Below are 288358 nucleotides of genomic sequence, written 5' to 3'. Positions count from 1 at the left end.
AAATTAATAAAAAGATTTAAAAAGGGGTGGAGGGAACTGTGTAAACCCCAGAGTTGCAGCAACTCCTCCTTCTACAGTCGACACAGCGGCTTGAATGTAGTCCCACTTGTGTAGGTGTTATGCCCAGGACTGCCACTGTTATGTCACAATGGCAGGGTGACCAGTAAAGACGCAACAAGGGAAACTACCGTATGGTATTGTACAGGTAGCAATAAGGCATAGGACATCGAGACTCCGAATACAATGGGGAACTGCAATTGCAGTGAAGCAGTGCAGATTTACCACACCGAATGTTCGTGGGGAGCCCGGTGCTAAAGTATTCGCAGACGACCTAATTCGGGCTCAGGGTTTCGTAATTAGCAGAGAAGCTACCTCGCTGTGATCTACTGAAAGTCATCCCTGCAGCCAAACTTTTGTCGGCCAATAGATCCTATGGGGGGGGGGGAGGGGCAGGCACGCGCCCTGTCGCTCTTCTCGGTCGGTCGCTCTCTCCAGACTGCGACCACTGTGGCCCTGGCATAGGGACCTCCATCCCTTACCTTGTCCTCTCACTGCTGTGTTGCAATGATTTTATATGTCCATACGAGGAAAATAGGCACTGTGTGTTTAAAAATAAATTTGTTAGATAAACCCTTTTAGAAACAAAATTGAGTGTATTAGCCATCTGTAAGTGACTTATAGTTGACTTATCACCTATATTCCGGTCGTGATTAACACCCACACCCCCCTCCCCCCAGCGTTGGCCGGTCCGCAAGAATATTGTCAATATTAAACCGGTCCACGGTGCAAAAAAGGTTGGTGACCCCTGCTATACAAAATGCACACCAGTCAGAGCCCTGTAGACCTTCGTGCCATACTGCCTTCATCTTATGAGATACAGCGCACCAAACGATCAAGGTTATCTATGCCGCTTATGCTGTTTCTATGCCTGATGTAAGAACCTACAGAGGGATAGAAGCTTCCTTCACAGTGCTAGTAGAATTTGAAACAGCCTTCCAAATGCTGTGGTTGGAAACATCTGTGGCGATGGGGTCCAAGTCTTCAAGACTCGAGTGCACAAACACCTATCATCTCTGGGAGGGAAGTCACATGCTTCTTTATAAGCTATCATGAAGGGGACCAGGATGGTAATGCTTGGTTGTTGACAGGTCGGGTTAATACCTGACTTCTTTTTTAAAAATTTTTTTTATTAGTTTTTCAAAACATTTTACAAATTAAAAACCCCAAATCCCAATGAGGAGCATTAATACAGTGCAAGATTAAGCATACAATAACAATATGCTACAAAGGAAGAGTATTTCACAAAAAAGCACCTAAATTAAAGACAAGTAAGCTTAGTGTCCTCCCCAAGCCCCACAACACAAGAAAAAAAAACAACTCCGGACCGACCACAACACAATATAAAGAGTATAGGTCAGGACAGTCAAACTCCCAGACTGTGAATACACTTAGCAACAGAGGATAATAATGCCTACTACCAGAAAAAAAAGGGAGCTGAAAGCAAGAAAAGAAGAAAAAAAAACCCTAGTCAAGAGGAAGGTTATGAAAGTACTCAATAAAAGGTCCCCAGACCTTATGGAACTTTAGATCCAAATTAAGAACTTAATAATGAATTTTTTCGAGGTCCAAGCAGGCCATAATATCATTAAGCCATTGCGCATGAGTGGGCGGGGCAACATCTCCCCATCTAAGGAGGATCAAGCATCTAGCCAGGAGAGAGGCAAAGGATAGTATTCGGCATTTGGTCGGACCCAGACATAAATCTGTCTCGCCCCAAAAACCGAACAGGGCAATTAAGGGGTTTGGTTCTAGGTGCTGATTCAGAATACCCGATAATGTAGTGAAGACATCTTTCCAGAATTTCTCCAAGCTAGGACAGAGCCAGTACATATGGATGAGAGAGGCCACGCCCCTCTTGCATTTATCACAGAGCGGACTAATGCCAGGGTAGAATCGAGATAGTTTAGATTTAGACATATGGGCTCTATGAACAATCTTAAACTGTAAAAGGCAATGGCGAGCACAAAGAGAGGTTGAGTTAACCGATTTGAGAACTGAGTCCTAGCTCTCCTCGGATAAGGAGATATTTAAATCCTGCTCCCAGGCCATTTTAATTTTATCCACAGGGGCCCGTCGTAAGGCTGCTAGTTTATCTCGGATAATTGATATTAAACCTTTACCTAGTGGATTAATGGAAAGAAATAGGTCCATAGCATTTTTCGCAGGCATTTCAGGGAAGTTAGGAATTAAAAGAGCAGTAAAGTGTCGGATTTGGAGATATCTGAAAAAGTGAGCGTTAGGCAGGTTGAACTTAACAGAGAGCTGCTAAAAAGAAGCGAAGCGATTATCAACGAAGAGATCTTCAAAATGTCTAATGCCCTTCCTGTACCAAACATGGAATGCTGAATCGTACGTAGTAGGTAAAAAAAGGTGATTATGTGCGACAGGGCTAGAAACGGAAAACCCCTGGAAACCATAGCATTTCCTGAACTGAGCCCATATACGCAAAGTGTGTCTAACAGGAGGATTAGCTATTGATAATACCTGACTTTTAAGAGCACTTGAGAGTTATGTTCCGGCTGGACTTAGTCCCTAAACTGCTGGAGAACAGTCTGGAAAGATCAGGTGCTGTTTTCTCCCTCTAGGGATTAGTTTTTAAGTTCCAAGTGTGCCGTTCACGTTTTGTCACCCTGTAACCTTATCCTTCAATCTCTCTGAATTAAGATGGACAGCATGTGTATAAATGGTTCTCTCCAGCAGACTTCATCATGACTCCAGTATTTCTGCTATTTTTTAATGTTTCTTAATTGTACATGTGATTTCTTTATGTTCTATCGCTGAGCAGCAGTGAATCATCTGATTGGACTATCAGAGTTCTCTTTGGGAACTAGTTGACTTGATCAGCATTTCTGATCTGGCTATTGTTCACGATTGCATTTAATCTTCAAGAAATTGACTCCAGCAGTCTACACTGAGATCATGAGACTGGCAATTCCAGACAACACTGGCATTAAAACAGGAGGAAGAACTTGAGATACACAGATGATATAGCCCCGCTAGCCACAACAGAAGACAACCTACAAGCACTGCTCAATAACGTTGCAAAAGTCTCTGCTGAATTTGGATTGCTGATAAATGGCAAAAAGACCAAAGTTATGGTGATAATCAAAACTGCAATTCAAGCTGACATCTACATCGGAAACAACAAGATCGAACAAGTGTCCTCCTTTATACACCTTGGTGCAGAACTAAATGGACGAGTTGACAGTGCTAGCCAGTAGTCAGGGGACTTTTCGGGAGAGCAGTATTACGTGTTTTACTGAAACGTGACTGCACGAGGACATACCCAAACAAAATGTTTCCATAGAGGGCTTCCAGACCGTTCAGGCCGACCAGAATTGCATTAAGAGTGGTAAGCATAGAGGAGGGGTGCTTGCTGTTCTGGTCAACAACAGATGGTGCAATCCTGGTCATATTACGATCAAGGAATGTGTTTGTAGCCCGGATATTGAACTTCTTGTTGTTGGACTCCGGACACGTTTTTTTTATTAAACAAAATATACTTTATTCAAAAATAAAATTATATATAATAACCATTCAAAGACTTTCAATTCTTTACAGTTGGTACCATTACTGTCTTTACATTTACAAAGTTCAAAAGTTTTGCCACCCATGTGGCACTTTGTTCTTTCATATTTACATTCAGGGGGTATACACCCAACCCCCCACCCCTCAACTCCCACGGGAGAAGGACCCTAGACTGTGGTCCTTCCCCACCGGGTCCTTGCGGTGGCTGCACAAAGTTTGAGTGCATCCCTCAGCAAGTACTCCTGCAGCCGAGAATGTGCCAGTTGGCAGCATTCCCTCACGGACATCTCCGTGTGCTGGTAGACCATCAAGTTTCGGGCCGACCAAAGAGCGTCTTTGACCGAGTTGATGATCTGCCAGCAGCACCGGATGCTGGTCTTGGTGTGCGTCCCCGGGAACAGCCCGTAGAGTCCTCTGTCACGCAGCTGCTGGGGATGAACCTCAACACTGCCCCTTCCATCCTCCTCCACACCTTCTCCGCGAACCCAGTGTGCAAAGAGGTGGGTCACCGACTCCTCCTTACTGCAGTCCTCCCGTGGGCAGAGGGGTGTGGAGACGACGTACCGGGCGTACAGGAGGGATCAGACTGGGAGGGCCCCTCTCACCGCCAGCCAGGCAAGGTCTTGGTGCCTGTTGGTGAGGTCTGGCGATCAGGCATTTTGCCAGATGAACTGGACAGTCTGCTCAGGGAACCACCCCACTGTGTCCATCGCGTCCTTCTCCTGCAGTGCCTGCAGGACCTTACGTGCTGACCACTGCCTGATGGCCCTGTGGTCAAAGGCGTTGACCTGAAAGAACTTCCCTACGAAGGACAGGTATGGTGGCAATGACCAGCTGACAGGGGTGTTGCATGGGAAAGGGGCCAGACCCATCCTTCTCAGCTAGGGCGACAGGCAGAACCTGGGCACATAGTGGTACTTGGTGCCCACGTACCTGGGATCCACACACAACCTGATGCAGCCACACACGAAGCTGGCCATCAGGGTGAGGACGACATTGGGGACGTTTTTGCCCCCGTTGTCCAGGGACTTGTGCATGGTGGTCCGTCTGACCCACTCCATCTTGGATCCCCAGACGAATCTGAAGACGGCTAGGGTGATTTCCAAGCTGAAGGAGTGGGGGACTGGCCACACCTGCGCCAAGTACAGCAGCCAAGAGCACCTCACACCTGATGACCAGGTTCTTGCCCGCTATCGATAGGGAGCGCCCTCCCCACAGCCCCAGTTTCTGTTTCACCTTGGCAGTCCGCTCCTGCCAGTTCTTATTGCACGCCTCGGCCCCGCCAAACCAGATCCCCAACACCTTCACATATCAGCCCTGATGGTGAAGGGGACACTGGATCGGTCGGGCCTGTTGCCGAAGAACATGGCTTCGCTCTTCGTGCGGTTGACCCTGGCCCCCCGACGCCTGCTCGAGCTGTTCACAGATGCCGATCAGCCTGCGAACTGACCTCGGAACAGAGCAGAAGACGGTCGCCCATGTACAGGGAGGTTTTGACTTGGGTTCCTCCACTGCCTAGCAGCGTCACCACTCTTATGCCCCCATCCCTCCTGATAGCCTCGGCAAAGGGTTCTATGCAGCACACGAACAAGACAGGGGAGAGAGGGCAGCCCTGCCTGACTCCAGACCTGATGGGGAAGCTGTCTATTTCCCACCCGTTGACCTGGACTACGCTACAGATGTCTGTGTAGAGCAGTTTGATCCAATTATCCTGTCAAAGGCTTTCTCCTGGTCCAAGCTGACCAAGCAGGCATCCACCCCCCTGTCCTGCACGTAGGTGATGGTGTCCCTCAGCAGCGTGAGGCTGTCTGAGATCTTCCTGCCCGGTACAGCACAGGTTTGGTCCGGATGGATCACCTGCTCCAGTGCAGACTTGACCCTGTTGGCGATAGCCTTAGACAGGATCTTGCAGTCCATGTTCAGGAGTAAGATGGGCCTCCAATTTCTAATGTCTTCCCTCTCCCCTTTCTGCTTGTGGATGAGGGTGATGATGCCCTTCCTCATGGATTCAGACATGCTGCCTGCCAGGAGCGTAGCGTTGTACATTTCCAGCAGGTCGGGGCCCATCTGGTTCCACAGAGCCGAATACAACTCGACCGGTAAGCCGTCGCTTCCGGGAGACCTACCCGACTCAAAGGAACGGATGGAGCCAGTCAGCTCGTCCAGGGTCAGTGGCTGCTCCAGACTCTCCCGCTTGCCGTCGTCTAAGACCTGCGTGATAGACGACAGGAAGCTGCGGGAGGCTGTGGAGTCTGTGGCCTTTTCTCCGTACAGACCGGCATAGAAGGACCTGCAGATCCTCAGTATGTCTGTCTGCGAGGACACGACTGAGCCGTCCTCTTCCTTAAGGTTGTGGGTCACAGAGCTCCCCCTGTGCACCTTTTGGAAGAAGAATCGTGAGCACGTCTCGTCCTGCTCCACGGTTTGGACCCCCGATCGGAAGATGATCTTGGAGGACTCGGCGGTGAAGTGCTGGGCCTGCCGGCCCTTCACCTCCCGCAGTTCCTCCCTGACATCCACCCCCCTCGACTGCAGAAGGAGGAGTTGCTGCAACTCTGTCTGGAGTTTACGCAGTTCCCTCTGCCCCTGCCTTGCTCTCTGGATGCCCTTGCATATGAAGAACCTCTTGATGTTCTCCTTGGTGGCTTCCCACCAGTGAACTGGGGAATCAAAGAAGGCTTTCAAGGTTCTCCAACCTGTGTACTCCTTCTCTAGTTCCTCAATGTTCTCTGGGGTCAGCAGCTTGACATTCAACTTCCATGTCCCCCTCCCTGCCTTCCGGTCCTCCCGCAGGTGGCACGTGGCTCGCAGGAGGCAGTGGTCAGAGAAGAACACCGGCGTGACGTCGGTGGTTCTGACCGTGAGGGGCTCTGACAGGAAGAGGAAGTCGACCCGGGAACGGGCTGAGCCGCCTGATCGTGTCCAGGTGGCTTGCAGCTGAGCTACACCTGTGGGGGCACCAAAGGTGTCACGCAGCTTGGCTGTCTTTACCGTATCCATCAGGAGTCTGGAGGTACTGTCCAGCCTTCTGTTGGCACTGCCAGATTGTCCAGCCGCATCAATGGTGCAGTTGAAGTTTCCGGCCAGAACGACCGGCCGGGACGTCACCAGCAGCGGTGGGAGCTGCTCGAGGAAGGTGAGCTGCTCGCTCTGCACGGGGGAGTTGTACACTTTGATCAGCCGGAGCGGAGTGCCCCGGTATTTGATGTCTGCTACCAGGAGGCGCCCGGCAACCACCTCTTTGACTCGGATGATTGCAAAGTTGCCTGCTCGTGGCAGAATCCCCAGGCCGGAAGCTCGATTGTCGTTGCCCCCCGACCACACCGACAAACCCCAGGTCCACCAACGTGACCACCTCCGGTAGTTGCGGAGGTGTGGCAGTCCACACTCCTGGAGGAAGGTCACATCGGAATTTAACGAGTCCAAGTACTGGAGCGTGCTGACGCATCGCCCGGTACTCTTCAGACTGCGCACATTAACAGATGCCACTGAAATGTCCACCATTAAAGTTCTTTATTTCAGAAGCACACTGTCCTTACTTTCGCAGTCCTGAGCCTTCATGCCCACGGCCTTTGTGAAGTCCTTCACCTTCTGTGGGCTCAGGAACTGCAGGTTATTCTCCCCTGGGTGTGGCAGTTCCTGTTCTGTGCCTGGGGGCTTGGTGTCTCCCAGGCCTGCTGCCCCTTCAGATTTCGAGGTGCCATACGTGGCTCTGCTCCCGGGTTCCCGGAGCTGGCGGTCTCTGCCTCCTGTGCTTGTGCTTGGGGAGTGGCCGGCAGACTTTCCCCACTCTCTCTCCTCCTCTCCGTTGGCTTTGTCCCGCGCTTCCTCTTCTGGGACTGCTGCTGGCCTCCCCCAACTCCTTCCTCGTCTGAAGTGGACAGGTTGCTGCAGGCTGTGTGGTCCCCTGCCCTTCTCTTCACGCGCTCCTTCCGTTCCGCCCTCTGTTGTTTGGCCGGAGCTTTTTGGGCCTTCTTTCGTTTGCCCACAGCGCTCCAGCCTTCCTCCCCCTAGGCTCTCCCCTCCTCTATGGACTCCTCCTCCTTGTCTTGTGGCAGGTCCTGGAGGCCATATTATTTGCCAAGGGAAATCTCACATGCAATTGTGGTTGTTATGTACATCCCTCCCTCTGCCAACCCGACGTTGGCGTGTAACCTCATTTATACCATCATAGCCAGACTACAAACCCAGCACCCGAGTGCCCTCATTATCATCTCAGGAGACTTCAACCATGTTACCATAGATAGAACACTGCCCAGCTTCACGCAGTGAGCTGTACAACCAGAGGAGAGCGGACCCTGGACTTGATGTATGCTAACGTTAAGGATGCATCCAGCTCCTCTCCTGCAGGCTGTGTGGTCTCCTGCCCTTCTCTTCACGCGCTCCTTCCGTTCCACCCTCTGTCGTTTGGCCAGAGCTTTTTGGGCCTTCTTTCGTTTGGATATTGATATTGATGGGATATTGATGGGCTCACAGAGTGCATTACTGGTAACATCAACTTCTGTGTGGACTACAATGTTTCGGCAAGAACTGTCCTTTGTTATTCAAATAACAAGCCATGGGTAACAAAAGACATTTTGCTGAGGTCAGCAGGAGACGCTCATGGAGTGAGCACTGTTTCAGATTCGCTCCATAACCCTTACTTTTTTTAACCTATGATCACCCTTATTTAACTTACTTTTACCTACACCAAAAGATTCTTGCTACTTTTATTGACTTATCTTTAAGAGTCTATTGTGAATTTTGAAGAAATGAGTACGGAAATGGCTTTGAGATCTAAAGGGCGAGACCCTGGGAAAGATTCTAACTGGAACGGAAGGAAAAAAAAGACCGATCCTAAGCGCACTGAATTGACTTATGAAATGTGAAATGTTATTGGAGCTTTTATATGAAAAATTTGAAGAACAACGACAAATTTTCAAACAAGATATAAAGGCTTTTCAGGATTATATGGATAAGACTGATTCAGTAGTTAATCAGCAGCAAGCTCTAATTGCAACTTTGCAAGAGGACACTCGGAAGCGAGACTTGATAATCGAAAAACTGGAGCAGAAATTATCTTCGACGATTAAACAGGTGGAAACACTTAAAGCCAAGAGTGTCAACTTTGAAAATCGGTCCAGAAGACAGAACTTACGCATACTTGGTCTCCCGGAAGGTATTGAACAAGCAGACCCCTTGAAGTATTTTGCTCAACTTTTAAAGGATGCGTTCCCTTCTGTATTCCCAGACAGTCCTCCGTTACTTGATCACACCCACAGAATTATGCGCCGATCACCAAGTTCTTCATCTAAACCACCGGTTGTAATTGTCCAATTTCACTATGTGCATGTCAAAGAGCAACTTATTCGTGTGGCTCGCCGTTTAGGGATAGTCAAATTCCAAGAATTCGATTTTCGATTCGTGGAGGATTTTAGCCCAGAAGTAATAAAGGCAAGGCTTCTTTTTAAACCTCTGATGTCTGAATGTTATGAGAAAAATCTAAAACCTGCGCTCTTATACCCCGCAAAGCTCAGAGTCTCGCCTCCGAGTGCACCACGGTGTGTTTTTCCTCTCCATATCTGAAGCTCGAAGCTTTCTGGATGAGCATTATTCTACTGTTTGACTCACGTTTTTAATAAATGAATGATTTTGATCGTTACAAAACAATTTTTGTTTCCAAAACCAGATTTTGTTCCTGGCTATTGGTGTAGGTTTACTCTATATTTTATATTCTAATTAAAGTTTTTTTTTGACATACTAATCTTTTTATTTTACTTAACCACTGTACTTTATCTTTGGTCATTATTATTAATCCTTCGAAGGTGAATTTTTTTTTTACTAAGATGGCGGTTTCTTCTTTAAAATTTTTTTGCTTTTTTTTTATTTTGCCTTTTTTTTCTCTCGTCTTCTTCCTATAATGCATTTCTTATCAGTTTAAATTTTTTTTGGTTTGTTTGGGTTTTAACCCGATTTATAAGTTACTAGTGATTATATTCTTTTTGTTTTTTTACTAGCAATTATATTAAGAAGTTTGTTTTAGTATTGTGATTTTTTTTTGGAGTTTGGGTGGATCTTTTTTTCCCTTTATATACGGAGTTGCCTTCTGCTGATATGGGGGTAGATTTAGTTTCATTCCTCTTTCTTCCCAGCCTTCTCCTGGCTTGGGAGGGGCTTTCTCTTCTTGGGTGGGGGGGGGGGTTCCAAATCTATTGTTCTTTTTATCAGTTTTTTTAAAAAGTTTTTTCATTTGGGCTGATTTTAAACTACTAAAATGTCCACGATGTCGTCACTTCCGGGTCCACCCCTTATTTTTGTTCCTCTTCCGGGTGCATGAGTTCATAATTTGGTTAACCCTTTATATACCAAAGGGTTGATTTCAGAAATATGGCTCAGACCATTAATTTTGTCTCTTGGAATACTAATGGCTTAAACCATCCGATTAAACGGAAAAAGATTTTCAAACTATTCCAAAGACTGAATGCACATATTATTTTTGTACAAGAAACTCATGTGAGGAAAGAGGATAATCATCGTTTTTTAGGTTTTGGAGGGATCAACAGTACCATTCGAATGCGAATGCCAAAGTAAAGGGAGTTTCAATTTTTATTGACTCCTCTATTGCATTTGTCCAACACGATATTATTTCGGATCCGAATGGTAGATTTTTGTTAATTACTGGGTTACTTTTTAACAAAAAGGTTGCTATGGTTAATGTTTATGCTCCAAATGTGGATTATCCCGATTTTTTAAAGTCCTTATTTACTTCTCTACCTAATCTAAATGAATATAGGTTAATAATGGGTGCTGACTTTAATTGTTGTTTAAATCCTTTGTTGGACAGATCTATATCTACTCAAACTTTACCTAATAAGTCGGCCACTTATATTAATTCTTTTTTGACCGATAATGGAATTTTTGATATTTGGAGATTTCAGCATTCTAAGGACAAAGAGTTTTCATTTTTCTCACATGTTTATCATTCTTACTCGAGAATTGATTATTTTTTATTGACTCTTGTTTTATTCCATCGGTAATTGGTTGTAATTATGATATTATAGCTATCTCTGACCATGCACCATTAAAACTTTCTATTAAATTTATGGATACAGCTTCTAGTGCTAGACAATGGTGATTTGATTCTACCTTACTGCAAGATCCGGATTTCATTAAATTTATGAAGGAACAGATCGATTTCTTCTTTTCAACTAATTCCACGGATGATATTTCTTGCGGAACACTTTGGGACACTTTTAAAGCATATATACGTGGACAGATGATCTCCTATTCTGTTGGTTTGAGAAAACGCATTAAGAAGGAAACTCTTTTATTGGTTGATAAAATTAAAGAGATTGACAAGAAATATTTGACTGCTCCTAGTAAGGAGCTTTACAAACAAAGGGTTGAACTTCAAATGGAACATAGTTTATTACTTACATCTTCGATTGAAAATCAATTAATGAAAACCAGATCTGATTTTTATATACAGTGATAAATTGGGTAAACTGTTAGCTAATCAATTGAAGAATGCTTTGGTTAAACGCCAAATTATTAAGATTCATCAGCAGAATTGTGATTTGACAATAAACCATGATGAGATAAACAAATCTTTTCAAGATTTTTATACCTCCCTGTATCATTCTGAATTCCCTCATGATTATAACATCATGTATGATTTTCTTGGGAAATTGAATTTTCCAAAATTATCATCAGATGATCTTTCAATATTAGAAACTCCTATTACGGGTGCAGAAATTAAAGCGGTTATTTCCTCTATGAATTCTGGGAAAGCACCAGGTCCAGATGGATATACAGTAGAATTTTTAAAATGTTTTTCCTCTACTCTTTCTCCTTGGTTATGCAGGGTTTTTTGAAGAAGCAATTAGATTGGGTAATCTGCCACAATCTTTTTATAGAGCTTCCATTTCTTTAATATTGAAGAAAGATAAAGACCCTACTGACTGTGCATCCTATAGACCAATACCCTTATTGAATGTAGATTCCAAGATCTTTTCCAAGTTACTGGCATCCAGGCTGGAGAAGGTATTACCTCAAATTATCTCGGAAGATCAAACTGGTTTTATTAAAAATCACTATTCTTTTTTCAATGTTAGGAGATTATTGAATATTGTTTATACTCCTTCACATAGCACCTCAGAATGTGTCATTTCATTAGCTGCAGAGAAAGCATTTGATAGAGTTGAATGGCCATACTTATTTACTGTGCTTGAGAAGTTTAATTTTAGTCCGACATTCATTTCCTGGATTAAACTGATATATCATACTCCAGTAGCCTCGGTTTTTACTACCAATCAAAGATCTCCCTTTTTTCGTTTATTTCGGGGTACTAGACAAGGCTGTCCTCTTAGTCCATTTTATTTGATATTGCTTTAGAACCCTTGGCAATTGCTATTAGAGAATCACCGAACATTTTTGGCATTACTTGTGGGATGGATATACATAAGTTATCATTATATGCAGATGATTTATTATTATTTATTTCTGATCCTGAGAAATCCATTCCTGCAGCTATATCATTGTTGGCTCAATTTAGTAATTTTTCCGGGTATAAATTAAATCTTAATAAGAGTGAATTATTTCCTTTAAATAGACAGGTTCCAATTTATGGAAATTTACCTTTTAAATTAGTTAATGACTCTTTTATATACTTAGGGATTAAAATCACAAAAAATTACAAGGACATATTTAAGGTTAATTTTTTACCCTTAATTGATCAGATTACCAATCTTTATTCAAGCGGTACCAATTTTTATTCCGAAATCTTTTTTTGCTAATGTTGATTCAAAAATTTCCTCATATATATGACAGAATAAAAATCCTAGATTAGGTAAAAAATATTTACAGAAGGCAAGGAAGGAAGGTGAATTGGCATTGCCTAATTTTAGATTTTATTATTAGGCAGTCAGTATCCGATATTTGGTATGTTGGTTAAAGGATTGGGATTTATCTTTTAGCCCTCATTGGGTGAACCTGGAAATTAAATCTGTACAAGGATTTTCATTGGGTTCTATTTTAGGGTCTTCTCTTCCCTTTGCTCTTTCTAAATTGCAGAAACGAATTGACAATCCGATAGTTAAACATGCTTTACGTACATGGTTTCAATTTTGGAAATTTTTTGGGTTGACTCAGTTTGTTTTAAATATTCCTATTGTATCCAATTTCTTTTTTTATCCTTCTATTATACACCAAGCTTATTCAGCTTGGAAGACTAAAGGATGACTATGTTTTTCCGATTTATTTTTGGATAATTGTGTTATGTCTTTTGAACAATTATCTAATAAATATAATTTGCCTAGATTTCTTTTTTTTTAGATATTTACAGATTAGTAATTTCTTAACTACTGTACTTCCTAGTTTTCCAAATCTTGAGTCTTCGGGTATTTTGGAGAATTTGCTAGAACTAAATCCTTCTCAGAAAGGGGTATTATCAAAACTCTACAATATAATTATGAAGATAATTTCAGAGCCCTTCTATAAGATTAAAAATGATTGGGAAAGAGAACTTAACCTTACTATCCCTATTGAGAATTGGGATAAAATTCTTCAACTAGTCAATTTATCATCTATATGTGCTAAACATTCATTATTAGAGTTTAAAGTTGTGCATAGGGCTCATATGTCCAAGGAGAAATTGGCTCATTTCTATTCCTATATAAATCATATTTGTGACAGATGTCATTCTGAGCTAGCGTCTTTAACTCATATGTTTTGGTCTTGTCCGCTTTTGAAAGAATATTGGAAAGACATTTTTGATATTATTTCCACGGTATTGAACATTGATTTACAACCTCATCCTATTACTGCAATTTTTGGTTTATCAATGATGGACTCAGTCCATTTATCTTCTTCTGCTTGTCGAATGATTGCATTTCTTACATTAATGGCTAGAAGATCTATTTTGTTGAATTGGAAGGAAATTAATCCTCCTACCGTATTTCATTGGTTTTCTCAAACTATGTTATGTCTAAATTTAGAAAAAATTAGAAGTGTTGTATTTGGCCCTTCTATTAAATTTGAAAAGATATGGAGACCATTTATTCAATATTTTCATATGATGTAATGTGACCCTGTTCCAAGCCTATTTGTTTTTCCAGTTTTGATTTTACATACTTTGAGAGGATCGGAGTTGACGACACTGATGATTTTGTATTTTTGTTAGATATTATAAACAGCTCATTTTTTCCCCTTTTTTTCTTTTTTCTTTTTTTTTTCCTTATTAGTTATTAGGTTGTTAGATTAGTTTTTCTAGCATAATTTTTTTTTCTTTTTCTCTTTTCTTTTTTTTTAATATATATTATAATATACCTAGTTTTGCTTTGTTTATATGTTACTTGTATCGTCCATGATTTGGGAAGACTCATTTATATTGTAACTATTGCTTATGTATCCTTTCATGTTCAGTTTAAATTTGTATGTTTGTAATCCATTATCTATGAATTAATCTTATTATGTTGATATTAATAATAATAATAAAAAGATTGGAAAAGGACATTAAGGCCATCCTGAACACTAAAAAGAGGGCGTTTAGAGATGGAAATAGGGAGGAGCTGAAAACCAAGATCAGGGAGGCTAAAGACAGGTATAGGAGGAAGCTTGAGTGGATCCTCCATCAGAACAACATGAGAAAGGTCTGGAGTGGGGAGTTCTTCAACAGATTTGACACTGTGGCCCCTGCCCATCCCCCACATAATTCATCTGGTGTCGGCCTTCAACCAACACATACTCCACACTCCCCCCCACCCCTCCTCACAGCCCCCCACCCTGCTCTCATGACTACACCCCTCCCTCACCTGAAACCACCACGGTGGGCTTCACGGCTGAAAAGACAGCTGTAACGTCTCCACCCAAGTACGGCTGCAGGCCTGGATGGTGTCAGCCCCAGGGTGCTCAAAGCCTGCGCCCCCCAGCTATGTGGGGTACTTCACCATGTCTTCAACGTGAGATTGAGTCTCCAGAGGGTTCCTGTGCTGTGGAAGACGTCCTGCCTCGTTCCTGTACCGAAGACACTGCGCCCCAGCGGCTCCAATGACTACAGACTGATGGCATTGACCTCCCACATCATGAAGACCATGGAGAGACTTGTTCTGGAGTAGCTCCGGCCTATGGTTAGGCCACACTTAGACCTCCTCCAGTTCGCCTACCAGCCCCAACTAGGAGTTGAGGATGCCATCGTCTACCTGCTGAACCGTGTCTACGCCCACCTGGACAAGCCGGCGAGCACTGTGAGGGTCATGTTTTTTGACTTCTCCAGTGTGTTCAACACCATCCGCCCTGCTCTTCTGGGTGAGAAGCTGACAGTGATGCAGGTGGATGCTTCCCTGGTGTCATGGATTATTGATTACCTGACTGGCAGACCACAGTACATGTGCTTGCAACACTGTGTGTCAGACAGAGTGGTCAGCAGCACTGGGGCTCCACAGAGGACTGTCCTGTCTCCTCTTCTCTTCACCATCTACACCTCGGTCTTCAACTACTGCACAGAGTCTTGCCATCTTCAGAAGTTTTCTGAAAACTCTGCCATAGTTGGATGCATCAGCAAGTGAGATGAGGCTGAGTACAGGGCTACGGTGGGAAACTTTGTCACATGTTGTGAGCAGAATCATCTGCAACTTAATGTGAAAAAGACTAAGGAGCTGGTGGTGGACCTGAGGAGGGCCAAGGCACTAATGATCCCTGTTTCCATCCAAGGGGTCAGTGTGGACATGGTGGAGGATTACAGGTACCTGGGGATACGAATTGACAATAAACTGGACTGGTCAAAGAACACTGAGGCTGTCTACAAGAAGGGTCAGAGCCGTCTTTATTTCCTGAGGAGACTGAGGTCCTTTAACACCTGCCGGACGATGCTGAGGATGTTCTATGAGTCTGTGGTGGCCAGTGCTATCATGTTTGCTGTTATGTGCTGGGGCAGCAGGCGGAGGGTAGCAGACACCAACAGAACCAACAAACTCATTCGCAAGGCCAGTGATGTTGTGGGGGTGGAACTGGACTCTCTGACGGTGGTGTCTGAAAAGAGGATGCTGTCCAAGTTGCATGCCATCTTGGACAATGTCTCCCATCTACTCCATAATGTACTGGTCAGGCACAGGAGTACATTCAGCCAGAGACTCATTCCACCGAGATGCAACACTGAGCATCATAGGAAGTCATTCCTGCCTGTGGCCATCAAACTTTACAACTCCTCCCTTGGAGTGTCAGACACCATGAGCCAATAGGCTGGTCCTGGACTTATTTCCACTTGGCATAATTTACTTATTATCATTTAATTATTTTTGGTTTTACTTTGCTATATTTCTACTCTTTATCTTGGTTGGTGCAACTGTAACGAAACCAAATTTCCCTCGGGATCAATAAAGTATGTCTGTCTGTAAATGACAAACAAATGCAGCATGGAAATAAGGCAAAGGCTAGCAATGGCACGCACAGAACATCTGGAAAGATAGATCTGTGAGAACTGACACCAGGATACGCCTCCTCAGGAGTCTCATCTGGCCAGTAGCCCTATATGGTTGTGAAACATGGACCATTAAAGCAGCTGATGAAAAGAAGTTGACAGCATTTGAGATGTGGACATACAGATGGATCCTCAGGGTATCATACGCTGAAAGGAGATCCAACAATTTCATCCTAGAAAAGACTGTCATGAAACCAATACTTCTGGAAACCATTATCCAAAGGAAACTTCGGACACATCTCAAGAATTGACGACACACTGGATCACACTGCTTGAAGGCAGAGTTAGAAGGAAGCTGCTCCCGAGGCAGACAGAGGACAACCTGGATCAACAACATCAAAAAGTGGACCAGCCTCACCGCCAGAGATGCAAGAGGTTTGACTTTGACATATCACAGTGGAAGTAAGTGGTTGCCAAGGCTCTGGCAGAGTATGGCACATGATGATGATGATGAGTAAACTCCCTCCTTTCCAGCAGCAGAATCCAATCCTGACTCTCCAGCACCAGGTCCACCCTCTCCATCAGTAGCCATCTTTCCATCATCTTCTCCTGCATCATCCAATTATTATTATCATATTACCACCTCACGAATGCCCATTCCAGTATGCAAGACATCAATGGAGCGAGAGTTAGTGTTAACCTTTAATCATGAGCTTTTTTCTTTTTTTCCTATCTAAATTGTTTTAAGAACTGTTTCTTTAATGTTTTTTACAGTACTGTATACCTACACACATGCATACACAGATACTCCTGCTCTCTCCAGAACAGTACCATGTGTAATTACTTTTATTATTACTGTATTATTATGTTTAAGATGTTTTAGTGTATTTGAAAGTGTTTCTTACGTGTTTTCTATCTAGTCATCACATGGGAGCCCAAGCATGGGAGGATTAACCTTGGGCATCCTCCCAAGACTATGGTCAAATGCTCCTAGAAGATAGCAGAGTGGCTAATGTAGATGAACTGAAAACACTGATAAGGAAGAGGGAGGAGTGGGAGTCCGTCATCGTGCCTGATGCCGGCCTCCTAGGCCTGAGTCGACGTAGTAGTAGTTACATGCATAGAAAGGTAAAATATATACTATATACTAAGACAGGCATGGGCAAACTACGGCCCGGGGGTCATACGCGGCCCGTTAAGCCTTTTAATCCGGCCAACAGAACTTGATGAAATTATATTAATAAACCTTGTTAACATTTTTTCCCCGCAATTCTGGTGTTTTCCCAATAGATGACGCACTCTATATACATTGACCTTTGTTGAGGTGCAGCGTATTATTCCACATTTGCGCTTTACTCTTTGACCTCTCACCCCTTCTGTAAAGATGAGTGGAGCTAAGAAAAGAAAAGTGGATAGAGAATGTCGGGTGTTTAATAAGGAGTGGACAACTAAATATCTTTTTACCGAACACCGATCAACTGCTGTATGCCTGATATGCCAAGAGACTGTGGCGGTTTTTAAAGAATATAATATCAGCCGTCACTTTGCCACAAAACATGCCAACTATGCTAGCAACCAGTCAACGAAAGAATGGGAAGCTAATGCTCAGAGGTTGGCAGCTAATTTACAGGCTCAACAAAATTTTTTTCACCATCAAACTGCCATTCATGAGTCAAGTACCAAGGCGAGTTTTATGCTGTCATTCAAATTAGCAAAGGCCAGCAAGCCTCTGTCTGAAGGCAAGTTTTTAAAAGAATGTATGGTGGAGACAGCAGGTGTATTGTGTCCGGAGAGCAAAGACAAATTTGAAAAAATCAGTTTATCACGCAGGACAGTGACTCGCTGTGTGGAACTGATAGATGAAGATATAACCAGCGACTTAAATAAAAAGGCAGAGTCGTTCACGTTATATTCATTAGCACTGGATGAAAGCAATGATGTAAAAGACACTGCTCAGCTCCTCATTTTTATCCGAGGAATTAACAATACTTTTGAAATAACGGAGGAGTTTTTGACAATGGAGTCTCTGAAAGGAAAAACACGGGGAGAGGACTTGTATGACCGGGTGTCTGCTGTCATCGAAAATATGAAGCTCCCTTGGAGTAAACTTATCAACGTCACCACAGATGGATCTCCTAATTTGACAGGGAAAAATGTCGGCCTGCTGAGGAGAATACAGAATAAAGTGAAAGATGAAAATCCTGACCAGGATGCTATTTTCCTTCACTGCATCATCCACCAGGAATCTCTATGTAAATCGGTATTACAGCTGAATCATGTTGTGAATCCTGTCGTAAAACTTGTCAACTTTATACGTGCAAGGGGACTTCAGCACCATCAGTTCATCACGTTCCTGGAGGAAACTGATGTGGATCACCAGGACCTACTTTATCACTCCCGTGTCCGCTGGTTAAGTTTGGGCGAAGTGCTTCAACGAGTATGGGAGCTCAAAGAGGAGATTGGTGCATTTTTGGAGTTACTGAGGAAGGCCAGCGAATTTCCTGAGCTGAGCAACAAGAGCTGGCTTTATGACTTTGTGTTTGCTGTGGATATATTCTCACACATGAATGAACTGAACGTGAAGCTACAGGGGAAGGATCAGTTTGTGCATGACATGTACCCAAACGTGAAAGCCTTTAAATCCAAGCTGGCTTTTTTCTCCAGGCAAATTTTGAATAAGTTATTCACTCATTTTCGCACACTAGCCATGCTGGAAGAGGCCGGCGCAAATGTGAAAAAATACAGCGAGTCACTGGATGCGCTGCACAGAGAATTCTGCCGTCGCTTTTCTGATTTTGAAAAAATTGACAAGTCACTTCAGTTGGTGGCCTGTCCCCTGTCACAAGATCCTGAAACAGCACCAGAGGAGCTACAGCTGGAACTGATCGACCTTCAGTCTGACCCCCTCTTAAAAGAGAAGATCAACTCTCAAACTGAATGACTTTTATGCTTCACTTGGTAAAGAGGCGTTTCCAAACCTCCGGAGGACGGCACAGAAGATGCTGGCGTTGTTCGGCTCGACCTATTTGTGTGAACAGGCGTTCAGCGTCATGAACATCACCAAAGCCAGCCACAGATCCAAGTTAACTGACCAACACCTCAGATCCATTCTGAGAATCGCCACAACAAAACTAAATCCAGACTTTGATGCGCTGGCTAAAAAGGGAGACCAACAACACTGTTCCCACTGAAATTAAAAATAAGTTTCTTCGTTGTGTTATGTAAAAAATGCATTTGAAAATTTTTTTTCAATAAGCCTTACATGTTACATGTCATGATATTTTATTTTCTCTTATGACTCCGTCCATCTGCTCCTGGTCCGGCCCCCCTGTCAAATTTTAGAACCCTTTGTGGCCCACAAGTCAAAAAGTTTGCCCACCCCTGTACTAAGAAAAACATTTGCCTAACTGATGCTAAATAAGAACCACATTACCTGTTCTGACTTACCTACAAATTCAATTTAAAGACAGACTTAGGAATGGATCTCGATCGTAACCCGAGGGACTGCCTGTAGCGTCCGTTTCTGCAAAAATCTCCATCTTAGTTTCTGATCATTCCCTACCAGTAAAACTATTGCCATATGCTTTGTGCCTGCTTCTTTGTTTTAAACTTTCAATAAACAATTATGAAGCAACAAACTTTCAATTCATACTCCAACTCCTAAAAAAAACCTCTGGATTGGAAATCACCAGATCCAACAAAGTCACGGTGAGAGAGCTGCCTGAAAAGGCAGGTTTGCTCCCAGATGGATAGAACCACAGGACATACATTTGACAGATGACACCTTTGTTTGTGTGCAGACCCAACTAGGTAGCCATATGGACTCAGGTTAAACCATATGACTCACCTTCTTGTCACCCTCACAGACAGAGCAAGCAATCAACTGTACCCCAGTAAGTGTCATTGCAGAGAACCTAACTGATGAACACCAGCTGGTTGCATCAGACCTCACCACAGCTGACGAAATCAGACCCAAAACAAACCCAAATGCACAAGACACTGAGAGAACACAGCAGCAAACCATGAACAGTGTGTTAAAGTACAACGGGAATTGTACTCTGCAATGAAGGCTGTTTCTTGCAGGTAGATTTCTTAAAGGTATATGATTAATTTTATAGATTAGAATATAAAAATATCAGGGAAAAACAGCTGGGAAGGGATCTGAGATACAGCAGAGACATCATGTTCCACAACTTCGATGGCAAGGCAGACCGAGAAAGAAGAAATTACATACAGCGTCTGAAGGCAGTGACTCCCAGCCTGAATTGGGGAGTGAATACAAATGAGCTGGCCCTTCCAGTGTTTGGACCAGTGAGCAAATGGACAGCCCGGGAGTGTGTGCCCGTGGGCTAAGGTCTTTGCAACCATTCAAATGCAGACCACCTAACCCTTCCTGTACACTGATGGAAGGGTCTGAGACACCAGTTGTCACAATCTGACCATTTTTTGTCATGGCCGGGAGTGCCTGTGAGCCTGATACTGTAACCTTGCTGGTACCCCCAACGAGACAGTAACCAGATGCTGCTGAGTTTCAGCTGTCAGTGAATGAAGAGGGGAAGGTAGGAACATGATTAAACTGCAATTGGCCAGTAGGGAAGAAGGCGTATGAATGACAAAGCTGCTTTTAAAAACCATTGGTCAAATTCCCAGAACGATCTCTGCTTACAGTCTTGTAGGTAGCCATTAGGGATGAAAGCGTAGATGTCAATGTAGATGCACATAGGGATATGATAGGTAACTGCCGTGTGTGGAGGGGTGGCTTCCTTGCTGGTCAAAAACTATGCTTCCATTGTGCCGGTCAGTGACTAGTTTGTTTAAAGTTTACAATGCTCTCTGCCCATTGGCCGGTTTGCGTGCCGTGGTGCCAATTTCTAGTTCCAGGCACCTTTGTAGCACGTGCAAGAGGTTCACCCTCTCTCTCTTCTTCAGGCTGAAGCTGCAACCAGTGCTGAAGGACCATTGTGAAAGAGCATTGCAGATGTAGGCAGCCCTCCACCCCAACCCCCGCATTTGTTTATTTATCCATTTGTTCTTCAGTTTTATAATTGGGGAGATTTAGCAGCGTATCCTTTCAATTAAAGGGTAAATGATGGTACAGTGTAGTGGCACTGGGTAGTTTAGATAAACGCTTGTTTAGCTAGATGTCTGGTTTAGTGTTTCCACTGTTCATTTCTAAATAAACAATTAATATACCCATTTTTAAAATTTGTCTTCTGTTCAGTCATTGGATCCCTGAACATGCCTCTCCCCCCCCCCCCATTACATTTAGCATAGTCGGCAGGATCCAGTGGTTGTACAGAAGATCGGTCTTTTTAGATGAATGAGTAAGAGAGACACACCCCATCCCATATAAACAACAGAGTCCCTGGATGGACCAATAATAGCACAGGATTTGGTAGTTTCATTACCAGCCACCTGTGGAATAGTCATATCAGTTGGATTTCCCCGGGGTTGAAAAGAGACACCGCATCATTAACTTTACACAATTACACATACTTAATTCACTAGGAGAAAGGATAGCCAGACAAATGCTTTCTGGCTGCTTGTAGCCATAGCAAAGCACCAGCACAAGATGATCACAGGTCCCAAGAATGAGAATGAAGTATTGAGAGAGCACTGTGTTGCCCCTGGGGGAGCTGCCCTAATGGCACAGCACTAGAAGATAAGGTTCCTCAAGGTTGTTATAGGCAGGTGTGATCATGGGAACAAGCTCCCACTACCTATTAAATGCTCCCAATGGTGTGTGCGCCTCAAACAGCCTGACAAGGCCAGTTCCAGGCCTTCACATGTGTGGCTTACAGTGGTGCTAGAAAGTTTGTGAATCCTTTAGTTTCTTTTCTATTTCTCCATAAATATGATCCAAAATGTGTTCATACCTTCACACAAGTCCTAAAGCTTGATAAACAGAACCCAATTAAATAAATAACACAAAAAACATAGATGCCACCCCGCTGTGTTTGTTTAATTAAGTATTTGCTCATAGCAAACTTATCTCTTTGGGCTTATAGTTCAGGGCGATTTTGCAGACTATTCATTCAATTAGAGGGTAACTGAACGCACAGTGTAGTGTCTTTTGGTAGTTTGGACAAATGTTTGAAAAGCTAGATACCTGGTTTAATGTTTCACTGTTCATTTATAAATATCTAACATTCACGTTTAAATTTGTGTTCTTCCTCTCCCTGCCCCCCCCCCTCCACATAGTACACTAAATGGGAAAGGGGGTCCAAAGTACAGGGCATTTTTGATTCCCAAAATGATCCGATCCACAAAGTCTGGTCTTTCCTGGAACAAATTACCAAAAGGAGGCATATTCTGGGGTTATTGGATATAGCAAAATATTGATTGCAACAGCAACAGAACTTCAGATCTGAATGTGGATTGTAAATTGTTCTGAGCTGCATTTTAAATTCAATGGTTTTCTTGGAGCTGGGGTTGATTGCAAACCAGGAAACACCCCACTGACTACAGATGTCTACACATGCATGAATGCATTTTGGGAGTGTTGGTGTGAAGATCTAGGTGATTAAAATTATATGTATCTCAGGAAAAAAAAGCATTATGCAGAATACACCAATGTTAGCAGCACTGCAGAGGGTAAGGCAAGTTGTCGCTCAGGGCTGTCCCACCATACAGATTGGTGGGTAAGTTACCCAGGTTCAATTCAGTAACTGCTGCAAGGCCACATGCTTTGGGAAGAGAAACAGTTATGGGGAACAGCATAGTCCACTGAAGTAGTGACAGAGCTCGGAGAATTGAGCCGTTCGCCTTCGTAAACCAGCACAATTAACAGGATGTGACGCTGCAACTTTACAAGACACTGGATCGGCTGCACCTGGGAAACCTTCATGCTGTGATGCTTGCCACACTGTAGCAAGGGCGCCTACACTGGGGAACCTTTGTTATGGGCTGAGACTGGATAGGCTGGGCTTGCTTCCCACAGAGATAAGGGGTCCCAGGGGGTTGCCCTGACACAGTACATGGGAGACTGGGATATGACCGATTGTCAGAGATTGTGAAACCAGCAGCAATTCAGGGGTACATATCACGTGCAGGCACAGATGTGCAAGTTTCAATCAATATTGTGGTCGACATAAAGACAGTAGGCTGAGAGGCCATTCTAGTGCTCGACTGCTCTCTGCTCCTCATTATAAAGAGGGAGGGGACAGTTGATCAGATCTCTGTTGGGGAAGGGTAATTTCACCAACCTATGAGACAAAGACTCAATAAAATTTGCAACTTGAAGGTACAATGGTCCCTGAGCAGGGCAAAAGGAATGCATTCACGAAAACGATTCAGTGAAAGGCGGGCAAATGCAAACCTACAAAGCAAAAGGGCACAACCGCCAAATTGTGAGGGTCCGTTCCTGCACTGCAGAACAGGGCCCAGTGCCCAGGGAATTGAAGCCAGTCTGTCACACTGTCAGGCCACACCACAGATTAGTCTGCAAAGCCACCGTATTTCTGCACCCAATGCATGACCCATGTCAGCTCAGCAGTGAGCAGAGGAACAAGAGGCCATTATTAAATTGTTTTGTATGCAAAACAGCCAAGACATGTGCACAAATCAAACTGTTTTAAAAAATCTGGGGAAAACTGTCCAATGACCTGTGGAGACACAAAGTCAATGGCGTGAATCTTTAACAACCGGACCAACCAGCCTCTGAGGGAAGCACAGCCACCAAACAATAGTAATCACACAGAACAAGTGAAGGTGTGAATGGCTGCCTCTCAGCCTTCAGCTGGAGAAGCAGGCAAACACCCATTAATGCTTAGAGTGGGAGAGTCTTTCCTCTTTGCAAAGACTTCACCTATGTAATTTTGGGAATATTACTGTTCCTGCTAAATTCATGCTAAACAAGAGAATATCACCTGTGCCAGAGGCGGGATTTGCAAACAAGACCACATAATTCGAAGAATCATCCACCTCGGACTCCGACCCCAACTGGCACCACGGCCCCCAGCGGACCATGAACTCTCCCGCTCCTGACTTGGACCACAGATCTGGCACCACAGATATGGGCACCAGCCCCTGGCGGCTGGAGGCCCCAGCTCCGGGTCCGGCTCAGACTGGGATCCTATGGCCGGGACCGTCGGTGCTGCCGCGGAGTCCTGCCACCTGTCCTATTCCCCTGCTACCTCCTATTCTCATTGTGACTCCCAGCCTTCCCTTCATCCCTCATCCCCTCTCCATCCCTCCGATCCCTCATCCTCCACTCTGCCTGCTCTCCCTGAACATCCCAACACCCCTCCTCCTCCTGAGACTTCCCACTCCTTACCCTCCCTTAACCCCAGTCCCAACCCTTGCCGTGTCTTCACCATCCCCCCTGACCTTCCCTCAGCCAAAAAACTCATAATTCCCACATCCTGCACAGCTCGGTTTTACCTCCTCCCCAAGATCCACAAGCCTGACTGTCCCGGCAGACCCATAGTTTCAGCCTGCCCCTGCCCCACTGAACTTGTGTCTGCCTACCTGGACTCCATTTTATCCCCCATAGTTCAGTCTCTCCTCACTTACATCCAGGATACATCCCATGCCCTTCACATCTTCAATAATTTCCAATTCCCCAGCCCCAACCGCTTCATTTTTACCATGGATGTTCAATCCTTATACACCTCCATCCCACATCAAGAAGGCTTCAAAGCCCTCCGCTACTTTTTGGATAACAGACCCCACCAGTTCCCCAACACCACCACACTCCTCCGGTTGGCGGAGCTTGTTCTAACTCTCAATAACTTCTCCTTTGGTTCTTCCCACTTTCTCCAGATCAAGGGCGTAGCCATGGGCACTCGCATGAGCCCCAGCTATGCCTGCCTCTTTGTGGGTTATATGGAACAGTCTATGCTCCAAATCTATACTGGCACCACTCCCCAACTTTTCCTCCACTACATTGACGACTACATTGGTGCTGCTTCCTGCACCCATGCTGAGCTCGTCAATTTCATCAACTTTGCCTCTAACTTTCACCCAGCCCTTAAATTCACTTGGTCCATCTTCTCTCCCCTTTCTTGATTTCTCAGTCTCCATCTCTGGAGACAGACTATCCACTGACATCTTCTACAAACCCACTGACTCCCATAACTATCTTGACAATACCTCTTCCCACCCTGCCCAATGCAAAAATGCCATTCCCTATTCCCAGTTCCTCCGTCTCCGCCGCATCTGCTCCCAGGATGAGGCTTTCCATTCCAGGACTTCTCAAATATCCTCTTTCTTTCAGGATCATGGTTTCTCTTCTGGCGTCATCAAAGATGCCCTCACCCGCATCTCCTCCACTTCCCGCACTTCAGCCCTCACCCCAACAGGGACAGGGTTCCCCTTGTCCTCACCTACCACTCCACCAGTCTCCGGATCCAGCATATTATCCTCCGCAACTTCTGCCACCTTCAACAGGACCCCACCACCAAGCACATCTTTCCCTCCCTACCCCTCTTAGCTTTTCGCAGGGATCGTTCCCTCCGCAACTACCTGGTCCACACGTCACTCCCCACAGAACTCCCACCTGGCACTTATCCCTGCAAGCGCAAATGCTACACCTGTCCCTACACCTCCTCTCTCACCACCATTCCGGGCCCCAGACAGTCCTTCCAGGTGAGACAACACTTCACCTGCGAGTCTGCTGGAGTTGTCTATTGCATCCGGTGCTCCCAGTGCGGCCTCTTCTACATCGGCCAGACCCGACGCAGACTGGGGGACCGCTTCATCGAGCGCCTACGCTCCATCTGTCACAATAGACAGGACCTCCCGGGTTGCCACCCACTTCAACTCTGCCTCTCATTCCCATCTAGTTATGTCCACACATGGCCTCCTCTACTGCCATGATGAGGCCAAACTCAGGTTGGAGGAGCAGCACCTCATCTACCATCTGGGTAGCCTCCAGCCTGGTAGTATGAACATTGAATTCTCCAATTTCCGGTAATTCCCTCCCCCTCCCCTATCCCAGGTCCTTCTCTGCCTCTCTCCCCTTTCAACTTTCTGCTTCTTTATCTCTACAGTTCTTTCATGCTTATCCCCTCCCCCTCCCCCCTTTATCTTTCCTCTAATTGGTTTTCCACCTGGCGCCTCTATGCCCTACCCCCTCCCCTATCTCTATTACTGGGCTTTGGCCCTCTCTTCCCCCCCATTCCTGATGAAGGGTCTCGGCCCGAAACGTTGGCTACTCTTTTCTCACGGATGTTGCCTGACCTGCTGAGTTCTTCCAGCATTGTGTACGTATTCTTTGATCCACAGCATCTGCAACTGTATTTTTGTGTTTCCACACAATTCTTGATCCTCTCTTTCCCTTTGGTTAACTGCACAGACTCTGAGCAGTGTCTGTCTGAAAGAATCTTTGCAGAGGTGTGACCCTCCCACAAGGGAGACTTTACAGAGCAACAACAAAATTCAGCACAGATGAACTGTGTTCTGAAAACTCTGCCGTAACCTGGATTGTGATGCATCTGCATGGCTGCATTGTGATGACATTTTGCATCTTACACACCTACCACCCCCCCCCAAACCAGCCCCAAAGCCCCACCTCAGCAATACATTCAGGCAACAGCAGAACCCCAAACCTTCCCCAAAATCTCAGACACCCCAATACACATCAGCAGCACATTTCCCACATCTCCAGCACCAAAATAATTTCCCAAAGATTTTCATCAGATGACAGCACAAGATGATCGTTTTCAAAAACCACTCACTCAAACGTTGTTCATTCACAGCAATGTCCACAACTGCCAGGTCGCCATGGTTCACGTTCAGCTCAGTTTCTCTCCAGCAAACATCACCCGACCACAGCTGCCTTCTTCCACAGCGCCACGGATAGTCAGTTTGAGGATTCAGATGATCAACTTCACAATTTTGATGGAGCTGCCTCCTTTCCCTTCAAATATTTCCTGTTTCACAAGAAAGGCTGTAATCAATACTTGTTTTATTCTGCAGCACCCACTCCCGAACCCCTGTGCAGGACTCTGCAGGAAGGCACAGAGTCAACTGTACTTCCTTAGAAGGTTGGCGTCATTCAATGTTTGTAGTGAGATGCTGAAGATGTTCTATAGGTCAGTTGTGGAGAGCGCCCTCTTCTTTGTGGTGGCGTGTTGGGGAGGCAGCATTAAGAAGAGGGACGCCTCACGTCTTAATAAGCTGGTAAGGAAGGCGGGCTCTGTCGTGGGCACAGAACTGGAGAGTACGACATCGGTAGCAGAGCGAAGGGCGCTGAGTAGGCTACGGTCAATCATGGAAAACCCTGAACATCCACTGCATAGCACCATCCAGAGACAGAGAAGCAGCTTCAGCGGCAGGTTGCTATCGATGCAATACTCCTCAGACAGGATGAAGAGATCATTACTCCCCAATGCCATTCAGCTTTACAATTCAACCGCCAGGGGAAAGATATGTTAAAGTGCCGGGGTTATGACTGAGCTTAAGTTACCATTCAATGTATTTTAGTAAACTACCGTAGATTCCGGATTTTAAGCCGCTACTTTTTTCCCACATTTTGAACAGCTTTGAACTTTGCGGCCAATAATCCGAAGCGGCTAATGCATGGTTTTTTTCATGCCGCCTCGTAAACATTTTGCCTCGTAACAGTAGACCAATAAAATTGATGAGTAGTTCACAGAGGTCCAATGAAATTGTACGATAAATCAAGCGCACTTTCACAATTAAATTATTGTAAATCAGTCATTTGTACTCACCCTCATCAACATGGAAAACACTCGAAGCATTGTGCTACCTACCCTACTTAGTTTAAACTATATTTGTTTTCTGTACTACATCGCGGGATGCTATGACGACACACCCGGTTTCGCGGTGTCTTGTGGGAAAATGCCGTTTGCGATGAAACGGAAAGGAGGGGGGGAGCGCATTACGCGAGCGGCTTTGGATCCGAGCGAAATCTGCTTTTAAATGCCGTTTGCGATGAAACGGAAAGGAGGGGGGAGCGCATTACGCGAGCGGCTTTGGATCTGAGCGAACTCTGCTTTTAAATGCCGTTTGCGATGAAACGGAAAGGAGGGGGGGAGCGCATTACGCGAGCGGCTTTGGATCCGAGCGAAATCTGCTTTTAAATGCCGTTTGCGATGAAACGGAAAGGAGGGGGGAGCGCATTACGCGAGCGGCTTTGGATCCGAGCGAACTCTGCTTTTAAGTTAAAGGTATCAATAACTTTTCCTGGTAGGCTGCAGTATATATATTTTTTACCAGTCGTTAGGAGATATTGGAATGTTGTTCAGTAAAGAAGTATACGCAACGTATATTTAAAAGTAGCCGCGTACGGGCACGGTTCGAAAAAAAGCATTTGCAATATGTATTTGTTTTTGTTACCATATGGATTTAATTAAAAGTTAAAAAAATCCTCACGTGTAATATCTTTCTGTGTAAATATCTCATATTACAACGTGGGACACCTGCGGCCGAAAATCCGGTGCGGCCTAAAATCCGGTGCGGCCTTTACAATTTAAAAAATGATTTTATTTCTAAAATTAGAGCCAGCGGCTTAAAATCAGGTGCGCTCTGTAGTCCGGAATCTACGGTATTTAAGAACTTTTTAAAAGCTATTTATTAATGCTTTTTTTTGAGAGGGTGATTTTAGATGCATATCATATTTATACTGAGTTAAGTATTGTATGTAATTAGTTTTGATACAATAAGTGTATGGGACATTGGAAAAATGTTGAATTTCCCCATGGGGATGAATAAAGTATCTATCTATCTATCTCTACCAACACACACGCAGGCATTAACATTCAAACTCATCTTTGTATTTCCCACTGTGGGTGACCCGAATCATCCATCACCAAAACCAAACCATCTTTAACAAATTCCAAACACAGATGCTGCCTGACCTTGTGAGATCATCCTCCAGCCTTTTGTGTGCATTACTCTGCCATTGCTATCTATCAAATTCAGGACAAGCGGACAAACTGAATTGTTAAAAGATTGGGGAGGGGGAGGGAAAACAGTCTAATAACATGTGGAGACAAAGTCTACGGCTCAGCCAGCCTCTCAGGGAAGTTCAGCCACTCAACAATTGCAACTGCACATTTAAAAAAAGCACAGAGGTGCTATTGGCTGCACCTCAGCCTTCAGCTGGAGAGCACACCCATTATTCCTCCTGTAGATGAGATTATTCCCTTTAAAAAGACTTAATTGCTTTGAATGAAATGCCAGCTAAGTTTTGCAACAGAACCAATAGCTCTGCAGTACAGCGAAGCTTCAACCAGGCTATCAAATGCTCGCCTACCTCTTTCCCTTCCAAGCCCCATGCTGCACGCACTGTTCCTGCACAGCCGTCCTCACCCGCAGCCCCAGGCCTTCCAACCACTAAGAGACTTGGGCCCAACGGTCACACAGGTCCCATCTGTGGGCCTGGGGCCGAGTTTACAAAGAGCTCAACCGAAGAGTTACCCAGTCAGTCCCTGATGCCAGACACGAGAGCTAGGCTGCAGCCAGGAGAGAGTTCTGTGGGCCTAGTACAAGTTAAATCACTGGTGGCACAAACACAGTGATTGTACACTGATTGTGCACACGTCTCCTCTCTGCTCCTCGTTACAAAAACACCTCTCATTTGAACCTCTTTCTAAAGATCAAACAAGATTGGGAGAGAGAACTTAATATGACCTTTGTTAATGAAGATTGGTTGCAAGTTTGGAAAAAGGTAAATTCTCCTTCTATATGTGCCAATCACTGTTTAATTCAGTTTAAAATTGTTCACCGTTATTATTTAACAAAGGAGAGACTATCCGAAATATTTCCTAGCATAGACAATTACTGCGATAGGTGTAAAACTGAAGTAGCTACTTTGTCACATATGTTCTGGTCATGTTCTTCATTAAAATCTTTTTGGAAATCTTTGTTTTCTACAATTTCTAAACCTCTGAAAATTAATTTTGCAACCTAACAGATTGACTGTTCTATTTGGAATAGTTCCGCATCATATTCAGGATATTTCATCTTCAGATCAACATATTGTTGCATTTGTTACATTATTGGCAAGAAGAGCTATTTTATTAAAATGGAAAGATACCTCCGTCCCTACATTAATTGAATGGTTTTCTCAAGTAATGTTATGTCTCAGTTTGGAAAAAATTAGAAGTAGAACTTCTGATCCGCGATTCGATTTTGAAAGAAGACGGGGCTCTTTTGCCAAATATTATAATTTAATCTGAATTATTTTATATGGTTTCCTTCCAATCTTATTCTATATAAATATGAATTGGCAGTTGATAATTCTTTCTCTCTCTCTATATATGTAATATTTATATATAGTAGTGGGGTTTTTTTTTAAAGTTAGTTGGGGTTCTTTTTTCCCCCTCCTTTTCCTTATATATAGAACTTTTTTTCATTTTCATACATTACGATCAGCTTTTTTTCTCTTCAGCTTTATTAATTGTATATATATATCAATTTGTTGAAGTTTTGTAACATTTTATAGCTGTGGAAGATTATGTACCAATAAAAAGATTCTAAAAATGAAAAAACAGGAAAGGAGAAGAGAGTCGGTCAGGTCTCCAACTTGACCAAGGGTAATTTCACCTAAGAGACAAGACACCAGAAGGTCCATTGGTTCCTGAGAAGGGCAAATGCCAGGCATTCACGGAAAAGATTCAATATATGGTGGGCAAATACAGACTTACAAGGCATCAGGATTACAAGCATCAAATCCTGAGGGAGGAAGCTCCCACGCTGCACAAAACTGGGATCTGAAACTGGTCCCTCCCCGCTTGCGGCCTGCACCAGCATCCGTGCCACAGATCACACTGCAATGCCCCCATAGTTCCACACCCACTCCATAACCAGAGTCAGTTCAGCAGTGAGTAGAGAGCAACAGGCTGATGCTAAATGGTTTCGTATGTAAAAATGTCAAAACACATGCACAAAGTGTACTGTTGAAAAAAGTGGGAGACTCTGTCCTGTGGAGACACAAAGTTCACTGCGTGACTCTTTAAAATCCAGGCCAACCAGTGTCTCTGAGGCAAGCGCAGCTACAAAACAATATTCACACAGCGAATGAATAGAGGTGTGAATTAGTGGCTGCCAACCCGTCGATCATGATCGACTAGTTAATCTTTGAGGCTTTCCTACTAGATCACGAAAAAAAATGAAAAATAAATACACAAATACTGTTGAGAGATTGTTTCCAGGCTGCGGGGTTTTAGTTCTGTTCTTTCTGCCCAGTGCGCATGTGTGTAGCTCCCCCGCCACGCACCACAGTGGTCCCCAACCACCGGGCTGCGAGAAAATGCTGAGTCAGCTGCACCTTTCCTCATTCGTGTCACGCCCACTGTTTAACTTGAACCCATGCAAGGTCATCAGTCGCCTAAACGCAGTGATACCCTCGTGCCAGGGATCACTGGTTGGCTTCAGGCGGCCGGCGGGAAGTGCCATCGCTACTGGCCTGGAGCGCTGCCTCTGAACCTATTTTCCACACTGAATGTTCGTGGGGAACCCGGTGCTAAAATATTCGCTAACAACCTAATTCAGGCTCAGCGTTCCATAAGTAGCAGAACAACTACCACACTGCGATCTACTGAAACAAACTTTTGTCGGCCAGTAGATCCTACTGGGGGGGGGGGGGGGGGGGGGCGGACTGGCATCCTGTCGCACTCCTCACTGGTTGATCGCTCTCTCTGAACTGCAACTGCCGCGGCCCCGGTACGGGGACCTCCAGCCCTGATCTTGTTCTCTCACCCCACCCATGACCAGCCGCACCTGGCCAAGGCGTCTGGCAGCGGGCGGGAGGCTGGAGTTTGGGCCGGGAGGCTGTCCGAGGCAATGAAGCCCTCAAAACTGCTTCGGCACCTTGAGTCCAAGCACCCTGCACTTAAAGACAAACCCGCTGAGTTTTCTCAGTGGAAAAAACATGAGCAGCGCGGGACAGAAGCCAAGAGCCGCGAAAACTAAATTGCGGAATAGACTGGACATAAGGAACCTGCTTCAAGTATTGTTGTATTCCTATTGTGTTTAACACCCCCCCACTCCCATCAGCCAGTCCACGGTGCAAAAAAAAGGGTGGGTACCCCCCCCGGTGTTTATACATCATTTCTACTTCCGGGGTTTTACTTCCGGTCTTTTCTGCCCCGGTGCGCATGCATGTAACTAATTGATCTGGGGTCAACCTTTTACTAAGGCCGAGGTAGGGGATCTTGGGCTTAGAAAGGTTGGTGACCACTAGTGTGAATGGTTGCATGTCAGCCTTCAACTGGAGAAGCAGGCAAACACACCCATTGCTACTTCTTATCAATACGGAAATTGGGAAAGTCTTTCCTCTTTCCCAAGACTTCAACCTATCCAATTTTGGGAATTTGGTAATTTCCTGCCCTCATGTTAAATGGAAGCTATAGAGATACCAGTTCTACAGGACACAAAAACTGCAAACAAGACCACACAATTCTTGCCCCTCTCCTTTCCTTTGATGAGCTTTCTGGTCTCAGAAACTCGAAGCACTAGTCAGTCTGAAAGAATCTTTTCAGAGGTATGACCCTCCAACAAGGCAAGGGAGACTTTACAGAGGAACTAAACACGCTGTCCAGAAAAAAAATCATCTCAATCCCACACAGATATAATCTCAATACAGAACAACAGATCTCATACCTCTGATCCTAACCCTTGGGTAAGAGTCTTAGTTTAGATGAGGGGTCACCAACCTTTTATGCACCATGGATTGGTTTAATATTGACAATATTTGTGCGGACCGGCCGACTGGGGTGGGGGGGGGGGGGTGTTAATGACGACCAGAATATAGGTGATAAGTCAACTATAAGTCATTTTGGCTATTACACTCAGTTTTGTTTCTAAAAGGGTTTATCTAACGAATTTAATATTAAACACACAGCACATATTTTCCTCATATGAATATAGTGATAAATCAATTATAACTCACTTATAAGTCAATAGCACTATAACATTTTAAGTAACGTTTGGATATTAAACACATAGCACATATTTTCCTTGTATGAACATATAAAATCATTGCTACACACCAGTGAGAGGACACGGTAAGGGCCAGAGGTCCCCGTACCAGGGCCGCTGCAGTCGCAGTCCAGAGGGAGCGACTGACTGAGTGAGGAGTGCGACAGGGCGCGTGCCCACCCCCCTTGTAGGTAGGTAGTATCTATCCGTCGACAAAAGTCTGGCTGGAGAGATGACTTTCAGTAGATCACAGCGAGGTAGCTGCTCTGCTACTTACGAAACCCTGAGCCCAAATTAGGTCATCTGCGAATATTTTAGCACTGGGTTCCCCATGAACATTCAGTGTGGTAAACAGGTTTAGAGGCAGTGCCCATCTGTCTGCGCTCCAGGCCAGTAGCATTGGCACTTCAACTCGAGGCGGTTGCTTACCCAAGGCCAACCAGTGATCCCTGGTGCAGGGGCATCACTGCGTTTAGGTGACCGATGACCTTGCGTGGGTAATGACCGTGTGTGTGTAATGACCTCGCATGCGTTCAAGTTCAACAGTGGGTGGGACAGGGAATGAGTAAAGGTGCAGCTGACTCACATTGTTTCATATTGCCAAATCATATCGTTTCCTTGCGGCCTGGTAGCACATGCTTTGTGGTCCGGTGGTTGGGGACCACTGGTTTAGGTGGGGACAGTGAGGTGGGGAGTGCGTTCAGATTGACAGAGGCCTTTGTCAAGGTGCCACACACCAAGTTAAGAGCCCATGGTATTACAGGAAAATTACTAACATGGTTAGAGCATTGGCTGATTGGTAGGAGGCAGCAAGTGGGAATAAAAGGATCCTTTTCTGGTTGACAGTGACGAGTGGTGTTCTGCATGGGATGGTGTTGGAACCACTTCTTTTTATGCTCTATATAATTGATTTAGATGATGGAATAGATGGCTTTGATGCCAAGTTTGCAGATGATACGATGATTAGTGGAGGGGCAGGTAGTGTTGAGGAATCAGGTAGGATGCACAAGGACTGAGACAGATTAGGAGAATGGGCAAAAAAGTGGCAAATGAAATACAATGTTGGAAAATGCACGGTCCTGCACTTCAATAGTAGAAATAAATGTGCAGACTACTTTTCTAAATGGGGAGAAAATCCAGGAATCTGAAATGCAGAGGGACCTGGGAGTCCTTGTGCAGAACACCCTGAAGGTTAACTTGCAAGTTGAGTCGGTGGTGAGGAAGGCAAATGCCATGTTAGCATTCATTTCAAGAAGTCTAGAATACAAGAGCAAGGATGTGATGCGATGCTGAGGCTTTATAAGGTACTGGTGAGGCCTCACCTTGAGTATTGTGAAGTTTGGGCCCCTCATCTTAGAAAAGTTGTGCAGGTGTTGGAGAGGGTCCAGAGGAGGGTCACAAGGATGATTCCATGAATGAAAGGTTTATCATATGACGAACATTTGATGGCTCTGGGTTTGTATTCGCTAGAATTAAGAATAGATGGGACCTCATTGAAACCTTTTGAATGTTGAAAGGCCTAGACAGAGTAGCTGTGGAATGGAATTTCCTATGGTGGGAGAATCTAGGACAAGAGGGCACAGCCTCAGGATAGAAGGGTGCCCTTTCAAAATAGAGATGCAGAGGAATTTCTTTAGCCAAAGGGTGGTGAATTTGTGGCATTTGTTGCCACATGCAGCTGTGTAAGCCAGTTTGTTGGATCTATTTAAGGCAGAGATTGATAGGTTCTTGATTGGACATGGCAAAGATTATGGAGAGAAGGCCAGGAACTGGGGTTGACAAAAAAAAAATCAGCCATGATTGAATGGTGGAGCAGACTCAATGGGCCAGATGACCTATTTCTGCTCCTATGTCTTATGATATTAAGGACAAACAAAATCAAGAGCTACTCACTTTAATGTTACATTTAACTACACCCAGCCATACACCTACATTTACAGTGTCAAGTGGCTGATCACTCAATTTGCCCAAGATAGTGGCGCAGCTGCAGAAAAGGTAGACGCCATAGAGGGATTGTCTACGGAGTCACTGTGGCTGGAGATTAGGAACAGGAAGGGGTTGAGGAGCAGATAGGGATACAGATCCTGGAAAGGTGTAATAATAATAATAACAGAATTGTCGTGACAGGAGATTTTAATTTCCTGAATATCACAAGACAAAGCAGCAGAAGTAGGCCATTTGGCCCATCAATCTGCTCCGCCACTCCACCATGAGCTAAACTATTCTCCCATCTAGTTCCAATTTCTGGCTTTTTCCCCCAAATGCCTTGATACCCTGACTAATTAGATACCTATCAATCTCCTCCTTAAACACCCTCAATGATTGGGCCTCCACAGCTGTATGTGGCAACGAATTCCATAAATCCATGACCCTCTGGCTAAAAAATAAAATTCTCTTCATCTCTGTTTTAAATGGGTTCGCTCTAATTCTAAGACTGTGGCCTCTTGTCCTGGACTCACCCACCAAGGGAAACAGCCTTTCCACATCTACTCTGTCCAACCTTTCCAACATTCGAAATGTTTCTATGTGATCCCCTCTCATTCTTCTATACTCTAATGAATACAGTTCAAGAGCAGACAAACACTCCTCATATGTTAGCCCCTGCATTCCAGGAATCATCCTCGTAAATCTTCACTGAGCTCTCTATCACCTGCCTATATCAATTGGCATCTCCTTTGAACAAGAGGTTTAGATGAGGAGGAGTTTGTTAGGTGTGCAGATAACCCTACAAGAGGAGCAGCTGTACTTAATTTGGTATTGGGAAATGAACCTGGTCAGTTGTCAGATCACTCAATAGGAGAGCACTTTGGAGATAGTGATCATAATTCTGTCTCCTTTATAATAGCATTGGAGAGAGATAGGAACAGACAAGTTAGAAAAGCATTAAATTGGAGTAAGGGGAATTATGAGGCTGTCAGGCAGGATATTGAAGGCTTAAATTGGAAACAGCTGTTCTCAGGGAAAAGTATGGAAGAAATGTGGCAAATATTTAGGGGATATTTGTGTGGAGTTCTGTATAGGTATGTTCCAATGAGACAGGAAAGTTATTGTAGGGTACAGGAACCATGGTGTACAAAGGCTGTAATAAATCCAGTCAAGGAGAAAAGCTTACAAAAGATTCAGAGAGCTAGGTAATGTTGGAGATCTAGAAGATTATAAGGCTAATAGAAAAGAGCTTAAGAAGGAAATTAGGAGAGCCAGAAGGGGCCATGAGAAGGCCTCGGCGGGCAAGATTAAGGAAAACCCCAAGGCATTCTACAAGTATGTGAGGAGCAAGAGGATAAGACATGAAAGAATAGGACCTATCAAGTGTGACAGTGGGAAAGTGTGTATGGAACTGGAGGAAATAGCAGGGGTACTTAATGAATACTTTACTTCAGTATTCACTATGGAAAAGGATCTTGCTGATTATAGTGATGACTTGCAGCAGACTGAAAAGCTTGAGCATGTAGATATTAAGAAGGAGGATGTGCTGGAGCTTTTGGAAAGCATCAAGTTGAATAAGTCGCTGGGACCGGATGAGATGTACCCCAGGCTACTGTGGGAGGCGAGGGAGGAGACTGCCTGCACCTCTGGCAATGATCCTTGCATCATCGAGGACAGGAGAGGTTCCGGAGGATTGCGAATGTTGTTCCTATATTCAAGAAAGGGAGTAGAGATAGCCCAGGAAATTATAGACCAGTGAGTCTACTTTGGTGGTTGGTAAGTTGATAGAGAAGATCCTGAGAGGCAGGATTTATGAACATTTGGAGAGGTACAATATGATCAGTAGTAGTCAGCATGGCTTTGTCAAGGTCAGGTCGTGCCTTACGAGCCTGACTTAATTTGTTTGAGGATGTGACTAAACACATTGATGAAGGAACAGCAATAGATGTAGTGTATATGGATTTCAGCAAGGCATTTGATAAGGCACCCCATGCAAGGCTTATTGAGAAAGTAAGGAGGCATGGGATCCAAGGAGACATTGCTTTTTGGATCCAAAACTGGCTTGCCCACAGAAGGCAAAGAGTGGTTGTAGAAGGGTCATATTCTGCATGGAGGTTGGTCACCAGTGGGGTGCCTCAGGGATCTGTTCTGGGACCATTACTCTTTGTGATTTTTATAAATGTCCTGGATGAGGAAGTGGAGGGATGGGTTAGTAAGTTTACTGATGACACAAAGGTTGGAGGTGTTGTGGATACTATGGAGGGCTGTCAGAGATTACAGTGGGACATTAATAGGATGCAAAATTGGGCTGAGAAGTGGCAGGTGAAGTTCAACCCAGATAAGTGTGAACTGGTTCATTTTGGTAGGTCAAATACTATGGCAGAATATAGTATTATTGGTAAGATTCTTGGCAGTGTGGAGGATCAGAGGGATCTTGGGCTCTAAGTCCATAGGAAGCTCAAAGCAGCTGCGCAGATAGTCTCTGTGGTTAAGAAGGCATATGGTGTATTGGCCTTCATCATCGTGGAATTGAATTTAGGAGCCGAGAGGCAATGTTGCAGTTATATAGGACCCTGGTCAGACCTCACTTGACTGTGCTCAGTTCTGGTCACCTCACTACAGGAAGGATGTGGAAGCCATAGAAAGGGTGCAGAGGAGATTTATAAGGATGTTGCTTGGATTGGGGAGCATGCCTTATGAGAATAGGTTGAGTTCAGCCTTTTCTCCTTGGAGCAAAGGAGGACCCGATAGAGGTGTATAAGATGATGACAGGCATTGATCATGTGGATAGTCAGAGACTTTTTCCCAGGGCTGAAATGGTTGCCACAAGAGGACAGAGTTTTAAGGTGCCGGGGTAGTAGGTACAGAGGAGATGTCAGGGGTAAGTTTTTTTACTCAAGAGTGCTGAGTGCATGGAATGGGCTGCCAGCAACGGTGGTGGAGGCAGATACAATAGGGTCTTTTAAGAGACTTTTGGATAGGTACAAGGAGCTTAGAAAAATAGAGGGCTATAGGTAAGTCTAGTAATTTCTCAGGTAGGGACATGTACGGCACAACTTTGTGGGCCAAAGGGCCTGTATTGTGCTGTAGGTTTTCTATGTTTAAATGCCTAATCTCAAGGGCCCAAAACTGCAATACAGGGACCAGTGCCCTGGGACCTGAAGCTGTCACTTCAGAGTCCACAGCACAGATTAAACTGTGATGCTCCCCAATTTCATCAAAGTAACCCCACCTCTGTAATACATTCAGGCATTGGTAATGACACAACCACACCCCTTCTCCACTGTCTCAGACGTCCCAATACACATCAGCAGTGCAGAACATTCCCCACATCTCCAGCCCCAAAGTAATTTTCTAAAGATTTTCTGCAGACAGCACTACCAGATAATCATTTGCCAATTCCACCCACTCAAAGAAGTCACACTTCTTGTAAAGTTTAACAGCTGTTTACAGACCAACACAAGGTGCATTACTGCCACCAGCTTAATTGGAGTGTGCAGCAGAGTCGAGGAAGTATACCCACTAAATTCCTTCCCCCCCCCCCGAAAAACTCATAATATCAAAAAGCTTCGTGGTCAAATTTACAACTCTTCCCTCCTTTTATTCCATATGTCAGTTGAGTTCCCACCACCCTGTGAATTTTATATAATTGCCCTCCTGTTTTTTCCTTCTCCAAACTTCATTGCCAGAGTGATGGAGTAGACTTTTTAATTATGACTTTCACCTCCCCATTATACAAAGGTACCATTACAGACACATCTACAATTTTAAGTGATTATTTGGCTAAAATGTCTGTCACCTCGTTTCCTTCCACGCCAACAATGTGTTACACTTATCCGTACCTGGCCGGCGTCGTACGTTCGCACCATGTCCAGATTTCCAGATCTCCGTGGTTCAGGTGCCACTCAGTTTCCCTTTGGATTGCCCACACACATCACCGCGACGAGACCTGCCTGCTTCCAGAGCGACACGAATTGGGACTTTGATGATTTCTCTGACCGATGGTGCAATTTGATGGAGCTGCACCCTGTCCTTTCAAACATTTCCTGTTTAACAAGAAAGGCTGTGATTAACACTAGGCTTATTCCACAGCACCCACTCCCAAACCCCTCACAACACATGCACAAGCACTAAAGCTCAAAACTAATCTTTGTGTTGCCTATTGCGGGTAATCCAAATCTTCATCTACCAAAACCAAACCATCTTTAACAGATTGCAAACCAAAATGGTGAAAAGTGAAATAAAAAGCACATGCTGAAAATCTGACAAATCGGGGCTTTTATAAATTGCTGTTTTCTTGGTAAGTCACAGAGCCTTTTACACAGACTTGCAGATCCTAAAAATGTGGGCACAGGCTTGAGTAAACACTTGCTCATGTGAAGCACTGCTCCCTGTGCTTGTTGTCACTGAGAAGGACAGGCAGAAGAGAGGCAGCTCTCTAATTTAGAGAACAATTTTATCTGCTAGAGAGGTGAGGGAGCAACACTGAATGAAATCTACCATCTGTACGTCGCTCCCTGAGCAGGGCTAAAAGGGAGTATTCGCTGCATGGTGGGCAAATATGGAACTGCAAAGCAATTGGGTGCCAGCACCAAATCACAAAAGCCCCTGCTCCCATGCTGCAGAACCAACCCTGGTACCCAGTAATCTTAAACAAGCCCTCTCTCCCTGACTGTGTCCTTCACAGGCAGTCCACAGCACAGGTTTCTGTGATGCCCTTCTATCTCTGCATCTGTTGCCCAACAAGAGTTAGCTCAACAGTGAGCACAGGATCAAGATGAAGGGTCTCAGCCCAAAACATCGAATCTTTATTGCTCTCCATAGATAGGTACACAAAATGCTGGAGGAATTCAGCAGGTCAGGCAGCAATAGATATAAATCAACATTTCAGACCAGGACCTTTCTCGTGACTAAGGTGCTGCCTGACCTGCTGAGTTCCTCCAGCATTTTGAGTGCATTACTCTGCCACTGGTCAATCATTTGGTATGTATCAAAGACAAGGGGACAAACTGAATTGCTAAAAGGTGAGGGGGGAACTGTCCAATAAGCTGTGGAGACAAAATCTAAAACTCAGTCTCAGAGAGAGGCTCAGCACCTGAACAATTGTAATTGCACATCAAAAAAAGGCTAGAGGTGTAAATGGCTGCACCTCAGCCTTCAGCTGGACAGCACACCCATTGTTGCTACTGCAGATGAGATTCTCTTATTCCCTTCAAAAAAAGACTTAATTGTTAATGGAGCTCTGAGTGAAATGCGAGCTAAACTTTGCAACAGAACCAATAGCTCTGCAGTGCAGAGGAGCCTCAACCAGACTACCAAAAGCTCAACTACCTTATTCCCTTCCAAGCCCCATGCTGCACGCACTGTTCCCTCACAGCCGTCCCCGCCCGCAGCCCCAGGCCTTCAAGCCATTAAGAGCCTTGGGCCCAATCGTCACACAGGCACCATCTGAGCTCAACCAAAGTCAGTGCCTGCTCTCTGACACCTGCGCCAGGCCGCAGCCATGAGGGAGATCTGGGGCCCTCGCTTCAAACATGAATGTACAAGTTAAATCAAGAGCGGTGCAAACACTGTGGGCCGAAAGGCCGATTGTGCACACATCTCCTCTCTGCTCCTTGTTACAAAAGAAAGGGAAAGGAGCCGAGAGTCGGTCAGGTCTCCACCTTGGCCAAGGATAATTTCACCAGCCATAGAGACAAGACACCAGAAGGTCCACTGGTTCCTGAGATTAATTATTTCACAGAAACGATTCAATACATGGTGGGCAAATTCAGACTTACAAGGCATTAGGATTACAAGCACTGGAAAATCCAATAAGCTTGGAACAGGGTCATATTACATCATATGAAAATATTGAATAAATAGTCTCCATATCTTTTCAAATTTAATAGAAGTATCGAATACACCACTTCTAATTTTTTCTAAATTTAAACATAACAGTTTGAGAAAGCCAATGAAATACAGTGGGAGGATTAATTTCCTTGCAATTCAACAAAATAGATCTTCTAGCCATCAAAGTGAGAAATGCAATCATTCGACAGGCGGAAGAAGATAAACGAAGTGAGTCCATCATTGGTAAACCAAAAATTGCGGTAATAGGATGGGGAAATGGGGAAATTTTTTCTTCTTTTTTCTGTTTTTTCTTATATCATATATTATGAAATATCTAGATTTACCTTGTTCATACATATACTGTATGGTTCATGTTTTGGGAAAACTCATTTATACTGTAATCATTGCCTATGTATTCTTTCATGTGTAATGGGAATTTGTATGTTTGTAATCCCTTTATTAATATATCAATTGTATTTTGTTCATAATATTATTAATACTAATAAAGAGATTGAAAAAGGATTACAAGCACTAATTCCTGAGGGAGGAAGCTCCTGTGCTACACAAAACCGGGATCTGAAACTGGTCCCTCCCCGCTTGCGCCCTACACCATCATCAGTGCCACAGATCACTCTGCGATGCCCCCATAGTTCTGCACCCACTCCATAACCAGGGTCAGTTCAGCAGTGAGCAGAGGAGCAACAGGCCGATGCTAAAAACAAGTGAAGACACCTGCACAAAGTGAACTGTTTAAAAAAAGTGCGAGAACCTGTGCAGTCACAGCGCGAATCTTTAAATCCAGGCCAACCAGCGTCTCTGAGGCGAGCACAACCACAGAATATTTCCTGCCTTCATCTTAAATACAAGCTAAGAGATACCACCTCAGCAGTACACAAAAACTGAAAACAAGACCACGCAATTCTTGCCCCTCTCCTTTCTTTTGATGAGCTCTCTGGACTCGAGTCAGTCTTAAAGAATCTTTTACAGAGGTGTGACCCTCCGCCAAGGCGAGGGAGACTTTACAGAGAAACTAAACGCACCGTCCACAGAAAATCATCTCAATCCCACACAGACATACAATAATCTCAACACAGAAAGAAACAACAGGTCCCACACCCCTGATCCTAACCCTTGGGTAGGAGTTTTAGTTTAGATGGGGGCAGGGAGGTGAGGAGTGGGGTCAGTTTCATATTGACAAAAAAGAAAATCAAAAGCCACTCACTCAATGCTACATTTAACCGCACCCAGCCCTGGACCCATTTACAGTGATGTCAAGTGACTAATCACTCAATTTGCCCACAAATATCATCCCAACAGAAGTGACCAGCGCTCCTGCTCTGCTGCACAACCGACCCCAGTTCCGAGATGGGAAGTTGCTCCCCCTCCCCATGCCGTCCTACAACTTCTCAGCAGGCACAGATTTCTGTGACATCCTCGCTTCTGCAGCCAACGCAGAATAACAACCAGCCAGGCGGTGAGCAAAGCCACTGAGTTACTATGTTTGAAAAGTCAGAGAAAAGCAGACTGAACAAAACAAATTAAGGTGACGATCTGACAACCTGTGGAAACCAAGTTTATGGCTTAAATCTTTAAAATCCAGCAAACCGCTCAATTATAATCGCAACTGACTCTCCAGCTGTGAAAGCACAAACCTATTGTTGCTTTTTACAAAAATCTATCGATCGGAAATCCCTTTCTCCTTCCCAAGACCTCACAGCAACCGAATTTGGGGAACTTTGCAGGGAGAACGCACCCCGGCAGGACACAGGAACTGCAAACAGACCGCGCAATTCTTACTCTCTCCTGTCCTTGGATTGTTATTTCCAGACTGGAGTCGGTGCCTGAAAGAATCTTTGCAGGGGTGTGACCCCCACCCCACACGGCAGGGGAGACTTCACTGATCAGCTAGAAAAATGAGCGCTGAGCCACACCGCCAGGGAAACTCTGCCTACCTCGCCTCGTCTCTCCCCTCCGCCAGGCAGCAGATGCTCACTCTCCCTCAGACAGAAACTTGGACTGAGATGCATCTTGCGAAGGGAGCGTTGTGAAGATTATTTGCACCTCCACCACCCACCCCAGCCCCGAAGCCCCTCCTCAGTAACACATTCAGCATTCGGCGACGGCAGAACCCGCCCTTCTCCACGGTCTCAGATGTCCACACAGCAACGCAACCCATCTCCAGCCGCAAAATAAATCTCCAAAGATTTTCTTCAGATGGCGGCGCCAGATAATCAGTTTCCAAGGCCTCTCACTCAAACGTGTTACAGTCCTTCTTGCAAAGTTTAATGGCGACCGACAGAACACGAGGCGCATTCCCGCCACCTCCGCAATTGCGGAGTGAAGCAAAGGGGCGAGAATAATACCCACAAAATTCCCTTCACCCCTCAAAACTCAAATAATATCTGATGTCTTATCTTCACCAATTTTACATCTTTCTGTCCCAAGGATCTTTATTGAGCAATTAGACATTTCCTCTGCCGCTCAGAGGAACTGAATTCAAACGACACAAGCTGCCCCGGCTCTTGACAATTGCACTCCCCACAAATGCCGAATCGTGCATATTAATTCTGAACAAAGAATTATTGTCCAACACGCAAAGGTGTGAACATAACGTCTTCCCTCCTTTTAAACCGACTCAGTTGAATTCCCACCATCCTCTAAATTTTATATAAATTGCGTCCTTTTTCCCCTTCTCCCCAGTTCGTGACCGAATAGACTTTGTAATTATGGCTTTATAGAAAGACACCATTACATTTACATCCTTAACTTTAACCATTGTTTGACTGGAACCTCCGCTCTTCCTCCCCTTCAACCCCAACAACGTGGAACACTGACCCTACCTGGTCTGGCTCGTTCGGCCGCCATGTCCACAATTGCCAGGCCCGTGGTTCACCTTCAGCTCAGTTGCCCTCCGGCAAACATCACCCGGCCACAGCGCCGCGGGTCGTCAGTTTGAGCGTTTGGATGACCGGCGGCACAATTTGGATGGAGCCGCCTCCTTTCCCTTCAAATACTTCCCGCTTCACAGGGAAGGCTGTAATCAGCACTTGTTTAATTGCAAAGCGCCCGCTCCCGAGCCCCTGGCCACACATTCAAAACTCATCTTTGTGTTGCCCCAAACCGGGGCGTCTTTACCAGATTCAACGCAAAACGGCGGGAAGTGAGAGAGCACGCGCTGAGCATCCGGGCTTTTATCAACGGTTTTCCGCGCGGGCTCGCGGCGCCGAAATGGCGGAGTTTGTCCGGGTGCCGCGCTGCTCTCTGTGCTCGTTGTTACCGGGAAGCAGAGGGAGAAGAGAGACACCTCTCTAAATCAGAGGGGAGCAATTTATCAGCCTGAGGGGGGAGGGAGCAAAATTGCCATCGGACCCTCAGCGGGTGAACGGTGTTCATTCGAGGAAACGCCTCAAGCAATGGCGGGTTCATGAGCCGAGATCATCTGGGAGGGTTGCCAGATTGAAATTGTAATTTAAAGCCAAACACATTTCAATATATTTTTCATACTCACATCACATGAAAAGCTCCAGATCCATCCAGGTCATTACTATCCTCTTCACTGGAATGAGTGGAACATGCAGCATAAACCTTGTCCGATGTGAAGGGTTTTTTAGCATTTCTGGAGATGCAGTGAAGTCTTTGCAACATTTGCTTGAAAGCAATAATTCTGCCCTGATTCTCACAATAGCATCAACAAGATTCAGCTGCATTCTGTTTCTTGCCTTCGTTTTAACAGAGGATACAAGAGAAAATATTCTCTCAACTACAACATTACTGACCGGTTATTAGGAAAGTAAGGGCAAAGGTAGCAACCTCTTTAAATGCCTGATGGTGAAGTACACCAATCCAAAACTGTTCAGGTCTGTAGGGAGTACATCTTTCTTAAATGGGGCTTCTTCTTTCCAGTTGACAAAAGGCATTTTCCTGTATTGTTCTTCAATAATGCTGACGTTGTTTCCTGCAACGTGTATAAAGGGTCACTCAGAAAACATGGGCCTTGAGTCTTGATTTAAAATTATTGTGGGATTCAGGGCAAGATAGACAATTGAATGCAAAGTTTGTTCGGGGGTAGGAGTTAGAGGGAGACAGAGGATGGTTGTTAATCAGATTGTGGTAAATGCAGGCTCACTTTTAACATTTAGGAAAAACTTGGACAGGTACATGGATGAGAGGTGTATATGGAGGGATATGGTCCAGGTGCAGGTCAGTGGGACGAGGCAGAAAAATGGTTCGGCACAGCCAAGAAGGGCCAAGAAGCCTGTCTCTGTGCTGTAATGTTCTATGAAGTCCTGTGATCAGTACTGGGTTTCTGGGTTGCCATATTAACAATTTGCATGAAAATCTAACCGGCCTAACTAGTGAGTTTGTGAACAACAACAAAACAAATCGGTGTGTCAGCGAAACAAAAAAGCTGTCTACAATGAGAATTGGATCTTGATAAGCTGGAAAATAGGGCAAAGAAATGGCAGATAGAATTTAATAGCATCAGGTGATATATTTAGTGAAGTTAAACCACAGCACAGTGAATGTCAGGACTTTGGGAAGTGTTGTACAACAGAAGGACCTAGGTATACAAATAGACAGTTACCTGGAAGTGCTGAGACAGACAAGATGGTGATGAGCTTGCGTGACCTGCTTGTTGTCATCAGATAGGACAACAGTTGGATTGACCTTAAACACTGTGCGCTGCCGTCAATTTGACCTCCCCTTTGGTCAGAGTGACCAAGGATGTTGCATCCTAGCTGTCTATGTGATAAGCAAGTCAGGGCAGTACAATATGGAGAGCAAGCTGTTGCCCATGCAGCAGGCTTCCCCTCTCGGTGCAGCTGATTAATTCAAAGGAACGGCAGAGACCCATTCAGTTTGTTGCCAGCGGTGTTGCAGGAGTTGCCAGTCAGCGTTGAACTCAACATAGTACTGCCTCAGGGGTTCCAGCTCCGGATTTACCCTTGGGGTTTACTCCCAAAGCCTTCCCCATGAGTGGGTATAGTCACAAAGCAACAGAGGTTTGAGATCAGAGTTTTCCTTCTCCTAAATGACCATGGCTGACAAGCCCCATCTGCCCAAAGCAACTGGTTTTAAGGCACCAGTAACATGCCTTTTCCCCATCTCCTGCCAGTAGAAACTGTTCCACCAGGCTTAGTAGCTGAGCCACACGTAAAGCAGGAGCTGGGCTTGGTTGTCAGAAGCTATTTGACATGAACACTATTAGGAGTGGGAGTATATCCCCACTACCTCCCCCAGCAATGACAACCTCAGGGACCTTATAGTCAATATGCTGCAATGTCTGTGGAAGGAGGTGGGCAGTTAACGTTTTGGGTCCAGACCCTTCATCTGGACTGACGAGTAAGGGGGAATAGACAATATAAAGATGTGAAGGAAGGGGTGAAGCAGGAGCTACACTCGTGACAGCTGAGTCCATTTAGGAGGAGTGATCGATAGGTGGAGGGGGGAAGAATAGAAATCACAATATAGACTGGAAGGTGAAAGGTGACAAAGGCCTGCAGACGACAGAACCTGATCGGAAAGGAGGATGAAACTAATTATGGAGGTGGGGTGGACAGATTGGTAGAGTCGGGGAGGGAAGGAGTGGGTTGGCAATGAGCAGGACAAGTGGGTGAAGAGTCTGGGGTGGCTACAGAATCAACTCGGTAGATCAGGAGGACTGAAAAGGGACAAAGGTGAGTAGTTACCTGAAACTGGGGGCTGGAGTGCGACCTGACGAAGGTTTATAAATTATAAACGGCATAGATAACTTCAGCAGTCACAAATGGTTTCTGATAGTTGATTCTAAATCCAGACGGCACAGGTTTAAGGTGAGAGGAGATTTTTTTTAAACAAGGGAAACCAAGAGTGGTACAGATATGGAACAAGGCGGCAGAGAAAGTAGTAACAGTGGGTGCAGTGATGAAGTTTAAGAGATATCTGGACAAGTACGTGGGTAGAGCAGGTTTGGTAAGATGTGGATGGATTGCATGTAAGTAGGACTAGCTGAGGTCAGCAGGTTGGTCCCTAGGGTCATTTTGTGATGAAGGGCTTCCTGTTTGCAGAGAGTGAGGCTCTATGGTCAATGTAGACCCGATCGTCCTGCAGGAGTGTGGACTGGGACTGCTGTACCCCTCCACTGGTCACGTTGGGGAGTATTCTGGGCTACGTGAATAAAGCAAGGATTAATTCAAACAAGAACCAGGCTTCGTTTCTTATCGTAAATAAATCAATCAGGTTTAATATCACCGGTTCTGAAATTTGTTAACTTTGCGGCAACAGTACAATGCAATGTCTAATAATTTAGGGAAAAGACTGTGAATTACAGTAAATATATATATATATATATATATATGTATATCAAATAGTTAAATTAAATAAGTAGTACAAAAACAGAAAGTAGTATTCATGGGTTCAATGTCTATTCAGAAAACGGATAGTAAAGGGTAGAAACTGTTCCTGAATCGTTGAATGTGTGCCTTCAGGCTCCTGTACCTCCTTCCTGATGGTAGCAATGAGAAGAGGGCATGTCCCGGGTGGTGGGGATCCTTAAACTCCGACGGTGCCTTTTTGATAAATAATGTAAGTAAGTTCTGGATGCTTGCAAATACCCTTTAGTAATTTTTTGTAAATTACAGGCAGTAAATTGAAGTTAAAACCATAGGCTGCTCCGCAGACCGCGAGACGGCATATACAAGAGCCAAACATTAAAGCAGTGGGGTTGTGTGAATGGATTTCATCAAAGCAGGCAACAAGGAAAAGTTATTTACATCATTGTGACTTGAGCATAAGCTGGCAGGCCAGACGGATGTTGTGACTTAGCATATCAAACATGGTCGTAGATGGCAGCAATCAATAGTCTTTGGATTCTTATCTTTGCCTGAATCCCAGAATAACTTGTGACCCAGTGATCTATCTAGACACTGAAGGCAAGAGGTTGCTGATAAATCCTAACTTGCTCATGCAGATTGGGAGAGCAATGTCACACCCCTTTCCAGCAATTGTGCCACACCTGAGATCAGTCAGGGGGGCTGCAGTAACACATCGGCAAGAGGACCAGGGATTCGAGACACAGTCAGGGAAGTGAGGGAAAGCCCTTCACCATGGATTGCTTTCTTCGGAAGGTCCTGCCGAAATGCTGTGAGTTCAAGGTGAAGAACCTCTTCTGTGTCCAAAACATCACTGGTAAGGGCTTCTTCCCCGTCACCTTCAAGTATATGGTGGGATGGTAGACTTTGCTGTGGGACTTTTAGGAGAACAGGAGAACTAGACGCTGTTGTGATTTCTGAAGGTGCAGCCGCTCTTGTCTGTCCCCACCCAGAGGACCGTGTGATCGCAGTGCACAGGTTCAACCCACATGCTCGTAATGGATGTCCTCACCTTCATTACCCATTACGCCAAGGGAGCAGAAAACTGCGTAGACATCAAGGACACGTTTGGGATTTGGACAAGTAAGTGCCAGGTGATGGTCAAGCTGAGGGTGAATGCGAGTAATGTCATCATCCACCCTCCCTCATTCTTCACTGTCAGAGGGAACGGCGGTTAATTCCTCACGCTGGTCACCCCAGGCTGTAACTGGAACATGTCTGGACATGTCACGGCCCAGTGCAGTGCGGGGATCTGCAATAACGACAAAACAGGAAGGCCACAGGACAAAGGACTGCAGGGACAGCAAAGCCTGTGTGGAGAGGCAGGCCACCTCTGTACGGTCTGGCCAAAACATGACTTACCAAGTTCAAGGTTGACATGATAGTCTTACAGGAGTATGGGCTACCATACCTCTTCAACTACCGGAGGTGGTCATGATGGTAGTCCCACCGTCTGTCTGTTTGGTCAGGGGGCAATGACAGTCACACTTCTGATCTGGGGAATCTGATGCAGGGAGGCAATTTTTCAGTCATAGGAGTCAAAGCAATGGTTGGGATCATCTTGTGGCATAAGTACTGTACCGTAACACTCCACTGTGGTTAACTAATATGTATACCTCAGCCGTGTAGAGCAAGCAACTGGCCGTCCTCCATCAGCTCCCACTGGTGACATCCTAGCCAGTCATTCTGGCTGCTGACCTCAACTGCGTCATACTGCGGCTGGGAGATCCAGCAGTGCCTATAGCAGACTGGACAGAACCTCCAGATTCCTGATGGAAGTGGTTAAAAAAGCCACATTGGGTGATCTCTTCAGCACCCCTGCAGGTGGAACACAGCCACAACCCATCTGGTTCAGGCCACACACAAAGAGATAGAGGAATTCAGCGGGTTGGTGGGATCCGAACTGGGTCCTGATGAAAGTTCTTGGCCCAAAATATCGACTGTTTATTAATTTCCAAAGGTATTGTCTGACCTGCTGAGTTCCTCCAGCATTTTGTGTGTGTTGCTCTGGATTTCCAGCAACTGCAGAATCTCTTCCTTTCAGGACGGGTCTGTTTTGTCATTAAATATTGTGTCCAGTTTTATATTCATGACCTCATAGCTAATGAAACTAATTAATGGCTTATTGTTACCTTTGTGTTAAAACATCGAGTCAGAGTTGGGTTCTCCAGGAAACACTCCATTTCTCTCTCAGGAATGATTGCTGCGTGATTAAAGACTTTTATATTTCCCAGCTACAGTATCAGTGTAGCTCCATTTCAGCATAGAGATTGATGCAAGGGTCCATGTCCCAGTTCATCACCAGCAGCTGTGATGGAGGGCTCTCTGATCTACACACTGTTCCGAGGTACCTACACGGACAGACACACACACTCACTCTCACTCACGTATATACACACACCAACATCAAATACAGTACTCAATTCAGAGCAATTCCCTGTGGTCTTACGAGGAAAGAGTTAAGTTTTATTCCTCATGCTAAAATGTGTGACCAAACGATGTCAGCTTGGAATGCGGCGATGGCCAGCTTTCCCTCTAATCGCCCAATGTTTTGTCTCTGTTTTGAATACACATCATTAAGCTCAGATACTGGTGAAGAATGTTTTCCTCCTTTCAACTCTGGCTGTCTCTATTTCTAATTTGGTTTGTCTTGGCCGAAGGTTGCATGAGATAGAAAATGGCCTTTTAAGGGTTTAAAATTGGACAATTTCTTTGTGCAAGACGGGGTGGCAATAGAGTTGGGTTTGTTTGTGCCTTTCTGTCATTAAAGTTAACACCCACTGAATGTATCATCCAGGAATGTAAATGTTTCATTTGAAATTTCTTCATTTGTATGCATTTTTTATTACCAATAAAGACTATTTTTGAATTTAAAAAGTGGAGCCCTGTCAGTGATCACTGTGGCTGACATCCCAGGGGGAGACAACGAGGACCCTGAACGAGTGGCTGCCTGACCAGAGTTTAACCTGCTGACACAGAGGTGGATCCAAATGCTGATTGGGAAACCAGTCCAACACCTCTTTCCAGCACAGAACCTGCTATAACCAGCTCCATCAGGATGGCAGGACCTCAGGAGGAGGTCAAGGGATTCACAACACCGGCGGGGGGATTGTAAAGGATCTGAACGAAGGGAACCCTTGACATGGGACCTCTTCATCAGTAAGGCCTTGCTGATTTGAGACAAACAATATCTACAGGGCTTCGCAAGCCCCAGTTAGAATCACAGAGCTTAAACAGGCCATTCAGCCCAGCTGGTCCATGCTGACCTCAACATCCTCCCTGCTGTTCGGGGTTATCCGTACTGATCTAACTGGCCTGTCAATGTCACGTCAGCATCATCGCTGCCAGAGGAAGTGGACAAGTTAGCGTCAATCTCGGTGATCAATACCCTCTGTGAAAAGTTAACTCTCAGTTCCGTTAAGCTGTCCCCTCTTCTCTTGTGCCTGGCAAGATGGCAGAAATTGCTGCAGGACGTCCAGGAAATGGGAATGAAGCGCCACTGTCGCTGCTGAAATCACGGCTGCTCTGCACCCTAGCCACCGAGAAGGAGCGTGTAATAATAGTGCATACAGAATTGTGCAAAGGCCTTGGACACATGTATATCGCTAGGGTGCCTAAGACATTTCCACAGTGCTCTATTTGTCAACGGGGAGCGGAGAGTGAGTTTGTAAATCTGGCGGGAGCAAAGGGTGCTGGGAGTGGCGAGGGTGGAGCACGCAGGAGGGGTATGGGGAGCGTGGGGGGGTGGCATGGGTGCAGACACACCCAGTTCTGAGACACCAGGCAAGGTCATTTGGTTCTAAACAATTGATCATTACAGAATGTCTCTCTGGTGCTTCCCACCCCTCCTCTCTCCCTTCCCCTTTCCTCAACCACGATACCCCTCTCCCTGCCCCCATCCCACTCTCAGTCCACAATGGAGACCCGTATCAGAATCAGGTTTATCATCACTCACACATGTCATGAAATTAGTTTCTTTTTTTTTGTGTGGGGGCAGTACAATGCAATACATAGAATTACTACAGTACTGTGCAAAAGCTTTAGTCCCCCTGGTTATGTACATGTGTGTGCCTGAGACTTTTGCACAGAACTGTACGTTCAACCCACGTGCCCATTGTGGGTTTCCTCACCCTCCTGTCTCATTACATCAAGGGTGCAGGAACTGCATCGACATCAAGGATCAACAAGGGGCCGTTTGAGTCTGGCTCCACGGCTCAGAAGGGAAGGGGGGACAAGCGGAGCGCAGTGGTGATTGAAGATTTAATAGCTAGGGGAGCAGACAGGAGATTCTGTGGGTGAAAAGGAGACACCTGGATCAGGTGCCAGATTCAAGGACATCTCAGATTGTGCCTTGTGGCACATATTGGTACAAATGATGAGGGAGGGAAAAGGGATGAAGTCTGAAAAGAGAATATAGGGAGCTCGGCAGGAGCTTTGCAAAGCAGGACCTCAGGGGTAGTAATCTCTGGATTGCCGCCTGTATCAGACATCAGTGAGGGTAAGAATAAGATGAATGTGTGGCTGAGGAATGGTGCAGGGCACAGGGTATCACAGGGATCTCTTCTGGGGCAGGTATGACCTGTGCAAAAAAGACAGGTTGCACCTGAACTTCAGGGGGACTAATATTCTTGCTGGCAGGTTTGCTAGGACTGTTGGGAAAGGTTTAAGCTGGTTTGGCAGGAGTTGGCAGCCAGAGTGCTTGGGCAGAGGATGGTGCAGTTGGCATTACCAGTAGATGCACCCCTGTAGAGAGACTGTGAGGAAGGTCAGGCAGTTGATAGGGAAAAATTGCAGTCAGTGTCTATTTTAGCACAAGTGGTATCAGGAACAAGGGTGATGAACTCAGAGCATGGGTCTGTACATGGAACTATGACGTTGTGGCCATTACAGAGTCTTGGATGTCACAAGGGCAGGTACGACTGCTGGATGTTCAAAAGGGACAGGGAAGGTGGTTAAAGTGCTGAGGGAGAGGCATTGCTAATCAGGGTTATAGTATCACAGCGGCAGGAAGGGAGTACGTCGTGGAGGGATTGTCCACTGAGTCAGTATGGGTGGTAGTCAGAAAGAGGAAGGGAGCAATCACTCTATTGAGGCAATTCTGTAGACCCCAGATCCCCCTTTGTCTCATAGCAACAGGGACACTGAGGAACAAATCAGGAGGCAGGTTTTGGAAAGGTGCAAATATAATAGGGATGTTGGCATGAGTGGCTTCAACTTCTCTTATATTGACTGAAGTAGATGGGGTGGAATTTGTTAGGTGTGTCCAGGAAGGGTTCCTGACACAATATGTAGACAAGCCGACTAGGGAGGGGCTATAATCGATCTGGTGTTAGGCAATGAACTGGGTCAGGTGTCAGAGTTCTCCAGTGAGTGAGCATTTCAGAGAGCAAAACTCCCTGACCTTAACCATTGCCTTAGAGAGGGATAGAAGCAGATGGTGTGAGTTAGTATTTAATTGGAGAAGAGGGAATAATGATAGTGTTAAGCAGGACCTGGGAGCATAAATTGGGAACAGATATACCAAGGAGATGCTCAATGAAAATGTAGACATTTTTTTAGGGAGCACTTGCTTGTACGGGGTTCCAGATAGGTTTGTCTCTTTGTGGCAGGTAAAGGATAGTAGAGTGGTCCATGGTTGGCAAGAGATGTGCAATATCTATTCAAGAGGAAGAAAGAAACTTACTTAAGGTTTAGGAAGTAAGAATCAGACAGGACTCTAGAGAGCTCCTGGGTAGGCAGGAAGGAGCTGAAGAATGAACAGGAGAGCTCGAAGGAGGCATGAGAAGGCCTTGGCAAGTAGGATTAAGGAAAAGCCCAAGGCATTCTACACGTATATGGAGGACGGCTAGAGAGAGGGCAGGACTGATCACGGATAAAGAGAAGACATATGCCTGAAGTCAGAGGAGGTAGGGGAGGTCTTTAATGAATACTTTGCTTGAGTTTCCCCATTGAGAGGGACATTTATATTTAGGAGGACAGTGTAAAAGAGGCTGTTCTGTGTTAAAAGACATTAAGATAGGTAAGTCTCCAGGACTGGAGGGATAATATGCCAGATCCCTCTGCTCCTCCGCACTACCAAGTATCCTGCCATTTACTTTGTACTCTGCCTTGGGGTTTGTCCTTCCAAAGTGTACCACCTCACACTTCTCCGGGTCGAACTCCATCTGGAACCTCTCAGCCCACTTCTGCATCCTAGCAATGTCTCTCTGCAATCTTCGACAATCCTCTACACTATCCACAACACCACCAACCTCTGTGTTGCCTGCAAACTTGCCAACCCACCCTTCTACCCCCACATCCAGGTCATTAATAAAAATCACAAAAGTAGAGGTCCCAGAACCGATCCTTGTGGAAGGCTGTTCTGTGGCTGGAGTGAGTGGAAGTGACAGAGGAAATGCAGGTGCTGAACAGCCAGCGAGCCCAGCTCCTTGTCTCTGACCAAACCCCTGCTGAATCAGATCTGGCAGGAAGATCTGTTGCTCAGAGATATCATTACCCATGCGCACAGCAGGGATGTGGATGCCTGCATGGTCATCCTGGACCAGGACGGGGCCTTAGACAGAATATCACACGTGTATACAGTATGGACGTGCTCTCTGAAATGAGCTTTGGGGAGGGAATCAGGAACTGCTCTGCACAGACATTTCCAGTGCAGTCCAAATCAATGCGTGGCAAACATAGCTTCCACATCAAGTCTGGAGTCAGGCACGGTTGCCCACTCATAAATCTTTATCTCCAGACAAGTATTGGAGTTGCCAAGATAAAGAAATCTACAGCCCATGTGCTGCTAAACGGGATGAATACGGATGGGGAATTGGAGATCATATTGTCAGAGGGGGCAGTAGGGCCCATCTGCGTGTGGGCTGACCGTGAGCTGGTCAGCCTGGCAGATCTCCCACAATCTAATGAGCACCATGAGTTACTGAAACGACAGCTGGTCATTCTGACTGAAGACTTCAGACTCGAGATTATTAACCGAGTTTGACAGAACTTTAAGCACGATCTCTGGTGGGCAATTCAGGTCGTCCAAAGTAATTGTGTTGTTCCTTTACAACACACACAAAATGCTGGAGGAACTCGGCAGGACAGGCAGCGACTTGTGTGCGTTGCTCAGATTTGCAGCATCTGCAGATTCTCTCGTTTGTGTTGTTCCTTCAAATTGGTGTGTTGCCATTATTTAAAAAAATAATGTTGAATTGGATTGATATGGTCCAGTTGATTTAATGCTGACATTAGATTATTGACATCACACATAATTTACGCATTCAGAAACATGTGTCAGTGAGTTGATAAATATTCTCAGGACTGCTGAGCCTGTACTGGTGTTAAAGCAGGAATGCAAGATGCAAAATTCAGCATTGATTTATTACGAAAGAATGTATAAATTACACAACCTTGAGATTTGCTTGCTCACAGATTACTTAGAATGCAGATGGAAATTTGAGGTTGTCCTTCAAAAGCAATTTCTTTCCACGAGGAGCGGTGCCAGTACCACAGATTATCAGTGCACCCTGCAAGGAAAGGGTTAACTGTGATTTCTCCATTGCATGCCAGAATAAAATGGTAGCTCGAAGACAAGATTGTGTCAGTTTGGAATGTTCTGATAACCTGGAGATGTTTACTTGTTCACATCCCTGAGATTAGATAATGAATAATGCTTTCCTCCTGACAAACTGATTGTTTCCTTCAATTATGTGCCTGGGCTGCAGGTTGTTGGAGATCAGGGGGAGCAGATGCTACCAGCAAGGCGGAGAAAACAAGTGGGGTGATACTTCTGTTGGGTTTTAAAGAAATCTGGAAGGGTATAAAAATGGTCACTTTCTTTGTCTGGTGGGGGGAGCTTTGTTTTAGATGAGGTCATGACTGGTATGAGCTGGAGAAGGCAGGAACAAATACATGGAGAGACAGAGAGAGAGAGAGAGAGTTAGTTAGAGTATGGAGAGAGAGAGAGAGAGAGAGAGAGAGATGAAAGATTGTTGGATCTGTGACTCCTCCAACATTGCAAAGATCGGCTTGATTACAGATGATGCTCTTTAAGAGATGATCTCAGTCCCACGAAATACTCCAACATAGAAAACCTACAGCACAATACAGGCCCTTCAGCCCACAAAGCTGTGCCGAACGTTCCCTACCTTAGAACTACCTAGGCTTTACCCATAGCCCTCTATTTTTCTAAGCTCCATGTATCCATCCAAGAATCTCTTAAAAGACCCTATCGTTTCCACCTCCACCACTGTTGCCGACAGCCCATTCCACTCACTCACCACTCTCTGCCTTAAAAAACCTACCCCGACATCTCCTCTGTACCTATTTCCAAGCACCTTAAACCTGTGCCCTCTCGTGCTAGCCATTTCAGCCCTGGGGAAAAAGCCTCTGACTATCCACATGATCAATGCCTCTCATAATCTTGCACACTTCTATCAGGTCACCTCTCATCCTCCATGTTGGAGATTTCCAGTGTTGGCAGCCGTTTCTATGTGTGTTGGAAATCAACCATATCCTGATGCTATTGAAATGCTGTCGTGGGCTTACTGAGGGCAAGATGTCACCCAAGATGATCTGTCTGGTTTCTTAACTCCAGGAAATCTCTCTCGGTATCCCCTGCTGTTTTAATTCTTTCACTAAACCGTAACTGGCTGCTAGTGCATCAGGCTTAAAGGTGTTTCTTTTGTAAGCAGGTTTTTCGCTCCCAGTCTTTGTGTTTGGCCCACACTGTCAACTGTAGACAGAGTAACCCACACATCCTGTCCCGGCCCCATTCCCTGGTGATCAGGGGGCTGCAGCAATGTCGGCTACGGTTTAGGAATGGGTTGTGTGCTAACGCATCCTTCTTAAATCTCACTTTCCTGAACAGATGACAGCCCCCGTCTCCTTGTGTATATCGACTCTCAGGATAGTATTTTTCAAGTTTAAGTTCCGGTTTAATTATCATTCAACCACACACACGTATACAACCAAACGAAACAGCGTTCTTCCGGGGTCAAGGTCCAAAACACAGTATATACAGTCACACACAGCAAACAGCACATATAGTTACAGTAGCACATACAGACACAATATAATATTAGAACAAACTGCTGAGCGGCCTGGCTCGAAGATCGATGGTGCAGCGGCCGTTGTCCTGGAGCCACGTTTCTGCAAGAACAAGCACGCCGCAGGTCCTTATCTCGCGTTGGGTCAGCCGCAGATTAAGGCAATCCAGCTTGTTTTCCAGTGTGCGAACACCGGAGACCTACAGTGACGGGAGGGCCAGGCCGCAGGGACCAGCCCCCAACCCAGCACAGATGCCAGTGCCCCCACCGCACCTCTGTTCTCTCCCACACTACGACCAGCGCCTCCTCCTCTGGGTAGCTGTGACTGGCGACCCTGCGGCACGAGGGCCTGGGCCATGCTAAGCCGAGGCCACGAGACTCACCAGTGGGTGACTTGTTGTATTTTATATTACCCGTGTAGCACCCGGGAAAACATTTGCATCCAGAGAGGCTGCAGCAACCAAGCACACCACCATCTTAATTTTGCTTTTAGGGCAGACCCGGAAATAACCAGGGACCTGCACGCACACCTGTCTCATGTAGTTGAGATCTGGTTGTCTCTGCCTCCGCTGTACAGGGACAAGACTTACTGCAGCTACCCTGTGAGCTCTCTCCTCTCTCCCGATCTGCGTCGCCAGCTCATGATACTACTCTGCACTGCTGGGCTGTACTGTCCACAGATTTGTCAGGCACCTGGTTTTTAAACAGGACATGCATGTCTTCAGGGTGTTTCTGTCGAATCCTTTCCATCGAATGGGTCACGGCTCTGCATTCTGTTACGAAACCAGCCCCCTCCTTCCTGAGAATCGCAAGATCGCTATTAATTCGGGTCTTGGACCCAGGAAATGAGAGACAATGCAACGGATCTGACCATTGTTCTTAGAGACACCTGTGTGAATTGCGACTCTATACTACGTGCCAGCTATCAGGGACATGGACACCCTCGGGCAATGTGGAGTGGGGATTGTATCACCCTACCTTGATTGACATCTACAACTCTGCAAGTCACGATAAAAAGGGGACCGCAGGAGGCAGTACCCCAGCGACGCACCAGACGGAGACACCATCGCTCATCGCTCCCGTAAGGACGGGAAGCTGTTCGGGAGCCACGTATGGTTTGGTTCCCCTAGCTTGGGGAACGAGTGGCTGATAACCCCGAAAAGGACTTCGAACTGACAACGGGGAACCCACGTTCCCGATTCAACGATTTGAGTCCAAAAGGCTGGCAAGTTTATTTTCTCTCTCCAACACGTGAGACCCCAGCGGTCCCCGAAAGGCTAAAAGCCTGCATGAACTTCAGAGACTTTGATATTTCCATCGGACAATAGTTTTACCCCTAGTCAAACGATAGAGCTACTTCTTGTTGATGATTATTACTATACCCGCGCTTTAGATTGAGTATTGACGACGTATATTATCTGAATGTTTGTATTAACCTTACTTTTGTGCCCCTTTATAAATAAAAACATTTAAAAATAGTACCATCAGACTTCAGCAGACCTCTCTATCTTTGCTGGTAAGTGACCCAGTTACGGGGTTCGTAATTCCCATTCCCAGGCCTGAGCTGAGAGGATTTGTGGATCTTTGCAGTCAGTGTCAGGAGCTGCTCGGGTCTGAAAGGAACCTGCTGTCGTTAGAAGCTGTTAGGCGCCAACCTGACTTGCACCGCCGGGTGTAACCTTTCCCTCAGCACGTACTTCATCCATTCCCATAATAAATACAATGTAGAAGGCTGAATATTCCTACACTATTGGCCGTCTTGGGTCGGTTCTCAAAGGTCTCTCACACACACACACACACACACACACACACACACACACACACACACACACACACACACACACACACACACACACACACACAATCCCGAATGGCCCCTCCCCCTCCCACACTGGGCTTTCCCAGTAGTCAGACTACACTGTCCTGTGTGCCCCAGCCTCAGCATCGAGCTGGTTAATTTGCACGAGCACATGTACGTATTGATGCAATTGAAATGTTAATGGCAGCAGCATCACAGACACAAGAAAAATATAAACATTAATTCTACAACATTTTACAGAAAGTGCACAATTAGAACAAAAAAACAAAGCCCATTGTTCGTGCAAAGTTGGGCTTTGGGTGGCATGGTAGCTTATTGTCTAGCGTAACGATCTACAGCGCCAGCGATCGGGGCTCCATTCCTGATGCTGCCTGTAAGGAGTTCGCACGCTCTCTCCTGTCACGACATCAGCTTCCTCCGGGTGCTCTGGTTCCCTCCCACATTGCAAAGACGTACGGGTTAGTAAGCTGTGGACATGCTACGCTGGCATGGCAAAACTTGCGGGCTGCCTCCGTCACACCCCGCGTCCTCGCACTGTTAGTTGTTGACGCAAACACGTTTCATTGTGTGTCGATGCACCTGTGACAAGTAATGCTAATCAAAGCTTAAAAACTCTCAGTTTCCTCCACAGGCTACAGGAGGGCAAAGGCTGACTCACTGTTGTAAAGGATGGACCGGATGTGTGACTTAAAAACGTTGGATCGGTCGGGTGTGTGACAGAAAAGCGTGGCCTCACCCTTTGTGTGCTACGTGTGGGGTTTTGTTGTCAAGTCCCATGCTTGATATTTGGTCCCCAATTAACGGTTGTTTCAGAAATTAAACCAATGTAAGCAGATTTTTTAAAACAGAATAACCAAAGTAAACCTTATTTATAATTAAAATATTCACACGAATGCACCAAGCAATGCATTTTCATTCTTTACACTCATAGTCAATGCTTTCAGTCCTGTTATATTAATTCCTACACGTCCATTACAATGATCCCACTCATGTGCCCCCCTCCCCCCGGGATAGTATGCGACTACAATAATTAAGGGGCTTCCTCCCCCAACCCGGCCCTTCCCTCTCCAATAGAAGACATCCCCTACACCGTGCTCCTTCCCCATCGAGCCCTTGCACCGAGCTCCAGCAGGCATTGTGGGATTTGTTAGTCGGCAGCATTCCTCCACGGACACCTCGATGTGCTGGCAGTCCAGCAAGTTTCGGGCTGACCAGACGGCTTCCTTCACCGAGTTGGTGGTCTGCCAGAACCACCTGATATCAGTCCCTGTGTGCATCATTAGAAAGCGCCCACACATCAGTCTGCAAAGAGGTGAGCTACTATCTCTTCCCACTACAGTCATTCCATGGGAGTGATGCTCCAGGCATCAGTCATGATCTGATTTGGAGGGCCCCTCTCACAAGGTCTTGGTGAGGTCTGGCGATGAGGTGTTTTGCCAGATGAACTGGACGGTCTGCTCAGGGAACCACCCCACTGTGTCCATCACGTCCTTCTCCTGCAGTGCCTGCAGGACCATACGTGCTGACCACTGCCTGATGGCCCTGTGGTCAAAGGCGTTGTCCTGGAAGAAATTTCCTACGAAGGACAGGTAGTAAGGACAGTCCAGCTGACTGGGGCGTTGTGTGGCAAAAGAGTCCGGTCCATCCTTTACAACAGTGAGTCAGTCAGCCTTTGCCCTCCCTGTAGCCTGTGGAGGAAACTGAGAGTCATTTATCAGGAAAAGAGTAATTTATCAAAGGCCGGATCTGCCAGATTTTCAGCACATGCTGTTTTTCACTTTTCACCATCTACCTCTGGAATCTGTTAAAGACGGTTTGGATTTGGTGAGGGACGATTCCGGTTACCCACAACAGGCAACACAAAGATGAGTTTTGCACATTACTGCCCAAGAGTGTGTTGTCAGGGGGTTCAGGAGCGAGCACTGTGGAATAAAACTTACATCAATCACGACCTCTCTTGTGAAACAGGAAATATTTGAAGGGAAAGAAGGTGGCTCCGTCGAAGCTGTGCCGCTGATGACCGAAGTCTCAAAGTCAGAATCGGCGGAGCCTGTCGTCGGGGTGATGATTACTGGTGAAACTGAGCTGAACGTGAACCATGGAGATCTGGCAGTTCCGGACGTAACCCTGCGATCCTCCTATTTCTGTACCCACTGCATACGGGAGTCAGCCAAAGAGCAAGGGAACAAGAGGAATTAAATTATGAATTCTATAATTACGGTTTGAACTGGATTTCAGCAACTAAACCCGTCGGTCGGTCGGTCGCGTCTGTCCTTGGCTCCTTTGTAAGGGAGCAGCTGAGAAGAAGAGTGGAGTGAGCGCAGGAAAGAAAAGGCCTTTCAGCCCGCTGCACTCTGCTGCTGAGCTTGGTGCGGCCAGCAGCCAAGCCGAGCAAGCAGGCCAGGCATCAGAATGCATCATGTGCAGAGCAGCTTGCTGCAGGAATGCCAAGTGGCATTGCATCCTTCAGGAAGCTGGTGAAGCGCCTTGCCTGCAGCACCTACCCGATGTGCTCACAGCCGGGATCTGAGACGCACTCGATCTTAGCCGGACGGCCTAGATATAATGCCAGTGCTGCTGTTGAGTTGGCTACACATTGCGCGAGTGAGCGAGCTGTAGGTAGAGAGGAAGAGACACAGACACACAGAGGGTGTGGAGAGCCAGCAGCTCTCGCCTCTCTCTCTCTCTCTCTCCCCCCTCGCTCACTCTCCCCATCTCCCTCCCTCTTGTCTCTCACTCTAACACTCTGTCTTCTCTCTCTCCCTCCACGTGAACGCTTGTTTATGCTGCTGCTGCTTTTGCTGCTGAGTTTTTGTCATTTTTCTTTTCTTTGTTAGTTTGAAATTCCCCAGGGGGGAAGTGCACCGTTCCCAGAGGCACTGCAATACCGGGTCGATGCGTGGAGTGGACGGAGCAAGCCCCTATTCCATCTCCCTGTTCCAAAAATCAATTTAATATATGGTCCCCAGATAGGGGACGTATCAGATATTAAACTGATAAGAACAGATACTACACTTGATCTTAGCCAAAAGGCCGAGAAGCGATATCGGCGCGGCCCTTGAGTCGCCTGCATCCTGCCCAGTCTCTGGTGTTTAGGTTGAAGCAGGAGGCCTGGCAGAGACCTTGCTGCCCTGCCCCTCTGGCAGCCCTGGCCCGGGTGGTCTGGAATCCATCGTCGTGCTGGACAGCTGTCGCCTCTCTGGTCGGTGGTGAGTCGGACTTGTCAGAGGCTATGTAAAGCTGCCAGTGATCCACCAATGGTCAGGGAGGGAGGCGGGGCCTGTTAGGGCTTACGTCATTGGCAGAGGCTGCCGGCTGAGTCTCAGCAGCTCGCTGTGCGAGCGAGGGACGATCTGTTCTCTCTGTGGCCCCAGGACAGACAGCCGATGTGCGGCCCACCCCGCCCGCTTTGGGACAGAGCAGGAGCGGGCGGCTCTGCGCGTGCGTGTGACAGTGTGGCCGTCGGCTGGGATGGGAAGTTTCCTGACTTGCCCTGCTGTCTCTCCTCCTGGCCTTGGGAGGCTGGTCATGCTGTCCCGTCTGCAGGGGGACTGGCAGCAGGCCACTCGACCCTCCCTGCAAGGCCGTCCCCTCCCCGCACTCGACGGCGAGAGCGCGCCTCCTCTGGGCTTTGCGCGCCCCGTCCGGCGCGTCCATCCAGCCGAGGTGTGTGTGTGTGTGTGTGTGTGTGTGTGTGTGTGTGTGTGTGTGTGTGTGTGTGTGTGTGTGTGTGTGTGTGTGTGTGTGTGTGTGTGTGTGTGTGTGTGTGTGTGTGTGTGTGTGTGTGTGTGTGTCTCCCCCTCCCTCCCTCCCTCTTGTCTCTCACTCTCACTCTCGTCTTCTCTCCCTCCCTCCCTCTTGTCTCTTACTCTCTCTCTCCCTCCCTCTTGTCTCTCACTCTCTCTCTCTCACTCTGGTCTTCTCTCTCTCCCTCCACGTGAACGCTTGTTTATGCTGCTGCTGCTTTTGCTGCTGAGTTTTTGTCATTTTTCTTTTCTTTGTTAGTTTGAAATTCCCCAGGGGGGAAGTGCACCGTTCCCAGAGGCACTGCAATACCGGGTCGATGCGTGGAGTGGACGGAGCAAGCCCCTATTCCATCTCCCTGTTCCAAAAATCAATTTAATATATGGTCCCCAGATAAGGGACGTATCAGATATTAAACTGATAAGAAGCTTTTTTTAATTAAACAAAATATACTTTATTCAAAAATAAAATTATATGCAATAAACCATTCAATGATTTTCAATTCTTTCCAGTTGTTTCCATTACTGTCTCTACATTTTCAAAATTTTCGCCACCCAGGTGGCACTCTGTTACTTCATATTTACATACCCTTGTTGAGGAGTATATACCCTACACCCTGCCCCTCAACTCCCGCGGGAAAAGAACCCTAGACTGTGGTCCTTCCCAACCGGGCCCTTGCGGTGGCTGCACCGAGTTTGTGTGCATCCTTCTGCACGTACTCCAGCAGCCGAGAATGTGCCAGTCGGCAGCATTCCCTCACGGACATCTCCGTGTGCTGGTAGACCATCACGTTTCGGGCCGACCAAAGAGCGTCTTTGACCGGTGCCAGCAGCACCGGATGTTGGTCTCGGTGTGCGTCCCCGGGAACAGCCCGTAGATCAGAGAGTCCTCTGTCACGCAGCTGCTGGGGATGAACCTCGACACTGCCCCTTCCATCCTCCTCCACACCTTCTCCGCGAACCCACAGTGTGCAAATAGGTGGGTCACCGACTCCTCCTCACTGCAGTCCTCCCGTGGGCAGAGGGGTGTGGAGACGACGTTCCGGGCGTACAGGAGGGATCGGACTGGGAGGGCCCCTCTCACCGCCAGCCAGGCGAGGTCTTGGTGCCTGTTGGTGAGGTCTGGCGATGAGGCATTTTGCCAGAAGAACTGGACGGTCTGCTCAGGGAACCACCTCACTGTGTCCATCTCACAGTTTCGGACAGGCCTGTACAGGTGGCCGGCCTCTCCGCAGAGATGAACATGTGCACGGTGGCAGTCCGTTCCTGCTGGGCGGCAGCGAAGAGGGGCTGTGCTTGCAGCAGCGACAGCGGCGCCTCTCTCCCCTTCTCCTGGAACAGCTGGAGCAACTTCCCACCCTGCAGGTCGTCGGAAGGTGACGTCGAAGAACTCAGCAAAGTCCTGGACACAGTAGATGTCGTCGATCGTGAAACCTCAACAGTCCATCAGGACCTTCTGGATGAAGGTCACTCTCGTGAATCCGTTGCCCTCGCTCTGGCGTCGCACTGTCAGTCGGACAGTGCTCTTGATGCTCAGGCCGATGCGCTGTTGTCTTCAGCCATCCTGTTCACCGCTGTCGTCATTGTCGCTGGAAAGGGGTGTTAGATTGAGAGCCAATCAGCACAAAACCTTCTCCGCCTTCCGATCGTCGCGTATCCCAAGGGAACTCCACTTGATCTTAGCCAAAAGGCCGAGATTTATCGCTGCTGTTACTTTGGAGTGATTTGCACAATGTCTAGACTGCACTTGTAATATCTGGCAGGTGTCTGGCAACGAACTTCCTCATCTTCCTCCGCGCGTGCCCTGCCCTCCCTTTGCTGTGATCTGCCGTTCTGCTGCACAGATGCCTCCCATCTCCTGCATCTTTGCTCGGTCTTGTCTGTGGATATGGAAAGCTACCATTGTTCACCGGGGGAAGGCTCTGGGAGCAGAGAGCTGCATTCGTCCAGCCGTCTCCTTCAGATCACGCTGTCAGCGCCTTCTGAGCAATACCTCGCCGGATACCTCCCGCATTTACCCCTCACCTGCCTGCACTGTTCACTTCCCCAACTCTTCTGCTATCCTCTTTCTTTACAGAAAAGAAAGAAAATTTTTATTTTGGGAAGTATCTGTCAACTGTTTCTTTTCCCTTCCACCAACGTTGCCTTACCCGCTGAGTTCCTGCTCGAGTCTGTTGATCCAGGTTTCAAGTCAAGTCGCTTTTATTGCCATTTCAAGCATAACTGCTGGTACAGTAAAGTACACAGTGACAACGAAACAACATTCCTCCAGGACCCTGGTGCTACATGAAACAACACAAAACTACACTAGACTACCCGAAACAACACAAAATAGATCATGTGTCTGCATTATCTATGACTGATTCTGCAATTTTGGTGGAAATTGGAATTCTATGTTGTGTTAAATCAGCCAGACTCGCATGTTACGATTAATTCTATGAGACAGGGGTTTGACGCTTGTGTGTTAACGGCGACCTCTGCTGGTGACGAATGCCAAACTGCACCTTGTTTTCGTGTGTGTGATGACGGAGACATCTGCTGGTGGAAAGTGGTACCGCATGTTGCCGTTGTCTTTGATGACGGAGACCCCTTTTGGTGGAAATTTGAACTGCACGTTGCCGTTGTCTTTGTGATGACGGAGACATCTGTTGGTGGAAAGTGGTTGCCGTTGTCTTTGTGATGATGGGGACATCTACTGGTGGAAACATGAACTGCACGCTGCCTTTTTCTTTGTGAGGACGGAGACATCTTTTGGTGGAAATTTGAACTGCACAGTGCCTTTGTCTCTGATGACGGAGACATCTATTGGTGGAGTCAACATTTCGGGTCGAGACCCTTCGTCAGAACTAAAGAAGGAGGGGGCAGGGGCCCTATAAATAAGGTGGGGAGAGGGTGGCAAACCAATCAGAGGAAAGATCAAGGGGTGGGGAGGGGCAGGAGAGGTGAAGAAGGAATCTAAGGGGAAAGCACTATGGGTAGTAGAAGAAGGCAGTCATGAGAGAGGTGATAGGCAGCTAGAAGAGGAGACAGAGTGAAGGTGGGATGGGGGAAGGGAGAGGGAGGGAATTCTGCCCTCTCCTTTATTCCTGACGAAGGGTCTCGGACCGAAACGTTGACTGCTCCTTTCAACGGATGCTGCCCGACCTGCTGAGTTCATCCAGCTTGTTTGTACGTCTTGATTTGACCACAGCATCTACAGTGTACTTTGTGTTTATCTACTGGGTGGAAATTTGAACTGCACGTTGCCTTTGTCTTTGTGATGACGGAGCCATCTGTTGGTGGAAATGTGAACTGCACATTGCCGTTGTCTCTGATGACGGAGACATCTGTTGGTGGAATGTGGAACTGCAACTCATTCTTGCTTGTGTTCACAGGGAAATCTTTTGGGCTCAACTGGAAAGGGGTTTGATAGTACTGCATTTATCGTGATATCTGTTGAGATAAATTGGAACTATGGCTGTGTTTGACCATCACACTGGAGAATATAGAAAATAGTCTGTGCTTTTGTTGCTTTCACAGAAGTTTCCCTACAGTATTTTAAGTATATTGATGGTATTTCTACAAAACCATGTATACGTTATGGAAACATATTTGTGAGAGTGAGAAGGTTGAGTCGAGTGGGCCTTGGATAAAGAATCCATCAGCTGGGCAGAGGTCGAAAGAATGATGGTCCTCAGGGGCATGAAATGTCTCAATGACAGAGTGGCTGAAATTCCCCCTCCTAACCTCACCCCGGGGTGTAGCCAGGGTCCCTGAGCCGTCAGAATTATGAAGAGTCTCCACCAGGGTAACCAATGTCTCAATTTCTACACTCATGTCCAATTCCAACCTGACCCCTTCCGAACACTCTGCTCTCCACTCCCTCCGCACTAATCCTAACCTCACCATCAAACCGGCAGATAAGGGGGGGGGGGTTGCTGTGCAGTAGTGTGGCGGACTGACCTCTACCTTGCTGAGACCCAGCGACAACTCTCAGACACCTCCTCTTACTCACCCCTTCAGCAGATTCCCACTAAGGAACACCAGGCCATTGTTACCCATACCATCACTGACCTTATCAACTCTGGGGATCTCCCATCCACTGCCACCAATCTCATCATTCCCTCACCTGCACCTCTCATTTCTACCTCCTATCCAAGATCCACAAACCTGCCTGTCCAGGTAGACCCATTGTCTCAGCTTGCTCCTGCCCCACTGAACTCATTTCTGCAGATCTCGACTCAGTTTTATTCCCCTGGTTCAGTCCCTTCCCACCTACATCCATGACACTTCACATGCTCTGGATCCTTTCAATAATTTCAAGTTCCCTGGACCCCACCATCCAGCCCCTATACACGTCCGTCTCCCACCAGGAAGGCCTCAAAGCTCTCAGTTTCTTTCTGAACACCAGACCCAACCAGTTCCCCTCCACCACCACTCTGCTCCATCTCGCAGAACTTGTCCCCACTCTTTATAATTTTGGCTCCCACCCACGCCCTTCAAACAAAAGATGTAGCCACGGGCACTCGCATGGGTCCCAGCTATGCCTGCCCTTTTGTCGGCTACAAGGAACAGTTTATGATCCAAGCCTACACTCTCCACCACTCTACTGTGCTTGAATGAAGAAGTTGTTCCCTCTCAGACTATCAGATCTTATAGTTTACCTCTATACGGTCTGCCCTCTTTCTCCTTCGCTCCAGAGAACTCCATGACCTATTCAACTTTTCTTTGTAACTCAGTTCCCCAAATCCTGGCAACCTTTGCGGCAGCACCAGTACCAGAGTGAACGGTGTAACGCTATTACAGCGCCAGGTACCCGGGTTCAATTCCCACCGCTGTCTGTGAGGAGTCTGTACGTTCTCCCCATGACCGTGTGGGTTTCCTCCGGGTGCTCTGGTTTCCTCCCACAGTCCAAAGACTGGTAGATTAATTGGTCACTGTAAATTGTCCTGTGATTAGGCTAGGGTTAAATCGGGGAATTGCTGGCTGGTGCGCCTCAAAGGGCCTATTCACGTTGTATCTGAATAAATAAAATAAAAATAAATAATTGGGTAGGCGGGCCCATTACCTGCTGTATCTCTAAATTTTAAAAAAATCATTGTAGATTTTCTCTGCGTTCTTTCAAGCTTATTGATTTCTTCCCTGTAGATTGGTGACCTGAACGACACATAATCCTCCAGATTTGCTCTGATAACATCTTATACAACTTCACCATGATATCCGAAGTCCTGAATTCAGTGTCCAACTCCTGTATTCATTGCGAAGGGCAATGCGCCAAAATCTCTCTCTGTGATGTTAGTGATGCCATTTTCAAGGAATTGTGGGTCTGTATCCCCAGATCCCTTTGTTCCACCACACTCCTCAGTGTCCCTACTGTCGACTGTGTAGGTCCTACCCTGGTTTGTCCTCCCCAAGCACAATGCCTCACACTTGTCTGCATTCAACTCCATCAGCCACTTTTCAGCCCAGTTTCCCAGCTGGTCCAGATCACGATGCTGTCTTTGACAGCCTTCCTCACTGTAATTCACTCAGCTTAATGTGAAAAAGACTAAGGAGCTGGTGGCGGACCTGAGGAGGGCCAAGGCACCGGTGACCCCTGTTTCCATCCAAGGGGTCAGAGTGGACATGGTGGAGGATTACAGATACCTGGGGATACGAATTGACAATAAACTGGACTGGTCAAAGAACACTGAGGCTGTCGACAAGAAGGGTCAGAGCCGTCTCTACTTCCTGAAGAGATTGAGGTCCTTTAACATCTGCCGGATGATGCTGAGGATGTTCTACAAGGCTGTGGTGGCCAGTGCTATCATGTTTGCTGTTGTGTGCTGGGGCAGCAGGCTGAGGGTAGCAGACACCAACAGAATCAACAAACTCATTCGTAAGGCCAGTGAGGGTGGAACTGGACTCTCTGACGGTGGTGTCTGAAAAGAGGATGCTGTCCAAGTTGCATGCCATCTTGGACAATGTCTCTCTTCCACTCCATAATGTACTGGTTAGGCACAGGAGTACATTCAGCCAGAAACTCATTCCACAGAGATGCAACACTGAGCGTCATAGGAAGTCATTCCTGCCCGTGGCCATCAAACTTTACAACTCCTCCCTCGGAGTGTCAGACACCCTGAGCCAATAGGCTGGTCCTGGACTTATTTCCACTTGGCATTACTTACTTATTATTATTTAATTATTTATGGTTTTATATTGCTATATTTCTACACTATTCTTGGTTGGTGCGATTGTAACGAAACCCAATTTCCCTCGGGATCAATAAAGTATGTCTGTCTGTCCACTGCACCACTCCTTGGCGTTCTCCACAAATTTGCTGATTCAGTTTCCCACATCTAAGTCGCTAATATGGACGATGGACAATAACAGAGCCAGTACCAATCCTTGGGGTACACCACTGGTCACAGACCCCCAGACATCTATCCACTACCACTCTCTGCGCCTCCCACTAAGCTATCTTTAAATCCAGTTTACTAGTTCATCTTTTTTTTATTGATTTTTTAATGCATTTTTGTACAACACTACAAACAAAAAAAACCCCAAAAACAAAATAGGAAATTAATACAGTGCAAGATAAACATACAATAGTAATATAATACAAAATAAAATAATTGAAAAAGCACCCAAGTTGAAGTCATGTAGTTAGTGTCCACCCCAACCCCACAAAAAAAAACTCCAGACCAACCAAAACAAAATGTAGAAAATATAAATCAGAACATTTAAACCCCCAAAACTGTAAATACAATTGAAAACAGAAGATAATAATGCCTACTACCAAAAAAAAAGCTGAAAGCAAGGGACTGAAAAAAAAACTTAATTAAAAGGAAAGTTATGAAAATACTCAATAAAAGGTCCCCAGACCTTATGAAACTTTATATCCGAACTAAGAATTGAATAATGGATTTTTTCAAGGTCTAAACAGGACATGATATCGTTAAGCCATTGAGCGTGCGTGGGTGGGGCAATATCTCTCCATCTAAGAAGAATTAGATGTCTAGCCAGGAGAGAAGCAAAAGATAATATCCGACGTTTAGTCAAATTCAAACGTATATCTGTCTCACCCAAGAAACCAAACAGAGCAATTAAAGGGTTAGGTTCTAAGTGGCGATTCAGAATACAGGATAAGGTTATAAAAACATCTCTCCAAAATTTCTCTAGACTAGCACAGGTCCAATACATATGAATAAGAGAAGCCTCGCCACTTTTGCATTTATCACAAAGAGGACTAATATTAGGGTAAAATCGAGATAGTTTAGATTTGGACATATGGGCCCTATGAACAATCTTAAACTGTAAAAGACAGTGGCAAGCACAAAGAGAAGTTCAATTAACCGATTTGAGAATCGAGTCCCAAACCTCATCAGATAAAGGGATATTTAAATCATTAGTTCATCTTAACTGTCAATCGACTTAACCTTTTGGACCAGTCTCCTATGTGGGACTTCATCAAAGGCTTTGCTAAAATCCATGAAGGCCTCCTCATGATTGATCAGACATAACCTGGCTGGCACAAAGCCATGTTGGCTATCCCTAATCAGGTCCCTTCTATTCAAACACTGATATATCCAGTCCCAGAGAATACTTTCCAATGACTTACCCATGACTCACCAGCCTCTCATTTCCTGGCTTAATCTTCGAGCCATTCTTAAATAAAATTCCACCCAGTTTTCAGACAGAAGAGCAGCTTCTGGTTGGAAGAGATGAAACCACAGTTCATGAGCGGTATTGCATATGGTGAAAATCCTTAGCGCAGAGGTCGGAGTTATTTGAAGAAGGCATTAGGAGGAGTTTAGGTACTTAAGCCAGCACTGTTATTTCTACTGAATTGTTCCAGGAACGGGCACAGGTTTGACGAACTTCTCACGCTTCAGTTTTCAATTCGACACCGAAACGCAAGATGACATCTCAGTAGTTTGAGTCAAGGACGCCTCAGAGCGGACAGAAGGCATTCTGGGTGGTGGTGGTGGGGGGGGGGGGGTGGATGAGCAGCCTGAGTTGGCACTAACAGTACAGGTAACAAAAGAGATGATATCCTGCCACGGTAGCGTAGCGGGAAGAGTGATGCCACTGCAGCTCGAGCCGCTCTGGATTTTGCGGTTCAGTTCCGGCGCCTTCTGTCAGGAGTCTCTGTATTCCACCCCCGAGGAATGCCTGTGTTTGCCCCGAGACTTCCACTTTCCTCTCCCAGTCCAACGGCGTACCGGGTAGGCTTAACAGTCATTGAAAATTGTCCTGTGATTAGGTTAGGGTTAATCGGGGTTGTGGGGTTGCTCGGGCTTGAAGGGCGGAAGGACCCACTGTGTGCGTGCATCGCTCACTAAAAATAAATACAATAGGAACAACGAAAGAGAATGTAGGGAGCTTGGCAGAGTGTAAAAAAAAGACCAGTAGTACTCCTTGTGCCACGTACTAGCAAGGCAAGAAATGGGAGGCTGTGCTGTTCAGCTAAGGAGCTGGTGCAGGTGAGAGGGCTTCAGGTACACGGACCTTTGGGCCCTCTCCCAGCCAGGCCAGACCTGTCCAAGAGGGAGGAATTGCATTCAGACAGGAGGAGTGTTGAAGGGAGCTTCGCTAGTGTTACTCTGGAGCGTTGAAGCTGCTGCGGAAGGAGGGTGGGAGTCAGAGCAGACGGATTGAGGTGAAAGTGAAGATTAAGTCAAGTAAGCCTGACCGACAGATAAATGGACACACGGCGGGCTGGTGTGTTTGTTCCAGCGCAAGGAGCATCAAGGCTGAGGCAGATGAACTTAGATCATGGATCAGTGCCTGGAAATATGACGTGACCATTTCCGGACCCTGGCCAAGAGGGGGACGGCTCTGTTCTAGGGGTTCGGTATCTCAGAAGCAGCTGAGAGGGATGTGAAAGAGGGGTGGAGCTGCTGTACTAATCAGAGGGACATCACTGCTGGAGAGAGGACACCCTGCAGGGCTCGTCCACTGAAACAAAATCGCTATGTCTCAGGAACGAGAAAGGTGCACTCACTATGATGGGGTTATACTACAGGCCTCCCAGCACCTGGAAGGAGAGAGAAGATTATGGAAGGGTGTAAAAGCAACAGGTAGTGGCTAACTAATGTCCCCTGTAATACATAGAACAGCCCAGACCCTTCGGCCACAATGTTGTGCTACCCCAAATAAATCTACCTCATGATCAATCTGACCCTTCCCCCCCCACACCGCCACAACTCTCCACGTGCCCAAGAGTCTGCTTCCATTCCAGGCAGCCACCACTCTCTGTGTTTAAAGAAAAGAGCCTGCCTCTGACATCTCTCCTAAACTTGCCCCCATTTGCCTTAAACGGATACCCTATAGTACAGACCATTGCCACCTGGAGACAAAGGAGTTTCTCCGCACTCCTCTCATAGTCTTATACACCCCTATCATTGCCTCTCATTTTCTTTTTTATTTTATTTTACTTTGGGTAAGGTATTCGCAAGTATTACACCAACTTTTTTTTACATACAAAACCTTTTCCATTTTATATATGTCTAAATCTATATATATTTATACATTCACAAGTACACACTGAGAAGATATAGTATGTAACATTGTGGGAAAAATATATAATTAATAATTTTCTATGTTACATACTATATCTTCTCAGTGTGTATTTGTGAATGTATAAATAAATATATATAGATTTATACATATATATATATAAAAAAAGTGTTGGCATGTGGCCAAGTGGTTAAGGTGTTCGTCTAGTGATCTGAAGGTCACTGGTTCGAGCCTTGGCAAGGCACTTAACCACACATTGCTCTGCGACGACACCACTGCCAAGCTGTATGGGTCCTAATGCCCTTCCCTTGGACAACATCGGTGGTGTGGAGAGGGGAGACTTGTAGCTTGGGCAACTGCCGGTCTCCCATTAAAAAAAACCCTGCCCAGGCTTGAGCCCTGGAAACTTTCCAAGGTGCAAATCCATGGTCTATCGAGACTAACGGAGGCCTACAATTAATAAAAAATATTATAATTAGGCACTTAAATAAATATTTATGTGCAATTGTAATTCCACACTATTAAACTAAATAATAATTATTGTTGTTAAAAAATTAGTAATAATAGTGGTTGAATAATAATTTCCATGTATCACTTCTGGTCCATTTCTTTCTAGTCCAAAATATTGTGTGTAACCCTATGTAACTTCCATCGTAGGTGTTTGTATCCTAACACGTTCATGTTTGTTCCTACTCACTGAAATACTTATCCAATCCCTATGCACTTATTTGCTTCATTTTTTCATTTTTTTCCCCCAAATCTTCTTCTTTACTTGTATTAATCCCACGTTTTCCAGAAATAGAACAGTGAACATTCAAACCAAGGGAGCTTACGTTAACACTATTACTATGTCGATGAGGAAAGCAGTATGAACCTTTAGGAGAGTCATCTAAAGTCTGCTCGCATTGGGGTTACAAATTCAATCCATTTATTCCAAACTCGATAAAATTTTTCTTTTTGAATTCTCAGGGAGTAAGGTCATCTTTTCCATTTTAAATATTTCCAAAATAATTTCATGCCAGTCTTCTAATGTAGGTGACGTTGGATTCAGCCACTTTCTGGTGATTGATTTCTTACTTGCCGCTAAAAGGGCAGCTTTATAGCGTTCTTCTGTTCCAAAAACAATACATGCCCCAAATAGAGAGTCTCCAAGTCCAGAATATCCGAGTCTTAAATACCTTAACTAATGTTCTGTGAATACCTTTCCACTATAAACTTAATTTAGGGCAATCCCAGAAAATATGGAAATGATTTGCCTCCTTGGAGCCACACCTTCTCCAACACGCCACGTTTGAGTCCTTATATTTTTCCTGGTATGGGGTCTTGAAGTATCTTATAATATTTTTCCAGCAATGTTCTCCCCAAACCAAAGATTTAGTTGAAGACCACCAAAAGCTGCATATTTGCCCCCAAACCTCCTCTGAAAGTACCAACCCCTCTTCTTTCTCCCACTTCTCTTTAATATACAATATGTTTTCATTTTTGGCATGAGAGAGGGCATTATATTACCGAGAAATTGATTTACTTGGTGTTGAGCTGTAAGCCGACTTCAGGATCTTGAAAAATTCTAATTCTGCTGCTGATAAGGTCTGTGTGCGCTTCTGGTTAAAGTAGTGTCGTACTTGAAGGTGCCTAAAAAAGTCGAGTTCTAGGCCGTGTTTGTCCTGCAGGTATTGAAAACTTTGTAATGCACTTTTGCGTGTGAATGACAGGTAGGTTGTAAGACCTTTCTTTATCCATAATTCAAATCTTTTATCTCCTCTGCTGGGAAGGAATTCGGTATCATAAGCACACCATCTGAAAAGATTTAACGTGTTGTAGGTTCCACACGAATTAGTCACCTTCTGGAAATACTTTTAGTGCGAGATTTATCTAGCTGTTTTTAATCTTTTCCAATTGGGCCACCAATCCTTTGTCCGCAATTGAGGCCTGTAGAGGAAAACTGTCAAACAATCCAAATTCTATTTCCTTCCATCTAGCCTCATATTCCCCATTACACCAATAACAGAGGGGCTGCCTCTCACTTTCTATCATTTCAAAGAGAAAGGCCCTCGTTTGCTTAGCCTTTCCTCATTAGACATGTTCCACCTTCCAGGCAGCAACCTGGTAAATCTCCTCTGCACCGTCTCTACAGCTTCCACAATCTTCCTATAATGAGGGGACCAGAGGTGCATGTATGCTCCAAGTGTGGTCTAATCAGAGTTTTACAGAGCTGCACCATTTCCTCATCAGCCTTTAACTCAATCCCTCAACTAATGAAAGCCAATGACCACCCTATTAATTTGCTGGTGAACTTTGAGCGATCCATAGACTTGGGGCCCAAGATCCCTCCATTAACTAAGAACCCTGTCATTGACCTTGCACCCTGCCTTCAAGTACAACCTTCCAAAGGATATCACTTCACACTCCTCTGGACTGAGCCCCATCTGCCACTTCTCTACCCAGATCTGCATACTGTCTATATCCAGTTGTAACCTGTGAGAACCTTCTACACCTTTCACCAAACAACCAACCTTTGTGTCACCTGCAAACTTACCGACCCACCCTTCCACTTACTCATAACGATCACAAAGAGCAGGGGTCCCACAATAGATTCCTGCGGAACTCCACCGGTCGCTGTCCTCCAGGCAGAACATATTCCATCTACTACTGTCTCATGCCTTCCGAGGGCTAGCCAATTCTGAATCCACGCAGCTAAGTTGCCCTGGGTGCCATGTCTTATGACGGGTGGGGTTCATTCGCCCACTACTATAATCTGATTTGAGTTAATTAATATGGTTTCATTCCGATTTTCTCTTTAAATGGATTTAAGATGCTGGATTGATGTATTTTTATGGAAGCTTGTATGATGTATAGTTCCGGGGTTGTGCTCCCAATGAATTTATTTTGGTTTTTTCCCCCAGTTAGTAGGGGTTTTTTTTTAAGTTAGTAGGGGTTCTTTTTTTCCCCTTCTTTTTCTTTCAAAAAAAAATTCTTAACACTTTATTTTCTCTTATGATTGATATATTGCTTAGCTTTGTTAATCAGTTATTTGCTGATTTAGTTCCTTATTGTACATAATGATATATTGACTTAATGTATTTTTTTTTGTTTGGCACCGAGCACGTTTCCATGCTGTAATTGTTATATGATTATAATCTTCAATAATAATTAATAAAAAAAGATTTTAAAATGACTTTCTGGGTAAGTCTACCAAGAGGAACATTGTCAAATGCGGCGCAGTAGCGGCCTTTCAGACCTGGCGTTACTTCAATTTTCTAATCTAAGTTTGATACACAATTTTCGATTAGGGCAATGGATAACAGATCATCGATCTACCATCGCCAGAGATACAATACAGAGATCGCCCAAGAACAAGCCTTCATGAAGATCTGCTGGTTAAATTACGCGACCGCGGCTTGCTGACAGTCCTCGGAGTCGCCTGATGCTGGTGGCCGGAGCAAGCGATGTGTGAGGAGGCGGAAGCGAGGCGAGCGGGCCAGGAAAAAAACAAGCCCTAGCCGGCCGGCTCTCCCGTCCATCCTGCTCTCCAATGTCCGCTCCCTGGACAATAAATTGGATTGCATCGGACTCCAACGAAGTACTCGGCGGGTGTACAGTCTGCTCTGCTTGTGTTTTCACAGGGACATAGCTGACTGAGGGAATTTCAGATGCCGCTATTCGGCTAGACGGTCTCGCCTTGTTTCGAGCGGACTGGGATGCAGCTGTCTCCGGTCAGACTCGCGGTGTTGGTGTGTGTATTTACATCTACACGGAATGGTGGAAGAACACATCTACACGGAATGGTGGAAGAACTCTGTGCTGGTTTCCAGACACTGCTCATCACCAGTGGAGATGCAGACCGCTGTCCTCATAGTCAGTGTCTACATTCCCCCCAGCGTTAATGCTAAGGAGGCGCTCTGTGAACAGTACGGGGCTATTAGCGAACGCACACCCTGATGGTCTGTTTATTGCCCCCGGTGATTTTAACCACGCGAACCTTAAGTCAGTGCTCCCCAAATTCCATCAGTATGTGGACTTTGCAACGAGGGGGGAGAACGCGTTGGACCTGGTTTACACAAACATTCCCGACGATATTGCCCCACCTCGGTTACTCAGACCATGTCTCTGTTACGCTAATCCCAGCATACAGACCGCTCGCCAGGCGCTCCAGACCAGTTCAGAAGCAGGTGAAAACCTGGCCAGCAGGAGCCATCTCTGCTCTTCAAGACTGCTTTGAGCACACTGACTGGCACATGTTCAGGGAGGCTGCAACCGATGGCGACTCTACCAACTTAGAGGAGTACACGGCATCAGTGACCGGCTACATCAGCAAGTGCATTGATGATGTTACTCTGTCCAAGACCATCACTATAAGTGCCAACCAGAAGCCATGGATGACCGCAGAGATGCGTGCGCTGCTGAGGTCCTGCGACTCCGCCTTCAGAGCAGGCGACAAGACAGCTCTAACAACAGCAAGGGGCAAACTGTCCCGAGCCATCACAGGGGCAAAGCGTGCACACGCCCCGCTAATCCACAGTCACTTCCAAAACAGCGGCGACACACGGCGCATGTGGAAGGACATCCAGGACATCACCAATTATAGGATAACATCACCTGACTGTGCAGGTGATGCCTCCCTCCCAGATGCGCTGAATAACTTCTACGCTCGTTTTGAGGCAGAAAATGACGTGGCGGCGAGGAAGCCCACCCCTCCTGCGAATGACCAGGTGCTGTGTCTCTCCGTGGCCCACGTGAGAAGAACCCTGTGCAGGGTCAACCCACGGAAGGCTGCTGGACCAGACAATATTCCTGGTAGAGCGATCAGAGGATGTGCAGACCAGCTAGCAGATGTCCTCACTGATATCTTCAACATCTCCCTGAGCAGCGCCACTGTTCCAATGTGCTTCAAGGCCGCCACCATCGTTCCCGTGCCGAAGAAGTCTTCAGTGTCCTGTCTTAATGACTACCGTCCCGTTGCACTCACATCCATCATCATGAAGTGTTTCGAGAGGCTCGTCATGAGGCATATCAAGACCCTGCTGCCCCCCTCACTGGACCCCCTGCAGTTTGTGTACAGTCTCAACCGCTCAATAGACAACGCCATTGCTATCACCCTCCACCTGGCCCTAACCCACCTGGACAAAAAAGACACATATGTTCGAATGCTGTTCATAGACTTTAGTTCAGCATTGTGGTTGGTCTGGAGAATTTAGGTGCTTTTTTGTTAAATTCTCTTCCTTTGTAGCATATTGTCATTGTATGCTTAATTTTGCACTGTATTAATGTTCCTCATTGTGATTTGGGGTTTTTTAATTTGTAAAATGTATAGAAAAACTAATAAAAAAAAGAAAAAGAAAAAGAAAAAAGACTTCAGTTCAGCATTCAACACAATCATCCCTCAGCACCTGACTGGAAAGCTGAGCCTACTGGGCCTGAACACCTCCCTCTGCAACTGGATTCTAGACTTCCTGACTGGGAGACCTTAGTCAGTCCAGATTGGAGGTAGTATCTCCAACACCATCACATTGAGCACGGGGACCCCCATGGGTTGCGTGCTCAGTCCACTGCTGTTCACTCTGCTGACCCACGACTGTGCTGCAACACACAGCTCAAACCATATCATCAGGTTCGCCAATGACACGACCGTGGTGGGTCTCATCAGCAAGAACGACGAGTCAGCTTACAGAGAGGAGGTGCAGCGGCTAACGGACTGGTGCAGAGCCAACAACCTGTCTCTGAATGTGAACAAAACAAAAGAGATGGCTGTTGGCTTCAGGAGGGCACAGAGCGATCACTCCCCGCTGAATATCGACGGCTTCTTGGTAGAGATCGTTAAAAGCTCCAAATTTCTTGGTGTTCACTTGGCGGAGAATCTCACCTGGACCCTCAACACCAGCTCCATAGCAAAGAAAGCCCAGCAGCATCTCTACTTTCTGGGAAGGCTGAGGAAAGTCCATCTCCCACCACCCCCCCCCCCATCCTCATCACATTCTACAGGGGTTGTATTGAGAGCATCCTGAGTAGCTGCATCACTGCCTGGTTCGGGAATTGCACCATCTCAGATCGCAAGACCCTGCAGCGGATAGTGAGGGTCTTCAGCCCAGAAGATCATTGGGGTCTCTCTTCCCGCCATTACAGACATTTACACTACACGCTGCATCCGCAAAGCAAACAGCATTATGAAGGACATCACGCACCCCTCATACAAACTCTTCTCCCTCCTGCCATCTGGGAAAAGGCACCGAAGCATTCGGGCTCTCACGACCAGACTTTGTAACAGTTTCTTCCCCCAAGCTATCAGACTCCTCAATACCCAGAGCCTGGACTGACACTAACTAACTGCCCTCTACTGTGCCTATTGTCTTGCTTATTATTTATTGTAATGCCTGGACTGTTTTGTGCACTTTATGCAGTCCTGGGTAGGTCTGTAGTCTAGTGTTTTTTTTCTCTGTGTTGTTTTTACATAGTTCAGTGTAGTTTTTGTACTGTTTCATGTCACTCTATGGTCCTGAAAAACGTCTCATTTTTACTGTGTACTGTACCAGCAGTTATGGTCGAAATGACAATAAAGACTGACTTAACTTGACTAAAATCCATGTAGACCACACCCACTGCTCTACATCCATTAATATGCTTCCTCACTTCCCTCAAAGCCACGCTGACTAAACCTAATCAGACTAGACTTCTACAAATGCTCATAAATCCTGTCCCTAAAAATACTCTCCAATCATTTGCCTGCCACTGATGTAAGATTCACTGGTCTGTAATTGTCAGGATTCTCCTAGTAGCTTTCTTGAACAATATCTGCCATCCTCCCATAGCACTCCTGTGGTCAGGTAGTCACAAAGACCATTGTCAGCAACCCGGCAATCTCTTTCCTTGCTTCCCATAATAATCGGTATATCCCACCTGGCCCCGAGGATTTACCTATCCAAATGCTCACCAGAAGATCCAGTACTTCCTTCTTTCTTAACCTCAACATGCTCCAGCAAGTCACCTGTTCTACACTGACCTCATGTTCATCAAAGTCCCTCTCCCTGTTGAAATTGTATTATGGACCTCTCCTACCTTCTCCACCTCCAGGCACATTTCCCCCTTAATCCCAGAGCAGTCCCACCCTCCATCCTTTTGTGGAACACATTAGGGGTTTTCTTAATCTTACTCACTAAAGCCTTTTCATAGCCTTCTGGCTCTCCTAAGTCCCTTCTTAAGCTCCTTATGTCTACCTTTTAACACATACTGGGCCAGGAATCCTTCCTGGACTCACCTAATAATTTCTGGCTGATCTAAGCAGGTGCCAATCAATATTAAGGAAGTTGAAGTCACCTACAACAAGATCCCTGCTAATTTCACATTTTACCAAAATCTGTCTACTGATCTGCTCCACAGCGTGTCTGTACTACTTGGGGGAGGGTGCTGGTGTTATAGTTTACGTCCAATAGAGTGATTACTCCCTTCCTGCTTCTGACTTAAGACCATAAGACATAGGAGCAGAATTAGGCCATTCAGCCCATCGAGTCTGCTCTGCCATTTAATCATGGCTGATCTATTTCCCTCTCAGCCCCATTCTCCTGCCTTCTTCCCGTAACCCTTCATGCCCTGACTAATCAAGACTCTACCAGCCTCTGCCTTAAATACTCCCAATGACTTGGCCTCCACAGTTGCCAATGGCAACAAAGTCCACAGATTCACCACCCTCTGGCTAAAGAAATATCTCCTCACATCTGTTCTAAATGGATCTCCCTCTATTCTGAGGCTGTGCCCTCTGGTCCTAGACTTCCTCATCAGAGGAAACATCCTTTCCACATCCTTCCCTAGTCCAGGCCTTTCAACATTCAATAGGTTTCCAAGAGATCCCCGCTCATTCTTCTAAATTCCAGCCAGTAAAGGCCCAGAGCCATCAATTGTTCCTCGTATGATAAGCCTCACTTTCTTGGAAATATTCTTGTGAAACACAGCCGAACCCTTTCCAACGTCAGCACATCCTTTTGTAAATATTTTGTAAATAAGGAGTCCACAATACCCAAAGTGAGGCCTCACCAGTGTCTCAACATTACATCCTTGCTTTAATATTCTAGTCCTTTTGAAATGAATGCTAACATTGCATTTGCCTTCCTCACCACTGATTCAGCCCACAAATTAACCTTCAGGGAATCCTGCACAATGGCTCCAAAGCCCCTTTGGCCCTCAGATTTTGGATTTTCTCTTCATTTAGAAAATAATCTACACTTCTATTTCTTCTACCAAAGTGCATGACCACACACTTTCTGACACTGTTTTCCACCTGCCTCTTCTTTGCCTATTTCCCTAATCTGTCTTAAGTCCTTCTGTAGCCTCCCTGCTTTCTCAACACTACTTGCACCTCCACCTATCTTCATACCGTCTGCAAACTTGGCCACAGAGCCATCAATTCCGTCGTCCAAATTATGAACATACAGCGTGAAAAGAAGCGGTTCCAACACCAGTCCTTGCGGAACACCACTAGTCAGCAGCAGCAAATCAGAAAAGGACTCCCTTTATTCTCACATTTGCCTCCTGCCAATCAGCCAATGCTCAATCCATGTTAATACCTTTCCTGTAATACCACGGGCTCTTAACTTGTTAAGCAGCCTCACGTGCAGCACTTTGTCAAAGGCCTTCTGAAAATCCAAGGACTCAACATCCACCAAGTCTCCCTTGTCTGTCCTGTTTGTGATGTTCTCAAAGAATTATAAGAGATTTATCAGGCAAAATTTTGCCTTAAGAAAACCTTGCTGACTTTGGCCAATTTTACCACATGCTTCCAAGTACATCCTCATGAACCCACATCCTCAACAATCGACTCCAACACCGTCCAACCAGTGAGGTCTGGCTATAATTTCCTTTCCTCTGCCTCCCTCCCTTCTTGAAGAGTGGAGTGACATTTGCAATTTCTAGTCCTCCAGAACCATTCCAGAGTTTGGTGAAAGATCATTACTAACACTTTCACAATATCTTCAGCCACCTATCTCAGAACCATCAGGTCCAGGTGATTTATCTACCTTCAGACCTTTCAGTTTCCCAATCACCTTCTTCCTAGTAATGGCAACTGCACTCACTTGTGTCCCATGACACTCTCAAACTGCTGGCATGCTGTTAGTGTCTTCCACAGCGAAGACTGATGCATAAGACTTAATTCAGTTTGTCTGTCATTTCTTTGTACCCCATTACTCCCTCTCCAGTGTAATTTTCCTGTAGTTCAATATCTACTTTTGCCTCTCTTTTACTCTTTATATATCTGAAAAAACATTTGATGTCCTCTTTGATATCGTTGGCTAGCCTACCTACAGGCAATTCCTCCATGAAATCCTCCCCTTTCTGCAGCCCTGATTCTACCCATACCAGGATGATTTCTTGACAATAGAAAGTGCATTGGATTAGATAATATTAGCAAAAAGGAGAGGTTGGACCAACTTGGACAGTTTTCGCTGGAGCATTAGAGGCTAGAGGGGTGACCTGAAAGAAATATTTAAAATTATGACAGCTAGAGGTAAGGCGGGTAGTCTTTTCCCCCAGAGTGAAAATACTGCGCAGACACAGGCTTTTGACCAAACTGGTCCATGCCAACCAAGGTGCGACCAAAGTTGGTCTCATTTGCCCGAATTTGGCCCATGTCCCTCTAAACCTTTCTTATCGTGTTCTCATTTAAATGTTGCAACTTTAACTGTTTCAACCACTTCCTTGTTCCATCTGCACTCAACCCTCAGCGTATAGAAATTCCACCACTTCCCCCAGATTCCTTTCACCTCTCAGCTTAAACCTTTACCCTCTAGGCTTTGGTTTCCTTTCCCTGGGAAAAGACATTCACCTGATCTCTGCCCTTAATGATTTTCAACAACACTGTGAGGTGACCCCCCTTCCAATCTCCTACATTCCATAGAACATTACAGCTCAGAAACAGGCCTTTTGGCCCTTCTTGGCTGTGCCGAACCATTTTCTGCCTAGTCCCACTGACCTGCACCTGGACCATATCCCTCCAAACACCTCTCATCCATGTACCTGTCCCAAGTTTTTCTTAAATGTTAATAGTGAGCCCTCACAGTAATCTCTCACATGCCTATTAACTCCCCTGTGATTTGCCTGCCATCCTTCTGTGATTTACTGCAGCCAAATAACTTACCAACCGGCACATCTTTGGGATCTAGGTGAAATCCAGAGCAGCTGAGTGAGAGAATGTGAGTGAGAGAGTGAGATACCACTCTCGGTCAAAATTGATCCAGGGTAGCTGCACTATTACATCATAATGAGGAACCTTAAGAAAATATGTAAATCAGAACAACTCGTAGGGCCACAGGGTAATAAGAAGAGCAGGAATAGGTCTGATGGGATTGCTCTGCTGGGCCTAATGGGCTAAATGGCCACTTCAGCATCATAGTTGTGGATGGTGCCCTACAAAGTTATGGGGAAGAAACGTAGTAAATATAAACACAGAAAATACAGAAATAGAAATGATCTAGAGAGATTGCTCAGTGTGGAGAAAAGGAGGTTGAGAAAACTTACATTGTGAGACAGGAGTGAGTAAAATGAGAAAAGAAAAATAAATGACATACTTGACACAAAGTGTGTAAATAGGTGTTTCGAGAATCAATGTAAAATGGAACAAAAAGCAAAAAGAAACATGCTATGAAAAGTTTACCTGAAGTTCACCTCCATAGACATTGAAGGTTTCCAGTATTCTCTGCGCAGAGAGCTGGGCTTGGGCTCTTGCTAAGGCAGAACTTCCCAGTCCACTTCTTTTAAACATGCTTTTATATTCCAGTGAATAAAACACCTAGCCTGCCCATGCTTGAGTCCTGGCAACATTCTCTGCACCCTTTCTTGCTTCACGACATCTCCCCTGTAACAGCGTGATCCGAACTAAACAAGTGTAGCCACAACAACGTCTTGTACAACAACATAACATCCCAGCAAACTTCTCAAGGTGCAGTCTGAATGGGCTATCTTTGTTTCAACAGCGTTCTTTCTTGTGCATAGTTCATGTTTAATTGATATTTCTCTTGTGAATGCTGATCACATGATGCAATACATCTTAAGTGCTGTTGTAGCAAGTTTTCCATTGTACATTTGAAAATTAACTCGACTTGGAAACTCCTTTATTCAAAGCCTTGATGAAGGCCAGTATGCCAAGAGGTTTTTTTCACCGTCCTGTCTACCTCCGATGCTACTTTCAGCAAACTATCTACCTATGCTTCTGAGCCCCATCTGTTCCATAACACTCCCCAGGATCTTACCAACCATTGCCCAAGTTCTACCCTGGTTTGGCTTCCCAAAGTACAACACCTCACCTCACCTCACACTTACCTGAACTGAATGCCACTTTCCTTTCCTCAGCATTAATTACCTTCCTAAGGCAGCACCTTCCAGACCCGCGACCACTACCATCTACAGGGATGATACCCGTGAACACCACCACTTGGAAATCCCCTTCCACATCCTGACTTGGAAACATATCGCCGTTCCTTCATTGTCGCTGGGTCAAAATCCCTCCCTAACAGCACCGCGGGTGTACCTACACCTCAGGGACTGCAGCAACTCAAGAAGGCAGCTCATCACCACCTTCTCAAGGGCAACTAGGGCTGGGCAATAAATGCTGGCTTAGCTGGTAATGCCCACATCCTGTAAATGAATGAATAAAGTATATGGCTGGCCAAGGTCTCCCTGTCATTTTTGACACTTTTCTGCACTAATTACAATTACAGCTGATACTATTTTATTATCATTTACAAATAGAGGGCATAGCTTTGAGGTGGGAGATAGATTTAGCAGAGCAATTTCTCCCTCTTTTGCCTGCTACACCGCTGGCATTTAGGGCAGCAATAATGATCTTCCATCTCTGGCGGTGTCCACAGCTTCCTTCATTATGTCAGCAGCTTCCTTGCGGTTTTCCCTACTGTCATTCTCCTGGGTGGGGACTCAGGAATACCGTTGCACTCAGATACAGGATTCTTCATTGTCATTTCCGTAACAATTTTGTTTGGCCGGTTGGGGTTGTTGGTCTTGACCTGAACCCCAAATCTGGAGGACTGGTGGACCACCCTTAGCCTGGCCTCTACCCTTTGACCTGTTTGGCATGGGTGACCCTACCAAGAGCCAAAGCCTAAAGCCCCGACTCCGGCCAACATAACTCTACGGGTCATTGAGGCATGCACGCCTCCAAATCACAACAGGGAGCATAGCAATTACCGCAACGCTGCTACAGCTTGGGCCGTCGGACTTGGGAGTTCAATCCCAGAGACCTCTGTAAGGAGTTTGTACGTCCTCCTCATGGAACGCGTGCATTTCCTCCGGGTGCTCCCCGTTCCTCCCACAGTCTAAAGAACTACCAGTTAGTAGGTTAATTGGTCATTGCAAATTGCCGTGTGATTAGGCTAGGGTTAAATGAGGAGTTGGTTGCCGGTAGCATGTCTTGAAGGGCCGATTCCACACTGTACCTCAATCAATGAGATATACATGGTGCATTTTAAAAAAAAACATAGAACATTTAAAAAAGCTCAGTTCAATGCAGGTTGGCACTTCCATTGTATCCCGGATAATGGCTTACCTGACTGACAGACCTCAGTATGTGTAGTTTCAGAGCTGTGTGTCAGACGTGGGTATAAGCAGCACTGGGCCCCACAGGTATTGGCTCCCTTCCCGTTCACCCTGTATACCTCCGACTTTACATACAACGAGTCATGTCACCTGTAGAAGTTCTCCGATGAATCTGCAATAGTTGGCTGTATAAAGGGAGGGCGGGAGGATGAAAACAGGACCCCGGTGGAGGACTTTGTCAAATGGTGTCAGCTGAATCATCTGCAGCTCAACGTCAGTAAGACAAAGATGGTGATGGACTTTAGGAAGATTAAGCTTGCATTGTTCCCTGTTACTACTGATGGTGAGACGTGGACGTGGTGAGGACCTACAAGTAGCTGGGGTGGGGGCACCTGGATGACAGACTTGAGTGGAGCGCCAGCACAGAGACTGTGTTCAAGAAGGGCCAGAGTCATCTCCAATTCCTGAGGAGACCCGGGTCCTTTGGAGTATGCAGGGTTAGGGTTAGGTTAGGCCTCCCTCTCATGTTCTACCAGTACAATCCTCTATGCGCTGGTGTGCTGGGCCAACAGGCTCGAGAAAACTGATTGGAAAAGGCTGGCTCTGTTACAGGAGTCAAAGTGGACAGACTGGAGGCTGTGGTAGAACAAAGGACCCTCTGGAAAATCCTGACAATTCTGGACAATGTCCCTCACCCTCTGCATGCCACCTTGGCTCAACAGAGGAGCACCCTTAGTAATAGACTAAGACAACTGCACTGCTCCAAAGAGTGCAAAATGAGGTCATTCTCACCCTCGGCCATTAGGCTCTATGAGTCAACCTATAGCTGGGGAAGTGATGACCTCCTCCTGTTATAGACTGAGGTAACATGTCTTTTATTCTTCCTACTTCTCTTCCAATATTTAAATCTGTACACTTGTACTGCTGCTGTGATGGTAATTTCCTTTGGGATCAATAAAATACCTATCTATGTTAGATGCCTGGAATGCACAACTAAAAGTGGTGGAAGCAGATACAATGGCAATGCCTGAGGGGTGTTTAGGTCGGCTCAGGCAGCAAACTGGGGGATAAGGACCACATGCAGTTAAATTGGCATCATGGTCAGCAGAGAAGTTGTGGGCAGAAGGGCCATTAAGAAGAGGGACGCCTCACGTCTTAATAAGCTGGTAAGGAAGGCGGGCTCTGTCGTGGGCAAAGTGCTGGAGAGTTTAACATCGGTAGCTGAGCGAAGGGCTCAATTATGGAAAACTCTGAACATCCTCTACATAGCACCATCCAGAGACAGAGAAGCAGTTTCAGTGACAGGTTACTATCGATGCAATGCTCCTCAGACAGGATGAAGAGGTCAATACTCCCCAATGCCATTCGGCTTTACAATTCAACCGCCAGGACTTAAGAACTTTTTAAAAGCTATTATTAATGCTTTTTGAGATAGTGATTTAGATGCATATCATATTTTTTACTGAGTTAAGTATTGTATGTTATTAGTTTTGCTACAACAAGTGCATGGGACATTGGAAAAAAAGTTGAATTTCCCCATGGGGATGAATAAAGTATCCATCTATCTATCTATCTATCTAACTATGTTGCCCCCACAATGAAGGGGGACCTCATTGAAACCTATTGAATAGTGAAAGGCCTCAATAGAGTGGACGTGGAGAGGATGTTTCCTGAGGTGAGGGGAGTCTCGGACCCGAGGGGACAGACTCAGAATAGGACGCCCATTTAGAACTGTGACGAGGAGGAATTTCTTTTGCCAGAGAGTGGTCAATCTGTGGAATTGGGTATAGTTTAAGGCAGGAGATTGGGGCTGAGGGGAAAATAGATTAGCCAAGATGAAATGGCAGACTCAGTGAGCCAAATGGCCTAATTCTGCTCCTATTCCTTAAGGCCTTATAAAGCTGCGGAGGTGAATTCATTGAAAGTGGAGACAGACAGACAGACATTTAGACCACAAGGGAATAGAAGTGAATGGGGGACAGTGGAAAATGGAGCTGAGGTAAAAACCTGGGGCAGTCTGGAACTGGCTCGAGGTGTTGAATGGCTAAGACCTGCTTTTTTATCCTTGTGTTTAAATCGGAGGAATGGAGGGCTTTTTATGGAATTACAGGGCTGGGACAGTGAGAGTGGGAACAACTCAGACCATGAGAGATTTAAAGACGAGAATGAAGACCTTACTGTACAGGGAGCGAGCGGGACCACAGCAAATACAATCTGTGCATTACTGAAACAGATGCCATCCGCCATCTGGGAAGAGGTTGCGTTAGAAAACCCTCTCCGTCATGATTTTCCGTGACGAAAGCCACGGCATTAACCGCGTGTAAAAGAAAAGAAGTTAATTTTTGTTTTTCCTCCCCCACATCAATTTCGTGAGAGCACATTTTAATTCCACATCTCAAAAAATGAACAAGGGCGAATTTCTGTTACTGGACTTCGAACTAACGCCGCACTTCTACGTGAGATAGTCCTTTATACTGCCGGTAAGCACATGTAACTGAAGACAAAATCGGAACGAGCAACTAGCAACAATGATTTCCGCGTACAAATATGACTTCACGTCCCATGATTGCGGAAGCGGGGGGAGATTTCAACACAGGCACGGTGACGGTGCACAGCAACAACCGATTCCCCCCACATGCTGGTTACGAGTTCGGGTTCGTCCTTGATTCCGTCCCGGGTCCCTCATCCAGGCCGTGACTTTCAGTATCACTGAAGGACAGCCTACAACGGCGGCGCAGAAAATTAACAGAAACTCCACAGCGAATCGGAGTCTTCAGTCAATAGTACTCACGAAACAAGGACTTTAATGGGATTTCAACGTCCAGAATGACTTGCACTGAAGATCTGCACGCGTTATGAACGTACGGCGGAGTAGGAAGTTGAAGAAATGACCTTGGAGACACCTTCAGTCGGCGTGAACACGGTTTCCAAGCCGGCCAGTACACTTCTACAGAGGCGGGCAGACGTAGTCCCCGTCGGCCGGAGGGTGCGGGGCAGGTTGGTCAGTGTCCCCCCTTCTGCACCATCTGCGCGAAGCGGTTGGTGATGGCCAGCGTGGTGTCCACGAAGCGCTCCACGCAGCTGACCAGGCAGCTCTCGGTCCGCGAGTCCAGCTTGGAGCCCGGCTTGTCCACGCACTTCTCCCAGCACACGTCGGTGAAACCGTGCACCCGCAGCTGGAACTGAGCCTTCTGCTGCTCCACCGCGATCATCCGCGACAGCTCCGTCTGCTCGGCCGGGCTCGCCGACGCCGCCACCGCATCGAAACCCTCCATGGCGGCGAACTGCCGATCAAACAGGAGGGCCCGCCCCCCCGGCAAGCTCACTTCAGACCTGCTCTCCCTCTTTACATCAGGGTGACAGGTAGCAAACGGTACCCGTGTTCATCGCCGCCTTTCAAGCAACAAGTTGGCTTTATTGGAACCGACAATTCGATCAAAAGATCTGTTCTGAAAATTTATCACATTTCTCGGTTAGGGTCTGTGACGGATATTTGCATATTCTACCCATTCGCCAATCACACTGACGTTTCTATCCGTCTAGCTGAGGCTGCACGGAGTTTAAAATGAAGCTGTTGATTGGCTATTGAAATAGGGGCGCTGATTGGAAATGTACAGCGCAATATAGGCCCTTCGGCCCACAAAGTTGTGCCGAACATGCCCCTATCTCAGAAATTACTAGGCTTACCTATAACCCTCTATTTTTCTAAGCTCCCATGTACCTATCCAAAAGTCTCTTAAAAGACCCTATCGTATCCGCCTCCACCACCGTTCTCCTCTGGTCTAGCAAAAGTTTGGTAACTTGCTGTTCTTACTGTTTTAAATCCGTTTGTTCAGAGCCTTACAAGCTCCTGATTCCCAAAGAGTCACAATAATTGTACATGCTGGAATTTCGACAGGAAATATCCCTATTTTCTTCATTCCTCCCAGTTCTATTTTCCATTTATCTTTATCAAATTAGCTATCATTCAGCTTATAGACTGATATAGCCATTCCAGAAACATGGCTTAGGGATGCACAGGGGTGAATATTCTGGGGTGCAGGTGGAGGAAAGAGAGGAGGGGCATTTGCATTTGTGTTTGTGGTGACAGCCATAGCAGTAGTCAGAGGTGAACACTATGAATATTAAGAACATTAAGGATAGCAGATCTAGCCCACCATCAGGTTGCTGGATAGCGATGGAGCTGGGCTTGTCATGCACAACATTGCACCCAGGTGGTGGACGACCCTGCTTGTTTGGGGAATGTGGGAGGAACCCGCGTGGTCGCAGGAAAGCGTGCAAACTCCACACGGACAGTCGTGGAGGTCAGGGTTCAAACTGGGTCCTTAGAGCTGTGAGACAGCAGCTCTGCCAACTGTGCTACCGTTATGGCCTGACGAAGGGTCTCGGCCCGAAACGTCGACAGTGCTTCTCCCTATAGATGCTGCCTGGCCTGCTGCGTTCCACCAGCATTTTGTGTGTGTTGCTGGAATTTCCAGCATCTCCAGATTTCTTCGTGTTTACTGTTATGGCCCTTTTCTTTCAGACAGAACATAGAACATTACACCACAGTATGGGCCATTCAGCCCATAATAACCCTCAATTTTTCCATTATCCATGTGCCTATCTAAGAGTTTCTTAAATGTCTCCAGTGTATCTACCTCTGCCAGCATGTTCCACACACTTCACTCTCTGTAAAAAAAAAGTTATGCTGATATTTCCTTATACTTTCTTCCAATTACCTTGAAATTATGCCCCATAACCATTCCCAGCCCAGGTAAAAGTCTCTGGCTGTCCACTTGAACTATGCCTCTCATCATGTTATCTCTCATCCTCCCTCGCTGAGCAGACTGAGACTCTCCCTATGACCTCTTGCAGACTGAGCTCCTTGAGAGATGCAGGCTGCATCACTGCCCGGTATGGGAACTGTACCTCCCTTAATCGCAGGACTCTGCAGAGAGTGGTGTGCACAGCCCAGCACATTGGTAGATGTGAACTTCCCATGATTCAGGACACCTAAAAAGACAGGTGTAATAAAAGGGCCAGAAGGATAATTAAGGACTAGAGTCACCCCAGCCACAATCTATTCCAGCTGCTACCATCCGGGAAATGGTACCACAGCATAGAAGCCAGGACCAACAGGCTCCAGGACAGCTTCTTCCACCAGGGCATCAGGCTGATTAACTCACACTGATTTCTATGTTACATTGACTGTTCTGTTTATTATAAACTACTACGGTTGCACACTGCACAATTAGGTGGCGACATAATGTAAAGATTTTTACTCCATGTATGTGAAGGATGTAAGAAATAAAGTCAATTGAATTGTCTGAAATTCTGCTACTGATGTCGTTAGCCTGGACGATCTGCTCTTGTGGCTGTTTTAACCATACGTTTGCACTGACTATTGACCCACTGTCAAGGTCATGGGGACTCCAACCTGTTGATATCCATTATAGGCATGCTGCCTCCTCCCAACATAACAGACAGACAGACAGACATACTTTATTGATCCTGAGGGAAATTGGGTTTTGTTACAGTTGCACCAACCAAGAATAGTGTAGAAATATAGCAATATAAAACCATAAATAATTAAATAATAATAAGTAAATTATGCCAAGTGGAAATGAGTCCAGGACCAGCCTATTGGCTCAGGGTGTCTGACACTCCGAGGGAGGAGTTGTAAAGTTTGATGGCCACGGGCAGGAGTGACTTCCTATGACGCTCAGTGTTGCATCTCGGTGGAATGAGTCTCTGGCTGAATGTACTCCTGTGCCTAACCAGTACATTATGGAGTGGATGGGAGACATTGTCCAAGATGGCATGCAACTTGGACAGCATCCTCTTTTCAGATACCACCGTCAGAGAGTCCAGTTCCACCCCCACAACATCACTGGCCTTACGAATGAGTCCACCAGTCTCTGTCACTGCCCTTCCTTATCTTCACAGTATTTGCACTGTAAAGTGTTGCTGCATGTCCTTCACAGAGAGTACCCGCTTTTATCTTCCCTGACTACGGTGCTTTAACTCTCACGGAACAGCATGTTGTGCTTGTGTTAATCATTTTTGCACTATTGTTCCAAGACAGCAATGATACTGCAACAATAAAGCATATTAAACATTTTAAATACCTTTAAGTATTTCAGTATTTGTTTAAACGTCCTCTTACAACTCCCTATTTTGAGGCCAAAGCATTTTTATACTGTACAAAAAGACAGGCATATATATATAGCTAGGGTGCCCCAGACTTTTGCACAGTACTGTAGTAATTTTATGTATTGCACTGTACTGTTGCAAAAAAAAAGCAAATTTCATGACATATGTGAGTGATGATAAACCTGATTCTGATATGGGTCTCTATTGTGGACTGAGAGTGGGAAGGGGGCAGGGAGAGGGGAGGGAGTGGGAAGTACCAGAGGGGGCATTCTGTAATGATCAGTACACCGATTGTTGGAATCTAATGATCTTGCCTGGTGTCTGCACCCGCTCTACCCACCCCCACCCCCACCCCAAGTAGTGCAGGAGGCAGCGAAGGAAAAGAGGGGGATGGATACCCGTATAGACTTGGAACATGGACTGTTCCACAAAGCCAACAAAAAGGCAGGCAGACGGAGGAGAGTGGTGACCCCCACCGTCTTATTTTCACCATGGACGTCCAGTCCCAATATACCTCCATCCCCCACCGAGATGGTCTTGAAGCTCTTCGCTTTTTTTTGGATTCCAGACCTAACCGATTCCCCTCTACCACCACTCTCCTCCGTCTAGCGGAATTGGTTCTTACTCTCAATAATTTCTCCTTTGGCTCCTCCCACTTCCTCCAAACCAAGGGTGTAGCCATGGGCACCCGTATGGGTCCCAGTTATGCCTGCCTTTTTGTTGGCTTTGTGGAACAGTCCATGTTCCAAGTTTATACCGGAATCCATCTCCCTCTTTTCCTTTGCTACATCGACGACTGCATTGGTGCTGCTTCCTGCACGCATGCTGAGCTCGTCGACTTCATTAACTTTGCCTCCAACTTTCACCCTGCCCTCAAATTTACCTGGTCCATTTCCGACACCTCCCTCCCCTTTCTTGGTCTTTCTGTCTCCATCTCTGGAGACAGCCTATCTACTGATATCTACTATAAGCCTACAGACTCTCACAGCTACCTGGACTATTCCTCTTCCCACCCTGTCTCTTGCAAAAATGCTATCCCCTTCTCACAATTCCTCCGTCTCTGCCGCATCTGCTCTCAGGATGAGGCTTTTCATTCCTTTTTTAAACAAAGGGGCTTCCCTTCGTCCACCATCAACTCTGCTCTCAAACGCATCTCTCCCATTTCCCGCACATCTGCCCTCACCCCATCCACCCGCCACCCCACTCGGGATAGGGTTCCCCTTGTCCTTACCTACCACCCCACCAGCCTCCAGGTCCAACGTATAATTCTCCGTAACTTCCGCCACCTCCAACCGGATCCCACTACCAAGCACATTCTTCCCTCCCCCCTCTTTCTGCTTTTCGCAGGGATTGCTCCCTACACGACTCCCTTGTCCACTCGTCCCTCCCATCCCTTCCCACCGATCTCCCTCCTGGCACTTATCCTTGTAAACGGAACAAGTGCTACACCTGCCCTTACACTTCCTCCCTCACCACCATTCAGGGCCCCAGACAGTCCTTCCAGGTGAGGCGACACTTCACCTGTGAGTCGGCTGGTGTGGTATACTGCGTCCGGTGCTCCCGGTGTGGCCTTTTATATATTGGTGAGACCCAACGCAGACTGGGAGACCATTTCGCTGAACACCTACGTTCGGTCCGCCAGAAAAAGCAGGATCTCCCAGTGGCCACACATTTTAATTCCACGTCCCATTCCCATTCTGATATGTCTATCCATGGCCTCCTCTACTGTCAAAATGAATCCAAACTCAGGTTGGAGGAACAACACCTTATATACCGGCTGGGTAGCCTCCAACCTGATGGCATGAACATTGACTTCTCTAACTTCCGTTAATGCCCCTCCTCCCCTTCTTACCCCATCCCTGACACATTTAGTTGTTTGCCTGTTCTCCATCTCCCTCTGGTGTTCCCCCCCTCCATTCTTTCTCCCGAGGCCTCCCATCCCATGATCCTTTCCCTTCTCCAGCTCTGTATCACTTTCACCAATCACCTTTCCAGCTCTTAGCTTCATCCCACCCCCTCCGGTCTTCTCCTATCATTTCCCCTCCCCCCACTACTTTCAAATCTCTTACTATCTTTCCTTTCGGTTAGTCCTGACGAAGGGTCTCGGCCCGAAATGTCGACAGCGCTTCTCCCTATAGATGCTGCCTGGCCTGCTGTGTTCCACCAGCATTTTGTGTGTGTTGTTGTTTGCTTTTATTGTCATTTCAACCATAACTGCTGGTACAGTACACAGTAAAAATGAGATGTTTTTCAGGACCATGGTGCTACATGAAATAACACAAAACTACACTAGACTTCAGACCTATACAGGACTACATAAAGTTCACAAAACAGTGCAAGACAGTACAATAATCAATAAACAAGATAATAGGCACAGTAATGGGAAAATTACAATATAATAATAAATGGTATAAATGTAAATGTGAATGTAAACAATGTTTTAGCAGGAATTGAGAAAGAAATGAGCAAAAATTGCAAAGGGAGTGGTGTTCAGGTGTGTGTGTGTGTGTGTGTGTGTGTGTGTGTGTGTGTGTGTGTGTGTGTGTGTGTGTGTGTGTGTGTGTGTGTGTGTGTGTGTGTGTGTGTGTGTGTGTGTGTGTGTGTGTGTGTGTGTGTGTGTGTTTAGTTCGGTGTCAGACTAGACTCTGGGAATTGAGGAGCCTGAAGGCTTGGAGGAAGAAACTGTTGCACAGTCTGGTGGTGAGAGCCTGAATGCTTCAGTACCTTTTGCCAGATGGCAGGAGGGAGAAGAGTTTGTGTGAGGGGTGCGTGGGGTCCTTCACAATGCCGTTAGCTTTGCGGATGCAGCGTGTGGTGTAAATGTCTGTAATGGCGGGAAGGGAGACCCCAATGATCCCTTCAGCTGACCTCACTATCCACTGCAGGGTCTTACGATCCTCTAAAATGTCTAAAATCTCAATGTGGTCTAGAATTTCACTGTCTCAGCAGGTACCCAACTCTGCGAATATCAATGTCCTCTGAAGAAATAGCTCTTCTCAAGTTTCCAGCAGGGTACAGGTATCGATTTTATGTGACGTGTTGATGACAAACAGGGGTGAAGATGGCAGAGTTTGTCATTGAAATGTCAGTTAAAATCAATACCTGTACCTGGCTGGAGGCCCGAGCAGAGTTTATTCATCATGTACGCTGGGAAAGCACTAGATCCTTTGTCGATATCCTCTGGCTCTACACATAGGTTGTCACTTCGACTCTGAATGGGCTCGTCCTTCCCTGATTATCCTCTTGCTCTTAACACTGATAATAACATGCCTTGGGATTTTCATCAACATATTTAGTCACCCCTTCTTGCCTTCCAATTTAGAACATACAATATAGAACAGTACAGCATATTACATGCTCTTTGGCTTACAATGTTGTGCCAACCTTTAAACCCACTCTAAAATCAATCTAACCCTTCCCTCCCACATAGCCCTCCATTTTCCTTTCAATCGTCTGCCTATCCAGGAGTCTCTTAAACATCCCCAATGTATCTGTCTACTCCAATCCTCCAATCACTTTAAAAATTATGCCCCCTTCAATTTAGCCGTTTCCACTCTGGGAAGAAGTCTCTGCCCACTCTACCCATGCCTCTTATCATCTTGTATACCTCGATCGAGTCACCTCTCATCCTCCTTCACTCCAAAGGGAAAAGCCCTCGCTCGCTCAGCCTCTCCTCATGAGCCATGCTGTCCGAGCCAGGCAGCATCCTGGTAAATTCCTCCAAGCTTCCATATCCTTCCTATAGTGAGCTGATAGGAATTGAACACAATATTGCAAGTGTGGTCTAACCAGGATTTTATAGAAATCAATCCCTCAAATAATGAAGGCCAACACACTAAATAGCTTCTCAATCACCAACTGACACCCACCATGTTCTTTTTTTCTGTAATTTATTTTTTATTGAAGTTCATCATCAAACATTTCCATAAGATGTATTTCAGACATTGTACATATATATCATATAATCATATATATCACAAATCTCCACATAATATTTATCTGAGGTATACACTTATAGAAAAGAGCGGAAAGAAAGAACAAGTGAAAGGTGAAAACTATGTACAAGTAGCGAGTGATCTTTTTTTTTACAACAGATTCATTGATTTGTGAGAATAAAATCAGGCCTATGAGGCATTATGTAGTTAAACCATCTTTCCCAGTATGAATCAAATTTTTCCAGCTTATGATTAACAGATGCCGTTATCTTCTCCATTTTGTAAATGTCCATTGTCATTTCCATCCATGTGTTTAAAGTTGGGCTCTCCTGTGATAAGTATTTCCTGGTAAAAGTCTTTTTACCAGCCACCAGCAGTATATTAATTAAATATTTATCTCTTTTCAACCATTCTTGAGGTATATACCCAAAATATATGGTCTTACTTTCTAAGGGTATTTCACATTTAAAGATGTCTTGTAGGGCATTGTGTACCCCACTCCAATAGTCTTTGATAATGAGGCAATCCCTGAAAATATGATAATGGTTTGCATTTTAATATCCACGATTTCTCCAGCAAACAGGGAGGTTACTATCATAATGGAATTTCTGAGAAGGTGTAATAAAATATCTTAACAAGTTTTTCCATCCAAACTCCCTCCATTTCTGTGAACTGGTACACTTCCATTGGTATCTCCATATTGTCCATTCTTCCTCAGATATAATTATCCCTCCTTCCTTCTCCCATTTTGTCAAGATATCAAGTCACTTTTTAATTGTCATTTTGACCACAACTGCTAGTACAGTACACAGTAAAAATGAGGTAATGTTTTTCAGGACCACGGTATAATAAATAATAAACAAGACAATAGGCACAGTAGAGGGCAGTAAGTTGGTGTCAGTCCAGACTCTGGGTATTGATGGAGTCTGATGGATCCCCTACTTTGGTTTTGTACCGAAGGAATCTGATTACTATTGACCGTGACCTATCTTCCCTGTCTCCAGAAGGCCTCGGGGCAAGTGCGTGGTGTGCTCACTCAATTTCAAGTACTATAGTCGGGGGAATCTCCAGCATATCCCATAGTAATTTTTCTACAAACTCCACCATAGATAACCCCTCTGCTCCTTTGGGAACATTATATATCCCAATATTCTTACGTCGTGACCTTTCTTCTTGGTCAAGTAGCTTATTTTCCTATTGATTTAAAACTTTTATCATCTTACATAATACCTGTTCCACGTTTTGAACGCGATCTTCCACCTTTTCAATATGTATCTCTATCACTGCTATTTTTTGATTAACGTTGGTGAGCTCTGACTTGATATCATTTAATTGCTGTTTTATGTTTTTTTTGGAATTCCCGTATCTTTTCCAGAAATTTTACTAAATTTGCCGCTTCGCCTGAACGAGGCCCAGCGTCAGCCTCGCTACCACGCACTCATGTAGGAGAGCCACTCGTTGCAATCCCCTCATCCACAGGCTCCGCTGTGATGCTTTTTTAAAATCTCTGTTCCTTTTCCCCATTCTTGACCCCCTTACCAGTTCAGATATTTTCAAGAAATCTTGTATTTGGTGGATCAACGGGGCAAAATCAGCGTTTTTCTGGAGGAGCTATTATTTTAAGCTCTCCCCCCCCCCCCCCCCCACCATGTTCTAACAAATTTTTACAGAAGCACCATTAAGTGTGTCCTGACCAGCTGGATCATGCATCACTGTCTAGTAAGGGACTTGCAAGGTTTGTGCAGCAAGACCCTATGAAGGATTGCGAGGATAGCTGAGAGGATCATCGGGGTCTCTCCTCCTTCCCGTCCTAGATATCAATCAGAAGCACCGTATACACAGTGCCCTTAGCATTGTCAAAGCTTCCTCTCATCCATCCACAATCTCTTTGACCCCCTATGATCAGGCAGGAGTTACCACAGCATTAGGACAATGGACCATTAGGGTAGGAAATAGCTTCCTCTGCAGGGCGTGAGACTACTGAACTCCCTCCGACCACCCAGGTCACATCATTTATGAAACACCAGTGGCACTGCAATGTTTACTTCTTGTCTTGTTTCATAAAGTCACATTGCGCTAAGTGTCAATCTCATGAAATATGCTTTCACATTAGTGATAATATTACTTCACATGTTGTGCACTTTGGTTCGGAGGAACATCGTTTCGTTTACTGGTATAAACATACACGGTTGAAAGACAATAAACCTGAACGTGAACTATTAACTTTCTAGAACAAAGGAGAAAAGCATTTGCCACCCTCCTATCATCTGCTACTATTCCCATGGCCAGCAAAGGCACAAAGATCATCACCAAAACTTTCCTCACCTCCTGTATTAACCTGGGGTATATCCTACCAGCCCTGGGGCTTTACCTATCCTCATGTTTTTCTAAAGTTCCAGCACATCCTCTTTCTTAATGTCAACCTGTTCCAGCCTATCAGCCTGTTTAACACTGTCATCACAAATATCAAGGTCCCTCACTTGCTTCAGTGTTCACCTGTAAAGACTTTTCCCTCCTCCACTTGATCCAGGCACAAGTTTCCTCTTATCATTGATTGGTCCTACCCTCACTCTAATCATCCTCCTGTTCTTCACGTATGTGTAGAACACCTTGGGGTTTTCCTTAATTCTGTCTACCAAGACCTTTAATGTCCCCTTCTGGCTCTCTTAAATCCATTCCTAAGCTCCTCCTGGCTGCCTTGTAACTCACTGGCTCCCAGTCGGATCCTTAAACCTTAAGTGATCATCTTTCTTCCTCTTGAAAAGATTTTTCACATCACATATCGACCATGAATCCCTCACCCTACAATTCTTTCCCTGCCCCAATGGGACAAACCTACCCAGAATGCCATGCAAATGCTGCCAAGACAATCTCCACATTTCCCTGAGTACACCTTTTTTCTGAAGTTCCTGCCTAAAAGTATCACAATTTGCCTTCCTCAGTTAATTAATTTCTTATATTGCCTGCTCCTATCCCTGCCCAAGGCTATGGTAAAGGTCAGGGAAATTTTGGTCACTCAGGGTTCTTTTGTAAGAATCCCATCTGATCTCTGTACTCGTGAAGGGACTTCCCATTTTTGCCTCTCAAATGCATTTCTATCACACTTCCGCATCCAGTCCTCAATATTCCTTGATATTCAGGGTTGCCTCGACTTGCTATCCTGACCCTTCACTCTTACCTGAACACATTGACCACAAACTCTCACTGTTTCCATTTTAAAAGGGCAACAGATATTGATTCACCTGTAAAGAGGCTGTTCTCCTCAATGTTTGAACTTTTGATATTGATATTGAAATCAGTCTTCCCAGAAGGGCAATCTGCCCTTCATTCAATCCCATCTCAATAATTGCAATAGTATTATATTTCCATGTGCTTTTATCTATATTAATGCATTAAAATAGATGCTGTTCAGCTTTCCTGTCTTCCCACATCCCTTATCAATACCATGTCTATTTGCTTCAGCTTTCCTCTGTAAATTACTAACCTCACCCTAGGTGTCCATCCAAATCAGTTAAAAACTGCCTACACCAGAAATATTCCCAATGATCCATACATCCAAATCCTGCACAGTTCCTTTAGCCAAGAGATACACCAGACCTATCCTCCTTCCAAGCACAGGAGCCTCAGGACTCACACCATCAGGCTCAGGAACAGTTATTACAACAGGCTCTTGCATCAGTGGGGATAACTTCACTCACCCCATCACTGAACTGTTCCCACAACCTATGGACCCTCTTTCAAGGAATCTTCATCTTCATCTCAATATTTATTGCTTATTTAGTTATTACTATTATTATTTTTTCTTTCGTATTTGCAGAGTTTTGTTACCTTTTGCACATTGGCTGTTTGCCTGTCCTATTGGGTGCAGTCTTTCATTGATTCTATTGTTTCTTGGATTTACTGAGTATGCCTGCAATGAAACGAATCTCAGGGTTGTTTAGACTACAAGACCATAAGACCACAGGATATAGGGGGCTGAATTAGGCCATTCAGCCCATCAAATCTGCTCCACCATTTATCCATGGCTGATCCATTTTTCCTCTCTGCCCCAATCTCCTCCTTCCCCCTTATCCCTTCATACTGTGACCATTCAAGAAGCTATCAGCTTCTGCCTTAGATATACATAAAGACTTGACCTCCACAGCTGCCTGTGGCAAAGAATTTCACAGATTCCCCACTCTCTGGCTAAAGAAATTCCTCCTCATCTCCATTCTCCTATTCTGAGGCTGTGTCCTCTGGTCTTAGACTCTCCCAACATAGGAAACATCCTCTCCACATCCACTCTATCAAGGCCTTTCACCATTCGATAGGTTTCAATTAGGTCATTCCTCATTCTTGTGAATTCCAATGAATACAGGTCCAGAGCCATCAAACGCTCTTCATATGACAAGCTGTTCAATCCTGGAATCATTCTTGTGAACTTCCTTTGAAAGCTCTCCAGTTTCAGCCCATCCTTTCTAAGATAAAGGGCCCAAAACTGCTCACAATACTCCAAATGAGGCCTCACCAGTGCTTTATAAAGCCTCAACATTACATCCTTGCTTTTATATTCTAGTCCTCTTGAAATGAATGCTAACATTGCATTTGCCTTCCTCACCATGGACTTAACCTGCAAATTAACCTTTAGGGTATCCTGCACAAGAACTCCCAAGTCCCTTTGCACCTCAGATTTTTGCGTTTTCTCTCCATTTAGAAAATAATCAACCCTTTCATTTCTTCTACCAAAGTGCATGACCGTACATTTCCTGACAGTGTATTCTATCTTCCACTCTTTGCCCATTCTCTTAATTTGTCTGTCCTTCTGTAGCCTCTCTCCTTCCTCAGAACCGCCTGTCCCTCCCCCTTCTCTTGTAGCATCTGCAAACTTTGCACCAAAGCCACCAATTCCGTCATCCAAATCATTGACATATAACATAAAAAGAATCGGTCTCAACACAGACTCCCGTGGAACACTACAAGTCACTGGCTGCCAACCAGAGAAGGCTCCCTTTATTCTCACTCTTGACTCCTGCCAATCAGCCAGTGCTTTATTCATGCTAGAATCTTTCCTGTAACACCAGGGGCTTGCAGCTTGTTAAGTAGTTTCATGTGTGGCATCTTGTCAAAGACCTTCTGAAAATCCAGATACATACCCTGCTTGATATTTCTTCCAACAGATTACAAGAGGAGATAGAAAATGCATGCCAAATGTTACAAAAGTAATGGGGGATTTCAGTATGCAGGTAAAATTCCAACAGATTTGTCAGGCAAGATTTTGCCTTGAGGAAACCATGCTGACTATGACCTATTTTATCATGTGCTTCCAAGTAACCCAAAACCATATTCTTAACAATGGACTCAAACATTTTCCCTAACCACTGAGGTCAGACTAATTGGCCTATAATTTCCTTTCTTTTGCCTCTCTCCCTTCTTGAAGAGTGAAGTGACTTTTGCAACTTTCCAGTCTTCTGTAACCATTCCAGAATCTAGTGATGCCTCTACAATCTCTTCAGTCACCTCTTTTAGCATCCTGGGATGTACACCATCAGTTCCGGTACTTCAGACCTTTCAGATTCCCAATAACCTTCTCTCTAGTAATGACCCCTGACAACTGGAACTTCCACCATACTGCTAGTGTCTTCCCACAGTGAAGACTGATGCAAAATATTTATTCAGTTCATCTGCCATTTCCTTGTCCTCATTACTACCTCTCCAGCATAGTTTTTCAGCAGTCCAATATCCACTCTCATCTCTATTTTATACTTTAATAATATTAAGAAACTTTTGGTATCCCCTTTAATATTATTGGCTAGCTTATTTTTGTATTGCATCTTTACCTTATTAATGACTTTAAGTTGACTTCTGTTAATACTTAGAAGCTTCCCTAGCCTCTAATTTCCCACTAATTTTTGTTCTATTATTTGACCTTCCTTCAGCTTTTATGTTGACTTTGACTTCTCTTGTCAGCTAAAGATTGTGTCACCTTGCCTTTAGAGTACTCCTTCCTCTTTGGGATGTATATATCCTGTGCCTGCCCTGCCAAATCACTCCCAAAAATTCCAGCCATTGTTCTGCCGTCAACCCTGCCAGTGTTCTTTTTTAATCAATTCTAGCCAACTCCACTCTCATACCTCTGTAACTACCTTTACTCCACTGTAAAACTGATACATCTGACTTTAGCTTCTCCTTCTCATATTTCAGGGTGAATTCGATCATATTATGATCACTTTCCCCTAACGGTTCTTTTACCTCAAGCTCTCTAATCAATTCTGTTTCATTCTACAACACCCAATCCAGAATAGCTGATCCTCTCATGGACTCAGATAAGAGCTGCTCTAAAAAGCCATCTTGTAGGCATTCTAGAAAATCCCCCTCTTGGAATCCAGCTCCAACCTGATTTTCTGTTTATCTACCTGCATATTGAAATCCCCCCATGACTTCTGTAATATTGCCCCTTTGGCATGCATTTTCTATCTCCCATTATAATTCGTAGGCCACATCCTTACTACTACTGTTCGGGGGTTTGTATACAACTCCCATCAGGGTCCTCTTACCTCTTGCAGTTCCTTAGCTCTACTCACAATGATTCAACACCTTCCAACCTAATGTCTCCAATTTCTAATGATTTATTTTGTTTTACCCCAGAGAAGCGCCGTCTCCTCTGCCTTCCTGCCTGTCCTTTTGATACAATGTGTATCCTTGGATGTTAAGCTCTCAGCTATAGTCTTCTTTCAGCAATGATTCAGATATGCCAAAAACATCATACATGCCAATCCATAACTCTGCTACAAGTTCAATACTGCACATATTCAAATAAAACACCTTCAATCCTGTATTCACCCTTTCAATTTTGTCTGCATTTTAGTGGCCCTGCTCTATAATCTATTATCCAACTCCCTAAGCTGTTTACGATTTACATCAACGATTTAGATGAAGGCACTGAGAATAACATCAGCAAGTTTACTGATGATACTAAGCTGGGTGGCAGTGTGACATGTGGTGAGGATGTTAGGAGAATTCAGGGTGACTTGGATAGGCTGGGTGAGTGGGCAGATACTTGGCAGATGACGTTTAATGTGAATAAGTGTGAGATTATCCACTTTGGGAGTAAGAACAGGAAGGCAGATTATTATCTGAACAGTGTAGAGTTAGGTAAGGGAGAAATACAAAGAGATCTAGGAGTCCTTGTTCATCAGTCACTGAAGGTGAATGAGCAAGTGCAGCAGGCAGTGAAGAAGGCTAATGGAATGTTGGCCTTTATTACAAAGGGAATTGAGTACAAGAGCAAGGAAATCCTTTTGCATTTGTACAGAGCCCTGGTGAGACCACACCTGGAGAATTGTGTACAGTTTTGGTCTCCAGGGTTAAGGAAGGACATCCTGGCTGTAGAGGAAGTGCAGCTTAGATTCACAAGGTTAATTCCTGGGATGTCCGGACTGTCTTACGCAGAGAGGTTAGAGAGACTGGGCTTGTACACGCTGGAATTAAGGAGATTGAGACGGGATCTGATAGCAACATATAAGATTATTAAGGGATTGTACAAGATAGAGGCAGGAAATATGTTCCAGGTGCTGGGAGAGTCCAGTACCAGAGAGCATGGTTTGAGAATAAGGGGTAGGTCATTTAGGACAGAATTAAGGAAAAACTTCTCCCAGAGAGTTGTGGGGGTGTGGAATGCACTGCCTCAGAAGGCAGTGGAGGCCAGTTCTCTGGATGCTTTCAAGAAGGAGCTAGATAGGTATCTTATGGATAGGGGAATCAAGGGATATGGGGACAAGGCAGGAACCGGGTATTGATAGTAGATGATCAGCCATGATCTCAGAATGGCAGTGCAGGCTCGAAGGGCCGAATGGTCTACTTCTGCACCTATTGTCTATTGTCTAAGTTCACATTGCAAGACCTTGTCCCTTTTTCTATCAATGTTATTGGTACTTGCATGTACCACAACATTGGCTGTTCCCCCTCTCCCTTCAAGCCATGATCTCAGAATGGCAGTGCAGGCTCGAAGGGCCGAATGGTCTACTTCTGCACCTATTGTCTATTGTCTAAGTTCACATTGCAAGACCTTGTCCCTTTTTCTATCAATGTTATTGGTACTTACATGTACCACACCATTGGCTGTTCCCCCTCTCCCTTCAAAATGGCCTGTAGCTGCTCCGAGACATTCCTGATCCTGGCACCAGGGAGACAACACACCATTCATTGTTACTGAAGCACCCATCTTCCTCTCTTACAGTTAGATCCCTATCACTGAAGACTCACTTTCGAGAATTCCTTACGCTTTGTATTTTCTTAAATTTGCAGTGTCTTCCTTTTCAACATCCTTTCAGTCTTTTTTATGTATGCGTTTTCATAAATCCCATTATATTTCCTTTCTCCCCAGTAAATGCCAGCAAGACAAATCTCAAAGTAAATTTGAACTGGAGGTCCTCTAATTCTTTTGCCTCCCCCTCCTTCAACCATGGTGCCACTAACTGGGCAGTTGGTGCTTTCCTCTGAGAAGCCACTCCCCCCCACACAGATGGTGTTTGAGAGGGGTGGCCACAGGTCTCTCCTCCATAATCTGCCTTAACTACTGCTCTACCTGGTCACCTACCCCTGTCCCACCTGTGCAGCCATTGCTCATGTTATTGGTGTGCCCAGTTCACTAAACGTGAGACCTACAATGACTTCGGCTTGAATGGGAATTGATCGGCACCTTGGTTGGCATGAATCAGTTGGGCTGAAGGGCCTATTTGTGTGCAGTATCTCTCCACAGTGGGCCCATCCACAACTCCAGCTGTAGAAAATGGTCAGTCAGGAAACACAAGAGATTCTACAGTTGCTGGAAATCCAGACAGAGGAAGAGAAACAATGATCAGCCAAGAGTTGCACTTGACACACTCACTGCACGCGGTCTCTCACATTGCCCACAGACTGCTGAAGCAGGATTCCGCTACTATTCCTTTGCACTTGGCATTACTGTCCTCCCATTTTCAGCTTCACGTTGCACTAAAAACCCTCTATTACACTACCCTTCCATTACACTTTCAGGGTCTTTAATTTACACTAGCTACTGTAAGTTGCAGTCCCTGAAGGAATTAAAAGGTAGAAAATACCCACCCCTTGCTACTCACCGTGAAGGGTCTCAGCCCAAAACATTGACTGCTTATTCCTTTCCAAAGATGCTGCCTGATGTGAGGTTTCTCCAGCATTTTGTGTGTGCTGTTCAAGATGGCCAGTATCTGCAGAATCACTTCAGTTAATGATTTAATATTCCAACCTCTTTTATTCATTGAAACACAGCCCTGGTGCAGACAGCTGGATTTAAATTTCAAATAAAAGGTCACAATTTTCAGCACAGAGGGCAGACCTGTTCAAAGTGTCACTTACTTGAAACTGCAAGCTTCAGTGAAAACTGCCTGCAAAAACCAACTTGGATAAGTAAAGGCGAGATCATTTGGGATATTTAAAATGATAGGTAAATGTTTGAAAGATCAGAGAAACATGGGCTGCTGAAAACTATAAATGAGGCTTGAGGCAGACTAGTTGTGATCATATTGAATGGCAGGGCTGGTATGATGGGCCAAGTTGTTTACTCCTATTTTGTTATGCGAGAGGTCAATGATAGAGGTGATGACGGGTTGAAGAAGCGTAGAAAGGATATGTGCACCCCAAAGTACAAGTGTGAGTTGCTGTAGTAAGATCAAAGGTGTAAAGTGGTTGGATAATTCGCATCAGATGTGAACGCTCAGGAGACCAGTACAGGATGCACCTGCTCCACGTAACACACAACGAAAAATTTTTCTTCTTCCTGCATTAAGAGATCAACTCGTTTCCCAAAGGTACTGCATGCTCACATTGCACAAGTGTTTTTATTTGCTTATGAAAGCATTTATTAACAAGTAGTAAAGCTTTATTGAAGCATACGTACATACAGAATTATACACAATGAGTAAACACATTCATTTTTATAAATCTAGCAGGTCACTCAATTCTCCAGTTAATACAAAAGTACAGATTAAATAAAGAGCAATGCATTGTTTATTTCCCTCAGGTTTTATTACATTGGTCACCTTTCTTTAATTTAAGCATATTGCTTTAAAGCTGTCACACTTGTTTTTGCGGCATCTCAGATTTAGGTGGGTATATACTCCACGGTCTTCCCTTTCAAATTTTGATTAATATTTGTTCAGTTTACTGCATCAATACATGGTCAAAAGCAAAGATCAAGTTAAAAAAAAAACTAGCCAACTTACATAAAAATCAGCATTAAGAAAATAATCAAAGAACTTCCTACCAATTCAACAATTCACAGAAATTCTGTATTTCAAGTAACACAAGGAAATTGGAGAATACCCAAGTATTCCAGAAATTTTTAACTACAATTGAAAGTTCTAAATTATTTTTCCTTTCCCACAATATAATTCACTATTTTACATTGTATTTTACACACCATTTTAACATTTCTAAACAATTACTTTTAAGTGGAAGGACATGCTAACAATTGGCAACACATTTAAGTTTGTTTTCTATAACCTCATCTGTGTACCTGAACTGATAAATATCACATGTACAGCTGCAATTTGGGAAAAACTGATCAGTGGAAGCAAATAAATTGTAGGAAGTCTGAAAAGCTGCTGGAATTTCCCCTACTTCAAGGCAGATTGTTTTGTTTGATTATATCAGGATTGCAGATAATTTTTAAATAATTCCCCCAGAAAGTCCCATTTACACAGTTGTTGGTCTCAGAGTGACTCTGGCAGCAGTAATTTTAGCACAGATGGTTTTGTGTTCTAAGGAGTTGGATTTTCCTTCATCCTCAAGTTTCAGGTTGACAACAATGATATCCGTATGGTGATAGGAACCAGATTAACTCTGAAATCAGAGTAAAACTGGATGCAAGGTGCAGCAGCCTCAACGTGCATTGTGCAAATTTCCTGCTACATTGTGTGAAAGGAAAGTTGGTGAACTCTTCCTTCTCAAGAAACTATATATACCGTAATAAAGAAATATTTTTAAAAACTAACAACTCTTTTAGTGGTTTTGGAATCTATATGAAGATCCATAAATCTACAGTATGAATTAATAGCCATGCTAAATGCCTACTTTATCCTGCAATCACCCAACTGCAACAGTTGTAAACCCAATACACAGCAGAATTATTTCCCAAGGTCTACAGAAAAAGTGTGCATCTTCATTCATTGGCTTGTTTAACTAGTTATGACCACTTGCCAATGGAAGTTTACAAAAGGACTCCTTCTGACCATGGAGGTGCTTTAAATAGTTCTCCAGTTAAGAGTGCTTAAATTACTGGTGTGGTCTGTACCATTATTAATGAAAGAAGCTACTGAACTGCTTTTAGATGGAAGACTACTAATGGTTTTAACTAAGAACTTGCCAAAACACCACGATGCCACATCATTGCTAAAAAAGGACCTATTAATTTTGTTTTAAAAACCCATTAAATTCTGTTCCTTTTAGCTCTTTGCCAAAGATGAGTACTGTAACTATCAACATTACAACACTCAGCTATGATTTAGCTGTATATTCAATACTTTTTAACTATGAAGTTCAGCAGCAATCAAACTGAAGTTCTCAAACAACCCCATTTGCTTATTAATTTAGTCCCTTTTGTATTCTCAGAACCATAATAAAATTAGAATGCACACAATGGGCCAAACACGTTGCCTTTCCCTGCTGTGGCAGCATTTCAATCACACTTCGTTCTGTCACTTTGTGTATTATTTTATCCTCACCAGTAAAAGATACAAATACCAATTTTTAATTGAAAGAGTTGAGATGTTTAGTAATTTTCTTTCAGTGTATATTACAAAAATCAGATGTAAGAACATCCTACTTTGAAGGGACACTGCTTCCAAGAAGTCAGGCACCACTTGTAGCTAAGTAAAGGAAAAATAAAAGCCATACCAGCGCCTCTTGCTTTACCCCCACCATCATGACATGCATGGTTAATGGTACAAAAGTCTACAGAAGTGTAGCAATGATTAATTTTCTTAATCATTTTGCTTTGGAAAAATATTAACAGAGTTCAGTCTTCATCCTCCATCTATTTCTCAGGGTGCCTCCCTCCTTGTGTTCCTTCATTCTCCCACACACACAACTGCAAACCAAGGTGGCACTGGTTACTGAGGTGCTCATAGAGTGGAGTTGACAGGGAAATGAGAGAGTAGTCCAAACTGATCAAACCTCTGGGGTAACCATATCAATTGCTCAGGATTTGTCTTTAGGTGACTAGATGAACAGGTGTTGATCATTTTGGTCAGTGATCTAGACAATGTACTACTACCAGGTGAGTGTTGAAATTCCCTCCAATACAGAAATGATTTATGCAGACCTGCAATATGACCATGTGTGAAACACCTTACTGGGCTTTCATTGTTATTTCAAACAGATTAGTGCTAAAGTTTTCTAATAGTTCCACCAAGGTATCCTCCATTGAGAGGATAATCACCAAAGCTGAAACAGATGAAAAAAAACACTCCAATTTACCTACTTCGTAATTAAATTAAAAAAACCCTCAATTATCCCATCAACACACATAAAATATTGGAGGAAATGAGCAGGCCCAAATATCCCTTGACCAGAGTTAGTTGGTAAACTTTTGATCTATTCAATGAAATTTACCAGAATGCTTCACATTATGCCTGTGCCCTGGTTGCCTTTATCTGTAACCGTAAAGCTCTAGCCATTCCCTCAAAATGACCAAAAACTATATCTATCTACTAACAAGTTACAGAATCTTTCTGGAAGTTAACTAACACAGTACATCATTCTTGAAAATTAAACAAGCAGTGTCATGGAAGGACAAAAGGTGTCATAAATAAAGTCAAGACCCAGCTAGCTAAGTAATGATGGATCTTGTGCACGTTGGTTCCAGCAATGAAGGGAACTGAACATCAGCAGTGGAATTATGGATTGCGTTTTTCCAATCCTGTGTGTGTCTAAATGCACCCTTTAGGCCCATTCCACAAACTGCATAAAATATGACTGGTCATCAGTAATGGTGGGGACAATGCAAAGTGAGGAACAGGATTCAAATTCCTGAAAGTTATATTCCTTATCTATAGTAACTCAAACTGTCACATGGGTACTAAAATGTAAAATTTAGAAGCAAGATACAGCAAATGTTGAAGCTTAGAAACAAGTCAATCTGATTTTATGTTCCTCTCTAAGAAATTATAATAAAACTTTTGTGAAGTAGGTCAGACAAATAGTACAGAATAACTTCTCCAATCCCCTCCTACTAAGCTGTAAAAATATTTCTTGGTAATATTCTAAATAATGCTGATATTATCTAATTTCTGAAACATGAAATATTTTATTTGTTACCGAGTAATTTAAATAAAGGATCTTGATACATCAAACATCAAAATCTCAAAGCCTATTGAGTGATGACTGGCTAATGAGTATAGCTGTGTTATTAATTTATTTTCACAGGCATTACTTAAAATAGCATTGTGGTTTTGTAGGAAAATGTTGTTTCTGTTGGTACTATACAAAATAATTTCAATAATTTTATACTTTGACATATTTTGAATATTATCATATTTACAAGCAATATTTTTGTATTAATTAACACTGCTTTCACAGTCTAAACAGTTATAATACCAAGGGCAATATTCCAAAACTGGGATTTGTCATATTAGTTTAATGTTTTCACCCCCAGGTTTGTCCAGAATTCCTAATGGAATAGATCCTGTAGAGCTTAGGCAGACATGGCTCAAGTGGAATCACCAGAGTAGATTGGTCAATTTTTTCCCCCCAACACCTGCATTCTATGGTGACAATATATGGAGGTCAGAGGTTTGGAGGCAGAAGTCAACAAGGCGTAGGAAAGAGACAGTATACAATGGTGTAATGTAATGGCCACCTCACCTACTTCAATGCACAGGCCATCTGTGCAAGGACACCACCATAAGATGCCTGCAGTCCAAGACTCACTTCCTTAGCTGGAGGACACAAGGTGGAAAGAGATGGACTGGGTCAAGTCTAATAAAAATACAGCATCTAACAACACACTTTTTAGAAAGTAAATCATTCACAAATAGTTGTAAGAATAAGAACTTCAAACAGGTTCAGTTCTTCTTCTTTTCCTCTGCTGGGGTATATGGTGGGGGCTGATCCTGTAAGAGACAGATCCATTTTACTGTTGGACTTGAACAGTGAGATAGTCATAAAATATGGTTTTGCATGAATGCGGTACATTTTTTGACATCTTAAAAGAACCAACAGGAGTTCTCATAAACAATCCAATTGCTAAAAGGCATGTATTTAAACACATATGTTCTTGGACAAATATTCATTCTAGGATCAGATGCTATGATCTAGAAATAGGAAGATCTGCAGTGAACTCAGAAGCAGTTTGGTGTTAAGAAGTCCATATACAAATAAGTAACTTTTCATCAAGGCTGTTGCAAACTGCCAGGAATAGAAGTGTTTGGATTAATCAATATTGTAAAGCAAGACTCAGATTGTACATTCATTTGCAGATACAAAGGATCTTCTGCCTACCACGATGGAAAGAAAGTGCTACTGAATTTCTGGCCGTACTCTCAATCTATAACTCTGTGACATGAGCACTTGAAGACATTGCCGAAACTTTACATTTGCCACACTAAATCTTGTCAAGACCAATGGATTAGTGTAAATAAGAACAACTTTCATAATGTAACTGTGGATTGCTTATTACCAGGCAAAGATTACTTTAGTGCTCAACTTGGGGAAAACTTTGATGGATAAGAAAACCTGAAGTTATAATGCTTAAAAAATGAAGACAAAGAACTCTTACCATTGGCATGTACACACTGTGAGGGTTGCATGGGTTATAGTAAGCGCTAGAAGCTGCTTCTGCTGCTTTAGCTCCACCTAAAAGATGAAAAGTTTTAATGTAACTTAATGCAATATATTTCTTCATACTCTTCCACAGATCAACTGAACCCCTTCATCTTTCCCTACTCAAGGAAACACTAAACATTCTGCCAGCAAATATAAAACCCTTTCAACTTCAACCTAACAGAAGAATGTTACAGGGTTTAAAAGATTAGGCTCTCCCAGATTTCCATTTCACACTGCAAGACCCTACAAAGGGTTGAACGGACTGCTAAGAGCAAGGGCTCCCAACCAGGGGTCCACACACCTCTTGATTAATGGTAAGACTCCAATGCATAAAAAAGGTTGGAAATTGCTGGTCTGGAGGAACATTATTTCATTTGGTGGTATACAGTTTGTGAACCCTTTGTAATGACCCAGTTTTCTGGATTAATAACTCATAAAATTGCAGAAAACTAAGGAATTGCAAAGGATTCACAAACTTTCTTGCAACTGTACATTATACACTTGAATGACAATAAACTTGAAGTTGAAATGATATGTACTATCAAAGTGAATTAATGAAGTCATTTGGATCTTTTTAAAGCATACATACCAGGCAATCCTTGGTCAGCTACATTGGCTGATGGAGGTCCAGGATAAGGCGGTGGGGGAGGCATGCACATATCCATTGCAGGAGCAGATGGATGGGGACCTGAAATCACACATTTTACATGTGTATTAAAATAAATCTAATTTATTTCTTCCTATGGCAGTATAATCCCAGCGTTGGTAAAATAATTGTTTCCAACAGACTACGCAGGTATAAATGCAAAACTCATACAGCCATAGAAATGTTCAGCACAGAAATAACCTTTTCAGCCCAACTTGTCCTGCCAATCATGATGCCTATCTGCACTAATTGCATTTGCCCTCATTAGGCTGTAGCCCTCTACAGTTCCCATTTAAGATTTTATTTGCAGATACCACTAAATGTGTTACAGGGGTACGGATCTTAATCAGCCAAATAAGTGGGCCAAGGAATGGCAAAAGGAGTTTCATTTGGATAAGGGTGAGGTGTGGCATTTTGAAAAGTCAAATACACCTATAACTTTCACAATGACTGGCAGGGCCCTGGAGCCCTAGAAATCATTGTAGAACAGGGGGACTTTGGACCTCTGCACTTCCTGTTGCCTCCGTAAATCAGCCAGCATTATCAAAGGCCCCACCTAACCCAGACATTCTCTCTTCTCCTGTCTTCCACTGGGCAAAAGAAGTGCAGTTAGAAATTGGCAGTATGACGCTGTGGGCATCGCTGAGTCGTGGTTGAAAGAAGATCACAGCTGGGAGCCAAACATTCAAGAATACACATCGTATCAAAAGGACAGGCAGGGAGACAGCGAGCATGTGATGACTTTGTTGGTAAAAAATGAAATCAAATCCTTAGGAATAGGTGACATAGGACCAGAAGATGCAAAATCCTTCTGGGAAGAGTTGAGAAACTGCAAGGGTAAAAAGACCCCGATGGAAATTATACACAGGCCTCTCTGAACATTAGCTAAGGCGTGGGTTACAAATTACAATAGGAGATAGAAAAGCTTGTAAAACTGGCAATTTAACAATGGTCACGGGGGATGTCAATATGGAAGTAGATTGGTGCTGGATTTCAAAAGCAAGAATTTGTGGAATGCTATGAGATGGGTTTTCAGAACAGTTAAGATATAGGAACCCTTAAGAAGCAGTGATCATAATATCATAAAATTCATCCTGTAGTTTGAGAGGGAGAAGCTAAAATCGAATGTATTAGCATCATAATAAAGTAAAGAAAACTACAGAGGCAGGAGAGAGAAGTTGGCCAAAGTTGACTGGAAGGGGACACGAGCAAAGGCTGAAATTTCCGGAAGAAATCTGAAAGTCCCAGGATCATTCTAAAGCAAGGCAACCATGACTATCAAGAGAAGTCAGAGACAGCATAAAAGCAAAATAGGGTGCAAAAATTTGTGAGAAGTTAGAGGGTTGGAAATTTTAAAAACCATCAGCCATTTCTCTTTATGACAGGGATGAGTTCATAGAAAGTACTTTGTTTGTTAAGTTTCATAATTTCCCAAGATTGCATTATGGACATTTTGGTAGAGTTTATTCCCGTGTGTGGCAAGTGCTGTGCTATTTACTATAATGAATAAATCAAAGTCATACTCTAAAGTGTGAATGCCGTTAAGCAGGAATGTGGGAGTGTAAATTGGGAACAGATTTACTCAGGGAAATGCACAAAATGAAACGTGGAGGTTGTTTCGGGGGGGGGGGCACCTGCTTGGGGTTCTGGATAGGTTTGATCACTGAGGCAGGAAAAGGATGTTAGGGTGAAGAGCCAATGGCCTTTTCGCAGAAGTTGATAAACTTGCCTCTCCATTAACAAAGTAAAATGTTGTGAATCGTTAAGAAGAAAACAAAGAGTGGAGAGTGGAACATTGTTGGGATGGTCAGGTGACTCTCAGCTCATTTCTGATCTCTTCAAATTCAAAAGAAATTTAGCCAATTACACCCTTATTGTTGTACTGTGGCGACCCACTTCCTAGTGCACTTGAACCGGCTCACAAATAGCCAGCGCGCCGGCACAAAGGCCAGTCCCAAAAGGGCGTCAGGTCTGCTTCACCAACAAAGGGAAAAGCCCGCAGGGGACTGTGAGTACGTGCCCCCTACAGCATCCGCGCCCGGGGAGGGCGGGATCAGGGAGGCTTTAAAGTGAGGCTGTGAAGTTCGAATAAAATCTTCTTTAACTGCAGTTTACTGACTTCATGTCGTTATTTTAGCGCTGCGTGTAGCACACCGCTACAATTGGTGACCCCGACGGTCCAAACGATATTTAGACCGGAGATGAACGACGCCGCATCTGTTCATGCGGTTTCGTTGAAACTGCCAAGCTTCTGGACGCTACGACCTCACCTATGGTTCCAGCAAGCAGAAGCCCAATTCCACATTCAGCAGATAACCTCAGAGGACACACGTTACTATTACGTGGTGAGCTCCCTCGACCAGGAGACAGCCACCCAGGTTGAGGAGTTCATACAGTCGCCCCCGGAGGACGGCAAATACACGTACTTCAAAGCCCTACTCATAAGGACTTTCGGACTCTCACGGCGCGAGCGAGCTGCCCGCTTACTGCACATGGATGGTTTGGGGGACAGACCTCCATCGGCTTTAATGAATGAGATGTTGTCTCTGGCCGGCGGACACAAGCCCTGCCTCATGTTTGAGCAGGCATTCCTGGAGCAGCTGCCCGAGGACATACGTCTGCTGCTGCCCGACGCGGATTTCAGCGACCCCCGGAAGGTGGCAGCCCGGGCGGACTTGCTGTGGAACGCCAAGAAGGTGAGTGGGGCGTCCGTTGCACAGATCACCAGGCCACGCTCAGCAAACCGGACCAGGCCCGGCCGCAGAGCCAGCTAACCCCAGAGGCAGGGGTGAGGAGACCAATGAACAATGGTGCTTCTACCACCAGCGGTGGGGCGCAGAAGCCTGCCGCTGTCGCCCGCCCTGCAAGTTCCCGGGAAACGCCAGGGCCAGCCGCCGCTGATGGTTACGGCGGCTGGCCATCGGGATAGCCTCCTGTATGTGTGGGACAAGAGGTCGGGACGCCGTTTTTTGGTCGACACCGTTGCCGAGATCAGCGTCTTACCTCCGACGAGTTATGACACCCGCAGCAGGGCACTGGGTCCCCCCCGAGGGCCGTGAACAGCAGCACAGTAAGGACCTACGGCACCCGTACAGTGCAGCTACAGTTCGACTCCAGCCGGTTCATGTGGGACTTCACACAGGCCGCCGTAGCCCAACCGCTTCTGGGTGCAGATTTTATGCGGGCTCACAGCCTACTGGTCAACCTGCCGAGGCAGAGACTGGTCCACGCCGAGACTTTTCAGACGTTCTCCCTGGGTGCAGCCCAGTTGCCAGCCCCTCACCTCGACTCCATCACGCTGTCCGACAACAACTACACCAGGGTCTTGGCGGATTTCCCATCGGTTCTGGCACCGCAGTTCTCGGCAGCCATGCCCCGACACGGCGTACAGCACCACATCCCGACCCAGGGACCACCCCTCCACGCCCGTGCTCGAAGGCTTCCCCCAGACAAGCTCCGACTGGCGAAGGAGGAGTTCAGGAGGATGGAGGAATTGGGGATCATACGGCGGTCTGACAGCCCATGGGCCTCCCCCCTGCACATGGTGCCCAAAGCGACAGGGGGCTGGAGACCATGCGGCGACTACTGCAGGCTGAACGAGGCTACAACACCGGACTGCTACCCTGTGCCGCACATTCAGGATTTTGCAGCAAACCTGCACGGCGCACGGATCTTCTCCAATGTAGACCTCGTCCGGGGATACCATCAAATCCCGATGCAACCGGACGACGACCCCAAAACGGCACTCATCACCCCGTTCGGCCTTTTCGAGTTCCTCCGCATGCCGTTCGGCCTGAAGAATGCCGCACAGACATTCCAGCGGTTAATGGACGCGGTGGGACGCAACCTGGACTTCGCTTTCATCTATTTGGACGACATCCTCATAGCAAGCAGCAGTCGTCAGGAGCATGTGTCCCACCTCCGTCAACTCTACACCCGACTGAGTGAATACGGTCTAACAATCAACCCGGCCAAATGCCAGTTCGGGCTCGACACCATCGTCTTCCTGGGCCACAGGATTACTAAAGACGGGGCAACCCCTCTGCCCGCTAAGGTAGACGCAGTCCGCCATTTCCCCCGACCCACCACAATCAAAGGCCTTCAGGAATTCGTGGGTATGGTAAATTTCTACCACTGCTTCCTCCCTTCAGCTGCCCGAATCATGCGCCCCCTGTTCGCCCTGATGTCGGGTCCGGGCAAGGACGTTACCTGGGACGAGGAGTCCGCCGCCGCTTTCATTAAAACGAAAGAAGCCTTAGCAAACGCCGCTAGTGCACCCCAGAATGGACGTCCCTACCGCCCTCACAGTGGACGCATCTAACACAGCAGTCGGTGGAGTACTGGAGCAACTCATCGCGGGTCGCTGGCAACCCCTGGCATTTTTCAGCAAACACCTGCAACCACCCGAGCTCAAATACAGTGCTTTCACCGGGAACTGTTGGCGCTATACCTAGCAATCCGGCATTTCAGGTACTTCTTAGAAGGTAGGCCCTTCACCGGACCACAAGCCGCTTACCTTTACGTTCACGAAGGTGTCCGATCCCTGGTCATCCCGCCAGCAGCGCCATCTGTCCTACATCTCTGAATACACGACGGAAGTCCGGCACGTCTCGGGTAAGGACAATGTTGTGGCGGACGCGCTCTCTCGCCCTAACATTCATGCCCTTTCCCAAGGGGTAGACTTTGAGGCACTGGCGGAGGCGCAGCAGGCAGACGAGGAGATCCCAAGTTATAGAACCGCAGTCTCCGGTTTGCAGCTCCAGGACCTCCCCGTAGGCCCAGGTAAGAGGACCCTACTCTGTGACGTCGCCACCGGCCAGCCCCGTCCCGTCGTCCCGACACCTTGGCGGCGACAAGTTTTCGACTCCATTCATAACTTAGCGCACCCCTCCATCAGGACAACCATCCAGATGGTCTCCAGTAGGTTCGTTTGGCACGGACTCCGCAAGCAAGTCAGTGAATGGGCCAGAACGTGCATGCACTGCCAGACGGCCAAGGTGCAGCGGCACACCAAAGCTCTGCCGCAGCAGTTCCACCTCACCCACTGGCGTTTCGACCACATTCATGTGGATATTGTGGGCCCCCTGCCAGTATCGTGCGGAGCGCGGCACCTCCTGACTATTGTGGACCGGTTCACAAAATGGCCAGAGGCCACCTCACCGACACCACCTCCGAATCTTGCGCCCGGGCACTGATCGCCACCTGGGTGTCCCGCTTTGGTGTACCGGCCTACATTACCTCTGACAGAGGCGCCCAGTTCACCTCCGGCCTGTGGTCAGCTATGGCCAGCCTTTTGGGGACACAGCTGCACCACACCACTGCCTACCACCCATAGTCGAATGGCCTGGTGGAGCGTTTCCACCGTCACCTAAAGTTGGCTCTCATGGCCCGCCTGAGAGGAGCTAACTGGGTGGACGAGCTTCCCTGGGCCCTACTCGGCATCTGCACGGCGCCCAAAGACGATCTGCACGCTTCGTCGGCCGAGTTGGTGTACAGCGCACCCCTGGTCGTCCCCGGGGAGTTCATACCAGCCCCAAGGGGGCATGAGGCAGAACCCGCAGCAGTCCTGGGCAGACTACGCGAGAGGCTCGGCAACTGGCCCCCATACCCACTTCGCAGCATGGGCAGAACCCGACCTGCGTACCCAAAGACCTGCAGAACTGTAAGTTTGTGTTTGTACGAAGGGGCGGGCATCGGCCACCGCTGCAACGGTCCTACGAGGGGCCGTTTATGGTGCTCAGGAACAACGGGTCCATGTTTGTGCTGGACGTTGGGGGGAGAGAGGAGGTTTTCACAGTGGACCGACTCAAACCGGCCCATGTGGACTTGGCGCAACTGGTCGAGTTTCTGGCACCGCGGCGCAGAAGCCAACCTGCCAAACAGGGTCCAGCCCAGACTGTGGACATTGGGGGTTGTATCGCCGGTTCTGGGGGTGGGTTATGTGGCGACCCACTTCCTAGCGCACTCGAACCGGCTCACAAATAGCCAGCGCGCCGGCATAAAGGCCAGTCCCAAAAGGGCGCCAGGTCTGCTTCACCAACAAAGGGAAAAGCCCGCGGGGGACTGTGAGTACGTGCCCCCTACAGCATCCGCGCCCGGGGAGGGCGGGATCAGGGAGGCTTTAAAGTGAGGCTGTGAAGTTCGAATAAAATCTTCTTTAACTGCAGTTTACCGACTCCGCGTCGTTATTTTAGCGCTGTGTGTAGCACATCACTACAATACTACATAACTATTAGAATTGTTGATGACAAATCAGATGCACCTTCATCTTTTATCTTCTAGCAATTCTTATACTTCTTTAGCTTTTATAAAGAGGAAAGAACACGATCATTAATACTTCTGCTACTACTACTGCAGAATCAGCTGACTGGCCTTTAGCACTGCCACTGCCTTATCAGTAAGCTTTTTATCTTTACCTGACTGTGGTGCAGGCATTCCATAAAGGTATCCCATTGGCGTTTGTGGTGGTCCATAACCTCCATTCAAAGGAGGAGGCTGATATGGATATGGACCGTTCCCTGCATAAGGTCCATTTGCTGCATAGGGTCCATTCGCTGCATACGGTCCATTTGCTGCGTACGGTCCATTTGCTGGCGCAAATCCAAAATTCATAACCCCCATTGGTTCATATCCAAAAGCATTGTTCTGTACAGGAGTACCCCTAGAAGCTAACAGAACAAAAATAAGTCAATTACATTTTGCAGACAACACAGGTTATTGCAATAAAGAATTAGTCATGGTACATTGCAACCAGTGCACCCTGGAAAATTAGAGTATGATTGATTTCAACAAGTGAACAGTATATTATAGCATTACTGAATCCATGTGCAACATTGCTCTTCAAACTGAGAGGTGTTTACAAAAGACATCATTAAAAAAATCTATACAAAACTCAAGCTATAATTTTTGTACTTAAGAGTATATAAATAAAAATGTAGAATTGACACTATTCTATGTTGATCGTACAGGCCATATAATCAAATTATAGTTTACCTGCTAGAAGTACAGATGATTGTTCTATTACTCCAGCCAATTCTTTTTAACCATTACATGACATGAATAGTCAGAGAAAAGTACAGCATAGAAACAAGTCCTTCAGCCCATCTAGTTAGTGCCAAACTATTTAAACTACCTATTCCCATTCACCCGCATTGGGACCATAGCCCTCCGTACCCCTACCATCCATTCACATTTTTTTTGTAATTTATTTTTTTATTGAAGTTCATCATCAAACATTTCCATAAGATGTATTTCAGACATTGTACATATATATCACAAATCTCCACAAAGTATTTATCTTAGGTATACACTTATAGAAAAAAGTGGAAAGAAAAAACAAGCAAAAGGAAAGAACTGTACAAGTAGGGGGTGATCTTTTTTTTTAACAACAGATTCATTGATTTGTGAGAATAAAATCAGGCCTATGAGGCATTATGTAGTTAAACCATTTTTCCCAGTATGAATCAAATTGCTCCAGCTTATGATTAACAGATGCTGTTATCTTCTCTATTTTGTAAATGTCCATTGTAATTTCCATCCATGTACTTAAAGTTGGGCTCTCCTGTAATAACCATTTCCTAGTAAGATTCTTTTTACCAGCCACCAATAGTATATTCATTAAATATTTATCTCTTTTCAACCATTATTCAGGTATATATCCAAAATATATGGTCTTACTCTCTAAGGGTATTTCACATTTAAAGATGTCTTGTAGGGCATTGTGTATCCCCCTCCAATAGTTTTTGATAACAGGGCAGTCCCAAAAAATGATAATGATTTGCATTTTGATTTCCACAATTTCTCCAGCAAACAGGGAGGTTACTATCATAATGGGATTTCTGAGAGGGTGTAATAAAATATCTTATCAAGTTTTTCCATCCAAACTCCCTCCATTTCTGTGAATTGGTACACTTCCATTGATATCTCCATATTGTTGTCCATTCTTCCTCAGATATAATTATCCCTCCTTCCTTCTCCCATTTTGTTTTAATGTATGAAGTCGAATGTGTTTTAAGATTTGACAACCCCTTATACATGCTTGAAATGATTCTACTACCATTATCTGAATTATATGCTTTTCTAAAGAGCTCTATCAAGCATGTATTTGCCTTGGTCATTTTTTAAGCGTCTTATTAACATATTGTCTCATCTGTAAATACCGATAAAAATCTTGTTTTTCTAATAAGTGTTTCTCTTTAAGCATTTCAAAACTGAAGTGTTCCTTCTTTCATTATGTTGCAAAGAACTGTTATTCCTTTAGCTGTCCAGTCCTTAAATGTAGCATCCAATTTATTTGGTGTAAAATCCAAGTCATATGCACACCATTTAAGAATTGCAATATCTCCCTCTAGATTATATTCTTTTATAGTAGTTTTCCATATTTTAAGAGTCAATTTCACCCATGGGTTATCAATAGTATTTATGTACCTTTGCAGGTTGTTATCAGCCAAAATTGCTTGTATGGGGATGGGAAATACCCGCTCCTCAATGTTTTTCCATTGAGCGTCATATGATGGGTTGCACCAACATATCACAGCTCTCAACTGTGCTGCAAAATAATAATCTCGTAGAGAAGGTAGGCCCCATCCCCCCTTTTCCTTTGCTAATTGAGAAGTTTTGAGATGAACTCTAGGCCTTTTACCCTGCCAAATATACCTTGATAGCATCTTGTTCCATTCATTGAATTGATTTTGATTCATCTCTATTGGTAGGGTCTGAAAGAGATATAACAGTCTGGGCAGTATATTCATTTTAATAGACTCAATCCTTGAACTGAGACTGAAAAAAGGAATCAGGTTCCATCTTGCCACATCTTCCTTAATTTTTTTATATAAAGGTTGATAATTACATTCTGATAATTTTGCCAAATCTTTTGGCATAATGATTCCCAAATATCTGAAAGACTCTGTGTGCCATGCCCAGGGGTATCGATTTTCAATTTCTCTTGGTGGGCTATAGTAATATGAAAGTAATTGGGTTTTATCTATGTTGATCTTGTATCCTGATAATTGACCATATTGTTCAAAGGATTGCATCAATTTAGGTAAAGAGTATGTTGGTTGCCCTAGATAGATCAAAATGTCATCTGCATAACAAGCCAATTTATGCTCTGTCCCTTTAATAGTAATTCATTCACATTTCTTTTACACGTTGAAATAAGCTCGCATGCACCACTTGTGCTGGCAGCTCATCCCACACTCTCACCACCCTCAGAGTGAAGAAGTTTCCCCTCATGTTCCCCCTTAAACTTTTCATCTTTCACCCTTAACCAATGACCTCTGATTTTAGTCCCATCCAACGTCAGTGGAAAAAGCCTGCTTGCTTGCATTTACCCTATCTATATCTCTATCAAATCTCCTCCCAATCTTCTCCATTCCAAGGAATAAAGTCAGAATCAGAATCAAGTTTATTATCACTGGCATGTGACGTGAAATTTGTTAACTTAGTAGCAGCAGTTCAATGCAATACATAATCTAGCAGAGAGAGAAAAAATAATAAATAAAACATAATAAACAAGTAAATCAATTACGTATACAGGTGTCCCCCGTTTTTCGAACATTCGCTTTACGTCAGCTCGCTGTTACAAAAGACCTACATTTGTTACCTGGTTTCGTTAACAGAAGGTGTTTTCACTGTTACAAAAAAAGGCAGCGCGCGAAAAAGGCAGCGTGTAAAAAAAGGCAGCGCACGCCGAGCAGACTAGCTCCTCCTCCGGAACTGCATTCTAGTCGGCATTGCTTAAACACGTGCCAGTGAGCATCTGTGCTTTATGTCGATTTATTTTGTGCATCCGTTAGCAAGATGAGTTCTAAGGTATCAGAAAAGCCTAAAAGAGCGTGTAAGGGTGTCACTTAGCGTAAAACTAGACATAATAAAGCTTTTCGATCGTGGTGAACCAAGTAAGGATATAGTGAGTTTGGCTAAGGGTTTGTGGAAGTTGACAAAGATGATGTTGAAGAGGTTTTGGCATCCCATGACCAAGAACTGACAGATGAAGAGCTGATGAAGAGGAAAGGATAACAATTGAAGCCGAATACAGTAGCGAACGGCCCAAAAGTGAAGACGTTCAGGAACTGAACGGGAAGCAATTGCGTGAGATTTTCGCTGTGATTGACAATGCTGCAATGATAGCAGAAAAGTATGACTTTAATTTTGAAAGGGTACGTAGGTTTAGGGTAGGTTTTCAGGATGGTTTGAGTGCTTACAAAGAACTGTATGATAGAAAAATGCGCAAGGCTAAGCAGTCAAGCATACTGTTGTTTTTCAAGCCTTCCCACATCAGCCACAGCAGACGACGAAACTCGACCTTTGACATTGAGGCAGGCAGACATAGAAGAAGGTGACCTGCCTGCCCTGATGGAAACAGACAACGATGAGATGGCACCCCAGTGTCCCACCACCCCAACCTCCGAGGACTCAGCCTAGCATACCATCATCAGTGTGCTTGCTGTCTTCCCAATTCCAGTAAGTGAAACTATGCTGTACATACATTATTTCTACTTTATATAAGCTGTGTATTTTTATGTGTTATTTGGTAGCTTCATAGCTTAAAGGTTACTGGAAAAAGTACTTCTGCCGGGAGCGCTTGCGCCGTGTGTTTTAGCCGTTACTGTTATTTTAGATTTTATGTGTTATTTGGCATGATTTGGTAGGTTATTTTTTGGGTCTGCGAACGCTCACAAATTTTCCCCATATAAATAAATGGTAATTGCTTCTTCACTTTATGACATTCCGGTTTATGAACCATTTCATAGGAACGCTCTACCTTCGAATAGCGGGGGGAAACCTGTACTGAATAGATTTTAAAAATGTGCAAAAACAGAAATACTGTATATTAGAAAAAAGTGAGGTAGTGTCTAAAGCTTCAATGTCCATTTAGGAATCGGAAGACAGAGGGGAAGAAACTGTTTCCTGAATCACTGAGTGTGTGCCTTCAGGCTTCTGAGTCTCCTACCTGATGGTAACAGTGAGAAAAGGGCATGCCTTGGGTGCTGGAGGTCCTTAATAATAGATGCTGCCTTTCTGAGACACCGCTCCCTAAAGGTGTCCTGGGTATTGGTAGGCTAGATGGAGCTAACTAGATTTACAACCTTCTGCAGTTTCTTTCAGTCCTATGCAGTAGCCCCTCGATACCTGATAGAGATGCAGCCTGTCAAAATGCTCTCCACGGTACATCTATAGAAGTTTTCAAGTGTATTTGTTGACATCTCTTCAAACTCCTAATAAATATAGCCGCTGTTTTGCCTTCTTTATGACTACATTGATATATTGGGACCAGGTTAGGTCCTCAGAGATCTTGACACTGAGGAACTTGAAGCTGTTCACTCTCTCCACTTCTGAACCCTCTATGAGGATTGGTATGTGCTCCATCGTCTTACCCTTCCTGAAGTCCACAATCTGTCCTAACCTATTCATTCTTTCTTTATAACTCAGGTCCTCTAGACCCAGCAACATCTTTGTAAATTTCCTCTTTCAAATTTATTTACATATTTCCTGTAGGTAGTTGACCAAAACTGCACCCAATACTCTAAATTAGGCCTCACCAAAGCCTTATACAACTTCCATCCTATACTCAATACTTCCATTTATGAAGGCCAATGTGCCAAAAGCTTTCTTTATGAACTCATCTACCTGCGACACCATTTTCAATGAATTATGGACCTGTATTCCCAGATCCCTTTGTTCTACCTCAGTGCTCTACCATTCACTGTAAGACCTACCCTGGTTGGTCCTACCAAAGTGCAAAACCTTGCACTAGGCTGCATTAAATTCCATCTGCCATTTTTCCAGTGGATCCAAATCCCGCTGCAAGCCATTATGGTCTTCCTCGCTGCCCACTACACCTCTAATCTTGTTGTCATCTGCAAAGTTGCTGATCCAGTTACTCACATTATCATTCATTTATATAGAAGATAAACAATGGACCCAGCACCAATCTCTGCAGCACTCTAGTCACAGGCCTCCAATCAAAGAGGCAATCATTTACTACCACTCTTTGGATTCTCCCAGAAAGCCAACGTCTAATCCAATTTACTACCTCATCCTGAATGCCAAGTGACTGAACCTTCTTGACCAACCTCCCATGCAGGACCTTATCAAATGTTTTGCTAAAGTCCACACAGACAACATCCACTGACTTACCTTCATCAACTTTCCTGGTAACTTCTTCGAAAAACTCTGTAACACTGGTTAGACATGACCTACCATGCACGAAACCATGCCAACTATCCTTATCAGTCCATGTCTATCCAAGTACTTACACATCCAGTCTCTTAGAATATCTTCCAACAACTTTCCCACTACTGACCTCAGGTTTGTTGGCCTATAGTTTCCTGGTTTATTTTTAGAGCCTTTCTTAAACAGCAGATCAACAATGGCTATCCTCCAATCCTCTGATACCTCTCCTGTCACTAAGGTTAATTTAAATATCTCTGCTGGGGCCCCAGCAATTTCTGTACTTGCCTCCTGCAGGGTTCGAGGGAACACCTCATAGGCCCACCCTAATTTGCCTCAGGACAGCAAACACTTCCTCCTCTGTAATCTGAATAAGGTCCCTGAATCGACGCTACTTTGCCTCACTTCTATAGACCGTGTCCGTCTTCTGAGTAAATGCAAAAATCTCTTGTCAAATCTTAGTTACTTATCTTATAATGATCACTCCCACTGTGACTGTACTAAAACTCTAATAATCCACTATCTACCCTTTTGGAAATACGGTGATGTTTGCAATTTCCATTCACTAGGAGTTCTGTACTAAAGACTCACCTGGTTCTGTTGGCAATGCTCCCTAAATATTTACCAGGCTGAGTGAAATGTTAATGTGCAATATCTTAAAAAAGATGAATTATATATACAAGGTTTAATAAAATAACACCTGTCCATAAAATCTGCACATATGGCACCACCGAAGTTCCTAGAATGCCGGATTAATGGAGGCTTACTGTACTGTTTTCTACCAGTGCACAGCAGGATCAGAATTATGGTTGTATTTAACTGCTGGACATCTCAGAGTTGAAATGAGTGCCACATGAAAATGCTGTACTTTCAGTTACACCGTACCGAACGACGGCTGATGATGATAGTGGAGTTTCAATTTCAAGACCACCTAAAATCCTTTCTATTAGCAACATCCATACATGCTGAAAAACAAATGTGTTTTATTTATGGACCTTTTTCTCTGGTTCCATTCAAATCATTTAAAACCCACAGGACACATCATTTTGAAATGTGGAGGGTGCCAGTTCACAGACTTATGTTCACAATGGAACAATGAAGCCCTGAGATACTCTAGTTCAGCAGGAAGTAAAAACTGTGTATTTTTAAATCTGCTGAAGCCCCATCAATTATCTATTAATAACAGGGACTAAGCTTTCATAGAAAACAAAACAGGTAACAAAACCTAAGCAGTAGAGTTTAAACCACATACCTCAGGTTAGACAGGATATTGCAACCTCCAATTCTCCAGAGGTGTATTACAGCTATGAGTAAGAATCATAAGTATCTACAAGTGGTTAACAGTTTTTGCATTTATGTTTGTACCCTTTTAGACATCAAAGTGAAAAACTGCGATGATTCAAGTTTTTTGGTTTATGTTGCTGTGCCAACAAAAAATTGAATGAACCATCTGTAATAAATCTGCATCTGAGAGTGTCTCGTGTATAAAATTTAAATGCTCTAATCATGAGCAACCTCCTGTGTGGATCTTACTGAAAGCCTTTTGAAAATCCAAATGCACCACGTCCTCAAAAAGCTCCAGCAAACTTGAACACAATGTTGCTGTCATAATTCATGCTGACTCCGTTTGATAATTACACTTTTCAAATTCTCCTGTCACTAAACCCTTTGTAATAAATTCCAGTAGTTTCCTAACTATGAGCATTAGGCTAATAGGCCAGTAGTTCTCTGTGTTCTTTCACCCAATTAAACGGCGTAGTGTCTAAAATCCCAGCTATTTTCTTGAATAGTCTGTGTTCTTTAAAATAGATGCTGCTCCTATTAACCGATTACCTAATTAACTGGAATCCACTGTAATTATTATTGACACACTGACACCAAGACCCCTTACAAATCTAGATATATTTTAAAATGTATTTAAATGTTATGTCTGATTTTTCTGCATTACTTTCACTGCCAAGGAGACTGATTTTTAGTTCGAAGAAGTCTTTATACTTGTTCCGTCTGTCTTCAATATGCAGAACTACAAATCACATTTCCAGAAAAGTTGGGATATTTTCCAAAGTGCAATAAAAACAAAAATCTATGATATGTTAATTCGCGTGAACCTTTATTTAACTGACAAAAGTACAAAGAAAAGATTTTCAATAGCTTTACTGACCAATTTAATTGTATTTTGTAAATATACACAAATTTAGAATTTGATGGCTGCAACACACTCAACAAAAGTTGGGACAAAGTTAAAATAAGATTGAAAAGTGCTCAGAATATTCAAGTAACACTGGTTTGAAAGACTCCACATTAAGCAGGCTAATTGGTAGCAGGTGAGGTATCATGACTGGGTATAAAAGTAGCATCCATCAAAGGCTCAGTCTTTGCAAGCAAGGATGGGTCGTGGCTCACCCCTTTATGCCAAAATTTGTGAGAGAATTGTTAGTCAGTTCAAAAGGAACATTTCCCAACGCAAGATTGCAGAGAATTTAGGTCTTTCAACATCTACAGTACATAATATTGTGAAAAGATTCAGAGAATTCAGAGACATCTCAGTGCGTAAAGGGCAAGGTCGGAAACCACTGTTGAATGCGCGTGATCTTTGAGCCCTCAGGCGGCACTGCCTAAGAAACGTCATGCTACTGTGACAATTATAGCCACCTGAGCTCAGGAGTACTTCAGAAAACCATTGTCACTTAACACAGTCCGTCGCTGCATCCAGAAATACAACTTGAAACTGTATTACGCAAGGAGGAAGCCATACATTAACTCTATGCAGAAACGCCAGCAAGTTCTCTGGGCCCGAGCTCATCTCAGATGGACCGAAAGACTGTGGAACCGTGTGCTGTGGTTAGATGAGTCCACATTTCAGCTAGTTTTCGGAAAAAACGGGCGTCAAGTTCTCCGTGCCAAAGATGAAAATGACCATCCTGATTGTTATCAGCGAAAGGTGCAAAAGCCAGCATCTGTGATGGTATGGGGCATCAGTGCCCACGGCATGGGTGAGTTGCATGTATGTGAAGGTACCATTGACTCTGAGGCGTATATTAGGATTTTAGAGAGATATATGTTACCATCAAGGCGACGTCTCTTCCCGGGACGTCCATGCTTATTTCAGCAGGACAATGCCAGCCCACATTCTGCACGGGCTACAACAGCGTGGCTTTGTAGACACAGAGTGCGTGTGCTTGACTGGCCTGCTGCCAGTCCAGATCTATCTCCTATTGAAAATGTATGGCGCATCATGAAGAGGAGAATCAGACAACGGAGACCACGGACTGTTGAGCAGCTGAAGTCTTATATCAAGCAAGATTGGACAAAATTTCCAATTGCAAATCTACTACAATTAGTATCCTCAGTTCCAAAATGATTAAAAAGTGTTATTAAAAGGAAAGGTGATGTAACACAATAGTAAACATGCCTCTGTCCCAACTTTTGTTGAGTGTGTTGCAGCCATCAAATTCTAAAGTTGTGTATATTTACAAAATACAATTAAGTTGGTCAGTTAAACTATTGAAAATCTTTTCTTTGTACTTTTGTCAGTTAAATAAAGGTTCACGTGAATTAACGTATCACAGATTTTTGTTTTTATTGTATTTTGGAAAATATCCCAACTTTTCTGGAAATGGGGTTTGTACTTCACTGGAATTGTTGAAACTGTGTCTAAAACTACTTCTCTTGAAGTTAATAATCTCCCTCAGAATTGCAAAGAGTTGCACGTGGACAGGATTCGGCAATACAGTTTTGAAGCTTACCTTGTTCAGCCACTTTGAACATCAATTGACCAAAATCAATGGCTCCTCCACTGTTGAAAACCAATTTAAACGAAGCCTGACCTTCCCAGCCACCTGCCAGTCAAAAGAGTTTAAATTACATTTAATACAAACAAAAATTGTAAAAACAATTGATTTATTTTCTAAGACTTTGGACTTCAGTTCATCAAAAGAACTGCTCACTATATTCTAACCTATAATAAATCTTGTTTATATATTCTCCCAATGCTTGCTAATTTTCATTAACTACAGGTCTAGCAATGGCTTGTTTTAAAAATTCTCATCTATTCTCTTATCCTGTTTATATTTCACCTAATCTAGAAAGGCATTTCTTGATAGCCATTTTCCAAGAATTCTGCTCTTGTGAATCCACAATGTCCTTTGTTGCGCCTCAGTTGCCAAGGCCCTGGCTATGGAATGCCTCACTGCATCTCAGTATTTTTCCTACTTTAGAACATATTTTGACCTTACCTAGCGTATTAACTCCTTTGAGAGATGGGTAGCAAATTAAGATTTGATAGCCACTCCAATGAATTGCTTTAGAATGTTTAACTATACTAAAAATATAAATTAAATATAATAGCATTGTTTTGTTCATTTTAATTCCACACAATGAATTTATTTGCAGAATGACCATTAACAGTTTCTAATTAGGAGGAGTTTCTGTGTCCGAGATATGCCACTTTCTCCAAAGTCAGAATTCTTCAGCTTCTGGCAACAAACTTACCTTTCCAACCACTATCAACTGGATCAGACTGCAAGCAACAGGGTCTTGCTTGAGTTTTAAATACTACATCCTATTCATCAACAATGCTGTGTTCCACTTCTACAACACGGTCCTCCACATGGGGGCTACAGAGATCACACATTTGTCTACATAAAGTGCGTAATATTAACTGACACTCTTCCCTTCTCCCTCTAAATGGGAGTAATGAATTTTCTTCAAATCTTTGAATTTGCTAATAACTACAAATTTACATGCTTCCTTCCCATCCCTCGAAGTCCTTATAACATATATATGTTTGAGTTTCAAGGGCATTGGAGATTATTTTTCAGAATAAGTTCATTGTCAGTTAATCCAAACCATGACTAAGCTACAGTTAAAAATTTTCATATTAAACATTTTCTTAAAACTTTCAGTCTCATTATCCTCCTTCCTCAGTAAAATAGTAAGACCATAAGATATAGGAGCAGAAGTAGGCCATTTGGCCAATCAAGTCTGCTCATGGCTAATCCAATTCTTTCAGTCATCCTCACTCTCCTTCCTTCTCCCCATATCCTTTGATGCCCTGGCTAATCAAAAACCTCTCTCTCTCTGCCTTAAATACACCCAATGACTTGACCTCCACAGCCGTTCGTGGCAACAAATTCCACAGATTTACCACCCACTGACTAAAGTAATGTCTCCGCAAACACGAGGAAATCTGCAGATGCTGGAAATTCAAACAACACACACAAAATGCTGGTGGAACACAGCAGGCCAGGCAGCATCTATAAGGAGAAGCGCTGTCGATGTTTCGGGCTGAGACCCTTCGTCAGGACTCCTTATAGATGCTGCCTGGCCTGCTGTGTTCCACCAGCATTTTGTGTAATGTCTCCGCATCTCTGTACTAAATGGACGTCCTTCAATCCTGAAGTCTCGCCCTCTTATCTTAGACTCCCCTACCATGGGAAATAACTTTGCCATATCTAATCTGTTCATGCCTTTTAACATTCGGAATGTTTCTATGAGATCCCCCTTATTCTCCTGAATTCCAGGGAATACAGCCCAAGAGCTGCCAGACGATCCTCATATAACCCTTGAATTCCTGGAATCATTTTCGTGAATCTTCTCAGAACCCTCTCCAATGTCAGCATATCCTTTCTAAAATAAAGAGCCCAAAACTGCACACAATACTCCAAGTATGGTCTCATGAGTGCCTTATAAAGCCTTAACATCACATCCCTGCTCTTATATTCTATACCTCTAGAAATCAATGCCAACATTGTATTTGCCTTCTTCACCACAGACTCAACCTGGAGGTTAACCTTTAGGGTATCCTGCACAAGGACTCCTAAGTCCCTTTGCATCACTGTGTTATAGATAGATAGATAGATAGATAGATACTTTATTCATCCCCATGGGGAAATTCAACTTTTTTCCAATGTCCCATACACTTGTTGTAGCAAAACTGATTACATACAATACTTACATACATACATACATATAAATTCTCTCTCCATCTAAATAATAGTCTACCCATTTATTTCTTCCACCAAAGTGCATGACCATACACTTTCCAACATTGTATTTCATTTGCCACTCTTTGCCCATTCCCCTAAACTATCTAAGTCTCTCTGCAGGCTCTCTGTTTCTTCAACACTACCCACTCCTCCACCTATCTTTCTATCATTGGCAAATTTAGCCACAAATCCATTAATCCCAAAGTCCAAATTGTTGACATGCATCGTAAAAGGCAAAAGTCCCAACACCGACCCCTGTGGAACTCCACTGGTAACCCGCAGCCTGCTAGAATAGGATCCCTTTATTCCCACTCTCTGCTTTCTGCCAATCAACCAATGCTCCACCCATGCTAGTAACTTCCCTGTAATTCCATGGGCTCTTATCTTGCTGAACAGCCTCATGTGTGGCACCTTGTCAAAGGCCTTCTGAAGATCCAAGTACTCCACATCCACTACATCTCCTTTGTCTACCCTGCTTGTAACTTCCTCAAAAAATTGTAGTAGGTTAGTCAGGCAGGATTTTCCTTTCAGCAAACCATGCTGGCTTTGGCCTATCTTGTAATGTGTCTCCAGGTACTCCGTAATCTCATCCCTAATTATCGATTCCAACAAATTCCCAACCACTGATGTCAGGCTAATAGGTCTATAGTTTCCATTCTGCTGCCTCCTTAAATAGCGGAGTAACATTCGCAATTTTCCAGTCATCCAGTACAATGCCAGAATCTATTGATTCTTGAAAGATCATTGTTAATACCTCTGCAATCTCTCCAGCTACTTCCTTCAGAACTCGATGGTGCACTTCATCCAGGAGATTTATCCCCCCTTAGACCATTAAGCTTCCTGAGCAGCTTCTCAGTTGTAATTTTCACTGTATATACTTCACTCCCCTGACACTCCTGAATGTCCAGTATACTGCAGATGTCTTCCACTGTGAAGACTCATGCAAAATGCACATTCAGCTCCTCTGCCATCTCTGGGTTTCTCATTACAATATCCCCAGTGTCATTTTCTATTGGTCCTATATCTACCCTCAACTCTTTTACCCTTTATATACTTAAAAAAGCTTTTAAAGTATCTACTTTGATATTAGTTGCCAACTTCCTTTCATAATCCATTTTTTCCTTCCTAATGACCTTCTTAGTTTTCTTCTGTAAGTTTTTAAAAGCTTCCCAATCCTTTACCTTGCCACTAGCTTTGGCTTCATTGTATGCGATCTCTTTTGCCTTTACTTTGGCTCTGAATTCATTTGTCAAACTCAATAGTGTCCTTCCTCCACTTCAAAAATTTCTTCTCATTAAGAATATATCTGACTTGCACTTCCCTCATTTTTCGCAGAAACTCCAGCCATTTCTGCTCTGCTGTTCTTCCTGCTAGTGTCCCTTTCCAGTCAACCTTGGCCAGTTCCCCCTCATGCACTGTAATTTCTTTTATTCCACTGAAATACTGACACATTGGAATTTAGCTTCTCTTTCTCAAATTTCAAAGTAGTTGGAAACATTTGTTTCAGTTCTGAACTTTGATTATTCTACATACCTCCAGGTTCAGCCCGAATGGTTCCCTTTATGTAATTAGCTGAGAAGACTGGTTGTTCAATAGAACATCCTTTTACAAGGTAGAAGGGCATCATGAATGACTGCATTGGATCCTTTCCTTTTGATAGAAAGATCATCTGAAACAACAAGTGAAACTAGTTTGTATAATTACAGATTGCTTTTAAGCCTTCAATTTTTCCTCCAGCAAAAGAACACAGCTATAGGAAGCAGCAGTCAAATGAAGACTGGCCCAGCATAGAAACACCAATGCTCTTGAATAGAAAGTCCTACAGAAAGCAATAGATGCAGGTAAATCTGTTCCCACCACTGAGCACATTGACAAGGAGCGCTGTCGCAGGAAACCAGCATCCATCATTAAGGTCCCCCAGCATCCAGGCCATGCTCTGTTCTCGCTACTGCCATCAGGAAGGAGGTACAAGAATCTCAAGTCCTATATCATCAGGGTCAGAACAATTATTACCCCTCAATCGTAAGGCTCTTGAAGCAGAGGGTGTAACTTCACTGACCCCAACCCCGAGCTGACTGCACAATCTATGGAATCTCTCTTAAGGACTCTTTATTTATTTTATATATTTTTATTGTACTTGCAGTTTCTTGTCTTTTGCACATTGATTGTTTGTCCACATTTTCTATGTGTGTTTTTTCATTGATTCTATGGTGTTTCTTTGTATCTACTGTGAATGCCTCCAAGAAAATGAATCTCAAGGTAGTATATGGTAACATATATGTACTTTGATAATAAATTTACTTTGAAGTTTTGGTCTTGTCATTTGGGTCACTATAAGAATCTCACATTAAATGACTACAATCAACAAAATATCAGACTCTGTTGTCATGCATAACCATGAAAATAAGAGCCTCACTCAAAAAAGAAAACTCTCCCTTTTCCACTATCCTTTTTTTCTTGGAGATACTGACTCTATGCTGAATACAGTCCCATACTGGTTGGATTTATTGTATTTGCCAAGGGACAAGTCTTGAAGTGCAAACCTAGCCTAGATTGCTCATACAAATCTCAACCAAATCAGGATGCCTTCACACCTACTGATGCAAGTTTCTCAGCAAAGAGCAATAAATTGCAATAACTGGAGGAAGACTATCTCTACTTTCTCTAAAATATACTTCAGCCTGAGAAATGAAGCCAAATGAACTCATCCAGCTGAAAGCCATTAACATGGATATGATTAATCATTATAACTGTCTTATATTGCTTTAAAACAAATATAATAATGATAAATACAGCATTGTTTAGAACTTTATTAACTGCACTTTGAAGATGCAAGAGAAAAGATGCAGTTTTCCAAGTTTAAAGTAAATTTATTGTCTAAGTATATACCGTAGATTCCGGACTACAGAGCGCACCTGATTAAAAGCCGCTGGCTCTAATTTTAGAAATAAAATCAATTTTTTAATTGTAAAGGCCGCACCGGATTTTAGGCCGCAGGTGTCCCACGTTGTAATATGAGATATTTACACAGAAAGATATTACACGTGAGGATTTTTTAACTTTTAATTAAATCCATATGGTAACAAAAACAAATATATATTGCAAATGCTTTTTTTCGAACCGTGCCCGTAACGCGGCTACTTTTAAATATACGTTGCGTATACTTCTTTACTGAACAACATTCCAATATCTCCTAACGACTGGTAAAAAATATATATACTGCAGCCTACCAGGAAAAGTTATTGATCGCCTTTAACTTAAAAGCAGCGTTCGCTCAGATCCAAAGCCGCTCGCGTAATGCGCTCCCCCCTCCTTTCCGTTTATCGCAAACCGGCGTTTTCCCACAAGACACCGCGAAACCGGGTGTGACGTCATAGCATCCCGCGATGTAGTACAGAAAACAAATATAGTTAAAACTCTTCTAACTTTAACTAGAAAATGAATTACTAAGCGAAAATATTATAAACTAAATAACTGCCATAAGGCAGCACAATGCTTCGAGTGTTTTCCATGTTGATGAGGGTGAGTACAAATGACTGATTTACAATAATTTAATTGTGAAAGTGCGCTTGATTTATCGTACAATTTCATTGGACCTCTGTGAACTACTCATCAATTTTATTGGTCTACTGTTATGAGGCAAAATGTTTACGAGGCGGCATGAAAAAAATCATGTATTAGCCGCTCCGGATTAAAGGCCGCAAAGTTCAAAGCTGTTCAAAATGTGGGAAAAAAGTAGCGGCTTAAAATCCGGAATCTACGGTATATGTCACCATATACTTGACCCAAACCTAGCTGGGGAAGAGAATCCACACAAAATGCTGAAGGAGCTCAGCAGGCCAGGCAGCATCAATAGAAAAGAGTACTGAAAGCTCTCAGCCTGAAACGTCATAAGAACATAAGAAATAGGAGCAGGAGTATAGGCCTTTTGATAGATAGATAGATAGATAGATAGATAGATAGATACTTTATTCATCCCCAAGGGGAAATTCAATGTTCCTCCAGTATGATATCACATAAACACAAGACAGACCAAGACTAACTGACCAAAAAAACCACATAATTATAACATACAGTTACAACAGTGCAAAGCAATACCATAATTTGATAAGAGCAGACCATGGGCACGGTAAAAAAAAAAGTCTCAAAGTCCCAGATAGCCCATCATCTCACGCAGATGGCAGAAGGAAGAAACCTCCAACGTGGCAAAACTTCCCGATGCAGCCTCTGGAAGCACCCGAGCACAGCCAACTGTGAGTCCGTCCGAAAACTTCCGACAACTTCGTGCCTCCGACCAGCCCTCCGACACCGAGCACCGAGCACCATCTCTGCCGAGTGCTTCAACCCCGGCTCCGGCCACCAAGCAACAGGCAAAGCCGAGGATTCGGGGCCTTCCTCTCTGGAGATCTCTCCGATCGCTCAGTAGCAGCGTCAGCAGCACAGGCATGTCAGAAGTTTCGCCAGATGCTCCGTGCTTCACACATCCGTCTCAATCAAATCAGGATTGTGCACGGCCCCTACTTACAGATAACGGATATTCCTTACTGGAGTGGCCGCTGCGCCCTGCGTCGTCGCGCCGCCATCTTGATGGACTCATTTCCACCTATCTGTGTTTTCCCTATAACTCTTAATCCCCCTACTATGCAAGAATCTATCCAACCATGTCTTAAATATATTTACTGAGGTAGCCTCCACTGTTTCATTGGGCAGAGAATTCCACAGACTCACCACTCTCTGGGAAAAGCAGTTCCTCCTCATCTCCGTCCTAAATCTACTCCCCCGAATCTTGAGGGTATGTCCCCTAGTTCTAGTCTCACCTACTAGTGGAAACAACTTTCCTGTCTCTATCTTATTTAGCCCTAGCATAGTTTTATATGTTTCCATAAGATCCCCTCTCATTCCTCTGAATTCCAATGAGTATAGTCCCAGGCGACTCAATCTCTAGCCTAGTCAACTGTTTACTCTTTTCCATAGATGCTGCCTGGCCTGCTGAGCTATTCCAGCATTTTGTGTGTGTTGCTTCGATTTTCAGGATCTCCAGACGTTCTCTTGTTTGAGAATCCTATGGATCTGCCACACAGGCACAAATTCATCCCCTTACATTCTTGTGGTTTTTACAACCATGGCAAAATCCATCCCAGCCACTCGCTAGGCCAACTCTGCAGCCCTGCAGAACCTGACATATTCAGTCTCTGACTCTCTTAGCGACAAAGTCCAACCTGGACACCCGCCAGTCCAACCCTGCAGTCCCTCAGAACTCACACTACTCAGATTCATTTTCTTGTAGGAACAAGGAATCAATGAAAAACTATACAGAAAGACTGACACACAACCAATGCGTAAAAGAAGACAGTGATGATAGATAGATCGATAGACAGATAGCTAGATAGATACAACCAGATGGTATGTTGCCTCCCAAGTGCCAGGATCAGGGATGTCTCGGATTCTAAAAGGGGAGGATCACCAGCTAGCAGCTTTAGTGCATATTGGCACCAATGACATAGGTGGGAAAGGTCCCAGAGAGAGAATTCCGGGAGCTAGGTAGAAAGCTGAAATACAGGACCTCCAGGGTAGTAATCTTTGGATTGCTGCCTGTGCCATGTGCCAGTGAGGTTAAGAATAAGGTGAGTTGGCAGATGAATGTGTGGCTCAGGAACTGGTGCAGGATTTCAGATTCCTGTACCATTTTGAACTCTTCTAGGGAAGGTATGACCTATACATAAGGGATGGGTTACACCTGAGCCCGAGGGGGAACCAATATCTTTGCAGGCATGTTTGCGAGAGGTGTCTGGGAGGGTTTAAACTAAAGGCAAGGGGATAGGAACCGGAGTAATAGGGCTAAGGATGGGGTAGTTGGTTTACACTCAGGAGGCTGTGTGTAGTGAGACTGCTAGCAAGGAGAGGCTGATGATAGGGCAAAACTGTGGTTAACAAGAAGAGTTGCAATGTAAAAGGCGGACAAAATCGAAAAGGGTGAATACAGTACTGAAGGTATTACATTTGACTACATGCAGTATACAGAATAAGGTAGCTGAACTTGTAAGCACAGTTACAGATTTGCATGTATGACATTGTGGGCATCACTGAATTGTGGCTGAAAGAAGATTATAGCTGGGAGCATAATATCCAAGGATGGACATTGTATCAAAAGAACAGGCAGGTAGGCAGACGGAGTGGGATGGCTCTGCTGGTAATAAATAAAATCAAATCATTAGAAAGTGGTGACATAGGATTGGAAGATGTAGAATCATTGTGGGTAGAGCGAAGAAACTGCAAGAATAGAAAGACCCTGATGGGACTTGCATACAGACCTCCAAACAGTAGCAAAGATGTGGTCTACAAATTATACTGTGAGATAGAAAATGCATGTCAAAAGGGCAATGTTACTGTGGAAGCAAATTCTGAATAAAGGGTTAAAATACTCAAGTTGTTAACACCCTGCACTTTCCTTTAATTAGCAATAATCCCAGAGCATAAAATAACTGTGTAAACAAGAGACAGCCAAGGTCATAAAGTGTACAGAGGAGCCAAGTTTCAAGTTTCCAAGCCAAAGTTTCAGACAATTAAACAGTGAGTCTGATTTTCCTTCACCTATCTGGTACTAACATAAAATACAAATACTTTTTTTTGTATTTTTGTATTTGACTTCCTGGATCTAAAGATTTAATGAACTTTCTTAAAACCATAAATAAAGACTCACCATTTGGCAATAATCTATCTTAGCTTCAAGGATGTTCTAACAATCTATCTCTGTGTGTTGTAAGCAGAAAAGAGAGTTGGCAGTCGTGGCAATTGATAAAATGCACAGGATTGACTTCTTTAAAAACTTTGACTGATGTAATCGACTTTCTGTGTGCATGTATAAAAAAGGCTGTGACTATTGTTCTTTGGAAGACTTGACTATCACACCATTAGCGAGTCATTCTTCCCTTATTTATGAATAAGGGTATTTTCTAGTCACCTTGAAGTTTGTGTCCAATTTATTAGTGACCAACTTTAATTGAAATTCCTTAGCAAATTAATTTCCCCAACAGTTACGATAGTCATGGTAGATTGGGAATATCAAGTTGGTGCTGAATCCCAGGAGCTGCTCCACAAGGTGGCTTTTTAGAGCAGCTCGTGGTTGAGCCCTGCAATTTGAGAAGGAGAAGCTAAAATCATTTCATTTTTCAATCTTTTTATTGATTTTCAAATAATATATAAATCAGAGGAGTTTAGCAAACAGATAATATAAAAGACATATAAACAGCAATAATAAAAACAGAAAGTATATCATGTCAAAATCAAATAGGTAAAATATTACGCTGTTATATATACAATGGTCAAGAAAAACCACAACTCCTCATAGCGATCATAAAAAAAAATTGGAAATTTTATTTGATAAAGGAAAAAAACACCCACTAACTAAACTGAAACAAAAAAAAAAGGAAAAAAGAAAGAAAAAGAAAGATTGGGCAGTCCAATTGAGGATAAAATTTTAAGAGAGAAAAAAAATCCTTCCAGTCACCTCCGAACCTTCACAGATAAGGATTTTCCTCAAAGAGGATAAAGAAAAATAAATTTAAAAAAAAAATTAAATCATGTGAAAATATTGAATAAAGGGTTGCCAGGCTTGTTCAAAATTAACGGATGTATCAAATGTCCGACTTCTAATTTTCTCCAAGCTTAGACATAACATAATGGAGGAGAGCCAATAAAAAACAGCAGGTGGGTTAGATTCTTTCCAGTGTAGTAAAATAGCTCTCCTAGCCAGTAAAGTTGAAAAGGCTATCACACGTTGAGCGGAAGCAGACAATTTGCTTGCTTCCTCTGGAATAATCCCAAAAATTGCTATAAGTGAATTAGGTTGAACATCCACATCTATAATTTTAGATAATATTCCGAACACATCCCTCCAAAAATTGTTTAAGCTTACACATGACCAAAACATATGAGTTAGAGTAGCCAATTCTGCATTACATCTGTCACAAATAGGGCTTATATTAGGAAAAATATGCGCCAATTTATCTTTGGACATATGGGCCCTGTGTACTATCTTAAACTGAATTAAGATATGGCGTGCGCAGATAGATGAATTATTGAATAAATAATAAATTTTACTCCACTGATTGTCTGAAAGTGAATGTTGAAGTTCTACTTCCCATTTGCGTTGAACCCTATCATTAGGCGACATGCGAGCATTCATTAACTGTTTATAAATTAACTATTAATCATTTTTGAAAAGGTTTAAACTGAAAAATAGCATAAGCCAAATTTAAAGAGCAGGCCAAGGGGTAATTCGGTAAAAAATCACGTAAAAATTCCTAACCTGTAAATTTCTGAAAACATGTATTAGAGATATCATATTTATCCATTAACTATGAAAAGGACATTAAGCAGTCTTGTAAAAACAAATCTAAAAGAGTTTTTATTCCCTTAATTTTCCATGTTAAAAAAGCCTTATCCAAAGTTGGTTTAAAAAAGAAATTAGAATAAATATTACTAGAAAGTAGAAAATCATTTAATTCAAAAAATCTACAAAACTGAAACCAAATTTTTAAAGTATGTTTAACAATAGGGTTAAGAGCTTATCTACCTATTCTGGAGAGTGAAAATGGAAGGGGAGCTCCTAATAAAGAAGCTAACGAAAACCCCATTACTGAATTTTCCTCCAACTGTAACCATGAAGGGCGATCTTGGTTGTCTATATCATACATCCAAAAAGTAATATAACAAATATTAATTGCCCAATAATAAAATCTAAAGTTTGGTAAAGCCAGTCTTCCATCTTTTTTTGGTTTTTGCAATAAAAGTTTATTCACTCTAGAGCTTTTATTATTCCAAACGTAAGACAAAATCAGAGAATCTATTTTATCAAAAAATGTTTTTGGAACAAAAGAGGGAACTGCTTGAAAAATATATAAAAATTTCAGTAGAACAACCATTTTTATAGCATTTATTCGACCTATCAATGACATCGACATAGGTGACCATTTAGAAAGCGCCTGTTGAGTATGTTCAACTAAAGGGGAGAAATTATACCTATATAGGTCTTTAAAATTTTTAGTAATTTTGATACCAAGGTAAGTAAAATGGTTTTTGGCAATATTAAAAGGTACTTGATCATAATAATCAGAATAATTATTAATAGGAAATAATTCACTTTTATGTAAATTAAGTTTATATCCAGAAAAAATACCAAATTCCATAAATATAGATAACATAAAAGGAATAGATTTCCTAGGATTTGAAATGTAAACTAATAAATCATCCACGTATAACAAAACCTTATGTAATTTATCCCCTCTCTTAATACCCTGCACAGAATTAGAATCCCTAAGAGCAATAGTAAGTGGTTCTAAAGCCAAATTAAATAATAAAGGACTGAGGGGACAACCCTGACGGGTACCTCTATATAATCTAAAATAAGGAGACTTTTGATTATTAGTTATAACCGCAGCTACCGGGGCATGATAAATCAGTTTAATCCAGGAAATAAATCCTGGATCAAAATTAAACCTCTTCAAAACCTGAAATAGATAAGGCCACTCCACCCTATCAAAGGCTTTCTCTGCATCCAAAGATACAATACATTCAGATTCCTTGGCTGAGGGGGAATAAATGATATTTAGCAATCTTCGAATATTAACATGTGAGTACCTATTTTATATAAATCCTGTTTGATCGTTTGAGATAACATTAGGCAAGATATTCTCAAGCTTATTTGCTAGAATCTTAGAGAGGATTTTAAAATCTACATTCAGTAAAGAAATAGGTCTATAGGATACACATTCCAGTGGGTCTTTTCCTTTTTTGGAATCAATGAAATTGGCGCTTCATAAAAAGTTTTAGGAAGGTTCCCAAAGGATGTAGAATCAGTAAACGTTTGATGAAGATGTGGTATAAGCATTTCATGAAAAGTCTTGTAAAATTCTACCATATAACCAACAGGTCCCGGAGCTTTACCTAATTGCATAGAGGATATAGCCTTGGCTATCTCCTCTTGTTTAATAGGTGCATCTAACATATCAACATCTTGAATCAAAATTTGAGGCATGTTTAACATTTGCAAAAATCTATTCATAATAATAGTGTTATCAGAGAATTCAGATTTATAAAGATTAGAATAGAAATCCATAAATATTAATTTCATAAGGATCTAAAGTTTCTGTTCTACGTGGTTGACGAATTTTTAAAATCTGTCTTCTGACCATCCCAGCCTTTAACTGACCCGCTAAAAGCTTAGCAGATTTTTCCCCATGTATATAAAATAAACTTTTAGATTTAAAAATTTGTTGTTCAATGGGAAAGGTCAGAAGCAAATCAAACTGTGATTGAAGTTCGACCCTTTCTTTATATAGGTCTTCAGTATGTTTAACTGAATACACTTTATCTATCAGTTTAATTTTATTAATAAGCACTGAAAATTCCGCTTTAGTTTTCTTTCTCAAGGCTGCTGAATATGAGATTATCTGTCCCCTAAGAAAAGATTTCAACGTGTCCCATATATCCAGATTTGACTTTCCTTCAGTTGTGTTAAATTCAAAAAATATAGAAATTTGCTCCTTAATAAAATTAACAAAAGCTGGATCCTGTAACAATACAGGATTCAGTCTCCACTGTGACATTTTCAAAAATCTATCCGAAAGCTTAAGGGTTAACTTTAAAGGCATGTGATCTGAGAGCGCAATGATGTCATACACACATTCAACAACGGAGTTTAACAGACGTGTATCTAAAAAAAAGTAATCAATTCGAGAATACTTGTGATGGACGTGTGAGAAAAAAGAGAAATCTTTATCATTGGGGTGTTTATATCTCCAAATATTGACAAGGCCATATTCTAATAAAAAAGAGTTAATACAAGCTGCCGCTTTATTAAGCGACGGATTGGTTGATGACCTGTCAATCGCTGGATTTAAACAACAATTAAAGTCACCACCCATGATCAGCTTATATTCATTGAGATTCGGTAACTCAGAAAAAAATTTCTTTAAAAGAATCAGAATTATCTACATTAGGTGCGTATACACACACCAGAGCTACCTTTTGCTCACATAATAAACCAGTAACAATTAAATATCTTCCAATCGAATCAGTAGTAGTATTAAAGTGTACAAAAGGAATTTTGGGACTAAGAAATATAGAAACGCCTCGTATTTTACTATCCGACAGCGAGTGGAACAGAGGCCCTTCCCATAAACAGAAAAACCTGTCCTCATCCTGTTTTCGTATATGATTTTCTTGCACAAAATATCTGCATTGTGTTTTTAATTTCTTAAAAATCTTTTTACGCTTAATGGGGTGATTGACACCGTTCCAATTCCAAGATATTATATTGATTTTATTAACATCCATCTTTAAAATTGAATTTAATATTATATAAAAGAAATGTTACGCAAGTACAGATTAAACCAAAAGGAGTGACGCATTTATGAAAGAGAAATCCATCAAAAGAACTGCCCAATCAGGAAAAAAATACTCTAATAGACCCCTCCCCCTCCCACCTCCCAAAAGATAAGAATTAAGGAACCGATAGGCTGATCCCATGCTAACTAATAACCCTTAACCCTGTTCTCCATCTTGCAGCTCTGTATATTACAATAAAGCAAAAATCCCATGGAAAATAGCCATAATAAAAGACACAAGCAGAATTCAACTACTATAATGTTATGTCTAACAGTAATAAAAACATAATTAACAACGGCCAGCTTAGAATCAGCTAAAGTAGCTTAAACACATATTCAAAAAAAAGAATAAATCCGAGTAAGTAATATTACAAACAATATTCTTTCTCTCGAAAAAGTAAATGAGTATATATATATATATATAACAGACCTAAAACTATAAGTATTGAAACAAATAAAAGAAATAAAAAGATTAATACACAACAGGTCCTACACGGACCATTAAAATACAATACTATAAAGGTTCCCTACAAAGCAGTTATATATGTACTAATTAATAATATGGTAAAAAAAATAAATCAGCCACGTCCCATACCAAAGAATAAAAAGGTATAGAATGTACTTAACTCAGAACATCCATAAACAACTCATACAGCAAATACTTCAAAATTGTCTATTGAGTAATCGGAATAACTTTAATATTTTATTCAGTAGGCTTAACTTTAAGGTTTTTAATATACTCCCATCCCTCCTGAGGAGAGTAGATTCTCAGTAACTGAGATTTTTCAGGAAAAATTATCAGCTTTGCTGGAAAGCAAAGGGAGGGATTTAAATCTAATTTATACATTTCACTCATAACTTCTCGATATTTCTTTCTTTTGGCAAAGATTTCGGGAGGATAGTCTTTGACTATACAAATCTCTGTTCAATTAAAGATTAATTTCCGCTTCTTTCTGGCTTCTCAAAGAATAGCTTCTTTAGTCAAATAATAATGCAAAGAAAGTACAACTGGTCTAGGACGTAATTCGGATGAACGCCCAGAAAATGGAATTCTGTGGGCTCTGTCAATTAAGGGGCTAGCTTCAAGGGTCTCATTGAAAAGTGATTACAACATATCTGAAAAGAATTTTAATAGATCGCCAGCTTCAGTATTTTCAGGCAGTCCCAGAATACTCAGATTCCGCCGACGCCCTCTATTATCTAAATCAGCCATTCTTTTCTTCATTTTAGATAGTTCCAAGGTAATTTAATTGATTTTCTTTTCCATCGAAGATATCTTCATTCCTTGATCTTTAATAGTTTGCTTGAATAGATAATGCTCGTTCTCAATTCGGGTTGTAGTCTGCTGAAGTGTTTGAAGTTGAGAGTCCAAGTTTTTCAAGAGTCTTGAATCGTAGAAATAGCCTTTTCAAGCTTCCCGTTTGAACCAGCCAACTCATCAATTTTAATATTAAGCGATCCGAATTCCGATTTCATGTCTTGTATTGAAGAAAATATTCCTGTTAATGTAACAGATTCGTCCGTTTTCTTGGTTTGTTCCGTTTGCTTCATTTCAGGAAAAGTCTTGCCGCTTCTCAGTTCAATACCAGAACGACTTTTTTTGGCCATTGTAATTAAGTCATAAATCCTTCAGTAGAAGTAATAAATCATCAAAACTAAAAGGGATCTGTTAGTGGGATATAAAATACCGTAGATTCCGGATTATAAGCCGCTACTTTTTTCCCACATTTTGAACAGCTTTGAACTCTGCGGCCTTTAATCCAGAGCAGCTAATACATGGTTTTTTTTCATGCCGCCTCGTAAACATTTTGCCTCGTAACAGTAGACCAATAAAATTGATGAGTAGTTCACAGAGGTCCAATGAAATTGTACGATAAATCAAGCGCACTTTCACAATTAAATTATTGTAAATCAGTCATTTGTACTCACCCTCATCAACATGGAAAACACTCGAAGAAAAGCATTGTGCTGCCTTTATGGCAGTTACTTAGTTTATAATATTTTCGCTTAGTAATTCATTTGTTAGTTAAAGTTAGAAGTGTTTTAACTATATTTGTTTTCTGTACTACATCCCGGGATGCTATGACGTCACACCCGGTTTCGCCGCGTCTTGTGGGATACCGGTTTGCGATAAACGGGAAGGTGGGGGCATTACGCGAGCACATCAGATCCGAGCACATTAGCCGAGCTCATTAGACCCGATCGCGTTACGCGAGCTCATCAGACCCGAGCACATCAGACCCGAGCACATTAGACCCGATTAGACCCGATCGCGTTACGCGAGCTCATCAGACCCGAGCACATTAGACCCGATTAGATCCGATCGCGTTACGCGAGCTCATCAGACCCGAGCACATTAGACCCGATTAGACCCGATCGCGTTACGCGAGCTCATCAGACCCGAGCACATTAAACCCGATTAGACCCGATCGCGTTACGCGAGCTCATCAGACCCGAGCACATTAGACCCGATTAGACCCGATCGCGTTACGCGAGCTCATCAGACCCGATTAGACCCGATCGCGTTACGCGAGCTCATCAGACCCGAGCACATCAGACCCGATTAGACCCGATCGCGTTACGCGAGCTCATCAGACCCGAGCACATCAGACCCGAGCACATTAGACCCGATTAGACCCGATCGCGTTACGCGAGCTCATCAGACCCGAGCACATTAGACCCGATTAGACCCGATCGCGTTACGCGAGCTCATCAGACCCGAGCACATTAAACCCGATTAGACCCGATCGCGTTACGCGAGCTCATCAGACCCGAGCACATTAGACCCGATTAGACCCGATCGCGTTACGCGAGCTCATCAGACCCGATTAGACCCGATCGCGTTACGCGAGCTCATCAGACCCGAGCACATTAGACCCGATCGCGTTACGCGAGCTCATCAGACCCGAGCACATCAGACCCGAGCACATCAGACCCGAGCACATTAGACCCGATTAGACCCGATCGCGTTACGCGAGCTCATCAGACCCGAGCGAAAACGCTGCTTTTAAGTTAAAGGCGATCAATAACTTTTCCTGGTAGGCTGCAGTATATATATTTTTACCAGTCGCTAGGAGATATTGGAATGTTGTTCGTGCTGTTCAGTAAAAAAGTATATGCAACGTAATTTGTGTTACCGATACGTATGTATATTTAAAAGTAGCCGTATTACAGGTACGGTTCGAAAAAAAGCATTTGCAATATATATTTGTTTGTTACCATATGGATTTAATTAAAAGTTAAAAAATCCTCACGTGTAATATCTTTCTGTGTAAATATCTCATATTACAACGTGGGACACCTGCGGCCGAAAATCCGGTGCGGCCTAAAATCCGGTGCGGCCTGTACAAGTAAAAAATTGATTTTATTTCTAAAATTAGAGCCAGCGGCTTTTAATCAGGTGCGCTCTGTAGTCCGGAATCTACGGTATATTAAAAGAGAGAGCTGCTAGGAATGTGACTTACTCCATATGCTACAAAATGGAGAATCAGAAGCTAAAATCAAATGTATCAGTATAACAGTGGAGTAAAGAGAATTACAGAGGCATGAGAGATGAGCTGACTAAAATTGATTGGAAGGGAACACTAGCAGGGATGACGCAACTGTAGCTGACAAGAGAAGTCAAAGCCAATATAAAAGCCAAAGAGAGGACAGTTAATAGAGCAAAAATTAGTGGGAAGTTAGAGGATTGGGAAGCTTTTAAAAACCAACAGTAGGTAACTAAAAAAGTCATAAAGAAGGAAAAGATGGAATAAGGAGGTAAGCTAGTCAATAATATTAAAGAGGATATCAAAAGTTTCTTCAGATATATAAAGTATAAAGGAGAGGCAGGAGTAGATATTGGACCGCTGGAAAACGATGCTGGAGCGGTAGTAGTGGGGGACCAGGAAATGACGAAAGAACTGAATAAGTATTTTGCATATGCCTTCAATGTGGTAGGCACGAGCAGTATGCCAGAAGTTCAAGAGAGTCAGGGGGCGGAAGTGAGTGAAATTGCCATTACGAGGTGCTTGGGAAACTGAAAGGTCTGAAGGTAAGTCAGCTGGACAAGATGGTCTACAGCCCAGGGTTCTATAAGATGTGGCTGAACAAATTGTGGAGGCATTGGTGGTAATGATCTTTCAAAAATCAATTGATTCTGGAAGGACTGGAAAATTATAAATGTCACTCCACCCTTCAAGAAGGGAGCGAGGCAGAAGAAAGGAAACTATAGGACAGTTAGTCTGACCTCAGTGATTGGGAAGATGTTGGAGTCAATTATTAAGGATGTGGTGTCGGGGTACTTGGAGGCAAATGATAAAATAGGCTAAAGTCAACGTGGCTTCCTTAAGGGATTATTTTGTCTGATAAATCTGTTGTAATTCTTTGAGGAAATAACAAGCAGGATAGACTCCGGAGAATCGGTCGATATTATGTACTTGGATTTTCAGAAGGCCTTTGACAAGGTGCCACACATGAGGCTGCTTAAGAAGACAAGAGCCCACGGTATTACAGGAAAGATACTAATGGATAGAGTATTGGCAAATTAGCAAAGAGTGGAAAGAAAGGGAGCCTTTTTTGTTTGGCTGCTGGTGACTAGTGGTGGTCCACAGGGTTCTGTGTTGGGAACACTTCTTTTTACATTGTATGTCATTGATTTAAACAACAGAATTAATGGCTTTGTGGCCAAGTTTGTGGATGATACAAAGATAGGTGGAGAGGCAGGTAATTTTGAGGAAGTAGAGAAGGACAGACAGATTAGGAGAACGACATATAAGTGGCAGATGGAATACAGTGTAGGGAAGTGTATGGCATTGCAATTTAGTAAAAGACATAGTCATGCACTTTAATAGAATAAATAAAAGAGTATATTATTTTCTAAATGGAGAGAAAATTCAAAAATACGAGGTGCAAAGGGATGGGGGAGACCTCGTGCAGGATTCCCTAATGGTTAATTTGCAGGTTGAGTTAGTGGTGAGGAAGACAAATATGATATTAGCATACATTTTGAGAAGACTAGGATGTGAAGCTTCATAAGGCACTGTTAAGGCCTCACTTGAGCATAGTGAGCAGTTTTGGGCCCCTTATCTAAGAAAGGAAGTGCTGATATTGGAGAGGGTTCAAAGGAGGTTCAAAAAATGATTGTGTACTCACTGGAAATCAGAAGAATGGGGGTTGATTTCATTGAAACCTATCGAATATTTTTGAGAGTGGATGTGTTTCCTATGGCGGGGGAGTGTGACACAAGAGGACACAGCCTCAGAAGAGAGGGATGTCCATGATGAGGTGATGAGGAATTTCTTTAGCCAGAGTGATGAATCTGTGGAATTTGTTGCCACAGGTGGCTGTGTTTGCTAAGTCGTTGGGTATATTTAAGGAAGAGGTTGATAGATTCTTAATTAGTTAGGGCATGAAGGGATATGAGGAGAAGGCAGGAGATTGAGGCTGAGAGGGAAATGGGTCAGCCATGATGAAATGCTGGAGCAGAGTGAATGGACCAAATGGCCCGATTCTGTTTCCATATGTATTTCGTATAGTTTTACAAATAGCATTGAGAACATAAGTTCTAGAGTCCTTGAAAGCGAGTCTGTAGGTTGTGGAATAGCTCATTGTTGAGGTGAGTGAAGTTATCCACACTACTTCAGGAGCCTGATGGTTGAAATTTAATGTTTTAAAAAAACAAAGATTACAAATAACTTGTTCAGTATTGGTTCAGTAATGATAGCAAGTTTGAGGTCTGATTTGTGGTTTTCGCAATTTTAAAGAGGTCTGCTCTAAGTTATTGCCTGCTGGTTATGTCTAATTAAAACTGCAGCATGTCAGAGCTAATGCAAAACTCTAAAATGAGCACATCTGCAAATCATCTGTAGCTCAAGGAACACTAGCTCACAGTTAATAAGTACTTTATTGATCCCAAGTGGCAAATTATTTCAAAATACCAGCAACATTAAAAAAAACACACTTAGCAATAATAAATATTAATAATAAAGTACATAATAATATACACAGTAATTCAGCAATGTGCAATAATAATGTACAAAATAATAAAACAGAAACCATTGTACTATGATGTGTGTTCTCCTGTCACACAGAGATAAACTGTTGTATATGCTTATTGCATTTGGTAGGAAAGATTTTCTGTAACGACCCTTGTGATAGTGGAGCTGAATGAGGCTGTTTGAAAGGGGGCTCTGCTGCTTATTCAGTGGGTCTTGGAGAGGATGTACCAGATTGTCCATAATGGATAACAGTTTGTTTAGTGCCTTCCTCTCCACCACTAACTCAAAAGAATCTGGGTTGTAGCCAAGGACAGATACCACCTTTTTGATGGGTTTATTTAGTCTTTTTGCATCACCAGCACTGATGCTGCTCCCCCAAAATAAAGCTGCAAAGAAGACTGCACTCACTACAACAGACTGGTAAAAGATCTCCAACATCCTGCTGCATACATTGAAGGATCTCAGCTTCCTTAGAAAATAGAGTCTGCTCATTCCCTTCTTGGGAACAGCCTTGCTGTTAGCTTCACAGTTAAGCTTGTTGTCGAGGCGAACACCCAAATATTTGTACTCCTTCAACTCCGCAACTTCTTCTCCCAGAGTGTATACACGACTCATCATAGACAAAAGAAAATCTGCAGATGCTGGAAATCCAAGCACCACACACAAAATGCTATAAGAGCTCAGGAGACCAGTCACCATCTATGGAAAAGAGCACAGTTGACGTTTCAGAACGACATTCTTCAGCACGACACCTACTTAAACATCCACTGTACTCTTTTCCATAGATGCTGCCTGGCCTCCAACATTTTGCGTGTATTGCTAGGACTCATTACAGTCCTCTTCCTTCTAAAATCAATCACCTTCTCCCTGGTATGGCCACATTCTGGAACAGGTGATTCCTCTGGCACCACTCCACAGCCCTCTGTACTCCCAACTCCTGCCCATCTCTGATACTCCCAACCACTGCAGAGTCATCAGAGAACTTTGCAAGTGACTAGACTCAGATTTGTATTGGAAGTCTGAGGTGTACATGCGAACAGAAACAGAGACAGGGACAGTCCCTTGGGGCGCTCCAGAGCAACTCACCACCATCTCAGACAGAGAACTACCCAGCCGTACAAACTGAGGTCTGTCTGTCAAGTAGTCAATAATCCAGGAGATAGTGGATTTGTCTTCGCCCATCCTTTGCAGCTTCTTGCTCAGAAGAAGTGGCTGGATTGTATTGAAGGCACTAGAAAAATCAAAAAATGTGATTTTCACAATGCCACCAGCATCATCCAGGGCGGAGTGAGCTCTCTGCAACAGGTATATGACGGCATTATCCACTTTCACATGAGATTGGTAGGCAAACTGTAGGGGGTCCAATGAAGATCTCACCTGCGGTCCAAGGTAAGCCAAGAACCAGGCTCTCTAGCACTTTCATCACGTGAGATGTGAGGATAATTGGTCCATAGTCATTAAGTTCAGGTAGAGTCACCTTCTTGGGTACAGGAACCAAGCAGGAAGTCTTCCATAATGCTGGTATCTTTTCCTGACTCAGACTCAGATTGTAAAACTGCTGCAAAATACCAGACAGCTGGCTCAAAGAGGCCTTCAGTTGATGAACTGGAGTCTGGTAAGACATTGCAATGAACCAAGGACTGATAAAATCATTTGGATACTTTGTTCAACACACTCCTGAGATTAAATCTGCACATCAGGCCATTCAAGGGAGAAAGTGGTATACAACCAGAATCATTATGGTACTGGTCTCTCAGCTCAACTCATCCATGTCAAATCGTGGATATCCTTCTACATTAACACATGAGATGCTGGAGGAACATGGCAGGTCACGATGCATCAATGGTAACTCTTTGTCTTGACTGCCTATTTTCCTCTATTTTCCTCCATAGATGTTGCCCAACGTTGTAGAATGCTCCAGATTCTGACATCTACAGTCTCTCATGTCATCCTTTCTTATTAATAATACTGGCCAGCACTTGGTCTATCAGCTCTATGTCTAACAATTCGAATGTTCATTTAGCGAATACCTAAAAGCTGTTGCTGATCCGGGTTCAATCACTCTCTCAGGCAGTGCTTTCCAGGTACTCACCAATATCTGGGTAGGAATCACTTCTCCCTTAACCTCAACCTATGGCTTTTTGATAGGGGGAAACGTTTCCTGCAGTCTTTGCTATACAGACCTCTTATAATTTTATATTGATATTATATAATTTTATATGGGGACAGCGCTTGAACGTTCTCCCCATGACCACGTGGGTTTCCTCTGGGTGCTTTGGTTTTCTCCCACTATCCAAAGATGTACCAGTTGGTAGGTTAATTGGGCATTGTAAACTGTCCCGTGACTAGGCTAGGGTTAAATTGTGGGATTGCTAGGTGACACAGCTCGAAGGGCCAGAAGGGCCTGTTCCACGCTGTATCTCAATAAATAAATATTAAATTTCAAGCACTGCCCATCTTTCTCAATGATGGAAGTAATATTGTGGGCTCCTGAGCACATCTTCGTTGCCAGTTATACTTCCTGGATTAAAGTACGGTAGATGCAATTAGCTTTAAATCTTGATGTTCTCTTACTCATTTGTTGTGATTTGCTTTCATCTCCTTTAGATGCTTTTATCTCGCCAGCTGAACTCTTCCCTTACCACAAGTTAGTCAAGTGTGAGGATCTAGGCGGCAGCTATGGAGGCGCCTCAGCCGTTGTACCTGTCCAAAATCTTTGAAACTCCTGCACTCCGTATGGAAGCAGGAATAGATGGCAGTGTCTATAAGCAATGTGACCACAGCTCTCAAGTGCAAGGAGCAAATGAAGTTGGGATAGTGAGCAGGAGAACACAGTAATAGCTGAATGGGGTTAGGAAGATGGATACTGTTCACTACAGCTGCAAGCCCCAAAGGACATATTGCCTGCCTGGTGGCCAAGTTAAGAATATTTCTTCAGCTGCAAAAGGACTATCAACTAACTCCACCGTCCATAGGACTGAGGTGATTCTGCTGTACATGCATGGGCAGTTAGGATTGAAGTTTAAAAATTAGACTCATGAGGCAATATTCTCTGAGCCACGAACATATCTGTAGAATTAATATCAGTGTTGAATGGATGCATTGTTCAAAGATTTTTGTGGAAGAAATGAATTTCAGTTCACAGGGCAATGTCAAAACTGGCAAAAGAGGGAGTTGTACCATTGAGCAGGCTTTACTTGAATCAAAGTATGATCACTACCTTAATGAACCAGCCTTTAAACTAAAAAAGGTGCTTTTCCTGCGGGGAGGGGGGGGAATGGCAAGGTGGGGAGCAATTTACAAAGTTAAAAAGGGAGGTAAGGTGATTGTGAAATGGGTGTTAATAATCAGAGTGTCAGGAAGAGCCAGAGCACTGAAATATACCAGTATCACTCCTATTAATACCTAGAAACGATAAAGCTTAGTGAACTTTTCCTTACAAACATTAATAGAGAATAAGGAAATAGCAGATAAATTAAATAAAAGGTTTCATGGAAAGAATGGAAAACAGGTGAGAATGAAAGAGATGAAGGAAATCAGCATTAACATAGACACTGCAGAAATTAATGGGCAGGAACAAATATATTTCTGATGATCTACATTTGGTCTTCAGGTAGGTGGCATTGGAGATTTAGATGTAGGGAGATGATTACCTCTGTCTAAAATTTGAAAGAATTTTGAATAGTTCCCATATATAATAAGGTTGCAAATCTAACTCCATTATTTAGGTAAAGAGCAATTAAGAAACAGCACAATGCACACAATATACTGGTGGAGCTCAGCATGTCAGACTTCATCTATTGTTGGGAATATACTGTTAAGGCTTTGGGCTGAGACCCTTCATCAGGACTTAGTGATCTACAGATCAGTTAGCCTGACGTCAGCAGTATAGAAAATGCTAGAACTATTAAAAGGAAGTGATAAAAGGAATAACCAAAGGGTTGAAGAGAACGAAAAGGGATCTATGAAACGGAGAAACTGTAGATTTTCTTGAGTTTGCAGCTGCAAGAATACAAGAAGCTATTCAAAGATTTCATATTGATGGAACACCTGTCCCAACTGCTTCAGAAATGCCAGTGAAGAGCTTGGCCCATTGATATGATGCTAAGCTCAAGGACACTGAGCAGTTTAAACAACTCAAAAAGGATACCATCATGTACATAGCTCGCATCAACAAGATCTAGCTGCCAGGAAAACTCAAGGTGTGGTGCTTCCAGTTCGGCATACTCATGTAGCCTTTAACAGTGTATGAAATCTCAATCAACAAAGGTGGAAAAGCACCAACTACAGGAAAACATGTGGCTTGGACTCCACAATGCTTAAGTCCTGTTGGACTGTACGGGAACGGCAAATTAGAATTACCAATTACAAGTCTTGTGGAAGAATTCAAATGCACCAAAGCAAGGTTGGTCATGACCCTCACTGAATCTGAAGATAATATTATTCGAACAGTGAACCCCCCCCACCCGTGTGGCAACGGGGAGGAAGTGGACCCCATCTGAAGCCGTTGAGAGTGCTAAGTCTGCTCTTTGTTTCAGGGATGTGATTTGCCAAGTCCAAATAGGGAGTGCCAGGCTTGGACTCGTCCCAAAGACTCCTCAATGGCACAAGGCAACATCAGTGCAGGAGAGACGGCTTGTGGTGGAGGAGGTGAGAAGACAGGAGGAGGCAGAGCAACATGCAAGGGCCGTCTTAATGGCTAATGGACTAATTGGGAGAGCCTGGAAAAGAGGAAACTCAGCTGGCATGACATCTGGGAGATGGAGGGATCTAGGCTAAGTTTTGTCATCACAGCCACTTATGATCTCCTACCCACACCCCAGAACCTGAACCAGTGTTGGGGAGAAGACCTCACTTGCTCTCTTTATCAAACACCTGGATCACTAAGGCACATTTTAACAGGATGCACCATGAGCCTCAGCCAGGGGCAGTACATTTGGCGGCATGACCAAGTTGTGCACTGCTGAGGACCCGTGACTCCATCTTCAGAGCAGGTGACAAGGCAGCCCTAACAACAGCGAGGGTCAAACTGTCCTGGGCCATCAGAGAGGCAAAGCGTGCACGTGCCCACTGAATCCACAGCCACTTCCAGGACAGCAGCGACACACGGCACATGTGGAAGGGCATTCAGGACATCACCAATTACAGGACAACATCACCTGACTGTGCGGGTGATGCCTCCCTCCTCCCAATGACCAGGTGCTGTGTCTTACAGTGGCCACTGTGAGGAAAACTCTATGCAGAGTCAACCCACGGAAGGCTGCTGGACCAGACAATATTCATGGTAGAGTGCTCAGAGGATGTGCAGACCAGCTGGCAGATGTTCTCACTGACATCTTCAACATCTCCCTGAGCAGCGCTGTTGTTCCAACGTGCTTCAAGGCCACCACCATCATCCCCCTGCTGAAGAAGTCTTCGTGTTCTGTCTCAACGACTACCGTCCCGTTGCTCTCACATCCATCATCATGTTTCGAGAGGCTCATCATGAGGCAGATAAAGACCCTGCTGTCCCCTTCACTGGACCCCTTGCAGTTCGCGTATCGTCCCAACCGCGCAACAGACGATGCCATAGCCACCACCTTCCACCTAGCCCTCACCCACCTGGACAAAAAAGACACATACGTTCGAATGCTGTTCATAGACTTCAGTTCAGCATTCAACACAATCATTCCTCAGCACCTGACTGGAAAGTTGAAACTGCTGGGCCTGAACACCTCAGTCAGTCTGGATCGGAAGCAGCATCTCCAACACCATCACACTGAGCACGGGGGCCCCCCAGGGCTGTGTGCTCAGTCCACTGCTGTTCACTTTGCTGACTCACGACTGTGCAGCAATACACTTGAATCACATCATCAAGTTCGCCGATGACACGACTATAGTAGGTCTCATCAGCAAGAATGACAAGTCAGCATACAGTGAGGAGGTGCAGTGGCTAACAGACTGGTGCAGAGCCAACAACCTGTCCCTGAATGTGAGTAAAACAAAAGAGATGGTTGTTGACTTCAGGAGAGCACGGAGTGACCACTTTCCGCTGAACATTGATGGCTCCTCCGTCGAGATCATTAACAACACCAAATTTCTTGGAATTCACTTGGCCCCTCAATACCAGCTCTATAGCCAAGAAAGCCCAGCAGCATCTCTACTTTCTGAGAAGGCTGAGAAAAGTCCATCTCCCACCCCGCCCCCCATCCTCACCACATTCTACAGAGGATGTATCAAGAGCATCCTGAGCATCACTGCCTGGTTCGGGAATTGCACCGTCTTAGATTGCAAAACCCTACAGCGGATAGTGAGGTCAGCTGAGAAGATCATCCGGGTCTCTATTCCCGCTATTACAGACATTTACACCACCCGCAAAGCTAACAGTATTGTGAAGGACCTCACGCACCCCTCGTACAAACTCTTCTCCCCCCTGCCATCTGGCAAAAGGTACCGAAGCATTCGGGCTCTCATGACCAGACTGTGCAACGGTTTCTTCCCCCAAGTCATCAGACTCCTCAATACTCAGAGTCTAGACTGACATCTGCATAATTTATTATTATATTGTAATTTGTCCTCCACTGTGCCTATTGTCTTGTTTATATAATTATTGTACTGCCCTGCACTGTTTTGTGCACTTTATGTAGTCCTGTGCAGGTCTGTAGTCTAGTGCAGTTTTTTTACATAGTTTTATGTAGTCTAGTGTAGTCCTGTGCTGTCTAGTGTAGTTTTGTGTTTCATGTAGCACCAGGGTCCTGGAGGAACGTTGTTTCGTTTTTACTGTGTACTGTACCAAAGTTTATGGTCAAAATGACAATAAACTTGACTTCTCAGACAGCTGGCATCAACCTTGGAACAGAGGTGAATCACCATAAATGCTCTCCCACAAACATCGGCAAGAAATGTTCACATCATACGATTTGTACCAGCAGGCCAACCTCCAGAGCACCAATTAACATCAAAAGAAGTGAGCAGGTTGCTCGGGATTGGAAAATGGACGTGGACTTGGAAAAAAAGCTTGTTTTCCCCAAACATTGCAGCTACAACACTCCAGACAGACATGGTCCTGTGGTCCACAACAGTCAAGCTGGCATATGTTGTGGAATCAACAATACCATGGGAAGATGGTGTTGAAGAAGCATATGAGAGGTGTTACGTACCCGTGGGCATCTTGTACTTGTCACGTGACCATGATGTAATTGAGGCTATGCTGGACATGAGGTAATGGTCTTGTGATGGTGGAGTGACATCATTTTCCCACCAGAGGTCACGTGATAGTTTTTTAAAAACAGGGTATAAAAGGAGAACCCCTCCCTGTGACCGGGGGGGGGGGCAGGCGTGGTTGAATTCGATAATGACTCCATGTTGCTGTGTATTCGATGTTATGATGCAGTTTTATTTTAAAGTGGAGTTTTACTTTCTGCCTTAAGTCAAAGGTTATTGCCGGCAGTTTTGCTACAATACTGCCAGTTAAAGTGCAGTCGGAGAGTGAATATTCATCGAAGTTTGGGAAGCTGAAAGATTGAGGAAAGTTGATGTCGGCTGTGAAGCAGGTTCAACCTTTATCTAATCTTTGCACAAGGAATTAGTAACCTGTGTCCGTGTTAACTCCTGCTTTGCAAAAAAAAAAAGAGCAGAGAGTTGGACGCAGAGTTTCGCCAAGGAAAGGTCAGTGCCTTTAAGCCGTTTTATTTTGTTCAATCGTAGATCCTCCAGGAAAAGCATACTTTGGCTGGGATCAGCAGGATTTAATTCAAGGAAAGTCTTTCCTTTAATTGACTGTAAATCACTTTGGACTTTTTGCAATACTATTTTAAAGAACTGAGTTTGCATTTCTCACTTTAAGAACTGTTCGAGCTGCCGTATCGCAGCCAACTTCTGGTTAAGTTAGTTGTTTGTTTAGTTTTGGGTTTTTTTTAGCAGTGTGTAATAAATGTTTTATTTGTTATAAAAAACCTGTCTCAATTATATATTCATTGTTGCTGGATCATAACAGAGGAAAAAGACCAAGTACTCTGAACTGGCAGCTGAAGCTGCCCAGAACAGCTGGAAGACCAAGATTTTCCCATAGAAGTGGGTGAAGGGGATTCGTGGCTACATCTACGACCAGTCTATTGAAGAAGACGGAGGTGTGGGGTTATTCACTCTAAAAAGCAATCAAGTCCTTGTCAAATGCAGCAGAAGAAAGCAGTAATTGGATTTGGATTAAAAGGAAAGACAACAACTGGGCTGCAAGATGAAGACAGGAGGGTATGGAACTGAGGGGGGTGTATCTGGAATGCCAGGTAGCATCATTGAGCCCTCTGAGATGTTGTGGGCTTATCAACGAAACGTCAAAGAAGGAGGGTGCCCACCTGATGACCCCGATGAGGTACCTACCCTCCTTGTCACCACTCCAAGCCCACTGCCAACATCAAGAGTGCCAACTTATCATAGGGATTGAAACATCCAGTCCCATTAGCTCTACTACTACAAGAAGCCATTGGAATATGGTGTATGTGGATATTCAAAGATCCTTCATAAAATATCAGGTTAATTAGTTAGTTGAGAAAATATGGAAACCTCCACTTTGGTAGGAAAACATGATTTTAAAAATGGTTAGAGATGGACACTTAGAGGAACTAGGGTGTACTTGTACATAAATCACTAACATTATCCATCTACAAAAGAAAGGAAAATGTTACATTAGTCTGTAGAGGATTTGAGTAGAAAAGTAAAAATCTCCTGTAATTATAAAAGGCCTTTTCAAGACTGAATCCAGAATTCTATTTGGTTTCCTTACCTGAGAAAAGAAATACTTGAGAGGAAGTTGCAAGTGTGTTCCCCAGAATAAATCCCAGAACAGGTGAAATGCTCAGTGAGGAAAGAATAAGCAGACTGTGTCTCTGCTCTCTGAAGTTTAGAAGGAAGGAAGGTTATCTCATTGGAAAATACACATTTCTTACAGGATAGATTTACAGCAGGGGTCCCAATCTGGATCCACAGACCCCTCAGTTAATGATAGAGGTTGGGAACCCCTGGTTTAGAGAATAAATTTTCCCTAGTTGGGGTGTCCACCAATGAGAGGTCATTGACCCAAAATAAGGAGGTGGTCTTTCAGGACTGAGATGAGAAGATGCTTCTTCATTCAAAAGACAGCAAATCTTTGGAACATCTCAAGATATTTTAAAGGGCATATTACTTAGAAATGGAAATGTGCGAGTTCTATTTATATTTCTTTACACATGATAACAATGAAGATACCAAATGCATCACTGACATTAACGAAAATTCTAGTAAGTTACTCTTGTGAAATAAATTGTGGTCAGACCAACATTTTGAGCACAGGAATGGAATAATTCTGTTATAAGCACTTACCCTGTATGGAGTCAAGTACAGAGTTCCCTTCTTGGTCCCTTTAAAATAATCAGACTTCACTGTCAAATCACTGAATGAAAGCTCCACATCTTTGCACTCCTTTAAAAAGCTGAAAAAAAAATAAAAATTACTCAGACGGTTGAAGAAATAATGTAATACCTTTTCCCTCAAATGTAATGAGTGCATCTACTAGCAACCAACCTGACATGAACTTTGCTAATAGAACTTCTGTGTTACACATCCTGAATAATACATCTCACAGAACTGTGGCATCTACAGACAATCCCCAGGTCTTGACAGAGTTCTGTCTTGAGAACTGTTCCCAAGTCAGAAATGAACAATAAAAGCCATTGCAAATGGCTAAGACAGGAGAGTGAGAAGGTGTGGGATGAGTGGGTGCTAACTGGCCTTACTAACTCACTGAGTGTGTAACGTTCTCGCTCGGGTGTAACGGAACGCCGAACTAAACGTCGAGGTAAACCGTAGTCAATGAAAACAAGGTCGCAGTAAGATTAACCATTTACTGTTCACTCTTCACATTAACGTATGGTGAAAACTGTTGATAAAACAATACAAGATTGGTACAGTGTTTGTTTCCTTCTAAATATCACATTTACATTGTGAATACTTGCAAAGGTAAAACTACATTACATTAAAGTGCAGCATACAGTCAGAATCTAGCTGCTCCATTGACTGCTTTAAATACACTTCAATACAAACTATCCCGACTCTTTAACTAACGAAAACATAAACCTTATCGACCGTCGTTACTTTTAATAGAATCGGCGTTAACATTTTAACTCAACATATCAATTATCTAATGACTTACAGCGTTGCTTTCACTGTGTCTTTGGTGCGTAGAGAAAACTTAACCAGCGCTGTGGCGCCACATGTGAGCGACCCCCACCCTTGCGTTTATCCCAAACCGGTATTTTCCCACAAGACACGGCGAACCCGGATGTGACGTCATCGCAGCCGCGATGTATTACAGACAAATAAATTGACTTAAACAATCCTAACTTTAACTAAAAAAATGCTAACAAATTACTAAGCGAAAATATTATAAACTAAATAACTGCTCTAAAGGCAACACAGAGTGAGTGAGTCTGCTCAGACCCCCAACTTTGCTTGGCTTGGCTGAGTCACCCACCCCCACTGTTGCGACTTATTCTGGGGGGGGGGGAATGTAGCGGGAGACGGTGTATTTCAAAATGCTCTGTTTTGGGGCATCAGGCACAAGATGCTGGCAGCCCCACAGCAGCTGGCATATCCATCCCCATCCGTCTGCCAAACATTGTACGCATGGGGTATCCATATGTCGGTCTCGGGAAGACATATATTTCAATGTGTGTTTACTCCAAGGGAAAAATACTTCTTCAATACATAGTCATAAGCATTCAGTATTCATTTCCTCAGTAGCATAATAGTTAATCTGCAGGGTGCTCTTCCAAGACATTGCTTGATTATTAAGACTATGTACTGCCTTTGTGACTGCTGAGGAGTGATGACAGAGGTAGGAGATGAAAGGTTGTTCATTGAAATAAAAATCTAGCCTAGAAGGACTGAATTTTAAATTCAGTAATTGTGGGCTACCACCTGCTTTGTTTCTTGTTGATTCTGGGGCCTCAGTTATTCTGTCTCCATTAGTTTTGCCTGACCTGCCAGACATCTACACCTTTGCATTTTGCAGCTTTTATATTCCCTTGCATTTTCTCTCTCTCACTCTGTCAGCAATTTGTAGGTCTCTGCCTCCCCCCCTACCAGCCTTTTTCCCTTGTTAATCTATCAATTGAATGACTTTATTACCAACTTATCCTGGGCCTATAACATAGGTATTCCCTCTGTCCACAGAACCTGGAGGAACTCAGCAGGCCACGTAGCACCTCAGGAAAAAAGTACAGCCAACGTTTCAGGCCGAGACTCTTCAGCAGGATGGACTTGGCCTGAAATATCGACAGTACTCTTTTCCACAGACACTGCCCGGGGGCCTGCTGAGTTCCTCCAGCATTTTGTGTGCTTTGCTTTGGATTTCCAGCATCTGCGGATTTTCTCTCATTTATTCCCTCAGTCCTATTGATTAAGGATTGCAAGGCACAAACCATCCACAGAGGAATTAGGCATTAATACTAACGAAAAACTGTTAAATGTGAACTACAAGCAGAAATGAGTATCGAAATTTAAAGAATAGCTGTGTAAATGAACAGTACTGTCTACAGAGCAGTTACCAGCCCAGAACAGAGGGCTGATGCGCAGCAGATGCAGCTTGTGAACTGACAAAGCCATGCAATCTTTACCACATCCCCCACTCTCAGCATTCCCCAGGGACCACTCCCTCAGTGATTCCCTTGTCTGTTCATCCCTCCCCACTAATCTCCCTCCTGGCACATATCCCTGCAAGTGACAGAAATGCTACACCTGCCCATTCATCCCCTCCCTTCCCCCCCATTCAGGGCCCCAAACTGTTTTACCAGGTGAGGCAACATTTCACCAAATCTGTTGGGGTTGTCTATTGTATCTAGAGTTCCCAATGCATCTTCCTTTACATTGATGTAGACTGGGGAACCGCTTTGTTGAACACCTTCACTCTATCTGCCAAAAGCAGAATTTCTCATTGGCCAATTTCCTATCCCCATTCCCATTCCGACATATCAATCTATGGCTTGCTCTTTTGCCACGATGTGGTCACTCTCAGGGTGAAGGAGCAACACCTTAAATTCTGTCTGGGTAGCCTCCAACCTGATGGCATGAACATCAATTACTTCTTCAGGTTTTCTTTTTTTCCCTCCCCCTTACCTCTTCTATTCCTCACTCTGGGCTCTCATCTTTTCTCCTCTGTTCTTGTCTATCACCTCTCCCTGGTGCCCCTCCTTCTTCCCTTTCTCCCATGGTCCATTCTCCTCTCCTATCAGCTCCCTTCTTCTCCAGCCCTTTATCTTTCCCACCAACCAGGTTTCACATTATCACCTTCTAGCTAGTCCTTCTTCCCTACCCTCACCTTTCAATTGTGGCATCTTCCCCCTTCCTTTCTAGTTCTGAAGAAAGGTCTTGGCTTGAGAAGTCCCCTGTTTATTAATTTCCACAGATGCTGCCTGACCTACTGACTTTCTCATCATTTTGTGTTGCTCTGGATTTCCAGCAAAATCTTTTGTATTTATGACCATGAGATGTTCTCATATGTCTAGCCAAGCATGAGACAAATTTTAAATGGATTACATCAAACACCTGTAGCTAAATTATTTATCACCATAGTAACAAAGATCAAGGAAGATTCCAGACCACATGCATTTTATCACTTAATACATGAAACACACTCATGGCACATTTGCTTCTTCTGTCATGAATTGGGATGTTTAGGTATCCAGAGAATCAGCCTTCAATTTTGGGAGTCAGGGATTTCCATAATCAGAAGATTTTAGACTATCTATGTGAGATCACTTTGTCCCAGAGAAGGTGTCTGATTATTCAGATGTCCTGTCAGTTCCAATCTGCTCCCACTGTAAATGTATAATTCAATGCAACCATTTGTTAGATTCAAAATGCTGAATGAAACAATGCCAACACTGCTACTAATTTGTATTCAATCACTGATGTTATCTTTCTTCTTAAGAGTATAAAAATGCAAGGTACTTTGTGTTCAGAGAGATCTACCTTGTTTCTCCTAGGAGTCAGGTCTCCTCCAGAACGCCTGCTTGTCATGCTACAATAAAAACCTTTTACATCTTTCAGCTTCAGGCTCCACTGGCTTATTCAGTGTCACAGCACTATCTATTCCTCCCTCATCCTCTCTTTCCTTCCCAATTTTCACAAAAGGTCAAGCTCAAAATGCAATTGCTACTTTACTTTCCACTAATGTCATTGGGCCTGCTGAGTGTTTCCAGAATTTTAGATTTTAGTTTCAGGTTTTCCGATTCTCTAGTTTGCTTTATGAATATTATTGGCTATTTTATTTTATTTAGAGATACAGCACGGTAACGGGTCCTTCTGGCCCAAAGAACCTGTGCCCAACTACACCCACGTGACCAATGAACTTACTAACAAATATGACTTTGGAACATAGGAGGAATGGCATTGCTCAGCCCACACTTGAGTTCTGTGAGCAGTTTTGGGCCCCTTCTCTAAGAAAGGATGTGCTGGCATTGGAGAGGTTCACAAGAATGAAAGGGTTAATGTATGAGGGGCATTTGATGGCTCTGGGCCTGTACTCATGAGGGGTTTTCATTGAAACCTATTCAATATTGAAAAGCCCGGATAGAGTGGATATGCTGAGGGTGTTTCCTATAGTGGGGGGAGACCAGAGGGTACAACCTCAGAATACAAGGATATCCCTTCAGAACAGAGATGAGGAAGAATTTGTTTAGCCAGGGGATGGTGAATCTATGGAATTTATTGCTACAAGGGGCTGTAGAGGCTAAGTCATTGGGTAGATTTAAAGCAGAGGTTGATGGGTTCTTAATTAGTGAGGGTGTCAAGGTTATGGGGACAAGGCAGGTGAATGGGGTTGAGTAGGAAAATAAAATCCAGCATGATTGAATGGCTGAGCAGGCCTGAATGGCCAAATGCCTAATCCTGCTCCGTTTCTCGAGATTGTGGAAACCACATGAAATATCATTCAGCATTTGCCAGATCATACTCTACATAACAATTATCTAGTAAATTTGTGTCACTAGATAAACAATGTATTTAATTGGTGATTTAATTTAATATGATTGAAGTTGAGGAATTAATACATCATTAATTTGAAAACTGGAAAAACATTCTACCGTAGGAGTTACTACCACTGCCTATTTACCATTTATGCCACAATTACAACACGTTATACAGTGCATTGAAAATGTATTCAGCCCCCACAACTATTTTCACATTTTACTGTTCCATTTTCTAAACCCAATTTGTTGATGTAGAAAACTGGAGGATCACCTGTTTTCAATGAATTTATAAGAATAAATATCCCCTCTCTCTGTAAGGTACATGTCTGGTAGATTTTCAACAGACCAAACCAAAATGAATACAAAAGAGCATTCAAGACAGGTCAGGGAAATGATAAATCCCAAATCTGGGGAAGGGTACAAGACCATCTCAAAGGCACTGAATGTACCTTTGGAGCTCAGTGCAGTCCATTGTGAAAAAGTGGAAAAAATATAAACTCACAGCCACACTGAATAGTTCAGGGCACCCCTCTAAACTTAGAGAAGAATTGCACTTGTCAGAGACGATACTGTGATGCCCACAGTCACTCTGAGTGAGCTGCAGAAGCCAGAGGTTGACACTGAAAATGAAGCTCGTAGTTCCACAATGTCTATGGCCTTGCACATGAAGGATATTTATGAAGAGTTGCAAGGAAGAAGCCGTGGCTAAATAAAAAGCATATCCTTGCCCATAAAGATTTTGCGAAGTGTCACTTTGAAGATACTGTAAAGATGAGGAAGAAGCTCTTGTGGTTAGATGAAACTAAAGTAGAACTTCTTGGCCTCAACACTGCATGTGGTATAAATCTAATACTGTGCATCAGCCAGGTAACACTAACCCTGTTGTATAGTGGAGGTAGCATCATGCTATGGGGATGCTTTTCAATAGCAGAGACTGGAAATCTAGTCAGGAATGATAGGAAGACGAATGCTGCTAAATACAGAGATCCAGGATAAAAACCTGCTAGCTTCTGCCAGAAAGCTTAAACCGGGGAGCAAGTTCATCTTTCAGCAGGACAACAACCCAAAGCACATTACCAGAGTAACTATGTAATGGCTTCAAATGAAGAAAATCAATGTCCTTGAGTAGCCCAGTTAAGAGTCCTGCCTCCACCCCCACAAATGAACAAATGAACAAATTGAGGTCTAGCAAGACCTCAAGATTGCTGTTCACTGCCACCCCCCAAATAACTTAATTGCTTGAGCAATTTTGCGAAGAGTAATGCGTAAATCTTGCTTCATCATGTTGTGCAAAGCTAAAAGAGACTTATCCAAAAAGACTGGCTGTAATAGCTGTGAGAGGTGCTTCGCCTGAGTACTGAGCAAAAGGGGGGGGGGGGGGGGGAAGAGAAATGACTGCTTTTGAACTGCTGACATTTCATGCTTTACAATTTTCCCAGCTTTTTGGGGCTTTACTGTGAAAAAAGAGCATGTGATTTACAAATAAAGATTCTCAGTCAAACTGATCACAATCCGTAATACTCATTATGTGAACAAGGGGTTTGGGGGGGGGGGGGGAGGCTGAATATTTTTACACATGGTATACCTAATGGCCACTTTATTAGTGCAAGCACCTAATCAGCCAATCATGTGGTTGCAGCTCAATGCATAAAAGCATGCAGACATGGACAAGAGGTTCAATTGCTATTTAGACCAAACATCAGAATGGGGAAGGTACAGAAAGCCCGAATTAATAATTCAGGAACAGTTTCCTTCTCTCAGATACCAGATTTCTGAATGGCCTGAAACGTCAACTGTACTCTTTTCCATAGATGCTTCCTGACTTGCTGAGTTCCTCCAGCATTCCAGCATTTTGTTTTGGTATTTTATATTCTTTGCACTATACAGCTCTCACACGCAAAGTAACAAGTTTCGTGACATATGAGTCAGTGATAAATCAATTTCTGATAACCTTTCCAGAAAATCTGATTAATATGAACAAAGTTGTATAGACTCAACTTACAAATGTAGACACAAAAGATTATCAGTGGCGTGAAATATAGATCAGTTGCACACACAGTCTGAGAAATGGCAGATGGCAGATGGAGTGTGAGGTGCTAAACTTTGGGAGATCAAACACAAGGGGACAGGGTGAGAGGGGGCAAGTTCAAATGAGATGTGCAGAGCAGGTCTTTTTTTATACAAAGGGTAGTGGGTGCCTGGAATATGCTGCCACGGGTGGTGGCGGAGGCAGCTACAAAAGAGGCATTTAATAGGCTCTTAGATAGGTACAAGAAAATGCAGAGAATGCAGTGATAAGGACTTTGTGCAGGCAGAGGAGATTAGCTAAATTAGGTGTCATTAGATTAATTAATTCAGCACATCACTGGGCCTGTTCTTGTGCTGTATTCTTGTATCCATACAAGATCCCTCACAATGAAGAATCAGTCAACTTGTATGAAAAGTAATACACATTAATTAGATCTGAGAAGTTGTGATCTTTAAAATTAGAAAATGCAACTAACCTCACACTCACAGGTTGTTTAATGTTCTTCATTACTGGTAATCACAATTCATTAATAACTGATCATAAATGAGGGAGCAATTTCAAGTTTGTGAGTGCAAATATCTCTGAGGATCTAATGTTACGTACCCTTATCACGTGACTGGGGTTGAAGCTATACTGGACTTGAGGTAATGGTCTTGTGATGGTGGAGTGATGTCACTTTCCCGCCAGTAGAGATCATGTGACAGGTTTTTTTTTACAGGGTATAAAAGGAGGGAGGGGCAGTTCATGGCTGGATTTGCCATGTTGACTTCATGCCACTGCGTGATTTAATGTGATGACGCAGTTTAGTTGAAAGATGAAGTTTTATCTAATGCCTAAAGTTTAAAAGGTCATTGCCAGCAGTTTCTTACAAATACTGCTAGTTGAGAATCAGTGGAAAGTGAAGATCGGAGTTCGGGAGTTAAAGATCGAGGAGAATCGATTTCGACGGTGAAACGGGTTCGACCTTGTTTGATCCTTATTCGGAAGGATTTCGTTGACTATTCTCGTGTTAATCCCTGGGAAATACCAGAAAGGATTGAGAATGGTGATAAAGGAAAGGTCAGTGCCTTTAAGCCGTTTCGTTTCGTAGAACTCTTCGTGGGAAGAGTTCGACTTCGGGGACCGAAGCAAAACGACGTGAAAGAGAATTTAAATCGTCTTAAAAAGTCTCTCCTTTAAATGGACTGTGAGCATTTTGAACTTTTGGCAATATTACTTTAAAGAACTGTTCTTGCAACATCGCTTTAAGGACTGTAAGCTTCATTGCTTTAAGAACTGTTTAAGCTGCCGCACAGTAGCTGTTTTCCGGTTACGTTAGTGATTTGTTTACTTTTGGGGGGGTTTGTTTTCAGTGTTTAATAAACGTGTTATTTGTTATAAAAACCCTTGTCTAACTCATATATTTATTGTTGCCTGAATCCGTAACACTAACTTGATCCCAACATATCGCTGCAGCTACAAAAAAGACAAGACAGCGGCTATATTTCATAACGAGTTTGAGGAGATTTGGTTTGTCACCTAAAACACTCAAAAACTTCTTCAGATGCACCATGGAGAACATTCTGACTGGATCAAAGTAAGATCAAAGTAAGTTACAGAAACTTGTGAAATTAGTCAGCTTCATCATGGGTACTAACCTCCGTGGTATCCAAAACATCTTCAAGGAGCGATGCCTCAACAAGGTGACATCCATCATAAGGACCCCCACCACCCAGGACATGCCCTCTTCTCATTGTTATCATCAGGAAGGAGGTACAGAAGCTTGAAGGCACACACTCAGTGATTCAGGAACAGCTTGTTTCCCTTTGCCATCTGAATTCTAAATGGGCAGTGAACCCATGAATACTACCTCACTATTTGTTTTTATTTTTGTTTTTGCACTCCTTATTTTAACTTAACTATTTCATTTATGTATATACAATTTTTGTAATTCAGTTTTTTCCCCCAATATCATGTCTTGCATTGTACTGCTGCCACAATGTTAACAATTTTCACAACATATGCCGGTGATACCAAACCTGATTCTGATTAAATGTGAGAAATGGCCCAGGAAACTGAAATATATTATTTGCCAATTTTGCTTCTAACTGATGTAATACGATTGCTGAATGACACATGAGGTGAACCAGACATTTATAATGAACACATATGCACATATTCATAATTTATTATTTGATAAGGGAGAATATAAAGCTTTTATTGGCATGATGTCATTGATAAATTATCTCTATTCCATTTAATAATTATCATCATTTCCAATTTTGGATCGCCTCTAAACTAAATATGGCCTCATCATGGCTGTAGGAGGCGGCCATAGACAGAAATGTCAAACATGGCAATGGAAAGACAAATTGAAATGGGCAGTCACCAGGAGATCCTGCCTTTTGCTGGCAGGTGGAGCAAAGATGATCAATGAAGCGGTTCCCAAACTACAGTGAGTTTCACAGATGTACAGGCTGCATCGAGAGTATCACATACAACAGATGACCCCAACAGACTCCCAAGTGAAGTGTCACCCGGAAGGACTATTTGAGGTCCTGAATGGTGACGAGGAAGGAGGTTTTGGGGCAGGTGTAACACTTGACATTCTTGCAGGGGTCGGTGCCAGGAGGGAGATAAGTGAGGTGGATGAGTGGACAAGGGAATGAGAGAGAGCCATACCTACACAAAGCAGAGTGTGCTTAGTGGTAGGGTCCTGTTGTAGATGGCTGACATTATGGAAAATGGTGTGCTGGAAATGGAAGCTGTGGGGTGGTAGTTAAGGACAAGTGGAACTTTATCCCTGTTATTGCTGTGAGACAATGGGGTGTGGGCAGATGGGGTTGGGTGGGGGGAGGAGTCATCGAACAATACCGGCAAATGCATTACTAATCAAGATTAACCTGCATTTGGAAGCAGGGATTAAACAAATAGACAGCTTGGCTTTAGTTGTGGGAGATCCTGTCAGACCAAAGTGACTTAATTTTTGAGGAGGTGGCTAAGTAAGTTGATAATGGCAGTGTAGTTATTGCAGTCCACATAGATTTCAATTTTAAGGACTAAAGGATACTGGCTTGAATAGCAGGAGCCCAGGGGATCCAGGGTAATAGTGCAAATTGAATCGAAAGTTCACTTGGTGATAAGAATGGAGGAAATACATGAGAGCAGCTTTGAAGGTGGTGGAAGGGAAATCCCGTACTTTGAAAAAGGAGGACAACTCAGATGTTCCAGAATAGAAAACCTCATCCTGAGATCAGCTGACACAGAGACAGAGGAACTGAGAAAATGGAATAGCAATATTGGACTCACTCCCATGCGTTACGACACAAAATTCATTGTTCAATGTACACTGTTGGTCCCAGACCCCCAACAAGTTCCAAGCAAACTTCAGCAACAAACTCTTTTGAAATTGATATGAAACAAGATTTTACCTAATTGAAATGCAGCCAAGAAAGTGAAGGGAATGTCAGTTTGAGAATATTTCACAGATAATGATTATAAATTTTAAGATTGTTGTGAGACAGAGAAAAATGGACAAGAAACTGGGGCTCAAAATGGCAGAAGCTAATTTCAATGATGATAAGACAGGAGCAGGGGGAAGTGGATAGAGAGTGGTTAATTTCAGTGAGGGTTCACAATAAGGATGAAAGGTCCCAGAACCCCAATTAGGTGAAGTGATGCCCCTTATCTCAAATTTCAAAGCTGTTCTGGATCAAATCTTGTTTCATTATCAACTGGAAAAGAGGTTGTTGCTAAAGTTTGCTTGGAACTTGTTGGGGCTCTGGAACCAACAAGTCCACAGAACCAAGGGTATCAAGGCTGGATAAAGTAAATGAGAAGAAAGCATGAGGCATGTGCAAAGAACAAAAAACAAGGGAAGCCTATGGGATATAGAAAGTGCCGGAGTAACGAGGAAAGTGAAGAGGAGCATGAAATAGCACTTATAGAGAAGACTATGGAAAGTCCCAAGACATTTCATGCATGTTCACACCAAGAAAGTAACCAGGGAAAAAGTAGGGCCTGTTCTGAATCAGAGAGACTACATGTGCATGAAGCTAGAGGATGCACGCATCATCTTAAAAGTGGACACCGCTCATCTTTATTCACCACGAAGGAGAATTTAGAGGGCCAGAGGTTGAGTGGGGATGTTGAAATTCTGGACATGTTATTATTCAAAGGGAGGATGTATTATCTGTCACACCAGGGTTAAAGGGAAATTAATTCTCAGGTGCTGATGAAATGCATTGCAGGGTGCTATGGGAGGCACAGCAGGAGATTGTTGGGACTTTTGATGAAAATTATCATATCTCTGGCCTCAGAAGATGTGTTATATGACTGAAGTACAACTAAGTTGTGGCTGAATCTTTACATGAGAAGGAATACAGGGATGAGACAGATAATTACAGGTTGGGTGGGGGGATGAGTCATCGAACAATACCGGCAAATGCATTACTAATCAAGATTAACCTGCATTTGGAAGCAGGGATTAAACAAATAGACAGCTTGGCTTTAGTTGTGGGAGATCCTGTCAGACCAAAGTGACTTAATTTTTGAGGAGGTGGCTAAGTAAGTTGATAATGGCAGTGTAGTTATTGCAGTCCACATAGATTTCAATTTTAAGGACTAAAGGATACTAAAGGATCCAGGGTAATAGTGCAAATTGAATCGAAAGTTCACTTGGTGATAAGAAGCAGAGTGTGACTGTCAAGGGTTATTTTTGTTATGGAAGCCTGTAAGATAGTTGCTTATACATTCAGCAGTCACTTTATTAGATAAAATGCCTGATATACCTGCTAGTTAATGCACAAATCTAATCAGCAAATCATGTGGCAGCAACTTAATACATAAAAGTATGCAGACATGGTGAAGGAGTTGAGTTGTTGTTCACACTAAACATCGGAATGGGGAAGAAATGTGAGCTCGCTGATTTTGACTGTGGAATGACTATTGGTGCCAGATGGAGTGATCTGAGTATCTTAGAAACTACTGACTCCTGGGATTTTCACCACAACAGTCTCTAGAGTTTACAGAGAATAGTGTGAGAAACAAAAGACAGTGTCAGTCCTGTGGGCACAATAACTTTGTTAATAAGAGGTGAGGGGAGATTGGCCAGACTGGTTCAAGCTAACAGAAAGATGACAGCAACTCAAATAAACATGCATTACAACAGTGATGTGCGATCATCTCTAAATGCACAAAACACTGAACCTTGAAATGGATGTGCTACAGCAGCAGAAGACCATACCTACACCTAATAAAATGGCCACTGAGTGTATAGCTCAATCACCTGATGTGAATATAGGAGGCATGAATTGTAAACTGGAGACCCAAGAGACTACAGATACAGACCTGCTGGAGGAACTCGGGGGTCCAGCACCATCTATGGGAGGAAAGGGACTGTTGACATCAGGTTGATACCTTGCTTCAGGACTCTGATTAGTAACTGTGTAGTAACGATGAACATAAAAATTGCTGATATAGATAGTAAGGAGTTTGACTACAAAATATTAATGAGCTGGTGAGATGGGCAAAGTAATGGCAAATAGAATTTAATTCTGACAAAATGAGAGGTGATGCACTTTAAGAGAAGTAATCAGGCTAGGATATACACCACAAATGGTAGGATCCAAGAACGTCTTGACTACCAGAGGTACCTAGTGTACATGCCCAAGCAAACGAGATACAAACTGAGAGACAGAGCACAAGAGAATAAAACATTAGGTAGGACATGCTGGAGTACTCTGATAGCCACACGATAAAAAGGGTGCAGAGGACACTCACCAGGATACTATCTGGAATGGAGTATTTTTGGGCTATGGAGAAAGACTTGATAAATTAGTTTATTTTCTTTGAAACAGAAAACCTGAGGGGGTGATGTACTTTAGGCATACAAAATTACATGGCGTACACAGGGCAAAAATTGAGAAATATCTTAGGTTTTAGGTTTCAGGTATGAGGTTAGGAAATTTAGAGAGGGATTGTGCAGAATGTTTTTTTGAAACCAAAGAGCAGTTTAAATTTGGAACACGGTACCTGAGAGGATGGTGACAGCAGGTAATCTCACAACCTGCAATGAATATTTGTTAAGCATTTGAAATGTCATGGCACAGAAGCTAGGGGCTGAGATCTGAAAATTGGTAATGATACAGGTAGGAACTTGATGAACATGGTGGGCTGAAGGGCCTGTTTCTGCACTGTATTCATTCCACTCTGCTTTGCTTATTTGGCTCTCCCCAATTGGGGAACAACTTCCTGCACAACCTTTTCCTTTCTTCCCAGTTCTTAATTGCTTCACTTCCATCACTGACAGAGTGGAGTGACGGCATCAAAGATAGCATTCAAGTCCCATTTCTAAACAGTTGAATAGAAATTCTAGAATGGCAAACCTATAGAATACAGACAGCTATCCACCTGGAGGATATCTTTTAGAGGTATAATTAAACTGAAAACTACCTGATGCTATTCAAAGGATGTGCCATTGGTATCTTGGCTGTAACAAAATTGCCTGGTAATTTTATTTCACAGGTTTAAGTCGGCAAGCTGCACTTCCTACTTATAACACCTTAACTTCAAAGTATTTCATTGATGAGACATTCTGAAGCTGTAAAAGCCATTCTATAAACATTAGAAAACCTTTAGTCATATGCCTGAGTGGGAAATGCAGATTGCTGTGAGTAATCACTCTGAGTAATGTAACTCCATGCCTCTGAGGATGATTAATTCACTGTGACATTTTATATTTTGAGGTTAATCATAACATTCTTTATTTTCAAGATCCAAAATGTCAAATCTTTCCAAGTAAGCGATTTGTCTTTCAACTAGGGGAACGGATTTCAAGATACCTACAGAAATTAGTACTATAACTATCTACAAACTATCTGATCTTTCCAGGTCAGTGATTAGTCTTCACTCGAAAAATTTTTTAAGGTACCAGCATAAAGGTTACCAGTAGTATTTGAATTCATACCTTAACATAAACAGAATTTGTTTGTCTGTAAGCTATCTGATTGAATGACATTGTGCAAGACTGCATTAAATCTTGTAAATAGATTACTGTCAGGAGCATAAATCCTTAAGTATGCATTCCAGCAAAGTCAGAGAAAATAAAGTGCTCTCTGATAGGCAATATTTTTTCATGAAATTATGAAACACTGCAACAAACAAGAGTAGGCTAGCAAAATGTATGTAATTATGAAATATACTATTATTAATCCAAAATGACTAAATGAATTAGGAATGAAAATGCCAAAGTTGTTTTGGTGTAGTCACAATGCAAGATAAGAAAAACAGCCACAACAAACCCATACGATATTATAACCATGTAACAATTACAGCACGGAAACAGGCCATCTCAGCCCTTCTAGTCTGTGCCGACGCTTACACTCACCTAGTCCCACTGGCCCGCACTCAGCCCATAACCCTCCATTCCTTTCCTGTCCATTTACCTATCCAATTTTACTTTAAACGACAATACCGAACCTGCCTCTACCACTTCTACTCATGATCTATTGATCATGTGATTATTTTTAACGGCGATGGCTTAGATATCAAGTAATAACTTCCAAAGAATACGAGACTCATAAAGCATAGTCTCTTCTACCCACATTTTTATCCTTCTTGTTTATACCCTTCTATCTTTACCCACTCTTCATTGTGAGTACATGTCTTTCAAACACAGTGACTGCAAATCTCCTTTAAACTTTCCTCCCTAACCTTAAATCAGGGTGAGCTGCCTCAATGACTATTACCAAATAGACTCACATCTACTGTGATGAAATGCTTTGAAAGGTATGTCATGGCTAGAATTAATTCCTGCCTGAACAAAGACGTGGACCTGTGCAATATGCCTACTGCCACAACAGGCTCACAGTGGACACAATCTCATTGGTAAGTACATGGATAGTAGGAGTATAGACGGCTATGATTCAGGTGCAGGTAGATGGGACTAGGCAGATCTAGAACTCTATAGTAAACTTGATTCTGATTCTGAAATTGAGGGGCAACTTCCTTGCAGTATAAAGAACAAGCTTGCAGAGGTGGTGGTTGAGGATACTAATCCTGAATTCTGATTCTAGTATTTGACATTTCAACTCTGGGAATAGATTTTTGACTACCTATTTAAGCCTCTCATAATTTTGTATAGTCAACTGGGTCACGTCCTATCCTCCGACATTTCAGGGAAAACAATCTAAGTTTGTCCAACCTCTCTTTAAAACTAATACATTTTAAACCAGGCAACATCTTCTGCATCTGCTCCAAAGCCTCCACGTCCTTCCTATGTCACAGTTAGAATCACAGACAATAGTCTAAATGCAGCCTAACCAAAGTTTTAGGTAATTGAAACAAGGCTTCCTGACTTTTATAATTAACATCCAATCAGTGAAAACAAGTATGAGGAAATCTGCAGATGCTGGAAATTCAAGCAACACACACGAAATGCTGGTGGAACACAGCAGGCCAGGCAGCATCTATAGGGAGAAGCACTATCGACGTTTTGGGCCAAGACCCTTCATCAGGACTAACTGAAAGGAAAGATAGTAAGTAGGCTGAATGTCTTCTTTACAACTCTATTTACTTGTGATATCACTTTTGGGGAGCTATGGACCTGCAGCCCAAGATCCTTCTGAACATCAAGGGTCCTGTACATTTTCCCTTTGCATTTGACCTCCCAAAGTACAATACCTCGCATCTGTTGAGATTGAATTCCATCTGCCACATCTCTGCGCTCAATTCTAAATGGTCCTTTGACAACCTTCATTATCTACAACTCCACCAACCTTCGTGTCATCTGCAAACTTAATGATCTGCCCACCTGTGTTTCTTTGTCCAAAATATCACAAACAAGGGCTCTGGCATGGATCCTTGCAGAACACTACCAGTCACAGACCTGCAGTCCACATAATGCCTAAGAGGGAATTGTGGCTAAAGAGGATATAAAGATTTCTGTAAAGACTCTGGCAATCTCCTCTCTCAGTAACCTGGGATAGATCTTATTAGGCCCTGACGACTTGTCCATCTTAATGTTCAAGAGCCTCAATGCCACCTGATTGATTCTTGTTATACATTAACATAGTACTATTCTGATTTCACTATCCTCAATGCCCATCTCTGTGGTGAATACTAATACAAAGTACTGGTTTAATACCTCACTCATTTCCATTGGTTTCCAGGCATAAATTCCTTTTTTTATCCTTGAGTAGTACTACCCTCTGCCCGGTTACCCTTGTTTCTAATATGTATATATAAGATGCCTTGGGACACTCTTTAAAGCCATTCCATGGTCCCTTTTAGCACTCTTGATTTCTGTTTGTTTTCTCCTGGTTTTCACTTTCCTCAAAAGGCCCTGTCGCATTTCAGCTTTCTAAACCTTCAATGTTTGCTTTTCCTTTTCGACTAAATCTGCAACATTTCAAGACATTCAAGCTTCCTGAACCTTGCCACTCATTCTTTCTTCCTCACAGAAACCTGTTGGACTTGAATTCTGACCAACAAGCCCTTAAATAGCCCCCAGAATGTGAAAGGCTTTATAAAAACTAAACCAGATATCTAAATGCACACTATGTCTCCTAAGAAGTAGATATATTAATGGCACATATTAGTCATCAAATAATATTATCTATTTTCTGTCTGCCATGACAGAAACATGGCAGATGCTGTGACCAAAACTAGGAACTAAATGTCTCAGGATACTTAACATTTAGAAAGAACAAGCAAAAATGAAATAGTGGTGAGGGTGCTATTATTAACAATGGCTGACATCAGTATAGTAGTTGGAACAATTCCTGAGTCATGATGAAGGGTCTCAGCCCAATCCATTGACTTGTTTATTCCTCTCCACAGATGCTATCTGACCTGCTAAGTGCCTCCAGCATTCTGTGGGTATTGTTCTGTATTTCTAGCATCTGCAGAATCTCTTGTGTTTAGTACAGTCGTTGGTTTGGTAGCTCACAGAAAATAATTAGAATTAAAGGTTGGGTGCAGCCATGAAGCAGCAAAGAACCTCTTCATAGTGTTCAATACGAGAACAAGTTTAACCAGGCAAATGAAGGCACTGGCAAATTGTTTGGGCCTCTATTTAAGGCCTCTCAGGCAATCCTGGTGTGGGATGGAGTTGGGTTCAGAAAACTGCAAGCTATTTGAAGTGTGGAAAGCATCAGGGGTCTTACAGATGGGAGTACAAACTGACTGGAGAGAAAGGATGAAGTTAAGGTAGGAAAATACAAAATCTCTGGAGCAAGAACAGGTTAAAATGATGCATTTGAGTGGACTATCCTGCTTGTGAATCTTGGGCAGTGTTGGAAGACTGTGACGAGGTGGGAACAAGGGTGCTGGGAGAGGACCCACACGCAGGACACAAACACGTCTTTCTTAGGTACAATAAAATAGCGTTTATTACTCGCTACACAGAAGATCGGGAAATCGAGGACAAAGAGAAATACGAACCTCGGACTAGAGGACTAGGGACTTGGATTGCCGCAGACCTTGGACTAGGACGGGGAGCATGGACAGCCGCGGACCTTGGACTTGGAGACTGGGACCTTGATTCACCGCCGCCCACTTGGATACCATAGATCGCTGCAGCCAGAAACGTGGACACCAAAACACAGGACAAGGAATCTTGAACCAGGACTCCTCCTTCAGATCAGGCAGCAAGCCGGGACTCTTCAAAGGGTAGACACAGACAACGGGCAGGAACATCGAGTCAGGACTCCGCCTTCCACTCAGGCACCAAGCCGGGACTCTTCGAGAGGTAGACACGGACAAGGGGCATAAATGTCGAGTCAGGATGCCGCCTTCCACTCAGGCACCGAGACGGGACTTCTTCAAAGGGTAGACATGGACAAGGGGCATAAATGTCGAGTCAGGACTCCGCCTTCCACTCAAGCACCGAGCTGGGACTTCTTCAAAGGGTAGACATGGACAAGGGGCATGAACATCTAGTCAGGACTTTGCCTTCCATTCAGGCACCGGGCCGGGATTTCTTCAAAGGGTAGACACGGACAACGGGCAGGAACATCGAGTCAGGACTCCGCCTTCCACTCACCACTGGTAGATTGACCTTGCCCAGACCCACTCTGGCGACGGAAGGCGAATTGCTGGTACTCCGATGCGGGCTGGATCACTCTGGCTTGTTGTAGCGGCGGCAACTTGCGAAGGCTTCTTTAACACTCTTGCCCCAAACGGCTAAAGCCAGGGGCTTATAAGCTGCCGGCTCGGGTCGAGGGTAGATTACCATGATTCCCAAGCTCAAGGGACGCGTGAAACGAAATTAAAAGGGAACAAGGCGTCAATGGTCCAGATCGCAACCTAACTAAATTTAAAGGGGAACTGATCCGGACCATGACAGAGACTTTATGACAGGAACTGTGGATTGACAGCCTGAGATTTTCTGGGAGATAATGACTCAAAGTGCAGTGATGGGGACAAGATGCAGAAGGAAGATATAAGCCAGTATCCAACAGCTGGCATCTGGATTCTAAGATAAGAGGTCAGTTCATGCAAGCACAACAGTACCACCTTTGCTTACAAGTTTACTATCAATATTAGGGTTCATCCTTAGCGAATGGAATAACTCAGGTTCATAATGAGGGCAAGGGAGTAAAAATTGAGAACGTCAATATTAATTCAGCAGTTAATGATAATTCCACCCAATGCCCATTATCCAGAGGGAAGAGGTCCTATGTAGTGAGTATAGAGTTAGGAAAGAGCTGAAGGACCACGTGTTATCTCCGGATTACTCCCTGTGCCATGGGCTAGTGCAGGTAGGAATGGGGTGATAGCACAGTTGAATGAGTGGTCACAGAGATGGTGCATGGGACAGGGTTTCAAGTTCTTGGAACACTAGAACCTTTTACGGAGAAGGGGTGACCTGTACAGGAGGGACGGGTTGCACCTGAACTGGAGGGGAACCAATGTCCTTGCTGGGAGGTTTGCTGATGCTACTCTGGAAAGTTTAAACAACACACACACACAAAGTGCTGGTGGAACACAGCAGGCCAGGCAGCATCTAGAAGGAGAAGCACTGTCCACGTTTCGGGCCGAAACCCTTCAACATGAGAGCATGAATCAGTATATGGAACTGCTCAGGGGAGACATAATGGAGGGTCAGACACTGAGTCTATTTGGGTAGAACTCAGGAATAGGAAGGGTGCAAACACACTGATGGGATTGTTCTATAGACCACACCCCCACAAAGGGCATCACGAAATTGAGGAACAGAAATGTGATCTGATTTAGGAGATGTGTAAAAATAATAGTGTTGTCATTGGGGATTTCAACTTCCTTAATATAAACTGGGACCTTTTTAGTGTAAGAGATTTAGATGGAGGATGAATCTGTTAAATGTATCCAGAAAGGTTTTTTAAATCAATATGTGGATGGTCCAACAAGAGGAGGGGCCGTACTGGACCTGGTGTTGGGCAATGAGACCACCCAGGTGACTGACCTTTCAGTGGGCAAACAGTGAGGGACACTGAACTCCTTAACTTTTAGGATAGCTATAGATAAGGATAGATATGGTCCTTTTGGGAGAGTTTTAAATTGGAATAGGGCAAATTTTGAGGGCATTAGGCAGGAACTAAGAAACATTATTTGGGAACACTTTTTTTCTGGTAAGTCCACATCAGACATGTGGAGGGTGTTTAAAGATCAATTGCACAGAGTAAAGAGAATGTATGTTCTGTTAGAAGGAAGCACGGGGATGGAAACATAAGAGATGGGGATGTTCAGAGAGGTGAAGAACTTAGTCAAGAAGAAAGAGAAAAAGTATGTAAAGCTTTGGAAGTCAGGATCAAGCAAAGAACATGAGGAGTATGAGAAAGCCAGAAAAGAACTAGAGGGAATTAGGAAAGCCAGGAGGGGCCATGAAAAGTCCTCGGCAAGTAGGATTAAGGTGAATCCCAAGGCATTCTATACATAAATCTAGAGCGAGAGGATAACTAGGGAGAGGGTGGGACCCACTCAATGATAAAGGCAGAGCATTCGCCTGGATGCAGAGAATGTGAGTAAGGCACTTAATGAGTACTTTGCTTCAGTATTTACCAAGGAAAAGGATATGGAGGACTAGGGTGTCAGTGCTGAATGCATAAATACGTTAAGATCGTTTAGAGATCAAGGAGGAGGAAGTGTTGACCCTCCTAAGGAGTACAAAGGTGGAAAAGTCCCCAAGGCCTGATGGGATTTACCCCAGGTTATTGAAGAAGGCAAGAGACAAGATTGTTAGGGCCTTGACCAGTATCTTCGTGCCCTCTCTTGGCACAGGTGAGTGGCTAATGTTGTACCTCTATGTAAGGGAAAATCCTGGGGACTATAGAATGGTCAGTCTCAATTCAGTTGTAGAGAAGTTTCTGGAGAATATAGGATATATGGACATTTGGACATGGCCTAATTAGGGAGAGCCGGCATGGCAGGTCATGCTTGATTTGAGTTTTTTGACAAGGTGACCAGAGAGATTGATGAGGAGGTGGATGCTGTCCACGTGGATTTTAGTAAGGTGTGTGACAAAGTCTCTCATGGGAGGCTAATCCAAAAGATTAAGACACATGGGTCTGCAGCAAATTGGTTGTTTGGATTCAGAACTGGCTTACGCATAGAAGACAAAGAGTAGTGGATGAAGGGTCTTATTTGAGTTGGTGATCTGTAATTAGTGGAGTTCTGCAGGAAACTGTTCTGGCATCTCTGCTGTTCGTAATGTATATAAATGACCTAGATGAAAATCTAGGGTTAGTAAATTTGCAGATGATACCGAGATTGGTGGAGCTGTGGATAGTGTAGAAGACTGGTAAAGAATACAGCACAATAAAAATCTGTTGAGATATGGGCTGAGAGATGGCAGATGGAGTTTAACCCAGGTAAATGTGAGGTGTTGCACTTTGGTAGGGCTAATGCAAAGAGAGAGTGTACACTGAAGCACAAGATCCTAAACAGTGTTGTGAGCAAAGAGATCATGGGATCTAAGGTCACAGTTCCTTGAAAGTGACTACACAGGTCGATAAGGTGGTTAAGAAAGCTTATGGAATGCTGGCATTGAATTTGAAAATCAGGAGGTTATGTCACAACTTTATAAAACTCTGGTTTGGCCATATCTGGAGTATTGCATACAGTTCCGGTTGATCCACTACAGTAAGGATGTTGAGGCTTTAGAAAAGGTGCAGAAGAGGTTTACCAGGATGCTGCCTGGGAGTGCATATGTTTATCTTGAGGGGCTGGATAAACTTGGGTTGTTTTCTTTTCAAATCTTTTTATTATTATTATCAAACTTTGGTTGTTTTCTCTGGAGTGCCGGAGGCTGAGAGGAGATCTGATAGAGGTTTACAAGATTATGCGAGACACAGATAGAATGGACATAAAGTATCTGCTTCCCAGTGTTGAAATATCTAAAACTGGGAGCATGCATTGAAGGTGAGAGAGAATAGCTTCAAGGCAGATGTGAGGGGTAAGTTCTTTACTCAGAGAGTGTGGATGCCTGGAATGCGCTGCCTGGTATGGTAAATACACCAGAAGCTTTGAAGAGATGCTTGGATAGGCATATGGATGTAAGGATGGAGGAGGGATATGGGAATGGTGTAGGTAAGTGTTTGGGTGTTCTTGATTTGCACTTTAGCTGGGTCAGCACAACACTGTGGACCAAACAGCCTGCTCCTGTGCTGTTCTATGTTAACCCATATCACAATGAGATTTAATGACTTTACCGCTACCAAATCCCCCTGAGGATATAAAAAAATCATTTTGAGCCTATGTAACCTCTGGCTAAAAGAATAATTGGGACTGAATAGGAATTTTTGAACTTAACCATATAACAATTACAGCACGGAAACAGGCCACCTCGGCCCTTCTAGTCCGTGCCGAACGCTTACTCTCACCTAGTCCCACCGACCTGCACTCAGCCTATAACCCTCCATTCCTTTCCTGTCCATATACCTATCCAATTTTTTTTTAAATGACAAAATTGAACCTGCCTCTACCACTTTTACTGGAAGCTCGTTCCACACAGCTACAACTCTCTGAGTAAAGAAGTTCTCCCTCGTGTTACCCCTAAACTTTTGCCCCTTAACTCTCAACTCATGTCCTCGTTTGAATCTCCCCTACTCTCAATGGAAAAAGCTTTTCCACGTCAATTTTATTTATCCCCCTCATAATTTTAAATAGCTCTATCAAGCCCCCCTCAACCTTCTACGCTCCAAAGAATAAAGACTTAATTTGTTCAACCTTTCTCTGTAACTTAGGTACTGAAACCCAGGTAACAGTCTAGTAAATCTCCTCTGTACTCTCTCTATTTTGTTGACATCTTTCCTATAATTTGGTGACCAGAACTGTACACAATACTCCAAACTTAAGTAAACTCTGTCTTCAGCAGTTAGCTAAAACCAGCTTATACTAGTTCTCCCTTGGTTTGCAGAGAGACCAACATTGTACATTGTACCCTCGTTTGAGTAGGGGGAGGAGGACTTACAGATAAGGACAGGAATGAATATCCATCTGTAATTAAGTCATGTCCTAGCAAAGGGAATAACTGATACGGACTGGACAGCACGTCCATCTGTAATTAAGCCTTGATCTAGCAGACTCTCTTATCTGTAACTAAGTTTCTCACCAACAGACTTGGTGGGCGTACCAGTTCAAATGACATCTTCCAACAGTAATGTATGGAGCTTACTATGTAACCGGACAGAGTGGGCCCACTTGTCGGATAGTGGCAGTACTTACGTGCCTTCCCTCTGACAACTGGGTCTCAAACTCCTGCAAGAGGGTGCACAATAAACTGTTGTAACTATAAGAAGCTGGTCTCCCGAGTTTTATTCAGATTCGACTTTAACATCCCTTAATCCAGTGGTTCCCAACCTTTTCTATGCCCCACACCCCTAGGAAATGTTTGATTAATGTTCGCACCCCCTACAAAAGTAATATCACATTTGAAGAGAAGAAGTCTAATTTCTAAGTTTTGAACCACATACAATACTGTGAGTGAACAAATTGAACTTAAAAAAACAAGCTTTTAACTCAGTGCATAAAATGCAAATATAAATTGAGCAATTAGATTCTAATTTATTCAGAAAAAATTGTAAACAGTAAAATCAATCCCAATTGTGAACATAAAATTCAATGACTTCTTTGCTCCTGCTCCTCATTCATGATTTTGTCAAAACGTGGAACTTCCTTGCTGACTGCGATCCGCAGGCCTGCCTGTGGATTAAGGTGATTCCTAGATTTTGTCTTGATTGACAAAAGAGGACTGAATCCAGATTCACACAAGTATGTTGTTGCAAATGGAATGAGGACACGGAGTGCTTTTCCACCAAGCCTTGGGAACATATCCAGTGCTGCACACCAAAACTCCTCCAAAGTCTTGCTTTCAAATTGCAATTCAAAAGCTCGATTTGTCTGCAAATCAGTAAGATCTTCCTTCAGCTCTTCATCATCTGACATTTTCTCCAAATTGTAGGAATATGGATTCATGATCCATTCTTCTGAAATCTTCAGGTGTCCAGCAGCAAAATATCCATCAAACAATTCTGACAGCATTTCCAAATGAGCCACAATTTCTTCACGCACGGTAGGAGTTATGGATCCAACATCATCAACCATCTCTTCTAGTGAAGGAAAATTTGAGAGACTGCCCCTTCCCATCCTTTGATGCCAAAGATGTAACTTTTCTTTGAAGGCATTCTACTTTTCACAAGCCTTCAATATGTTTATCCCTTTTCCTTGAAGAGAAACACTCAGGTCATTCATACAAGTGAAAATGTCAGCTAAGTAAGCCAGCATTTGGATGAATTCCTGTGATTCCATTGCCCCAACCAGATCACATTCACGTTCCTCCAGAAAAACTCTGATTTCTTCCCGCAGTTCAAAGAAGCTTATCCTCGTGACAACCAACAGACTTCTGTGTGGAAAAGCAAAACTGAATGCTCACTTCCCAGATCCTCACAAAATGATTTGAAGAAGCAATGGTTCAAAGCACACCCCCTGATCCAGTTGATGATCTTCACACAAGTATCAAGGGCTTTCTTCAAATTTGGAGGCAATATTTTTGATGCCAAAGCATGCCGATGAAGAAAACAATGGGTAACTTGCAAGTCTGGAATCTCCTTTTTCATCAATGCAGAAAAGCCAGATTTATTTCCAAGCATTGCAGGTGCCCCATCAGTGCACACAGAACCAATGACTTTGATATCTAAATCATGTTTGGCAAAGAAGTCTTTCACCAGCTGCATCACATCCTTTGCAGTTGTGTTTGTTTTCAGATCTTTACAAAACAGGAAATCTTCCTTCACAGCACCATCATTGACATACCTCACTAATGTGATGAGTTGACTACAACTGGAGACATCAGTTGACTCATCCAACTGAATAGAGATTCTAAGAGGACTAGCTCTGACATCTGAGATGACTTGGTCCAAAATATCTTCACTCAAATCACTGATTCGGTTGTGAATGACATTACTTGATAGGGGCACCTGTTCAAATTTTGTTCTTGCTTCTTTGCCCAGGATAATTATTGCCATTTCCAGTGCACATGGCTTGATGAGATCTTCCACAATTGAATGGGGCTTCTTGGATTTGGCCACTTTATATGCCGCTTGGTTTGAAGCAAGAAATAGTGGTTTTTCAACAGAAATGAAACCTAATTTTGGAAGAGTTCCGTGTGAATCAAAACGAGCTCTTTTGATTTTCAATGACCCAACATCATGTCCTTCAACATCAGCTCCGCCATGCTTGTTCTTGAAGTGCTCTTGAAACTTGGATGGCTTCAGATTTGAGTTGAAAAACACAACGCTACAAAGAATGCACTGGGGTTTTTGCAAGCCATCATTCCCTGTTGTGCAAGTGAAACCAAAGTACACATAGTCATCATTCCATTTCCTTCTTTTTGACATGATGAAGGGTTAATGAAGGGTTAAGAGTAAAGAGAAAAATATAAGCTAATATGAGAAAAACTATCTAAGTCAGGGACGACCGCTTTACTCAACCAGACACGCCTATAGCAAAGTATCACAAGAAATACGCTTTCGAATATTATATTATGACAATATTTGCGGTTATACCAAGATAAATCGTCAGGTGGAAATGCTAAAGGGATGCGACGCAACTTAGTAGGCTTTGCTCTATTGAATTTACACATCTATTTCCGAGGATTACCAGAGATATGAACTTCCATCACACGATTCAGAGTCCTCGGTATTAACCATGATACCTCCTCAACAAACACAATTCAAAATTATCAACGATTCAAGAAAAAAAACCTTTGAAATTCAAAAACTACTTTAATGCATTGAGACAAATATGAATGAATGACTTCAGCTGCTTTTTATCAAAATGCTGCTTTTTAAAATTTTATAGTTGAACAATTTACCTACTGTCTGCAGGTTTGGTTTTAACGCAAAGTCGTTACTCAATGGTTGATTTGGGATGTATGAAGATTTTGGCATTATGAGATGATTCTTAACTCTGAGATGTAACCTTCTAGCTAACATTGATGAGACTCCTCAACTCTGAGATGTAACTCCCAGGTAACACTGATGAGAATCCTCAATGCTGACTCGGGCAGCGGGAGACTGGAGTGTGCTTGGGACAAACGTTACTACCACTTCTCAAGGCACACTGGCAGCTGGCTGAGTGATGACTCGTGACTCATCACTCAAGGACACAAGCCACTCTTTGTCACACCCCAGGTTGGGAACCCCTGCCTTAATCAATATTCTGAAGGAACCACAAATTCCTCCCAGAGGAATTTATTCACTAACATATCATTAGTGATAGAATATTCTACTCATGCCTGTATTCTCAAGCAGCTCAATACTATCCAGAAGGAAGCAATTTGACCAATCCATCATGCTGAACATTCATACTCTCCACTGTCACATTTTGACAGCCTACCTCATTAATAGCAGCAGCCCAGCTACAACTACCGGAAGGACAAAGTGTCGCAGGGAATTGTGCATGTTTAGTACCATTATCATGTTTCAAAAATGAAAAACTAAGTGTTGAACATTTGTAGTAAAAACAGAAAATGTCGGAAAAACTCAAGATGTAGAATGGCAGAAATGTTTCCAATTCATAAGCCTTCATCCGAACCGATATAAGTTTGTCTCTGCAATAGATAAATCCAGAGAGGATTGACGAGTAGAACAAATTTTTCTGATTGGATGAAATAACAGGGATAGCTAAGATTATGCTCCTTTGCCTGTGAAATGTGTTGCTAAAGTCACCTAGCCTGACTCTACAAAACAAACAAAAAAGGACACAGGCAAAACTACTCATGTTCTCATGTAGAGAGCTAGTTGTATGAAGTTAAAAAATTTGATAGTAAATCCCTAAGAATGCAACATGCCTAGAAAGACAAGAAGATGTTTATTGAGCTTGTGTTGGCACTTACTGTAACTGTGCAGGAGGCCACAGACAGAAAGGTCTATGTGAGATGGGGCAGGCAAAAGAAGCTCAGATGGAGCACAAGTTCTCCACAAAACAACCCGCTCTGTGTTCAGTTTCCCCAAATTAAAGGCAGTCACTTTATGACTCTGCATGTATTAAACTATACAGGAAGATGTGTAAATGAACCACTACTTCACCCAGAGCAGGAGTTCTCAACCTGGGATTCACGGATCCCTCAATTAATGGTAAGGCTGCATGGTATAAGAAAGGTTGGGAACCTCCGGCCTAGAGAAACTATTTCGGTTCTTGGAATGATGAGGGAAGAGGAGAAAAATCAGCTTTCTGTTGTTACACAGCAAAGTACCATACAGTACACAGTGGAAAGTGAAGATGAAGAGTAGACGAGGGACTGTGGAATAATTAATTTGAATTTCAGAAAGGGGAAGGCAGCGGGATAGGTGTCTGGTAATGGAATTTTTGTTCTTACATCTGACTGATCCTTCAATCCAGTTAAATGAAAGCCTGGAATTCAGGAGTTCATTATTGTCACAAATTCCAGGTACAATGCTCTGGACTCATCTGCATTCCACATCCAGTCAGCAAATAAAACATTTTGAGCATCATGGAGTCACAGAATGTACAGCACAGAAACAGGCCCTTCAACCCATCTACTCATTGCTGAACCATTTACAATGCCTACTCCTACTAACCTGCATGCTCAGGCCACATTCTGGAATTCTGCTTCTACATCCTTCCATTCCACTCTCCTTGATGAGGTTTCTTAAATTTTACACCCAAGGTAAAGCTGCTGCTCTCGATTCCAGACATGAGGTAAAGGAACTTGTAGAACTACCTTAAACTATATTTTGTTTTTCTCTCTCTCAACTTGCACCAATATTATGTTTACTTTCTCATACAAGTTATGCAGTATTTGTTAAATTGAATAAGTCAATTTATAAAATGCTGGAAGAACTCAGCAAGACAGGCAGCATCCATGGAGGGAAATGGACAGTTGATGTTTTAGTTGGCCTAAACAGTTGTATGTCCATTAAAAAAATAGATACTGTCTGTCCGGCTGAGTTTCTCCAGCGTTTTCTGTGCTGCTTCAGATTGCAGCATTTGCAGTCTCCTGGATTTTTCATATTAACTTTTGTTCATATAGTAAAGGCATTTATAGTTTATGCCCGTAATAATAAATTTGAACTTGTGCATGGTGCCAGAGTTCTTACTGCCAAATATTTCACTGCAAGCAATTTGCTACTAAGCGATGATATATAACTGGCAACAAAATATCACCGAATAGCAGAAAACTGGATTAACACAGGCCCAGCACATCACGAGATAATGACAACATCGCATTTAATGTTTACATCCCTTTAAAGGAGGTACATCAGCTTGACAGACAGCCCCCTCAGCCAATAGAATGGAGAGTCTGGATGAAATTAGCCAATCCGTACGAGGAGGCAGTCCACGAATTGATGGAAAAAGGGCAATCTTATGACATCGGACTTTCCCCCACCCCTGCAGAAAGCTAAACGACCGTGGGGATTACCGTGTACCCCGGTACCGGCCACAGCAATATTACTGCCCACGGGAAGCTTGTCCGTGAGCGGGCAGAACGTTCCGGAACAAAGTACGCATTTGGCCCTAGACAGCGCCAACGGAAGGCAGGCTCGGTAATTACGCGGGTAACAGCGGCCTGACACGTCCACCCGGCCGCGGAAAGCCACTCCCAGGCTCCAGCAATCAGGAGTCGCCTCACCTCTCGCCGTTGTTGATGATGACGCCGCCATTCTGCGAGTGATTCCGATTCAACGCCATGTTCTCGCCGCCGCCGTCGTCTTCCGACTGCGCGTGACGTCACGCGTTGATAACGGGAGGGGCGGGGTCTCGTTATCGCGACGCACAGTGGGCGGGGGGGAAGGGGAGTTTAAGGTCACATGTGGGACAGCAGGGGTAACCTGGACTGATACATTGAGATTGCAGGCTGGATTGGATAGAGAGAGTTGGAGATGGCATTGGATGGGTGGAGAAACAACCACTTCCTTTACTGGAACTAGAGGGTGGTCAAAGTTCAAAGTAAATTTATTATCAAAGTACATATATGTCACCATGTACAACCCTGAAATTCAATTTCTAGTGGGCATTCCAGACATCCCACCCTGCAAAAACTCATTTCAGGGAGGTAGCACCCCCATCGACCTCCAAGGGTGTATGTAATACTTTGTATAGAGATCTTGTCTAATCTGTAAATCAAGTTGGGTATATGCAGAAACTGTGACATTAAAATATGTACTTATATTATAATGGAGTCGTTTTTTAATTCTATTACAACTTTAAACAAGTCTACAGGAGGTTTGGCCTCATCACGTAGGACATCAATAGAGTAGCTCCTTAGCAGCTAGCCAGCTAGTTTAAATAATGTTAGCTATGCTAATGAACGACCTGTTAAACTCACCTCAACATGTCTTTTACAGTCATTTAACCCCCCATGGGCACTGTTGCAAACAGTGCAGCAAACAACACTGTCATTATTTTTGACCCCTATTAGGCAGGAGTACACTTTAGTGTAGTCTGGGTGAAGTCTGTTTTATATTTTCTTTCTTTGGAACACTCCGCTCCATGGCGCAGCACGACACTAAACTGAACTGATGGATAATGAAAGAGAGAGAGAGAGGTCGACTGTAAAGCCCGCCCACAGAGAAAACTGATAGGTCTACTTAGCATGAAGAGAGACCAATCAGGATGCTCCCTCTCACTCTTCCTCTTCCTCTCCCTCTCAAAAAAATCAATTTCCAGGATATTGTATATAATTTGTGGGCATCAGGGAGCGGCTATCAACATGCGGGAGACTCCCAGAACTTCCGGGAGAGGTGGGATGTCTGGCATTCACAGTGGATACAAAGAAACATCATGAATGGAAAACAAGGCAGACAATCTACCTATGCAAAAGACAACAAGCTGTGCAAATACAAACAAACAAATAATAAATAGAAGTAATCAATATTGAGAACCTAAGATGAAGAGTCCTTGAAAGTGAGTCCATAGGTTGTGGGAACAGTTTAGTATGGGGAGAATGAACTTGAGTGAAGTTGTCCTCTCTGGTTCAAGAGCCTGATGGTTGAGGGGTTCCTGAACCTGGTGATGTAGGACTTGAGGTTCCTGTACCTTCTTCCTTGATGATGGATGCTGCTTTCCTGCGACAATACTCTGTGTATGGATCTGATCAATGGTGGGAAGGGCTTTACCCACAATGGACTGGGCCATATCCACAACTTTTTGTAGGCTTTTCCATTCAGGAGCATTGGTGCTTCCATTCCAGGCAGTGGTGCAACCAGTCATTATACTCTCCACCGTGCATCTATACATGTTCGTCATAGATTTGGATGACATGCCGAATCTTTGCAAATTTCTAAGCAAGTAGTGGTGCTGCCACGTTTTCTTTGTAAATTGCACTTACGTGCTGGACCCAGGACAAATCCTCTGAAAGAATTTAAAGTTGCTGACCCTCTCCTTTTCTGATCCCCCGATGAGGACTGGCTCATGGACCTCTGATTTCCTCCTCCTGAAGTCGATAATCAGCTCCTTGGTCTTGTTGACATTGAGTGAGAAGTTGTTGCTGTGGCACCACTCAGTCAGATTTTCAAACTCCTTCCTATATGCTGGTTTATCACTGCCTTTGATTTGGCCAACGACAGTGATGTCATCAGCAAATTTAAATATGGCATGGGAGCTGTGCTAGGTCTCACAGTCATAAGTATAAAGTGAGTAGAGCAGGGGGCTAAGCTCACAGCCCTGTGGTGCCCCTGTGCTGACGGAGATCATGGAGGAGATGTTGTAACCAATCTGAACTGACTGGGGTCTGCAGGTGAGGAAATCGAGATCCAGTTGCACAAGCCAGTATTGAGGCCAAGGTGTTGAACTTTATTGATTAGTTTTGAGGGGATGATGGTACTGAATGCCAAGCTGTAGTCAATGAAGAAAATCCTGATGTATGCAGCTTTGCTGCCTAGGTGTTCTAGGGTTGAGTGAAAAGCCAATGAGATGGCATCTGCTTTGATCTGTTGTAGGAGCCAAATTGCTCAGACAGGAATCGATATGCGTCATCACTGACTTCTCAAAGCACTTTGTCACCGGATGTAAGTGCTACATGATGATAGTCATTGAGGCAGGTTACCATATCCTTCTTAGACTGCAGCCTACTCCAACGTTCAAGTGCCACAGGAGATAATTTGAATGCTCAGGAACGTATGAAGCATCACTCTGCCCAAATACATCACAGGCACATTCATAGGAACATAGAAAACCTACAGCACAATACAGGCCCTTAGGCCCACAAAGTTGTGCCGAACACATCCCTATCTTAGAAATTACTAGGCTTACCTATAGCCCTCTATTTTACTAAGCTCCATGTACCTATCTAAAAGCCTCTTAAAAGACCCTATCGTATCCGCCTCCACCAGCGTTGCCGGCAGCCCATTCCACGCACTCACCACTCTCTGAGTTAAAAACTTACCCCTGACATCTCCTCTGTACCTGCTCCCCAGTACCTTAAACCTGTGTCCTCTTGTGGCAACCATTTCAGCCCCACCATCAGTACTATCCACAGGAGCCTCAAGACATCCCTCATCAAAGATGCCCACTACCTGGACCATATCATCTTCTCACAGCTGCTATTGTGCAGGAGATGAAGTCCCATGCCATCAGGTTCATGAACAGTTACTTCCCTTCAACCATTCAGTTCTTGAATCATGACCTCGGTATTGTAACACCGTGACCACTTAGATCACTTCGTACTAAGATGTTCTCATTGTATTCTTTCTTGTAAAATAGTTTATAATTTATACCTATTTTACGATTTCCCTGTGAATTCCAGTTATATGATGCAATGAGTCTCTGATGCTACTTCTTGTAGGACTTTCATGGCACTTGTGCAAATGATAAGAAAATTCATTCTGATATTGAGCTAGATCATTACAACATCTACCTTCAGCTCAGTTTACTTGTATCTTGTCTAGGAATTGAAAACGGAAAACTCAGCACGTCACCTAGTGTGTGGGACAAGCACAGAGTACAAAGTAAAGTTGTGTGGAAGAGCTCTTTTATCCCACAGATTTGAAAGGACGTCTCATACACTAAAATCTCCCAATCTACCTCGCAATTTATTTGTCTCCCTGCACTCCAGTTTCTCTGTAGCAGCATATTTTCCTTTGTATTTGTGTATGGAATGATCATGTCTGGATAGCACACAAACTTGGTATGTATGACAATAGTAAACAGAATACCAGAAGGTCCTGACGAAGGGTCTCGGCCCGAAACGTCGACAGTGCTTCTCCCTATAGATGCTGCCTGGCCTACTGTGTTCTACCAGCATTTTGTGTGTGTTGCCAGAAGGTGAACCCTGCCCTCTTATGTTGACGTTGAAACGGCGGGAGAGTGATTAAATCACTGGACTAGTGCTCCAGATTACATGTATCCCAGATAGCTGAGGATCCATGTTACAGTACTGTGCAGAAGTTTTAGGCACATACATGTAGCTAGGGTGCCTAAGACTTTTGCATAGTATTCTCTTCGTCGATGTGGCACTGAGAGCGAGTTTGTAAATCCAGCGGGAGCAAAGGATGTTGGGAATGGTGAGGGTGGGAGGGGTGTGGGACTGGTAGCAGAGAAGATTTGCTGGGCCGGGGGCTGGCCTGGGTGCAGGCACACCCAGCCCTGAGTCACCAGGCAAGGTCAGTTGATTCCAAACAATTGGTTTATTGATCATTACAGAATGCCCCTCTGGTGCTTCCCGCTCCCTCCCCATTTCCCAACCATGATTCCCCTCTCCCTGCCCCCTTCTCACTCTCAGTCCACAATAGAGACCCATATCAGAATCAGGTTTATCATCATTCACGTATATCATGAAATTCGTTTTTGTTTTGGCAACAGTACAGTGCAATACATAAAATTACTACAGTACTGTGCAAAGGTCTTGGGCACAGTCCTGTGGATGGGCCTAATCGTGTTTCCAGCCACACCTGTGTTATTGCCTTTCTTTCCTCTAGAATGGCCAAGTACGTCACTAGATATTGTATCCTCACCCACAAACCACACAAAACCCATTTGATCTCCCCCACATTCATATTAACTCCCTCCCCCCCCCCGAGAACTAGTCAGGGACAGAGAGTAAATATTGACCTTGCCAACGATACCTATATCCCGTAAACAAGTGAACTTAAACAAAAACCTCTTGGTGCTATTTTGAATAAGACAGAGAGTTGACCCTATATCGAAATTATCACTCTGTTACTTAGTCATAGAGTAGTATGGCACAGAAATAGGCCCTTCGGCCCATCTAGTTGAGGGCAGCACAGTGGCAAAGCCAGTGGAGCCTCACAGCAGCAGAGACCAGGGTTCAATCCTTACCTTGTCTGTGTGAAATTTGCATCCCCTTGCGGCCGAGTGGATTTTCCTTGGGGGGCCCGTTTTCCTCCCACATCCCAAGGACATGGGTTAGTTGGTTCACTGGCCACTATAAGCTGACTGTGGTGTGTAAGTGAGTAGTAGAATTGGGGAGGGTTAATATGAATGTGGAGGAAATCAAATGGGATTTGTGTGGTTGTGGGCATGGATGGAATGTCTCCACTATAACTCTCTATGACTAATATTTACATAAACATAGAGTAGTTTTACCTTCTATGTTAACAACTGGGGGCAGATAACTAATGCATCACCTTGAAGTAGATTAAATTTGTGGTTAGCAAGGAGTGAATTGGACAGGACTGACGCTGTGGCCTGAATCCAGTGGACTTCTGGATTGGCTACAGTGATGGCTGGTGTTGTGAACTTCAGTTCTGAATGCTGTTTGCTTGCTTTTGTTGTTTTCTTTCTTTCTTCCTTTCTTTTTCTTCTCATTCTTCTTCTTCTCCGCCCCTCCCCCACCACACACACAGAAAGAAGGTTTGACAGCTTTCTTTTGTTTTTAATGGGTTCTACTGAGTCTCTTTGTTTTGTGGCTGTCCATCAGAAGACACATCTCAGGGTTTTATAAAGTATACGTACTCTGATTTAAAAATGGAGCTATGGATTTCTTGTTGACGTGTTATTATGTTATGCACGGATACAGGGGAAGAGACATCATTCTACCCACTTGGCCTGGAGCAGTTAATTGGGCAGATTTCTTGTGTTTTTACCCTTGTTTTTGTACAAAGTCCATTGATATTTAAAAAATACAAAATTGTGGTATAAAGATGGAAAGTACTAGAAATACTGCTGAGTTAAACGGAAAAACAATATTTGTACTTTGAATGAAAACATTCATTAGACAGACGTGCTGAAATAAGAGTAACAATGGAAAAGTGTAAACAGTCGACGGTTCGGGCTGAGTCCTGTTGAAGGGTTTTGGCCCAAACCATTGACCTGTTTATGCGTTTCCGTAGATACTGCCTGACCTGCTGAGCTCCTCCAGCATTTTGTGTGTGTGGCTTTGGATCTACAGCATCTGCAGATCTTCTCTTGTTTGTGAACAGCAACGATTTCCATCTATTCAATGCTTTTAACAGCAAAACCGCCCCAACTTCAGAGGGCTATAATCACAATCAAAGCAGGAGAATTAAGAAAGTCAAGCAGCATCTGCAGAGAGAGAAATAGCCAGTGCCTCTTCATCAGATAGAAGAGGAAAGCAGAGAAAATGGTGAAGGAAAATGGGAGGAACAAAAGGAATGTTTGCAATAGAATGAAAGTTCACAGCTATTTTATTATCAGCTAAACTCCTTTGCCTCCATAATGTGTTGGTGATATTCTAAAGCAGGGATTCCCAAACTTTACATGCCATTGACCGAGCTGTCCATGGACCCCAGGTTGGGAATGTGAACAAAACAAAAGAGATGGTTGTTGACTTCAGGAGGGCACGGAGCGACCACTCCCCGCTGAGCATCAACGGCTCCTCGGTAGAGATCGTTAAGAGCACCAAATTTCTTGGTGTTCACCTGGCGGAGAATCTCACCTGGTCCTTCAACACCAGCTCCATAGCAAAGAAAGCCCAGCAGCATCTCTACTTTCTGTGAAGGCTGAGGAAAGTCCATCTCCCACCCCCCCATCCTCATCACATTCTACAGGGGTTGTATTGAGAGCATCCTGAGCCGCTGCATCACTGCCTGGTTCAGAAATGGCACCATTTCAGATCACAAGACCCTGCAGCGGATAGTGAGGTCAGCTGAGAAGATCATCAGGGTCTCTCTTCCTGCCATCATGGACATTTACACTACACGCTGCATCCGCAAAGCGAACAGCATTATGAAGGACCCCACACACCCCTCATACAAACTCTTCTCCCTCCTGATGTCTGGGAAAAGGCACCAAAGCATTCGGGCTCTCATGACCAGACTATGTAATAGTTTCTTCCTCCAAGCTATCAGACTCCTTCAATACTCAGAGCCTGGACTGACACCTTGCCCTACTGTCCTGTTTATTATTTATTGTACTGCCTGCACTGTTCTGTGCACTTTATGCAGTCCTGGGGAGGTCTGTAGTCTAGTGTAGCTTTCTCTGTGTTGTGTTTTTATATATTACATAGTTCAGTCTAGTTTTTTGTACTGTGTCATGTAACACCATGGTCCTGAAAAACATTGTCTCATTTTTACTATGTACTGTACATAGCAGTTATGGTCAAAATGACAATAAAAGTGATTTGACTTGACTTGAACCCCTGCTCTAAATTCTACTAGAACAAAAGAGATGGTTGGGTAATGATGTGGAGCTGGAACTTTCTCAGTAACAGGGCAGAAATCAGGTCTGAAAGTCAACTTGGTGTTGAATATGACCCTATCACAGTTCAAAGTAAATTTATTATCAAAGGACATTCATGTCACCACATCCAACCCTGAGATAATGGTGAAATTACTGGACAGAGAACAGCGTTGATAACAGTATCCAAAGAGATGCATTTCAATCAAGATTGTGTTTGGTGGATATCAAGCAGTCAAATAAATTGGAAATGGTGGTGAAGTTCACAGATAAGATAAGGTGACATGCACTTGTATATCACAGACTTCCTAATTTAATGATCTGAGTTATAAAAGATGATGCATTACCCTTTGCCCTCACATATTAGTCATTGAGAGTTACTCCACAGAAACAATATCAAGTATAATCAAGGATTTAAAGTACATTTATTATCGAAATAAGTATGTGGTATACAACCCTGAGGTTTGTCTTCCCACAGAAACAAAGAAAACCATGGAACCGTTCAAAGAAAGACATCAAATCCCCCAAATGTGCAATAAAAAAATCATGCAAATAGCAAAAAAAAAACCAAGTAAAAAACACATAATATAAAATGTTAAACTCCAGGTCAAAACAGTCCAGGAAAGTTTTCTTCAATCTAGCACTGTATCGTTTGTTGACTGCAGGCCGCAGAGCCAGATCGCCCCGATCAAAATCACACAAATAGCAATAAAAAAGGAACAACCAGAAACCAGAAGCAGATTATAACATGACCTACAAAGTCCAATCCACAAACCACATCGATTAAACCTTGCCCAAGACCCAAGACTCTGGCAGCATCGACTGAGATGGAGAGAGAGAGACTGATCGAATGTAGGCACCTTCCTCCAGCAGCAGCGTTCGAGAGAGAGAGAGAGACCAGTCAGATGGAGGCAGCGCTGAACACCCACTCACCTTCTGCTCTCGTCCTCGTCAACTTCAATTTTTGTTGACGCTTTAATCGGCGGGGAATGCAGTCATGGGCTTGTGTCCCGTCTCCAGGCTTCTTGGCCCCCGTTTGAAACCTCACCGAACCCCCTTGGTGGCAGCAAAGCAGCAGGTTGCTGAATCGGCCTGAAAACACGCCACCAAAATGCGGATCACAGGCTCCCAAAGTAGCAGAATCATATTTGACAGAAGAAGAAGTAAAGGAAGCGAAAGAAGGAGTTTTGTGAAGTCTGAAGGATGCTGCCTTTGGCCATGTTGTTCGCTGGCGCCATCTTCTTCAAGATCATCGTCAAACCATCATCTATGAGAGGAAACTGACAGTGTTTTTGAATGATGCAGCCAAGATAAGACGTAGAAAGGGCCAAGGGTAGATCTTTGGAGGAATACCAAATGCAGGAATGGGAAGTGAATGTTGCTGGCAGCATTTTAGACAGAAAAGACTGGAACTATGCAACTACAGCCCCTCCATTCCACACTCCACCATCCTCACCCATCAGCTTCCATCTTCTTCACCTTTTCTTCACTTTCACCCATCACTTCCCAGCTCCTGACACCATTCACACTCTCCCCCTCCTCCATCTGCCTATCTGCCCCTCAACTGGATTCACCTATCACATACAATCTCTTGCTCCATCCCTTCCCTCCGCCCATTTTAATATATCCTCTCTTTCTTTCCAGTCCAGATGAAGGTTCTCGGAGCAAACCACCAACTATCCAATCCTTTTCATGGATGTTTGCTGACTCATTGAGTTACTGGAGTGCCATTGTGTTTGCATTATATTTCCAGCATCTGCTGTCTCTCTTGTGCCCCTATTCGGTTGGTTGATTTCACTGAAAATGTCAAGTATAAACTCGTAGTGCTTAAAAAGATACAAGATATATTTACAGATGACTTCAAAGGTATGAATAACCCCTCCCCTCATTGTAATTTAAGCCAAAATTAATCTCTTACTGCTCAAAAATGAGAGGAAATGCAGTGAAGGGTGAAGGAATGGATTAAGAAGAAATTTCACCACAGAAAGATGAAAAAATGCATGGAGGTAGATCAGCAACTATCAGATGGAACACATATTTTGTCTATTATAAGTTTATAGAAACGTAGAAAACTTACAGCACAATACAGGCCCTTTGGCCCACAAAGTTGTGCCAAGCATGTCCCTACCTTAGAAGTTACTAGGCTTACCTATAGCCCTCTATTAAGTTCCATGCACCTATCGAAAAGCCTCTTAAAAGACCCTATCGTATCTGCTTCCACCACCGCTGCCAGCAGCCCATTACACACGCTCACCTCTCTCTGAGTAAAAAACCTACCCCTGATATCTCCTCTGTACCTACTCCCCAGCACCTTAAACCTGTGTCCTCTTGTGGCAACCATTTCAACCCTAGGGAAAAAGCCTCTGACTATCCACACAATCAATGCCTCTATCAGGTCACCTCTCATCCTCCTTCACTCCAAGGAGAAAAGGCCAAGTTCACTCAAACTATTTCCATAAGGCATGCTTCCCAATCCAGGCAACATCCTTGTAAATCTCCTCTGCACCCTTTCTATGGCTTCCACATCCTTCCTGTAGTGAGGTGACCAGAACTGAGCACAGTATTCCATGTGGGGTCTGACCAGGGCCCTATATAGCTGCAACATTGCCTCGGCTCCTAAATTCAATTCCACGATTGATGAAGGCCAATACACCATACGCTTTCTTAACCGCAGAGTCAACCTGCGCAGCTGCTTCGAGCATCCTCTGGACTCGGACCCCAAGATCCCTCTGATCCTCCACACTGTCAAGAGTCTTACCATTAATACCATATTCTGCCATCATATTTGACCTACCAAAATGAACCACTTCATACTTATCTGGATTGAACTCCATTTGCCACTTCTCAGCCCAGTTTTGCATCCTATCAATGTCCCTCAGTAACCTCTGACTGCCCTCCACACTATCCACAACACCTCCAGCCTCTGTGTCATCAGCAAACTTACTAACCCATCCCTCCATTTCCTCATCCAGGTCATTTATAAAAATCATGATGAGTAATAGTCCCAGAACAGATCCCTGAGGCACCCCACTGGTGACTGACCTCCATGCAGAATATGACCCGTCTACAACCACTCTTTGCATTCTGTGGGCAAGCCAGTTCTGGATCCACGAAGCAAGGTCCCCTTGGATCCCATGCCTCCTTACTTTCTCAGTAAGCCTTGCATGGGGTAAATGCCTTGCTGAAATCCATATACACTACATCTACTGCTTTTCCTTCATCAATGTGTTTAGTCACATCCTCAGAAAATTCAATCAGGCTCCTAAGGCACGACCTGCCCTTGACAAATCCATGCTGACTACTCCTAATCATATTATACCTCTCCAAATGTTCATAAATCCTGCCTCTCAGGATCTTTCCATCAACTTACCACTGAGGTAAGACTCACTGGTCTATAATTTCCTGGGCTATCTCTTCTTCCCTTCTTGAATAAAGGAACAACATCCACAACCCGCCAATCCTCTGGAACCTCACCAGTCCCCATTGATGATGCAAGGATCATCGCCAGAGGTTCAGGCAGTCTCCTCCCTCGCCTCCCACAGCAGCCTGGGGTACATCTCATCCGGTCCTAGCGACTTATCCAACTTGATGCTTTCCAAAAGCTCCAGTACATCCTCTTCCTTAATATCTACATGCTCAAGCTTTTCAGTCTGCTGCAAGTAATCACTATAATCACCAAGATCCTTTTCCATAGTGAGTACTGAAGTAAAGTATTCATTAAGTACCTCTGCTATTTCCTCCAGTTCCATACACACTTTCCCACTGTCACACTTGATAGGTCCTATTCTTTCACATCTTATCCTCTTGCTCTTCACATACTTGTAGAATGCCTTGGGCTTTTCCTTAATCTTGCCCACCAAGACCTTGTCATGGCCTCTTCTGGCTCTCCTAATTTCCTTCTTAAGCTCCTCCCTAGTAGCCTTATAATCTTCTAGATCTCTAACATTACCTAGCTCTCTGAAAAGCTTTTCTTTTCTTCTTGACTAGATTTATTGCAGCCTTTGTATACCATGGTTCCTGTACCCTACCATAACTTCCCTGTCTCATTGGAACGTACCTGTACAGAACTCTAAACAAATATCCCCTGAATATTTGCCTAATTTCTTCCGTACTTTTCCCTGACAACATTCTGTTTCCAATTTAAGCCTCTAATTTCCTGCCTGATCGCCTCATAATTCCCCTTACTCCAACTAAACGCTTTTCTAACTTGTCTGTTCCTATCTCTCTCCAATGCTATTGCAAAGGAGATAGAATTATGATCACTATCTCCAAAATGCTCTCCCACTGAGAGATCTGACACCTGACCAAGTGTTGCTTCTGCAGAATTTTTTTGGGTTTATGATAGATGGCATGAATCTGGTTTGGAACACTGTCATTGGCTCTTTTGTTTGCATGATGTGTGTTTTCTCCCCCTCTTTCTCTGAACAGTGGTTATGGTATTTCTTTTTTAAAAATTGGGTTCTCCGAGTTTCTTGCTTTGTGGCTGTCTGTAAGCCAACAAATCTCTCGGTGTATAATTTATACATTCGTAGATAATTAATGTACTTTGATGTTGAAGCTGAACACAAATATAATTTCAGACTACTTGTATCATGTAGGAATTTGGAGAAGAAATTAACTTCTATTGATTATAATGTGCTTAATGGTATAATGGTGCTGATGCTTTGCAATAGTTCAAATAAACTTTAAATGTTTTATTGATGATTTTCATTTGTACTCAGTGTCTGAGGCTTCTCGCTTAAGTGTCCAACAATAATCAGCCAGCACTGATGGATTCCATTTGCCCTGATACCATTTTGCCACGACCGCAATGTCCTGGTGAAACCTTTCGCCATGCTCGTCACTGGCACCGCCAAGATTTGCAGGGAAGGAGTCTAACTGGGAGTGCAGGAGATGAATCTTTAGTGACATGTTTCACTTCATGGTTTTGTGTGCTTGAAGCACGTTGTCAACCAACTGCACGTAGTTTAGTTAGATTGAAAATTTTCAATGATTACCTTGAATGCCTTCCATGTGATTTTCTCCAGTCCCACTAGAAGTTCACGGAATTGCCTGTCATTGATGACCCGTTTGATATGTGGACCAACAAAAATGCCTTCTTTAATCTTGGCATCTGACTTGAATCATGAATTGAAATAACTGATCTATGCGATTATAAGAAAAAGGTGATTTTCATGATCAACAGTCCAAAATCCATAAGGCACACTCAAAAGTATTCAGGAAGCAAAATCTTTGTTGATGAGTGTAATTAGAACAAGCTCTTGCTACCCTTTACTCAAAGGTGAGTGTAATTGTTTGCCTTTCTATTGCTTGCTGAACAAACATATTAGGTATAAGTGGATTGTGTACAGGTCCACCTGGTCTCTATGAACACCGACACTTTTCAGTGGCAAGTGTTCCTCCCCGTCTCATTGCTGAAGCTGGTCATTGACATCAAAGTACCTATGCCACCATATACTACCTTGAGGTTCATTTTCTCCGAGGCATTCACATTGGAGCAAAGAAATATAATAGGATCAATGAAAAACTACACGCAAACAGACTGACAAACAACCATTGTGCAAAAGAAGGCAAATTGTGCAAATAAAAACAATAATAAGTAAATAAACTATACTGAGAACGGGAGTTGTAGAGTCCTTGAAAGTTCGCCCATAGGTTGTGGCTGCTGCTTGTGGACATTTGCTGAGTGTTTTTCCTATAGTATCCAAGTCACAGCAAGATAGCTGAATATTTTTTGGTTATTAAAGCACTGGGAACATTCAAACTTGGGAGAATTTACTGCAGAAATTAAAGACTTCCCGTTTCGCCAATCCATTCATTCTCTTATAGGAGCCAACATCTGTGGCTTTGGCATACACCAGATTGACTAATTGGCTTGACTCTGTGTTATGCATTCCATAAATTCTTCCAACACCACTCAGAACAGTTTCCCAGCTTCTGATTATGTTTTATCTTTCCCCTATCTGACCTAGAGTGATTTAGGTCAACCAGAGTAGTTGAGTTGCAACTGCCTCTTCATACCAGGGGCCGTCATCATCATCATTACGTGCCATATCGTATGACATAGATAATCATGGTCCCATGACCATGATTGTTTGTGTCTAATTTCTCTGCAGAAGTGGTTTGTCATTGCCTTCTTCTGGGCAGTGTCTTTACAAGACGGGTGACCCCAGCCATTGTCAATACTCTTCAGAGATTGTCTGCCTGGCGTCGGCGGTCGCATAAGCAGAACTTGTGATATGCACCGGCTGCTCATATGACCATCCAACATCCAACACCTGGTCTCTAGGCTTCACGTGACCCTGATTGGGGTGGGGGGGGGGTGGCTGGTAAACAGATGCTACACCTTACCTAAGGGTGACCTACAGAAGAGCAGAGGAAAGGAGGGCCTTGCACATTCTTTGGAAGGGACGTATCTCCACCTTGCCACCCGCAGGGGCATTAGGAATGGGCAATAAATTCTGGAATTGCCACTGATGTCTACATCCTCCAAATGAAACACAAATCCTTTAGTCCTTCTCTCCCTATCACTCAACACTGCGGAATCCCAATGTGGTATTCCTAATTATTTTCTTACCAAGACTTTCAACCGTCATTGAGTAATTTAGCATTTAAAAAATCAGGCCCTTCAGCCCATTATTTCAGTGCCAACCATCAATCGTCAATCTATACTAATCCCTACTATGCTTTGGCAATTCAAGTGCTCACCCAGATGTTCTTTAAATGTCGTGAGAATCTTTGCTTCCATCACCACTTCAGGCAGTTTACTCTGTATTTTAACCATCCTCTGGGTGAAAAAAGTATCTCCCTATTCTTTCAAAACCTCTTACTCCTCTCCTTAAGTCTCTGATGTTAAACACCTCTGCCACAGGAAAAAGTATTTTATTGTCTACCCTCTCTATTGCTTTGTTAATGTTGTACTCTTCAATCTGCGATCTGCCCCCCTGCCTCCTCTGCTCAAAGGAAAACAAACCCAGCCTATCCAGTCTCCAAATGTGCCTCCTCCGCACCCCTCCACGTACTTCCTGTCATGCGGTGACCGTATTGCACAGAATGTTCCAGCTGTGGCCAAAGCAACGTTTTATAAAGTTGCACCGAGACTTTGCTGCTCTGTGCTAGAGCTAAAGAAGGGAAAGCATCTCACGCGCCTTCTTCACTGCCTTATCTACTTGCGCTGCTGCCTTCGGGGATCTTCGGACTTGGACACCATGATCCGTTTGTTCCTCAAAGCATTCATTGTACTGCATCCGTCCTACCCTCATTAGACCATTCAAAATGTATCACCTCACATTTATTAAATTCCATGTGCCATTATTCTGCCTGGCTTACTAGCTGATTAGTATCCTTCTCCTCACTATCAATACCACTGCCAATTTCCATGCCAAAGGCTCATTGAGTCCTACAGAGTGGAAACAGGTCCTTCAGCCCATATCAACTATGCCAACTGTGTTGCCTGATGAGCTAGCCCCATCTGCTAGTGTGTGGCCCATAGCCCTCTAAACCTCTTCTTCTTTTGTGCTAATCATGGCTCGCACCTATCATGGATTGCACTGCTGCCACCTACTGTAATGGAGTATGACAGGAGCCGTGATGGGCATTAGATCCTGCCTCCCAAACCTGTTTTAATTAAAAAGTTCACCAGGGCCCTACGTGTCATAACCATCCCTGCTGCAGGTGCCAGAATATCCTGAAACCTGGGCACCCCAGATCTACCCAATAATTGCCTAAACAGCTTCCAACGTTCCAACGGCTATCTGCGGCGCACCATGATCACGTGTTCCACAGTCTAAGGTACCTCACAAAAGTCACACCACCCGTTCCCAACAAGTGCCAAAGTAGAGTGCAAACCCCGTGTGTCCTAACCTCAACCTCACCAACCACACATCCTCCCTCCTATTCCTTCCCAAAAGGTGCCTCCCCGATCTGACGGAACCAACTTATAATACCGCCTCACTGTCCCACTCCTAACCCACAAATTCTGCCATTTTCTAATCCCAACCAACCTAATACAAAATTTGACTTTCCTATATTGAGTATAATATCTACTTCCGTCTTAGTAAGTGCCTCCTTGCCATAACTGCTGCCCTTTCATTGCCTGATACACCCACTTGTGCTGATACCCAACAAAAGTGTACATGTATTCCTGCAGTCTCCAGAAAATATAAATTACAGCACACTTCCACCAATAGATCAGGAGTCCTTGAACGCTTTGTTTCCAAATTCTGCAGTCGTGAGGCAGAATCTGAGCCGATCAAGACTCTTTTTGGCTTCTCCTCATCTGCAAACTTACTCAGCGGCCACCCGTATGCCTGCTCGTTAGTGCAAATATCTAATCAGCCAATCACGTGGCAGCAGCTCAATGCATAAAAGCATGCAGACATGGTCAAGAGGTTCAGTTGATGCTCAGACCAAACATTAAAATGGGGAAGAACTTTAGTCTAAGTGACTGTGACCGTGGAATGATTGTTGGTGCCAGATGGGGTGGTTTGAGGATTTCAGAAATCACGCACAGCAGTCTGTAGAATTTACAGAGTGGGAAAAAGCAGAAAAGGAAATCCAGTAAGCGGCAGTCAGATGGGAATAGCCAGAATGGTTCAAGCTGACAGGCAGGCGAGGGCAACTCAAATAACCACACGATACAACAGTGGTGTGCAGAAGCGCATCTCTGAATGCACAGCCCGTCAAAACTTGTTGTGGTTGGGCTACAGTTACAGAAGACCACAAACGTGCCTTCAGTGGTCACGGGAGGTTCGTGATAAAGTGCCCCTTACCCACATTTACAGGGAAATTGCTTAGCAAAGTCTCAGATTTCCAATCGCAAAAAACAACCAGCCCAACTTAGTTCAGTCTGCCAACTTGTCTTGGATCCCGTGGGCTGTCAGCTGAGTGATGAATCCAAGACGCGAAACACACAGAGGTCTTCGTGAACTGGTACACTCGCTTTCTCCCGCTAACGCTGCGCTCCCAGTTCTCAATACCCCCCCCCCCCCAGAATTTCCTTCTCTACCTTGTGTAGCAGAGACACCCAGAGTCCAGAATAGCTTGTCCGATGCTAGCAATTAATTTTTAAAATTTGTTTTATACATTTTCGTTTTGATGCTGTCGGAAGTAGATCTGACGCTTAACGACTGGGTTTGGTCTAAGTCTAGCGAGTTTGAAGGGGAGCTGGAGCGGGACTTCTCCGTCCCAGTTCTCCTCTCCCACCTTGTTCTTTCTGAAAGGTGACAGTCCATCCAGGGTTTGCCCGTCCTGTGGTATTTTGTACCCTTACCCGGAAGTCAGGTGAGGTATTGGCCATGCTCTCGTTATTTTCCAGTTTTAACTGTCACGGGGCTGCCATCCTCCTCCTCCGCCTTTTCCTCCCGTAAAAGACTGGCGCGCATTTCCCACGGCGGAAAGCTGGCCATTTCAGCCGAGCGGCCGCAGGAAAAGAAAAAAAAATCCAAAGTACGCGTCAGAAGTTTTGCGGCCGTGCCCGTGTCTCTTCCAGTGCTCCGCCTGAAGAAAGTTTTGAAAATTTCTCAATACTTTCGATTGGCAATTTCACTCCCGGAGATCAGTTTCGGTCGTCAGAGCCAAGAGTGAAACTGACGATCCAAGTACAAAGATATCAACATATAATCCTTTTCTTTTCTATTTGGTTCAGAAGTCTAACTTAACGTTAATCGTGGTTCTGCACTGAACTAGTACTGGACGCCGATGGATCCAGGGGTAAGGTGCGTATCCACGGTCGGACTCGGATCTGCTGTGAGTATTGGCTGCGGACGGGAATTTTAAATCCCCGCGGTTTACCGGAGGGCTAATGTAAAATGGAGAGTGAGGTGAGTGAGGAGGAACATTTCCGAGTTCGCCGCATGGCCCCACTGCACGGGAGCCGGGCTCTCAACCCAGAGGTGGACGACGATCGGCTCGATGGAGTCCCCGCTGGTCCCCGTTGCATCGAACCTCCTTCCTTCAGCTACAATGGTCAGCGTCTCTTGCTCGGGGACCTTGAAGCATTCAATTGCACAAGCCGCGGACAGAGGACCGTACCTGGTTGTACAGCGCTCCATTGCCCGCCGCTAAACCCTTACTTTGGTACAAAAGCGAGCTGCTTATATTTTCAGTGTGTGAAGGTCTTTAAAATTTTCTCGTTTTTAATTTACAGTTTCTTGGGTTGATCAGCTGAGTCATTTATCTGGCGCTATGAGATATGATTCGGCAGGGCTGTCCCGATTATAGAGATTGTAGAGGTTGTGGGGACAAGGGATTCCCTTCTTCTGAACCCATTGTTTTCTTGGCTATGTATCAGCCAATCCTTGAAATTTTGCACTTGGGTTGATAATTTTATAGAAAGACATTTGGGTAGTATCAGCAACCTGTAAGAAGTTTGTTAGTGTGACCACGTGGGGTTTTCCCTAGTTTTCTCCCACAGTCCAAAGACCTACCAGCTGGTCATTGTAAATTGTCCCATGATTAGGTTGTCCCAATTGGTGGGCGTATTCCACACCATATCTCTACATTTAAAAATCTGTAAAGATTTGCTTGGGTTGGACATGGGTATCAACAGAATGCATAGTTCAGTTGTGGGATGAGTGTCTGAGAACATTTCCCTTCAGTCAAAACTATGAAGTGTTGTTTAAAAAGCCAATAAGTTCAGTAATGTTTGGTAAGGACCGAAGTTGGTCTTTAGGTAGCCTGGTTTCTTGTAACTCAGACACACAGACATGTGGCTGAATATTTACCTCTTGAAATGACTGAGCAAGCCACTCTGTTGAAGGGATGGGATATCAGCCCAGCCTGCAATGTCAATACCTGAAGCTAACGTGATGTGAGTTTTTGATGAAGTCGCAGAGAGGATGATATTGAGGAGGCATACACAAATCTCTAAATCAGAGGTTCCCAGCCTTGTTATGCCATGGACCCCTACCATTAATCAAGGGGTCTATGGACCCCAGGTTGGGAACTCCTGCTCTAGAAGATATTTGATAAAATGTTTTGTATTTGCCTTACCATTAACATTGAAACTTATCGAGTAAAATGGGCTATCGCAGAACTGGTAGAAAGTTGCCAAGGTGACAGGAGGTGGAGATTGGTAGTGTGTAGATTGGAGACAAGTATGGAGTGCAGGCCTGCAGGGATGGAAGGAGGATGACAGTCATTCTGATTATCTGTTTAACTGAACATTGGTGTATGTAGCACAATTTTCAACTGACGCAACTGGAGGCGTGGTGATCAGTGAGAAGGATACTAACAGGAGCGTAGACCAGCTGTTGGAATGAATGATAGGTGGCAAATGAAATATAAATTGGAACTTTTTTGGTAGGAAAATTGAGAAGGGTTAATATAAACCAGAGGGCAAAGATCTAAAAGTGCTCTATACAACAATGGAGAGAGCTGGAAGTACATGTACGTAGTTCATTGAAATTGAGGGGAGCTGGAGATAATAGTGAGACACGGCTTCTGGGATCCTGGACTTCGGGTACAATTCAAAGCAATCATCATAACGCTTTATTAAACACTGGTTTGGTCGCACCTGGGGTTTTGTTCTGAGCGTAACACTTTCAAAAATATGTGCTAGTTTTAGAGAGGGAGCAAAACAAATTACTGAAGTTTTTTCCTTAGAAAAAAGGGATTTCAGATTCAAAGTACATTTAATTTCAGAGTTTGCATACAGGATGCAGTGCTGAGATTCGTCCTCCTGCAGGCAGCCATGAAGCAAAGAAACACTGTGGAACCAGTTCACGAAAACATCAAACACTCAACACACAATAAAAAAGAACAAATTGCGCAAACAGCCAAGGGCAAGTAAACAACACGTAGTATTCAGCTTAGTTCGGATCAATGCCACACTGCAGGTCCATTCTTCACCGCAGTCCGCATCGATCGTCCCGATCAAGCTGCTCAAAAGCAGCAAAAAGGAAGGGAGACCAGAGTCCAGGAGCACGTGCAACATGAACCTCAAGGTACACCAAGATGAGTCTAAATGTATGAATAGGTAGTGGAACTGGGATTGTTCCCTTTGGACCAGAGGCAAAGAGATCTTATTTCAAACCACAGAGGGTATAGACAAAGAAGTAAGGAAGAAATTGGCAGTGATATTGAAAATCTGTGAGACATGGAATGAGAGAGAATAGAAAAGGACCAAAACTTGCATAAGGAGAAGCCTTTATCACACAGTGAATGTCTAGGGTCTTGGGTGAACTGCACAGGGTTTGGACTGTATTTTCAAATGGGATCTGAATAATGTCTGGAAGGATTGAAGCTGGAAAGCTACAGGGAGAAAGTTGGGGAACAAATGAGATTACTTCCACAAAGAACCTGCCTGGACTTGGTGATTTGTGCAGTAACCATTCTATAACTGTATGAAGAAATTAAAAAGGCAAATGGATAGAAAGGTCGTAAGGAAATTGAGCTGAAGGAGACTGTCTAACTTTTTAAGTCTGCTCTGCAATTCATCAAAAACATGGCTGATCCTCCATCTCAGCTCCATTTTCCTTCAGCCCCTTAACGTTCAGAAATTTGTCCATCCCAGTTTGGAACAAACTCAGTGATTGAGCTCCCACAGCCTCCTGAGCGAGCAAACTTCAAAGATTCACCAATCTCAATGTGAAGAGATTCTTCCTCATCTCAGTCCTTCTCAGTTTACACTCAGGTACCTCCCCCTCAACCTAATAAAGTGGTCACAGAGTGTATGTTCATGGTCTTCTGCTGCTGTAGCAAAGCCACATCAAGGGTTGATGGGTTGTGCTATCAGAGGTGGTCTTATGCACTTTGCTGTTGTAACATGTCACCTTCCTGTCAGCTTGAACCAGTCTGGCTGTTCTCTTCTGACCGCTCTCATTAACAAGGCATTTTCATCTACAGAACTGCGGCTCGCTGGATGCTGTTCTGTTTTTTGCACCATTCTCTGAGTCTAGAGACTGTTGTGCATGAACGTCCTACGAGATCAGCAGTTTCTGAGATACTCAAACCACCCCGGTCTGGTGCCAACAACCATTCCACAGTCAAAGTCACTTAGATCAAATTTCTTCCCCATTCTGATGTTTGGTCTGGGCAACAACTGAACCTCTTGACCAGGTCTGCATGCTTTTTATGCACTGAGTTGCATGGACGAGCAGGTGTACAGATATGCCTAACAAAGTGTATGTTAAATGGTTGAAATTCCCTTTTGCTGGCTGATCTATCAATAAGTTTGCTAAGCAGTAACATGGAATGCATCTGCATTTCCAATATGACACAACATGTATCAGATAGAGCAAAGACCCTGAGGCAGGGAGAGGAGTTCTGCCACGCGGAGAGTTGTTTTGGCTTGCAACTTTAGTCCAGTGGGAACAAGTTCAACTGTTAAGTACAAAAGGGAAATGATATTGCAAAATGGAGATAATGCCAGAATTCTTGGGAAAGGTCAAGAGACTAATTGCATTAATTTCTCATTATTTGACCTATTAGCACAAAGATTTCATGAAATCGTTTTTCAAAAATTAGCACAAGTAGTGTGCTGATTGGGACTGGAAGTCAAATAAGCCAATTTGTAAACTAAACAAACAAAACAGGGCCTGAGATTAATAAGGGTGGTTGAGAGTCATGTCAGTTTTGTAGGAAAGATGGTGGGTGGAGAGACAAACAGTCAGTCATAGAACAATGCTGAAGTTACAAAACTAAATGATATTAGTTAGGAAAGTGGACAGTACTGAGAATGTACAACAGGACGGGGCTGCTGCACGGGATCGAAGTAAGTTGCAGAAACTTGTAAAATTAGTCAGCTCCAGCATTGATAGTATCCAAAACATTTTCAAGGAGTTGTGCCTCAGGAAGGCAGTGTCCATCATTAAGAACCCCCACTACCCAGGACATGCCCTCTGCTCATTGTTACCATCAGGAAGGAGGTACAGAAGCCTCAGTGATTCAGGAACAGCCTTTTCCCCTCTGCCATTTGATTTCTGAATGGACAATGAACCCATGAACACTATCTCACTATTTTTTTATTTGTGTTTGCGCTACTCATTTTAATTTAACTATTTAATATACGTACAGTAATTAATTTTTTCTTGTATTTATCATGTATTGCATTGCACACAAAAAGAACAAGTTTCATAATGCACGCTGGTGATATTAAACCTGATTCTGGTTCTGAAAGATAAAGACCAGCCAACACCAAACTGGGATTCCCAAATCACTTGAGTGATGGTGTTAGGAAGGGCCATTTCTCAGGTGCTGACTCTGCATCTGTGAAGTCAATCAGAACTCTACTCTTCCAGCTTGCTCTGGTCCTGGGTTGTCACTGTGTCCTATCACTCCTTTGCTAAAGAAACAGCTACTTTGCACTTCCAGTCGTCTTAGTTTATAATTCCGGATGCCAACATTTGAAGATTCCTCATTAGCTATTATTAAATTTTACTAATCTAAGTATCTTGCTCACACTTCTATTACATAATAAGGTTAAAAGTCAAGTTTAGATAAGTGCATGTATAGACAAGTGTAATGAAGACCTTACTTGCAGCAACATCATAGGAACATAGCATCAAAAATGTAGCATTCACAGGATAAGCATAAAGTAAACAGAAAGTAACACAATTTTTGCAAAAAAAGAACATAATTAGAACAAAAAAGACTTTTCCTTTAAAGTAAAAACAGAAGATTGTAGCTGTATGAAAATTATTTATAAATCCAACAGAGAATTCGAAAGAAATGCTTTCAGAATTGGAATCAGAATCAGGTTTAATATCAACAGCATATGTCATGAAATTTGTTGACTTTGCAAGAGAAGTGCAATACAATACGCAGTAAACTGAGTTATGGTAAATGTGTTTATGTGTATATGTATATTAAACAGTTAAATAAGTAGTGCAAAAATAGAAATAAAAAAGCAGGGAGGTAGAGTTTATGGGTCTAATGTCCATTCAGAAATTAGATGACAGGGGGGAAGAAGTTGTTCCTGAATCGTTGAATGTGTGTCTTCACACTTTCTGATGGTAGCAAGGAGAACAAGGTGTGACCTGGGTGATAAGGGTCATTTAATTAAAGTGATAAGAGGCATCACTCCTGGAAGATTCTGGATACTACAGATACTCCAGTAGAAGTGGTAGAGGCAGGTTCGATATTGTCATTTAAAGTAAAATTGGATAGGTATATGGACAGGAAAGGAATGGAGGGTTATGGGCTGAGTGCAGGTCAGTGGGACTAGGTGAGAGTAAGCATTCGGCATGGACTAGAAGGGCCGAGATGGCCTGTTTCCGTGCTGTAACTGTTATATGGTTATATGATGTAGCTGACTAAGTTTACAACTCTCTGCAGCTCACTTCAATTCTGTGCCCGCACCTCCCCCCCCCCCCCCCCCCCACCCCATACCGGATGGTGATACAGCCAGTCAGAATGCTCTCCACGGTGCACTTGTAGAAAGTTTGTACTCTGAGAGAGGTTAGAATCTGGAATCTCAATAGGTGAGATGAATAGCATTCAAAGGATGAAAGGTAAACGTGAGAGAAATAATTGGAAATGTACATCACTTGATTGGCTGAAGAGATTGGAAGTCTTTAGTACTTTGATTTAGTTTGATGCCTGACTGCTTAAATTCATAGAGGGGAGTCCACTCTAGTACCCCCTGCCTCTCCTTGAAGAGTGCGGTTCTATAGCATAATTTTTATGTAGTATTTTGTCTCCCTTAACTTCCATTAAAATGCATTTATAAGAGTATGAGTTGATTGCCAAATGCATAGAGATAAATTACAAGGGGTAGGGGGAATACATCAAGGTATCGTGCCCAGAAAAGAGATGAAGTACCCCTCAGGTCAGGCAGCTAACTAGACATAGGCTTGGAAGTTCCCTGGGCTTTATGAGTCGGCACGGTATCAGGGAACAGTTACTTATGATTCAGCACTGTGCCATATAACAATCACCTATGATTTAGCACCGTGCTAGATAACACAGTCATTTGTGGTTAGGGTTTAAACATACAAGCATGAGAATTAGAAACAGTAGGCTAGCTGGTCTCTTAGCTTGCTCTGTCATTCAGTGAGACCATAGCTGATCCAACCGTGACATCTCTGTGTTCCCATCGGTCCATGGTGACCTATGTTTATCAAAATGTATTTAACTCCGACTTAAAAATATTTGAAGATTCCATGTCCCGCACTCTTCACTCTTCACAAACAAAAAAAAGAGTCTGATGTACTCAAGACCAGTTCAGGGTGGTGTGGGTGGGGTGGAACTCATCAAATCTTTCTTAATCTAGTTCTAGATTCTTCCAAGAGAGGAAACGTCTTCTCTGCATTCACTATCAAGACCAGTGATAATTATATGCCTTGCCTGTCCAATCTTACTTCAAAACAATTCCAGCCACAATGTGCTAAATATGCTCTGAATTACTTCTAACACGTTTATATCGTTAAGTAAAGAGAGTAGCGCTGAACACACTCATCTGGATGTGCTCTCACCAGCATCCTGATTAACTGGAGCTTAACCTCCCTATTCAAATGTTCAGCTCCTCTTCCAATAAGCAGAACGCTCGGTTAGTTTGCTGAATTGCCGGCTGTATCTATCCAATAGCCTTTTGTGAATCAGACCCTCTCACACACTCCGCATCTCAGAGCTCTGCAGTTTCTCGCCGTTTATGTAGCCCACTCTAACATGAAAACCAACCTTTTTTAAAGTTCGAGCTATGTTTATTATCAAAGTATTCCTCTCCTTACAGGCAGCCACAAAACAAACAAACTCTAAAGGAACCCATTAAAAAAAAAACATCCAATGCGCAGAGAGAGAGAGAGAGAATCGTGCAAACAATAAAAGTAAGCAGGTAGCATTCAGAGCTGGAGTTTTACAAAGGATTTTTTACAAAGGATGTGAGGCCAGGCATCACTGCGTTTGGAGTGGGCCACATCCCAGTTCATCATAGGGCCGAGGGAATGTGGCGGGACCACAGGCGCAAAGCCAGGCATCACTGTAGCCAGAGCAGGCCACAGCCTCAATTCAGTGGAGAGCTCAGTAACCTTTGCAAAGCAGTGGGCAGAACCAGGCAGAAATGGCCTGTCCCTGACACCCTGACCATTCCAATCTGGCCCAGTGCTTAAATTGTCCAAATATCGGGCCGTTCCTCACTCTTGGACAGCTCTGGGGCCTGGACCTCCCCCACCACAACTCAGTCCGAACCCAACCTTTCAAATTCGGCCTGGTGCTTAGGTCAGTCAGACACTGGGACTTCCCTCACTCCTGCCTCCCCTCCGTAGATGCTGCCTACTTTGCTGAGTTCCTCCAACATTTTGCGTTTGCTGCTCAAGGTCCCCTCTCACCCCGGACATTCTCTCTCCTCTCTTCTCCAGGCAGAAGATACAAAAGCCTGAAATCATGTATTACAAAACAACTTCTAATCTGTAGTCAGACTATTGAACCTACCATTTGTATGATAAAGATGAACTCTTTAGCTCTTATTCTACCTCATGATGGCTCTTCTACTCTGCCTACGCTGCATGTTCTCTGTATCTGTGCGATTATATACTGCACTGGTTCTTCTCCTTTTGAACTGCTTCAATATACTTACGATTGAACGATCAGTATCTCAGTACATGTGGTAATATTCAACCGATTCCCAATTAGTATGATTTTTAAATATTTATTTTAAATTTTATTGAGATACCATGTGGTATAGGTCCTTTTGGCCCTTCTCGGCCACAATGCCCTGATTTAATCCTATCCTAATCACCGGACAATTTACAATGACCAATTATCCTATCCACCGGAATGTCTTTGGACCATGGGAGGAAATCCGTGTTGTCACAGAGAGAACACACACACTCCTTAGAGGCAGTGATGGGAGTTGAACCCGGGTCACCTGCACACTGAAGTGTTGTGCTTTAATGACAAAAATAGACCATAGAACAGGGTCTTGGCATTCAAAAAACTTGTCAGGTGGAACCATACGTGGGGATTAAACCTGATTTTGGATCAAACAGCTGATGTACTGAGGGGGCTTCTAACTCCAAACTTCAAAGGCACGATGCTGGTAGATCCTTCCCTAAAATCTTCAGCCAAAAATACCCAACATCACTAACATGAATGCAATCTAGGAAGGCAGGGGAATTCTTAAGTGAATGGGAAGAGACGGAGGAGGAAAAAATTTGTTTGGGACAGGGAACTAGTTTCTTTTTCCACTCCTAGTGACCATTAGAAAATCCCCCTTTAATTAGTGACATTTTTTTTCACCGAGCAATTTTTTAACTGGGGAAATTCCCTCGGACTCTTTAGTGAAAATAAATCCTACTTTCTTTCTTGCTAGATTTGTGTCAACAAATGTATTATTAGAGTCTCAGGCAATTTTTCTGTAACTTTACACCTTTGCTCAGTGTCTTAAGACTGTGCTCACTAATATCTATCCTCCCGCCACTGGGTGGCGCAATGGCACAGTGGGTAGTGCTGCTGCCAGGCAGCTCCAGTGACTGCGGTTTTAATCGTGACCTCTGTTGCTGTCAGTGTGGAGTTTGCATGTTCTATCCATCATTCATAGGTTTCCTCCTACATGCGAACAGAAGTGCTGGATGGTTAACTGGCTGCTGTAAATTATCCATTGGCATAGATTAATGGCAAAACAAATATTGAAAAGGCAGTTGATTCGAGAGAGAATAAGTTGGAATAGTACAGAGGAATAAAAAGAGGGTTGCTGGGTCTAATGGGATTTCCCTCTACTGGCAGCTATCATAGACAGAATGGGCAGAATGGCCTCCATCTGTGAAAGCAAAACATAAATTCCATGTTAATTTGTCTATATGGTTTTGAGGATTTTGACCAGGTCTCATTTTTAGTTTTCTTTGCTTTAAGGAGAGTAACACCTGTCTATTGGAAACTCCCATCACCGTAATGATTACAAATAAGGACGTACAAATAGTTACAAATAAGGACGTAGAAAAACAGGAACAGGGCTGGACCATCTGGCCCCTCTAGCCTGCTATTTCACTCAGTTTTTAGCCTTATCTCCTTTCTAAGTTGTTCTGATCATCTTTATTCCCTGAAAGTCTAAAAATTTATCTTGGCATCAGAATCAAGTTTAATATCACTGGCGTATGTGGTGAAATTTGTTGTTTTGCAGCAGCAGTACAATGCAATACAGAGAAATAAAAGCTATAAACTACAATATAAACTACAATGGTTTATTGCCCATCAGAAATCTGTTGGTGGAGGGGAAACAGCTGCTCCTGTAATGTTGAGAGTGGCATTCAATATACAAAAGATTCACCTTCCCCATCCCTCTGAGAAGTCCAGAAGATCATAATTTGCCAAAGGAAATACTATCTTCTCATGTCAGTCTCATGTCACCGCCACAGGAATTACATTTTATCTTAAATTTCACTAAGACTGTATGTGGTAGCCCAGATATTGTCTCACCATTGATCTGACCAACTGTACTAAAACTTTTCCTTTTGTACTTCAGCAATGACCTCCATCTACCTTGCTGAGGGCAGGTGGTAGCACCTCCTTATACCTACTCCTCCAGGAGAACCCCACTCCACACCGTCAGAAAACCGTCTGCGACACCATCACTGACCTCATCTAGACTGGCAAACTCCCAACCACTGCCAACAAGCTCATAGTTCCCTTACCCCGCACTCCTCACATGTACCTCCTACCCAGATCCACAAACCGGACTGTTCATGTCAGACCTATTGTCTCCATCTGCTCCTGCCCTACTGAACTCGTGACCTCATATCTTAATTCCATTCTACACCCCCCGCCCCCCACTTAATACAGTTCCTTCTCACCTATATATCATTCAGGCATCGTCCCACATCCTTCTCAGTCCTGAAGAAGGGTCTTGGCTGGAAACATTGACTGTTTATTCTTCTCCATAGATGCTGCCTGACCTTGTGTGTGTTACCAACCTATTTGTTTCTATGACCGTCTGCTGTATCTCTCTGTGTTTTTCATAAAAGGACATATATATCTCTTTGAACACATTTAATAGTTTCACACAGATTAATTGATATTCCGTTTTCCTGATCGTCCTGTCAAAGTAGATTGCTTCTTCTGAATGGACTCCAAAGCTGCCTTGAGACAGTGCCTAGATGAAATCTTTGGCGTCCTGTGAATGTTCAGAAGGGAGGATTACAAGAGGTCCTCTCGGTGTTGGAAGATTCAGCGTCACTCTTTGGTACTTGTGCACCAAGAGCTGGTTTGGCCCAAAACATTGACTGTTTCATCCCCATCATAGCTGCTGCCTGACCTGCAGAGTTCCCCTGGCATTTTGAGATGTTGATAGTCTCTTGTGTTTCAGGTTGAAAGGTATAGTTGACGTATAAAAGATCTCTACAGCCTGCCCAAGACGCAATGGGAGACACTGCTCAGAAGATCAAGAGCATCTGTGAAGAGGGAAACATTTTAGATCAATGTTCATTCAGAAAGGGAAGGAATCACTGGTACAGGTTTCAGACAAGACTGGCAGGGAAAGAGTGGAAGTGTGGAATCAAAATCAGGTTAATTATCACTGACATAAGTTGTGAAATGTGCTGGTTTGTGGCAGCAGTACAATGCAATACATAAAAAAATGATAATTTGCAGCAATAAATGCAAATTAAAACATTAAATTAAATAAGTAGAGCAAAAGGAGAGCAAAGTAGTGAGGTGGTGTTTATGGGTTGGTTCATTGTCTGTTTAGGAATCTGAAGCGGCTCCTAAAACATTGAGTGTGCGTCTTCAGGCTCCTGTACCTCCTCCCTGATGGAAGCAATGAGAAGAATTCTCTGTGAGTTTGGAAAGCAAGAGACATTAAAAGATAAAGTAGATGACAATGAAAGTAAATGGGAATGTGACCAGGACAAGTAAAGAAACAAAAGGTGGGCCCAGAGGCTGTGTAAGTAACATCAGAAGAAACAGAACATAGTAACAGTACAGGCCTTTCGGCCCAATGTGCTGTGCTGACCCTTTAACCTACTTCAAGATCAATCGAGCACTTCCCTCCCACAAAGTTATTGCAGCTCCTGTCTAACAGTCATGCACATGATTGTGCTCTGAAATACACCATGGAGCAAGGGGCCTGTGGATTCCAAGTTGGGAACCCCTGGTGTAGAAGGTTGTCGAGGGTTACAGCAAGATGTTGATAGGATGTAGGGCTGGGCTGAGAAGTGGCAGATGGATTTCAACATGCAGAAGTAAGAAGTAATTCAGAAGTGGAAGGTTAAATTTGAAGGCAATGCAGGGTTAATGGAATGACTTTTAGCAGTGTGAAGGAACAGAGGGATCTTGGGCTGCGGTGCCAATTGATAGGATGGTTAAGAAGGTGCATGGTGTGCTGGCTTTAATCAGTCAGGGGACTGAGATCAAGAGTGGTGAGATAATATAGCTACTCTTAAAAAAAGTCTGGTTAGACCACACTTGGAGTATTGTGTTCAGTTCTAGTCGCCTCATTATGAGAAGGATGTGGAGGCTTTAGAGAGGGTGCGGAGACCGTACCTGGATTGGGGACCTTGTTTCATGAGGATAGGCTGAGTGAGATAGGACTTTTCTCTCTGGTGCAAAGGGGGATGTGAGCTGACTTGATAGAGGTGTAAGAGGCATATAGATTGAGAGAACAAACAGACTTTCCCCCCAGGGTTAATATAAGAGGGCGTAATTTTAAGGTGAGAAAACAACAGGGGGGATGTCAGAGGAAAGTTTTCTTTACAGAGACTGTTGGATGCATGGAATGTGCAGGCAGGAGTGGTTGCAGGGGCAAGTACAATCAATACTTTTAAGAATCTCTTAGCTAGACACATGAATGGTGGAAAAATGGAGGTTTATGTCAGAGGGAAGGGTTAGATTGATTTTAGAATAGGTTAAAAGGTTGGCACAACATCACTGGCGAAGGACTGTACTCTGCTGTAATAATCTATGTTCTTAAATGTATCAGTTATTCCACTGCTTTGAGAGGTTGGCCATGGCTAGAATCAACTCCTGCCTCAGCAAGGTAGTTAGACCCACTGCAATTTGCCTAACGCAGATGCAGTCTCACTGGCTCTCCACTTAGCCTTGGATCACCTGGACAACAGCAATACCTACCTCAGGCTGCTGATTATTGATTATAGCTCAGCGTTCAACACCATCGTCTCCTCAGTTCTAATCACTGGGTCCAAAACCTGGGCCTCTGTACCTCCCTCTGCAACTGGATCCTTGACCACCTCACCGAGAGACCGCAGTCTGTGCGATTGGAAGTAGCATCTCCTCCTCGCTGAGAATAAACACTGGCGCACCTCAAGAACATGTACTTAGCCCAATGCTTTACGCTCTCTACGCCCACAACAGTGGACAGGCACAGCTCAAATGCCATCTGGAAATGTGATGGTGACACAACTATTGTTGGCAGAATTTCAGATGATGACGAGGAGACATGCAGGAGTGAGGTAGATCAGCTGGTTGAGCAGTGTCATGGCAACAACCTTTCAAAATGTCATAGGGCAAGGAATTGATTGTGGGCTTCAGGAAGGGGAAGTCGGGGGAACACCAGTCCTCATTGAGGGATCAGCGGTGCAAAATGTGAGCAGTTTCAAGTTCCTGGGTGATAATATCTCTGAAGGCCAATCCTGGGTCCAACAAAAAAGACACGACGGCAGCTACGTTTTATTGGGAGTTTGAGGAGACTTGGTATGACACCAAAGACTTTTGCAAATTTCTACAGGGGTACCATGGAGAGTGTTCTATCTGCACAGGATCAGGAAAAGCTGCAGAAAGTTGTAAACTCAGCCAGCTCCATCATGGACACTAACCTCCTTAGCTTCGAGGGTATCTTCAATAGACATTAGCTCAAGAAGGCCGTTAAGGATCCCTATCACCAGGACATGCCCTTTTCTCATTGCTGCCACCAGGGAGAAGATGTAGGAGCCTAAAGACACACAGTTGATGTTTCAGGAACAGGATCTTCTCCCCCCACCCCTGCAATGCACTGCTTCCACAAACAACACATTTCACAACATACAATGACATTAAATGCAATTCTGATAGAAATTCTTAGAGACATAAGACATTAGATTGAAAAGATTAGAATGACAATAATAGAAGAGTGGATCAGCAGCGAGCTGTTTGCAATGAGTCACCACACTCCCACGGGGTCCTTGTGGCGACGTTGACCAGAGATGTCCAACCAGCAACATAAGGCAGAGGGTACAAGCTTTGAGATAAAGAGAGTGCACTGAATTGGTGTAGACCAGCAAGGAGTGGGCAGTGGGGAAGGAACCACGGTGGCATACAAGAAAGGTGGTCACCAGAGCTGATGTTGTGGTCAAAGACAGATCACCAGCCCCTGAACATTTGGGAGATACGTTAGGCAAGGTGGGCAGTGTGCCAGGGTGTGGGTGAGGACTGGTCTGGGGTGATCATAAAATCATTATGTGGGGAGTGGGCATCAGGAAGGCTGGCATCGTGAGAGAGAATCGAGTTGGCCTGTGCTTTAGGATGATGTGAGAGTGGGAGGCGAGCAGCCCTGTGCTGGGGGCATAGGAGGACAGTGGGCAGGGCCTGGTGATGTGTGTGAGGGGTTTGGGCAGAATCAGGTTTGTGGTGGCAAGACCAGTTCTGTCTTTGACACTCATGATTAGAACAAACTCAAAGCGATTGCAAAATAGCAGTACTCAAAAGCAAACAATTAATGTTTTTTTAAAGTAAGAAACAATTAAATACAGTACTGTGAAAAGTCTTAGGCACATGTATATAGCTATATATTTTGCTCAGTGCTGTACTTGTCAATGTGGAGAGGAGAGCAAGTTTGTGTATTTGGCAAAGGATGTTGGGAATGGTGAGGGTGGAGCATTGTAGGACAGTAGAGAAGGAGTGCCAGGGGCCGGTGGGGAGAGGTGTCACACCCAGCCCTGAGACACCAGGCAAGGTCATTTGATTCCAAACAATCATTCATCGATCATTACAGAATGTCTCTCTTCCCCTTTTCCCAATCATGAGTCCCCTCTCCCTGCCTCCTTCCCATTCTCAGTCCACAATAGAGACCCCTGTGAGAATCAGGTTTATCATCAGTCACATATGTCATGAAATTATTTTTGATTTTGCGACAGCAGTACAGTGCAATACATAAAATTACTACAGTACTGTGCAAAAGTCTTAGGCACCCTAGCTATATAGATGTGCCTAAGACCTTTGCACAGGACTATAGATTTAAACTAACTCAATTTTAGTAAATGAATATTTGCTCAAACTTCCTGCACTACTATTTTTACCCATTGAAATCGGGGCCCATTACACCTGGACCAGGTCAGTCTGGGAGATTTCCCAGCAGAAGGGGCAGAACACCAGGAGGTCTGAGCAGATATCGTGGACGATATGACACAGAAACATGGCGATCCGATTTGTGGATCAAGGGAAGAGATTAAGTGAACTATGAAGTGATCAGGACTTGCTTGGATGCTGTGGCTTGAGGTTGCGGTGAAGGCAGTGTAAAAGTTTCCAGAAGGTGAAGTCATCTTTCAGTTCCGTTGAAAGACCATTAACTATTTCAGTCCTGACGTGTCCTGGCATGCAGCATTTTTCTCTATTTTGCATTCAAAGTTTGTCAACACTTGCTGCTTTCGCATAATAGCAAGTGCACTTTTAATTTTGAAAGCTTTATGACATCATAATACTCTGTTCCTAGCTCTATCACCATGGAAATGCTTTCATTACAAATTCTTACCGGCAGATTACCCACTTTGAAGAAAGACTTCTGGTAAGTAAATAGCCTTGCATGAGGAACTGGGTGGCAGATCAGGACGCATTTCATTTTTCTTCTGAGGTTTAGCGCTGGCCCTTCCATCCACGTGACCAATGCGTCATGGATGCGCCACATTTAACCTGGATGTCTTTGGATTGTGGGATGAAACGGCAGTACTGGGAGGAAACCAGGTCCTCAGGGGGACAACATTCAGACAGCAGCCGGAATTGAACCGGCGTCACTGGCACCGTAATGGTGTTACGCTAACCACTGTTCTACTGCCATTCTCCAAACTGCAAATGTATTAAGACGAGTAGACGTCAGGAGTGGAATTCGAACCAATATCTCCTGTTTCTACAAAGGGAATTTCATCCCTTGCTTCTGGTGCCTTAGACCACTTTGCCCCCCTGTCTGTCCATTCTGGGCATCTTCTTATGAAAAGGCATTCCTGCCAAATGTTTGATGCTATTGCATCTTCTTGTAAATTTGATATAATTGCTGTTTCTGAATATAAACAGAACTTGTACTGTAGGATTGAGTGTGTGAATGGTGCTAAAGCTGGTGTGAGCAGTAGGGAAAAAATCTGAGGAAAATGATTAATCTATGCTTGAAAGGGCACTGTTTTGTTAGGGTGAGATCCTGATTGGCAGTCTTCATTGAACTTTTACAACGAGGAAATGCATTGGCGAGGGCAGTGAAATGGATCTGGTATACTTGGAGTTCAGGAAGAGTTTGACAAAGTCCCAAACTACTGACAGATTCAAATAGTTAGAACCCATGGGATCCAACACAAGTTGCCAAATTGTGTACAAAATTGACTTGGTGATTGACCTTGCAAATGTTTGGGCAGGGGTGTGGGGTTGACGTTCTTGCTGCCTTTTGCACAATTTTGTAATTTTTTGCATGGGGATTGATGTTTTTGTTGCCGTTTGCGTGATTTGCTTTTCTTGTGCGGGGTGGGAGGGTGTGTAGATTGAGATTCTTGTTGCCGGTTGCGTGATTTTTTTTGCGCGGAGGGCTTGCTGTTCTTGTTGCCATTTGACCATAAGGCAATAAGATTTAGGAGCGGAATTAGGCCGTCCAGTCTGTTCCAGCATTTCATCACGGCTGATCCAATTATCCTCTCAGCCCCAATCTCCTGCCTTCTCCGCAAACTCCTTCATGCCCTGATTGATCAAGAACCTATCAGCCTCTGCCTTAAGTATACATGATGTGTTTTTTTCTGTGGAGGTTGATGTGCTTGATTCCATTTGTGCAATTTGATTTTTGCATGTTGGGGGAGGTTTGATGTTTCCCTTTGAATTTATTCCATGGTTCTCTTTGTTTCGTGGCTGTCTGTGGGAAGACGATCTCAGGGCTGTATACTGCATACATACTTAGATAATAAATGTACTTTGAATCTTTAGAAACAGAAGGTCATGGTAGAGGAGCACGCACAAAATGCTGGAGGAACTCAATGGGCCAGGCAGCGTTTTGTGTGTGTTGCTCAGATTTCCAGCGTCTGCAGGTTTTTTCTTGTTGGTGATGGTAGAGGTTTGGTTTAGTGATTGGAAGCCCGTTGACCAGTGGTGCGCACGGGGATCAGTGCTGGAAACCTGGCTGTTTTAAAGGTGTAATTTAATCATCTGGACATGAATTGTGATGTTGTTGATACCAAAGAGCATGGTGGTAGGCCGGAGAATTATCGATCAGCAGCTCAGTAGGGCTAAGGCAGATAGAGTTTAATTGGGAGGTTTAATTACTCTTTGCTCCTTAAAGTGCATCACCTCAACGGCAGGGTGCTGAGGAAAGAGGCGCTTGGTGTACAAACTCAAAGATGCCTGAAGGAGCATTGCAGGTAGATAGCGGGGTGAAGAAGGCTTATGTGCTGCTTGCAATCATTATCTGGGGCACAGTGAGGAAGCTGTGGTTAAATTTTACAGAACATTAGTTATACCACAGATGGGGTACTGTGTATACTATGGGAAGGATATAATTGGACTGGAGAAGTTGCAGGGAATATTTACCAGGATGGAATCATTCCGATGGAAAGTTTGAGTTACGATGAGGGATTGGATGGGCTGGGTCTTGTTTCCCTTGCAGAGGCGAAGGCTGAGGATTGTCCTGGTAGAGGTATACAAATTATGAGGGGCATCGGTAGGGTGCATGGCAGGAAACCTTTACCCATAACAGAGCTAAAACTAGAACTAGAGGGTGTGTTTAGATGCTGGAGGCTGTGGTAGAACAAAGGACCCTACGGAAAATCCTGGCAATTCTGGACAATGTTTCTCACCCTCTGCATGCCACCTTGGCTGAACAGAGGAGCACTTTTAGTAACAGAATAACACCACTGCACTGCTCCAAGGAGCGTTGTATGGTCAAGTGGTTAAGGCATTGGTCTAGTGATCTGAAGGTCGTTAGTTCGAGCCTCAGCTAAGGCGGCGTGTTTGTGTCCTTGAGCAAGGCACTTAACCACACATTGCTCTGCGACGACACTGCCAAGCTGTATCAGCCCTTGCCCTTCCCTTGGGCAACATCGGTGCAGCATGGCCCGGTACAACCAGGCCTGCGCCCTGGAAACTTTCCAAGGCACAAATCCATGGTCTCTCCAGACTAACGGATGCCTATAAAGAAGAAAAATGAGCAGAGATTTGATAGAAGTATACAGAATTATGAGTGGTATTGATAGGGTAAATGCAAGCAGGAGAGCAGATGGGGCTGGAACTAGAAGTCATGGGCTAAGGGTGAAAGGTGAAAGGTTTAAGGGGGTCATGAGGGAAAATGGCTTCACTCGGAGGGTCGTGAGAGTGGAACGAGCTGCCACAAGTGGCGCACGCGAGCTCAACTTCAACATATAAGAGAGGTTTGGATAGGTATGTGAGTGATAGGGGTAGGGAAAGCTCTGGTCCTGGTGCGGTTTAAATGGTTTGGCATAGACTAGATGGGCCAAAGGGCCTGGTTCTGTGCTGTACTTTATTATAAGCACTTGCATCAGCACGGCATTGAATGCTACATCCCAAGTACTGAGGAAATGGAATTCCTGTAGATAGGTGGTTGATGTTATCGTAAACCTGATGAGAAGTTCCTATTTCAATTCTACATTACTCCACGACTCCCCAGAACTGATTCGACATTGAATCATTGAAGAAAATGTTTAATTTTTGTCATAGATGTGTTGTCAGTGACTTATAAATGATAAACCTTTGAAATATCAATTCATTTGCTTTGCCTTAGGGTGACACAGCTGGTGCTTGGCCTGTTCGGATCTGGAATATTGCTTTCGTGTTGCAGAGCAGGTAATATCGCACTTTCAGTTCTTCATAACGGTACACCAGATTGCCTATATGCACGACTCTCCTATCGTGTACGACACACCAATCTTTCCTGCACACCCGTTCCAATACCAGAGTGTGGGACACGCACCAGGACAGGATCTCGATCCCAGCCGAATTATCTCTCCCTTTCTGTGGAGTGTCAGTACTCGCTCAACAGGGATCACAATGTGGGAACTGAGAGGTTCTGTTTTGATCACCACAAGACGACGCCAATCTGTCCACACTTTGAGCTGTTGTTACAGCAGGGCAGACAGATCAAAAATCTCCCTAAGAACTGGCGAAGGCACTTCGGACTGAGTTATTTATTCTGTGACTATTTTGCGGCAGCAAAAGTTTTTGTTTTTGGCCACTTTCTTGATTCAAAATGTCTCAGTTCTCCAGGAGGCAAAACATATTACTTCACCTTCTGCATGGCTCAGAGTTGCTGCATAAACCCTTACTCATGGAGAACGCAGATGTTCAAGAGAAAAACTGTTTGGACATCAGACTGTTTGGCAGACAGGAAGCAAAGCGTGGGAGTAAACGGGATCTTTTCAGAATGGCAGGCAGTGACTAGTGGGGTACCGCAAGGCTCAGTGCTGGGACCCCAGTTGTTTACAATATATATTAATGATTTAGACCAGGGAATTAAATGCAGCATCTCCAAGTTTGCGGATGACACGAAGCTGGGCGGCGGTGTTAGCTGTGAGGAGGATGCTAAGAGGATGCAGGGTGACTTGGATAGGTTAGGTGGGTGGGCAAATTCATGGCAGATGCAATTTAATGTGGATAAATGTGAGGTTATCCACTTTGGTTGCAAGAACAGGAAAACAGATTATTATCTGAACGGTGGCCGATTAGGAAAAGGGGAGATGCAATGAGACCTGGGTGTCATTGTACACCAGTCATTGAAGGTGGGCATGCAGGTACAGCAGGCGGTGAAAAAGGCAAATGGTATGTTGGCATTCATAGCAAAAGGATTTGAGTACAGGAGCAGGGAGGTTCTACTGCAGTTGTACAAGGCCTTGGTGAGACCGCACCTAGAATATTGTGTGCAGTTTTGGTCCCCTAATCTGAGGAAAGACATTCTTGCCATAGAGGGAGTACAGAGAAGGTTCACTAGATTTATTCCTGGGATGGCAGGTCTTTCATATGAAGAAACACTGGATCGACTAGGCTTATACTCACTGGAATTTAGAAGATTGAGGGGGGATCTTATTGAAACGTATAAAATTCTAAAGGGATTGGACAGGCTAGATGCAGGAAGATTATTTCCGATGTTGGGGAAGTCCAGAACGAGGGGTCACAGTTTAAGGATAAAGGGGAAGCCTTTTAGGACCGAGATGAGGAAAAACTTCTTCACACAGAGAGTGGTGAATCTGTGGAATTCTCTGCCACAGGAAACAGTTGAGGCCAGTTCATTGGCTATATTTAAGAGGAAGTTAGATATGGCCCTTGTGGCTAAAGGGATCAGGGGGTATGGAGAGAAAGCAGGTACAGGGTTCTGAGTTGGATGATCAGCCATGATCATACTGAATGGCGGTGCAGGCTCAAAGGGCCGAATGGCCTACTCCTGCACCTATTTTCTATGTTTCTATCCTAAATTCTTCAATTATGGGTCTTTACTTTTTTTAAATTTCACTATCCAAACGTTAACATGGGAAAATCTGCAAGATGCTGGAGATCCAAAGCGACACGCACAAAATGCTGGAGGAACTCAGCAGGCCAGGCAGCATCGATGGGAAAGAGGAAACAGTCGATGTTTTGGGCCAAGACCCTTCAGCAGGACTGAAAGAAAGAGGAGACAGAGTGAGAAGGTGGGGGGGGAGGGGAGGAAGAAGTTCTAGGTGATAGGTGGTAGGTGAAACCAAGAGCGGGGGAGGGAGGCGGTGAAGTAAAGAGCTGGGAAGTTGATTGGTGAATGAGATAAAGGTCTGGAGAAGGGGGAATCTGACCGGAGGGGGTACAGCACCATGGAAGAAAGGGAAGGGGGAGGAGCACCAGAGGGAGGTGTTGGGCAGGTAGGCAGGTAAGGTGAGAGAGGGAAGTGGGAGTAGGGAATGGTGAAGGAGTGAGGGCAGCAATTACTAGAAGTTTGAGAAATCGATGTTCAAATGTTACTGCCTCCTGAAGGAGGCAACCATGTAAAAAGTTTCTAGAGTTCTGAGATCCTTTCCAGCTATATCCCAAGTTGTGTGGCGCATGGCCAAGTGGTTAAGGTGTTGGAACAGTGATCTGAAGGTCATGAGTTCGAGCCTCAGCGAGGCAGTGTGCTGTGTCCTTGAGCAAGGCACTTAACCACACATTGCTCCAGTCCACCCAGCTGAAAATGGGTACCGGCAAAATGCTGGGGGTTAACCTCGTGATAGATTGGTGTCCTATCCGGGGGGGAGTCTCATAATCTCAGTTGCATCATGCCACAGAAACTGGCATAAGCACCGGCCTATAAGGCTCGGGACAGACTTCAACTAACAACTTATATCCCAACTTATATCCTGCTTCCCATCTTATTAACCAGCTGTCTATTTGTTCTTGCGAACCGTGCTCAATGGCCGAAGTTCATTTGGAAGCTGTTTTCTGTGGGAGAATGTACTATTTATTAGTATTTGTTCCACAGATCAGGATGTTCACCAGAATTTGGAAAAGAGAAGAGTTTAGTAGGTCTTTTACCAAACATTTTAATTCTGATTCCCATTCCCATTCCGACATGTTGGTCCATGGCCTCCTCTTGTGTCACGATGAGGACACCCTCAGGGTGGAGGAGCAACACCTTATATTCCATCTGGGTAGCCTCCAACCCGATGGCGTGAGCATCAATCTCCCCTTCCGGTAAAAAAAAGTGACCCTCCCCCTCCCTCCTATCTTCTTCTATTCCCCAGTCTGGCCTCTTACCTCTTCTTCCATGCCTTATCACCCTCCCTGGGTGCCCTCCTCCTTCTCTTTCTCCTCTCCAGCCCTTTACCTTTTCCACCCAACTGGCTTCACCTATCACATTTAAGCTATCCTCCTTACCCCCCCCCAACCTTTTTATTCTGACATCTTCCCCCTTGATTCCCAGTCCTGAAGAAGGATCTCAACCCAAAACATCACCTGTCCCAACTCTTGTAGCCTACTCGATCTTCACTACCCTATCTACCTGTGTTGCCACTTCCCAGAAACTTTGGACTTGAACCCCGAGGTCATCAGCATTCTATAGTGCCCGAGCCCTTTACCACTTACAGTGTATACGCTGCCCATAATGACTTCTCAGAATGTATGATAGCGTGCTTGTTGGTCTTTGTTTCCATCTGCCACTGCTCCATCTGATCTCTATCCTTCTGTAGCCTTGGATAATCTCCTTCACTATCCATAGCTTCACCAATTGTTTTGTCATCCACAAAATTACCAGTCATAGCTCACACCCAAGTTGTTATTGCATATTGCAAACAACAAAAGTCCCCGCACTGTCTCTGTGGTTTACCACTAGTCACAGCCTTCCAGTCAAAAATGTATCCTTCCGCAACTGTCCTCTGCCCTCTATCATCAAACCCATTTTGGATCCAGTTAGTTAATCCATTTTGACCTTAATCTTTTGGACCAGCCAAGATGTGGGAGCTTGTCAAATGCTTTACTGAAGTCCATATGGGCAACATCTACTGCATTCATCAATGTTCTGAGTTGCCTCCTCAAAATAACCACATTAGTGATGCACAAAGCCATGCTGACTCTCCCTGAGTAGCCCCCACCTTTTCAAATGTACGTAATTCCTATTCCTTAGAATTCCCTCCAACAATTTCTCCACCCTGATGTAAAGCTCATTGACCTGATTTATCGCGTTGTCTTTCCTAAGTAAAGGAGCAACATTATCTGTCCTCCAAACTCCTGTGGCTAACGAAGAAGTAGACACCTCGGTCATGTTCTCAGATATCTCCTTCCTAAGTCATCCTTGGATAGATTTCATCTTGGCCCTGGGGAGGCCAACCCTTAAGCACGAGTGTGCCGCATTTCTGGGCATATTGGCCTGGGAGAGGATGCTTGTTTTATTGGTTCATGCATTCTGCAAAGGGATTTTTAAGGATCTTGCAGTGGCAACATTGGTACATTTTCAAAGCTTTGAAGTTCCTCTTCCATGTTATCTGCATCTCTGCAGTGTGTATGAGGGCAGTGTCCACTGCTGGCCAGTAGATCAGGTTTTTCCTCAGCTGGCTGAAGACTATGCAGGCAAACAGGGGCAAATAGTGAATTTTGTCATTGGCGTCTGCTTAGAAGAGGCTCCTGAGAAATGGAAAATGCTTCAAATTTTTAGGGTGCAGTTAAGGCTCCTGATTGTTGGTGTGATGTGTGGGAGAGAGGGTTAGTAGAAGATCTGGGTCTTTTAGGTTTTTGTGTGAGGCTGATTCCTTCTTATACCTGAGTGGAGTCATCAGCAATGGCTTGGATCTTGGCCTCTGTGCAAATACACAAATACGGTTTTTGCACTCTAACTCATTGCGAAGGGTTAAGGTGATCTTGGTTCTGGAGTAAGGATGATGAAGGTTGAACATTTTCTCATTCCCTCTGTGAGTCAGCACCTCTCCAGCTGAAGGTCGTAAGGATTGCGATACAGCATTACAGCAAGAGGAGGTTTCGTTCTTGACCCCAATCGGTACTGGAATTGGAGCAACATGCACAAAATGCTGGAGAAGCTCAGCAAGTCAGGCAGCATCCATGAAGGGGAACCTTGGCTTGAAGTATCAAATGTTTATTTCCCTCTATAGATGCTGCCTGACTTGCTGAGTTTCGCTGAAATTTGAATAGTTGTGCAAGATCACAGTTAGTGACACAGATGTAGAATATAACAAATTTCAAAAGGATAAACTCTTCTCAGGCTTCCAGCTGGGTACAGGTATCGACTATAACTGATGTTTCGATGACAAACTCCGCCATCTTCTTCAGGGATCATCGAAACATTGGTTACAAACAATACCTGTACCCGGCCGGAAGCCCAAGAAGAGTTTATTTGTTGTATACGCCAGGAAAGCAACAGATCAAACTCTGAAGGTTACCTGGGGTCAAAAACAACCATGCACAGTTGTTACTTTGCTTCCCTAATTTTTTCTTGGATTTGTTGCATGATAGAGATCGTGTCCATTGAAGCTCTTGATAGAAGGGATCAACATTATGAATCTGGAAGGAATTCTTTGAGGTGAATTGGGGGGGGGGGGCTTTGCAATGACATGCCCAGTGTCAGGTAGCAGGATGACCTCCATGTAATTCTGACCAAAGGAACATCATCTTTCTTAAAGATGATACCCCATTATGGAGGGAGACAAATTGTTATCACGTTCACTCCCATTTTATAGTCATTCAGCAGGCACTTCATCTGTTCCAGAGACTTAGTTTCTCAGCCGTCAGATAGTCCCTCCGTTTGCATCTGGTGTGGTTCCAGACTTCACCAAGCGTGACTCTATCTGTTCCTGACAAGCTTTGACGTATGAGTTGTGGAGAGTGTATTGACCGGCTGCATCACAGCCTGGTATGGGAACACCAGACAGACAGACAGACATCCCGAGGGAAATTGGGTTTCGTTACAGCCGCACCAACCAAGAATAGTGTAGAAACATAGCAATATAAACCCATAAATAATTAAATAACAATAAGTTACCCAAGTGGAAACAAGTCCAGGACCAGCCTATTGGCTCAGGGTGTGTTACCGCGAAAGAAAAAAAAATACAACAAATAACGTAAGTTAGAAAAGTAAGAAAACTAGTCGGAGCGGCTGTAACAGGCTGCATGCGACGATGTGCCTTTGAACAGAACACCCTAAAGGTAGCGGATTCATCCTAGTACATCTCCTAACCTTTCAGCACATCTACACGAAACGCTGTTGTAGGATAGTAGGATCCACCATTAAAGATCTTTACCACCCTAGCCATGCTCTTTCCTCACTGCTGTCACCAGGTAGAAGGTACAAGAACCTCAGGACTCGCACCACCAGGTTCAGGAACAGTTACTACCCCTCAACCATCAGGCTCTCGAACAAAAGAGGGTAACTATACTCACTTGCCCGTCCATTGAGATGATCCCACAACCAATGATCTCACTTTAAGGACTCTTTATCTTGTTATTTCATGCTCTATTTATTGCAATTTATTTACATTTGCATTTACACAGTTTGCTTTCTTTCCGATGCCCATTGATTCCATTTAGAGTTACTGTTCTATAGCTTTATTGAGTATTCCCACTGGAAAAAAAATCTCAGGATGTATATGTGGTATGTACAGTACGTACTCTGATTATAAAATTTATTTTGAACTTCCTTCTCCTGAAGTCCCTTACCCTTAATGGTTAACATACTTCAGACATCTGATCAGCAAACCACACTTACACATATTTTTTGTTATTTTCTCCCAGAATCGTTGTCTACCCATACGGTGACAGGAATTGTCGGAGAAAGTTCTCTTCTGCCTTGCTTGGACTCTAAATTGGGAATAAAAGTCAGTAATGAGATACGTGTTTACTGGCAAGTGAAGTCCAAGTGCATTTATGCCTTTTACTCAGGTCAGGAGCATCCCGACCAGAACTACAGCCACAGAGCAAAGCTATTTTCCACAGAATTTAAACAAGGTAACTTCTCCCTCCTTCTGACTGACCTCCAAGTGAGTGATGAAGCCAACTACGTCTGCCTCATTCAGTTGAAAACGCCGTCTTTGAATTACGACGTGGTACTAAAAGTTACAGTTACATTGCAAATGGCAGGTAAAGATTTGCTTCTTGTTTTTAAACTTCTCTCGATCAGAGCAAGGGTAGTGACAAATTGGAAGGGAAAGCCGAATTGAAAGGGTTTGCCATATACTATGGAAAACGGAGCTTGCTTGAGAAATGGGGTCGACACACAAAGGAGCTGGGGGAACTCGATGTGCCAGGCAGCATCTCTGTAGTGAAATGGATAATGGATGCTTTGGGTCGAGACAATTTCAGCAGAACTTGTGTTTGAAATGGGCGCGTCACTTCCTACGTTGTAGTTGTCGGTTGCCCTTCTAATGGCGCAGTGTATAGGGAGGGTCTCCAGTGCAAGTTTGTTTGGACCCAGCGGTAGGTGATTATGGTTAGATCCCAGTTGCAGACCGGGACGGTTCTTGGACAAGAAAAAAAACTGAGCAGCGACCAGTGGTTCGTATAAAAGATCAAGAATTTATTAAGCACAAAATTGCATACTTAACCATGGGCAAGAATGGCTGAATGCCTTTGTCCTCTGAAAGTACCCCAGGCACAGTGGTATGTTCTGCTGGTAGCCTTCCAAATCAGTGCAAAGCCTGTGCAAGTACCTCTCCTATGTTATTCCTCAATCCTCAGACTCAATCAATGTCCTCACTTAGTTTGTAAAAGGTCCACTGCCTTTTTTGGTTCTAGTGTTTAAGCCACAGCCAACATGGATTAACTTTCTCACCCCACCCAGTTTGGAGGCTGATTGTACTTTGGCCTGTTCACCGGATTCTATGTTTCTACATGTTCAATTTCTCTACTTTTACATGTAAGTAAATATAATGAAAGTGATGTGCTTTTTTCCCTCAAAAGATTGTTGTGCCTGTGTGGTGTGTTTATTAACTCTTTCTTGATGAGTCATCGTCTTCACAAAGCTTGGTTTTCAGATATTTATGGAGTCAGGAATTTCAGACTGATAGTTTGTTATGTTACTAGGATGAGATAATGTAAGCGGATGTCAGCTTGATTTATTGTGGCTATGAAAGCCATTGTAGATTCATAGAAACATGCAGCACAGGAACAGTTCATTCAGTCTGACTCATCCATTTTGACCAAGTAACTGAATCTCACTGCCTCTGTTTGGACCATATCACACTAATTCTTTTCTCTCTATGTACCTACTAGACTTCGTGATCTCCTGGAATTTGCTAATTCATCTTCCAGTGTTAGGAACTTCCCTTCATATTCCTTCAAAGGTTCAAAGCACATTTATTATCAAAGAAAGTATAAATTATACACCTTGAAATTTGTCTGCTTGCGGGCAGCCACCAAGAAACCCAAATAACCAAATTTAAAAAAAAGACCAGAAAACCACTGTGCAGAGGAAGAGAGAGCGGGAGAAAAAGAAACACAGATGATGCAAACTATAGAAGCAAGCCAACGGCATTCTGAACCAGACTGAGCCACCAGGAGCAGCCGGAGTAGGCCCCAGCCTCGGTCCCAATACATCACACCAGTGGGGCAAAAATGCACAACAGCCAGATCAGTTCACAGCCTTGACGCCATGGAAAAGGGAATGAACACTCTTGGGAGGCCACGCGAAATCAGCCCAACCCCCGGGCTTCCAGTCCACCTGTGCTGACGTTTAAATTGTCCAAGCACTGAGTAGTGCCTCGCTCTAGGGCCTGTAGCGACACACCCAGGCTGCTAGGCCCGAATCGCTCGGCGCTCGGGGCGATCCAGCCTCGCACCCGGGTCAGGTGGACGGGCATCAAACCCCTTCCGCATCGACAGCTCTCCAAATCACTCACTCTTAACAGCGACAGTGATACCAACTCCGTCTGCGACCCCGGCTCAAACACATTGTGCTTCGCAATTCCCCAGCACAGCTCACCCCCCCCCCCCCCCCCACCGAACCAGCCTCCCTTCTTCCTTCCTCCTCACTGTCTGTGGTGATTTGCTGCAGAAAAGATGTTATAGGTAGTGTTATTTATTCACTTAAATAGGACTAAAGTAAATCGTCCCTCAGGAAATTACATGGTTGTTGGGGCAAGGTTTAATAGTACGTAGAGACTACAGCATGCTAGTATATTAGTAAGCTTGTGAAGTAACTAGTCTATCAAGTTCAAGTTTACCGTCGTTCAACCGTACACATATCTACTGCCAAATGAGTCAACGTGCCTCCGGACCAGGGTGCGCAAGACAGTACATATCACTCACACACACGTTACACATGAAGTAATATTACCACAAATAATAAGGTGCATGTGCAATTCAAGTTTAAAAATTGAGCAGCATTACTCTACTGGCACCTCACTGGTGAAGAGACCCGCTTGGTAGCAGTGAATGCAGTAGTCTTAGGGCCTGGGGGAAGAAGCTTTTTCCCATCCTAACAGTTCTTGTCCTAATGTTATGGTGTCTCCTGCCTGATAGTTGGTGAGGGGGTTCTTGTCTCAATCTCCTCAGGATGTGGAAATGCTGCTGTGCTTTTTTGACCAAAGAGGTGGTGTTGAGGGTCCAGGTGAGATCGTGCGTTGTGTGCACTCTCAGAGAGGAGCTGTGCGGGATGTACAGGGAGGAGTGGTCAGCCTGTACCCTCCTGGAGTCCACAATCATCTCTTTGGTCTCGTCCACTTTGAGACTCGAGCTGTCGCCTTATTGACGTACAAATAAGCAACGATTCTTTCAATATTCCTTCACTGGATGTTGGCCTTGTTGGGAGGCTGGCATTTATCTCCCTATTCCAAGTTGCCCGTGGAATGAAAGTTTAAAGAAGTAGATTGTCAAGTAAGCTTGGCTATGGGGAGAAAAGTCTTCGACTTCCTCCCAGCATTTCCCTGGCGAATCTGCCAGATACTGTCGTAGGATGAGAGTCCTTTCCTGCTGGTCAGTTTTTACAGTGAATCAGTAAAAGAATTACATCTGGCCAGATGCAATCAAGTTCCAATGAAACAGATTTAATAAAGGCTAGGATTCCTTAATCTTTACTTAAGGTCAAGAGATTACAAGTTTAACATCTCAACTCATGCTGTGACGCTTTCCCTTCTTTAATCCCCTGCACTTTGAACTAAGGGGGAATGTATTCGCATTCCAGAGGTCAGTGCACTGATGATCTGATAAACATGATGTTTGGTGACTAACCAAGACACCCCTCCCATGGCCTTAATATGTCTGACTGAGTTTTAAAATGAACAACGCACATAAGGAGCTCAAATTGGAACTACCCTTTCTTCGATTTCATACACACCACTCCTCTGACTGGTTTCTGTTTCAACTTTTCACTACATTACAGAATTAATTCTGAATTGCCTTCCAGTTTCAAAACAGTAGGATACTAATTTTTTTTCTATTTCAATAATTTGAAGCAGGAGTTGGATTCAATACAGTAGTGTAAATCTGGGTGGCCTGTTTCTGTGCTGTAGTGCTTTAATGACTCTATAATTCCAGGTTACAAAAGGAGTACGCTTTAGGCGCAGAATACGAAATTGAGACCCCCCCGCCCCCTCCTGCTCTGTGATTATTGAAGGTAGCTAATTGTACATGCACTTGAAAAGACTTGTTAAGTTGGTCACTCCTGTTGGAATTCATTGTGAGCTTCAGTATGGAACCTGTTTGGTTCAGTAATTGGCATACTCTTTCAAGTGTGCTCTCTGACTGACTCAACAGTTTTTGAATAACAGCATTCTATAGGCTCTTGGGTGACAGCCAGAGAGCTTATTTAAAAGTAGCATTGCGAATGCGGTAAACTTGAGGACAGTCTAAACCAAAGACCAGACACATATCCCTCCCTATACCACCTTCTGTGTCTCCCTCAGCCCCTGTCCCGGTGCCCCTCTCCCCCACTTCCACACTCCCCCTCTGGCTCCTTGCTCCCTCTCGTGCCTTGACTTTACCCATCCCGATTCTCCCTTTCTCTCCCCATTTGCTCTCTCTGCTACCCCTCTCTCTCGTCTCTCTCCTCTCCTCTCTTCCCACTGCACCACCCCGACAATGCGTGTGGTCATTAACGGTTAGGTCGGTTTCTGAATGCCGGGGCCATGAAGTGTCCCCACTGTACATCTGCCTCTCACCGTTAGTGAACAAGCAGTTGGCCATCCTCGCACAGAACTCGTGCTGAGGTTCAGCCACTGCTGTCTTTGGAGTTGGTTTATTATTTCCCATGTACTGAGCTGCAGTGAAAACTTGTCCTGCATACTGTTCATACCGATCCTGACGCAGTGCATTGAGGTAGAACAAGGTAAACCAATACCGGAATTCAGAGTAAAGTGTAAGCAATAAACTGCAAGGAAAGGGCAGCACAGAAGCGTAGAGGTTAGCAGCTTGGCGCGTTCCAGGGCTTGGAGTTCAATCCGGTGCCGTTCTGTAAGGAGTCTCTGTATGCTCTTCCCCACCCCGGTGCTCCAGTTTCCTCCCACAGTCCAAAAACATACCGGGCAGGTGAATTGGTCGTTGTAAATTGTCCCGTGATTGGGCTAGGCTTAATCGGGGTTGCTGGGCTGGTGTGGTTTGAAGGGCCGGAAGGGAATGGTCTGTACTGTGTCGCGAAATAAAATAAATCAAATCATAACGAGATAGATCGTGATGTCAAGAGACCGTCTTATTGTACCAGGGAATCATCCGATAGTTTTATAATAGCAGGGGTAGTATCTGTCCTTGAGCTCAGACAACTCACATGTGTCAAAGTTCCCCAGACAAGCAGTGTGATGGATTACTTCTAGCAGTACTGGCCAGGACTTGAGGGGAACTCCTTCAATCTGAGTTAAGGTTGTGCTGTGGGATCGCCCCTGATCCACCTCGTGTAAGATCTCGGCTGACAGACGTTGCTCAGTCAGCACCTTGCTGGTGCTTGTGGCCAAACTCTGCTTTAATGGAAACCGCAGCCTGGTGAATCAAAAGCATAACGGTTAGCCACCAGATCACATCTCACACCTAGCTCTGCCCTCTCCCCCCTTGAAGTTGCCTACGTGTCATTGGCCGCATGCCTCTCTCTGGGGACTTTCTATTGACGCCATCCTCTTCTAATGTCTGTTGTGACAGTTTCTGCCAATTCGCTTCATTGGGTTGTTTGCACCCGGGCCTCTCTTGCACCGAGTGTGAAGTACGACCCAGTGACTTGGTGCACGTTCTCTGTGGGATAATGTGGCTTCCTCTCATCTTGCTTTTACCACTGTTCAGATGGCGATGAAGGGGCGCACAGGAGTGAGATATACCAGCTAGCTGAGTGGTATCCCAGCAACAACCTTGCACTCAACGTCAACAAGACCAAAGAGCTGATTGTGGACTTCCGGAAGGGTAAGATGAGGGAACGCGAACCAATCCTCGTCAAGGGATCAGAGGTGGAGAGAGTGTGCAATTTCAAGTTCCTGGATGTCAATATCTCTAACCTGGACGCAACATATTGGTGCAGCTATAAAGAAGGCAAGGCAGCGGCTATATTTCATTAGGAGTTGGAGGAGATTTGGTTTGTCACCTAAAACACTCGATGCACTGGGGAGAGCATTCTGAATGGCGGCATCCCCGTCCGGTGTGGGGGACGGGGCTGCTGTACAAGGTCGAAGTAAGTTGCAGAAACTTGCAAAACTAGTCAGGTCCATCATGGGTCTGAGGCTCTGTAGTATCCAGCATCTTCAAGGAGTGGTGCCTTAGGAAGGTGGCATCCATCACTAAGGACCCCCACCACCCAGGACATGCCTTGTTCTCCTTGCTACCATCAGGAAGGAGGTACAGAAGCCTGAAGGCACCCACTCAATGACTGAGGAACAGCTTCTTCCCCCTGCCATCCGATTTCCAAATGGACATTGAACCCAAGAACACTATATCACTACTTTTTTCCATTTTTGTTTTTTGCACTTCTTATTTTAAGTTAACTATTTAATAGGCATATATACACTTAATGTAATTCAGTTTTTTTTTCCTCTCTATATTTTTTATCATGTATTGCATTGAACTGCTGCTGCAAAGCTAACAAATGTGACATTAAACTTGATTCTGCTCCCTTCCCTGTAACTCTACTCCAGAGAGTCTCCTTTGTCATGAGAAAACTACTAACTCATTCTGTTGGCTCCATCTCTCTGGCAGATACATTATCATTTAGAATCAGCACAGTTTCAAGTTAATGTGGACGGTGCCAAGTGAATGTTGAACTGGGAAATCTGAAGCCTGAGCCCTGGTCAACATTGACAGCACTGTGCTGGTTCTTGTAGTACTATTAGGGTGAAAAGTTCAGTGTACTGCAAGTAGAGCTGGATTCTCACATACAACACAGAACATTACAGCATGGCGCAGTGCAGGCCCAATGTTATGCTGATCTTTCAATCTACTCTAAGATAAATCTAATCCTTCCCTCCTACATAGCCCTCCATTTTTCTGTCATCCGTGTGTCTATCTAAGAGTTAAAGATTCCTAATGTATCTGCCTGTACCACCACCCTTGGCTGCACATTGCACACAGCCAGCACTGACATCCCCCTATACTTCCCTCCAATCATTTAAAAATGACCCCCTCGTATCAAGCACTTCTGCCCTGGAAAAAAGTCTCTGACTATCCACTTGACCTATGCTTCTTCTCATCTAATACACCCCTCATCCTCCTTCACTCCATGGAGAAAAGCCTTAGCTCCCCTCAACCTACTCTCATAAGACATGCTCCTCATAAGACAGGTCCATTACAAAGAATGCACGGCAGGGCCTTAACTTTCTTGGAAGTTTGCCAAGACTCAGCTTGTCATCTGAAACTTTGACAAACTTCTATAGATGCGCAACGGAGAGTATACTGTCTGGCTGCATCACAGCCTGCTAAGGAAACACCAATTCCTTGAACGGAAAAGCCTACAAAAAATAGTGGACACAGCCCAGTCTATCATGCTAAAAGCTTCCCCACCATTGAGTACATCTACAAGGAGCATTGTCTTAGGAAAGTAGCATCTATCATCAAGGACCACTGCCATCCAGGCCATGCTCTGTTCTCGCTGCTGCTACTAGGAAAGAGGTACAGGAGCCTCAGGTTCTACACTACCAGGTTCAGGAACAATTATTACCCCTCAACTATCAGGCTCAGTAGTTAATATCTTCGTCCCCTCAAAACTAATCTGTAAAGACTTGAGCCTGAATACCTACTTTGCAGTTGGATCCTGAATTTCCTCACTGGCAGATCCCAGTCAGTTTGGATTGGCGAAAACATCTCCACCACAATCTCCATCAGCACAGGAGCGCCACAGGGCTGTGTGCTTAGCCCCCTGCTCCTAGCCCTGCTGGAGGTTCTCCGCCCGAAATGTCGACTGTACTCTTTTCCATAGCTGCTGAGTTCCTCCAGCATTTTGTGTGTCTCCCCCTGCTCTACTTGCTTTACACCTATGACAGTGTGGCCAAGTACAGCGCCAACACCGTATATAAGTTTGCTGATGACACCACTGTTGTGGGCTGAATTAAAGATGGCGATGAATCAGCAAACAGGAGAGACTGAAAACTTGGCAGAGGGGTGTAATAATATCAACCTCTCACTCAATGTCAGCAAGACCAAGGGACTGACTGTAGACTTCACGGGAGGGAAACCAGGGGTCCATGAGCCAGTATCCATCGAAGGATCAGAGATGGAGAGGGTCAGTTACTTTAAATTCCTGGGTGTCACTATCTCAGAGGACCTATCCTGGACCCGTCATATAAATTAAATTTCAAAGAAAGCACAACAGTGCTTCTACTTCCTCAGGAGTCTGTGGCGATCCGGTATGTCATCAAAAGCCTTGCGAACTTCTATAGCTGTGAGGTGGGAAGAGTGCTGACCGTCTGCATTACAGCCTGGTATGGGAGCACCAATGCCTTTGAGCAGAAAACCCTGCAAAAAGTAGTAGATTTGGCCCAGTACATCATGGGTAAAGCCCTCCCAACCACGGAGCACATCTACATGAAATGTTGCCGTAGAAAAGCAGCATCCACCATCAAGGATCCTCACACCCAGGCCACGCTCTTTTCTCACTCCTGCCATCAGGTACAAGTTACAGGTACCTCAGGATTCACACCGCCAGGTTCAAGAACAGTTACTACCCCTCAACCAGCAGGCTCTTGAACAGAAGGGGATAACTACACTCATTCTATTTCTGGTGTTCCCACAGCCAATGGTCTCACTTTAATGACTCTTTATCTTGTTACTTCATACTTGTTATTTATTGTAATTTATTTATATTTGCATTTGCACAGTTCATTGTGCATTGATCCTGTTTACAGCTACTGTTCTATAGATTTGCTGAGTATGCCCACAGGAAAAAGAATCTCAGGGTTGTATATGGTGACATGTATGTACTCTGATAGTCTATTTTACTTTGAACTTTGAACTCTTGAACCAGAGGCTATAACTTCACTCAACTTCACTTGCCCCATCACTGAACTGTTTCCACAACCTATGGACTCACTTTCAAGGACTCTACAATTCAAATTTCGATATTTATTGCTTTTTTTTTCTCTTTTTGTATTTGCACAGTTTGTTGTCTTCTGTATATCGGTTGTTTGTCCATCTTTGTTGTGTGTGGTTTTAAGTTGATTCTATCGTGTTTCTTTGTACTTACTGTGAATGCCCACAAGAAAATGTGTGGTGACGTGTATGAACGTTGATAACGAATTTACTTTGAACTATGAACGTGCTCCCTAATCCAGGAAAGTCATCTCCGTACCCTCTCTAAAGCTTCCACGTCCTTCTTACGACGAGACGACCGGAACTGTCTAACTGTCCAAGTATTGTCTAACTGTGGTTTTATAGAGCTCACAGCTCCAGAGATCCAGGTTCAGTTGTGACCTGTGATGGTGTCCTCCCTGCGTTTGCATGAGCTTCCCCAGGGTTCACTAGTTCTCCCCCCTACCACCCCACCCCCTGTATCGCCAAGACATGCGGGTTAATAGGTTAATTGAACGCTAAGTTGCTCCCAGTGTGTAGGTGAGTGGTATAATTTGACTGGGGCTGATGGAAAATGGACTGGGGTAGGATAGGGTAAGGGTGCTTGACGATGGGTGGGGAGGGGGACCTTGGTGGGTGAATTTTTATGCTGTACCACACTATAACTCTAGGCTTCAGTGACATGGATCGTATTCCACCACGACAGCTGGGGAATCTCTTATTTAAATTCAAGTAATAACGTGCCCAGCTAGCAGTTACAAACAGATGCTCCCTGTCATGAAGCAATTAATTGCCATAACAATCCATTTGAAAGGAAGTGGGCCTGGCAGTGCTCCTACAATCCAAAATGTCAACCATCCCACTACCCCTGCCTCCACAGATACTGCCTGACCCACTGAGTTACTCCCACAGGCTGTTTCATGCTGTCCCTATCTTGTCTGGCCTAGATACCTCCTCAGTCCACAGGTAATTAGAATTGATAAAACAGATGCCCTTTCCAGTGACGGCTACCCCGAGTGAGTAATTGAATAGTCAGCTTGAAGCTCTGGGATACAAGCGGAAAACTGGGGAATATTGATCCATGCTCGGTAATTACCGGAAGTGACGTGGTCTGACTGATAAAACTGACTGGCAGACTCTGCGATCAACCACTAATGTCCATTTTCATTTCTAGCCCACTACAAAGACCCTGAACTGACCGTAGAGGGAGAACAGAGTGAAGGGAAGCCCATGAGGCTGACTTGCTCCTCGTGCGGCGGTTATCCAAAACCAACTGTGCACTGGACCAGTGGCTTCCTGGACATCGATGAAAACAGAACGGCCAAGGTTTACACTAATTGTTCTTCTGAGCACCTCTGCAATATTACCTCCACTCTGCGGATCCACAGCCCAGTAAACAACGTTACCTGCAAAATATACAACGCTAAGCTGAAGGAGAATAAAACCGCAACGTACGTTAGGGGTAAGTGAAAATCGCAAACGCACCTTTCTCCTTAAAATTTCCTTAAATATAGATGTTGAGTGTAGGGGCAGAGATGTGTCCCTACCAAAGGAGGTGTAAGGTGCTCCTTCCCTCCGCCAGCCTGCAGGTCACCCTTGGGCAAGGTGTAGCACCTGCTTCGCCCCCGATCAGGGTCACGTGAAGCCATGGGAGTGGGTGCTGGACGGTCATACGAGTAGATGGTGCACATCACAAGTCCTGGTTATGCGGCCACTGACACCAGGCAGACAATCCCGGAAGAGTGTTGGTAATGGCAGGGGGTGGGAGGGTGGTCACCCGTCGTGTAAAGACACTGCCCGGAAGAAGGCAATGGCAAACCACTTCTGTAGAAACATTTGCCCAAGAGCGATCATGGCCATGGAAAGACCACGAGTGTCCACGTCGTACGACATGGCACATAATAGTGAAGTCATATGGCACGGTGCATAATGATGATGTCATATGACAGCTCCTAACGAGCGAAATATAAATGACAAGCTTAATGCGTTTGTTGGAAAGTTTCAGGGGCCTCAGTCAAAAGCGTTGCATCTGTTTCTCTTTGCAAGATGTGCCCTGACCTACTGAGATTTTCTGGCATTAGTTTTTTCACGGAAACATTTTTCCAGCCCAACAAGCTCGTGCCATTCAGTTACACCCATGTGACTGGTTAACCTATTAACCTGAATGTTGTTTTGGATGCGAGGGGAAACTGGGGCACCCAGAGGAAATCAACACATTCATGGAAGGATGTACAAATTTCATACAGACAGCAGTGGAATTGAATCTGGATCACTGTCGCTGTAACAGGGTTGTAAGAACTGTAGCGCTACAGTGCTGTCCATTTTCCGTTTTAATCTTAGATTTCTAGCATTTGCAGATTTCATTTTATGTTTTATTTTCACTGAGATGATAATCCTGTTTTGCTTTAGTCCGTTAATTTGCAGAGTACCGATTTCGCAATCCATGCCAAAGCAGTTCTTTAACCAGTTACAGCTGCTGTCAAAATTATTTATCCTTGAGGGACTTCAGAGGGGAATTTGATCCTGTGTTCATTACAAAACTTTAAAAAAAATAACAACTTAGTACATCTGCAGTTTCTGGCAGTGATGCCAGAGCTCTGGTGCCTTTGAACCCTGCCAGCTTTTATTAAGGGCTTTCACCTGAAACATTTAACCCTCTCCTTGCACTTGACAAGCATTTTCAGCCTTTTCTGATTGTGTTTCAGATTTCCAACATCTACAGGGTTTCCTTATTTTTTTCCTCTCTTGATTGTCATTTAAAACCATAAGATATAGGAGCAGAATTAGGCCATTTGGCCCATCGAGTCTGCCATTTCATCATGGCTGATCCATTTTCCCTCTCAGCCCCAATCTCCTGCCTTCTCCCCATATCCCTTCATGCCTTAACTAATGAAGAACCTATCAATTTCAAATATGAGGGGTGATTGATAAGTTTGTAGCCTAAGGTAGAAGGAGTAAATTTTAGAAAAACTAGCACATTTATTTTTCAACATAGTCCCCTCCTACATTTACACACTTAGTCCAGCGGTCGTGGAGCATACGGATCTTGGACCTCCAGAAAGTGTCCACAGCAGGGGTGATTGATAAGTTTGTGGCCTAAGGTAGAAGGAGATGAGTTATTAACTTCAAACTTTCTGAATAATCACTCAAAGAGTTGAACTGCATGTGCATGTAATGAGAGCTGTATAACTCAACTCCTTCTACCTTAGGCCACAAACTTATCAATCACCCCCTCGTATACCCAATGACTTGGTTTCCACAGCAGCTTGTGGCAATGAATTGCACATATTCACCACGCCTGGCTGAAGAAATTCCTCCTCATCTCTGTTCTAAAATAGTTTCCTTCTACTCTGAGGCTGCGTCCTCTGGTCTTAGACTCCCCTCACGGTAGGAAACATTCTCTCCAAATCCACCCCATCAAGGCCTTTCAACATTTCATTTCTCCAGGAATGAGCTGTAGAGCCTGTCAAGTTGGGGTAAGTTAATCTATTTATACAAAGAGGAAGTTCTCAAGGGCATTCTTTGTGTTGCTGGTGGCACACCAGTCAGTAGGATTCCTCTTCGGCACAAAGGTTTGATAAGCAAGCTCAGAATTTTGTTAGTGTAAAATAAATGCAGCTATTTTCCACTTAACGATTTGTACTTACTGTTCATCTTACTTATTGAGATACAGTGCGGAATATACCCAGACCCTCTCGTCCATGTACTTATCCAGATTTCTCTTAAATGCTAAAATCAAACCCGCTTCCACCATTTCCGCTGGCAGCTCGATCCCAGCCTCCCCACCCTCAGAGTGAAGACGTTGCCCCTCATGTCCCCCTTAAACGTCTCACTTTTCACCCTTAACCCTTGACCTCTAGTTCTGCTCACCCAATATCAGTCGAAAAAGCCTGCTTGCATTTACCCTCTCATAATTTTGTATGTAGCTCTGTGATTTGTTTAAAGGCGACTGTCTCTGCCTGAGCCCATAAGTTACTTCTCATAGCTGCTGCTCATTTTGGCAACTTTGAAGCATTAAATGCAATTTATAATTTTATGAACTATTGATTGTATTCTCCATGCCTACAAAGATGATGCAAACATTTTTATTGGCTTTTGTTCTTGGTATTTATATCAATAACCAACGGCCATTTTTGTATTTCTACAGATGTACACTTGGTTACTAATAAAAATGCCATAGTTTCTGGGAGTGAAACACATCAGAGATGGACGATACCGATGGTTATCATTGTGGTATTACTGGTGCTCCTGGCAATTTACATTATCAGGAGACATTTCAGCAAGTCTTCAAGTGGTGAGTATTTTATCCTCTTTCGTTCAGCCAAATGACATTAAAAGGTTCCAAGGTTCAACGAGGCTAGGCAACTTGGTATTAAGCGTAGCAAACTCTGGAAGGATGGTTCCTGACCAAACATCCTGGACTGTAACAACGGGGACCAGGAACAATCCCAACCTTAACGTCAAACCCGCGGACTAAGTGGGTGCTGTTGTAGTGTGGCGCACTGACGTCTATCTTGCTGAGACGAGCTAGCACCTCTCACACTCCTCCTCAAACCTAACCCTCGAAGGGGACCACACTTCGGACCATCACCCCTCCTCATACCTACCCCTTGAAGGGGACCACATCTCTTGAGTCCATCACTGACCTCATTGACTCTGGACAACTCCCGTCACTGCCACCAATCTCATAGTTCCCTAACTCCACACTGCTCGCTTCTGCCTCGTACTCAAGATCCACAAACCTCACTGTCCAGGCTGGCCTATTGTCTGCCTGCTCCTGCCCCACTGAACTCGTGTCCTCGTACCTCAACTCCATTCTATCTCCTTTGGTTCAGTCTTGCTCTGTCTTGCTGAGACCAGGCAGTGCCTTTTACACTCCTGTGTCACTTCTCATGCCCTTAATCTTCTGGTAGTTTCAATTCCCTGACCGCCTCATTTTCACCATGGATGTTCAGTCTCTATACGCTCCAATGCGCCACCCAGAAGGCCTGAAAGCTCTCAGCTTTGTTCTCGGTAAAAGAACCAACCACTGCCCCCCCCCCCCCCCCATCACCACCACCCTCCATCTGGCAGAACTGGTCCTCACCCTCAACAATTTTTCCTTCGTCCCCTCCCACTTCCTCCAGACTCGAGAGGCAGCCATGGGGACCCCCATGGGCCCCAGCTAGGCCTGCCTCTTCACTGGCTTAATAGAACAGTCCTTGTTCCAAGCCTCCCTGAGTAATGCTCCCCGACTCTTCCTCTGTGACATTGGCGACTGCATGGATGTACCCATGCTGAGCTTCCACCCTGTTCTTAAATTCACTCGGTCCACTTCTGACACTTCCCTCCCCTTTCTCCATCGATCTCTCTTTCCATCCCTGGAGACAAACTGTCAACTGATTCCAACAGTTATCTCTTCCCACCCTGTCTCCTGTAAAGATCCCATTCCCTTTTGCCTCTGCTGCATTGTTCCCAGAATGAGGCTTTCCTTTCCAGGACATCAGAGATGTCCCACTCTCTTCAAAGAATGGAGGTTCCCTTCCTCCACCACTGATGCTGCCCTCAGCCGCATCTTCTCCGTTTCCCGGCATCTGTGCTCACCCCATCCTCTCGCCACCTCAACAGTGATAGTCTCCCTCATCCTTGCGTACCACCTCATGAGCCCCCGCATCCGACACATCATCCTCCACAACTCCGCCATCTCTAAAGGATTCCTACCACTAAATATATCTTTATGTCATCCCTACCCACCCTCCACTTTCCACAGGGATCGCTTCCTCCACGATTCCCTTGTTCATTTGTCCCTCCTCACTGATCTCGCTCCCAGCACTTATCCACGCAAGTGGCCTTTGTGCCTCACCATTCACCTCAATTCAGGGCCCTAGGTGAGGCAACACTTGCCCTGTGAGTCTGCTGGAGCTGTCTGTTGTGTCTGGTGCTCCCAATGCGGCCTTTACACTGGTGAAACCCATCGTAGATTGTGGGACCGCTTCATTGAGCACCTCCGCTCCATCCACCAAAAGCAGATCTTCCCATTGGCCAAACATATTAATTCCGATTCCCACTGCCATTCTGGCATGTCGGTCCATGGACTCTTCTTGTGCCAAGATGAAGCCACTTTTAAGATGGAGGAGCAACGCATTACATTCCATCTGGGTAGCCTCCAACCTGATGGCATGAATATCAATTTCTCCTTCCAGGATTTTTTTTAACCTTCCCCTCCCCTCTTCTTCTATTCTCCACTCTGGCCTCTTCCCTCTTCTCACCTCCCGTGGGTCCCCTCCTCCTTCCTTTTCTCCCACGGTCCACTCTCCTCTCCTATCAGATTCCTTCCTCTCCAGGCCTTTACCTTTCCCACCCACCTGGCTTTACCTATCTCCGTCTAGCTGTCCTCCTTCCCTTGCCCACACCTTTATATTCTGGTGTCTTCTCCCTTCCTTTCCAGTCTTGAGGAAGGCTTTTGGCCTATTCATTTCCATAGATGCTGCCTGATCTGCTGACTTCCTTCACATTTTGTGTGTGTTGCTAAAGGTGTGTGTGTGGAATCAGGTCCCATCTGATTGTATACAGTTCCGAAGAATAAAATAAAACTAAATTCAAAAGCTGTTGATAAAGAAAGAGTTGTGGAAAGTGAAAAAAGATGGATTTCTGAATTGTGTTTATGGCTAGGCTTAAGAGAATTTGATTTTTATTTGCAGATCATTTTGGATAGATAAAATGAATTTTGGTCATTTATTTTAATTTTTGAAATTGTAGTTTTCAAGATTGCAGGAAGTGAGGGGTGTAGGACACCAAGAAATGGGAGCTGGAGTAGGTCACTTGCCTGTCCTCCCTGCAGCCGCAGAGTCACACTGCGCAGAACTGCCCTTCAACACGCCATGTTCATCAAGTACCCGTCAGTACTAACCCAGCACAGAAACATCCTTCAGCATGCCACGTTAATGGAGTACTGACCCTGTTTAACACACCACTGAATAGCTTAGATCATCACCAGTCAAAATCAAATGCATTGATGGCCCTCCGTTGGTCAGGGTCGAACACAGCCATTGTGCCCCAGCTGTCGAAACCCACACGCGAGCCAGGGACAACATAATATGGACAGCAAGCTGTTGGCCGCGCAGCAGGCTAACATTCTCCAGGCAGTTGATCCACTGCCAAAGAAACAGCAGAGAATTATGGAGTCATACAAAACAGAAACTGGTCTTGTGGTACTGGTACTGCCAAGCATCAGCTATTCCCTTATAATAAGCCTACTCTAATCTAATTAAAAAAATTCTCTCCATATTGCCATCAGATTCCACCCCTGACCCAACCACTCAGTGTATTTTACCACGACCAACGCATACCTTTGGGGTGTGGGAGAAAGGTCACGGTGGGTGGGGGTGGGGGAAACGTGCAAACTCCACACAGACTGCACCAGCTATCAGGATTAAATCCAGGCGGTGAGGCAGTGCCCCTGTTAGCTGTGTCACCGTGCCCCTCAAAATCAAGAATATGAAAGGTAGCATTATACAGCATGAAAGCAGGCCATTTGGCCCCACTTGCCCATGCCAGCCACGTTGCCCAATGAGCCGGTCGCTTCTGCCTGCATTTGGCGCCCAGCTCTCTAGAGCTCTCCTACCTCTCCCACATTACATCATGTTGCAATCATTTGGCACTTATATTCTGTTCATCAGAGTGACTGGAGAGACAAAAATATTTTAGGATTTCAGTAGCAGATAGCGGAGTATGCAGGTTGCCAGGTTCAGCAAGTTTGTTCCAGTCCCACCGTAAAAATACACAGCTCAGCTGTGATGTGTTGACTTTATTTCTTCTGATTGATTAGCGATTGTGACATTTCCCAGTTGAAAATTACACGCTGCCAAGATTATGTCTGACAGCCTTAGGCCAAAGCAGTGGGAGCATCACAATCTATATAATCCACGCAGAACAGTGGCTGATGTGTGGAGCTCCTTACCGACATCAGGGACCAGCAGAGCCCTGGCTCCTTAACCTTCTGACATTACAAAAGACAAGCAGCCTGTCTCTCTCCCCACCACCACCACACACAGGGTTGTTTTAAATTTAAGGCTGTCTGATGCATTTTGCCTTTTTGTCTTTGCTTCAGTCTTCACTTGCCGGACCCCTTTCCACTGCCTTATGTTCATCCAAAATGTGTGATGTACTCTCCTTGGAGCTGCAGTTCTGTTCGCAACAGATGTAGTCAGGTGGAGTCCAGCTTAAGTCACCTGAGAGTAGCCAGAGCTGAGACACTTGGCTGACCATGTCCAGAGAGTAGCCAGAGCTGAGACACTTGGCTGACCATGTCCAGAGAGAAGCCAGAGCTGAGACACTTGGCTGACCATGTCCCGAGAGTAGCCAAAGCTGAGACACTTGGCTGACCATGTCCAGAGAGAAGCCAGAGCTGAGACACTTGGCTGACCATGTCCCGAGAGTAGCCAAAGCTGAGACACTTGGCTGACCATGTCCCGAGAGTAGCCAGAGCTGAGACACTTGGCTGACCATGTCCAGAGAGTAGCCAGAGCTGAGACACTTGGCTGACCATGTCCAGAGAGTAGCCAGAGCTGAGACACTTGGCTGACCATGTCCAGAGAGAAGCCAGAGCTGAGACACTTGGCTGACCATGTCCCGAGAGTAGCCAGAGCTGAGACACTTGGCTGACCATGTCCAGAGAGTAGCCAAAGCTGAGACACTTGGCTGACCATGTCCCGAGAGTAGCCAGAGCTGAGACACTTGGCTGACCATCTCCATCTCCAGAGAGTAGCTAGAGCTGAGACACTTGGCTGACCATGTCCACAGAGAAGCCAGAGCTGAGACACTTGGCTGACCATGTCCCGAGAGTAGCCAGAGCTGAGACACTTGGCTGACCATGTCCAGAGAGTAGCCAAAGCTGAGACACTTGGCTGACCATGTCCCGAGAGTAGCCAGAGCTGAGACACTTGGCTGACCATGTCCAGAGAGTAGCCAGAGCTGAGACACTTGGCTGACCATGTCCCGAGAGTAGCCAGAGCTGAGACACTTGGCTGACCATCTCCATCTCCAGAGAGTAGCTAGAGCTGAGACACTTGGCTGACCATGTCCATCTCCAGAGAGTAGCTAGAGCTGAGACACCTGGGTGACTTTCTCCCTCTCCAGAGGTTATGAAACAATCCTGCAGCCTCAACTTTGCAACTTTATTAAGGGATTGGACACGCTGGAGGCAGGAAGCATGTTCCCGCTGATGGGTGAGTCCAGAACTAGAGGCCACAGATTAAGAATAAGGGGTAGGCCATTTAGAACAGAGATGCGGAAAAACCTTTTCACCCAGAGAGTGGTGGATATGTGGAATGCTCTGCCTCAGAAGGCAGTGGAGGCCAAGTCTCTGGATGCATTCAAGAGAGAGTTAGATAGAGCTCTTATAGATAGTGGGGTCAAGGGATATGGGGAGAGGGCAGGAACGGGGTACTGATTGTGTATGATCAGCCATGATCACAGTGAATGGCGGTGCTGGCTAGAAGGGCCGAATGGCCTACTCCTGCACCTATTCTCTATTGTCTATTGCAGCGCCTCAGCAAGTCGGAAATCATGCAATCTATGACAGAGATGGGCTCCATCTGACCCATTGTGTCCATGTCAGCTGAAAAAAAGACTATTAAGACTATTCCCCTCTTCTGTGTCCCAGTCAATGAGTTTCAGTACGTCCAGTTACCTTTCAACCTGACACCAGCCAATCAACTACTGCTGCTTTCCGACACCACACCATCGTCATTATGTGCCGTGTCATATGAAGTTGGTGATCATTGTCTTCATGACCACGATTGCTCTTGGCAAATTTTTCTACAGAAATGGTTTTCCATTGCCTCTGGGCAGCGTCTTTACAAGACAGGTGACCCCATCCATTGTCAATACTCTTCAGAGATTGTCTACCTGGTGTCAGTGGTCGCATAACCAGGACTTGTGATATGCACCAGCTGCTCATATGACCATCCACCACCTGCTCCCATGGCTTTACATGACCCTGATCTGGGGGCTAAGCAGGTGTTACACCTTGCCCAAGGGAAGCCTGCAGACTAGCAGAGAGAAGGACCACTTTGCACCCCCTTTAGTAGAGATGTATCTCCACCCACCCCCCCACCCATGTGTTTCAATACATCCAAGTACCTTTCAAACCTGACACCACCCTATAAACGACCACCCCTCTATGACACCACAATCTTTTTATTAAAAACATGTCAGGGTAGTAAAGAAGTCGTATGGCACAGTTACCTTTATTAGTCAAGGCAATGAGTTTAAGGGAAGTTAAACTGCAGCCATAGAAAAGTCTGGTTACACAACATCTGAAGCACTCAGTCTGGCCACCCTGTTATATGAAGTATTTAGAGACCTTGGAGAGGGTGTGGAAGATTTTTACCAGGATGCTGCCTAGATTAGAAGGTCTGTGCTATAAGGAGAAAGTGGATAAAGTTGGGTAGTTTTCTCTGGAGTGCTGGAGGCTGAGGGGAGACCTGATAGAGGTTTATATGATTATGAGAGTAAAGCAAAATCGATAAAGATACAGCCTGCATCTTTCTCCTAAGGTTGAAATGTCTAATAGTAGAGGGTCTACATTTAAGATGACGGGGGTAACTTCAAAGGAGTTGTGCGAGGCAAGTCGTTTTTACACAGGGAGTGTTGAATGAGGTGGCAGGGAGGGTACTGTAGGCAAATATGATAGAGGTATTAAAGAGATTCATAGATAGGCATGTGAAGAGAATGGAGGAATATGGTGCAGGCAGAAAGGATTAGATCATATAGGCATTTAATCAGTTAGGGCTCAACCATCAGGCTCTTGAACCAAAGGGGCTAGCTTCACTCAACTTCACTTGCCCCATCATTGAAATGGTCCCACAACCAATAGACTCAGTTTCAAGGACTCTTCACCTCATGTTCTCAATATCTTTTGCTTATTTATTTATTCCTATTATTTCTTTCTTCTTACTTGCATAGGTTGTTCTCTTCAGCACTGGTTGAACGCCCTAGTTGGGTGGCCTTTCATTGCTTCTGTTATGGTTATTATTTATTGAGTATACTTGCAAGAAAATAAATGTTAGGGTTGTATATGGTGACATATATGTACTTTGATAAAAGTTTACTTTGAGCTTTAATTACTAGTTGGAAACTACATCACAGCTGAAGGGCCTGTTCCTGATATGTACTGTCCTATTTTCTATGTTCCCACACACTTCATTAAATGTTCTAACAATTTATATACATGAGAATGTAGGGGGATGATTAGTAAGTTTGCAGGACTCAGAGAAGTAGATTGTCTAAGGATGCATGGTAGGACATGCAGAGTAAACGTCAGGACAATTGTGTACAAGGCGAACTAAGCCACTGGAGAGACGCAGCTGGTAGATACAAAGCAGTCTTTCATTCGATAAAATGAGACACACTCTGAAGGAAGAGGCCCGTTTGACCCAGTATTACACAAAATTTTATATACTAAAGATCAAAGGTTACAATATACCTACGATGCTTCCTTTGAATTACATATAACTTTCACAGCTCCTTCTTCGCACCCACACTCCGGACACCCAAAATGAATGTTAATCAGCATTGTCTGTTTTTCAATTAACTCCTGTTCGCCTCTAAAAACCTATTGAACAGGGCTACATTTTAAATTTAATCTACAGTCCGCGTTCAGGTCTAAAGATTGGTTCCTGAAATTATTATTCTGCAATATACCCCAAGTCCAGAATATGCCCTAACAGCTCCCAAAAAGAGGCCAGATGGTTATATAAGGGAGTGAAGACAGCATTTGGTAGGATTGGCTTCACAGGCTGGTTCATTGGGCTGTCATGTTGAAGTTTCAGAAAACACGGGAGTGCACTTGGAGTACTGTGCCGTACAGAAAAGATGCTACAGCAAAAGGGAGTGCAGGAGAGGTTCAGCAGGATGCTGCCTGGAATGGGGGTCAGGAGATAAGGAGAGATTAGATAGGTTGGGGTTATTCTCACTGGAGCTGAAGGCTGACCTTTATAGAAGTTTATAAATCATGAGGGGCATACATAGGGTACATAGTCAGAGCTTTATCCCTGAGCAGGGGAATCCAGAACTGGAAGCTATAGGTTTAAGGTGTGAGGGGAGGAGTTTAAAGGAGATCTAAGGGGCAAGTGTTTCACACAGAGAATGGTGACTATCTGGAATGAGCTGCCAGAGGAGGTGGTGGAGGCGGGTACAATGACAATGGTTAAAAGGTACTTGGATGGGAAAGGGGTGCAGGGACACAGGCTTTACCATCAGCATGGATGAGGTGGTAGGAAACCTCTTCTTGTGCTGTATGACTCCATGAATTACCCTAACTTTCAATTTCCTGATTTCTTTGGCCTTCTTTTTAAATAATCCAGGTTCCTCCTTGTTTCACCTATGTCTCACATAATTTAAGGAACCGTGGTTGAATCTCCCCTCGGCTTCTGATGTTCTAAGAAAATGCCACCTGCCGAGATGAACGTAATGGAACTTCCTCATCCCTGGGAAAAGAACTTGTGAAACACCTCTAGCTCCACCACATTCTTCTGTGTAATCCTGTGATCTGAACAGTACTTTGCAACTGACGTGACCCAACTGGTGTCTTCTGCAGCTCCAGCCTGACTCCCTGACCTGTCTCTTTTGAACCTTGAGTGTTAAAGAAAACTACTCCCTCTCCCTGTGACCATACGGTGCCAGACCCCTAGGCTTCCTGCAGTACTGTTAGTCTCCATTCCCTCACCACCTTGCTCTCTCGAAATGCATTTCCTCACTTTCTCCAGATTGAGTTATGGTTGCTCGCCCTGTTGATACGTTCCCTTTGGTCTTCAGCTTCTTCGCCACTTTCAACCACTCAACGGATCTCTGAACAAATTGTAAACTACAATACTGTGCAAAAGTCTTTGACACATACAGTAGATGTAGCTAAGATGCTTAAGACTTTTACACATTTCTATATTTGTCAACTGAGAGCAGAGAGCAAGCTTGAATCTCTAGTAGAAGCAAAGGATGTTGGGAATGGTGATGGAGCACCGCAGGAGGGGTGTGGATCGGGGGGCAGAGAAGGAGTGCCAGGGGCAGGGGCAGACACACCCATCCCTGAGACACCAGGCAAGGTCATTTGATTCTAAACAATTGGATTATTGATCATTACAGAATGTCTCTCTGGTGCTTCCTGCTCCCTCCCCTCTCCAAACCGTGATTCCCCTCTCCCTGCCCCTTTCCCACTCTCAGTCCACAATAGAGACTCATACCAGAATCAGGGTTATCATCACTCAAATGTCATGATTTTTTTTTGCGGCACCAGTACAGTGCAAAACATAAAATTACCACAGGACTGTGCAAAAGTGACAATAGCTATATGTATGTGCCCAAAATGTTTGCACAGAACTGTGCTTAAAGATGTCTGGAATAAAAGATGAAATCATTGACGTGGATTATGAAAAGTTAGGGGCCTTGAACTGTTGGGGATTGAAAATAAATTGTAATGATATAATAAATGGGAGGATATTGGGTGCTGTGCATCGACAGGGGCATCTTGGAATGTACACCACAGATCCCTGAAGGTGTCAGGACAGGTCAATGTGGTGGTTTACCAGACACACGGAACCCTGTTCTGCCCTTTCTTGATGGAGACACTGAATGTAAGAGCGGGGAATTTATGTGAGAGATGCGCTGGTACAGCAGGTAGTGCTGCTGCCTCACCGTTTCAGGCCCAACGTCCGGTGCTGTCTGCGTGGAGTTTGCATGCTCTTCCTGTGACCGTGTCTTTCCCCCAGCTGCTCTGGTCTCCTCCCTCATCCCAAAGTCGTGCAGGTTGACTACTAGGTTAGCGAGTTACTTTAAGTGTCCCTCATCTAGGTGGCTGAAAGGACAATAAAGGTAGACATCACGGGTGCACCAGGGAGCATTGGTTCCAAGAGATACAATATTGCTGAATCAGTTTGCTCTGAGAGCCAGTATAATCTTGATAGGCAGAATGGCATGTGACACAATTAACAGTATTAGTCAGACTACAGGAAAAGTATAATTACACTGGAGATGGTGCAGAGTAGATTCATGAGGATATTGCCTGCACTGTAGGGAAAGATTGGATGAGGGACAAAGATGTTAAAAGACTATAAATTCGAAAGAAACCACCACACAGTTTCCACGAGTCCTCAGGGCCCCGATTGACTCGTCATCCCACGTAGGCGGCAGAACTGAGGTGAATAAAGTTAAGAGGGGCCTAGTAAGATTAAATATTTCCTTTAACTGGGCTAAAACCAAGAGATAACGGCTCTAAGTGATTGCGGAGATATCAGCGGGGAGATGAAGAATGGCTTTTTCCATTGGATGATGGTGCTTGTAAATTCACTCCAGAGAGCAATTCCTGGTAGTGGTGTTAAGTGGGGTAACTCTTTTCACCATTGAGGATGCAATGAGATGAATGGGCTCCTCCTGTGCCATTGAGTTTCTCAGGTACCGATGGAGGGAGGGTGCAGGAGAAGCTCTGCCACCTGGAGACTGATGAGGAAGGTAGACAGCCCTTCAAAGGGAGTGAGTGAAGCAACTGATGTGGCCAGTAGGGGAAGCTCGAAGCGGCACCTAAGGGAGTCAGAAATTGATAGCTGTTGTGGTAGAATTGAGCGAAATCCCACGGGAGGACCATGAATAGCAGCATTGGCCTCTTCCGTGCTGCCTGTACGTCGCTGGAGTTGATGGCCCAACAATTCCAAGTGTTAGGAGATGCCTTGCTTGCACTTTGTACCCAGGTCTGAGGGTGCCACAGACATCTCTGTTTCTTGTTGAGGGAGCAGATCCACGACCATGGGTGGTCTGAATACAGGGTTTATCCGACAATGCAGGAGGCTGGGAATATTTTGTCAACTCCACCTAGTCAAAGCTCTAGAAAGTGTCTACCTACCTCAAACTCCAATGTAAGTCACATGCCTGGCAAAATCCCCTGGGACTTCTAGGAACCTGAGTAGGGTGGACTGGCTTCCTTCCATCTCCCCACTGCCCTTTTGAAACTTCCTTCCAATGTTCCTTGCAGCTTCAATAAAAATTGTACAAATCTTTTTTTTTAGCAGATGACAGGCCTGCCCAGGAAGGTGAGCTGGATTCATTTGTTAGCTCGGATCCTGCCGTTTGAGCCCAGTAAGTATTCCTGTTCATCAGTGAATCTGTTTCTGTTCTCCTCCTCCTCCTCTCAGAAATGGGGAAGCTAGTTTATAAACGCTGGAGGTTTTCTATGCAGGGAGAGTGTCTGTGGGAGGTTGGGATGGGGTGAATTCCATGTAGATTGCAGCTCCAGTGAGGTCTCTCTGGACATTGGTTCTGAAGTTTCTAAATATGTGTGCCAATATTACCCACACCTCAGAGCCTGAAGTGTTTGAACTGTCCCACAGTTTCTAGAGAGTCAACAGGCCCCTCTGAATTGTCACTGTCAGGCTTCAGTTAGAATTGAACAGTCTGGGTTGTAACAGTGACAAACGGTTCCATCTGAGGGATTTATTTCTGCCCATTTTCTTCTCTTCACTCCCACACTGCTCCTCTGATCGTCCAGTTGAACTCTTGTCTGAGGGAAGATAACAGGTCATGTGAGGACAGCTTGAGAGGCCTGGGGCTATTCTCCAGAGTAGGGGTTCCCAACCTGGGGTCCATTAATACCTCGGTTAATGGTAGGGGTCTGTGGCATAGGGAGATTGGGAACCGTTGCTCTAGAGGTTAGGCAATGGAGAGATGATTACATTGAGATATGGAGGGCTCTACCACAATGACGTTTCCCTCCATTAAGAACTCTAGGATCAAGAGTCACAATCTCAAATTAATGGGGAGGCAATTTAGGACTGAAATGAAGAGAAATCTCTTCCCTCATTCATAGAGGATTAGTCATTGATTATATTCAGAACAGAGGTCAATAGATCTTTGTTTATTTGAGGGGTTGAGGGAAATAGGGTTAAGTCATTAAGATGAGCTAGGTCAGCAATGGTCTTACTGGAAGGTAGAGCAGTTTTAAGGGGCCAAATGGCCTTTCCCACTGCTGTTTCTTTGAAAATAAAACATAAAACATAGAACAGTACATCGGAAATACAGGACTTCACTCCAGTGCTGATGATGCCTAGTCCCATCTGTGTGCACGTGGTCCATAAGTCATGGGAGTGGATCTAGGCCATTCAGCCTACTAAATCTGCTCTGCCATTCAGTAATGACTGATGTACTTATCCCTCTCAAACCGTTCTCTACCTTCTCCCTGTAACCTCTGACACCCTTATTAACCAAGAACCTATCTAGCGCTACTTTAAATATGTCCAATGGCTTCGCCTCCATAGTCACTGTGGTAATGAATTCCACAGATTCACCACCCTCCAGGTAAAGAAATTCCACCTTGTCTCTGTTCTAAAGGGACTCCCTTGAGTCTCCCACTACCGGAAACCTTGTCAACTCTATCCAGGCCTTCCAGTATTTGTAAACTATCCATATTCACCCAGTCTGCATAATCCTTTGCCTGTCTGAGAGGCTCTTAAATGGTGTACTTAGATAAAAAATTTACTTTGAACAGACTAACCCTAACCTACACATCTTTGGACTGTGGGAGGAAACCAGAGCACCTGGAGGAGACCCACACGGCCACAGGGAGAACGTATAAACTTCTCACAGGCAGTGGTGGGAATTGAACCCTGTCACTGTAAAGTGCTGTGCCAGCCGCTACGCTCCATGGCGTGCTGTTTCCTTTCTATTGATGCTGACTGGCCTGCTGAATATTTCCAACAATTCCTATCTTATCCAGTTTTGTTTTGACGTTGAGGTAGAGGTTCCACCATCTTATTGAATGGGGAGTAAGAGTGATGAAGTTAGGAAGCTACTCAAGCACTCATCTCTTATGTTCTTAGCTGGATTGTCAGTGTGATCTGAGATTGGTGCATGCTTGTCGTAAAAGGTATTTATTTGGTCTTTTTCAGACGTCATGAAAGGAAGACTCAGAGATGTGTTGCAAACTGGCTGTTAAACTTGGAGGAGAACACTGTGGCTGTGGAATAGTGCACATTCTGCCATGCTGTGAATTACTTTGTGTACATTTGCTCTCCTTTATGATACTTTCCACAAGGATCTAGGTCAATGTGAAATGCTCCACACTCCATGTTACATCCAGAAAGGAGGCACTTCTTCATTGCTGACCATGTAGGACTGTCCAGCTGGATCTGACCAGATGAAAACACAGATGACGTAGGACTGGCCATTGTCTACCACCTCACTCCAGCACAATCAGCAACAAGACGGCCAAAGAGTCCTTGTAGTATATCTGATTTTATTTTATGTTTACTTTTCTCATAAGAAAACACAAATCTCATTGTACTGTACATCTAGCTAAACTCCAATAATGATGCCCTCTTTTACATGAAAAACATTAACCAAAAAACTTCTGAACAGTTGCAAACTATATAGATAAATTCCTTGGGTTTGCACGAGTAACTTCTAAAAACCCAGAGGAAATGCCCTTTTCAGACACATTTTAGATTCCCAGACCCATTCCTTGTTCTGTGGGCATTTATCAACAAGCTTTGAATTCACTGACCAGTGAAGGGATTAGGGCAGATTTTCTGCTAACTGCCCACGTGGATGGAAGTATCATTTGTATCGATTGACCCACCTGAGATGAAAATGGAACAATGAGCTCTGCATCCTAATTCTGGACTCCACAAGGCACTGGTCATGTCCTCAATAAAGGTTGTTCTCAAACAGTATTGGGCCCCGAAGTATTTGAATACGGTCCATTTCCAGCGCTGTTAACGGCAGCAAAACACCTTTCAGGGGAGTGGCCGGGCAAATGATACAAAGGTAGGTGGTGGAGGAGCAGGTGGCGCTGAGGAGACGGGGAGTATGCAGAAGGACTCGGATGGATCGGGAGAATGGGCAAAGAAGAGGCAGGTGTATGATCATACACTTTGATAGAAGGAATAAAAGCATAGACTATTTTCTAAACAGGGAGACAATTCAAAAATCAGAGCTGCAAAGGGACTTGGGAGTCCTTGTGCAGGATTCCCTAAAGGTTAACTTGCACGTTGAGTCATTGGTAGGGAAAGTAAATGCAATATTAGCATTCATTTCAAGAGAACTAGAATATAAGAGCAAGGCTGTGATTCTGAGGCTTTATAAGACATTGGTTAGATCGCATTTGGAGTACTGAGAGAAGTTTTCGACCCCTTATCTAAGAAAAGGTGTGCTGGCATTAGAGAAGGTCCAGAGGAGGTTCATGGGAATGATTCTGAGAATAAAAGGGTTAATGTATCAGGAGTGTTTGATGGCTCGGGGCCTGATCTCACTGGAGTTTAGAAGAATGAAGGGGAATCTCTCATTTGAAACCTATTGACTATTGAAAGGCCTAGATAGAGTGGATGTGGAGAGAAAGTTTCCTCTAGTGAGGAAGTTTAGGACTAGAGGGCACAGCCTCAGAATAGAGGGACATCATTTAGAACAGATGAGGAGGAATTCCTTTAGCCAGAGGTTGATGAATCTGTGAAATTCATTGCCACAAACGGCTGTGGAGGCCGGGTCATTGAATCTATTTGAAGTGGAGGTTGATAGGTTCTTGGTTACTCCGTACATCAAAGGTTACAGGCAAAAGGCAGGAAAATGGGGTCCAGATGGACAACCAATCAGCCATGATGAAATGGTGGAGCAGACTCAATGGGCCAAGTGGCCTAATTCTGCTCTATGTCTTATTGTCGATCGAGAATCATTATTGGCTGATCATCCATTCACTAGCCTGGGGACAGTGGGATCTAAGGGGAGGGAGGCACCCAGACTGGGCATGAGACCAGAAACCTCGCTGAGCTGAATGAATCAGTTCACCTAGTGACTGACCTGACTAGAGATCTTTTCCTTTCTCTGGAGTAACTTAATTATTGGGCTAACCATCTTCCCTTTCCTTAAGTCTGCAAGGCAATGGTTTCTTCTACACTATCGGGTGGCAGTAGTGATCCTGGCCTCAGTTACTGTTCTGTAGAGTTTGCATATACCCGGTTCCCCCCACCTGCTTCAGTTTCTTCCCCCATCTGAGAACACTGCTGAGTGCCAGCTTTGGCCGCTGGAACACTGCTGAGTGCCAGCTTTGGCCACTGGAAACTGCACCAGTGCAGGTGAGAAGAATGGGTTGGTCGGAAAGCTGGCAAAGACTCTAGGGGCTGAATGGCCTGTGTTGTGCGAATATATGAAATGTGGGGCAGATGATGCAAACTAAAAGACAACACAGTATATATTTTCTGTTCAGCTGGCATCTGTTGGCAACGTTGGTTGTAACCTCCATTGGGCAACCGAGGCAGCCTCTAGTTGGAATAAATACATCCAGTTTCTGACGAGTTTTCTGGTTCCTTGTCTGACTTAACTCTTGAGCAGAAGCAAAAGGCATCTTCAGCCATAAATAAACCCTGCAAAGCATCGCTCTAACCTCCATCACGAAGACGTTACCACCGTTTGTAAGCAACAATAGCATTGATTGTCTTCAGTCAATGGGGCACCGGCCTCCTTCAGAGATGGTCCTGCCTGACCTCGGCGTACACCATGTTACACACCACTCTATCCTTCCGATTCACTGCAGGAGATAAACTCATGGAGGCATAATGGATCTCGTCCTCGGCAGGGTTCTGGTCAGAGAGGCAGATAAGCATTAATGGACACAAACAAGAGAAAATCTCCAGATGCTGGAAATCCAAGCAACACGCACAGGAAATGCTGGAGGGACTCAGCAGGCCAGGCAGCATCCACGGAAAAGAGTACAGCTGAGATTTTGGGCTGAAACCCTTCGGCAGGACTGGCAAGAGGTCTTGGCCTGAAAAGTTGACCATACTCTTTTCCATACCTGCTGCCTGGCCTGCTGAGTTCCTCCAGCATTTTGTGTATTAGACACAGGAAAATAAGGCAAGTAGGCCTAGGGACTATACTCCCACTTGTCTGATCATCAGCCTTTCTTTACTCAGGGTCGAAGGGAAGGGAGCTGAGGTAGATGGAACACTAACACGACGTTCCTAACTAGTGGAGAAAACACAAAGTTTCATGTCCTCCTCCTGCTACTGATTACTAATAGAAACATGATGGAACCACTGAAATAGAAAAACAGACATAACTTTATTTAATTTAAAATTAAAATGCAATGGCTTTATTACTGTAAATGTATGAATTATAAACTGGCTATCCCAAGGGTGTCTCTCGAATCCACAGCCGATCTACAACAAAAGTGAACTGGCAAGAGCAAGGCTATCTCCCACAGAGAAATGAACCAGGGTGGCATGGTAGCATAGCGGTTAGCACACAGCTTTACTGTGCAGGCGACCCGGGTTCAACTCCCGCCGCTGCCTGTTGGTACGTTCTCGTGACGGTGTGGGAGCAGTTCTTCCCGACTGCTCTGATTTCCTACCACAGCCCAAAGACCTACTGGTCAGGGGGCTCGAAGCTCTGTAAAGGTCTACTCTGCACTATATAATAAATAATCTTTCTTTCTGCAATCTCTATGTGAAGGCATACTAAAAGTAGATGCATTGAACAAAAAAACAAGAACCCAAGTTGGGAGACGAGAAGAAATCTCCCCGTGTAGCGGCTGGAAATCTCCGGGATAATGGCAGAGATAATTAAATCTTTAGACACAAACAGAATTCAAGTAACAACCACCAAAATGGATCAGCTTCTGACTGAACAGGAGTGCAGGCTTCATGAGCCACGTGGCCCACTCCAGAGTTTAAATATTTTATGATGGTGTTACTATTGATCCCTGTGATAAAGATGCTATGTAAATGTAAACCGCTGCCGTTACAAAAGGGTCTTTCTTACCTCTCTGTGGGCTGCACATGGATTCATTGATGCCCGCTGAGCAGGCAGAGTGCGAGGCCAACCTGGTGAATTGAAATAAGGAGTGTGTATAAGTCGGGGCGTAGCATTAAAGGAACCCAACAACTCAACTTGACCTATTGTGCGGGCAAGAAAGACTATCCAAATGAATAAGCAGCCCAGTCCCATACCAGGACTGGCCAGTGTTGGACACAGCCTGTAGTGATGGACAGCTGTCGCTTAGTAAGGTGAACTGGCAGTTGTTCAGGTGGAACAAGTACACGACCCTGAAGGAAGATTACATGGGGATATCAGAGATAGAGGAAGGACCAAGAGGAGTTAAGTGACAAAGATGATGGTGCAAAACCAGAAAGGAGGCAAACAAACAATCTAGATCCAGGAGTGGCGTAGCACAGATAAGACCAAAAGACATAGGGGCAGAATTGGGCTATTCACCCCACTGAGTCTGATCTACTTCCCCCCTCAACTCCACTCTGCTGCCTTCTCTCCGTAACCTTTCATGCCACGACTAATCAAGAACCTATCAACCTCCACCTTAAATGCACCCAGTGACCAGGCCTCCATGGCCGCCTGTGGCAATGAATTCCACGGATTCACCACCCTCTGGCTAAAGAAATTCCTCCTCATCTCTGTTCTAAATGGACGTCCCTCTATTTTGAAGCTGTGCCTCTGGCAGTAGACCCACCCCTTCCCCCCCCCCCATCCCACCAAAGGAAATCTGTTCACATCCACTCTATCTAGGCCTTTCAACATTCAGTAAGATCCCCACTCATTCTCCCAAATTCCACTGTGTAGAGGCCCAGAGCCTTCGAATGCTGCTCATATCATAAGCCTTTCATTCTTGGAAACATTTTCATGAAACCCCTCTGAACCCTCTCCAATGTCAGCTCATCCTTTCTTAAATAACGGGCTCAAAACTGCTTGGAATTCTCTAAGTGAGGTCTCACTAGTGCCTTATACAGCATTACATCCTTCTGACACTGTGTTGGGAATGAAGTGTGTTTAGAAATATACCATATAACCATATAACAATTACAGCACGGAAACAGGCCATCTCGGCCCTTCTAGTCCGTGCCAAACGCTTACTCTCATCTAGCCCCACCAACCTGCACTCAGCCCATAACCCTCCATTCCTTTCCTGTCCATATACCTATCCAATTTTTTTTTTTAATGACAAAATTGAACCTGCCTCTACCACTTCTACTGGACGCTCATTTCACACAGCTACCACTCTCTGAGTAATCACCCTCATGTTACCCCTAAACTTTTGCCTCCTAACTCTGAACTCATGACCTCTTGTTTGAATCTCCCCTACTCTCAATGGAAAAAGCCTATCCACGTCAACTCTATCTATCCCCCTCATAATTTTAAATACCTCAATCAAGTCCCCCCTCAACCTTCTACATTACAGAGAATAAAGACCTAACTTGTCTAACCTTTCTCTGTAACTTAGGTGCTAAAACCCAGGTAATGTTCTAGTAAATCTCCTCTGTACTCTCTCTATTTTGTTGACATCTTTCCTATAATTCGGTGAACAGAACTGTACACAATACTCCAAATTTGGCCTCACCAATGCCTTGTACAATTTTAACATTACATCCCAACTCCTAAACTCCATGCTCTGATTTATAAAGGCCAGCATACCAAAAGCTTTCTTCACCACCCTATCCACATGAGATTCCACCTTCAAGGAACTATGCACCATTATTCCTAAATCACTCTGTTCTACTGCATTCTTCGATGCCCTACCATTTACCATGTATGTCCTATTTGGATTATTCCTACCAAAATGTAGCATCTCACACTTATCAGCATTAAACTCCATCTGCCATCTTTCAGCCCACTCTTCTAACTGGCCTAAATCTCTCTGTAAGCTTTGAAAACCTACTTCATTATCCACAATGCCACCTATCTTAGTATCATCTGCATATTTACTAATCCAATTTACCACCCCATCATTCAGATCACTAATGTATATAACAAACAACATTGGACCCAGTACAGATCCCTGAGGCAGACCACTAGTCATCGGCCTCTAACCTGACAAACAGTTATCCACCACTACTCTCTGGCATCTCCCATCCAGTCACTGTTGAATCCATTTTACTACTTCAATATTAATACCTAACGATTGAACCTTCCTAACTAACCTTCCATGCAGAACCTTGTTAAAGGCCTTATTGAAGTCCATATAGACCACATCCATTGCTTTACCCTCGTCAACTTTCCTAGTAACCTCTTCAAAAAATTCAATAAGATTTGTCAAACATGACATTCCATGCACAAATCCATGTTGACTGTTCCTAATCAGACCCTGTCTATCCAGATAATTATATATACCATCTCTAAGAATACTTTCCATTGATTTACTCACCACTGGCGTCACACTTACCGGCCGATAATTGCTAGGTTTACTCTTAGAACCCTTTTTAAACAATGGAACCACATGCGCAATATGCCAATCCTCTGGCTCCATCCCCGTTTCTAATGACATTTTAAATATTTCTGTCAGAGCCCTTGCTATTTCTACACTAACTTCCCTCAAGGTCCTAGGGAATATCCTGTCAGGACCCAGAGACTTATCCACTTTTATATTCTTTAAAAGCGCCAATACTTCCTCTTCTTTAATCATCATAGTTTCCATAACTACCCTACTTGTTTCCCTTACCTTACACAATTCAATATCCTTCTCCTTAGTGAATACCGAAGAAAAGAAATTGTTCAATATCTCCCCCATCTCTTTTGGCTCCACACATAGCTGTCCACTCTGATTCTCTAAGGGACCAATTTTATTTCTCACTATCCATTTGCTATTAATATAACTGTAGAAACCCTTTGGATTTATTTTCACCTTACTTGCCAAAACAACCTGATTAGCTTTTCTAATTTCTCTCTTAAGATTCTTTTTACATTAACACACACAAAATGCTGGTGGAACACAGCAGGCCAGGCAGCATCTATAGGGAGAAGCGCTGTCGATGTTTCAGGCCGAGACCCTCGTCGACAGTGCTTCTCCCTATAGATGCTGCCTGGCCTGCTGTGTTTCACCAGCATTTTGTGTGTGTTGTTGTTTGAATTTCCAGCATCTGCAGATTTCCTCGTGTTTGTTCTTTTTACATTGTTTATATTCCTTGAGCACCTCATTTACTCCATGCTGCCTATATTTATTGTAGATCTCTCTCTTTTTCCAAACCAAGTTTCCAATATCCCTTGAAAACCATGGCTCTCTCAAACACTTAACCTTTCCTTTCAACCTAAAACTCAGCTCAACTTACGCAACTCAAAAACAAACTAGTGAATTGTGCAGGCTTGGATAGGGGAAAGAAAAAACAAGCAGTAGATAGATCGTTGATAAGCCAGAGGCTGAAAGATTGCTGTGGGTAGATGGGAACATAGAGTTGAGACAAGCTTTGGTCTGCTTAAGTGGTGGAACAGACTGGAGTTGAGTGCCTACACCACCTCCTATGTGGTCCAGGTAAGAGACATTAAATAACAAATAAACATTATTAAAGAACCAACGCTTCCAAAACCTCTTCCTGTCACAAAGTGGAGATTACGGCCCAATCCTTTGTAGGCACTTACTTTGAAAACATAATTTCTCATACACTTCAGAACCAACAGTAGCTTCTGTTATCAAGCTTCCTGTTACTAAGGATAATTGCATCCTTTATTAATTAAAGAAATACTCACTAAGATTTTTAAAATCTCTTTATTATACGTTGTCACTGTAATGCAACACTTGGATCCAATCCCTCACAGCGTGAGCACCTGTAGTAAACTGTTCACTCAGATCCCCAGGCCATGATACCATTTTATTCAGTTTGGAAAGTGTTGCTCTTTATAGAAAAACAATGGCTGTCCAACAAAAAGTTCACGTTAAACACACTAATGCTCAATATTCACACGAGCCTGCATCTCAGGTCAATACTCCATTTTGCCTGGGCTCCTGCTTGTTGCAGAGAACACACTAAGCCCCTCTGCCCCCGACACACTGTGCCTCATGGGTCACAGTGGAAAAAGACTGCTTCAGTACAGTTACAGTCTACCAGGGAGCAAACATAGCCAGAACGGGCCAATCTGTGCTGTATAACTTGGGATCGTGCACAAGGAACTGCTGCAGAATAGGGAGGCGTGGTAGTGTAGTGGTTAGCACAACACTTCACAGTGCAGGCGACCCGGGTTCAATTCCCGCCGTTGCCTGTAAGGAGTTTGTATGTTCTCCCCGTGACCGAGTGGGTTTCTTCTGGGTGCTCCGGTTTCCTCCCACAGTCCGAAGACATGCCGGTGGATCGGTTAAGTGGTCATTGATTATATCGGAGATTAATGGACAGGGCAGCGCAAAGGGTTGGAAAGGCCTATTCTGCGCTGTATCGCAAAAATTTAACAAATAAAAGAATTCCACCCAGAAGACTAATGATAAGCTGGCCATCTAATTACAGCACCCCATCTGCCAAATGTTGAGGCTGAAATGAAGTTTGCTTGCACTGGAAACTTTCAGTTCACTTTGATAACAGCTGCTCTTGCACAATATCACGGCAACAGAAATACAAGGGCATTTTATCTGAGGGTACTATGGAAACAAGAGACACGCCCAGCAGATCTTATCTGCCCAGCCTTGTTTAACTGAAGCCAGTCCAACTCTCATATGAAATTGGCAGCAACAGCTCTAGCTGCCTTGTTAAGACATCTCACAAATAATGCTGATTTTAATCTACACCCAGCCAAAATTCTTCATATCAGGTCATCAGTCACCTCCTGTCAATCCAAGGTAGGTGTCCACAGTGGGAAGGTTCATTTGCCGTGACGCTCTGCCGGCGTTGATGGTGGGGCTGCTTCGGCCAGACCCGGGAACCCCCCCCCACCGTGTGTCTGCGGTCGGTAACCCCGGCTGTTCAGCTCTGCGAGCTCTTGGTCTCAGAGTAGAGCACCTGAGATTAAAGGGGACTGTGGCAGGTAAATGGCTAAAGGGGCAGCACTCCCCTGCTCCGTGACCACACTGTCGCTCGCCCGGGACCTCACCTCCTCACCCTTGCTGACTAGAGGAAGAGCAGACCAGGAGGTGGGTGACCTGTTTAAACCCCTGTCCACGCAATCTCTCACACTCTCAATCTGACATGCCAAGTCTCCAAGGTGGAGCAGGCACTGGGGCTGAGAGTTTGGATGGCAACTGTGTCAGCCTCCATCGAGTTTTAACGGTTGGTGAGATCAGTTGCTGCTACGACACAGCTATGGTGACTACACTTACCAGTACACATGTGGTAAAGGATCTAGGAGCAGAATTGGTCCATCAAGCCTGCTCCACTATTCCAGCATGGCTCATCCATTTTCCCTCTCAGACCCAAACTCCTGCATTCTACCCGTATCCCTTCATGCCCTGACCAACCAAGAATCTGTCAACCTCTGCCATAAATATACACAAAGACTTGGCCTCCACAGCTGCCTGTGGCAAAGAATTCCACAGATTCACCACTCTCTGGTTAAAGAAATTCCTCTTCATCTCTGTTCTAAAAGGATGCCCCTCTATTCTGAGGCTTTGTCCTCAGATCTTAGACTCCCCCACCGTAAGAAACATCCTCTCCGCACCCACTGTACTGAGGCCTTTCAACATTTCTTCTGAATTCCAGTTAAGTAGAGGGACAGAGCCATTAAACACTTTTCATATGACAAGCCTTTCAATCCAAGAATTATTTTCGTGAACCTTCTTTGAACCCTCTCCAACATCAGCACATCCTTTCTTAGATAAGGGGCCCAAAACTGCTCACGATACTCCGTGAGGCCACACCCATGCTTTATAAAGCTTCAACATTACATCCTTGATTTTATAGTCTTCTTGAAATGAATGCTAATATTGCTCATATTTGCTTTCCTTACCACCAACCCAACCTACAAATTAACCTTCAGGGAATCCTGCATGAGGACTCCCTAGTCCTTTTGCACCTCAGATTTTTGTATTTTCTCTCCATTTAGAAAATAGACTATGCTTTTATTTCTTCTACCAACGTGCATGACCAGACACTTCCTGAGACTGTATTCCATCTGCCACTTCTTTGCCAATTCTCCTAATCTGCCTTAGGTCCTTCTGCAGCCTCTATGCTTCCTCAAAACTCCCCTCCCCTCCGGCTATCTTTGTATTGTCTTCAAACTGGGCCACAAAGCCACCAATACTGTCATCCAAATCACTGACATAAAAAGAAGAGGTCCCAACGCAGACCCTTGTGGAACACTGTTAGTCATCGGCAGTCAACCCAAAAAGGCTCTCTTTATTCCCACTTTTTACCTCCTGCCAATCAGCCAATGCTCTCTCCGTGATAGAATCTTTCCTGTAATACCATGGGCACTTAACTTGTGAAGCAGCCTTGTGTGTGGCACCTTGTCAAAGGCCTTCTGAAAATCCAAGTACACAACATCAACCACTTCTCCTTTGTCTAGATTTTCCCTTGAGGAAACCATGCTGACTATGGCTATTTTATCATATGCCTCCAAGTACCCCAAAACCACATCCTTAATAATTGACTCCAACATCTTCCTGACCACTGAGGTCTGACTAACTGGACTATAATTTCCTTTCTTCTGCCTCTCTCCCTTCTTGAAGATTGGAGTGACATTTGTAATTTTCCATTCCTCCGGAACCATGCCAGAATCATTTGATTCTTGAAGGGTTATTATTAATGCCTCCACAATCTCTTCAGCCACTTCTTTCAGAACACTGTGCTGTACAGCATCTGGTGCAGATGACTTATCTACCTTCAGACCTTGCAGTTTCCCCAAGAACCTTCTCCCTAGTAATGGTAACCACATACTTCTGTTCCATGACACTCCTGAACTTCCAGCATGGAACAGTGACGACTAATGCAATGTACTTATTCAGTTCATCTGCCATTTCCTTGTCTCTCTCCAGCATCATTTTTTAGTGGGCTGAAATCTACTCTTGCCTTTCTTTTACACTTATGTATCTGAAGAAACTTTTGGTATTCTCTTTAATATTATTGGTTAGCTTACCTTCATATTCTATCTTTTCCTTCTTTATTACTTGTTTAATTGCCTTCTGTTGGTTTTTAAAAGTTCCCCAGTCCTCTAACTTCCCACTAATATTTGCCTTATTATACGCCCTCTCTTTGGCTTTTATGTTGCCTTTGACTTCTCTTGTCAGCCATGGTTGGGTCATCTTCCATTTAGAATACTTCTCCTCTTTGGGATGTATATATCTTGTGCCTTCTGAATAGCATACAGAAATTCCAGCCATTACTGCCCTACCGTCACCCCTGCCAGTGTCCTTTTCTAATCAATCTTGGCCAGCTCTCTCATGCCCCTGTAATTTCCTTTTCTCCACTGTAATTTTGATACATCTGACCTTAGCTTCTCCCTCTTAAATTGTAGGGTGAATTCTAGCATGCTATGATCACTTGTCCCTAAAGGTTGCTTTACCTTAAGCTCTTTAGCTGATTCCCTAGTAGGCTCAACCACAAACTGCTCTAAAAAGCCATGACTTGGGCATTCTACACATTCCTTCTCTTGGGATCCAGCAACAACCTGATTTCCCAATCTACCTGCATATTGAACTCCTACAGGCCTATTATACCATTTCCCTTTTGGCATGCATTTTCTATTTCACATTGTAATCTGTAGATCCCACCTTTACTGCTGTTTGGGGTCTGTATATAACTCCCATCAGGGTCTTTTTCCCCTTCCGGTTCCTTAGCTCTACTCACCTTCCGATCCTGTGTCACATTTTTCTAATGATTTGATTTTATTTGTAAGGATAAACCAAGGAAGATGGCAGCAACGATGCAAAGAACAGTTTCTACTTCGGCGCAAAAACTGAAGCTCTCTAATCCCGAGAAAGAAGTTGAGTGTGAAGTTTTCCCTTATAAAGCTTCCATTGCACAGTAAAAAAAATATGGCAATGCGTTGGGCGATCTCAAACCCGGAGCACCCCCTTAATTACAGAATATTTGTCCAGTGGGGATCAAAGAGATGCCACTTTCAGAGTTGGACAAAAAGACGGCCAACGTGTTGATGTCAGCATTGCGACTCCTTTTCTGATGACAGCCTCAACCTATTAATAAAATACTAATGCAATCCTGCTTACTCTGCACCAAGTCTGGAATGCGTGGTCATGTCAAATCAAATCATTTTGAAGCCCGACTGGCTGGTTCTGGCTCAAAAGGAGGAAGAATCTTCCCTACCTCAGACATGATGGTCAATGCTATATTCTCGTATGTTCTAAATAAACAGGTTTCCCCCTCCCCTTCCCAGCTCCCTCCCCCAACTCCCCTCCCCATCCTCAACTCCCCTCCCCCCTCAACTCCCCTCCCTCTCATCCCCCTCCCTACCGGCGGAGGGACCCACCTGCCTTTCGCCGGGTGATGTAGACGAGGGCCGTTAGCAGCAGCAGGAAGGCGGCGGCGGCCAGCGCCAGCAGGCCCACGGCCTGGGAGGACAGCGGCCAGCAGTGCGGGGAGCGGGCGCCGGCGGCACTGCTGCTGGTCGGGGGCGGGGCGCTGCTGAAGCCTGGAAAGCAAACACGGGCCGTTACCGAGCGGTTCACAGACGTTCGAGCCCGACACCGCCCGGGAGGGGCAGTGGCTCCAGACGCCTGCTGGCACGGGAAGCAGCCAAGCCGCGGAGGGGACTTGGCCAGTTGAGCAGCATCCGTGGAGGCAGAGGGATAGTCGACACGCTGGGTCCTGCTCCAAGTTCCCGCGCCTGTAGACTCTTGTGTCTCTGCTGAAACTGTAGATTTCCTCTGGGTCAAAAATCAGGGATTTCCTCAAAAATGGCCGAAGCTGAAAATCCGCAGATGGAGACACACAAAGATTGGGAAAGACGAACATGAAATATTCGAGATCAGTGGACTGATGGAATGTCACTGACCTGGCAAGTTAACACTGCCCTTTCCCCCATAATTGCTGCCTGAACTTTTGAGTATTTTCAACCATTTTTGCTTACAATTAGGTAAGAGCAGTGTTGGTGATCTGGTGTTAGTGGTACCTGATTCTTTTAGCTTTCCAGCATCGTTACACAGTAAGGTACTGAGTTCCAAGAGAGTGAAGACTTTTCTTCTTGCTGCCACCCTAATTAGCTCTTCTGCATCCTGACACTACCACCCAAACATTCCTGAATCGAATTAAAGTGCATTTCCAACATCTCCTCCATCGAGCTTTATAAAAATGTTTGCATCCTTCAATGATAACCAAGTTTACCCTCCTGAACTCCGGAGAAAAACAAATCAAGTTCAGAGAACACATGCCCAATCTCCCAAACACAGATTCAGCTTACTTGAACATTTACCCCACTCCCAAGCACAGTTAATGCACACATCCCAAACACACATCTACTTTACCCAAGCACAAGAAAATCTACAGATGCTGGAAATCCAAAGCAACACACACAAAATGCTGGAGGAACTCAGCAGGCCGGACAACATCTATGGAAAAGAGTAAACAGTCAATGCTTTGGGCCGAGACCCTTCTTCAGGACTGGAAAGGAAGGGGGAAAGAGTTAAACTAAGAAGGTGGGGAAGGGGAGGAAGTAGTAGAAGGTAACAGGTGAAGGGTGAAACTGGGGATTGGGGGGGGGGGAAGATGGCGAAGTAAAGAGCTGGGAAGTTGATTGGTGAAAGAGATAAAGGGCTGGAGAAGGACAGAGAGAACAGAAGATCATGTCGTGGGAGATGGAAGATTGTAAGCAGTGAGCTGGCTGCTGACTGTGTGCCCAGAAAACCAAGATCTTCAAGCACAGAGCTCAGAAAAAGCGATGCAACAGACTTTAAAACACCATAAACTGGCGAGTTGTTTTGTTATGTTTCCCCTCTCGCTGTGAAATGACGACACCTCTTTTTCCCTTATTAGGGAGAGAGAGAGCCTGTGGTGTGTCGAATTACTGGCTGAACGAGTAGGCCGCGGTACTGCAAGTCTGTGTCTTTATTGATGCTTTGCTGCACCCTTGAGTGCTCAGTGGGGGGTGCAGATGCTTTTTTGCTGGTGGCGGTGGGGGGGGGTTATCGCTTTGCTGCTGTTTATGCGTGGGAGGGGAGAACTGGGGGGGCTTTGGGGTTCTAATGTTTAACTGTCATTCTTTGGGGGAGTCCTCAGTTTTCGTGGATGTTTGCGAAGAAAAGGAATTTCAGGATGTATATTGTTAATTATTTCTCTGACATTAAATCGAACCTATTGAGGAGAGAGGGAAGGGGGAGGAGCACCAGAGGGAGGTGGTGGGCAGGTAAGGAGATAAGGTGAGCGAGGGGAATGGTGAAGGAGAGGCGGTGGGAGGCCAATTTCCAGAGAAATTGATGCTTATGCCATCTGGTTGGCATAAATGTTTACCCCATGTGGGCTCAGTCTACTCAATGTTGTTCCAGCCCACTCAGTGTTGATTGTCTGTATAACGTATGCATATGAAGATATGACTTATAGCACAGGCACGGCAAGTGCAAAGTTTCTACTGAAACACAAGAAGTCACAGGGACCTGCTGGAACTTGTGGAACTGGGTCATGCAACCAAATACTTTCACATACACGCACAGTATTTCACTTACATGCCCGGTGATGTTTACCATTGTGGTAAGAAGAGTGGTTCAAATACCCTCCACACTCAAGAGTGGGTACATCTGCTTGTTAATGCAAACATCCGATCAGCCAGTCATGTGGCAGCAACTCAATGCCTAAAAGCATGCAGACACGGTCAAGAGGTTCAGTGTGCTCCTTTGGTAGCACATCTACTAGAATCGGAATGATACGGAGAAAATTAGCATGGCCCCTGTGCAGGGATGACATGCAAATTCATGAAGTGTTCCAAATTTTTGGAATAGACATTCCCCCTAGTAAATCACAAGCTAAAGGGTTGGTAGGCTTAAGATTGGGGGGTTATGGCAAGACTTGTGGGATAATGGGCATAAGGGGAGATATCTTTACAGAATACACAAAACTGTTGGGTTTATGGGAGAAGGGAGGGTCAAACAAAAAGGGAAGGGATTATTTTGACACGACTTAGAATTGGGCATACTATGCTTAGTTATTCCTTTTTGGAAAATGTAAAAAACACGCATCTAGTGAATGGCAGTTCTTTGGGTGAAAATGCTTTGTTAATGAGAGAGGTCTGGATTGTGTAAGTTTTGTCATCAGTATTACACAATTGAACATATACTTTTACAATTGAATCATGTAAGGTTGAAAGAAACCAAATGCGGGCTTCATTATAATATCTGGTGGTTGATAGTTTACATTTAAAAACTTTAAGACTTTGATGTAATTCGCAGTATCGTCTTTCATTACTTACAACCTGTAGGGCTCTTTGGGGTTATTTAGACTTCATTTGAAAGGGAAGAATTAAGGGTTTTTATTTCCCACTTCTCTACACCATACTCCAGTCCGCTTGGTGGTGGTAATGCACCTTTCAGTTGGACTGCCAACCACCACAGAAAGTCAGAAGAAAAAAAAGAGGTTTTATTGTTCAGACCGAACATCAAAATGGGGAAGAAATGTGGTCTAAGAAACCATAACAATGTAAGTTGCTGGTGCTGGACGAGGTGGTTTGCGTATCTCGGAAACTGCTGATCTCCTGGGATTTTCACACACAACAGTCTCTAGAGTTTACAGACAATGGCATAAAAAGCAAAAAAAACACGCATCTAGTGAATGGCAGTTCTTTGGGTGAAAATGCTTTGTTAATGAGAGAGGTCAGAGGAGAAATGGCCAGTCTGATTCAAGCTGACAGGAAGGTGACAATAACTCAAATAACCACGCGTTGCAGAGCAGCTCTGAATGCACAACATGTCAAACCTTGAAGTGGATTAGCTACGGCAGCAGAAGACCACATCAAAACCTTCTAGAACTTTCCACTTAATCTCTCCCTGCAATTTATTCTAAAAACAATTGATTATTTAACGATTATTATTATACCAGCCTTTGGGGTGATGCATTCCTGATCACAATCTGCTACATAAACGATTTCCTCTATCACCTGAAACGTGAATTTGTGAAGAAGTCCCCAGCACAACGTTCAGTGGAGACACATTCCTGACCTGAAACAATTCTCCCCCAACCGCAGATGCAGCTTGATCGGCTGAGTTCTCCCAGCGGATTGCTTGTTGCTACAAAACTCAGCGATTGAAAGTTTGGTTGATTGCTGAACTTGGCAAAACGTTTGCAGATGTTTCGGCTCCAATGGAGAAGCCATCATCGTCACGCATGTGAGGGTGTTGCCTCCTCGGAATGCTGGCGTATATACTCCTCTGGGGTCCAAATGCATTTTGATTTGATGTCGTGATCCGGGTGACTGGTCAAAGCACTGAAAAGTTTAGACTGAAACCTACAATCAGTGCATTAACGAAGACTGAAGAGAAGTCGAGGTGAAGTAAAACCGTTCAAGTCTTGAGTAACATCCCAAATGGCCTCACTGGCTGAAGAGCATTTTGGGAAGTGCGCAGAAAACATCAGAGATTCAGTTGATCACAGGATAGTAATATCAGTAGCAGGGCCTATATATTTTGTCCCAAAAATATTCTTCATTATACAAACTTGTAAATGTAAGAGCCCAGGAAATGGCCTTCTGGCCCACTAGTCTATGCTGACAATAAAAGCACCCAGTTACACCAAAATCCCATTTGATTCTCCCACATTCCTGTCAAGCACACCACTCCCCCTCCCGTGATTCTACCACTCAACTTCACACAAGGGACAGCTTACTGACCCATGCATCTTTGAAACATGGGCAGAGCAAGAGCACGCAGGAAAAACTCGCAGTCAGGTTTGATATCACTGGCGTATGTTGTGAAATTTGTTGACTTTCTGGCAGCAGTACAATGCATAATAATAGAGAAAGAAATCGTGAATTACATTAAGTATCTGAAATTGTTAAATAAATAGCAGAAAAATTGAAATAATAAAGTAGTGAGGTAGCCTTCATGGGTTCATTGTCCATTCAGAAATCGGATGGCAGAGGGGAAGACGCTGTTCCTGAATTGTTGAGTGAGTGCCTTCAGTCTCCTGTACCTTCTTCCTGATGGTAGCAATGAGAAGAGGCATGCCTGGGTGATGGATGTCCTTAATGGTGGGCGAAACCTTTCTGAGGCACCACTCCTTAAAGGTGTCCTGAGTATTACAGAGGCTAGTGAAGTCCATGAAGCTGACTAAGTTTACAACTCTCTGCAGCTTACTTCGATCGTGTGCAGTAGCCCCCACCCCCAATACCAGACGGTGATGTAGCTAGTTAGAATGCTCCTCATGGTGCAATTGTAGGAACTTAGAGTATTTCAGGTGACATACCAAATCTCCTGGAACTTCTATGAAATACTGTCGCTGTTATGCCTTCTTTTAACTGCATCGATATGTTGGGTCCAGGTTAGACTCTCAGAGATACTGACATCCAGGAACTTTCACAAGAAAAACATTCAGACAGTCCACTTCCAGAAGTCTGGGAATGCCCCATGCCCAGAGAGTGGGACTCAGGGAGCAGCATAGTCACTAATCCTACAGGACGACTGATGCAGCAACCAAAGGCGGCCAAGCACCCGCCATCCAGAGAAATTTTTATGATGGGACCTACTTGCACTTCTTCTTCCAGAAACCACAGAGGGAGCTCTGCGTCGGTCACCTGAAGAAGGATAATGGAGTTTGTCACTTTCACTGGTCTTCAGAGTTCAAGGGTCAGAGAGAAAGAAACCATCTTCAGGGAGGCCAACGGGATCTGTGCCTGGTCACAGACGATGGAGGTGGATTTTCAAGAAGAGGCCCAACATCAAAGAAGCAAAAAAGCTGCTCAAAGCCCTGTAATCCAGTGGAATGGGAACATTCTAGCCTTCACTAAAGGAGGGCCAACACATTGAGAAGAGGAAATTGAATCCCAGAGCAACTTCTACATATCTATAAAAATGTAAAGAATAACTAAAGATTGAGAGAGGAGGAATTATGTTGGAGCTTAAGGAAATGGTAGAGAAGTTAACAAATATCCTTTATTTGTCATCACGGAAGAAGACACACAAATCCTCCCAGTGGTTGTGGAGGACCATTGGTCCAGAAACTGGGGACCTCAAAGAAATTGTCATTAGTGGAAAATCATTGTTAGACTGAAAGGCGTTAAAATCAGAATCAGAATCAGGTTTAATATCACCGGCATATGTCGTGAAATTTGTTATCTTTGCAGCAGCAGCTCAAGGCAATACATAACAATAGAGGGAAAAAAGAAAACTGAATTACAATAAGGCTATGTATATTAAATAGTTACATTAAATAAGTAATGAAAGAAATAGGAAATAAAAAATGTAGCGAGATAGTGTACATGGGTTCAATGTCTATTCAGGGACCAGACAGCAGAGGGGGAGAAGCTGTTCTTGAATCGTTGGGTGTGTGTCTTCAGACTTCTGAACCTCCTTCCTGCTGGTAACAATGAGAAGAAGGCATGTCCTGGGTGGTGGGGATCCTTCATGATGGACGCCAGCTTTCTGAGGCACCGCTCCTTCAAGGCGATCTGGATACGACGGAGGCTAGTGCCCATGAGGGAGCTGACTAATTTTACAACTCTGCAACTTACTTCGATCCTGAGCAGTGGCACCCCACCCCCCACTTTCTTTCTTAGACAGTGATGCAACCCATTAGAATTCTCTCCCCGGTACATCTGTAGGCGTTACGACCTGCATCCTAAAGCTTTTGAAAGAGGTAGCGATGAAGGTTGTCAGCCTACTGGTTGTCACCTTCCAACACAGCACAGAATGTTGCCCACAGATTGGAAGCCGGTCAATGTAATGGGACTAAAGTTGGCCTAACATCAGCGGTGGGGAGACTGGAAGAGCTGATAGAGAAAAAAATTGATAACAGGACATATAAAATTATAAGAGGATTGGGCAGAGTCGACAAGGATTGACGAAAGGGAAATCATGTTTGACAATACAGTACATTAGAGCAGGCCTGGTGATGCGGTGCATATGGACTGCAATACGATGTCACACAAAAGATTGGAGTACACAGAATTGATATATTGATATGGATCGAGGACTGGATATTGCACAGGAAGCACTGAGTAGGACCAAGGGGCTTGATTTCAGTTTGGGAACTTCTGACATACGGTTTGCCATAGGGATCGATGCTGGTCTGCAACAATAATTTGGAATAGTGGCTTGTGCAATAAATCTTAGTTTGTTAACACCACACAGCTACATGACATAGGCTGTGAGGGATATGCAGAGGAGCTTTGGTGGAGTTTGGTGGGAGGGGGGAATATAGACAGATTAAGTGAATGGGTATGGAAATGGCAAATGAATATAATGTATTAAAACTGCAAGGTTACCCACTTTGGTGGACTGAAATAGAAAGGTTGAATGGTGAATGACTGAAAGATATGTGTTCAGAGAGACACGCAAATCACTGAAATAGAACATAGAATAGTACAGCATAGTACAGGCCCTTCGGCCCACAATGTTGTGCCGACCCTTAAATCCTGCCTCCCATATAACCCCCCACCTTATATTCCTCCATATACCTGTCTAGTAGTCTCTTAAATTTCACTAGTGTATCTGCCTCCACCACTGACTCAGGCAGTGCATTCCACACCAACCACTCTCTGAGTGAAAAACCTTCCTCTAATATCCCCCTTGAACTTCCCTCCCCTTACCTTAAAGCCATGTCCTCTTGTATTGAGCAGTGGTGCCCTGGGGAAGAGGAGCTAGCTGTCCTCTCTATCTATTCCTCTTAATATCTTGTATACCTCTATTGTGTCTCCTCTCATCCTCCTTCTCTCCAAAGAGTAAAGCCCTAGCTCCTTTAATCTCTGATCATAATCCATACTCTCTAAACCAGGCAGCATCCTGGTAAATCTCCTCTGTACCCTTTCCAATGCTTCCACATCCTTCATATAGTGAGGTGACCAGAACTGGACACAGTACTCCAAGTTTTATAAACCAGAGTTTTATAGAGCTGCATCATTACCTCGCGACTCGTAAACTCTATCCCTTGACTTATGAAAGCTAACACCCCATAAGCTTTCTTAACTACCCTATCTACCTGTGAGGCAACTTTCAGGGATCTGTGGACATGTACCCCCAGATCCCTCTGCTCCTCTACACTACCAAGTATCCTGCCATTTACTTTGTACTCTGCCTTGGGGTTTGTCCTTCCAAAGTGTACCACCTCACACTTCTCTGAATTGAACTCCATCTGCCACTTCTCAGCCTACTTCTGCATCCTATCAATGTCTCTCTGCAATCTTCGACAATCCTCTACACTATCTACAACACCACCAACCTTTGTGTCGTCTGCAAACTTGCCAACCCACCCTTCTATCCCCACATCCAGGTCGTTAATAAAAATCACGAGAAGTAGAGGTCCTAGAACTGATCCTGTGGGACACCACTAGTCACAACCCTCCAATCGGAATGTACTCCCTCCACCATGACCCTCTGTTGTCTGCAGGCAAGCCAATTCTGAATCCACCTGGCCAAACTTCCTTGGATCCCATGCCTTCTGACTTTCTGAATAAGCCTACCGTGTCAAATGCCTTACTAAAATCTATGTAGATCACATCCACTGCACTACCCTCATCTATATGCCCGATCACCTCCTCAAAGAACTTTATCAGGCTTGTTAGACATGATCTGCCCTTCACAAAGCCATGCTGACTGTCCCTGATCAGACCACGATTCTCTAAATGCCCACAGATCCTATCTCTAAGAATCTTTTCCAACAGCTTTCCCACCACAGATGTATAATTACCCGGACTATCCCTACTACCTTTTTTGAACAAGGGGACAACATTCACCTCCCTCCAGTCCCCCGGTACTATTCCCATGGACAACGAGGACATAAAGATCCCTGCCAGAGGCTCAGAAATCTCTTCCCTTGTCTCGCGGAGCAGCATGGGGAATATTCCATCAGGCCCCAGGGACTTAACCATCCCAAAGTATTTTAACAACTCCAACACCTCCTCTCCCTTAATATCAACATGCTCCAGAACATCAACCTCACTCATATTGTCCTCACCATCATCAAGTTCCCTATCATTGGTGAATACCAAAGAGAAGTATTCATTGAGGACCTCACTCACTTCCACAGCCTCCAGGCACATCTTCCCACCTTTATTTCTAATTGGTCCTACCTTCACTCCTGTCATCCTTTTGTTCTTCACATAATTGAAGAATGCCTTGGGGTTTTCCTTTACCCTACTCGCCAAGGCCTTCTCATGCCCCCTTCTTGCTCTTCTCAGCCCCTTCTTAAGCTCCTTTCTTGCTACTCTATATTCCTCAATAGACCCATCTGATCCTTGCTTCCTAAACCTCATGCATGCAGCCTTCTTCCATCTGACTAGATTTTCCACCTCATTTGTCACCTATAGTTCCTTCACCCTACCATTCTTTATCTTCCTCACCGGGACAAATTTATCCTTAACATCCTGCAAGAGATCCCTAAACATCGACCACGTGTCCATAGTACATTTCCCTGCAAAAACATCATCCCAATTGATACCCACAAGTTCTAGCCTTATAGCCTCATAATTTGCCCTTCCCCAATTAAAAATTTTCCTGTCCTCTCTGATTCTATCCTTTTCCATGATAATGCTAAAGGCCAGGGAGTGGTGGTCACTGTCCCCCAGATGCTCACCCACTGAGAGATCTGTGATCTGACCCGGTTCGTTAACTAGTACTAGATCTAGTATGGCACTCCCCCTAGTCGGCCTGTCAACACACTGTTACAGGAATCCATCCTGGACACACTTAACAAACTCTGCCCCGTCTAAACCATTGGAACTAATCAGGTGCCAATCAATATGAGGGAAGTTAAAGTCACCCATGATAACAACCCTGTTATTTTTGCACCTTTCCAAAATCTGCCTCCCAAACTGCTCCTCGGTATCTCTGCTACCATACTCTCTCCGGTCCTGTTCACCCTGTACACATCAGACTTCCAATATAACTCGGAGTCCTGCCATGTGCAGAAGTTCGCTGATGACACGGCCTTGGTGGGGTGTGTCAGGAATGGACAGGAGGAGTATAGGAAACTGATACAGGACTTTGTGATATGGTGCAACTCAAACTACCTGCGTCTCAATATCACCAAGACCAAGGAGATGGTGGTGGACTTTAGGAGATCTAGGCCTCATATGGAGCCAGTGATCATTAATGGAGAATGTGTGGAGCAGGTTAAGACCTACAAGTATCTGGGAGTACAGTTAGACGAGAAGCTAGACTGGACTGCCAACACAGATGCCTTGTGCAAGAAGGCACAGAGTTAACTGTACTTCCTAAGAAGGTTGGCGTCATTCAATGTCTGTAGTGAGATGCTGAAGATGTTCTATAGGTCAGTTGTGGAGAGCGCCCTCTTCTTTGTGGTGGCGTGTTGGGGAGGAAGCATTAAGAAGAGGGACGTCTCACGTCTTAATAAGCTGGTAAGGAAGGCGGGCTCTGTCGTGGGCAAAGTACTGGAGAGTTTAACATCGGTAGCTGAGCGAAGGGCGCTGAGTAGGCTACGGTCAATTATGGATAACTCTGAACATCCTCTACATAGCACCATCCAGAGACAGAGAAGCAGTTTCAGCGACAGGTTACTATCGATGCAATGCTCCTCAGACAGGATGAAGAGGTCAATACTCCCCAATGCCATTAGGCTTTACAATTCTACCGCCAGGACTTAAGAACTTTTTAAAAGCTATTATTAAGGCTTTTTGAGATAGTGATTTAGATGCATATCATATTTTTTTTTACTGAGTTAAGTATTGTATGTAATTAGTTTTGCTACAACAAGTGTATGGGACATTGGAAAAAAAGTTGAATTTCCCCATGGGGATGAATAAAGTATCTATCTATCTATCTACTGGGGACCTATAGAATACTCCCAATAGAGTAACTGCTCCCTTCCTGTTCCTGATTTCCACCCATACTGACTCAAAAGAGGATCCTGATACATTACCCACTCTTTCTGTAGTCCGGCTGACCTTCCTGTTAATCTGTATCGGAAGAGCATTTGAGTTTAAGAGTTGAGACAACATGCTCTAATTATGCAAGACTGTGGTGAGGCTATTTTTGGAAAACACATCCACATCTGTCTCCCTACCAGAGGACGGATATACTTGCGAGGGAGGAAGCACATAAAGTTTCACCAGACTGACTTCTGAGATGGTGCATTTATTATAAAAGAGATTAAATGGCCCCTACTCGCCTGAGTTTAGGAGAATGAGGGGTGACCTCACTGAAATGCACAAGTGTTTATGGGTAGATGTGGAGCGGATGTTTGCTCTGGCTTGGCCACCCATAGCCAGGGGGATGTGGTCACCATACAGGGCTATGCTGAGGAGAAATATCTTCAGCCAAAAGGTCGTGAATCTTTGGTATTCTGTACCCAGGAGGGCAGTGGAGCCCCTGTTAGATGTATTGTCACAACACAGATCAATACATTTTGCGATAGGATGAGCTCAGTGCGAGGAAGTGTCACTGAGGTAACAGATTGGCTTTGATCCACTCAATGATGGTGCAGGCTAAATGCTTGTTTCTTACTTCTATTTTATATGCGAATGAGTTACTTATTTTAGGTCAGAATGTTGTTTTCTGGCACCTGTCAGAAAATGGTTCATATTAATGAACTATTGCTGACTGCATCCATTGCTTTCCTTGGAAGTTTCAGTACCATTGAACCCACAGCATAGAAACAGCGCGTCAGCCTGCCATCTCAATCAGCCGGTCCCTTTTCCACACCAGTTCCTTTTACCAGCATTTATCTGTAGCCCACTATATGGCAATTCAAATACACATCCAAATTCTTCCTAAATATTGTTGCACTCTCCACTCCACTTCTTTCCCAGCAGTGTGTGCCACATCGCTGGAGCCCTCTGGACGAAAAATAAACCTCCTCAGGTCTCCTCACAGACTTATGCTAGCTGGGGTCAGACACCTCTGGCATGGGGAGAGATTTCTCACAATTCGCTCTATCTATGCCTCTCACGATTTTGTATGCCCGCACCAGGTTTCTCGCCAGCCTCCTCTATCCAGTCTCTTTTCGTGACTACAACGTGCCAATTCAGGCATCATCCTGGTCAATGCTTTCCGTTTCAATCAAGTCCTTCCCAAAGACTCCCAGTGTCTCAGCTAATGAGGGTTAGTATCCCATATGGCTTCTTCACCACTTCTGTGTAAAAGTCTTACACCACCCCCCCCCCCCCCCCCCCAGGATGCCTAACACTTTTGCACAGTACTGTAGAAATTTTATGTATTACACTGTACTCCTGCCACACAAAGAAAAACACATTTCATGACATATGTGAGCGATGATAAACCTGATTCTGATATGGGTCTCTGTTGTGGACTGAGAGTGGGAAGTGGGCAGGGAGTGGGGAGGGAGTGGGAAGCACCAGAGAGACGTTCTGTAATGATTGCTAAACTAACTGTCTGGAATCAAATGACATGGCCTGGTGAGTCAGGGCTGGGTGCGTCCGCTCATGCGCTACCCATGCCCACGCTGGCACTCCTTCTCTGCCAGCTGCACCCACACACATCTCGCGGCAGTCCGTTCTTGCCATTCCCAACACCCTGCGCTCCCACCGGATTTACAAACTCACTCTCCGTTCCACATTGACAAATACAGTACTGAGCCACTGTGTCGGGGATCTTTGAATTTACAGTATATACCGAGATCCGTCTGTTCCTCAGTGCTCCCTAGGGCCCGACCTTTCATGTGCAATCGGAAGATGCTCACCCAAAGCACGGACTCTCTAGCCTCACTGATTTTCCTGTGGATCACCACACAGGGAATCATTTGGCAGCTCTACTGCTCTTTCAACCATCTATAGACAGCACTCTTGCAGTCCACCAGAATTCAGATTCGGATTCATGTGCATCGAAACACAGAGTGAAATGCATTGCTTTTATTAACAACCAACACACCTAACGGCCACACATTCTGGAGCCAACATAGCAGGCCTACAATGTTTGGCAGAACAATAGAGAACACACAACAAAGCAACAGCAAAACGAGTCCCTTTCCTCCCTCTCTTTCTCTCTCACACACACACACACACACACACACACACACACACACACACACACACACACACACACACACACACACACACACACACACACACACACACACACACACACACACACACACACACACCCCCCCCCCCCCCCGGGACAGGCCTCTGGGTCTCCAGCAGATTTGTGGACAATGGGCCCCTGACTTACCCAGCGAATTTCAGACTTACAGACACAGGCCTTCAGGCATCGGGCTGCACTTTCAGACTTCTGATCAAGCTTCGGGCTTCGATGTTCGGTATTGACCCCAGGACTAGCCGATGACAGGACTCTGAATCCAAATCAGTTCACAGACAACACTCCTACAGCCAATGGCTTCTGATCTGCTCTGCTGTTCATTTCAATCCCAAGGCACTGGGCAATCCTCAATATATCTCTTGCCTTCTACAAGCTGAAATACCTCCTAAAGTACTGTGCAAAAGTCCGAGGCACATATATATAACTAGGGTGCCTAAGGTATCTGGTGGGAACAAAGGATTTTGGGAATGGTGAGGGTGAAGCACCGTGGGAGGGGTGTGGGACAGGTGGCAGAGAAGGAGTGTCGGGGCAGGGGGTTACGCGGGTGCTAACATGCCCAGCGCTGAGATGCCAGGCAAGGCCACTTGATTCCAAACAATTGGTGTATTGATCGTTACAGTATGTCTCTCTGGTGCTTCCCTCTCCCTGCCCCTTTCCCACTCTCAGTCCACAATAGAGACCCATATCAGAATCAGGTTTATCATCGCTGACATACGTCATGAAATCTGCTTTTGTGGCAACAGTACATTCCAATACATAAAATTACTACAGTACTGTGCAAGATTCTTAGGTGCCCTGGCTATAGCCATAGCTATACAGATACATATGTGCCTAAGGCTTTTGCACAGTACTGTATGCCCAGGAGTGACCTCAGGACACATTTCTAAAACTCTGCCCTATCAAATACTGCAGCCTTATTGTAGGAAACAGAATAGAGAACAGCACTGCACTGGACAGACCCTTCAGCCCATCATAATGGTGGCGAACATGATCCAAATTAAAGTAAGTTTCTTCTATCTCCTTCCACTTCCTGCATGTTCATGTGTCTATCTAGCAGCCTATTAAATGCCGATATTGTCTCCTTTTCTACCATTACCTTTAGCAAGCATTGTGTGAAAACTTGCTCTCTGTACACCTTCTTTAAACTATCCCCCCGCTCACCTTAAACGATGTCCCCCAGCCTTTAACCCTGGTTTCATGCTCACCATTTTGTCCTGTCACAGAATAGAACATTTACCTGTCAGGGTCAACCTGGTTCCATTTCCGAAGGACAGCTTCCCTAATCTCCAGCCTGCACAGAGGTAAGTGCCAGCATCCGAGGGAGTCACTCTGGCTATGGTTAGGTTTAAGCTCTGGTGGTCCACCAACACGTTGAAGGATGAGGCGTTCGAAAGCCCGTCAGACAGGAAGGTCTGCCTGGAGTTGAGAAATGAATATGCCAACAGCTTGGGGGCCTGCCCCTCCTGTTGCCGCATCCAGTACATGTTGCTGTAAACGGCGAAGCTCTTTTGCTGCAAGAGACAAGTCAGGGTCACTGTGTCTCCCAGCCGAACCGGCTGGGACAGAGCCGGCTGGATGATCAGGTAACTACACTGCACACCTGCAGGAAATGGAGCGTACAACAGTCCCATTAGTGGCACATAAAGATAAAGAGCATCCGTTTCATTTCCAACAGGGCCTCTGACATGGCTATCCGCCAACCCCCGGCTCTCTCCTTGTCCTCCCACCGGGCAGAAGTTACAGAACTGTGCAAAAGTCATGGGCACATGTAAAAAAATTATGTAAAGTGAATTTCACTATTATCGAAATAATGAAATGAAAAGTTTCTAAACACAAAAAAACTATATAGAGCAGGAAACAGTTAAAAAAAAAACCTAAATCAAGTCACTATTTGGTGTAGCACACACAAATGCTGGAGGAATTCAGCAGGCCAGGCAGCATCTATGGAAAAAAGTGCAGTTGATGTTTTGGGCTGAAACCCTTTGGCAGGATAGTCACTCCTTAAAACTGCATCAATTCTCTTAGGTACTCTGTCTTATAACCATATAGCAATTACAGCACGGAAAAAGGCCATCTCGGCCCTTCTAGTCCGTGCCGAACACTTACTCTCACCTAGTCCCACTGACCTGCACTCAGCCCATAACCCTCCATTCCTTTCCTGTCCATATATCTATCCAATTTTTAAAAATGACAATATCGAACCTGCCTCTACCACTTCTACTGGAAGCTCGTTCCACACAGCTACCACTCTCTGAGTAAAGAAGTTCCCCTTTGTGTTACCCCTAAACTTTTGCCCCCTAACTCTCAACTCATGTCCTCTTGTTTGAATCTCCCCTACTCTCAATGGGAAAAGCCTATCCACGTCAACTTTATCTATTCCCCTCATAATTTTAAATACCTCTATCAAGTCCCCCCTCAACCTTCTACGGTGCAAAGAATAAAGACCTAACTTGTTCAACCTTTCTCTGTAACTTAGGTGCTGAACCCCAGGTAACATTCTAGTAAATCTCCTCTGTACTCTCTCTAATTTGTTGACATCTTTCCTATAATTCAGGCATGTAGTTTTATAAGAAATCAGCTGGTAGGTTGTTCCAAGCATCTTGGAGAACTTGTCACAGTTCTTCTGCAGACTTTGGCTGTCTCACTTGCTTCTGTCTCTCCAGGTAATCCCAGACAGCCGTGACGATGGTGAGATCAGGGCTCTGTGGAGGCCACACCATCTGAAACCATATCAAATATCTAGGGTGCCTAAGACTTTTGCTCAGTACTGTATAAAAGCTTGAGAGCAGCTTCAAACACCATGTGCAGCTTTTATTGTGCTCTTGAACAGACCTCTCATGCATTAAGATCCCTGATCTCCCAATCTAACACACACAACATGCTGAAGGAACTCAGCAGGTCAGGTAGCATCTATGAAGGTGAATAAAGAGCTGATGTTTCAGCCAAGACCCTTCGTCAGGACAATGATGAAAAACTACTTTTGTGTTCATGATCTCTGTCTACTTTGCACTTTAAACGTCTATCTCCACTGCACTGTTTCTATAACGTGACTCCATTGTTAGGTTTAGATGCTCCAGCTCTCCAGAATATGCATAGCTGGCATGGCCCCTTTAAAAACTCAGTCCCATCCTCTAACTGGCGGCATATGTTTTTGTGCCAGGATTTTAACCCTTAAAATCCAAGTAGAGCTGATGATTGAGCACTAAACCCCAGTTCAGATCAGCATCTACTTGAATTCTCGTCTAGTGTCTAGTTTAGGACCCTGTCCTTATTTCAGTCTTGTATCACGTCTCAATTCTAGTGTCAGGTCTCGATTCTAATCTCGAATATTCCAGCACTTAACCATCCTCATCTAGGTCTCTTGTCACAACTATATTCTGCATTCTGTTTTCCATTTATACTATCTCTATGTACTTACATATGTAATGTTCTGCCCAGATGGGATACAAACAAAAGCTTTTCATTGTATCTCAGTGCATGTGGAGATAATAAACGTATGTGTTGAACTCTGGTCAGGTGAAGTGTATATCCTGATAAAATATTAAGGTTTTGTGTTAATCTGGTTCATTCCTTTATCCGGCTCTGGGCGATTTGGTTACCGTGACTGAATGCAAACAAAGTGCTTGAGATAGTTAGGTTTACAGGGATGATCAGGCTGGGTGTGGAAGTATAAACCTGTTGGGCAGGGGCCACCTTTACTCGTGCTGGGGGTTGCATTGGGTTAGGGCCAAGTATGAAGTTTACACACAGGTGGACTTTGATGTTAGCTATCCTCCTAAAATACTGAGTGTAATGAGCTTTCGTGTCTGTGTGGGGCAACTGGAGGGCGTTAGGCTTTGAGGTTTTCAGAGCACACAAATTGGTTAATTGTTGTTTAACGAGTGTGGTTAATCGTTTAGATTTGCTTGTGTTTTTCGTGGATGACTCACTCCTTGTACTGACGTCTCCTGGTGCTTCCTGTTTAAACTTGTTAAGTTTATTTTGATGGGTTCAGGGAATCTGTTTTACTGGTATTATTTTAAGTGGACGCCCAATTGATGCTAATCGCGTGGTCCTAGTTTTGAGAATGTAATGTCTCACAGTGTCGCTCAGCTGTTCTGTTGAAATTTTTATGAACAAGCTCTGGTTGCCGTCTCTACAACAGAGTCTGTCTTTCCTCTGCAAAGCACACAAAATGCTGGAGGGACTCAGCAGGCCAGGCAGGCATCTAAGGAAATGAATAAACAGTTGGCGTTTCTGGCTGAAACCCTTCACCAGGACTGGAAAAAAAAGATGAGAAGTCAGAGCAAGGAGGAGTGGGGAGGACGCCTACCCTGAAGAAATAAATCTTCTCTATAAAATAAAAATGAATAAAGTGAGCGCTGGCCTTTATAAATCAGAGCATTGAGTACAGAAGTTGGGATGTAATGTTAAAATTGTACAAGGCATTGGTAAGGCCAAATTTGGAATATTGTGTACAGTTCTGGTCACCGAATTATAGGAAAGATATCAATAAATTAGAGATAGTACAGAGACGATTTACTAGGATGTTACCTGGGTTTCAGCACTTAAGTTACAGAGAAAGGTTGAACAGGTTAGGTCTCTATTCATTGGAGCGTAGAAGGTTGAGGGGGGATTTGATTGAGGTATTTAAAATTTTGAGAGGGATAGATAGAGTTGACGTGAATAGGCTGTTTCCATTGAGAGTAGGGGAGATTCAAACGATAGGACATGATTTGAGAGTTGGGGGCAAAAGTTTAAGGGAAACACGAGGGGGTATTTCTTTACTCAGAGAGTGATAGCTGTGTGGAATGAGCTTCCTGTAGAAGTAGTAGAGGCCAGTTCAGTTGTGTCATTTAAGGTAAAATTGGATAGGTATATGGACAGGAAAGGAGTGGAGGGTTATGGGCTGAGTGCGGGTAGGTGGGACTAGGTGAGATTAAGAGTTCGGCACGGACTAGGAGGGCCGGAATGGCCTGTTTCCGTGCTGTGATTGTTATATGGTTAAAAAAAATAAATCTTCTCTTCGACAGGAGTTCAATGAAACCCCCTCTCACTGCTCCCCCTCTGTGATCTCTGCTGCCCTCCGACAAATATCTTTTTCTCACGTCGACTGTTTATTAATTTCCATAGACGCTGCCTGAACTGCTGAGTTCCTCCGGCATTTTGTGTGTTTTGCCTCTGATTTCCGGCGCCTGCCGATTTGCTCGTGCTTGAGTCTTTCCTCTGCACTTGGGTTCCGCCATTGCCAGTGCACGTTGTGACACTCAGATGTTGTTGCCTAAATTCTGCTAATTGCTACAACTTCTCAAATCCTGCATTGGGTACCTTACACTGGATATTAATTTTGAACTGCTATATTTAGTAAACATTAAACAATTGGTTAATAAAAAGCCAGCTGGTGGCATATCCTAGAGAGTGAATATAACATAGAATCTGGCTATTTGGACCCTCTGCTGAACCATCCTCCCGCCAATCTCACCAACATTTTGGGCATTAATCCAAATCCGCCAAGATACAAAGCAGGTCACATCCTCTCACCAGTCCCTGCCTAAAGAATGCTTGACTCGTTGAGAGCAAATTCAGGATCTGGTGGATGCTGGAAATACTCAGCTGGTCAGGCAGCGTCTGTGGAGAAACCCACTTCGTCCACTCCATCTGCTGACTGGCCTTCTGCACATGGTCAGCCGCCAGCTGATAAAGTCAGCCTGGAATTCCAGGAGGCACCAGTGAAGATTCACACTTCAACCAACGCGATTGAGCCCGCGCTTCACGCCCATAGTTTCTCTCTGGGACCCGCGCCTTTAAACCGAGATCCGAGGCGGCACAGCGAAAGGAGCTCGGGCCACGCGAATGAATTCGACACGCTGACGATCAGGACAATAGAAAAACTCACAGTTCTGCAGAAGAACCGAGACGAACAGAGCCCACATGCCTGCCTTCGCTACCAGGAGCGCTATGTTCGGGGCTTGCTTCCTCTGGCCCGCGTTTCACACTCCCCACCGCAAAGAGCCCGTAAAATAGGTCGCTCCGACAGCTTCTGCCCGCCCCTCCTTCCTCACACATCAAAGTCTCGGAAAGTTCCAGTGTCGGGTACGTTGGACCCAACGGAAAAAAAGAGAGCGTGATATCGAAGTAACTTTTCAAGTCAAAGGATGCGATGTTGCCAGTTGACACCAAACCGAACGGCCGCATTTTGCGAACGGGCTCTGGTGCTCAGTCCCGGCCCACAGGTACCGCGACCCGTGCGCACGGCGTCGCCCACACTTTCCCGCAGACATTTGAGCGAGGGAGAGGGGCCAGGTTTATGGAGGCACTTCATGGGATGTTTACGCTGGTGCCGGTGGGGAAACTAACTCCAACAAAGATAAAGGGGTTGCCATTGGAGGACTGCGCGCAGTTGTGGTGGTCTTGCTGTGGGAAGGTGCCATTAAGATTTGCCAGGTTATTCCCCGTCTGGAGGGCCTGAGTTATAAGGGGAATCTGGACTGAATGGGACATTTTTCTGGAGTGTGAGAGACTGAGGGATTTATTTGTTGAGATACAGCGAGGAATGGACTTCCAACCATGCTACCCAGCAACCCGGGATTTAATCCTAGCCCAATCACAGGATAATTGACAAATGACCAATTAACTATAAATCTTTGGTCTGCGGGAGGAAACCGGAGCACCCGGAGGAAACCCACTGGGTGACAGGGAGAACGTACAAACTCCTTACATGCAGTGGCAGAAGTTGAACCCCCATTGCTGGTACTGTAAAGCATTGACCTTTATAGAGCAGGTTCCCCAGGTCCCAATCTGGGGTCTGCGGACCCCTTGGTTAATGCTAGAGGTCCATGGCATAACCCCTGGTCTAGAGGTTTATGAAATCATGAGGGGCGTAAATAAGGAAAGATCGCTGTCTTCTTCCAAGAGTAGGGGAGTCTAGAGGGCATAGGTTTGCAACAGGAGAAACGTTTAAGAGAGGCAAGATTTATACCCAGAGAAAAGAATTTTTTCTTTTAAATGATATAAAGGGTACGTCTAAATTAATCATATGGGATACATTTAAAGCATTTTTACGTGGTCAGATAATTTCTTACTCAGCTAAGCTTAAAAAACAGACTAATGTAGAATTAGATAAGATTTCAAAACAAATTAAAGACTTAGATAATATTTATGCGATCTCCCCTGATATTGATTTATTTAAACAAAGGGTGGAACTCCAATCACAATATAATTTATTATTAACTCATCCTATTGAAGGCTACTTGCTTAAGCTAAAGAGTTCAATTTTATATGTTTGGAGATTAAAATAACAAATTGCTTGCATCTCAATTAAAAACGGCCAGAGCCAAAAGGCAAATTTTGAAAATCTGTAGGAAATATGATACCTGGCTTGGGAATATGAAGAAATTAATAAGATTTTTCAAGATTTTTACACTGAACTTTATAAATTTTCAGTAGATTCTTCTAAAATGAATGCTTTTTTATGAAAGATTGCTTTTCCTCAAATCTCTGTTGAGGATCAAAAAACTCTTGATGCCCAAATTACTGAAACCGAAATTCATAAAGCTATTTTTTCAATGCAATCTGGTAAGGCCCCTGGACTTGATGTCTACCCTGTAGAATTTTATAAAAGATTTGGAAAATTGCTCTCTCTGTATATGTTAGAAATGTTTAAGGATTCATTTGTGAAAGGTGATTTACCCTCTACCTTTTATGAGGCTTCTATTTCTTTAATTCTTAAAAAGGACAAAGATCCTACTGATTGTGCCTCATATAGACCTATTTCATTATTGAATGTCGATGCTAAGATCCTGTCAAAGATAATGGCCAATCAGTTGGAAAATATTTTGGGTAAAATTATCTTTAAAGATCAAACAGGCTTTATAACAGGTCGTTATTCCTTTTCAAATGTTCGGAGATTATTTAACATTATATACTCATCTTCTTTTAAAACTCCACAATGTGTCATCTCTTTGGAACACATTCGATCGAGTCGAATGGAAATATTTATTTAATGTTTTAGAGAAATTTGGTTTTGGTGTTAATTTTAATAATTGGAATAGAATGATATATAAAACTCCTATTGCTACTGTTATTACTAATAACTATAGATCCCCTTTTTCTCAGCTTTCACGGGGGACAAGACAAGGTTGTCCATTAAGTCCTTTCTTATTTAACTTAATATTAGAACCCCTTGCTATTGCTCTTCGTGAAGCTAAAGATATTCATGGGATTCTTGTGAATGAGACCATTCATAAGATTTCTCTTTATGCTCAGGGTTTACTGGTTTATATATCTAATCCCGAGGAATCTATCCCTGCCTTGCTAAAATTATTTAATGAATTTGGAGATTTTTCAGGATATAAAATAAATTTTAATAAAAGTGAACTGTTTCCTTTAAATGAATCTGTTTCTATATATGATTATACCCCATTCAAAGTCACGGATTCCTTTAGATATTTAGGTGTTATAATTACTAAAAAATATAAGGATCTTTATGAAGCTAATTTTGTCCACTTGGTAGATTCTATGAAGTATCTATTTAGTAGATGGAAACCGCTTACATTTTCACTCGCTGGTCGCATCCATATAGTCAAAATGATGATATTACCAAAATTTTTATATTTATTTCAGAATATCCCTGTGTTTTTAACTAAAAAATTTTTGATCGGATTGATTCTATTATTTCATCTTTTATTTGGAATGATAAAAGACCAAGAATTGGTAAATACCACTTACAAAAATTGAAAAAGGATGGCAGTCTTGCTTTGCCTAATTTAAGTATGTATTACTGGGCTGTTAATATGCGATATATCCGTGGTATTTCTTTGTCTGACCAACATGTTATTGCGTTTGTTACATTGATAGCTAGGAGGGCCATTCTGTTGAAGTGGAAGGATACATCAGCTCCCACTCTGTCACAATGGTTCCCTCAAGTGACGCTATGTCGTAGTTTGGAGAAAATAAGAAGTCAAACCTTTGAACCTATGTTTGATTTTGAGTAAAGATGGGGTTCATTTGCTCGTTACTATCATTTGAGTTAATTGATGGATTTCCTCCATGACCTAATTGTAAATGTGATACATTTTTTTTCTTGCTGGTGGTTTGATGTTTATCTTTAGAAGCTTTTTGTACGACGCATGGCTTTGGGGTTGAACACCTAATGGTTTTTTTTCCTCACTTTTCTTTGCTTTGGTAGGGGTCTTTTTCTTTTTATTGTCAACAAATTTTTCAATCTTTAAAATAATGGGTTTTTTTCCCTTGAGTTAAGTAAGTGTTGTCTACTTTGATGTACTCTTGTTAATTTTTGGATAATAGTAAAAAAAGATTTGAAAAAAAAGATGGGAAAGATTTAAGAGAGGAAAGATTTAATAGCTACTCCAAGGGTGTATGAAATGGGGGTGGGGAAATGAGCTACTAGGGCCAGGAACAATTAAGACGTTTAAAAGACATTGGACAGGTAAATGGATAGGAAAGGTACCCCTTTGGTTAATGGTAGGGGACGATGGCATTAAAAGAGGCTGGGAATGCCTGGTTTGGAGGGAAATGGGCCAAATGCAGACAACCAGAAGTAGCTCAGGTAGGTAACTAGGTTGGCACAGATGTGATGGGCTGAAGGGCCCATTTGTGTGCTGTTTGTCACCAGGTACGGATATGGCCCAAGTGCGGAGTGGGAGACACTGAAGTGGGTTGATAGTTCACAGACTTTAATGCGAACAGTGTTAAAGGGAAAGGAAAACAATAAATGTTAGGCCAAACAGGGCTGTTAACTAAAACTCTCAAATGGAAAATGAAGCCTACACTGTGGCTGAAACAACTATGAATAAAACAAATACCGTTAGTCTTCAGAGTCAGTTGACTCGACAGTCCAATTTCTCAGACAAGGCGGAATGCAAGCCTGGAAGCATTGCTGTGTCCAAGTCTCAACAAATTCTATAATGGAATGGAGTTAAATACTATCACAATGAAATAATAATTAACTGACATGTGCATATTCACAAGCGCAATTGCCAAATCTGTGGTTGTGACACTGTTTTGCTTTATGATTCCATGAATAAACCTGAATGGGGCATCAAATCTGACACCTGCTGCCCTGGGATTGGTTCACTTAAACAGAACTGATGCTTTTTAAGTTAGGCAGAAAGGTCCAGGAGGTATTGTGAGGTGAAATGGTATGGGGAACCTGATACACAACACAAGTACCAACAAGTACTTCATGGTTCTTGGGTCAGTTATTGCCACGGACTGTGTCTCTTTAGTAGGCTGGCATTTTCCATCTCATTCAACAGCTGGGAATCAGTATCCTCTGACAGCTCACAAATGTCTCTGATCTAGCAGAAGTTCAGAAACTACCTGCAGTGTAGTGAGTTGACTGCCAGTGAATGGTTGCCCTGTCAACCATTCCTTCACCAATGTGTTCGGATGAACCAATGGAATGACTTGAGAGTGGGGGGTGATGAAGTTGTGGGTAGAGGACCATCATGTCCAGTAAATGTTGGTGGTGCCTAAAAATATGAGTTAAATTGGAACTCCCACAGAATGGTCAAGTCATCTCACATTTCCTGCAGGTAGAACAAATGCTTGCAGGCCCTTGTTGACATGAGCTGGCTGTAGAGCATTTCCGTCTACTTGATTTCTGCGGGCGTGCTGCAGGCTGGCTGGTAGACATAATTTCATCTGCAGCACAGTTTGCTACAATGCACGAGACGGTTCAAGGTCAAGTTCTTTATGAGAGATTACAACTACCAGATCACTGCTTCCTATAGTCTATGGAAAGTATTCTTTGAAAGGCAGACACATGCAGAGATGTTCCAGAAAAGGCAAATGACGATAAAGTATAGATAATTTACTTTGTGCATCAGCATTAGTGGGCAGTGAAGGCATTTGTCTAAGATTACAATGTGATCTTGATTAACTGGGCCAATGGGCCAAGGAATGGCAGATGCAGTTTCATTGAGATTAATGTGAGGTGTTGTATTATGGTAAGATAAACTTGGACAGGTATTACATGCTAGGAGAGTATTGTAGGATGGAGAGACCTAGTGTTGCAGGTATATAGCTCCTCAAAGTGGCAGCACAGGTAGACAGGGTGGCGATGAAGGGGTTTGTCATGCTTGTCTTCATTGGTCAGAATGTTTGCAGGAGTTGTGGTATCATGTTGTGGGGCAGCACTGCAGTGTAGTGGTTAGCACAATGCTTTACAGTACAGGCGACCCGGGTTCAATTCCCACTGCTGCCTGTAAGGAGTTTGTATGTTCTCCCCGTGACCTCCCACAGTCCAGGGACCCTAAAGACCCGGTTAATTAGTCATTGTAAATTGTCCCACGATTAGGCTAGGATTAAATCAGAGAATTGCTGGGAGGTGTGGCTCGAAGGACTGGAGGGGCATATTCTGTGCTGTATCTCAATAATTAAATAAAGAACTAAATGTTGGTAGTGTTGGAGTATGGTGTGCAATTCTGTTGGCTCTACCATAGGATGGAGGAGGTATAAAAAGATTTATGAGGATGTTACCAGCATGGGTAGATATAAGGGGATACTGGGTACTCTGGGACTTCTTATTCCCTGGAGTTTAGGAGGCTGAAGGGTGGCCCTGTAGAGGTTTATAAGGTCATGAGGGGTGGAGGTAAAGTGAATAGCCAGGTCAAGGGTGTCTGAAACGAGACAGCACAAGTTTAGGGTGTGGTGGAAAAGGGACCTGAGGGTTTTCACACAGAGCTGGTGAGTGTTCAGAATGGGCTGCTAGAGCAAGTGGTAGAGGCATATAGAACTACGACATTTAAAAGGCATTTGGACGGTTACACTGATAAGTAAGGTTTAGAGGGATAGGAGCCAAACACAGGCAACTCTGACTAGCTCAGGTAGGTAACCTCGTCAGCCAAAGGACTTGTTTCTCTGTTAATGATTCTACTAATGAATGCTAATCCAAGGGAAGAACTTTGCAGCAGCACATTTGACAGCTTTTCTTCTCTGTTTCAATCAGATTGCTTACCACGGACTTATATGAAATTAATAAACAGTCGGCATTTCTTGAGTCCTGATGAAGGGTCTCGGCCTGAACGTCAACTGTTTATTCATTTCCATGGATGCTGCCTGGCCTGCTGAGTTCCTCCAGCGTTTTGCGTGTGTTGCTTTTGATTTCCAGCATCAGCAGACTTTCTCATGTTTATTACATTAATTAGTATGTAATTAGTTTTGCTACAACAAGTGTATGGGACATTGGAAAAAAAGTTGAATTTCCCCATGGGGATGAATAAAGTATCTATCTATCTATCTATCTACATGAAATCAGTTGTTTTGTGGCAGCAGTACTGTGCAAAGATGTAAAATTTCTAAATATCACAAAAATAAAGAGTGCAAAAGGAAGAATAACCAGGTAGTGTGCACGGATCCGAGGACCGCTGATATACGCAAGAGATTCAGCAGACGTTGGAAATTCAGATCAACACACACAAAATACTGGAGGAACTCAGCAGATCAGGCACAATGGGCAGCATGGTAGTGTAATGGTTAGTACAACGCTTTACAGTAATGGCGACCCGGGTTCAATTGCTGCTGCATGGGATTCCTCCAGGTGCTCTGGTTTCCTCCCACAGTCCAAAGATGTACCAGCTGGTCATTGTAAATGGTCCCACGATAAAGGTGTGGTTACGTTGGCGGTTGCTGGGTGGTGTGGCTTGAAGTGCCTGTTCCACGCTGTATCACAATTAGTAAATACATTTAAAAATAATATATATGGAGAGGAACGCATGGGCTGAGACCCGTCATCATTTCTGATGGTGGAGGGGCAGATGCTCATGCTTGGCTCTGTCTCGAAGTTTGGAATTTATAGACTCAAGTCCCATTCCCAACTGTGAGGATCACTAGCAAGTTCAGGAACCACAGAAACTTTGTCTGAATAGACAAAACTAAAGATGAAAGAAAATTAATGAGACAAACTAACAAGAGCTAAGGTAAACCATACAGGATCTCGGCGAACTGAAGTCACTGCTGATACACAGAAAAACTCAGTCTGAGTTTCACTCGACAAGGAACCACAATGACCCAACAATGAGGGTTTGGGTTGCCTCCCTGAAATACACTCTGGAGCAAGGAGGAATTCCAGACATTGACATTACTGTGCTAATTAAATTAACCTGAATTGAATACAAGTGATAAAAACAAAGAGTTTAACAATCCTCATGATCCCAGATGAGACTCCTGCAAGACAAAGGGAAAATCCAGGGCTAGTTCAAAGACAAACAATTAGAAACAGTCCATAAGACCATAAGATTTAGGAGCAGAAGTAGGCCATTTAGCCCATCGAGTCTGTTCCGCCATTCAATCATGGGCTGATCCACTTCATTCAGTCATCCCCACACCCGCACTTTCACCCCCTGCCCTTTGATGCCCTGGCTATTCAAGAACCTATCTATCTCGGCCTTAAATGCACCCAATGACTTGACCTCCACAGCCGCTCGTGGCAACAATTTCCACAGATTTACCACCCTCTGACTAAAGTAATTTCTCCGCATCTCAGCTCTAAAAGGACATCCTTCAATCCTGAATCCAAGGACAACACATAGCCACAAGACGACACCAAGAAAATGTCCATATACTAACTTAGCTGGCTGGTGTCGTAGTGGCATCAGTGCCAGACTTTGGAGCGAAGGCTCCCGAGTTCGAATCCAGCCGGCTCCAAAAACCTGGAGAGGGATGGGCTCCGTCAGGTTTCAGACGCCCAAGACACGCCGTACGATGAGCAATCACCAAAAAGATCGACCGACACACACACACACACACACACACACACACACACACACACACACACACACACACACACACACACACACACACACACACACACACACACACACACACACACACATTCTCTCTCTCTCTCTCTCACTCTCACAGAAAAATTTGTATCTTTACAGACGATCCCTGGATGTGACACTTGATATTTGATTGCAAACATCTTCACTTCAGTACTGAGGGAATGAGTCTTTCAACCAAAGTAAAACACTATCTGCTTCCAAAGCCCGTACCTTCACAGTGAATATCATTAGTTACACTCAATCCTTTATATCATAAACTATTCTCTTATCAGTCAACATCAGAAACACCCACTTATGGGAATGTTCTGTGTGCAAATTGGCTGTTCTCTTCCCCACATCACAAAGGTCAATACGTTTGAAGAATATTATCTGGAAGGCCTTAAAGTCAATAAAACGTCTAAGGTCCGGAAAGATGTTATAAGAACACAATGGATTGTGTGACATGCTCTCTGACCTGTCATAGGACTGAAGAAGGCATATGGTGCATTGACCTCCATGCTCCAGGGGACTGAGTTACCAAGTGTGGTGAGGTAATGTTGCAGCTCTGTAAAACCCTGGTTAGACCACACTTGGAATCATATTGTGTTCAGTTCTGGTCACCTCATTATAGCAAGAATGTGAAAGTTTTAGAGACGATTTACCAGGCTATTGCCTGGTTAAGTGAACTTGTCTTACGCGGATAGGCTGAGTGAGGTGGGGCTTTTCTCTCTGGAGCGAAGAAGGATGAACACTAACTTGTTTTGTTTCCATTTTGCGCTAGTTGTTTAACCATTATATATATTTCACATATTTTCTATATTGTTATGTATTGCATTGTACTGCTGACGCAGACAACAAATTTCACGGCATATGCCGCCGATATTAAACCTGATTCTGATTCGGAAATAATCGCCCAGTGATGGGCATCGCGGTGCGTCTTTGTGTCGAAGTTCAAACTCCATCTCCCGGTTAGCAATCTGCTCCTTTGAGCCGAGCCGGGGCGATCGCACAGGCTATTCCGCGGCGTCGCCTTGACTTTGGAGAGGGAAAGGGATTTTTTTTAATGGCACTTGGAA

General features: G+C 44.1%; 4 protein-coding genes, 2 non-coding genes and 1 pseudogene across 8 annotated transcripts; 2 read left to right on the top strand and 5 right to left on the bottom strand.

Annotated features, from left to right (window-relative positions):
* Positions 1-60685: 60685 nt before the first annotated feature.
* Positions 60686-60876, bottom strand: LOC140719502 (U2 spliceosomal RNA). The gene has a single exon (XR_012096920.1). It is a non-coding gene; the product is annotated as a U2 spliceosomal RNA (small nuclear RNA).
* Positions 60877-61853: 977 nt separating this feature from the next.
* Positions 61854-62026, bottom strand: LOC140719514 (U2 spliceosomal RNA; annotated as a pseudogene).
* A 23898-nt stretch (positions 62027-85924) lies between these two features.
* timm8b (translocase of inner mitochondrial membrane 8 homolog B (yeast)) lies at positions 85925-86972 on the bottom strand. The gene has a single exon (XM_073033959.1). It carries the CDS (start codon positions 86858-86860, stop codon positions 86588-86590), a length of 273 nt encoding a protein of 90 aa, XP_072890060.1. The 5' UTR covers positions 86861-86972; the 3' UTR covers positions 85925-86587.
* A 16497-nt stretch (positions 86973-103469) lies between these two features.
* LOC140719144 (WW domain-binding protein 2-like) lies at positions 103470-181902 on the bottom strand. The gene is made up of 8 exons (XM_073033556.1): positions 181768-181902; positions 153981-154089; positions 128813-128948; positions 125039-125131; positions 115535-115786; positions 109062-109160; positions 108426-108502; positions 103470-107760 (listed from the first exon to the last, which is right to left on the bottom strand). Exons 1-8 carry the CDS (start codon positions 181824-181826, stop codon positions 107713-107715), a joined length of 873 nt encoding a protein of 290 aa, XP_072889657.1. The 5' UTR covers positions 181827-181902; the 3' UTR covers positions 103470-107712.
* Positions 181903-197905: 16003 nt separating this feature from the next.
* On the top strand, positions 197906-249391 carry LOC140719457 (ICOS ligand-like). 3 transcript variants are annotated; one of them, XM_073034136.1, is made up of 8 exons: positions 197906-198014; positions 198379-198448; positions 216577-216638; positions 223029-223373; positions 232876-233163; positions 235849-235995; positions 246737-246806; positions 248612-249391. In XM_073034136.1, the coding sequence occupies exons 2-7, from the start codon at positions 198432-198434 to the stop codon at positions 246799-246801; spliced, it is 924 nt and encodes a 307-aa protein (XP_072890237.1). In that variant the 5' UTR covers positions 197906-198014; positions 198379-198431; the 3' UTR covers positions 246802-246806; positions 248612-249391. The 3 variants fall into 3 exon arrangements, with proteins under 3 accessions (XP_072890237.1, XP_072890238.1, XP_072890236.1); XM_073034137.1 differs by lacking the exon at positions 197906-198014 and having other exon boundaries at positions 198057-198448; positions 223029-223241; XM_073034135.1 differs by lacking the exon at positions 197906-198014 and having other exon boundaries at positions 198061-198448.
* Positions 249392-251083: 1692 nt separating this feature from the next.
* On the bottom strand, positions 251084-278744 carry LOC140719002 (uncharacterized). The gene is made up of 5 exons (XM_073033311.1): positions 278678-278744; positions 274757-275119; positions 260841-261002; positions 252474-252535; positions 251084-251293 (listed from the first exon to the last, which is right to left on the bottom strand). Exons 1-5 carry the CDS (start codon positions 278742-278744, stop codon positions 251177-251179), a joined length of 771 nt encoding a protein of 256 aa, XP_072889412.1. The 3' UTR covers positions 251084-251176.
* On the top strand, positions 263189-263294 carry LOC140719519 (U6 spliceosomal RNA). The gene has a single exon (XR_012096935.1). It is a non-coding gene; the product is annotated as a U6 spliceosomal RNA (small nuclear RNA).
* Positions 278745-288358: the final 9614 nt, after the last annotated feature.

Source organism: Hemitrygon akajei, chromosome 31, assembly GCF_048418815.1.
Source record: "Hemitrygon akajei chromosome 31, sHemAka1.3, whole genome shotgun sequence".
NCBI lineage: Eukaryota > Metazoa > Chordata > Chondrichthyes > Myliobatiformes > Dasyatidae > Hemitrygon > Hemitrygon akajei.
Note: the sequence above shows the minus strand (reverse complement) of the source record. Positions and strands in the feature narration are given on the sequence as shown.

What these genes read in the sequence shown, in the direction of transcription:
- LOC140719144 (XM_073033556.1), bottom strand. Translation starts at nt 181,826, where the DNA reads ATGGCGTTGAATCGGAATCACTCGCAGAATGGCGGCGTCATCATCAAC. An exon ending in GTTCAAAGTGGCTGAACAAG is followed by an intron (nt 115,787 to 125,038) that starts GTAAGCTTCAAA and finishes TTGTTCTGTTAG; the next exon opens with CTTCTAGGGGTACTCCTGTA. An exon ending in AATGCCTGCACCACAGTCAG is followed by an intron (nt 109,161 to 115,534) that starts GTAAAGATAAAA and finishes GTGTGATTTCAG; the next exon opens with GTCCCCATCCATCTGCTCCT.
- LOC140719002 (XM_073033311.1), bottom strand. Translation starts at nt 278,744, where the DNA reads ATGGCGGAACCCAAGTGCAGAGGAAAGACTCAAGCACGAGCAAATCGG. An exon ending in CATCACCCGGCGAAAGGCAG is followed by an intron (nt 252,536 to 260,840) that starts GTGGGTCCCTCC and finishes TCAATTCACCAG; the next exon opens with GTTGGCCTCGCACTCTGCCT. An exon ending in CATGTGCAGCCCACAGAGAG is followed by an intron (nt 251,294 to 252,473) that starts GTAAGAAAGACC and finishes CTCTCTGACCAG; the next exon opens with AACCCTGCCGAGGACGAGAT.
- LOC140719457 (XM_073034136.1), top strand. An exon ending in GCTTTCGTGTTGCAGAGCAG is followed by an intron (nt 216,639 to 223,028) that starts GTAATATCGCAC and finishes ATTTTCTCCCAG; the next exon opens with AATCGTTGTCTACCCATACG. An exon ending in AGTTACATTGCAAATGGCAG is followed by an intron (nt 223,374 to 232,875) that starts GTAAAGATTTGC and finishes TTTCATTTCTAG; the next exon opens with CCCACTACAAAGACCCTGAA.
- timm8b (XM_073033959.1), bottom strand. Translation starts at nt 86,860, where the DNA reads ATGGAGGGTTTCGATGCGGTGGCGGCGTCGGCGAGCCCGGCCGAGCAG.